Source organism: Salmo salar, chromosome ssa14, assembly GCF_905237065.1.
Source record: "Salmo salar chromosome ssa14, Ssal_v3.1, whole genome shotgun sequence".
NCBI classification, from domain to species: Eukaryota; Metazoa; Chordata; class Actinopteri; order Salmoniformes; family Salmonidae; genus Salmo; species Salmo salar.
In genome coordinates this window covers 49057192-49345549 of record NC_059455.1, presented here as the reverse complement: position 1 = coordinate 49345549, position 288358 = coordinate 49057192, and the positions used below count along the sequence as shown (strand labels likewise).

General features: G+C 41.9%; 1 pseudogene; it reads right to left on the bottom strand.

The window, feature by feature from the left end:
• Positions 1–95254: 95254 nt before the first annotated feature.
• On the bottom strand, positions 95255–232729 carry LOC106592546 (band 4.1-like protein 3; annotated as a pseudogene).
• Positions 232730–288358: the final 55629 nt, after the last annotated feature.

Below are 288358 nucleotides of genomic sequence, written 5' to 3'. Positions count from 1 at the left end.
TGGACAGATGGGTTAGTATTATAGGTGTGGTACTGGACAGATGGGTTAGTATTATAGGTGTGGTACTGGACAGATGGGTTATGGTTAGTATTATAGGTGTGGTACTGGACAGATGGGTTATGGTTAGTATTATAGGTGTGGTACTGGACAGATGGGTTATGGGTAGTATTATAGGTGTGGTACTGGACAGATGGGTTAGTATTATAGGTGTGGTACTAGACAGATGGGTTATGGTTAGTATTATAGGTGTGGTACTGGACAGATGGGTTAGTATTATAGGTGTGGTACTGGACAGATGGGTTAGTATTATAGGTGTGGTACTGGACAGATGGGTTAGTATTATAGGTGTGGTACTAGACAGATGGGTTATGGGTAGTATTATAGGTGTGGTACTGGACAGATGGGTTATGGGTAGTATTATAGGTGTGGTACTGGACAGATGGGTTAGTATTATAGGTGTGGTACTGAACAGATGGGGTTAGTATTATAGGTGTGGTACTGGACAGATGGGTTAGTATTATAGGTGTGGTACTGGACAGATGGGTTAGTATTATAGGTGTGGTACTGGACAGATGGGTTATGGGTAGTATTATAGGTGTGGTACTGGACAGATGGGTTAGTATTATAGGTGTGGTACTGGACAGATGGGTTAGTATTATAGGTGTGGTACTGGACAGATGGGTTAGTATTATAGGTGTGGTACTGGACAGATGGGTTTTATTATAGGTGTGGTACTAGACAGATGGGTTAGTATTATTGGTGTGGTACTGGACAGATGGGTTAGTATTATAGGTGTGGTACTAGACAGATGGGTTAGTATTATAGGTGTGGTACTGGACAGATGGGTTAGTATTATATGTGTGGTACTAGACAGATGGGTTATGGGTAGTATTGTAGGTGTGGTACTAGACAGATGGGTTAGTATTATAGGTGTGGTACTGGACAGATGGGTTATGGGTAGTATTATAGGTGTGGTACTGGACAGATGGGTTAGTATTATAGGTGTGGTACTAGACAGATGGGTTAGTATTATAGGTGTGGTACTGGACAGATGGGTTAGTATTATAGGTGTGGTACTGACAGATGGGTTAGTATTATAGGTGTGGTACTGGACAGATGGGTTAGTATTATAGGTGTGGTACTAGACAGATGGGTTAGTATTATAGGTGTGGTACTAGACAGATGGGTTAGTATTATAGGTGTGGTACTAGACATATGGGTTAGTATTATAGGTGTGGTACTAGACAGATGGGTTAGTATTATAGGTGTGGTACTGGACAGATGGGTTAGTAGTATTATAGGTGTGGTACTGGACAGATGGGTTAGTATTATAGGTGTGGTACTGGACAGATGGGTTAGTATTATAGGTGTGGTACTGGACAGATGGGTTAGTATTATAGGTGTGGTACTAGACAGATGGGTTAGTATTATAGGTGTGGTACTGAGACAGATGGGTTAGGTAGTATTATAGGTGTGGTACCGAGACAGATGGGTTAGTATTATAGGTGTGGTACTGGACAGATGGGTTAGTATTATAGGTGTGGTACTAGACAGATGGGTTATGGGTAGTATTATAGGTGTGGTACTGGACAGATGGGTTAGTATTATAGGTGTGGTACTGGACAGATGGGTTATGGGTAGTATTATAGGTGTGGTACTGGACAGATGGGTTAGTATTATAGGTGTGGTACTGGACAGATGGGTTAGTATTATAGGTGTGGTACTGGACAGATGGGTTAGTATTATAGGTGTGGTACTGGACAGATGGGTTAGTATTATAGGTGTGGTACTGGACAGATGGGTTAGTATTATAGGTGTGGTACTGGACAGATGGGTTAGTATTATAGGTGTGGTACTAGACAGATGGGTTAGTATTATAGGTGTGGTACTAGACAGATGGGTTAGTATTATAGGTGTGGTACTGGACAGATGGGTTAGTATTATAGGTGTGGTACTGGACAGATGGGTTAGTATTATAGGTGTGGTACTGGACAGATGGGTTAGTATTATAGGTGTGGTACTGAGACAGATGGGTTAGTATTATAGGTGTGGTACTAGACAGATGGGTTAGTAGTATTATAGGTGTGGTACTGGACAGATGGGTTAGTATTATAGGTGTGGTACTAGACAGATGGGTTATGGGTAGTATTATAGGTGTGGTACTGGACAGATGGGTTAGTATTATAGGTGTGGTACTAGACAGATGGGTTAGTATTATAGGTGTGGTACTGGACAGATGGGTTAGTATTATAGGTGTGGTACTAGACAGATGGGTTAGTGTATTATAGGTGTGGTACCAGACAGATGGGTTATGGGTAGTATTATAGGTGTGGTACTGGACAGATGGGTTAGTATTATAGGTGTGGTACTGGACAGATGGGTTATGGTTAGTATTATAGGTGTGGTACTAGACAGATGGGTTAGTATTATAGGTGTGGTACTGAGACAGATGGGTTAGTATTATAGGTGTGGTACCGAGACAGATGGGTTAGTAGTATTATAGGTGTGGTACTGAGACAGATGGGTTAGGTATTACAGGTGTGGTACTGGACAGATGGGTTAGTATTATAGGTGTGGTACTGGACAGATGGGTTGGTATTATAGGTGTGGTACTGGACAGATGGGTTAGTATTATAGGTGTGGTACTGGACAGATGGGTTGGTATTATAGGTGTGGTACTGGACAGATGGGTTAGTATTATAGGTGTGGTACTGGACAGATGGGTTAGTATTATAGGTGTGGTACTAGACAGATGGGTTAGTATTATAGGTGTGGTACTAGACAGATGGGTTAGTATTATAGGTGTGGTACTGGACAGATGGGTTAGTATTATAGGTGTGGTACTGGACAGATGGGTTATGGTAGTATTATAGGTGTGGTACTGGACAGATGGGTTAGTATTATAGGTGTGGTACTGAGACAGATGGGTTAGTATTATAGGTGTGGTACTGGACAGATGGGTTGGTAGTATTATAGGTGTGGTACTGGACAGATGGGTTAGCGTATTATAGGTGTGGTACTGGACAGATGGGTTAGTATTATAGGTGTGGTACTGGACAGATGGGTTAGTATTATAGGTGTGGTACTAGACAGATGGGTTGTGGGTAGTATTATAGGTGTGGTACTAGACAGATGGGTTAGTATTATAGGTGTGGTACTGGACAGATGGGTTAGTAGTATTATAGGTGTGGTACTGGACAGATGGGTTAGTATTATAGGTGTGGTACTGAGACAGATGGGTTAGTATTATAGGTGTGGTACTAGACAGATGGGTTGTAGTATTATAGGTGTGGTACCGAGACAGATGGGTTAGTATTATAGGTGTGGTACTGGACAGATGGGTTATGGGTAGTATTATAGGTGTGGTACTGGACAGATGGGTTAGTATTATAGGTGTGGTACTGGACAGATGGGTTAGTATTATAGGTGTGGTACTGACAGATGGGTTAGGTAGTATTATAGGTGTGGTACTGGACAGATGGGTTAGTATTATAGGTGTGGTACTGGACAGATGGGTTAGTATTATAGGTGTGGTACTGGACAGATGGGTTAGTATTATAGGTGTGGTACTGGACAGATGGGTTAGTATTATAGGTGTGGTACTGAGACAGATGGGTTAGTATTATAGGTGTGGTACTGGACAGATGGGTTAGTATTATAGGTGTGGTACTGGACAGATGGGTTATGGTAGTATTATAGGTGTGGTACTGGACAGATGGGTTATGTATTATAGGTGTGGTACTGGACAGATGGGTTAGTATTATAGGTGTGGTACTAGACAGATGGGTTATGGTTAGTATTATAGGTGTGGTACTAGACAGATGGGTTAGTATTATAGGTGTGGTACTGGACAGATGGGGTTAGTATTATAGGTGTGGTACTGGACAGATGGGTTAGTATTATAGGTGTGGTACTGGACAGATGGGTTATGTAGTATTATAGGTGTGGTACTAGACAGATGGGTTATGGGTAGTATTATAGGTGTGGTACTGGACAGATGGGTTAGGTAGTATTATAGGTGTGGTACTGGACAGATGGGTTAGTATTATAGGTGTGGTACTGAACAGATGGGTTATGGTTAGTATTATAGGTGTGGTACTAGACAGATGGGTTAGTATTATAGGTGTGGTACTGGACAGATGGGTTAGTATTATAGGTGTGGTACTGGACAGATGGGTTAGTATTATAGGTGTGGTACTGAGACAGATGGGTTAGGTAGTATTATAGGTGTGGTACTGGACAGATGGGTTATGGGTAGTATTATAGGTGTGGTACTGGACAGATGGGTTAGTATTATAGGTGTGGTACTAGACAGATGGGTTAGTATTATAGGTGTGGTACTGGACAGATGGGTTAGTATTATAGGTGTGGTACTAGACAGATGGGTTAGTATTATAGGTGTGGTACTAGACAGATGGGTTATGGGTAGTATTATAGGTGTGGTACTGAGACAGATGGGTTTAGTATTATAGGTGTGGTACTGGACAGATGGGTTAGTATTATAGGTGTGGTACTGAGACAGATGGGTTATGGGTAGTATTATAGGTGTGGTACTGGACAGATGGGTTAGTATTATAGGTGTGGTACTGGACAGATGGGTTAGTATTATAGGTGTGGTACTGGACAGATGGGTTAGTATTATAGGTGTGGTACTGGACAGATGGGTTAGTATTATAGGTGTGGTACTGGACAGATGGGTTAGTATTATAGGTGTGGTACTAGACAGATGGGTTATGGGTAGTATTATAGGTGTGGTACTGGACAGATGGGTTATGGGTAGTATTATAGGTGTGGTACTGGACAGATGGGTTAGTATTATAGGTGTGGTACTGGACAGATGGGTTATGGTTAGTATTATAGGTGTGGTACTGGACAGATGGGTTAGTATTATAGGTGTGGTACTGGACAGATGGGTTAGTATTATAGGTGTGGTACTAGACAGATGGGTTAGTATTATAGGTGTGGTACTAGACAGATGGGATTTGGGTAGTATTATAGGTGTGGTACTAGACAGATGGGTTAGTATTATAGGTGTGGTACTGGACAGATGGGTTAGTATTATAGGTGTGGTACTAGACAGATGGGTTAGTATTATAGGTGTGGTACTGGACAGATGGGTTAGTATTATAGGTGTGGTACTGAGACAGATGGGTTAGTATTATAGGTGTGGTACTGAGACAGATGGGTTAGGGTAGTATTATAGGTGTGGTACTGCACAGATGGGTTAGTATTATAGGTGTGGTACTGGACAGATGGGTTAGTATTATAGGTGTGGTACTGGACAGATGGGTTAGTATTATAGGTGTGGTACTGGACAGATGGGTTAGTATTATAGGTGTGGTACTAGACAGATGGGTTAGTATTATAGGTGTGGTACTAGACAGATGGGTTATGGGTAGTATTATAGGTGTGGTACTAGACAGATGGGTTAGTATTATAGGTGTGGTACTGGACAGATGGGTTAGTATTATAGGTGTGGTACTGGACAGATGGGTTATGGGTAGTATTATAGGTGTGGTACTGGACAGATGGGTTAGTATTATAGGTGTGGTACTGGACAGATGGGTTATGGGTAGTATTATAGGTGTGGTACTGGACAGATGGGTTAGTATTATAGGTGTGGTACTGGACAGATGGGTTAGTATTATAGGTGTGGTACTGGACAGATGGGTTAGTATTATAGGTGTGGTACTGGACAGATGGGTTAGTATTATAGGTGTGGTACTGGACAGATGGGTTAGTATTATAGGTGTGGTACTGGACAGATGGGTTAGTATTATAGGTGTGGTACTAGACAGATGGGTTAGTATTATAGGTGTGGTACTAGACAGATGGGTTATGTTAGTATTATAGGTGTGGTACTAGACAGATGGGTTAGTATTATAGGTGTGGTACTAGACAGATGGGTTAGTATTATAGGTGTGGTACTAGACAGATGGGTTAGTATTATAGGTGTGGTACTAGACAGATGGGTTAGTATTATAGGTGTGGTACTAGACAGATGGGTTATGGGTAGTATTATAGGTGTGGTACTAGACAGATGGGTTAGTATTATAGGTGTGGTACTGGACAGATGGGTTAGTATTATAGGTGTGGTACTGGACAGATGGGTTAGTATTATAGGTGTGGTACTAGACAGATGGGTTAGTATTATAGGTGTGGTACTAGACAGATGGGTTATGGGTAGTATTATAGGTGTGGTACTGGACAGATGGGTTAGTATTATAGGTGTGGTACTAGACAGATGGGTTATGGGTAGTATTATAGGTGTGGTACTGGACAGATGGGTTAGTATTATAGGTGTGGTACTGGACAGATGGGTTAGTATTATAGGTGTGGTACTGGACATATGGGTTAGTATTATAGGTGTGGTACTGGACAGATGGGTTAGGAATTATAGGTGTGGTACTAGACAGATGGGTTAGTAGTATTATAGGTGTGGTACTAGACAGATGGGTTAGTATTATAGGTGTGGTACTGGACAGATGGGTTAGGTTAGTATTATAGGTGTGGTACTGGACAGATGGGTTAGTATTATAGGTGTGGTACTGAGACAGATGGGTTAGTATTATAGGTGTGGTACTAGACAGATGGGTTAGGTAGTATTATAGGTGTGGTACTGAGACAGATGGGTTAGTATTATAGGTGTGGTACTGGACAGATGGGTTAGTATTATAGGTGTGGTACTAGACAGATGGGTTAGTATTATAGGTGTGGTACTAGACAGATGGGTTAGTATTATAGGTGTGGTACTGGACAGATGGGTTATGGTTAGTATTATAGGTGTGGTACTGGACAGATGGGTTAGTATTATAGGTGTGGTACTAGACAGATGGTTATGGGTAGTATTATAGGTGTGGTACTAGACAGATGGGTTATGGGTAGTATTATAGGTGTGGTACTAGACAGATGGGTTAGTATTATAGGTGTGGTACTGGACAGATGGGTTATGGTTAGTATTATAGGTGTGGTACTGGACAGATGGGTTAGTATTATAGGTGTGGTACTAGACAGATGGGTTAGTATTATAGGTGTGGTACTAGACAGATGGGTTATGGTTAGTATTATAGGTGTGGTACTGGACAGATGGGTTAGTATTATAGGTGTGGTACTAGACAGATGGGTTAGTATTATAGGTGTGGTACTGGACAGATGGGTTAGTATTATAGGTGTGGTACTAGACAGATGGGTTATGGGTAGTATTATAGGTGTGGTACTAGACAGATGGGTTAGTATTATAGGTGTGGTACTGGACAGATGGGTTATGGTTAGTATTATAGGTGTGGTACTGGACAGATGGGTTAGTATTATAGGTGTGGTACTGGACAGATGGGTTATGGGTAGTATTATAGGTGTGGTACTGGACAGATGGGTTAGTATTATAGGTGTGGTACTAGACAGATGGGTTAGTATTATAGGTGTGGTACTGGACAGATGGGTTAGGTAGTATTATAGGTGTGGTACTGGACAGATGGGTTAGTATTATAGGTGTGGTACTAGACAGATGGGTTAGTATTATAGGTGTGGTACTAGACAGATGGGTTATGGGTAGTATTATAGGTGTGGTACTGGACAGATGGGTTAGTATTATAGGTGTGGTACTGGACAGATGGGTTAGTATTATAGGTGTGGTACTGGACAGATGGGTTAGTATTATAGGTGTGGTACTGGACAGATGGGTTAGTATTATAGGTGTGGTACTAGACAGATGGGTTAGTATTATAGGTGTGGTACTAGACAGATGGGTTATGGGTAGTATTATAGGTGTGGTACTAGACAGATGGGTTAGTATTATAGGTGTGGTACTGGACAGATGGGTTAGTATTATAGGTGTGGTACTAGACAGATGGGTTAGGGTAGTATTATAGGTGTGGTACTGGACAGATGGGTTAGTATTATAGGTGTGGTACTGGACAGATGGGTTATGGGTAGTATTATAGGTGTGGTACTGGACAGATGGGTTAGTATTATAGGTGTGGTACTGGACAGATGGGTTAGTATTATAGGTGTGGTACTGGACAGATGGGTTAGTATTATAGGTGTGGTACTGGACAGATGGGTTAGTATTATAGGTGTGGTACTGGACAGATGGGTTAGTATTATAGGTGTGGTACTGGACAGATGGGTTAGTATTATAGGTGTGGTACTAGACAGATGGGTTAGTATTATAGGTGTGGTACTAGACAGATGGGTTATGGGTAGTATTATAGGTGTGGTACTAGACAGATGGGTTAGTATTATAGGTGTGGTACTGGACAGATGGGTTAGTATTATAGGTGTGGTACTGGACAGATGGGTTAGTATTATAGGTGTGGTACTAGACAGATGGGTTAGTATTATAGGTGTGGTACTAGACAGATGGGTTATGGTTAGTATTATAGGTGTGGTACTGGACAGATGGGTTAGTATTATAGGTGTGGTACTAGACAGATGGGTTATGGGTAGTATTATAGGTTATGGGTAGTATTATAGGTGTGGTACTAGACAGATGGGTTAGTATTATAGGTGTGGTACTGGACAGATGGGTTAGTATTATAGGTGTGGTACTAGACAGATGGGTTATGGGTAGTATTATAGGTGTGGTACTAGACAGATGGGTTAGTATTATAGGTGTGGTACTGGACAGATGGGTTATGGTTAGTATTATAGGTGTGGTACTGGACAGATGGGTTAGTATTATAGGTGTGGTACTAGACAGATGGGTTAGTATTATAGGTGTGGTACTGGACAGATGGGTTATGGTATTATTATAGGTGTGGTACTAGACAGATGGGTTAGTATTATAGGTGTGGTACTGGACAGATGGGTTAGTATTATAGGTGTGGTACTAGACAGATGGGTTAGTATTATAGGTGTGGTACTAGACAGATGGGTTAGTATTATAGGTGTGGTACTGGATAGATGTGTTATGGTTAGTATTATACGTGTGGTACTGGACTGATGGGTTAGTATTATAGGTGTGGTACTAGAAAGATGGTTATGGGTATATTATAGGTGTGGTACTAGACAGATGGGTTATGGGTAGTATTATAGGTGTGGTACTAGACAGATTGGTTGGTATTATAGGTGTGGCACTGGACAGATGGGTTATGGTTAGTATTATAGGTGTGTTACTAGACAGATGGGTTAGTATTATAGGTGTGGTACTAGACAGATGGGTTATGGGTAGTATTATAGGTTATGGGTAGTATTATAGGTTTGGTACTGAGACAGATGGGTTAGTATTATAGGTGTGGTACTGGACAGATGGGTTAGTATTATAGGTGTGGTACTAGACAGATGGGTTATCGGTAGTATTATAGGTGTGGTACTAGACAGATGGGTTATGTAGTATTATAGGTGTGGTACTAGACAGATGGGTTAGTATTATAGGTGTGGTACTGGACAGATGGGTTATGGTTAGTATTATAGGTGTGGTACTGGACAGATGGGTTAGTATTATAGGTGTGGTACTGAGACAGATGGGTTAGTATTATAGGTGTGGTACTAGACAGATGGGTTATGGTAGTATTATAGGTGTGGTACTAGACAGATGGGTTAGTATTATAGGTGTGGTACTGGACAGATGGGTTAGTATTATAGGTGTGGTACTAGACAGATGGGTTAGTATTATAGGTGTGGTACTAGACAGATGGGTTAGTATTATAGGTGTGGTACTGGACAGATGGGTTATGGTTAGTATTATAGGTGTGGTACTGGACAGATGGGTTAGTATTATAGGTGTGGTACTGGACAGATGGGTTAGTATTATAGGTGTGGTACTAGAAAGATGGTTATGGGTAGTATTATAGGTGTGGTACTAGACAGATGGGTTATGGGTAGTATTATAGGTGTGGTACTAGACAGATGGGTTAGTATTATAGGTGTGGTACTGGACAGATGGGTTATGTGTAGTATTATAGGTGTGGTACTGGACAGATGGGTTAGTATTATAGGTGTGGTACTAGACAGATGGGTTAGTATTATAGGTGTGGTACTAGACAGATGGGTTATGGTTAGTATTATAGGTGTGGTACTGGACAGATGGGTTAGTATTATAGGTGTGGTACTAGACAGATGGGTTAGTATTATAGGTGTGGTACTGGACAGATGGGTTAGTATTATAGGTGTGGTACTAGACAGATGGGTTATGGGTAGTATTATAGGTGTGGTACTAGACAGATGGGTTAGTATTATAGGTGTGGTACTGGACAGATGGGTTATGGTTAGTATTATAGGTGTGGTACTGGACAGATGGGTTAGTATTATAGGTGTGGTACTGGACAGATGGGTTATGGGTAGTATTATAGGTGTGGTACTGGACAGATGGGTTAGTATTATAGGTGTGGTACTAGACAGATGGGTTAGTATTATAGGTGTGGTACTAGACAGATGGGTTATGGGTAGTATTATAGGTGTGGTACTGGACAGATGGGTTAGTATTATAGGTGTGGTACTGGACAGATGGGTTAGTATTATAGGTGTGGTACTGGACAGATGGGTTAGTATTATAGGTGTGGTACTGGACAGATGGGTTAGTATTATAGGTGTGGTACTAGACAGATGGGTTAGTATTATAGGTGTGGTACTAGACAGATGGGTTATGGGTAGTATTATAGGTGTGGTACTAGACAGATGGGTTAGTATTATAGGTGTGGTACTGGACAGATGGGTTAGTATTATTGGTGTGTTGCTAGACAGATGGGTTATGGGTAGTATTATAGGTGTGGTACTGGACAGATGGGTTAGTATTATAGGTGTGGTACTGGACAGATGGGTTATGGGTAGTATTATAGGTGTGGTACTGGACAGATGGGTTAGTATTATAGGTGTGGTACTGGACAGATGGGTTAGTATTATAGGTGTGGTACTGGACAGATGGGTTAGTATTATAGGTGTGGTACTGGACAGATGGGTTAGTATTATAGGTGTGGTACTAGACAGATGGGTTAGTATTATAGGTGTGGTACTGGACAGATGGGTTAGTATTATAGGTGTGGTACTAGACAGATGGGTTATGGGTAGTATTATAGGTTATGGGTAGTATTATAGGTTTGGTACTAGACAGATGGGTTAGTATAATAGGTGTGGTACTGGACAGATGGGTTAGTATTATAGGTGTGGTACTAGAAAGATGGTTATGGGTAGTATTATAGGTGTGGTACTAGACAGATGGGTTATGGGTAGTATTATAGGTGTGGTACTAGACAGATGGGTTAGTATTATAGGTGTGGTACTGGACAGATGGGTTATGGTTAGTATTATAGGTGTGTTACTGGACAGATGGGTTAGTATTATAGGTGTGGTACTAGACAGATGGGTTAGTATTATAGGTGTGGTACTAGACAGATGGGTTATGGGTAGTATTATAGGTGTGGTACTAGACAGATGGGTTAGAATTATAGGTGTGGTACTGGACAGATGGGTTCGTATTATAGGTGTGGTACTGAGACAGATGGGTTAGTATTATAGGTGTGGTACTAGATAGATGGGTTAGTATTATAGGTGTGGTACTGGACAGATGGATTATGGGTAGTATTATAGGTGTGGTACTGGACAGATGGGTTAGTATTATAGGTGTGGTACTGGACAGATGGGTTAGTATTATAGGTGTGGTACTAGACAGATGGGTTATGGGTAGTATTATAGGTGTGGTACTAGACAGATGGGTTATGGGTAGTATTATAGGTGTGGTACTAGACAGATTGGGTTGGTATTATAGGTGTGGTACTGGACAGATGGGTTATGTTAGTATTATAGGTGTGGTACTAGACAGATGGGTTAGTATTATAGGTGTGGTACTAGACAGATGGGTTAGTATTATAGGTGTGGTACTAGACAGATGGGTTATGGTTAGTATTATAGGTGTGGTACTGGACAGATGGGTTAGTATTATAGGTGTGGTACTAGACAGATGGGTTAGTATTATAGGTGTGGTACTGGACAGATGGGTTAGTATTATAGGTGTGGTACTAGACAGATGGGTTATGGGTAGTATTATAGGTGTGGTACTAGACAGATGGGTTAGTATTATAGGTGTGGTACTGGACAGATGGGTTATGGTTAGTATTATAGGTGTGGTACTGGACAGATGGGTTAGTATTATAGGTGTGGTACTGGACAGATGGGTTATGGATAGTATTATAGGTGTGGTACTGGACAGATGGGTTAGTATTATAGGTGTGGTACTAGACAGATGGGTTAGTATTATAGGTGTGGTACTAGACAGATGGGTTATGGGTAGTATTATAGGTGTGGTACTGGACAGATGGGTTAGTATTATAGGTGTGGTACTGGACAGATGGGTTAGTATTATAGGTGTGGTACTGGACAGATGGGTTAGTATTATAGGTGTGGTACTGGACAGATGGGTTAGTATTATAGGTGTGGTACTAGACAGATGGGTTAGTATTATAGGTGTGGTACTAGACAGATGGGTTAGTATTATAGGTGTGGTACTGGACAGATGGGTTAGTATTATAGGTGTGGTACTAGACAGATGGGTTATGGTTAGTATTATAGGTGTGGTACTTGACAGATGGGTTATGGGTAGTATTATAGGTTATGGGTATTATTATAGGTGTGGTACTAGACAGATGGGTTAGTATAATAGGTGTGGTACTGGACAGATGGGTTAGTATTATAGGTGTGGTACTAGAAAGATGGTTATGGGTAGTATTATAGGTGTGGTACTAGACAGATGGGTTATGGGTAGTATTATAGGTGTGGTACTAGACAGATGGGTTAGTATTATAGGTGTGGTACTGGACAGATGGGTTATGGTTAGTATTATAGGTGTGTTACTGGACAGATGGGTTAGTATTATAGGTGTGGTACTAGACAGATGGGTTAGTATTATAGGTGTGGTACTAGACAGATGGGTTATGGGTAGTATTATAGGTGTGGTACTAGACAGATGGGTTAGTATTATAGGTGTGGTACTGGACAGATGGGTTAGTATTATAGGTGTGGTACTAGACAGATGGGTTAGTATTATAGGTGTGGTACTAGACAGATGGGTTAGTATTATAGGTGTGGTACTGGACAGATGGGTTATGGTTAGTATTATAGGTGTGGTACTGGACAGATGGGTTAGTATTATAGGTGTGGTACTGGACAGATGGGTTAGTATTATAGGTGTGGTACTAGACAGATGGGTTATGGGTAGTATTATAGGTGTGGTACTAGACAGATGGGTTATGGGTAGTATTATAGGTGTGGTACTAGACAGATGGGTTAGTATTATAGGTGTGGTACTGGACAGATGGGTTATTTAGTATTATAGGTGTGGTACTGGACAGATGGGTTAGTATTATAGGTGTGGTACTAGACAGATGGGTTAGTATTATAGGTGTGGTACTAGACAGATGGGTTATGGTTAGTATTATAGGTGTGGTACTGGACAGATGGGTTAGTATTATAGGTGTGGTACTAGACAGATGGGTTAGTATTATAGGTGTGGTACTGGACAGATGGGTTAGTATTATAGGTGTGGTACTAGACAGATGGGTTATGGGTAGTATTATAGGTGTGGTACTAGACAGATGGGTTAGTATTATAGGTGTGGTACTGGACAGATGGGTTATGGTTAGTATTATAGGTGTGGTACTGGACAGATGGGTTAGTATTATAGGTGTGGTACTGGACAGATGGGTTATGGGTAGTATTATAGGTGTGGTACTGGACAGATGGGTTAGTATTATAGGTGTGGTACTAGACAGATGGGTTAGTATTATAGGTGTGGTACTGGACAGATGGGTTATGGATAGTATTATAGGTGTGGTACTGGACAGATGGGTTAGTATTATAGGTGTGGTACTGGACAGATGGGTTAGTATTATAGGTGTGGTACTGGACAGATGGGTTAGTATTATAGGTGTGGTACTGGACAGATGGGTTAGTATTATAGGTGTGGTACTAGACAGATGGGTTAGTATTATAGGTGTGGTACTAGACAGATGGGTTATGGTTAGTATTATAGGTGTGGTACTGGACAGATGGGTTAGTATTATAGGTGTGGTACTAGACAGATGGGTTAGTATTATAGGTGTGGTACTGGACAGATGGGTTAGTATTATAGGTGTGGTACTAGACAGATGGGTTATGGGTAGTATTATAGGTGTGGTACTAGACAGATGGGTTATGGTAGTATTATAGGTGTGGTACTAGACAGATCGGTTAGTATTATAGGTGTGGTACTGGACAGATGGGTTAGTATTATAGGTGTGGTACTGGACAGATGGGTTAGTATTATAGTTGTGGTACTGGACAGATGGGTTATTATTATAGGTGTGGTACTGGACAGATGGGTTATGGTTAGTATTATAGGTGTGGTACTAGACAGATGGGTTATGGGTAGCATTATAGGTGTGGTACTGGACAGATGGGTTATGGGTAGTATTATAGGTGTGGTACTGGACAGATGGGTTATTATTATAGGTGTGGTACTGGACAGATGGGTTATGGTTAGTATTATAGGTGTGGTACTGGACAGATGGGTTAGTACTATAGGTGTGGTACTGGACAGATGCGTTAGTATAATAGGTGTGGTCCTGGACCAATGGGTTAGTATTATAGGTGTGGTAATAGACAGATAGGTTAACGGTAGTATTATAGGTGTGGTACTGGACAGATGGGTTATGGGTAGTATTATAGGTGTGGTACTGGACAGATGGGATAGTATTATAGGTGTGGTACTAGACAGATGGGATAGAATTATAGGTGTGGTACTGGACAGATGAGTTAGTATTATAGGTGTGGTACTAGACAGATGGGATAGTATTATAGGTGTGGTACTAGACAGATGGGTTATGGGTAGTATTATAGGTGTGGTACTGGACAGATGGGTTAGTATTATAGGTGTGGTACTGGACAGATGGGTTAGTATTATAGGTGTGGTACTAGACAGATGGGTTAGTATTATAGGTGTGGTACTAGACAGATGGGTTATGGGTAGTATTATAGGTGTGGTACTAGACAGATGGGTTAGTATTATAGGTGTGGTACTGGACAGATGGGTTAGTATTATAGGTGTGGTACTAGACAGATGGGTTATGGGTAGTATTATAGGTGTGGTACTGGACAGATGGGTTATGGGTAGTATTATAGGTGTGGTACTGGACAGATGGGTTAGTATTATAGGTGTGGTACTGGACAGATGGGTTAGTATTATAGGTGTGGTACTGGACAGATGGGTTAGTATTATAGGTGTGTTACTGGACAGATGGGTTAGTATTATAGGTGTGGTACTAGACAGATGGGTTAGTATTATAGGTGTGGTACTAGACAGATGGGTTATGGGTAGTATTATAGGTGTGGTACTAGACAGATGGGTTAGTATTATAGGTGTGGTACTGGACAGATGGGTTCGTATTATAGGTGTGGTACTGGACAGATGGGTTAGTATTATAGGTGTGGTACTAGACAGATGGGTTAGTATTATAGGTGTGGTACTAGACAGATGGGTTATGGTTAGTATTATAGGTGTGGTACTGGACAGATGGGTTAGTATTATAGGTGTGGTACTAGACAGATGGGTTATGGTTAGTATTATAGGTGTGGTACTTGACAGATGGGTTATGGGTAGTATTATAGGTTATGGGTAGTATTATAGGTGTGGTACTGAGACAGATGGGTTAGTATATATAGGTGTGGTACTGGACAGATGGGTTAGTATTATAGGTGTGGTACTAGAAAGATGGTTATGGGTAGTATTATAGGTGTGGTACTAGACAGATGGGTTATGGGTAGTATTATAGGTGTGGTACTAGACAGATGGGTTAGTATTATAGGTGTGGTACTGGACAGATGGGTTATGGTTAGTATTATAGGTGTGTTACTGGACAGATGGGTTAGTATTATAGGTGTGGTACTAGACAGATGGGTTAGTATTATAGGTGTGGTACTAGACAGATGGGTTATGGGTAGTATTATAGGTGTGGTACTAGACAGATGGGTTAGAATTATAGGTGTGGTACTGGACAGATGGGTTAGTATTATAGGTGTGGTACTAGACAGATGGGTTAGTATTATAGGTGTGGTACTAGACAGATGGGTTAGTATTATAGGTGTGGTACTGGACAGATGGGTTATGGTTAGTATTATACGTGTGGTACTGGACAGATGGGTTAGTATTATAGGTGTGGTACTGGACAGATGGGTTAGTATTATAGGTGTGGTACTAGAAAGATGGTTATGGTAGTATTATAGGTGTGGTACTAGACAGATGGGTTATGGGTAGTATTATAGGTGTGGTACTAGACAGATTGGTTGGTATTATAGGTGTGGCACTGGACAGATGGGTTATGGTTAGTATTATAGGTGTGTTACTGGACAGATGGGTTAGTATTATAGGTGTGGTACTAGACAGATGGGTTAGTATTATAGGTGTGGTACTAGACAGATGGGTTATGGTTAGTATTATAGGTGTGGTACTGGACAGATGGGTTAGTATTATAGGTGTGGTACTAGACAGATGGGTTAGTATTATAGGTGTGGTACTGGACAGATGGGTTAGTATTATAGGTGTGGTACTAGACAGATGGGTTATGGGTAGTATTATAGGTGTGGTACTAGACAGATGGGTTAGTATTATAGGTGTGGTACTGGACAGATGGGTTATGGTTAGTATTATAGGTGTGGTACTGGACAGATGGGTTAGTATTATAGGTGTGGTACTGGACAGATGGGTTAGTATTATAGGTGTGGTACTGGACAGATGGGTTAGTATTATAGGTGTGGTACTAGACAGATGGGTTAGTATTATAGGTGTGGTACTAGACAGATGGGTTAGTATTATAGGTGTGGTACTAGACAGATGGGTTATGGTTAGTATTATAGGTGTGGTACTGGACAGATGGGTTAGTATTATAGGTGTGGTACTAGACAGATGGGTTATGGTTAGTATTATAGGTGTGGTACTTGACAGATGGGTTATGGGTAGTATTATAGGTTATGGGTAGTATTATAGGTGTGGTACTAGACAGATGGGTTAGTATAATAGGTGTGGTACTGGACAGATGGGTTAGTATTATAGGTGTGGTACTAGAAAGATGGTTATGGGTAGTATTATAGGTGTGGTACTAGACAGATGGGTTAGTAGTATTATAGGTGTGGTACTAGACAGATGGGTTAGTATTATAGGTGTGGTACTGGACAGATGGGTTATGGTTAGTATTATAGGTGTGTTACTGGACAGATGGGTTAGTATTATAGGTGTGGTACTAGACAGATGGTTAAGTATTATAGGTGTGGTACTAGACAGATGGGTTATGAGTAGTATTATAGGTGTGGTACTAGACAGATGGGTTAGTATTATAGGTGTGGTACTGGACAGATGGGTTAGTATTATAGGTGTGGTACTGGACAGATGGGTTAGTATTATAGGTGTGGTACTAGACAGATGGGTTAGTATTATAGATGTGGTACTGGACAGATGGGTTATGGATAGTATTATAGGTGTGGTACTGGACAGATGGGTTAGTATTATAGGTGTGGTACTGGACAGATAGGTTAGTATTATAGGTGTGGTACTGGACAGATGGGTAAGTATTATAGGTGTGGTACTGAACAGATGGGTTAGTATTATAGGTGTGGTACTAGACAGATGGGTTAGTATTATAGGTGTGGTACTAGACAGATGGGTTATGGTTAGTATTATAGGTGTGGTACTGGACAGATGGGTTAGTATTATAGGTGTGGTACTAGACAGATGTGTTAGTATTATAGGTGTGGTACTGGACAGATGGGTTAGTATTATAGGTGTGGTACTAGACAGATGGGTTATGGGTAGTATTATAGGTGTGGTACTAGACAGATGGGTTATGGGTAGTATTATAGGTGTGGTACTAGACAGATGGGTTAGTATTATAGGTGTGGTACTGGACAGATGGGTTATGGTTAGTATTATAGGTGTGGTACTGGACAGATGGGTTAGTACTATAGGTGTGGTACTGGACAGATGGGTTAGTATTATAGGTGTGGTACTGGACAGATGGGTTATTATTATAGGTGTGGTACTGGACAGATGGGTTATGGTTAGTATTATATGTGTGGTACTAGACAGATGGGTTATGGGTAGCATTATAGGTGTGGTACTGGACAGATGGGTTATGGGTAGTATTATAGGTGTGGTACTGGACAGATGGGTTATTCTTATAGGTGTGGTACTGGACAGATGGGTTATGGTTAGTATTATAGGTGTGGTACTGGACAGATGGGTTAGTACTATAGGTGTGGTACTGGACAGATGCGTTAGTATAATAGGTGTGGTCCTGGACCAATGGGTTAGTATTATAGGTGTGGTAATAGACAGATAGGTTAACGGTAGTATTATAGGTGTGGTACTGGACAGATGGGTTATGGGTAGTATTATAGGTGTGGTACTGGACAGATGGGTTATGGTTAGTATTATAGGTGTGGTACTGGACAGATGGGTTAGTATTATAGGTGTGGTACTGGACAGATGGGTTAGTATTATAGGTGTGGTACTGGACAGATGGGTTAGTATTATAGGTGTGGTACTGGACAGATGGGTTAGTATTATAGGTGTGGTACTAGACAGATGGGTTAGTATTATAGGTGTGGTACTAGACAGATGGGTTAGTATTATAGGTGTGGTACTAGACAGATGGGTTATGGTTAGTATTATAGGTGTGGTACTGGACAGATGGGTTAGTATTATAGGTGTGGTACTAGACAGATGGGTTATGGTTAGTATTATAGGTGTGGTACTTGACAGATGGGTTATGGGTAGTATTATAGGTTATGGGTAGTATTATAGGTGTGGTACTAGACAGATGGGTTAGTATTATAGGTGTGGTACTGGACAGATGGGTTAGTATTATAGGTGTGGTACTAGACAGATGGGTTATGGGTAGTATTATAGGTGTGGTACTAGACAGATGGGTTATGGGTAGTATTATAGGTGTGGTACTAGACAGATGGGTTAGTATTATAGGTGTGGTACTGGACAGATGGGTTATGGTTAGTATTATAGGTGTGGTACTGGACAGATGGGTTAGTATTATAGGTGTGGTACTAGACAGATGGTTAAGTATTATAGGTGTGGTAGTAGACAGATGGGTTATGAGTAGTATTATAGGTGTGGTACTAGACAGATGGGTTAGAATTATAGGTGTGGTACTGGACAGATGGGTGCGTATTATAGGTGTGGTACTGGACAGATGGGTTAGTATTATAGGTGTGGTACTAGACAGATGGGATAGTATTATAGATGTGGTACTGGACAGGTGGGTTATGGATAGTATTATAGGTGTGGTACTGGACAGATGGGTTAGTATTATAGGTGTGGTAATGGACAGATGGGTTAGTATTATAGGTGTGGTACTGGACAGATGGGTAAGTATTATAGGTGTGGTACTGAACAGATGGGTTAGTATTATAGGTGTGGTACTAGACAGATGGGTTAGTATTATAGGTGTGGTACTAGACAGATGGGTTATGGTTAGTATTATAGGTCTGGTACTGGACAGATGGGTTAGTATTATAGGTGTGGTACTAGACAGATGTGTTAGTATTATAGGTGTGGTACTGGACAGATGGGTTAGTATTATAGGTGTGGTACTAGAAAGATGGGTTATGGGTAGTATTATAGGTGTGGTACTAGACAGATGGGTTATGGGTAGTATTATAGGTGTGGTACTAGACAGATGGGTTAGTATTATAGGTGTGGTACTGGACAGATGGGTTTGGTTAGTATTATAGGTGTGGTACTGGACAGATGGGTTAGTACTTTAGGTGTGGTACTGGACAGATGGGTTAGTATAATAGGTGTGGTACTGGACAGATGGGTTATTATTATAGGTGTGGTACTGGACAGATGGGTTATGGTTAGTATTATATGTGTGGTACTAGACAGATCTGTTATGGGTAGCATTATAGGTGTGGTACTGGACAGATGGGTTATGGGTAGTATTATAGGTGTGGTACTGGACAGATGGGTTATTCTTATAGGTGTGGTACTGGACAGATGGGTTATGGTTAGTATTATAGGTGTGGTACTGGACAGATGGGTTAGTACTATAGGTGTGGTACTGGACAGATGCGTTAGTATAATAGGTGTGGTCCTGGACCAATGGGTTAGTATTATAGGTGTGGTAATAGACAGATAGGTTAACGGTAGTATTATAGGTGTGGTACTGGACAGATGGGTTATGGGTAGTATTACAGGTGTGGTACTGGACAGATGGGATAGTATTATAGGTGTGGTACTAGACAGATGGGTTAGTATTATAGGTGTGGTACTAGACAGATGGGTTATGGTTAGTATTATAGGTGTGGTACTGGACAGATGGGTTAGTATTATAGGTGTGGTACTGGACAGATGGGTTAGTATTATAGGTGTGGTACTGGACAGATGGGTTAGAATTATAGGTGTGGTAGTAGACAGATGGGTTAGTATTATAGGTGTGGTACTAGACAGATGGGTTATGGGTAGTATTATAGGTGTGGTACAAGACAGATGGGTTAGTATTAAAGGTGTGGTACTGGACAGATGGGTTAGTATTATTGGTGTGTTACTAGACAGATGGGTTATGGGTAGTATTATAGGTGTGGTACTGGACAGATGGGTTATGGGTAGTATTATAGGTGTGGTACTGGACAGATGGGTTAGTATTATAGGTATGGTACTGGACAGATGGGTAAGTATTATAGGTGTGTTACTGGACAGATGGGTTAGTATTATAGGTGTGGTACTAGAGAGATGGGTTAGTATTATAGGTGTGGTAGTAGACAGAAGGGATATGGGTAGTATTATAGGTGTGGTAATAGACAGATGGGTTAGAATTATAGGTGTGGTACTGGACAGATGGGTTCGTAATATAGGTGTGGTACTGGACAGATGGGTTAGTATTATAGGTGTGGTACTAGACAGATGGGTTAGTATTATAGGTGTGGTACTAGACAGATGGGTTATGGTTAGTATTATAGGTGTGGTAGTGGACAGATGGGTTAGTATTATCGGTGTTGTACTAGACAGATGGGTTATGGTTAGTATTATAGGTGCTGTACTTGACAGATGGGTTATGGGTAGTATTATAGGTTATGGGTAGTATTATAGGTTTGGTACTAGACAGATGGGTTAGTATAATAGGTGTGGTACTGGACAGATGGGTTAGTATTATAGGTGTGGTACTAGAAAGATGGTTATGGGTAGTATTATAGGTGTGGTACTAGACAGATGGGTTATGGGTAGTATTATAGGTGTGGTACTAGACAGATGGGTTAGTATTATAGGTGTGGTACTGGACAGATGGGTTATGGTTAGTATTATAGGTGTGTTACTGGACAGATGGGTTAGTATTATAGGTGTGGTACTAGACAGATGGGTTAGTATTATAGGTGTGGTAGTAGACAGATGGGTTATGAGTAGTATTATAGGTGTGGTACTAGACAGATGGGTTAGAATTATAGGTGTGGTACTGGACAGATGGGTTAGTATTATAGGTGTGGTACTAGACAGATGGGCTAGTATTATAGGTGTGGTACTAGACAGATGGGTTAGTATTATAGGTGTGGTACTGGACAGATGGGTTATGGTTAGTATTATACGTGTGGTACTGGACAGATGGGTTAGTATTATAGGTGTGGTACTGGAAAGATGGGTTAGTATTATAGGTGTGGTACTAGAAAGATGGTTATGGGTAGTATTATAGGTGTGGCACTGGACAGATGGGTTATGGTTAGTATTATAGGTGTGTTACTGGACAGATGGGTTACTATTATAGGTGTGGTACTGGACAGATGGGTTAGTATTATAGGTGTGGTACTAGACAGATGGGTTATGGGTAGTATTATAGGTGTGGTACTAGACAGATGGGTTACTATTATAGGTGTGGTACTGGACAGATGGGTTATGGTTAGTATTATAGGTGTGGTACTGGACAGATGGGTTAGTACTATAGGTGTGGTACTGGACAGATGGGTTATGGGTGGTATTATAGGTGTGGTACTGGACAGATGTTTTAGTATTATAGGTGTGGTACTGGACAGATGGGTTAGTATTATAGGTGTGGTACTGGACAGATGGGTTAGTATTATAGGTGTGGTAGTAGACAGATGGGTTAGTATTATAGGTGTGGTACTAGACAGATGGGTTAGTATTATAGGTGTGGTAGTAGACATAAGTGTTATTGGTAGTATTATAGGTGTGGTACTAGACAGATGGGTTAGAATTATAGGTGTTGTACTGGACAGATGGGTTTGTAATATAGGTGTCGTACTGGACAGATGGGTTAGTATTATATGTGTGGTACTAAACAGATGGGTTAGTATTATAGGTGTGGTACTAGACAGATGAGTTATGGTTAGTATTATAGGTGTGGTACTGGACAGATGGGTTAGTATTATAGGTGTGGTACTAGACAGATGGGTTATGGTTAGTATTATAGGTGTGGTACTTGACAGATGGGTTATGGGTAGTATTATAGGTTATGGGTAGTATTATAGGTGTGGTACTAGACAGATGGGTTAGTATAATAGGTGTGGTACTGGACAGATGGGTTAGTATTATAGGTGTGGTACTAGAAAGATGGTTATGGGTAGTATTATAGGTGTGGTACAAGACAGATGGCTTATGGGTAGTATTAAAGGTGTGGTACTAGACAGATGGGTTAGTATTATAGGTGTGGTACTGGACAGATGGGTTATGGTTAGTATTATAGGTGTGTTACTGGACAGATGGGTTAGTATTATAGGTGTGGTACTAGACAGATGGGTTAGTATTATAGGTGTGGTAGTAGACAGATGGGTTATGAGTAGTATTATAGGTGTGGTACTAGACAGATGGGTTAGAATTATAGGTGTGGTACTGGACAGATGGGTTAGTATTATAGGTGTGGTACTAGACAGATGGGCTAGTATTATAGGTGTGGTACTAGACAGATGGGTTAGTATTATAGGTGTGGTACTGGACAGATGGGTTATGGTTAGTATTATATGTGTGGTACTGGACAGATGGGTTAGTATTATAGGTGTGGTACTGGACAGATGGGTTATGGTTAGTATTATATGTGTGGTACTGGACAGATGGGTTAGTATTATAGGTGTGGTACTAGAAAGATGGTTATGGGTAGTATTATAGGTGTGGCACTAGACAGATGGGTTATGGGTAGTATTATAGGTGTGGTACTAGACAGATTGGTTGGTATTATAGGTGTGGCACTGGACACATGGGTTATGGTTAGTATTATAGGTGTGTTACTGGACAGATGGGTTAGTATTATAGGTGTGGTACTAGACAGATGGGTTAGTATTATAGGTGTGGTACTAGACAGATGGGTTATGGTTAGTATTATAGGTGTGGTACTGGACAGATAGGTTAGAATTATAGGTGTGGTACGAGACAGATGGGTTAGCATTATAGGTGTGGTAATGGACAGATGGGTAGTATTATAGGTGTGGTACTAGACAGATGGGTTATGGGTAGTATTATAGGTGTGGTACTAGACAGATGGGTTACTATTATAGGTGTGGTACTGGACAGATGGGTTATGGTTAGTATTATAGGTGTGGTACTGGACAGATGGGTTAGTATTATAGGTGTGGTACTAGACAGATGGGTTAGTATTATAGGTGTGGTAGTAGACATAAGTGTTATGGGTAGTATTATAGGTGTGGTACTGGACAGATGGGTTATGGTTAGTATTATATGTGTGGTACTGGACAGATGGACAGACTAAAAACATCTGTCATAAGAAACTAGCTCCCTGGTATACAGAAAATACACGAGCTCTGAAGCAAGCTTCCAGAAAATTGGAACGGAAATGGCGCCACACCAAACTGGAAGTCTTCCGACTAGCTTGGAAAGACAGTACCGTGCAGTATCGAAGAGCCCTTACTGCTGCTCGATCATCCTATTTTTCCAACTTAATTGAGGAAAATAAGAACAATCCGAAATTTCTTTTTGATACTGTCGCAAAGCTAACTAAAAAGCAGCCTTCGCAAATGGAGGATGGCTTTCACTTCAGCAGTAATACATTTATGAACTTCTTTGAGGAAAAGATCATGATCATTAGAAAGCAAATTACAGACTCCTCTTTAAATCTGGGTATTCCTCCAAAGCTCCATTGTCCTGAGTCTGCACAACTCTGCCAGGACCTAGGATCAAGGGAGATACTAAAGTGTTTTAGTACTATATCTCTTGACGCAATGATGAAAATAATCATGGCCTCCAAACCCTCAAGCTGCATACTGGACCCTATTCCAACTAAACTACTGAAAGAGCTGCTTCCTGTGCTTGGCCCTCCTATGTTGAACATAATAAACGGCTCTCTATCCACCGGATGTGTACCAAGCTCACTAAAAGTGGCAGTAATAAAGCCTCTCTTGAAAAAGCCGAATCTTGATCCAGAAATTATAAAAAACTATCGGCCTATATCGAATCTTCCATTCCTCTCCAAAATTTTAGAAAAAGCTGTTGCACAGCAACTGACTGCCTTCCTGAAGACAAACAATGTATACGAAACGCTTCAGTCTGGTTTTAGACCCCATCATAGCACTGAGACTGCACTTGTGAAGGTGGTAAATGACCTTTTAATGACGTCAGACCGAGGCTCTGCATCTGTCCTCGTGCTCCTAGATCTTAGTGCCGCTTTTGATACCATCGATCACCACATTCTTTTGGAGAGATTGGAAACCCAAATTGGTCTACATGGACAAGTTCTGGCCTGGTTTAGATCTTATCTGTCGGAAAGATATCAGTTTGTCTCTGTGAATGGTTTGTCCTCTGACAAATCAATTGTAAATTCCGGTGTTCCTCAAGGTTCCGTTTTAGGACCACTATTGTTTTCACTATATATTTTACCTCTTGGGGATGTCATTCGAAAACATAATGTTAAATTTCACTGCTATGCGGACGACACACAGCTGTACATTTCAATGAAACATGGTGAAGCCCCAAAATTGCCCTCGCTAGAAGCCTGTGTTTCAGACATAAAGAAGTGGATGGCTGCAAACTTTCTACTTTTAAACTCGGACAAAACAGAGATGCTTGTTCTAGGTCCCAAGAAACAAAGAGATCTTCTGTTGAATCTGACAATTAATCTGGATGGTTGTACAGTCGTCTCAAATAAAACTGTGAAGGACCTCGGCGTTACTCTGGACCCTGATCTCTCTTTTGAAGAACATATCAAGACTGTTTCAAGGACAGCTTTTTTCCATCTACGTAACATTACAAAAATCAGAAATTTTCTGTCCAAAAATGACGCAGAAAAATTAATCCATGCTTTTGTTACTTCTAGGCTGGACTACTGCAATGCTCTACTTTCCGGCTACCCGGATAAAGCACTAAATAAACTTCAGTTAGTGCTAAATACGGCTGCTAGAATCCTGACTAGAACCAAAAAATTTGATCATATTACTCCAGTGTTAGCCTCCCTACACTGGCTTCCTGTTAAGGCAAGGGCTGATTTCAAGGTTTTACTGCTAACCTACAAAGCATTACATGGGCTTGCTCCTACCTATCTTTCCGATTTGGTCCTGCCGTACATACCTACACGTACGCTACGGTCACAAGACGCAGGCCTCCTAATTGTCCCTAGAATTTCTAAGCAAACGGCTGGAGGTAGGGCTTTCTCCTATAGAGCTCCATTTTTATGGAATGGTCTGCCTACCAATGTGAGAGACGCAGACTCAGTCTCAACCTTTAAGTCTTTACTGAAAACTTATCTCTTCAGTAGGTCCTATGATTAAGTATAGTCTGGCCCAGGAGTGTGAAGGTGAACGGAAAGGCTGGAGCAACGAACCGCCCTTGCTGTCTCTGCCTTGCCGGTTCCCCTCTTTCCACTGGGATTCTCTGCCTCTAACCCTTTTACAGAGGCTGAGTCACTGGCCTACTGGTGTTCTTCCAGGCCGTCCATGGGAGGGGTGCGTCACTTGAGTGGGTTGAGTCACTGACGTGGTCTTCCTGTCTGGGTTGGCGCCCCCCCTTGGGTTGTGCCATGGCGGAGATCGTTGTGGGCTATACTCGGCCTTGTCTTAGGACGGTAAGTTGGTGGTTGGAGACATCCCTCTAGTGGTGTGGGGGCTGTGCTTTGGCAAAGTGGGGGGGGTTATATCCTGCCTGTTTGGCCCTGTCCGGGGGTATCATCGGATGGGGCCACAGTGTCTTCTGATCCCTCCTGTCTCAGCCTCAGTATTTATGCTGCAGTAGTTTATGTGTCGGGGGCTAGGGTCAGTCTGTTATATCTGGAGTATTTCTCTTGTCTTATCCGGTGTCCTGTGTGTATTTAAATATGCTCTCTCTAATTCTCTCTTTCTCTCTTTCTGTCTTTCTCTCGGAGGACCTGAGCCCTAGGACCATGCCTCAGGACTACCTGGTATGATGACTCCTTGCTGTCCCCAGTCCACCTGGCCGTGCTGCTGCTCCAGTTTCAACTGTTCTGCCTGCGGCTATGGAACCCTGACCTGTTCACCGGACGTGCTTGTTGCACCCTCGACAACTACTATGATTATTATTATTTGACCATGCTGGTCATTTATGAACATTTTAACATTTTGACCATGTTCTGTTATAATATCCACCCTGCACAGCCAGAAGAGGACTGGCCACCCCTCATAGCCTGGTTCCTCTCTAGGTTTCTTCCTAGGTTTTTGGCCTTTCTAGGGAGTTTTTCCTAGGGGAGTTTTTCCTAGCCACCGTGCTTCTTTCACATGCTTTGCTTGCTGTTTGGGGTTTTAGGCTGGGTTTCTGTACAGCACTTTGAGAATATCAGCTGATGTACGAAGGGCTATATAAAAATACATTTGATTTGATTTGAATTTGGTGTGGTACTAGACAGATGGGTTAGAATTATAGGTGTTGTACTGGACAGATGGGTTTGTAATATAGGTGTGGTACTGGACAGATGGGTTAGTATTATATGTGTGGTACTAGACAGATGGGTTAGTATTATAGGTGTGGTACTAGACAGATGGGTTATGGTTAGTATTATAGGTGTGGTACTGGACAGATGGGTTAGTATTATAGGTGTGGTACTAGACAGATGGGTTATGGTTAGTATTATAGGTGTGGTACTTGACAGATGGGTTATGGGTAGTATTATAGGTTATGGGTAGTATTATAGGTGTGGTACTAGACAGATGGGTTAGTATAATAGGTGTGGTACTGGACAGATGGGTTAGTATTATAGGTGTGGTACTAGAAAGATGGTTATGGGTAGTATTATAGGTGTGGTACAAGACAGATGGGTTATGGGTGGTATTATAGGTGTGGTACTAGACAGATTGGTTGGTATTATAGGTGTGGCACTGGACAGATGGGTTATGGTTAGTATTATAGGTGTGTTACTGGACAGATGGGTTAGTATTATAGGTGTGGTACTAGACAGATGGGTTAGTATTATAGGTGTGGTACTAGACAGATGGGTTATGGTTAGTATTATAGGTGTGGTACTGGACAGATAGGTTAGAATTATAGGTGTGGTACGAGACAGATGGGTTAGTATTATAGGTGTGGTAATGGACAGATGGGTAGTATTATAGGTGTGGTACTAGACAGATGGGTTATGGGTAGTATTATAGGTGTGGTACTAGACAGATGGGTTACTATTATAGGTGTGGTACTGGACAGATGGGTTATGGTTAGTATTATAGGTGTGGTACTGGACAGATGGGTTAGTACTATAGGTGTGGTACTGGACAGATGGGTTATGGGTAGTATTATAGTTGTGGTACTGGACAGATGTTTTAGTATTATAGGTGTGGTACTGGACAGATGGGTTAGTATTATAGGTGTGGTACTGGACAGATGGGTTAGTATTATAGGTGTGGTAGTAGACAGATGGGTTAGTATTATAGGTGTGGTACTAGACAGATGGGTTAGTATTATAGGTGTGGTAGTAGACATAAGTGTTATGGGTAGTATTATAGGTGTGGTACTGGACAGATGGGTTATGGTTAGTATTATATGTGTGGTACTGGACAGATGGACAGACTAAAAACATCTGTCATAAGAAACTAGCTCCCTGGTATACAGAAAATACACGAGCTCTGAAGCAAGCTTCCAGAAAATTGGAACGGAAATGGCGCCACACCAAACTGGAAGTCTTCCGACTAGCTTGGAAAGACAGTACCGTGCAGTATCGAAGAGCCCTTACTGCTGCTCGATCATCCTATTTTTCCAACTTAATTGAGGAAAATAAGAACAATCCGAAATTTCTTTTTGATACTGTCGCAAAGCTAACTAAAAAGCAGCCTTCGCAAATGGAGGATGGCTTTCACTTCAGCAGTAATAAATTTATGAACTTCTTTGAGGAAAAGATCATGATCATTAGAAAGCAAATTACAGACTCCTCTTTAAATCTGGGTATTCCTCCAAAGCTCCATTGTCCTGAGTCTGCACAACTCTGCCAGGACCTAGGATCAAGGGAGATACTAAAGTGTTTTAGTACTATATCTCTTGACGCAATGATGAAAATAATCATGGCCTCCAAACCCTCAAGCTGCATACTGGACCCTATTCCAACTAAACTACTGAAAGAGCTGCTTCCTGTGCTTGGCCCTCCTATGTTGAACATAATAAACGGCTCTCTATCCACCGGATGTGTACCAAGCTCACTAAAAGTGGCAGTAATAAAGCCTCTCTTGAAAAAGCCGAATCTTGATCCAGAAATTATAAAAAACTATCGGCCTATATCGAATCTTCCATTCCTCTCCAAAATTTTAGAAAAAGCTGTTGCACAGCAACTGACTGCCTTCCTGAAGACAAACAATGTATACGAAACGCTTCAGTCTGGTTTTAGACCCCATCATAGCACTGAGACTGCACTTGTGAAGGTGGTAAATGACCTTTTAATGACGTCAGACCGAGGCTCTGCATCTGTCCTCGTGCTCCTAGATCTTAGTGCCGCTTTTGATACCATCGATCACCACATTCTTTTGGAGAGATTGGAAACCCAAATTGGTCTACATGGACAAGTTCTGGCCTGGTTTAGATCTTATCTGTCGGAAAGATATCAGTTTGTCTCTGTGAATGGTTTGTCCTCTGACAAATCAATTGTAAATTCCGGTGTTCCTCAAGGTTCCGTTTTAGGACCACTATTGTTTTCACTATATATTTTACCTCTTGGGGATGTCATTCGAAAACATAATGTTAAATTTCACTGCTATGCGGACGACACACAGCTGTACATTTCAATGAAACATGGTGAAGCCCCAAAATTGCCCTCGCTAGAAGCCTGTGTTTCAGACATAAAGAAGTGGATGGCTGCAAACTTTCTACTTTTAAACTCGGACAAAACAGAGATGCTTGTTCTAGGTCCCAAGAAACAAAGAGATCTTCTGTTGAATCTGACAATTAATCTGGATGGTTGTACAGTCGTCTCAAATAAAACTGTGAAGGACCTCGGCGTTACTCTGGACCCTGATCTCTCTTTTGAAGAACATATCAAGACTGTTTCAAGGACAGCTTTTTTCCATCTACGTAACATTGCAAAAATCAGAAATTTTCTGTCCAAAAATGACGCAGAAAAATTAATCCATGCTTTTGTTACTTCTAGGCTGGACTACTGCAATGCTCTACTTTCCGGCTACCCGGATAAAGCACTAAATAAACTTCAGTTAGTGCTAAATACGGCTGCTAGAATCCTGACTAGAACCAAAAAATTTGATCATATTACTCCAGTGTTAGCCTCCCTACACTGGCTTCCTGTTAAGGCAAGGGCTGATTTCAAGGTTTTACTGCTAACCTACAAAGCATTACATGGGCTTGCTCCTACCTATCTTTCCGATTTGGTCCTGCCGTACATACCTACACGTACGCTACGGTCACAAGACGCAGGCCTCCTAATTGTCCCTAGAATTTCTAAGCAAACGGCTGGAGGTAGGGCTTTCTCCTATAGAGCTCCATTTTTATGGAATGGTCTGCCTACCAATGTGAGAGACGCAGACTCAGTCTCAACCTTTAAGTCTTTACTGAAGACTTATCTCTTCAGTAGGTCCTATGATTAAGTATAGTCTGGCCCAGGAGTGTGAAGGTGAACGGAAAGGCTGGAGCAACGAACCGCCCTTGCTGTCTCTGCCTTGCCGGTTCCCCTCTTTCCACTGGGATTCTCTGCCTCTAACCCTTTTACAGAGGCTGAGTCACTGGCCTACTGGTGTTCTTCCAGGCCGTCCATGGGAGGGGTGCGTCACTTGAGTGGGTTGAGTCACTGACGTGGTCTTCCTGTCTGGGTTGGCGCCCCCCCTTGGGTTGTGCCATGGCGGAGATCGTTGTGGGCTATACTCGGCCTTGTCTTAGGACGGTAAGTTGGTGGTTGGAGACATCCCTCTAGTGGTGTGGGGGCTGTGCTTTGGCAAAGTGGGGGGGTTATATCCTGCCTGTTTGGCCCTGTCCGGGGTATCATCGGATGGGGCCACAGTGTCTTCTGATCCCTCCTGTCTCAGCCTCAGTATTTATGCTGCAGTAGTTTATGTGTCGGGGGCTAGGGTCAGTCTGTTATATCTGGAGTATTTCTCTTGTCTTATCCGGTGTCCTGTGTGTATTTAAATATGCTCTCTCTAATTCTCTCTTTCTCTCTTTCTGTCTTTCTCTCGGAGGACCTGAGCCCTAGGACCATGCCTCAGGACTACCTGGTATGATGACTCCTTGCTGTCCCCAGTCCACCTGGCCGTGCTGCTGCTCCAGTTTCAACTGTTCTGCCTGCGGCTATGGAACCCTGACCTGTTCACCGGACGTGCTTGTTGCACCCTCGACAACTACTATGATTATTATTATTTGACCATGCTGGTCATTTATGAACATTTTAACATTTTGACCATGTTCTGTTATAATATCCACCCTGCACAGCCAGAAGAGGACTGGCCACCCCTCATAGCCTGGTTCCTCTCTAGGTTTCTTCCTAGGTTTTTGGCCTTTCTAGGGAGTTTTTCCTAGGGAGTTTTTCCTAGCCACCGTGCTTCTTTCACATGCTTTGCTTGCTGTTTGGGGTTTTAGGCTGGGTTTCTGTACAGCACTTTGAGAATATCAGCTGATGTACGAAGGGCTATATAAAAATACATTTGATTTGATTTGAATTTGGTGTGGTACTAGACAGATGGGTTAGAATTATAGGTGTTGTACTGGACAGATGGGTTTGTAATATAGGTGTGGTACTGGACAGATGGGTTAGTATTATATGTGTGGTACTAGACAGATGGGTTAGTATTATAGGTGTGGTACTAGACAGATGGGTTATGGTTAGTATTATAGGTGTGGTACTGGACAGATGGGTTAGTATTATAGGTGTGGTACTAGACAGATGGGTTATGGTTAGTATTATAGGTGTGGTACTTGACAGATGGGTTATGGGTAGTATTATAGGTTATGGGTAGTATTATAGGTGTGGTACTAGACAGATGGGTTAGTATAATAGGTGTGGTACTGGACAGATGGGTTAGTATTATAGGTGTGGTACTAGAAAGATGGTTATGGGTAGTATTATAGGTGTGGTACAAGACAGATGGGTTATGGGTAGTATTATAGGTGTGGTACTAGACAGATGGGTTAGTATTATAGGTGTGGTACTGGACAGATGGGTTATGGGTAGTATTATAGGTGTGGTACTAGACAGATTGGTTGGTATTATAGGTGTGGCACTGGACAGATGGGTTATGGTTAGTATTATAGGTGTGTTACTGGACAGATGGGTTAGTATTATAGGTGTGGTACTAGACAGATGGGTTAGTATTATAGGTGTGGTACTAGACAGATGGGTTATGGTTAGTATTATAGGTGTGGTACTGGACAGATGGGTTAGTAATTATAGGTGTGGTACCGAGACAGATGGGTTAGTATTATAGGTGTGGTAATGGACAGATGGGTAGTATTATAGGTGTGGTACTAGACAGATGGGTTATGGGTAGTATTATAGGTGTGGTACTAGACAGATGGGTTACTATTATAGGTGTGGTACTGGACAGATGGGTTATGGTTAGTATTATAGGTGTGGTACTGGACAGATGGGTTAGTATTATAGGTGTGGTACTAGACAGATGGGTTAGTATTATAGGTGTGGTACTAGACAGATGGGTTAGTTTTATAGGTGTGATAGTAGACATAAGTGTTATGGGTAGTATTATAGGTGTGGTACTAGACAGATGGGTTAGAATTATAGGTGTTGTACTGGACAGATGGGTTTGTAATATAGGTGTGGTACTGGACAGATGGGTTACTATTATATGTGTGGTACTAGACAGATGGGTTAGTATTATAGGTGTGGTACTAGACAGATGGGTTATGGTTAGTATTATAGGTGTGGTACTGGACAGATGGGTTAGTATTATAGGTGTGGTACTAGACAGATGGGTTATGGTTAGTATTATAGGTGTGGTACTTGACAGATGGGTTATGGGTAGTATTATAGGTTATGGGTAGTATTATAGGTGTGGTACTAGACAGATGGGTTAGTATAATAGGTGTGGTACTGGACAGATGGGTTAGTATTATAGGTGTGGTACTAGAAAGATGGTTATGGGTAGTATTATAGGTGTGGTACTAGACAGATGGGTTATGGGTAGTATTATAGGTGTGGTACTAGACAGATGGGTTAGTATTATAGGTGTGGTACTGGACAGATGGGTTATGGTTAGTATTATAGGTGTGTTACTGGACAGATGGGTTAGTATTATAGGTGTGGTACTAGACAGATGGGTTAGTATTATAGGTGTGGTACTAGACAGATGGGTTATGGGTAGTATTATAGGTGTGGTACTAGACAGATGGGTTAGAATTATAGGTGTGGTACTGGACAGATGGGTTCGTATTATAGGTGTGGTACTGGACAGATGGGTTAGTATTATAGGTGTGGTACTAGACAGATGGGTTAGTATTATAGGTGTGGTACTAGACAGATGGGTTAGTATTATAGGTGTGGTACTGGACAGATGGGTTATGGTTAGTATTATAGGTGTGGTACTGGACAGATGGGTTATGGTTAGTATTATAGGTGTGGTACTGGACAGATGGGTTAGTATTATAGGTGTGGTACTGGACAGATGGGTTAGTATTATAGGTGTGGTACTAGACAGATGGGTTATGGGTAGTATTATAGGTGTGGTACTAGACAGATGGGTTATGGGTAGTATTATAGGTGTGGTACTGGACAGATGGGTTAGTATTATAGGTGTGGCACTGGACAGATGGGTTATGGTTAGTATTATAGGTGTGTTACTGGACAGATGGGTTAGTATTATAGGTGTGGTACTAGACAGATGGGTTAGTATTATAGGTGTGGTACTGGACAGATGGGTTAGTATTATAGGTGTGGTACTAGACAGATGGGTTATGGGTAGTATTATAGGTGTGGTACTAGACAGATGGGTTAGTATTATAGGTGTGGTACTGGACAGATGGGTTATGGTTAGTATTATAGGTGTGGTACTGGACAGATGGGTTAGTATTATAGGTGTGGTACTGGACAGATGGGTTATGGTAGTATTATAGGTGTGGTACTGGACAGATGGGTTAGTATTATAGGTGTGGTACTGGACAGATGGGTTAGTATTATAGGTGTGGTACTGGACAGATGGGTTAGTATTATAGGTGTGGTACTAGACAGATGGGTTAGTATTATAGGTGTGGTACTAGACAGATGGGTTAGTATTATAGGTGTGGTACTAGACAGATGTGTTATGGGTAGTATTATAGGTGTGGTACTAGACAGATGGGTTAGTATTATAGGTGTGGTACTGGACAGATGGGTTTGTATTATAGGTGTGGTACTGGACAGATGGGTTAGTATTATAGGTGTGGTACTAGACAGATGGGTTAGTATTATAGGTGTGGTACTAGACAGATGGGTTATGGTTAGTATTATAGGTGTGGTACTGGACAGATGGGTTAGTATTATAGGTGTGGTACTAGACAGATGGGTTATGGTTAGTATTATAGGTGTGGTACTGGACAGATGGGTTATGGTTAGTATTATAGGTGTGGTACTAGACAGATGGGTTAGTATTATAGGTGTGGTACTGGACAGATGGGTTAGTATTATAGGTGTGGTACTAGACAGATGGGTTATGTAGTATTATAGGTGTGGTACTAGACAGATGGGTTATGTAGTATTATAGGTGTGGTACTAGACAGATGGGTTAGTATTATAGGTGTGGTACTGGACAGATGGGTTATGGGTTAGTATTATAGGTGTGGTACTGGACAGATGGGTTAGTATTATAGGTGTGGTACTAGACAGATGGGTTAGTATTATAGGTGTGGTACTAGACAGATGGGTTATGGGTAGTATTATAGGTGTGGTACTAGACAGATGGGTTAGTATTATAGGTGTGGTACTGGACAGATGGGTTAGTATTATAGGTGTGGTACTGGACAGATGGGTTAGTATTATAGGTGTGGTACTAGACAGATGGGTTAGTATTATAGGTGTGGTACTAGACAGATGGGTTAGTATTATAGGTGTGGTACTGGACAGATGGGTTATGGTTAGTATTATAGGTGTGGTACTGGACAGATGGGTTATGGTTAGTATTATAGGTGTGGTACTGGACAGATGGGTTAGTATTATAGGTGTGGTACTGGACAGATGGGTTAGTATTATAGGTGTGGTACTAGACAGATGGGTTATGTTAGTATTATAGGTGTGGTACTAGACAGATGGGTTATGGGTAGTATTATAGGTGTGGTACTGGACAGATGGGTTAGTATTATAGGTGTGGTACTGGACAGATGGGTTATGGTTAGTATTATAGGTGTGGTACTGGACAGATGGGTTAGTATTATAGGTGTGGTACTAGACAGATGGGTTAGTATTATAGGTGTGGTACTAGACAGATGGGTTATGTTAGTATTATAGGTGTGGTACTAGACAGATGGGTTAGTATTATAGGTGTGGTACTGGACAGATGGGTTAGTATTATAGGTGTGGTACTGGACAGATGGGTTAGTATTATAGGTGTGGTACTAGACAGATGGGTTATTGTAGTATTATAGGTGTGGTACTAGACAGATGGGTTAGTATTATAGGTGTGGTACTAGACAGATGGGTTATGGTTAGTATTATAGGTGTGGTACTGGACAGATGGGTTAGTATTATAGGTGTGGTACTGGACAGATGGGTTAGTATTATAGGTGTGGTACTGGACAGATGGGTTAGTATTATAGGTGTGGTACTGGACAGATGGGTTATGATTAGTATTATAGGTGTGGTACTGGACAGATGGGTTAGTATTATAGGTGTGGTACTAGACAGATGGCTTATGGGTAGTATTATAGGTGTGGTACTAGACAGATGGGTTATGGGTAGTATTATAGGTGTGGTACTGGACAGATGGGTTAGTATTATAGGTGTGGTACTAGACAGATGGGTTAGTATTATAGGTGTGGTACTAGACAGATGGGTTATGGGTAGTATTATAGGTGTGGTACTAGACAGATGGGTTAGTATTATAGGTGTGGTACTGGACAGATGGGTTAGTATTATTGGTGTGGTACTAGACAGATGGGTTATGGGTAGTATTATAGGTGTGGTACTGGACAGATGGGTTATGGGTAGTATTATAGGTGTGGTACTGGACAGATGGGTTAGTATTATAGGTGTGGTACTGGACAGATGGGTTAGTATTATAGGTGTGTTACTGGACAGATGGGTTAGTATTATAGGTGTGGTACTAGACAGATGGGTTAGTATTATAGGTGTGGTACTAGACAGATGGGTTATGGGTAGTATTATAGGTGTGGTACTAGACAGATGGGTTAGTATTATAGGTGTGGTACTGGACAGATGGGTTAGTATTATAGGTGTGGTACTGGACAGATGGGTTAGTATTATAGGTGTGGTACTAGACAGATGGGTTAGTATTATAGGTGTGGTACTAGACAGATGGGTTATGGTTAGTATTATAGGTGTGGTACTGGACAGATGGGTTAGTATTATAGGTGTGGTACTAGACAGATGGGTTATGGTTAGTATTATAGGTGTGGTACTGGACAGATGGGTTATGGTTAGTATTATAGGTGTGGTACTAGACAGATGGGTTAGTATTATAGGTGTGGTACTGGACAGATGGGTTAGTATTATAGGTGTGGTACTAGACAGATGGGTTAGTGTATTATAGGTGTGGTACTAGACAGATGGGTTATGGGTAGTATTATAGGTGTGGTACTAGACAGATGGGTTAGTATTATAGGTGTGGTACTGGACAGATGGGTTATGGTTAGTATTATAGGTGTGGTACTGGACAGATGGGTTAGTATTATAGGTGTGGTACTAGACAGATGGGTTAGTATTATAGGTGTGGTACTAGACAGATGGGTTATTAGTATTATAGGTGTGGTACTAGACAGATGGGTTAGGTAGTATTATAGGTGTGGTACTGAGACAGATGGGTTAGTATTATAGGTGTGGTACTGGACAGATGGGTTATGGTTAGTATTATAGGTGTGGTACTAGACAGATGGGTTAGTATTATAGGTGTGGTACTAGACAGATGGGTTAGTATTATAGGTGTGGTACTAGACAGATGGGTTATGGGTAGTATTATAGGTGTGGTACTAGACAGATGGGTTAGTATTATAGGTGTGGTACTGGACAGATGGGTTAGTATTATAGGTGTGGTACTAGACAGATGGGTTAGTATTATAGGTGTGGTACTAGACAGATGGGTTAGTATTATAGGTGTGGTACTGGACAGATGGGTTATGGTTAGTATTATAGGTGTGGTACTGGACAGATGGGTTAGTATTATAGGTGTGGTACTGGACAGATGGGTTAGTATTATAGGTGTGGTACTAGACAGATGGGTTATGTAGTATTATAGGTGTGGTACTAGACAGATGGGTTATGTTGTATTATAGGTGTGGTACTGGACAGATGGGTTAGTATTATAGGTGTGGTACTAGACAGATGGGTTAGTATTATAGGTGTGGTACTAGACAGATGGGTTATGGTTAGTATTATAGGTGTGGTACTAGACAGATGGGTTAGTATTATAGGTGTGGTACTGGACAGATGGGTTAGGTGTATTATAGGTGTGGTACTGGACAGATGGGTTAGTATTATAGGTGTGGTACTGGACAGATGGGTTATTAGTATTATAGGTGTGGTACTGGACAGATGGGTTAGTATTATAGGTGTGGTACTGGACAGATGGGTTATGGGTAGTATTATAGGTGTGGTACTGGACAGATGGGTTAGTATTATAGGTGTGGTACTGGACAGATGGGTTAGTATTATAGGTGTGGTACTGGACAGATGGGTTAGTATTATAGGTGTGGTACTGAGACAGATGGGTTAGTATTATAGGTGTGGTACTGGACAGATGGGTTAGTATTATAGGTGTGGTACTAGACAGATGGGTTATGGGTAGTATTATAGGTGTGGTACTAGACAGATGGGTTAGTATTATAGGTGTGGTACTGGACAGATGGGTTATGGTAGTATTATAGGTGTGGTACTGGACAGATGGGTTAGTATTATAGGTGTGGTACTGGACAGATGGGTTATGTAGTATTATAGGTGTGGTACTGGACAGATGGGTTTAGTATTATAGGTGTGGTACTGGACAGATGGGTTAGTATTATAGGTGTGGTACTGGACAGATGGGTTAGTATTATAGGTGTGGTACTAGACAGATGGGTTAGTATTATAGGTGTGGTACTAGACAGATGGGTTAGTATTATAGGTGTGGTACTAGACAGATGGGTTATGGGTAGTATTATAGGTGTGGTACTAGACAGATGGGTTAGTATTATAGGTGTGGTACTGGACAGATGGGTTTAGTATTATAGGTGTGGTACTGGACAGATGGGTTAGTATTATAGGTGTGGTACTAGACAGATGGGTTAGTATTATAGGTGTGGTACTAGACAGATGGGTTATGGTTAGTATTATAGGTGTGGTACTGGACAGATGGGTTAGTATTATAGGTGTGGTACTAGACAGATGGGTTATGGGTTAGTATTATAGGTGTGGTACTGGACAGATGGGTTATGGTATTAGTATTATAGGTGTGGTACTAGACAGATGGGTTAGTATTATAGGTGTGGTACTGGACAGATGGGTTAGTATTATAGGTGTGGTACTAGACAGATGGGTTAGGTAGTATTATAGGTGTGGTACTAGACAGATGGGTTAGTATTATAGGTGTGGTACTGGACAGATGGGTTAGTAGTATTATAGGTGTGGTACTGGACAGATGGGTTAGTATTATAGGTGTGGTACTAGGACAGATGGGTTAGTATTATAGGTGTGGTACTAGACAGATGGGTTATGTAGTATTATAGGTGTGGTACTAGACAGATGGGTTAGTATTATAGGTGTGGTACTAGACAGATGGGTTAGTATTATAGGTGTGGTACTAGACAGATGGGTTAGTATTATAGGTGTGGTACTAGACAGATGGGTTAGTATTATAGGTGTGGTACTGGACAGATGGGTTATGGGTTAGTATTATAGGTGTGGTACTGGACAGATGGGTTAGTATTATAGGTGTGGTACTGGACAGATGGGTTAGTATTATAGGTGTGGTACTAGACAGATGGGTTGGTAGTATTATAGGTGTGGTACTAGACAGATGGGTTTTAGTATTATAGGTGTGGTACTAGACAGATGGGTTGGTATTATAGGTGTGGTACTGGACAGATGGGTTAGTTAGTATTATAGGTGTGGTACTGGACAGATGGGTTAGTATTATAGGTGTGGTACTAGACAGATGGGTTAGTATTATAGGTGTGGTACTGACAGATGGGTTATGGGTAGTATTATAGGTGTGGTACTGGACAGATGGGTTAGTATTATAGGTGTGGTACTAGACAGATGGGTTAGTATTATAGGTGTGGTACTGGACAGATGGGTTAGTATTATAGGTGTGGTACTAGACAGATGGGTTATGGGTAGTATTATAGGTGTGGTACTAGACAGATGGGTTAGTATTATAGGTGTGGTACTAGACAGATGGGTTATGGTTAGTATTATAGGTGTGGTACTAGACAGATGGGTTAGTATTATAGGTGTGGTACTGGACAGATGGGTTAGTATTATAGGTGTGGTACTAGACAGATGGGTTAGTATTATAGGTGTGGTACTAGACAGATGGGTTAGTATTATAGGTGTGGTACTAGACAAATGGGTTAGTATTATAGGTGTGGTACTAGACAGATGGGTTAGTATTATAGGTGTGGTACTGGACAGATGGTTTAGTATTATAGGTGTGGTACTGGACAGATGGGTTAGTATTATAGGTGTGGTACTAGACAGATGGGTTAGTATTATAGGTGTGGTACTAGACAGATGGGTTATGGTTAGTATTATAGGTGTGGTACTAGACAGATGGGTTATGGGTAGTATTATAGGTGTGGTACTAGACAGATGGGTTAGTATTATAGGTGTGGTACTGGACAGATGGGTTAGTATTATAGGTGTGGTACTAGACAGATGGGTTAGTAGTATTATAGGTGTGGTACTAGACAGATGGGTTATGGGTAGTATTATAGGTGTGGTACTAGACAGATGGGTTAGTATTATAGGTGTGGTACTGGACAGATGGGTTAGTATTATAGGTGTGGTACTGGACAGATGGGTTAGTATTATAGGTGTGGTACTAGACAGATGGGTTAGTATTATAGGTGTGGTACTAGACAGATGGGTTATGAGTAGTATTATAGGTGTGGTACTAGACAGATGGGTTATGGGTAGTATTATAGGTGTGGTACTAGACAGATGGGTTAGTATTATAGGTGTGGTACTGGACAGATGGGTTATTTAGTATTATAGGTGTGGTACTGGACAGATGGGTTAGTATTATAGGTGTGGTACTAGACAGATGGGTTAGTATTATAGGTGTGGTACTAGACAGATGGGTTATGGGTAGTATTATAGGTGTGGTACTAGACAGATGGGTTAGTATTATAGGTGTGGTACTGGACAGATGGGTTAGTATTATAGGTGTGGTACTGGACAGATGGGTTAGTATTATAGGTGTGGTACTAGACAGATGGGTTAGTATTATAGGTGTGGTACTGGACAGATGGGTTATGGTTAGTATTATAGGTGTGGTACTGGACAGATGGGTTAGTATTATAGGTGTGGTACTGGACAGATGGGTTAGTATTATAGGTGTGGTACTAGACAGATGGGTTAGTATTATAGGTGTGGTACTGGACAGATGGGTTAGTATTATAGGTGTGGTACTGGACAGATGGGTTAGTATTATAGGTGTGGTACTAGACAGATGGGTTAGTATTATAGGTGTGGTACTAGACAGATGGGTTATGGGTAGTATTATAGGTGTGGTACTGGACAGATGGGTTAGTATTATAGGTGTGGTACTGGACAGATGGGTTATGGTTAGTATTATAGGTGTGGTACTGGACAGATGGGTTAGTATTATAGGTGTGGTACTGGACAGATGGGTTATGGGTAGTATTATAGGTGTGGTACTGGACAGATGGGTTAGTATTATAGGTGTGGTACTGGACAGATGGGTTAGTATTATAGGTGTGGTACTGGACAGATGGGTTAGTATTATAGGTGTGGTACTAGACAGATGGGTTAGTATTATAGGTGTGGTACTGGACAGATGGGTTAGTATTATAGGTGTGGTACTAGACAGATGGGTTATGGGTAGTATTATAGGTGTGGTACTAGACAGATGGGTTAGTATTATAGGTGTGGTACTGGACAGATGGGTTATGGTAGTATTATAGGTGTGGTACTGGACAGATGGGTTAGTATTATAGGTGTGGTACTGGACAGATGGGTTAGTATTATAGGTGTGGTACTAGACAGATGGGTTAGTATTATAGGTGTGGTACTGGACAGATGGGTTAGTATTATAGGTGTGGTACTAGACAGATGGGTTAGGGTATTATAGGTGTGGTACTGGACAGATGGGTTAGTATTATAGGTGTGGTACTGGACAGATGGGTTAGGGTAGTATTATAGGTGTGGTACTGGACAGATGGGTTAGTATTATAGGTGTGGTACTGGACAGATGGGTTAGTATTATAGGTGTGGTACTGGACAGATGGGTTAGTATTATAGGTGTGGTACTAGACAGATGGGTTAGTATTATAGGTGTGGTACTAGACAGATGGGTTAGTATTATAGGTGTGGTACTAGACAGATGGGTTATGGGTAGTATTATAGGTGTGGTACTAGACAGATGGGTTAGTATTATAGGTGTGGTACTGGACAGATGGGTTAGGTTAGTATTATAGGTGTGGTACTGGACAGATGGGTTAGTATTATAGGTGTGGTACTGGACAGATGGGTTATGGGTAGTATTATAGGTGTGGTACTAGACAGATGGGTTAGTATTATAGGTGTGGTACTGGACAGATGGGTTAGTATTATAGGTGTGGTACTAGACAGATGGGTTAGTATTATAGGTGTGGTACTAGACAGATGGGTTAGTATTATAGGTGTGGTACTAGACAGATGGGTTAGTATTATAGGTGTGGTACTAGACAGATGGGTTATGGGTAGTATTATAGGTGTGGTACTAGACAGATGGGTTAGTATTATAGGTGTGGTACTGGACAGATGGGTTAGTATTATAGGTGTGGTACTAGACAGATGGGTTAGTATTATAGGTGTGGTACTAGACAGATGGGTTAGTATTATAGGTGTGGTACTAGACAGATGGGTTATTAGTATTATAGGTGTGGTACTGGACAGATGGGTTAGTATTATAGGTGTGGTACTGAGACAGATGGGTTATGGTAGTATTATAGGTGTGGTACTGGACAGATGGGTTATAGTATTATAGGTGTGGTACTAGACAGATGGGTTAGTATTATAGGTGTGGTACTGGACAGATGGGTTAGTATTATAGGTGTGGTACTGGACAGATGGGTTATGGTTAGTATTATAGGTGTGGTACTAGACAGATGGGTTATGGGTAGTATTATAGGTGTGGTACTGGACAGATGGGTTAGTATTATAGGTGTGGTACTGGACAGATGGGTTAGTATTATAGGTGTGGTACTGGACAGATGGGTTAGTATTATAGGTGTGGTACTAGACAGATGGGTTAGTATTATAGGTGTGGTACTAGACAGATGGGTTATGGGTAGTATTATAGGTGTGGTACTAGACAGATGGGTTAGTATTATAGGTGTGGTACTGGACAGATGGGTTAGTATTATAGGTGTGGTACTAGACAGATGGGTTAGTATTATAGGTGTGGTACTAGACAGATGGGTTAGTATTATAGGTGTGGTACTGGACAGATGGGTTATGGGTAGTATTATAGGTGTGGTACTGGACAGATGGGTTAGTATTATAGGTGTGGTACTGGACAGATGGGTTAGTATTATAGGTGTGGTACTAGACGATGGGTTATGGTTAGTATTATAGGTGTGGTACTAGACAGATGGGTTATGGGTAGTATTATAGGTGTGGTACTAGACAGATGGGTTAGTATTATAGGTGTGGTACTGGACAGATGGGTTATGTTAGTATTATAGGTGTGGTACTGGACAGATGGGTTAGTATTATAGGTGTGGTACTAGACAGATGGGTTAGTATTATAGGTGTGGTACTAGACAGATGGGTTATGGTTAGTATTATAGGTGTGGTACTGGACAGATGGGTTAGTATTATAGGTGTGGTACTAGACAGATGGGTTAGTATTATAGGTGTGGTACTGGACAGATGGGTTAGTATTATAGGTGTGGTACTAGACAGATGGGTTATGGGTAGTATTATAGGTGTGGTACTAGACAGATGGGTTAGTATTATAGGTGTGGTACTGGAAAGATGGGTTATGTTAGTATTATAGGTGTGGTACTGGACAGATGGGTTAGTATTATAGGTGTGGTACTAGACAGATGGGTTATGGGTAGTATTATAGGTGTGGTACTGGACAGATGGGTTAGTATTATAGGTGTGGTACTGGACAGATGGGTTAGTATTATAGGTGTGGTACTGGACAGATGGGTTAGTATTATAGGTGTGGTACTAGACAGATGGGTTAGTAGTATTATAGGTGTGGTACTAGACAGATGGGTTAGTATTATAGGTGTGGTACTGGAGAGATGGGTTATGGGTAGTACTATAGGTGTGGTACTAGACAGATGGGTTAGTATTATAGGTGTGGTACTAGACAGATGGGTTAGTATTATAGGTGTGGTACTAGACAGATGGGTTAGTATTATAGGTGTGGTACTAGACAGATGGGTTATGGGTAGTATTATAGGTGTGGTACTAGACAGATGGGTTAGTATTATAGGTGTGGTACTGGACAGATGGGTTATTTAGTATTATAGGTGTGGTACTGGACAGATGGGTTAGTATTATAGGTGTGGTACTAGACAGATGGGTTAGTATTATAGGTGTGGTACTAGACAGATGGGTTATGGGTAGTATTATAGGTGTGGTACTAGACAGATGGGTTAGTATTATAGGTGTGGTACTGGACAGATGGGTTAGTATTATAGGTGTGGTACTGGACAGATGGGTTAGTATTATAGGTGTGGTACTAGACAGATGGGTTATTAGTATTATAGGTGTGGTACTGGACAGATGGGTTATGGTTAGTATTATAGGTGTGGTACTGGACAGATGGGTTAGTATTATAGGTGTGGTACTGGACAGATGGGTTAGTATTATAGGTGTGGTACTAGACAGATGGGTTATGTGTATTATAGGTGTGGTACTAGACAGATGGGTTATTAGTATTATAGGTGTGGTACTAGACAGATGGGTTAGTTTTATAGGTGTGGTACTGGACAGATGGGTTATGGTTAGTATTATAGGTGTGGTACTAGACAGATGGGTTAGTATTATAGGTGTGGTACTAGACAGATGGGTTAGTATTATAGGTGTGGTACTAGACAGATGGGTTATGGTTAGTATTATAGGTGTGGTACTGGACAGATGGGTTAGTATTATAGGTGTGGTACTAGACAGATGGGTTAGTATTATAGGTGTGGTACTGGACAGATGGGTTAGTATTATAGGTGTGGTACTAGACAGATGGGTTATGGGTAGTATTATAGGTGTGGTACTAGACAGATGGGTTAGTATTATAGGTGTGGTACTGGACAGATGGGTTATTTGTATTATAGGTGTGGTACTGGACAGATGGGTTAGTATTATAGGTGTGGTACTAGACAGATGGGTTAGTATTATAGGTGTGGTACTAGACAGATGGGTTATGTAGTATTATAGGTGTGGTACTAGACAGATGGGTTAGTATTATAGGTGTGGTACTGGACAGATGGGTTAGTATTATAGGTGTGGTACTGGACAGATGGGTTATGGGTAGTATTATAGGTGTGGTACTGGACAGATGGGTTAGTATTATAGGTGTGGTACTGGACAGATGGGTTAGTATTATAGGTGTGGTACTGGACAGATGGGTTAGTATTATAGGTGTGGTACTAGACAGATGGGTTAGTATTATAGGTGTGGTACTAGACAGATGGGTTAGTATTATAGGTGTGGTACTGGACAGATGGGTTAGGGTTAGTATTATAGGTGTGGTACTAGACAGATGGGTTAGTATTATAGGTGTGGTACTGGACAGATGGGTTAGTATTATAGGTGTGGTACTGGACAGATGGGTTAGTATTATAGGTGTGGTACTGGACAGATGGGTTAGTATTATAGGTGTGGTACTGGACAGATGGGTTAGTATTATAGGTGTGGTACTAGACAGATGGGTTAGTATTATAGGTGTGGTACTAGACAGATGGGTTATGGGTAGTATTATAGGTGTGGTACTAGACAGATGGGTTAGTATTATAGGTGTGGTACTGGACAGATGGGTTAGTATTATAGGTGTGGTACTGGACAGATGGGTTAGTATTATAGGTGTGGTACTAGACAGATGGGTTAGTATTATAGGTGTGGTACTAGACAGATGGGTTAGTATTATAGGTGTGGTACTGGACAGATGGGTTAGTTAGTATTATAGGTGTGGTACTGGACAGATGGGTTAGTATTATAGGTGTGGTACTGGACAGATGGGTTAGTATTATAGGTGTGGTACTAGACAGATGGGTTATGGGTAGTATTATAGGTGTGGTACTAGACAGATGGGTTATTGTATTATAGGTGTGGTACTAGACAGATGGGTTAGTATTATAGGTGTGGTACTGGACAGATGGGTTATTAGTATTATAGGTGTGGTACTGGACAGATGGGTTAGTATTATAGGTGTGGTACTAGACAGATGGGTTAGTATTATAGGTGTGGTACTGGACAGATGGGTTATGGTAGTATTATAGGTGTGGTACTGGACAGATGGGTTAGTATTATAGGTGTGGTACTGGACAGATGGGTTAGTATTATAGGTGTGGTACTGGACAGATGGGTTAGTATTATAGGTGTGGTACTAGACAGATGGGTTATGGGTAGTATTATAGGTGTGGTACTAGACAGATGGGTTAGTATTATAGGTGTGGTACTAGACAGATGGGTTAGTATTATAGGTGTGGTACTGGACAGATGGGTTATGGTTAGTATTATAGGTGTGGTACTAGACAGATGGGTTAGTATTATAGGTGTGGTACTAGACAGATGGGTTAGTATTATAGGTGTGGTACTAGACAGATGGGTTAGTAGTATTATAGGTGTGGTACTGGACAGATGGGTTAGTATTATAGGTGTGGTACTAGACAGATGGGTTAGTATTATAGGTGTGGTACTGGACAGATGGGTTAGTATTATAGGTGTGGTACTAGACAGATGGGTTATGGGTAGCATTATAGGTGTGGTACTAGACAGATGGGTTAGTATTATAGGTGTGGTACTGGACAGATGGGTTATGGTTAGTATTATAGGTGTGGTACTGGACAGATGGGTTAGTATTATAGGTGTGGTACTGGACAGATGGGTTAGTATTATAGGTGTGGTACTGGACAGATGGGTTAGTATTATAGGTGTGGTACTGGACAGATGGATTATGATTAGTATTATAGGTGTGGTACTGGACAGATGGGTTAGTTTTATAGGTGTGGTACTGGACAGATGGGTTAGTATTATAGGTGTGGTACTGGACAGATGGGTTAGTATTATAGGTGTGGTACTAGACAGATGGGTTATGGTTAGTATTATAGGTGTGGTACTAGACAGATGGGTTATGGGTAGTATTATAGGTGTGGTACTAGACAGATGGGTTAGTATTATAGGTGTGGTACTGGACAGATGGGTTAGTATTATAGGTGTGGTACTAGACAGATGGGTTAGTATTATAGGTGTGGTACTAGACAGATGGGTTATGGTTAGTATTATAGGTGTGGTACTGGACAGATGGGTTAGTATTATAGGTGTGGTACTGGACAGATGGGTTAGTATTATAGGTGTGGTACTGGACAGATGGGTTAGTATTATAGGTGTGGTACTAGACAGATGGGTTAGTATTATAGGTGTGGTACTAGACAGATGGGTTAGTATTATAGGTGTGGTACTAGACAGATGGGTTATGGGTAGTATTATAGGTGTGGTACTGGACAGATGGGTTAGTATTATAGGTGTGGTACTGGACAGATGGGTTATGGGTAGTATTATAGGTGTGGTACTAGACAGATGGGTTAGTATTATAGGTGTGGTACTAGACAGATGGGTTAGTATTATAGGTGTGGTACTGGACAGATGGGTTAGTATTATAGGTGTGGTACTGGACAGATGGGTTAGTATTATAGGTGTGGTACTAGACAGATGGGTTAAGGGTAGTATTGTAGGTGTGGTACTAGACAGATGGGTTAGAATTATAGGTGTGGTACTGGACAGATGGGTTCGTATTATAGGTGTGGTACTAGACAGATGGGTTAGTATTATAGGTGTGGTACTGGACAGATGGGTTATGGTTAGTATTATAGGTGTGGTACTGGACAGATGGGTTAGTATTATAGGTGTGGTACTGGACAGATGGGTTAGTATTATAGGTGTGGTACTGGACAGATGGGTTATGTTAGTATTATAGGTGTGGTACTAGACAGATGGGTTAGTATTATAGGTGTGGTACTGGACAGCTGGGTTAGTATTATAGGTGTGGTACTAGACAGATGGGTTATAGTATTATAGGTGTGGTACTAGACAGATGGGTTATTAGTATTATAGGTGTGGTACTAGACAGATGGGTTAGTATTATAGGTGTGGTACTAGACAGATGGGTTAGTATTATAGGTGTGGTACTAGACAGATGGGTTAGTATTATAGGTGTGGTACTAGACAGATGGGTTATTAGTATTATAGGTGTGGTACTGGACAGATGGGTTAGTATTATACGTGTGGTACTGGACAGATGGGTTATGGTTAGTATTATAGGTGTGGTACTGGACAGATGGGTTATTAGTATTATAGGTGTGGTACTAGACAGATGGGTTAGTATTATAGGTGTGGTACTGGACAGATGGGTTAGTTTTATAGGTGTGGTAATAGACAGATGGGTTAGTATTATAGGTGTGGTACTAGACAGATGGGATTTGGGTAGTATTATAGGTGTGGTACTAGACAGATGGGTTAGTATTATAGGTGTGGTACTGGACAGAGGGGTTATTTAGTATTATAGGTGTGGTACTGGACAGATGGGTTAGTATTATAGGTGTGGTACTAGACAGATGGGTTAGTATTATAGGTGTGGTACTAGACAGATGGGTTATGGGTAGTATTATAGGTGTGGTACTAGACAGATGGGTTAGTATTATAGGTGTGGTACTGGACAGATGGGTTAGTATTATAGGTGTGGTACTGGACAGATGGGTTAGTATTATAGGTGTGGTACTAGACAGATGGGTTAGTATTATAGGTGTGGTACTAGACAGATGGGTTAGTATTATAGGTGTGGTACTGGACAGATGGGTTATGGTTAGTATTATAGGTGTGGTACTGGACAGATGGGTTATGGTAATTATAGGTGTGGTACTGGACAGATGGGTTAGTATTATAGGTGTGGTACTGGACAGATGGGTTAGTATTATAGGTGTGGTACTAGACAGATGGGTTATGTAGTATTATAGGTGTGGTACTAGACAGATGGGTTATGTAGTATTATAGGTGTGGTACTAGACAGATGGGTTAGTATTATAGGTGTGGTACTGGACAGATGGGTTATGGTTAGTATTATAGGTGTGGTACTGGACAGATGGGTTAGTATTATAGGTGTGGTACTAGACAGATGGGTTAGTATTATAGGTGTGGTACTAGACAGATGGGTTATGGTTAGTATTATAGGTGTGGTACTGGACAGATGGGTTAGTATTATAGGTGTGGTACTAGACAGATGGGTTAGTATTATAGGTGTGGTACTGGACAGATGGGTTAGTATTATAGGTGTGGTACTAGACAGATGGGTTAGGGTAGTATTATAGGTGTGGTACTAGACAGATGGGTTAGTATTATAGGTGTGGTACTGGACAGATGGGTTATGGTTAGTATTATAGGTGTGGTACTGGACAGATGGGTTAGTATTATAGGTGTGGTACTAGACAGATGGGTTAGTATTATAGGTGTGGTACTAGACAGATGGGTTAGTATTATAGGTGTGGTACTGGACAGATGGGTTATGGTTAGTATTATAGGTGTGGTACTGGACAGATGGGTTATTTAGTATTATAGGTGTGGTACTGGGCAGATGGGTTAGTATTATAGGTGTGGTACTGGACAGATGGGTTAGTATTATAGGTGTGGTACTAGACAGATGGGTTGGTAGTATTATAGGTGTGGTACTAGACAGATGGGTTATGTAGTATTATAGGTGTGGTACTAGACAGATGGGTTAGTATTATAGGTGTGGTACTGGACAGATGGGTTATGGTTAGTATTATAGGTGTGGTACTGGACAGATGGGTTAGTATTATAGGTGTGGTACTAGACAGATGGGTTAGTATTATAGGTGTGGTACTGAGACAGATGGGTTATGAGTAGTATTATAGGTGTGGTACTAGACAGATGGGTTAGTATTATAGGTGTGGTACTGGACAGATGGGTTCGTATTATAGGTGTGGTACTGGACAGATGGGTTAGTATTATAGGTGTGGTACTAGACAGATGGGTTATGGTTAGTATTATAGGTGTGGTACTGGACAGATGGGTTTAGTATTATAGGTGTGGTACTGGACAGATGGGTTAGTATTATAGGTGTGGTACTGGACAGATGGGTTAGTATTATAGGTGTGGTACTAGACAGATGGGTTATGGGTAGTATTATAGGTGTGGTACTAGACAGATGGGTTATGGGTAGTATTATAGGTGTGGTACTAGACAGATGGGTTAGTATTATAGGTGTGGTACTGGACAGATGGGTTATGGTTAGTATTATAGGTGTGGTACTGGACAGATGGGTTAGTATTATAGGTGTGGTACTAGACAGATGGGTTAGTATTATATGTGTGGTACTAGACAGATGGGTTATGGTTAGTATTATAGGTGTGGTACTGGACAGATGGGTTAGAATTATAGGTGTGGTACTAGACAGATGGGTTAGTATTATAGGTGTGGTAATGGACAGATGGGTAGTATTATAGGTGTGGTACTAGACAGATGGGTTATGGGTAGTATTATAGGTGTGGTACTAGACAGATGGGTTAGTATTATAGGTGTAGTACTGGACAGATGGGTTATGGTTAGTTTTATAGGTGTGTTACTGCACAGATGGGTTAGTATTATAGCTGTGGTACTAGACAGATGTGTTAGTATTATAGGTGTGGTACTAGACAGATAGGTTAGTATTATAGGTGTGGCACTGGACAGATGGGTTATGGTTAGTATTATAGGTGTGTTACTGGACAGATGGGTTAGTAGTATAGGTGTGGTACTAGACAGATGGGTTAGTATTATAGGTGTGGTACTAGACAGATGGGTTATGGTTAGTATTATAGGTGTGGTACTGGACAGATAGGTTAGAATTATAGGTGTGGTACGAGACAGATGGGTTAGTATTATAGGTGTGGTAATGGACAGATGGGTAGTATTATAGGTGTGGTACTAGACAGATGGGTTAGTATTATAGGTGTGGTACTGGACAGATGGGTTATGGTTAGTATTATAGGTGTGTTACTGGACAGATGGGTTAGTATTATAGGTGTGGTACTAGACAGATGGGTTAGTATTATAGGTGTGGTACTAGACAGATGGGTTAGTATTGTAGGTGTTGTACTGGACAGATGGGTTATGGTTAGTATTATAGGTGTGGTACTGGACAGATGGGTTATGGTTAGTATTATAGGTGTGGTACTGGGCAGATGGGTTAGTATTATAGGTGTGGTACTGGACAGATGGGTTAGTATTATAGGTGTGGTACTAGAAAGATGGTTATGGGTAGTATTATAGGTGTGGTACTAGACAGATGGGTTATGGGTAGTATTATAGGTGTGGTACTAGACAGATGGGTTAGTATTATAGGTGTGGTACTGGACAGATGGGTTATGGTTAGTATTATAGGTGTGTTACTGGACAGATGGGTTAGTATTATAGGTGTGGTACTAGACAGATGGGTTAGTATTATAGGTGTGGTAGTAGACAGATGGGTTATGAGTAGTATTATAGGTGTGGTACTAGACAGATGGGTTAGAATTATAGGTGTGGTACTGGACAGATGGGTTCGTATTATAGGTGTGGTACTGGACAGATGGGTTAGTATTATAGGTGTGGTACTAGACAGATGGGTTTATGGTTAGTATTATAGGTGTGGTACTGGACAGATGGGTTTTGGTTAGTATTATAGGTGTGGTACTGGACAGATGGGTTAGTATTATAGGTGTGGTACTGGACAGATGGGTTAGTATTATAGGTGTGGTACTAGAAAGATGGTTATGGGTAGTATTATAGGTGTGGTACTAGACAGATGGGTTATGGGTAGTATTATAGGTGTGGTACTAGACAGATAGGTTAGTATTATAGGTGTGGCACTGGACAGATGGGTTATGGTTAGTATTATAGGTGTGTTACTGGACAGATGGGTTAGTAGTATAGGTGTGGTACTAGACAGATGGGTTAGTATTATAGGTGTGGTACTAGACAGATGGGTTATGGTTAGTATTATAGGTGTGGTACTGGACAGATAGATTAGAATTATAGGTGTGGTACGAGACAGATGGGTTAGTATTATAGGTGTGGTAATGGACAGATGGGTAGTATTATAGGTGTGGTACTAGACAGATGGGTTATGGGTAGTATTATAGGTGTGGTACTAGACAGATGGGTTAGTATTATAGGTGTCGTACTGGACAGATGGGTTATAGTTAGTATTATAGGTGTGTTACTGGACAGATGGGTTACTATTATAGGTGTGGTACTAGACAGATGGGTTAGTATTATAGGTGTGGTACTAGACAGATGGGTTAGTATTGTTTTTGTGGTACTGGACAGATGGGTTATGGTTAGTATTATAGGTGTGGTACTGGACAGATGGGTTATGGTTAGTATTATAGGTGTGGTACTGGGCAGATGGGTTAGTATTATAGGTGTGGTACTGGACAGATGGGTTAGTATTATAGGTGTGGTGCTAGAAAGATGGTTATGGGTAGTATTATAGGTGTGGTACTAGACAGATGGGTTATGGGTAGTATTATAGGTGTGGTACTAGACAGATAGGTTAGTATTATAGGTGTGGCACTGGACAGATGGGTTATGGTTAGTATTATAGGTGTGTTACTGGACAGATGGGTTAGTTGTATAGGTGTGGTACTAGACAGATGGGTTAGTATTATAGGTGTGGTACTAGACAGATGGGTTATGGTTAGTATTATAGGTGTGGTACTGGACAGATAGGTTAGAATTATAGGTGTGGTACGAGACAGATGGGTTAGTATTATAGGTGTGGTAATGGACAGATGGGTAGTATTATAGGTGTGGTACTAGACAGATGGGTTATGGGTAGTATTATAGGTGTGGTACTAGACAGATGGGTTAGTATTATAGGTGTGGTACTGGACAGTCACAACTTGCAGACTTGTTTACGCTGCTGTGCGTTTTTGTTGCCGATCTTACTTTGATACCTGACGGTTTTTTTACTTTTTCATTACCGTATATTTTTACTTTTTCCCTCACTCAACTTTTTTCATTCAACTTTTTCACCCCGGAGGTTTTATCTGGACATGGTTCGTCAGGACTTCAAACAGCCGAAGCTAAGTAACATTAACATGATGCCTTCTAATTGCAGTCGTTGTACTTATAATATACAGGAGAACGATCGCCTTACGGCAAGGATAGCTGTGCTGCAAGCCCAGCTTCAGACGCGATCGTTAGGCAAGGGTAATTTCAGTGTAGGAAAGGATGAAACAGCGTCTGTGCCACCAGTAAGTACAGATAGTAACGTTAGTATAAACCCCTCGCACGGTCCCCGCAGCCGGACATCTTTCTCATGGCTTCTGGAGGGAAACGCTGTAGGAATGCTCAACCGGTGTCGCTTATTCAGCCGACAGAAACTTTCAACCGGTTCTCCCCATTAAGCGAGTCGGAGTCGGAGGCCGAGACTTCTCTGGTCTCTACTCCTCCCGTTGTGGGATCTGAGACGCCGACGGCTCCCACCATTAGCTCTGACAAATTGAAAACCCTAGTCATTGGCGACTCCATTACCCGCAGTATTAGACTTAAAACTAATCATCCAGCGATCATACACTGTTTACCAGGGGGCAGGGCTACCGACGTTAAGGCTAATCTAAAGACGGTGCTGGCTAAAGCTAAAACTGGCGAGTGTAGAGAGTATAGAGATATTGTTATCCACGTCGGCACCAACGATGTTAGGATGAAACAGTCAGAGGTCACCAAGCGCAACATAGCTTCAGCGTGTAAATCAGCTAGAAAGATGTGTCGGCATCGATTAATTGTCTCTGGCCCCCTCCCAGTTAGGGGGAGTGATAAGCTCTACAGCAGAGTCTCACAACTCAATCGCTGGTTGAAAACTGTTTTCTGCCCCTCCCAAAAGATAGAATTTGTACATAATTGGCCCTCTTTCTGGGACTCACCCACAAACAGGACCAAGCCTGGCCTGTTGAGGAGTGACGGACTCCATCCTAGCTGGAGGGGTGCTCTCATCTTATCTACGAACATAGACAGGGCTCTAACTCCTCTAGCTCCACAATGAAATAGGGTGCAGGCCAGGCAGCAGGCTGTTAGCCAGCCTGCCAGCTTAGTGGAGTCTGCCACTAGCACAGTCAGTGTAGTCAGCTCAGCTTTCCCCATTGAGACCGTGTCTGTGCCTCGATCTAGGTTGGGCAAAATTAAAAATGGCGGTGTTCGCTTTAGCAATCTCACTAGTATAAAGACCTCCTCCATTCCTGCCATTATTGAAAGAGATTGTGATACCTCACATCTCAAAATTGGGTTACTTAATGTTAGATCCCTCACTTCCAAGGCAGTTATAGTCAATGAACTAATCACTGATAATAATCTTGATGTGATTGGCCTGACTGAAACATGGCTTAAGCCTGATGAATTTACTGTGTTAAATGAGGCCTCACCCCCAGGTTACATTAGTGACCATACCCCCGTGCATCCGGCAAAGGCGGAGGTGTTGCTAACATTTACGATAGCAAATTTCAATTTACAAAAAAAAAACAACAATGACGTTTTCGTCTTTTGAGCTTCTAGTCATGAAATCTATGCAGCCTACTCACTCACTTTTTATAGCTACTGTTTATAGGCCTCCTGGGCCATATGCAGTGTTCCTCACTGAGTTCCCTGAATTCCTATCGGATCTTGTAGTCATAGCAGATAATATTCAAATTTTTGGTGACTTTAACATTCACATGGAAAAGTCCACAGACCCACTCCAAAAGGCTTTCGGAGCCATCATCGACTCAGTGGGTTTTATCCAACATGTCTCTGGACCTACTCACTGCCACAGTCATACTCTGGACCTAGTTTTGTCCCATGGAATAAATGTTGTGGATCTAAATGTTTTTCCTCATAATCCTGGACTATCGGACCACCATTTTATTACGTTTGCAATTGCAACAAATAATCTGCTCAGACCCCAACCAAGGAGCATTAAAAGTCGTGCTATAAATTCTCAGACAACCCAAAGATTCCTTGATGCCCTTCCAGACTGCCTCTGCCTACCCAAGGACGTCAGAGGACAAAAATCAGTTAACCACCTAACCGAGGAACTCAATTTAACCTTGCGCAATACCCTAGATGCAGTTGCACCCCTAAAAACTAAAAACATCTGTCATAAGAAACTAGCTCCCTGGTATACAGAAAATACACGAGCTCTGAAGCAAGCTTCCAGAAAATTGGAACGGAAATGGCGCCACACCAAACTGGAAGTCTTCCGACTAGCTTGGAAAGACAGTACCGTGCAGTATCGAAGAGCCCTTACTGCTGCTCGATCATCCTATTTTTCCAACTTAATTGAGGAAAATAAGAACAATCCGAAATTTCTTTTTGATACTGTCGCAAAGCTAACTAAAAAGCAGCCTTCGCAAATGGAGGATGGCTTTCACTTCAGCAGTAATACATTTATGAACTTCTTTGAGGAAAAGATCATGATCATTAGAAAGCAAATTACAGACTCCTCTTTAAATCTGGGTATTCCTCCAAAGCTCCATTGTCCTGAGTCTGCACAACTCTGCCAGGACCTAGGATCAAGGGAGATACTAAAGTGTTTTAGTACTATATCTCTTGACGCAATGATGAAAATAATCATGGCCTCCAAACCCTCAAGCTGCATACTGGACCCTATTCCAACTAAACTACTGAAAGAGCTGCTTCCTGTGCTTGGCCCTCCTATGTTGAACATAATAAACGGCTCTCTATCCACCGGATGTGTACCAAGCTCACTAAAAGTGGCAGTAATAAAGCCTCTCTTGAAAAAGCCGAATCTTGATCCAGAAATTATAAAAAACTATCGGCCTATATCGAATCTTCCATTCCTCTCCAAAATTTTAGAAAAAGCTGTTGCACAGCAACTGACTGCCTTCCTGAAGACAAACAATGTATACGAAACGCTTCAGTCTGGTTTTAGACCCCATCATAGCACTGAGACTGCACTTGTGAAGGTGGTAAATGACCTTTTAATGACGTCAGACCGAGGCTCTGCATCTGTCCTCGTGCTCCTAGATCTTAGTGCCGCTTTTGATACCATCGATCACCACATTCTTTTGGAGAGATTGGAAACCCAAATTGGTCTACATGGACAAGTTCTGGCCTGGTTTAGATCTTATCTGTCGGAAAGATATCAGTTTGTCTCTGTGAATGGTTTGTCCTCTGACAAATCAATTGTAAATTTCGGTGTTCCTCAAGGTTCCGTTTTAGGACCACTATTGTTTTCACTATATATTTTACCTCTTGGGGATGTCATTCGAAAACATAATGTTAAATTTCACTGTTATGCAGATGACACACAGCTGTACATTTCAATGAAACATGGTGAAGCCCCAAAATTGCCCTCGCTAGAAGCCTGTGTTTCAGACATAAAGAAGTGGATGGCTGCAAACTTTCTACTTTTAAACTCGGACAAAACAGAGATGCTTGTTCTAGGTCCCAAGAAACAAAGAGATCTTCTGTTGAATCTGACAATTAATCTGGATGGTTGTACAGTCGTCTCAAATAAAACTGTGAAGGACCTCGGCGTTACTCTGGACCCTGATCTCTCTTTTGAAGAACATATCAAGACTGTTTCAAGGACAGCTTTTTTCCATCTACGTAACATTGCAAAAATCAGAAATTTTCTGTCCAAAAATGACGCAGAAAAATTAATCCATGCTTTTGTTACTTCTAGGCTGGACTACTGCAATGCTCTACTTTCCGGCTACCCGGATAAAGCACTAAATAAACTTCAGTTAGTGCTAAATACGGCTGCTAGAATCCTGACTAGAACCAAAAAATTTGATCATATTACTCCAGTGTTAGCCTCCCTACACTGGCTTGCTGTTAAGGCAAGGGCTGATTTCAAGGTTTTACTGCTAACCTACAAAGCATTACATGGGCTTGCTCCTACCTATCTTTCCGATTTGGTCCTGCCGTACATACCTACACGTACGCTACGGTCACAAGACGCAGGCCTCCTAATTGTCCCTAGAATTTCTAAGCAAACGGCTGGAGGTAGGGCTTTCTCCTATAGAGCTCCATTTTTATGGAATGGTCTGCCTACCAATGTGAGAGACGCAGACTCAGTCTCAACCTTTAAGTCTTTACTGAAGACTTATCTCTTCAGTAGGTCCTATGATTAAGTATAGTCTGGCCCAGGAGTGTGAAGGTGAACGGAAAGGCTGGAGCAACGAACCGCCCTTGCTGTCTCTGCCTTGCCGGTTCCCCTCTTTCCACTGGGATTCTCTGCCTCTAACCCTTTTACAGAGGCTGAGTCACTGGCCTACTGGTGTTCTTCCATGCCGTCCATGGGAGGGGTGCGTCACTTGAGTGGGTTGAGTCACTGACGTGGTCTTCCTGTCTGGGTTGGCGCCCCCCCTTGGGTTGTGCCATGGCGGAGATCGTTGTGGGCTATACTCGGCCTTGTCTTAGGACGGTAAGTTGGTGGTTGGAGACATCCCTCTAGTGGTGTGGGGGCAGTGCTTTGGCAAAGTGGGTGGGGTTATATCCTGCCTGTTTGGCCCTGTCCGGGGTATCATCGGATGGGGCCACAGTGTCTTCTGATCCCTCCTGTCTCAGCCTCCAGTATTTATGCTGCAGTAGTTTATGTGTCGGGGGGCTAGGGTCAGTCTGTTACATCTGGAGTATTTCTCTTGTCTTATCCGGTGTCCTGTGTGTATTTAAATATGCTCTCTCTAATTCTCTCTTTCTCTCTTTCTGTCTTTCTCTCGGAGGACCTGAGCCCTAGGACCATGCCTCAGGACTACCTGGTATGATGACTCCTTGCTGTCCCCAGTCCACCTGGCCGTGCTGCTGCTCCAGTTTCAACTGTTCTGCCTGCGGCTATGGAACCCTGACCTGTTCACCGGACGTGCTTGTTGCACCCTCGACAACTACTATGATTATTATTATTTGACCATGCTGGTCATTTATGAACATTTTAACATTTTGACCATGTTCTGTTATAATATCCACCCTGCACAGCCAGAAGAGGACTGGCCACCCCTCATAGCCTGGTTCCTCTCTAGGTTTCTTCCTAGGTTTTTGGCCTTTCTAGGGAGTTTTTCCTAGGGAGTTTTTCCTAGCCACCGTGCTTCTTTCACATGCTTTGCTTGCTGTTTGGGGTTTTAGGCTGGGTTTCTGTACAGCACTTTGAGAATATCAGCTGATGTACGAAGGGCTATATAAAAATAAATTTGATTTGATTTGATTAAATTTGATATTATAGGTGTGTTACTGGACAGATGGGTTAGTATTATAGGTGTGGTACTAGACAGATGGGTTAGTATTATAGGTGTGGTAGTAGACAGATGGGTTATGAGTAGTATTATAGGTGTGGTACTAGACAGATTGGTTAGAATTATAGGTGTGGTACTGCACAGATGGGTTCGTATTATAGGTGTGGTACTGGACAGATGGGTTAGTATTATAGGTGTGGTACTAGACAGATGGGTTAGTATTATAGGTGTGGTACTGGACAGATGGGTTACGGTTAGTATTATAGGTGTGGTACTGGACAGATGGGTTAGTATTATAGGTGTGGTACTGGACAGATGGTTATGGGTAGTATTATAGGTGTGGTACTAGACAGATGGGTTAGTATTATAGGTGTGGCACTGGACAGATGGGATATGGTTAGTATTATAGGTGTGTTACTGGACAGATGGGTTAGTATTATAGGTGTGGTAGTAGACAGATGGGTTATGGGTAGTATTATAGGTGTGGTACTAGACAGATGGGTCAGAATTATAGGTGTGGTACTGGACAGATGGGTTCGTATTATAGGTGTGGTACTGGACAGATGGGTTAGTATTATAGGTGTGGTACTAGACAGATGGGTTAGTATTATAGGTGTGGTAATGGACAGATGGGTAGTATTATAGGTGTGGTACTAGACAGATGGGTTATGGGTAGTATTATAGGTGTGGTACTAGACAGATGGGTTAGTATTATAGTTGTGGTACTGGACAGATGGGTTATGGTTAGTATTATAGGTGTGTTACTGGACAGATGGGTTAGTATTATAGGTGTGGTACTAGACAGATGGGTTAGTATTATAGGTGTGGTAGTAGACAGATGGGTTATGAGTAGTATTATAGGTGTGGTACTAGACAGATTGGTTAGAATTATAGGTGTGGTACTGCACAGATGGGTTCGTATTATAGGTGTGGTACTGGACAGATGGGTTAGTATTATAGGTGTGGTACTAGACAGATGGGTTAGTATTACAGGTGTGGTACTGGACAGATGGGTTACGGTTAGTATTATAGGTGTGGTACTGGACAGATGGGTTAGTATTATAGGTGTGGTACTGGACAGATGGTTATGGGTAGTATTATAGGTGTGGTACTAGACAGATGGGTTAATATTATAGGTGTGGCACTGGACAGATGGGATATGGTTAGTATTATAGGTGTGTTACTGGACAGATGGGTTAGTATTATAGGTGTGGTAGTAGACAGATGGGTTATGGGTAGTATTATAGGTGTGGTACTAGACAGATGGGTCAGAATTATAGGTGTGGTACTGGACAGATGGGTTCGTATTATAGGTGTGGTACTGGACAGATGGGTTAGTATTATAGGTGTGGTACTAGACAGATGGGTTAGTATTATAGGTGTGGTACTAGACAGATGGGTTAGTATTATAGGTGATGTACTGGACAGATGGGTTATGGTTAGTATTATAGGTGTGGTACTGGACAGATGGGATATGGTTAGTATTATAGGTGTGTTACTGGACAGATGGGTTAGTATTATAGGTGTGGTTGTAGACAGATGGGTTATGGGTAGTATTATAGGTGTGGTACTAGACAGATGGGTCAGAATTATAGGTGTGGTACTGGACAGATGGGTTCGTATTATAGATGTGGTACTGGACAGATGGGTTAGTATTATAGGTGTGGTACTAGACAGATGGGTTAGTATTATAGGTGATGTACTGGACAGATGGGTTATGGTTAGTATTATAGGTGTGGTACTGGACATATGGGTTAGTACTATAGGTGTGGTACTGGACAGACGGGTTAGTATAATAGGTGTTATGTACTGGACAGATGGATTATGGTTAGTACTATAGTTGTGGTACTAGACAGATGGGTTAGTATTATAGGTGTGGTACTGGACAGATGGGTTAGTATTATAGGTGTGGTACTAGAAAGATGGTTATGGGTAGTATTATAGGTGTGGTACTAGACAGATGGGTTATGGGTAGTATTATAGGTGTGGTACTAGACAGATGGGTTAGTATTATAGGTGTGGCACTGGACAGATCGGTTATGGTTAGTATTATAGGTGTGGTACTGGACAGATGGGTTAGTATTATAGGTGTGGTACTAGACAGATGGGTTAGTATTATAGGTGTGGTACTAGACAGATGGGTATGGTTAGTATTATAGGTGTGGTACTGGACAGATAGGTTAGAATTATATGTGTGGTACGAGACAGATGGGTTAGTATTATAGGTGTGGTAATGGACAGATGGGTAGTATTATAGGTGTGGTACTAGAAAGATGGTTATGGGTAGTTTTATAGGTGTGGTACTAGACAGATGGGTTATGGGTAGTATTATAAGTGTGGTACTAGACAGATGGGTTAGTATTATAGGTGTGGTACTAGACAGATGGGTTAGTATTATATGTGTGGTACTAGACAGATGGGTTAGTATTATAGGTGTGGTACTGGACAGATGGGTTATGGTTAGTATTATACGTGTGGTACTGGACAGATGGGTTAGTATTATAGGTGTGGTACTAGACAGATGGGTTATGGTTAGTATTATAGGTGTGGTACTTGACAGATGGGTTATGGGTAGTATTATAGGTGTGGTACTAGACAGATGGGTTAGTATAATAGGTGTGGTACTGGACAGATGTTTTAGTATTATAGGTGTGGTACTAGAAAGATGGTTATGGGTAGTATTATAGGTGTGGTACTAGACAGATGGGTTATGGGTAGTATTATAGGTGTGGTACTGGACAGATGGGTTATGGTTAGTATTATAGGTGTGTTACTGGACAGATGGGTTAGTATTATAGGTGTGGTACTAGACAGATGGGTTAGTATTATAGGTGTGGTAGTAGACAGATGGGTTATGAGTAGTATTATAGGTGTGGTACTAGACAGATGGGTTAGAATTATAGGTGTGGTACTGGACAGATGGGTTCGTATTATAGGTGTGGTACTGGACAGATGGGTTAGTATTATAGGTGTGGTACTAGACAGATGGGTTAGTATTATAGGTGTGGTACTAGACAGATGGGTTAGTATTATAGGTGTGGTACTGGACAGATGGGTTATGGTTAGTATTATAGGTGTGGTACTGGACAGATGGGTTATGGGTATTATAGGTGTGGTACTGGACAGATGGGTTAGTATTATAGGTGTGGTACTGGACAGATGGGTTATTATTATAGGTGTGGTACTAGAAAGATGGTTATGGGTAGTATTATAGGTGTGGTACTAGACAGATGGTTTATGGGTAGTATTATAGGTGTGGTACTAGACAGATAGGTTAGTATTATAGGTGTGGCACTGGACAGATGGGTTATGGTTAGTATTATAGGTGTGGTACTGGACAGATGGGTTAGTATTATAGGTGTGGTACTAGACAGATGGGTTAGTATTATAGGTGTGGTACTAGACAGATGGGTTATGGTTAGTATTATAGGTGTGGTACTGGACAGATGGGTTAGAATTATAGGTGTGGTACCGAGACAGATGGGTTAGTATTATAGGTGTGGTAATGGACAGATGGGTTAGTATTATAGGTGTGGTACTAGACAGATGGGTTAGTATTGTTTTGTGGTACTGGACAGATGGGTTATGGTTAGTATTATAGGTGTGGTACTGGACAGATGGGTTATGGTTAGTATTATAGGTGTGGTACTGGGCAGATGGGTTAGTATTATAGGTGTGGTACTGGACAGATGGGTTAGTATTATAGGTGTGGTACTAGACAGATGGTTTGGGTAGTATTATAGGTGTGGTACTAGACAGATGGGTTATGGGTAGTATTATAGGTGTGGTACTAGACAGATAGGTTAGTATTATAGGTGTGGCACTGGACAGATGGGTTAGTAGTATAGGTGTGGTACTGGACAGATGGGTTAGTATTATAGGTGTGGTACTAGACAGATGGGTTAGTATTATAGGTGTGGTACTAGACAGATGGGTTATGGTAGTGTATAGGTGTGGTACTGGACAGATAGGTTAGAATTATAGGTGTGGTACGAGACAGATGGGTTAGTATTATAGGTGTGGTAATGGACAGATGGGTAGTATTATAGGTGTGGTACTAGACAGATGGGTTATGGGTAGTATTATAGGTGTGGTACTAGACAAATGGGTTAGTATTATAGGTGTGGTACTGGACAGATGGGTTATGGTTAGTATTATAGGTGTGTTACTGGACAGATGTGTTAGTATTATAGGTGTGGTACTAGAAAGATGGGTTAGTATTATAGGTGTGGTACTAGACAGATGGGTTATGGTTAGTATTATAGGTGTGGTACTGGACAGATTGGTTAGAATTATAGGTGTGGTACTGCACAGATGGGTTCGTATTATAGGTGTGGTACTGGACAGATGGGTTAGTATTATAGGTGTGGTACTAGACAGATGGGTTAGTATTATAGGTGTGGTACTGGACAGATGGGTTACGGTTAGTATTATAGGTGTGGTACTGGACAGATGGGTTAGTATTATAGGTGTGGTACTGGACAGATGGTTATGGGTAGTATTATAGGTGTGGTACTAGACAGATGGGTTAGTATTATAGGTGTGGTACTGGACAGATGGGATATGGTTAGTATTATAGGTGTGCTACTGGACAGATGGGTTAGTATTATAGGTGTGGTACTAGACAGATGGGTTATGGGTAGTATTATAGGTGTGGTACTAGACAGATGGGTTAGTATTATAGGTGTGGTACTGGACAGATGGGTTAGTATTATAGGTGTGGTACTGGACAGATGGGTTAGTATTATAGGTGTGGTACTAGACAGATGGGTTAGTATTATAGGTGTGGTACTAGACAGATGGGTTAGTATTATAGGTGTTGTACTGGACAGATGGGTTATGGTTAGTATTATAGGTGTGGTACTGGACAGATGGGTTAGTATTATAGGTGTGGTACTGGACAGATGGGTTAGTATTAGTAGGTGTGGTACTGGAGAGATGGGTTATGGGTAGTACTATAGGTGTGGTACTACACAGATGGGTTAGTATTATAGGTGTGGTACTGGACAGATGGGTTAGTATTATAGGTGTGGTACTAGACAGATGGGTTATGGGTAGTATTATAGGTGTGGTACTAGACAGATGGGTTTGGGGTAGTATTATAGGTGTGTTACTAGACAGATGGGTTAGTATTATAGGTGTGGTACTGGACAGATGGGTTAGTATTATAGGTGTGTTACTGGACAGATGGGTTAGTAGTATAGGTGTGGTACTAGACAGATGGGTTAGTATTATAGGTGTGGTACTAGACAGATGGGTTATGGTTAGTATTATAGGTGTGGTACTGGACAGATAGATTAGAATTATAGGTGTGGTACGAGACAGATGGGTTAGTATTATAGGTGTGGTAATTGACAGATGGGTAGTATTATAGGTGTGGTACTAGACAGATGGGTTATGGGTAGTATTATAGGTGTGGTACTAGACAGATGGGTTAGTATTATAGGTGTGGTAATGGACAGATGGGTAGTATTATAGGTGTGGTACTAGAAAGATGGTTATGGGTAGTTTTATAGGTGTGGTACTAGACAGATGGGTTATGGGTAGTATTATAAGTGTGGTACTAGACAGATGGGTTAGTATTATAGGTGTGGTACTAGACAGATGGGTTAGTATTATATGTGTGGTACTAGACAGATGGGTTAGTATTATAGGTGTGGTACTGGACAGATGGGTTATGGTTAGTATTATACGTGTGGTACTGGACAGATGGGTTAGTATTATAGGTGTGGTACTAGACAGATGGGTTATGGTTAGTATTATAGGTGTGGTACTTGACAGATGGGTTATGGGTAGTATTATAGGTGTGGTACTAGACAGATGGGTTAGTATTATAGGTGTGGTACTAGACAGATGGGTTAGTATTATAGGTGTGGTACTGGACAGATGGGTTATGGTTAGTATTATAGGTGTGGTACTAGACAGATGGGTTAGTATTATAGGTGTGGTACCGGACAGATGGGTTAGTATTATAGGTGTGGTACTGGACAGATGGGTTAGTATTATAGGTGTGGTACTAGACAGATGGGTTAGAGTATTATAGGTGTGGTACTTGACAGATGGGTTACGGGTAGTATTATAGGTGTGGTACTAGACAGATGGGTTAGTATTATAGGTGTGGTACTGGACAGATGGGTTAGTATTATAGGTGTGGTACTAGACAGATGGTTTGGGTAGTTTTATAGGTGTGGTACTAGACAGATGGGTTATGGGTAGTATTATAGGTGTGGTACTAGACAGATGGGTTAGTATTATAGGTGTGGTACTAGACAGATGGGTTAGTATTATAGGTGTGGTACTAGACAGATGGGTTAGTATTATAGGTGTGGTACTAGACAGATGGGTTATGGTTAGTATTATAGGTGTGGTACTGGACAGATGGGTTAGTATTATAGGTGTGGTACTAGACAGATGGGTTAGTATTATAGGTGTGGTACTAGACAGATGGGTTATGGGTAGTATTATAGGTGTGGTACTAGACAGATGGGTTAGTATTATAGGTGTGGTACTGAGACAGATGGGTTAGGGTAGTATTATAGGTGTGGTACTAGACAGATGGGTTAGTATTATAGGTGTGGTACTGCACAGATGGGTTGCGTATTATAGGTGTGGTACTGGACAGATGGGTTAGTATTATAGGTGTGGTACTAGACAGATGGGTTAGTATTATAGGTGTGGTACTGGACAGATGGGTTCAGTATTATAGGTGTGGTACTGGACAGATGGGTTAGTATTATAGGTGTGGTACTGGACAGATGGGTTATGGGTAGTATTATAGGTGTGGTACTAGACAGATGGGTTAGTATTATAGGTGTGGTACTGGACAGATGGGTTTAGTATTATAGGTGTGGTACTGGACAGATGGGTTAGTATTATAGGTGTGGTACTAGACAGATGGGTTATGGGTAGTATTATAGGTGTGGTACTAGACAGATGGGTTAGTATTATAGGTGTGGTACTGGACAGATGGGTTAGTATTATAGGTGTGGTACTGGACAGATGGGTTAGTATTATAGGTGTGGTACTAGACAGATGGGTTAGTATTATAGGTGTGGTACTGGACAGATGGGTTATGGTTAGTATTATAGGTGTGGTACTGGACAGATGGGTTAGTACTATAGGTGTGGTACTGGACAGATGGGTTAGTATTATAGGTGTGGTACTGGACAGATGGGTTATGGTTAGTATTATAGGTGTGGTACTAGACAGATGGGTTAGTATTATAGGTGTGGTACTGGACAGATGGGTTAGTATTATAGGTGTGGTACTAGACAGATGGCTTATGGGTAGTATTATAGGTGTGGTACTAGACAGATGGGTTATGGGTAGTATTATAGGTGTGGTACTGGACAGATGGGTTAGTATTATAGGTGTGGTACTGGACAGATGGGTTAGTATTATAGGTGTGTTACTGGACAGATGGGTTAGTATTATAGGTGTGGTACTAGACAGATGGGTTAGTATTATAGGTGTGGTACTAGACAGATGGGTTATGGTTAGTATTATAGGTGTGGTACTGGACAGATGGGTTAGTATTATAGGTGTGGTACTAGACAGATGGGTTAGTATTATAGGTGTGGTACTGGACAGATGGGTTAGTATTATAGGTGTGGTACTAGACAGATGGGTTATGGGTAGTATTATAGGTGTGGTACTAGACAGATGGGTTAGTATTATAGGTGTGGTACTGGACAGATGGGTTAGTATTATAGGTGTGGTACTAGACAGATGGGTTATGGGTAGTATTATAGGTGTGGTACTAGACAGATGGGTTATGGGTAGTATTATAGGTGTGGTACTAGACAGATGGGTTAGTATTATAGGTGTGGTACTAGACAGATGGGTTAGTATTATAGGTGTGGTACTAGACAGATGGGTTAGTATTATAGGTGTGGTACTGGACAGATGGGTTAGTATTATAGGTGTGGTACTGGACAGATGGGTTAGTATTATAGGTGTGGTACTAGACAGATGGGTTAGTATTATAGGTGTGGTACTTGACAGATGGGTTAGTATTATAGGTGTGGTACTAGACAGATGGGTTAGTATTATAGGTGTGGTACTGGACAGATGGGTTAGTATTATAGGTGTGGTACTAGACAGATGGGTTAGTATTATAGGTGTGGTACTAGACAGATGGGTTAGTATTATAGGTGTGGTACTAGACAGATGGGTTATGGGTAGTATTATAGGTGTGGTACTGGACAGATGGGATAGTATTATAGGTGTGGTACTGGACAGATGGGTTATGGTTAGTATTATAGGTGTGGTACTAGACAGATGGGTTATGGGTAGTATTATAGGTGTGGTACTAGACAGATGGGTTAGTATTATAGGTGTGGTACTGGACAGATGGGTTAGTATTATAGGTGTGGTACTGGACAGATGGGTTATGGTTAGTATTATAGGTGTGGTACTAGACAGATGGGTTATGGGTAGTATTATAGGTGTGGTACTAGACAGATGGGTTAGTATTATAGGTGTGGTACTAGACAGATGGGTTAGTATTATAGGTGTGGTACTAGACAGATGGGTTAGTATTATAGGTGTGGTACTGGACAGATGGGTTATGGTATTATAGGTGTGGTACTGGACAGATGGGTTAGTATTATAGGTGTGGTACTAGACAGATGGGTTATGGTTAGTATTATAGGTGTGGTACTGGACAGATGGGTTATGGGTAGTATTATAGGTGTGGTACTAGACAGATGGGTTAGTATTATAGGTGTGGTACTAGACAGATGGGTTATGGGTAGTATTATAGGTGTGGTACTGGACAGATGGGTTAGTATTATAGGTGTGGTACTGGACAGATGGGTTAGTATTATAGGTGTGGTACTGGACAGATGGGTTAGTATTATAGGTGTGGTACTAGACAGATGGGTTAGTATTATAGGTGTGGTACTGGACAGATGGGTTAGTATTATAGGTGTGGTACTGGACAGATGGGTTAGTATTATAGGTGTGGTACTGGACAGATGGGTTATGGGTAGTATTATAGGTGTGGTACTAGACAGATGGGTTAGTATTATAGGTGTGGTACTGGACAGATGGGTTATGGTTAGTATTATAGGTGTGGTACTGGACAGATGGGTTAGTATTATAGGTGTGGTACTAGACAGATGGGTTATGGGTAGTATTATAGGTGTGGTACTAGACAGATGGGTTAGTATTATAGGTGTGGTACTGGACAGATGGGTTAGTATTATAGGTGTGGTACTGGACAGATGGGTTAGTATTATAGGTGTGGTACTAGACAGATGGGTTAGTATTATAGGTGTGGTACTAGACAGATGGGTTAGTATTATAGGTGTGGTACTGGACAGATGGGTTATGGTTAGTATTATAGGTGTGGTACTGGACAGATGGGTTAGTATTATAGGTGTGGTACTGGACAGATGGGTTAGTATTATAGGTGTGGTACTGGACAGATGGGTTATGGTTAGTATTATAGGTGTGGTACTAGACAGATGGGTTAGTATTATAGGTGTGGTACTGGACAGATGGGTTAGTATTATAGGTGTGGTACTAGACAGATGGTTGGGTAGTATTATAGGTGTGGTACTAGACAGATGGGTTATGGGTAGTATTATAGGTGTGGTACTAGACAGATGGGTTAGTATTATAGGTGTGGTACTGGACAGATGGGTTATGTTAGTATTATAGGTGTGTTACTAGACAGATGGGTTAGTATTATAGGTGTGGTACTAGACAGATGGGTTAGTATTATAGGTGTGGTACTAGACAGATGGGTTATGGTTAGTATTATAGGTGTGGTACTGGACAGATGGGTTAGTATTATAGGTGTGGTACTAGACAGATGGGTTAGTATTATAGGTGTGGTACTTGACAGATGGGTTAGTATTATAGGTGTGGTACTAGACAGATGGGTTATGGGTAGTATTATAGGTGTGGTACTAGACAGATGGGTTAGTATTATAGGTGTGGTACTGGACAGATGGGTTAGTATTATAGGTGTGGTACTAGAAAGATGGTTATGGGTAGTATTATAGGTGTGGTACTAGACAGATGGGTTATGGGTAGTATTATAGGTGTGGTACTAGACAGATGGGTTAGTATTATAGGTGTGGTACTAGACAGATGGGTTAGTATTATAGGTGTGGTACTAGACAGATGGGTTAGTATTATAGGTGTGGTACTGGACAGATGGGTTATGGTTAGTATTATAGGTGTGGTACTGGACAGATGGGTTAGTATTATAGGTGTGGTACTAGACAGATGGGTTATGGTTAGTATTATAGGTGTGGTACTTGACAGATGGGTTATAGTATTATAGGTGTGGTACTAGACAGATGGGTTAGTATTATAGGTGTGGTACTGGACAGATGGGTTAGTATTATAGGTGTGGTACTAGACAGATGGGTTATGGGTAGTATTATAGGTGTGGTACTAGACAGATGGGTTATGGGTAGTATTATAGGTGTGGTACTGGACAGATGGGTTATGGTTAGTATTATAGGTGTGGTACTGGACAGATGGGTTAGTATTATAGGTGTGGTACTAGACAGATGGGTTAGTATTATAGGTGTGGTACTAGACAGATGGGTTATGGGTAGTATTATAGGTGTGGTACTAGACAGATGGGTTAGAATTATAGGTGTGGTACTGGACAGATGGGTTCGTATTATAGGTGTGGTACTGGACAGATGGGTTAGTATTATAGGTGTGGTACTAGACAGATGGGTTAGTATTATAGGTGTGGTACTAGACAGATGGGTTAGTATTATAGGTGTGGTACTGGACAGATGGGTTATGGTTAGTATTATAGGTGTGGTACTGGACAGATGGGTTATGGTTAGTATTATAGGTGTGGTACTGGACAGATGGGTTAGTATTATAGGTGTGGTACTGGACAGATGGGTTAGTATTATAGGTGTGGTACTAGAAAGATGGTTATGGGTAGTATTATAGGTGTGGTACTAGACAGATGGTTTATGGGTAGTATTATAGGTGTGGTACTAGACAGATAGGTTAGTATTATAGGTGTGGCACTGGACAGATGGGTTATGGTTAGTATTATAGGTGTGTTACTGGACAGATGGGTTAGTAGTATAGGTGTGGTACTAGACAGATGGGTTAGTATTATAGGTGTGGTACTAGACAGATGGGTTATGGTTAGTATTATAGGTGTGGTACTGGACAGATAGGTTAGAATTATAGGTGTGGTACGAGACAGATGGGTTAGTATTATAGGTGTGGTAATGGACAGATGGGTAGTATTATAGGTGTGGTAGTAGACAGATGGGTTAGTATTGTTTTTGTGGTACTGGACAGATGGGTTATGGTTAGTATTATAGGTGTGGTACTGGACAGATGGGTTATGGTTAGTATTATAGGTGTGGTACTGGACAGATGGGTTAGTATTATAGGTGTGGTACTGGACAGATGGGTTAGTATTATAGGTGTGGTACTAGAAAGATGGTTATGGGTAGTATTATAGGTGTGGTACTAGACAGATGGGTTATGGGTAGTATTATAGGTGTGGTACTAGACAGATAGGTTAGTATTATAGGTGTGGCACTGGACAGATGGGTTATGGTTAGTATTATAGGTGTGTTACTGGACAGATGGGTTAGTTGTATAGGTGTGGTACTAGACAGATGGGTTAGTATTATAGGTGTGGTACTAGACAGATGGGTTATGGTTAGTATTATAGGTGTGGTACTGGACAGATGGGTTAGTATTATAGGTGTGGTACTAGACAGATGGGTTAGTATAATAGGTGTGGTACTGGACAGATGGGTTAGTATTATAGGTGTGGTACTAGACAGATGGGTTAGGGTAGTATTATAGGTGTGGTACTAGACAAATGGGTTAGTATTATAGGTGTGGTACTGGACAGATGGGTTATGGTTAGTATTATAGGTGTGTTACTGGACAGATGGGTTAGTATTATAGGTGTGGTACTAGACAGATGGGTTAGTATTATAGGTGTGGTACTAGACAGATGGGTTATGGTAGTATTATAGGTGTGGTACTAGACAGATTGGTTAGTATTATAGGTGTGGTACTGCACAGATGGGTTCGTATTATAGGTGTGGTACTGGACAGATGGGTTAGTATTATAGGTGTGGTACTAGACAGATGGGTTAGTATTATAGGTGTGGTACTGGACAGATGGGTTACGGTTAGTATTATAGGTGTGGTACTGGACAGATGGGTTAGTATTATAGGTGTGGTACTGGACAGATGGTTATGGGTAGTATTATAGGTGTGGTACTAGACAGATGGGTTAGTATTATAGGTGTGGCACTGGACAGATGGGTATGGTTAGTATTATAGGTGTGTTACTGGACAGATGGGTTAGTATTATAGGTGTGGTAGTAGACAGATGGGTTATGGGTAGTATTATAGGTGTGGTACTAGACAGATGGGTCAGAATTATAGGTGTGGTACTGGACAGATGGGTTCGTATTATAGGTGTGGTACTGGACAGATGGGTTAGTATTATAGGTGTGGTACTAGACAGATGGGTTAGTATTATAGGTGTGGTACTAGACAGATGGGTTAGTATTATAGGTGATGTACTGGACAGATGGGTTATGGTTAGTATTATAGGTGTGGTACTGGACAGATGGGTTAGTACTATAGGTGTGGTACTGGACAGATGGGTTAGTATAATAGGTGTTATGTACTGGACAGATGGGTTATGGTTAGTACTATAGGTGTGGTACTAGACAGATGGGTTAGTATTATAGGTGTGGTACTGGACAGATGGGTTAGTATTATAGGTGTGGTACTAGAAAGATGGTTATGGGTAGTATTATAGGTGTGGTACTAGACAGATGGGTTATGGGTAGTATTATAGGTGTGTTACTAGACAGATGGGTTAGTATTATAGGTGTGGCACTGGACAGATGGGTTATGGTTAGTATTATAGGTGTGTTACTGGACAGATGGGTTAGTAGTATAGGTGTGGTACTAGACAGATGGGTTAGTATTATAGGTGTGGTACTAGACAGATGGGTTATGGTTAGTATTATAGGTGTGGTACTGGACAGATAGATTAGAATTATAGGTGTGGTACGAGACAGATGGGTTAGTATTATAGGTGTGGTAATGGACAGATGGGTAGTATTATAGGTGTGGTACTAGACAGATGGGTTATGGGTAGTATTATAGGTGTGGTACTAGACAGATGGGTTAGTATTATAGGTGTGGTACTGGACAGATGGGTTATGGTTAGTATTATAGGTGTGTTACTGGACAGATGGGTTAGTATTATAGGTGTGGTACTAGACAGATGGGTTAGTATTATAGGTGTGGTACTAGACAGATGGGTTAGTATTGTTTGTGTGGTACTGGACAGATGGGTTATGGTTAGTATTATAGGTGTGGTACTGGACAGATGGGTTATGGTTAGTATTATAGGTGTGGTACTGGGCAGATGGGTTAGTATTATAGGTGTGGTACTGGACAGATGGGTTAGTATTATAGGTGTGGTACTAGAAAGATGGTTATGGGTAGTATTATAGGTGTGGTACTAGACAGATGGGTTATGGGTAGTATTATAGGTGTGGTACTAGACAGATAGGTTAGTATTATAGGTGTGGCACTGGACAGATGGGTTATGGTTAGTATTATAGGTGTGTTACTGGACAGATGGGTTAGTTGTATAGGTGTGGTACTAGACAGATGGGTTAGTATTATAGGTGTGGTACTAGACAGATGGGTTATGGTTAGTATTATAGGTGTGGTACTGGACAGATAGGTTAGAATTATAGGTGTGGTACGAGACAGATGGGTTAGTATTATAGGTGTGGTAATTGACAGATGGGTAGTATTATAGGTGTGGTACTAGACAGATGGGTTATGGGTAGTATTATAGGTGTGGTACTAGACAGATGGGTTAGTATTATAATTGTGGTACTGGACAGATGGGTTATGGTTAGTATTATAGGTGTGTTACTGGACAGATGGGTTAGTGTTATAGGTGTGGTACTAGACAGATGGGTTAGTATTATAGGTGTGGTAGTAGACAGATGGGTTATGAGTAGTATTATAGGTGTGGTACTAGACAGATTGGTTAGAATTATAGGTGTGGTACTGCACAGATGGGTTCGTATTATAGGTGTGGTACTGGACAGATCGGTTAGTATTATAGGTGTGGTACTAGACAGATGGGTTAGTATTATAGGTGTGGTACTGGACAGATGGGTTACGGTTAGTATTATAGGTGTGGTACTGGACAGATGGGTTAGTATTATAGGTGTGGTACTGGACAGATGGTTATGGGTAGTATTATAGGTGTGGTACTAGACAGATGGGTTATGGGTAGTATTATAGGTGTGGTACTAGACAGATGGGTTAGTATTATAGGTGTGTTACGGGACAGATGGGTTAGTATTATAGGTGTGGTAGTAGACAGATGGGTTATGGGTAGTATTATAGGTGTGGTACTAGACAGATGGTTCAGAATTATAGGTGTGGTACTGGACAGATGGGTTCGTATTATAGGTGTGGTACTGGACAGATGGGTTAGTATTATAGGTGTGGTACTAGACAGATGGGTTAGTATTATTGGTGTGGTACTAGACAAGTGGGTTAGTATTATAGGTGATGTACTGGACAGATGGGTTATGGTTAGTATTATAGGTGTGGTACTGGACAGATGGGTTAGTACTATAGGTGTGGTACTGGACAGATGGGTTAGTATAATAGGTGTTATGTACTGGACAGATGGGTTATGGTTAGTACTATAGGTGTGGTACTAGACAGATGGGTTAGTATTATAGGTGTGGTACTGGACAGATGGGTTAGTATTATAGGTGTGGTACTAGAAAGATGGTTATGGGTATTATTATAGGTGTGGTACTAGACAGATGGGTTATGGGTAGTATTATAGGTGTGGTACTAGACAGATGGGTTAGTATTATAGGTGTGGCACTGGACAGATGGGTTATGGTTAGTATTATAGGTGTGGTACTGGACAGATGGGTTAGTATTATAGGTGTGGTACTAGACAGATGGGTTAGTATTATAGGTGTGGTACTAGACAGATGGTTATGGGTATTATTATAGGTGTGGTACTAGACAGATGGGTTGTGGGTAGTATTATAGGTGTGGTACTAGACAGATGGGTTAGTATTATAGGTGTGGCACTGGACAGATGGGTTATTGGTATTATAGGTGTGGTACTGGACAGATGGGTTATGGGTAGTATTATAGGTATGGTACTAGACAGATGGGTTATGGGTAGTATTATAGGTGTGGTACTAGACATATGGCTTAGTATTATAGGTGTGGTACTGGACATATGGGTTATGGGTATACTATAGGTGTGGTACTGGACAGATGGGTTAGTATTATAGGTGTGGTACTAGACAGATGGGTTAGTATTATAGTTGTGGTACTGGACAGATGGGTTCGTATTATAGGTGTGGTACTGGACAGATGGGTTAGTATTATAGGTGTGGTACTGGACAGATGGGTTAGTATTATAGGTGTGGTACTAGACAGATAGGTTATGGTTAGTATTATAGGTGTGGTACTGGACAGATGGGCTAGTATTATAGGTGTGGTACTAGACAGATGGGTTAGTATTATAGGTGTGGTACTGGACAGATGGGTTAGTACTATAGGTGTGGTACTGGACAGAAGGGTTAGTATAATAGGTGTGGTACTGGACAGATGGGTTAGTATTATAGGTGTGGTACTGGACAGAAGGGTTAGTATAATAGGTGTGGTACTGGACAGATGGGTTAGTATTATAGGTGTGGTACTAGACAGATGGGTTATGGGCAGTATTATAGGTGTGGTACTAGACAGATGGGTTAGTATTATAGGTGAGGTATTGGACAGATGGGTTAGTACTATAGGTGTGGTACTGGACAGATGGGTTAGTATAATAGGTGTTATGTACTGGACAGATGGGTTATGGTTAGTACTATAGGTGTGGTACTAGACAGATGGGTTAGTATTATAGGTGTGGTACTGGACAGATGGGTTAGTATTATAGGTGTGGTACTAGAAAGATGGTTATGGGTATTATTATAGGTGTGGTACTAGACAGATGGGTTATGGGTAGTATTATAGGTGTGGTACTAGACAGATGGGTTAGTATTATAGGTGTGGCACTGGACAGATGGGTTATGGTTAGTATTATAGGTGTGGTACTGGACAGATGGGTTAGTATTATAGGTGTGGTACTAGACAGATGGGTTAGTATTATAGGTGTGGTACTAGACAGATGGGTATGGTTAGTATTATAGGTGTGGTACTGGACAGATAGGTTAGAATTATATGTGTGGTACAAGACAGATGGGTTAGTATTATAGGTGTGGTAATGGACAGATGGGTAGTATTATAGGTGTGGTACTAGACAGATGGGTTATGGGTAGTAATATAGGTGTGGTACTAGACAGATGGGTTAGTATTATAGGTGTGGTACTGGACAGATGGGTTAGTATTATAGGTGTGGTACTGGACAGATGGGTTATGGTTCGTATTATAGGTGTGGTACTAGACAGATGGGTTAGTATTATAGGTGTGGTACTGGACAGATGGGTAAGTGTTATAGGTGTGGTACTAGAAAGATGGGTTATGGGTAGTATTATAGGTATGGTACTAGACAGATTGGTTATGGGTAGTATTATAGGTGTGGTACTAGACAGATGGCTTAGTATTATAGGTGTGGTACTGGACAGATGGGTTATGGTTAATACTATAGGTGTGTTACTGGACATATGGGTTAGTATTATAGGTGTGGTACTAGACAGATGGGTTAGTATTATAGGTGTGGTAGTAGACAGATGGGTTGTGGGTAGTATTATAGGTGTGGTACTAGACAGATGGGTTAGAATTATAGTTGTGGTACTGGACAGATGGGTTCGTATTATAGGTGTGGTACTGGACAGATGGGTTAGTATTATAGGTGTGGTACTGGACAGATGGGTTAGTATTATAGGTGTGGTAGTAGACAGATGGGTTGTGGGTAGTATTATAGGTGTGGTACTAGACAGATGGGTTAGAATTATAGTTGTGGTACTGGACAGATGGGTTCGTATTATAGGTGTGGTACTGGACAGATGGGTTAGTATTATAGGTGTGGTACTGGACAGATGGGTTAGTATTATAGGTGTGGTACTAGACAGATAGGTTATGGTTAGTATTATAGGTGTGGTACTGGACAGATGGGCTAGTATTATAGGTGTGGTACTAGACAGATGGGTTAGTATTATAGGTGTGGTACTGGACAGATGGGTTAGTACTATAGGTGTGGTACTGGACAGAAGGGTTAGTATAATAGGTGTGGTACTGGACAGATGGGTTAGTATTATAAGTGTGGTACTAGACAGATGGGTTATGGGTAGTATTATAGGTGTGGTACTAGACAGATGGGTTAGTATTATAGGTGTGGCACTGGACAGATGGGATATGGTTAGTATTACAGGTGTGGTACTGGACAGATGGGTTAGTATTATAGGTGTGGTACTAGACAGATGGGTTAGTATTATAGGTGTGGTACTAGACAGATGGGTATGGTTAGTATTATAGGTGTGGTACTGGACAGATAGGTTAGAATTATATGTGTGGTACGAGTCAGATGGGTTAGTATTATAGGTGTGGTAATGGACAGATGGGTAGTATTATAGGTGTGGTACTAGACAGATGGGTTATGAGTAGTAATATAGGTGTGGTACTAGACAGATGGGTTAGTATTATAGGTGTGGTACTGGACAGATGGGTTAGTATTATAGGTGTGGTACTGGACAGATGGGTTATGGTTCGTATTATAGGTGTGGTACTAGACAGATGGGTTAGTATTATAGGTGTGGTACTGGACAGATGGGTAAGTATTATAGGTGTGGTACTAGAAATATGGGTTATGGGTAGTATTATAGGTATGGTACTAGACAGATGGGTTATGGGTAGTATTATAGGTGTGGTACTAGACAGATGGCTTAGTATTATAGGTGTGGTACTGGACATATGGGTTATGGTTAATACTATAGGTGTGTTACTGGACAGATGGGTTAGTATTATAGGTGTGGTAGTAGACAGATGGGTTGTGGGTAGTATTATAGGTGTGGTACTAGACAGATGGGTTAGAATTATAGTTGTGGTACTGGACAGATGGGTTCGTATTATAGGTGTGGTACTGGACAGATGGGTTAGTATTATAGGTGTGGTACTAGACAGATAGGTTATGGTTAGTATTATAGGTGTGGTACTGGACAGATGGGCTAGTATTATAGGTGTGGTACTAGACAGATGGGTTAGTATTATAGGTGTGGTACTGGACAGATGGGTTAGTACTATAGGTGTGGTACTGGACAGAAGGGTTAGTATAATAGGTGTGGTACTGGACAGATGGGTTAGTATTATCGGTGTGGTACTAGACAGATGGGTTATGGGTAGTATTATAGGTGTGGTACTAGACAGATGGGTTAGTATTATAGGTGTGGCACTGGACAGATGGGTTATGGTTAGTATTATAGGTGTGGTACTGGACAGATGGGTTAGTATTATAGGTGTGGTACTAGACAGATGGGTTAGTATTATAGGTGTGGTACTAGACAGATGGGTTAGTATTATAGGTGTGGTACTGGACAGATGGGTTAGTATTATAGGTGTGGTACTGGACAGATGGGTTATGGTTCGTATTATAGGTGTGGTACTAGACAGATAGGTTAGAATTATATGTGTGGTACGAGACAGATGGGTTATGGGTAGTAATATAGGTGTGGTACTAGACAGATGGGTTAGTATTATAGGTGTGGTACTGGACAGATGGGTTAGTATTATAGGTGTGGTACTGGACAGATGGGTTATGGTTCGTATTATAGGTGTGGTACTAGACAGATGGGTTAGTATTATAGGTGTGGTACTGGACAGATGGGTAAGTATTATAGGTGTGGTACTAGAAAGATGGGTTATGGGTAGTATTATAGGTATGGTACTAGACAGATGGGTTATGGGTAGTATTATAGGTGTGGTACTAGACATATGGCTTAGTATTATAGGTGTGGTACTGGACATATGGGTTATGGTTAATACTATAGGTGTGTTACTGGACAGATGGGTTAGTATTATAGGTGTGGTACTAGACAGATGGGTTAGAATTATAGTTGTGGTACTGGACAGATGGGTTCGTATTATAGGTGTGGTACTGGACAGATGGGTTAGTATTATAGGTGTGGTACTGGACAGATGGGTTAGTATTATAGGTGTGGTACTAGACAGATAGGTTATGGTTAGTATTATAGGTGTGGTACTGGACAGATGGGCTAGTATTATAGGTGTGGTACTAGACAGATGGGTTAGTATTATAGGTGTGGTACTAGACAGATGGGTTAGTATTATAGGTGTGGTACTGGACAGATGGGTTAGTATTATAGGTGTGGTACTTGACAGATGGGTTAGTATTATAGGTGTGGTACTGGACAGAAGGGTTAGTATAATAGGTGTGGTACTGGACAGATGGGTTAGTATTATAGGTGTGGTACTAGACAGATGGGTTATGGGTAGTATTATAGGTGTGGTACTGGACAGATGGGTTAGTAATATAGGTGTGGTACTGGACAGATGGGTTAGTATTATAGGTGTGGTACTGGACAGATGGGTTATGGGTAGTATTATAGGTGTGGTACTGGACAGATGGGTTAGTATTATAGGTGTGGTACTGGACAGATGGGTTAGTATTATAGGTGTGGTACTGGACAGATGGGTTCGTATTATAGGTGTGGTACTGGACAGATGGGTTAGTATTATAGGTGTGGTACTGGACAGATGGGTTAGTATTATAGGTGTGTTACTGGACAGATGGGTTAGTATTATAGGTGCGGTACTAGACAGATGGGTTAGTATTATAGGTGTGGTAGTAGACAGATGGGTTATGGGTAGTATTGTAGGTGTGGTACTAGACAGATGGGTTACAATTATAGATGTGGTACTGGACAGAAGGGTTCGTATTATAGGTGTGGTACTAGACAGATGGGTTATGGGTAGTATTATAGGTGTGTTACTGGACAGATGGGTTAGTATTATAGGTGTGGTACAGGACAGATGGGTTATGGGTAGTATTATAGGTGTGGTACTAGACAGATGGGTTAGTATTATAGGTGTGGTACTAGACAGATGGGTTATGGTTAGTATTATAGGTGTGGTACTTGACAGATGGGTTATGGGTAGTATTATAGGTTATGGGTAGTATTATAGGTGTGGTACTAGACAGATGGGTTAGTATTATAGGTGTGGTACTGGACAGATGGGTTATGGTTAGTATTATAGGTGTGGTACTGGACAGATGGGTTAGTACTATAGGTGTGGTACTGGACAGATGCGTTAGTATAATAGGTGTGGTACTGGACAGATGGGTTAGTATTATAGGTGTGGTACTAGAAAGATGGTTATGGGTCGTATTATAGGTGTGGTACAAGACAGATGGGTTACGGGTAGTATTATAGGTGTGGTACTAGACAGATGGGTTAGTATTATAGGTGTGGTACTGGACAGATGGGTTATGGTTAGTATTATAGGTGTGTTACTGGACAGATGGGTTAGTATTATAGGTGTGGTACTAGACAGATGGGTTAGTAATATAGGTGTGGTAGTAGACAGATGGGTTATGGGTAGTATTATAGGTGTGGTACTAGACAGATGGGTCAGAATTATAGGTGTGGTACTGGACAGATGGGTTCGTATTATAGGTGTGGTACTGGACAGATGGGTTAGTATTATAGGTGTGGTACTAGACAGATGGGTTAGTACTATATGTGTGGTACTAGACAGATGGGTTAGTATTATAGGTGATGTACTGGTCAGATGGGTTATGGTTAGTATTATAGGTGTGGTAGTGGACAGATGGGTTAGTACTATAGGTGTGGTACTGGACAGATGGGTTAGTATAATAGGTGTGGTACTGGACAGATGGGTTATGGTTAGTACTATAGGTGTGGTACTAGACAGATGGGTTAGTATTATATAGTATTATAGCCATCCACTTCTTTATGTCTGAAACACAGGCTTCTAGCGAGGGCAATTTTGGGGCTTCACCATGTTTCATTGAAATGTACAGCTGTGTGTCGTCCGCATAGCAGTGAAATTTAACATTATGTTTTCGAATGACGTCCCCAAGAGGTAAAATATATAGTGAAAACAATAGTGGTCCTAAAACGGAACCTTGAGGAACACCGAAATTTACAATTGATTTGTCAGAGGACAAACCATTCACAGAGACAAACTGATATCTTTCCGACAGATAAGATCTAAACCAGGCCAGAACTTGTCCATGTAGACCAATTTGGGTTTCCAATCTCTCCAAAAGAATGTGGTGATCGATGGTATCAAAAGCGGCACTAAGATCTAGGAGCACGAGGACAGATGCAGAGCCTCGGTCTGACGTCATTAAAAGGTCATTTACCACCTTCAGAAGTGCAGTCTCAGTGCTATGATGGGGTCTAAAACCAGACTGAAGCGTTTCGTATACATTGTTTGTCTTCAGGAAGGCAGTGAGTTGCTGTGCAACAGCTTTTTCAAAAAATTTTGAGAGGAATGGAAGATTCGATATAGGCCGATAGTTTTTTATAATTTCTGGATCAAGATTCGGCTTTTTCAAGAGAGGCTTTATTACTGCCACTTTTAGTGAGCTTGGTACACATCCGGTGGATAGAGAGCCGTTTATTATGTTCAACATAGGAGGGCCAAGCACAGGAAGCAGCTCTTTCAATAGTTTAGTTGGAATAGGGTCCAGTATGCAGCTTGAGGGTTTGTGAACGGAACCTTGGGTGAGGTGAGTGCTGACAGGGTGAAAGCCAGGATGCTGTAACCCCGGATAAAGCAGCGATAGAAGTTGGTGAACCCCAGGAAACATTGCAGCTGCACCCTGGATGTAGGCTGAGGCCTACCATTCGCCAGAGCCTGGAACACAGCAGGGGCATTGGTGAGTTCAAAGGGCATGACCAAATACTCGTGGTGGCCACTGGCTGTGTTGAAGGCGGTCTTCCACTCGTCCCCCTCTCATATCCGCACCAGGTTGTAGGCGTTCCGTAAATCCAGCTTGGAAAACACAGTGGCCCCCTGGAGCGGCTCGAAGGCCGAGGATATGAGTGGTAGCAGGTAACGGTTCTTCACAGTAATGTCATTGAGTCTTCGCTAGTCAATGCACGGGCGCAGGGTCTTGTCCTTTTTCTCCACGAAGAAGAACCCTGCGCCAGCGGGAGAGGAAGAGGGACGGATTAATCCAGCAGCTAGGGAGTCCCCAATGTAGGTCTCCAGAATACTTGCTCCTACTGGTGAGCCTGGTTTCTTTAAAGGACAAGAGGATACGAAATGACCAAGAGTGTTGGTCCCATGTTACATGAGCTGAAATAAGACAACTCTTCGTGTCGATTCTGTATTGCCGTTCTGCTGTTGACAGCCCAGCTCTGCATAGTGGCATAAGCTCAGGAAGCGGTGACTCTCCCTCCGTCGTTCCCTTAATCGCCCATCGATACGGATGGTCAAAGTGATGAGGGAATCGAGCTCCGTAGGTAACTCCCGGGCTGCAAGCTCGTCCTTGACCTCCTCTGAGACGCTATGCAGGAACATATTGAACAGTGCCTCTTGATTCCAAGCACTCTCCACTGCCAACGTACGGAAATCCACCGCATAATCAGCAACACTGCGGGAGTCCTGCCGAAGCTGGATTACCCCTCGCCCGGAGAACGGGGCATCAAAGACCTTCCTCACTTCTCCCACGAACCCCTCCAGACTAGCGCATATGGCCGGCTGTTGTACCCACACGGAAGTAGCCCATGTGAGAGCCCTCCCGGACATCAGCATGAAGAGGTAGGCTATCTTGGAGTGATCTGAAGGGAAGGAGGAGGGCTGAAGCTCAAAGATGAGGGCGCACTGAGCTAGGAACACCCTTCTGTTTGATGCTGTATGACTCTGTACACTAGCTCAGTCACCAAGGTTTGTCTTCGGCCTCAACTCTGACACTGCCGACAGACCTGTCTATAGTAATATCACTGTCTGCAACTGTCTATTCTGTAGTGGACATGGTCTTAGTTTGACTATAAAGCTCCCTTGTGGTATGTATTCACTGTGTTAGTATGATTAGACCCTGTCATCAGCCCCTCAGTGTAGTCTAGTTCCATCAGGGCTGACCCTAGTGTCTGGATGCATCTGTGCTCCAGCGATGCAGTAGGGGCTGTCCTAGGGCTTTGGCTCTGACTTGGTATTTACACTGAACAAAAAATATAAATGCAACATGTAAAGTGTTGGTCCCATGTTACATGAGCTGAAATAAAAGATCCCAGAAATGTTCCATATGCACAAAAAACTTATTTCTCTCAAATTTGTTTACATCCCTGTTAGTGAACATTTCTCCTTTGCCAAAATAATCCATACACTTGACAGGTGTGGCATATCAAGAAGCTGATTAAACAGCATGATCATTACACAGGTGCACCTTGTGCTGGGGACAATAAAAGGCCACTAAAATGTGCAGTTTTGTCACACAACACAATGCCACAGATGTCTCAAGTTTTGAGGTAGCATGCAATTGGCATGCTGACTGCAAGAATGTCCACCAGAGCTGTTGCCAGATAATTGATTGTTAATTTCTCTACTGTAAGCCGCCTCCAACGTCACTTTAGAGAATTTGCCAGCACGTCCAACCGGCCTCACAACCGCAGACCACGTGAATGGCGTCAAGTGGGCGAGCGGTTTGCTGATGTTAATGTTGTGAACAGAGTGCCCCGTGGTGGTGTTGGGATTATGGTATGGGCAGGTATAAACAACGGCAACGAACACAATTGCATTTTATCGATGGCAATTTGAATGCACAGAGATACCGTGACGAGATCCTGAGGCCCATTGTTGTGCCATTCATCCGCCTCCATCACCTCATGTTTCAGCATGATAATGCACGGCCCCATGTCACAAAGAACTGTACACAATTCCTGGAAGCTCAAGTTCTTCCATAGCCTGCATACTCATAGACGTATCACCCCATTGATCATGTCTGAGATGCTCTGGATAGATGTGTACGACAGCATGTTCCAGTTCCCGCCAATATCCAGCGACTTCGCACAGCCATTGAGTGGGACAACATTCCACAGGCCACAATCAACAGCCTGATCAACTCTATGTGAAGGAGATGTGTCGCGCTGCATGAGGCAAATGGTGGTCACCCCAGATACTGATTGGTTTTCTGATCCACGCCCCTACCTTTTTTAAGGTATATGTGACCAACAGATGCATATCTGTCAGGGGCGGAAATCTCGGGGGGACGGGGGGGACACGACCCCCCCATCCTGGGAAAAATCTGATTTGTCCCCCCCAATATATCACTGAAACATAACTATGTAATTTAAATAATAATAATAATATGCAATGAAAGCAATTGTGCTGATTATAGACACTTAATAGCGCGTTTTTAAGTTTCAAAAGATTGCGACCCCCCCCACCCTTTGCCTCACAATGGTTTGATCCACTGCCAGTTCCTTAGCTTGCTAGGTAACGTAGAGGTCGTATCTACTGTCTGAAATGCACTCAATGCACTTAACTGACGTGAGGTTAATCCAGTCAATCGCGCACACACACTAGCTGAATTTGCAGAGCTAGCGCGCAAATATTAACTATTAAGCTAGCTAGTACCGATTCCATTTATGTGGCGTCGTCAAAGATGGAATGTTTGCTATCGTCAATTTATTCCAAGATCAGCATGCATATAAGTTAGTGCTTCAAAGACCCTTTGAAAAGGTTAGCGATAAACTGAACAGAACTACACTCTCTTCTACCATTGTTTGAAATATATTTAATGGTCTCGTTGAGAAAGCTAAATTGTCGCAAGGGAACTTTTATTTATATATTTTATTTCACTTTTATTTAACCCGGGTAGCAAAGATGAATTGGTGCTCGCTAGCTTTGCAAATTCAGCTATTGTTAGAAGCCAGCCAATATGAAACAAACGATTAAAATTACAAAAGGTTGCAGCATATGTTGTGTAAATGGTGAACTCATACTCTTGTCACTGCAATCCGTTTCACATTTGCTAGCTACCTTTTAGATCGAAGCCCATATAGAATGATAGAAGATAAGATGATAGAAGCCCATCTCCTACTGTAAATAACCTACATACTGTGTGTGTGTGTAGCCAACCAGGTAGAAAAATGGCAGAAAAATGGCAGAAAAAAGACGGACATCAGAGTATTTTTCAGTACACCAAAACGCAAAGAACCCTAGTAGCCTAATATCTCAAAGACTAGTTGATAAAATGTTCATAAGAAAGAAATGAAATTCTAATGGAAATGTTTCACAATGATGTCATTAGGCAGAGCAGGCAACAGATGGCACACAGACAGCAGAGATGGGGACAGATATGCAGGGACAGACTGGCAGGGAGTCAGGGAGTCTCAGGTAAGTTTGTTGAGTCTTTGTTTGGCAACATTATGAAAGGTTCTCAATTTTTTTTACTTGTAAAATAGGAAATAATTGGAAAATGCCATGGATTCCCCCACTCTCAACTTAAACTGGTGACTGAACTAAGATTTGTTAAAGGCAATGGTATTGCTGTTGTGATTAGTTGTGTAGTTTTGGGTACCGGTAGTTAGGAGTACGGAAAACACCTTATTTCTTTGGTTCCTCAATATACATTTACCATATTAAACGTAGGCTATGTGTTACAGCACTACTTTTGGTGTCCCCCTCAGGAATTGCTCTTGAGAAAATTTAATGTAATTGTCCCCTCCAAAGTTGATATCAGATTTTCGCCCCTGATATCTGTATTCCCTGGCTGACTCTACAGGCACTACTGGCTCTGACTCTACAGTTACTACTGACTCTACAGTCACTACTGACTCTGTCTCTACAGTCACTACTGGCTCTGACTCTACAGTCACTACTGACTCTACAGTCACTACTGACTCTGACTCTACAGTCACTACTGGCTCTGACTCTACAGTCACTACTGGCTCTGACTCTACACTCACACTCACACTCTACACTCTACAGTCACTACTGGCCCTGACTCTACAGTCACTACTGACTCTACAGTCACTACTGGCTCTGACTCTACAGTCACTACTGACTCTGACTCTACAGTCACTACTGGCTCTACAGTCACTACTGGCTCTACAGTCACTACTGGCTCTGACTCTACAGTCACTACTGGCTCTGATTCTACAGTCACTACTGACTCTACAGTCACTACTGACCCTGACTCTACAGTCACTACTGGCTCTACAGTCACTACTGGCTCTACAGTCACTACTGGCTCTGACTCTACAGTCACCTCTGACTCTACAGTCACCTCTGGCTCTGACTCTACAGTCACTACTGGCTCTACAGTCACTACTGGCTCTGACTCTACAGTCACTACTGACTCTACAGTCACTACTGGCTCTGACTCTACAGTCACTACTGACTCTGACTCTACAGTCACTACTGGCTCTACAGTCACTACTGGCTCTACAGTCACTACTGGCTGTCACTCTACAGTCACCTCTGACTCTACAGTCACCTCTGACTCTGACTCTACAGTCACTACTGGCTCTACAGTCACTACTGACTCTACAGTCACCTCTGACTCTACAGTCACCTCTGGCTCTGACTCTACAGTCACCTCTGGCTCTGACTCTACAGTCACTACCGACTCTACAGTAACTACTGACTCTACAGTCACTACTGACTCTACAGTCACTACTGGCTCTGACTCTACAGTCACTACTGACTCTGACTCTACAGTCACTACTGGCTCTAACTCTACAGTCACTACTGACTCTGACTCTACAGTCACTACTGACTCTGACTCTACAGTCACTACAGACTCTGACTCTACAGTCACTACTGGCTCTGACTCTACAGTCACTACTGACCCTGACTCTACAGTCACTACTGACTCTGACTCTACAGTCATTACTGATTCTGCAGTCACTACTGACTCTACAGTCACTACTGGCTCTGACTCTACAGTCACTACTGGCTCTGACTCTACAGTCACTACTGACCCTGACTCTACAGTCACTACTGACTCTACAGTCACTACTGGCTCTGACTCTACAGTCACTACTGACTCTGACTCTACAGTCACTACTGACCCTGACTCTACAGTCACTACTGGCTCTGACTCTACAGTCACTACAGACTCTGACTCTACAGTCACTACAGACTCTGACTCTACAGTCTCTACTGACCCTGACTCTACAGTCACTACTGACTCTGACTACAGTCACTACAGACTCTGACTCTACAGTCACTACTGACCCTAACTCTACAGTCACTACTGACCCTAACTCTACAGTCACTACTGACCCTGACTCTACAGTCACTACTAATCTACTAATTATTTTGTCATTATATTCCGTCCCCCAGACCATCAAACTCAATTTAAAACAAAAAGAGAGATATTCACCGTAGGTGCTGTCTCAGGTGCCTCTTGGCTCCTTCCTGTCTCCTCCTCCTCTCCAGCTGAGCTCTGTGAGGGACAAGAGTGCTGTCATATTACTGGACCTCTTGGTAGAATCACAGTAGCTGACCTTACAGTAAAGACACAGACACATTTAACAAAAGGCGATCTTTAACACACCTGTTGAGAAAGCAGGCTCATTAAAACTGATTTAGCACAATGGATATTAGAAGAGCTTCTAAAATATATCTTGTTTTTCCTGGGAAACAACAAGACTGCTGTGGCTGATGTTTCAATGACGACCAGAGAGTAGTGGTCACCGTGGTAACAGAGGAGGGGACCCATCCCAACGAAGACTGATGGACAGACAGGGAGAAAGGGAGTGAGAAGAGGAGCGAGAGAAGGAGAGAGAGAAGGAGAGAGAGGAGAGGGAGAAGGGGAGAGAGGAGAGAGAGGAGAGAGAAGGAGAGAGAGAAGGGGAGAGAGAAAGACAGAGAAGGGGAGAGAGAAGTATGAGAGAGGAGAGAGATGGTGAGAAAAGGAGAGAGAAGGGGAGAGAGAAGGGGAGAGAAGGAGAGAAAGGAGAGAGAGGAGAGGGAGAGAGGAGAGAGAAGGAGAGAGAGAAGGGGAGAGCGAAGGAGAGAGAGAAGGGGAGAGAAGGGGAGAGAGGAGAGAAGGAGAGAGAGAAGGGGAGAGCAAAGGAGAGAGAGAAGGAGAGAGAGAAGGGGAGAGAGAAGGGGAGAGAGGAGAGAGAAGGAGAGAGAAGGAGAGAGAGAAGGAGAGAGAGATGGGGAGAGAGAAGAGAGGAGAGAGAGAAGGAGAGAGAGAAGGAGAGAGAGAAGAGAGAAGGAGAGAGAGAAGGAGAGAGAGAAGACAGAAGGAGAGAGAGAAGAGGGAAGGAGAGAGAGAAGGAGAGAGAGAAGGAGAGAGAGAAGAGAGAAGGAGAGAGAGAAGGAGAGAGAGAAGGAGAGAGAGAAGGAGAGTCAGAACTAACACTGAGAGGAAATCAGGAAGATACTATATACTGAACGTTACAAATAGAAATGAGAGAGAGGAGAGGAAAGAGATTTTTCATGGTTTAATACAATATAGACCCATACAACGTTTCTGGGGGCATTCAATAGCGCTTATAGGTTTGACGAGGTGCACTGTAGGAAAAGCCGCAGTAATGGCAACAGGCCAGGGAGAGATAACACTTCTAGGGTATGATGTCATTAGACTGGTAACACCTGAGGGAAACAAAATGGTGCTGAGCAGAACAGTCCAGACATAAAGAAAAAGTATTTTACTCTAGCTACCCACCTGACTAGGAAGCTGCAAGATACAGTACATTACGCATTAGATACAGTAACAATTAGATACAGTACGCATTAGATACAGTACAGTAAGCATTAGATACAGTAAGCATTAGACACAGTGCAGTACCATTAGATACAGTACAGTAAGCATTAGATACAGTAAGCATTAGATACAATACAGTAAGCATTAGATACAGTAACAATTAGATACGGTACGCATTAGATACAGTACAGTAAGCATTAGATACAGTAAGCATTAGATACAGTACAGTAAGCATTAGATACAGTAAGCATTAGACACAGTGCAGTACCATTAGATACAGTACAGTAAGCATTAGATACAGTAAGCATTCGATACAGTACAGTAAGCATTAGATACAGTAAGCATTAGATACAGTGAAGTACCATTAGATACAGTACAGTAAGCATTAGATACAGTAACCATTAGATACAGTAAGCATTAGACACAGTGCAGTACCATTAGATACAGTACAGTAAGCATTAGATACAGTAACCATTAGATACAGTACAGTAAGCATTAGATACAGTAAGCATTAGATACAGTGCAGTAAGCATTAGATACAGTGCAGTAAGCATTAGATACAGTAACCATTAGAGACAGTAACCATTAGATACAGTAACCATTAGATACAGTGACCATTAGATACAGTAACCATTAGAGACAGTTACCATTAGAGACAGTAACCATTAGATACAGTAACCATTAGATACAGTGACCATTAGATACAGTAACCATTAGAGACAGTTACCATTAGATACAGTAACCATTAGATACAGTAACCATTAGATAAAGTGCAGTAACCATTAGATACAGTAACCATTAGATAAAGTGCAGTAACCATTACATACAGTGCAGTAACCATTAGATACAGTAACCATTAGGTACAGTAACCATTAGAGACAGTAACCATTAGAGACAGTAACCATTAGATACAGTACAGTAACCATTAGAGACAGTAACCATTAGATACAGTACAGTAACCATTAGAGACAGTAACCATTAGAGACAGTAACCATTAGAGACAGTAACCATTAGATATAGTACAGTAACCATTAGAGACAGTAACCATTAGAGACAGTAACCATTAGAGACAGTAACCATTAGATACAGTACAGTAAGCATTAGATACAGTTAGCATTAGATACAGTGCAGTAACCATTAGAGACAGTAACCATTAGATACAGTAAGCATTAGATACAGTACAGTAAGCATTAGATACAGTAAGCGTTAGATACAGTGCAGTAAGCATTAGATACAGTGCAGTAAGCATTAGATACAGTAAGCATTAGATACAGTAAGCATTTGATACAGTGCAGTAAGCATTAGATACAGTAAGCATTAGATACAGTACAGTAAGCATTAGATACAGTAACCATTAGATACAGTGCAGTAAGCATTAGATACAGTACAGTAAGCATTAGATACAGTACAGTAAGCATTAGATACAGTAAGCATTAGATACAGTGCAGAAAGCATTAGATACAGTGCAGTAAGCAGTAGATACAGTACAGTAAGCATTAGATACAGTAAGCATTAGATACAGTACAGTAAGCATTAGATACATTAACCATTAGATACATTGCAGTAAGCATTAGATACAGTAACCATTAGATACAGTAACCATTAGATACAGTAAGCATTAGAGACAGTAACCATTAGAAACAGTAACCATTACAGACAGTAAGCATTAGAGACAGTGCAGTAAGCATTAGATACAGTACAGTAACCATTAGATACAGTAACCATTAGATACAGTAACCATTAGAGACAGTAACCATTAGATACAGTAACCATTAGATACAGTAACCATTAGATACAGTAACCATTAGAGACAGTAACCATTAGATACAGTAACCATTAGATACAGTAACCATTAGAGACAGTAACCATTAGATACAGTAACCATTAGAGACAGTAACCATTAGAGACAGTAACCATTAGATGCAGTAAGCATTAGATACAGTGCAGTAAGCATTAGATACAGTGCAGTAAGCATTAGATACAGTACAGTAAGCATTAGATACATTAAGCATTAGATACAGTAACCATTAGATACAGTAAGCATTAGATAAAGTAACCATTAGATACAGTAACAATTAGATACAGTGACCATTAGATACAGTAACCATTAGAGACAGTTACCATTAGAGACAGTAACCATTAGATACAGTAACCATTAGATACAGTGACCATTAGATACAGTAACCATTAGAGACAGTTACCATTAGATACAGTAACCATTAGATACAGTAACCATTAGATAAAGTGCAGTAAGCATTAGATACAGTGCAGTAAGCATTAGATACAGTGCAGTAAGCATTAGATACAGTAACCATTAGAGACAGTAACCATCAGAGACAGTAACCATTAGATACAGTAACCATTAGATACAGTAACCATTAGATAAAGTGCAGTAACCATTAGATACAGTAACCATTAGATAAAGTGCAGTAACCATTACATACAGTGCAGTAACCATTAGATACAGTAACCATTAGGTACAGTAACCATTAGAGACAGTAACCATTAGAGACAGTAACCATTAGATACAGTACAGTAACCATTAGAGACAGTAACCATTAGATACAGTACAGTAACCATTAGAGACAGTAACCATTAGAGACAGTAACCATTAGAGACAGTAACCATTAGAGACAGTAACCATTAGATATAGTACAGTAACCATTAGAGACAGTAACCATTAGAGACAGTAACCATTAGAGACAGTAACCATTAGATACAGTACAGTAAGCATTAGATACAGTTAGCATTAGATACAGTGCAGTAACCATTAGAGACAGTAACCATTAGATACAGTAAGCATTAGATACAGTAAGCATTAGATACAGTACAGTAAGCATTAGATACAGTAAGCGTTAGATACAGTGCAGTAAGCATTAGATACAGTGCAGTAAGCATTAGATACAGTAAGCATTAGATACAGTAAGCATTTGATACAGTGCAGTAAGCATTAGATACAGTAAGCATTAGATACAGTACAGTAAGCATTAGATACAGTAACCATTAGATACAGTGCAGTAAGCATTAGATACAGTACAGTAAGCATTAGATACAGTACAGTAAGCATTAGATACAGTAAGCATTAGATACAGTGCAGAAAGCATTAGATACAGTGCAGTAAGCAGTAGATACAGTACAGTAAGCATTAGATACAGTAAGCATTAGATACAGTACAGTAGGCATTAGATACATTAACCATTAGATACATTGCAGTAAGCATTAGATACAGTAACCATTAGATACAGTAACCATTAGATACAGTAAGCATTAGAGACAGTAACCATTAGATACAGTAACCATTAGAGACAGTAAGCATTAGAGACAGTGCAGTAAGCATTAGATACAGTACAGTAAGATTAGATACAGTAACCATTAGATACAGTAACCATTAGATACAGTAACCATTAGAGACAGTAACCATTAGATACAGTAACCATTAGAGACAGTAACCATTAGATACAGTAACCATTAGATACAGTAACCATTAGAGACAGTAACCATTAGATGCAGTAAGCATTAGATACAGTGCAGTAAGCATTAGATACAGTGCAGTAAGCATTAGATACAGTACAGTAAGCATTAGATACAGTAAGCATTAGATACAGTAACCATTAGATACAGTAAGCATTAGATAAAGTAACCATTAGATACAGTAACAATTAGATACAGTTAGCATTAGATACAGTAACCATTAGATACAATAACCATTAGATACAGTAAGCATTAGATACAGTAAGCATTAGATACAGTGCAGTAAGCATTAGATACAGTACAGTAAGCATTAGATACAGTACAGTATGCATTAGATACAGTACAGTAAGCATTAGATACAGTTAGCATTAGATACAGTACAGTAAGCATTAGATACAGTAAGCATTAGATACACTGCAGTAAGCATTAGATACAGTTAGCATTAGATACAGTACAGTAAGCATTAGATACAGTAAGCATTAGATACAGTGCAGTAAGCATTAGATACAGTGACCATTAGATACAGTAACCATTAGAGACAGTTACCATTAGAGACAGTAACCATTAGATACAGTAACCATTAGATACAGTGACCATTAGATACAGTAACCATTAGAGACAGTTACCATTAGATACAGTAACCATTAGATACAGTAACCATTAGATAAAGTGCAGTAAGCATTAGATACAGTGCAGTAAGCATTAGATACAGTGCAGTAAGCATTAGATACAGTAACCATTAGAGACAGTAACCATCAGAGACAGTAACCATTAGATACAGTAACCATTAGATACAGTAACCATTAGATAAAGTGCAGTAACCATTAGATACAGTAACCATTAGATAAAGTGCAGTAACCATTACATTCAGTGCAGTAACCATTAGATACAGTAACCATTAGGTACAGTAACCATTAGAGACAGTAACCATTAGAGACAGTAACCATTAGATACAGTACAGTAACCATTAGAGACAGTAACCATTAGATACAGTACAGTAACCATTAGAGACAGTAACCATTAGAGACAGTAACCATTAGATATAGTACAGTAACCATTAGAGACAGTAACCATTAGAGACAGTAACCATTAGAGACAGTAACCATTAGATACAGTACAGTAAGCATTAGATACAGTTAGCATTAGATACAGTGCAGTAACCATTAGAGACAGTAACCATTAGATACAGTAAGCATTAGATACAGTAAGCATTAGATACAGTACAGTAAGCATTAGATACAGTAAGCGTTAGATACAGTGCAGTAAGCATTAGATACAGTAAGCATTTGATACAGTGCAGTAAGCATTAGATACAGTAAGCATTAGATACAGTACAGTAAGCATTAGATACAGTAACCATTAGATACAGTGCAGTGAGCATTAGATACAGTACAGTAAGCATTAGATACAGTACAGTAAGCATTAGATACAGTAAGCATTAGATACAGTGCAGAAAGCATTAGATACAGTGCAGTAAGCACTAGATACAGTACAGTAAGCATTAGATACAGTAAGCATTAGATACAGTACAGTAAGCATTAGATACATTAACCATTAGATACATTGCAGTAAGCATTAGATACAGTAACCATTAGATACAGTAACCATTAGATACAGTCAGCATTAGAGACAGTAACCATTAGATACAGTAACCATTAGATACAGTTAGCATTAGATACAGTACAGTAAGCATTAGATACAGTAAGCATTAGATACAGTGCAGTAAGCATTAGATACAGTTAGCATTAGATACAGTACAGTAAGCATTAGATACAGTAAGCATTAGATACAGTGCAGTAAGCATTAGATACAGTAACCATTAGAGACAGTAACCATTAGATGCAGTAAGCATTAGATACAGTGCAGTAAGCATTAGATACAGTAAGCATTTGATACAGTTAGCATTAGATACAGTACAGTAAGCATTAGATACAGTAAGCATTAGATACAGTTAGCATTAGATACAGTACAGTAAGCATTAGATACAGTACAGTAAGCATTAGATACAGTACAGTACTCATTAGATACAGTGCAGTAAGCATTAGATACAGTGCAGTAAGCATTAGATACAGTAAGCATTAGATACAGTAACCGTTAGATACAGTAACCATTAGATACAGTACAGTAAGCATTAGATACAGTAACCATTAGATACAGTAACCATTAGATACAGTAACCATTAGATACAGTGCAGTAAGCATTAGATACAGTGCAGTAAGCATTAGATACAGTGCAGTAAGCATTAGATACAGTAACCATTAGATACATTAACCCTTAGATACAGTACAGTAAGCATTAGATACAGTAACCATTAGATACAGTAACCATTAGATACAGTGCAGTAAGCATTATATACAGTGCAGTAAGCATTAGATACAGTGCAGTAAGCATTAGATACAGTAACCATTAGATACAGTAACCATTAGATACAGTACAGTAAGCATTAAATACAGTGCAGTAAGCTTTAGATACAGTGCAGTAAGCATTATATTTTTATTTAACCTGTATCTAACGAGGCAAGTCAACAAATTCTTATTTACAATAACGGCCTACCCCGGCCAAACCCTAACCCTGACGACGCTGGGCAATTATGCGCCGCCCTATAGGACTGTATCCTAACCTTACTGTATCCTACCCTGCAATTCTAAAGTCTTCGAAAGCCAAGTTAACAAACAGATCACAGACCATTTCGAATCCTACCGTACCTTCTCCGCTATGCAATCTGGCTTCTGAGCTGGTCATGGATGCACCTCAGCCACGCTCAAGGTCCTAAACGCTCAATATCCTAACCGCCATCGATAAAAGACAATACTGGGCATCCGTCTTCATCGACCTGGTCAAGGCTTTCGACTCTGTCAATCACCGCATTCTTATATGCACACTCAACAGCCTTGGTTTCTCAGAAGACTGCCTCGCCTGGTTCACCAACTACTTCCCAGATAGAGTTCAGTGTGTCAAATAGGAGGGCCTGTTGTCCGGACCTCTGGTAGCCTCTATGGGGGTGCCACAGGGTTCAATTCTCAGGCCGACTCTTTTCTCTGTATACATCAATGATATCGCACTTGCTGCTGGTGATTCTCTGATCCACCTCTACGCAGACGACACCATTCTGTGTACTTCTGGCCCTTCTTTGGACACTGTGTTAACAAACCTCCAGACAAGCTTCAATGCCATACAACTCTCCTTCCGTGGCTTCCAACTGCTCTTAAATGCAAGTAAAACTAAATGCGTGCTCTTCAAACGATCGCTGCCCGCACCCACCTGCCTGACTAGCATCACTACTCTGGACGGTTCTGACTTAGAATATGTGGGAAACTATAAATACCTAGGTGTCTGGTTAGACTGTAAACTCTCCTTCCAGACTAACATTAAGCATCTCCAATCCAAAATTAAATCTAGAATTGGCTTCCTATATCGCAACAAAGCATCCTTCACTCATGCTGCCAAACATACCCTCGTAGAACTGACTATCCTACCGATCCTTGACTTCGGCGATGTCATTTACAAAATATCCCCCAACACTCTACTCAGCAAACTGGATGTAGTCTATCACAGTGCCATCCGTTTTGTCACCAAAGCCCCATATACTACCCACCACTGTGACCTGTATGCTCTCATTGGCTGGCCCTCGCTTCATATTCGTCGCCAAACCCACTGGCTCCAGGTCATCTATAAGTCTTTGCTAGGTAAAGCCCCGCCTTATCTCAGCTCACCGGTTACCATAGCAACACCCACCCGTAGCACGCGCTCCAGCAGGTATATTTCACTGGTCATCCCCAAAGCCAACACCTGCTTTGGCCGCCTTTCCTTCCAGTTCTCTGCTGCCAGTGACTGGAACGAATTGCAAAAATCACTGAAGCTGGAGTCTTATATCTCCTTCACTAACTTTAAGAATCAGCTGTCAGAGCAGCTCACCGAACACTGTACCTGTACATAGCCCATCTGTAAATAGCCCATCCAACTACCTCATCCCCATATAGTTATTTTTTTTATTCTTTTGCACCCCAGTATCTCTACTTGCACATCATCATCTGCACATCTATCACTCCAGTATTAATGCTAAATTGTAATTATTTCGCCTCTATGGCCTATTTATTGCCTACCTCCCTACCCTACTACATTTGCACACACTGTACATAGATTTTTCTATTTTTCTTTTCTATTGTGATATTGACTGTACGTTTGTTTATGTGTAACTCTGTGTTGTTGTTTTTGTCGCACTGCTTTGCTTTATCTTAGCCAGGTCGCAGTTGTAAATGAGAACTTGTTCTCAGCTGGCCTACCTGGTTAAATAAATGTGAAATATATATATTTTTTAAACAAATAAATAAAAAGGACTCCCAATCACGGCCGGTTGTGATACAGCCTGGAAACGAACCAGGGTCTGTAGTGACACCTCTAGCACTGAGATGCAGTGCCATAGACCGCTGCGCCACTCGGGAGCCCCAGTGCAGAAAGCATCAGATACAGTTCATAAAGCTTTAGATACAGTAAACATTAGATTCAGTGCAGTAAGCTTGAGATACAGTAAGCTTTAGACAGAGTGCAGTAAGCTTTAGATACAGTAAGCTTGAGATGCAGTAAGCTTTAGAGACAGTATGCTTTAGATACAGTGCAGTAAGCTTTAGATACAGTAGACATTAGATTCAGTGCAGTAAGCTTGAGATACAGTAAGCTTTAGACAGAGTGCAGTAAGCATTAGATACAGTAAGCTTGAGATGCAGTAAGCTTTAGATACAGTAAGCTTTAGATACAGTGCAGTAAGCTTTAGATACAGTGCAGTAAGCATTAGATACAGTAAGCTTTAGAGACAGTGCAGTACGCTTCAGATACAGTAAGCTTGAGATGCAGTAAGCTTTAGATACAGTAAGCTTTAGATACAGTGCAGTAAGCTTTAGATACAGTAAGCTTGAGATGCAGTAAGCTTTAGATACAGTAAGCTTTAGATACAGTGCAGTAAGCATTAGATACAGTAAGCTTTAGAGACAGTGCAGTACGCTTCAGATACAGTACGCTTGAGATGCAGTAAGCTTTAGATACAGTAAGCTTTAGATACAGTGCAGTAAGCATTAGATACAGTAAGCTTGAGATGCAGTAAGCTTTAGATGCAGTAAGCTTTAGATACAGTGCAGTAAGCATTAGATACAGTACGCTTCAGATACAGTGCAGTAACCATTAGATACAGTGCAGTAAGCTTTAGATACAGTAAGCTTTAGATACAGTGCATTAAGTATTAGATACAGTACGCTTCAGATACAGTGCAGTAACCATTAGATACAGTGCAGTAAGCATTAGATACAGTAAGCTTTAGAGACAGTGCAGTACGCTTCAGATACAGTGCAGTAAGCTTTAGAGCCATCAACAAAACCAAACAACCCAAAGCGCGTGTCAAAATGAAGCAAAGCTTTGAGAGGAACAGAAAGATGTGGCTGCAGTCGGCAGATAAACGAACACGTACAGCATGTTTGACAGTCTAGCCATGCAGCGCATTTACTGTACACTGGCTGGAGCACCACTGGATGGGTAGAGGGGAGCAGTGGTGGTGGTGGTGGTGGTAGGGGGGTGCAGCAGGTAGGACATGTGAAGGAGGAGGCAGCTTGTATTGTTTTACATACAGTACCATGGCTAGAGATCCAGGTGATGGTTTGGTGTCAAATTGACCGTTGGCGAAGCTCGACCGTGACAGGTCGCTCCGGGCTTCGTCCAGGCCGCACGACTCCTCTCTCTGTAGTGGTGCATCCTGGGTAATCCGGTCCAAGTCTGTCACCTCCTCATGTGACATGCTGGCGACCTCTGACCTTTCATCTGTCTTTGTGACGACCACAGAGGAATACGGAGCTTCAGTCTTCTGAAGTGAGTTAACGTCACTCATCTTCGGTGAGTTAATACCACCCAATTCATCTTCAGTCTCAGTCTGGTTTAAGTTGAGAGACACTCTCTTATTGCTTGGTCTTAGCATCTACCTCACTGCCAGTCTCTTCTTCATTCAAGGTGAGTTGGGTATCTTTCTCCTTCGATCGGGTCAGATCATCTCCAACGTCATCCTCCTTGATGGAAAGACTCCCCCCTCCTTCATCCTGGTTGGTATCGGTGAAGATTGCGCTGGCATCCATTTTGTCACTGGCGTCCATCTTGTCTTCAGACTCCATTTCCCTCAGGATGATGAGTGTTCCTCTCTTGTCCAAGATGGCCGTAGAGACTTCCTGTCTGACTGTCCCTGGACTGATATTTAGCTTAGGAGACACAGGGGATTTCTTTCCTTCGCCGTCCTCTTTTTCTTCGTCCGTCTCTCTGTCCTTCCAGTCACTGGTAACGTCACGCGGAGTCATCGGGCAACTCCCCTGTGCTCCAGCAGTCCCCACCCCCACCATGACATCACTAGGGTCCACCATGCCTGACTTGTCTGTAGCCTATCAGGGAGAGACTTGGCTTACAGTGATCACACAGACAAAATGAGATACACAGAGAGACACACAGAGACACACACAGAGACACACAAAGAGACACACACATAGAGACACATACAGAGAGACACACACAGAGAGACACACACAGAGAGACACACACACACACACACACAGACACACAGAGACGCACAGAGACACAAACACAGATGCAGACACAGACACAATGAGATACACAGAGAGACACACAGAGAGAGACACACACAGAGACACACAGAGAGAGACACACACAGAGAGACACAGAGACACACAGAGAGAGAGACACACAGAGAGACACAGAGACACACAGAGAGAGACACACAGAGAGAGACACACAGAGAGACAGAGACACAGAGACACACAGACACAAAGAGACACACACAGAGACACACACAGAGAGACACACAGAGACATACAGAGAGACAGAGACACAGAGACACAAAGAGACACACACAGAGAGACACACAGACACAAAGAGACACACAGAGACACACACAGAGACACACAGAGACACAAGGACAGATGGAGACACAGACAGACAGACCTACACGTACACATACTAGGTTGAGACTTTGCTACAGTGACCACACAGACACACGGAGTGACACGTACACACACGTACACACACGTACACACACACGGACTGTCTTACCTCAATGGCATTAGCTTGTACCTCCTGCTGCATCTCTTCCTCAGCAGCAGGAATCTCCTCTGTCTCCTACAGAGAAAACCCAGTTATATATGATATAGTATACAGACAATATAACATTAATTTAGCCTCCATGGTCCATGTTGTAAGTAGTGTCCATGTAAGTGTCCGGTTCTGTTCTACTGCAGCATAATAACAACAGCTTTTCCCTGACCATGTGTCCATTCTTTTTGTGTGTGTGTTTATTTTACCCCCCTTTTTTTCTCCCCAATTCTCGATCTTGTCTCATCGCTGCAACTCCCCAACGGGCTCGGGAGAGGCGACGGTGGAGTCATGCGTCCTCCGAAAACATGACCCATCTAACTGCGCTCCTTAACACCCTCCCGCTTAACCCGGAAGCCAGCCGCACCAATGTGTTGGAGGAAACACCGTTCAACTGGCGACCGGGGTCAGCCTGCAGGCGCCCGGCCAGCACACAGGGAGTCGCTAGAGCGCTATGAGCCAAGTAAAGCCCCCCGGGCCAAACCCTCCCCTAACCCGGGACGACGCTGGGCCAATTGTGCGCCGTCCTATGGGACTTCTGGCCACGGCCAGTTGTGGCACAGCCCGAGAATGAACCCGGGTGTGTAGTAATGCCTCTAGCACTGCGATGTAGTGCCTTAGACCGCTGTGCCACTCGGGAGGCCCCCCCATGTGTCCATTCCTGCTCATGCAGGGGAAACTCAGGAACCCAGGACCCTCCATGCAGTTAGCTAGTAGTCCAGCCTGGCTTTTATGTCCTTGGTGTTCAGTGGTTCACTCCTTGGTGGGAGTTAAAACAGTCCTCCTACCTAAGACCATACTCCTGTTACAGCCAGGGTACCCATGCAGTTATCTAGTCCCCCCCTACAGCTTATGTTCATCTTACGGCTTCCTCTGATTCTCTGTGAGAGAGGGCTGTATATCCACGCAGTGCACCACTACCCATGCAGTTACAGTGAGGGGAAAAATGTATTTGATCCTCTGCTGATTTTGTACGTTTGCCCACTGACAAAGAAATGATCAGTCTATAATTGTAATGGTAGGTTTATTTGAACAGTGAGAGACAGAAAAACAACAACAACAAAAAAATCCAGAAAAACGCATGTCAAAAATGTTATAAAATTATTTGCATTTTAACGAGGGAAATAAATAAGTATCTAAGCCACTCTCTCTTACGTCTGCTGGGGGTGTGTGTAGTGTCTCTGTCACGGGTGCTCTTCTGTAATGCCGTGGGATAAGAAAAGTCTCTTCTCCTACCTAAGACCAGACTCGGTCCCGACCAGCCAGTGTACCCACGCGGTTAGCTAGTATGTATTCTAATACTCCCCCCTCGAACCTGGATCTTACTGAGGAGTCCTGTCGGGTGTGTAGTGGTTCAATCATAGGTGCCTCCTCCACTCCTCCCCCGCTGTGGGAGCGTGCCAGAGATGACGAGGACAGTCTCTTCAGTCCTGGGGTGTCAGCGCCACCTGGTGTGTCTAAGAAGTAATGCTTCATTTCGTTGACGTCTCTCTGGTGTTTCACCTTCTCCTCCAACTCTTCTGTGTCCTGAACCACAAAACCAGAGAGCAGGATACAAGGACGTGAGGTGCTGGTCGACCAATAACCAAAGCAGGAACACAAACAGGCAGGGAGTAGTGTAGGTGATTACTGACTGGGCGGGCTGTACAAAGGGTCGAGAGGCTAGCTTTGATTTGGTGTTTTGTGTTTTCTATTGAAGCTTTGATTGTCTAAGATGTGGTGAAGACATACCTAGTCTAACTAGTAGTTCATGTATTGAACATTATTTTATTTTTATTTTTTATTTTTCATGGCAGCAGAACGTCACGCTAAATGCATCATGTGTTCTGTTTGTCACCAACCTTTAACATGAGATTACTACGCTTGATAAAATAAAAAAAATACGTTCTCTCCTTTAAATCGCCTAATGAAACTATACTGTGGGAAAACAACAGGGGAGAGGGATCCATGAGCAACATTATTTTGTGTCTAGTGCTTTATAACAGGCCTATACATAGTAGATAGAGAGTTACGGGAGGTAGGGAGTTATGTCCTCTTAAGGCTGTGGATAAAATAACTCCCAGAATCACCTCATCCTAGTTACCACAACATATCAGTCAGCAAGGCTAAATAAAACAAGCAATCTGATTCCTCAACAGAAAATTAAAATGTGATAACATCATTTTTACTGCATTGTTGGTTAAGGGCTCGTAAATAAGCATTTCACTGTGAGGTCTACTACACCTGTTGTATTCAGCATTTCACTGTAAGGTCTCCCTACACCTGTTGTATTCAGCATTTCACTGTAAGGTCTACCTACACCTGTTGTATTTGGCGCAAATGTGACTAATAACATTTTGATTTGATGTGGCCAAGCACAAACATCTAGATGTATGTATATCAAACTGAACGGTTGTTTAACTGAAACTCTAAGCAGTTGTGACAGTACGTATGTGGCAGCAGCAGGCCATGCTAGATTAAACAGGACAAGACGAAGGAGCTCATAGTTTATTATATGAAGCAGAGAGCACGGATATAGAGAGAGATGTCGCCATCACTCAGTGGTACTGAGCTGGTGGTCATGACGGTAAAACACAGAGTACCTGTGTCTTCTTCTCAGAGTAATCATCCTCTGCCTCCGACTGACAGCAGAAAGAAAGAACGACAGAGGGAGGGAGGACACAGTAGAGGGAGGGAGGGAGGACACAGTAGAGGGAGGGAGGGAGGACACAGTAGAGGGAGGGAGGGAGGGAGGGAGGGAGGGAGGGAGGGAGGGAGGGAGGGAGGGAGGGAGGGAGGGAGGGAGGGAGGGAGGGAGGGAGGGAGGGAGGGAGGGAGGGAGGGAGGGAGGGAGGACACAGTAGAGAGAGGGAGGGAGGGAAATGAGGACACAGTTGAGAGGGGGGAGGGAGGTGAGGACACAGTTGAGAGGGAGGGAAGTAGGTGAGGACACAGTTGAGAGAGGGAGGGAAGTAGGTGAGGACACAGTAGAGAGAGGGAGGGAGGAAGGGAGGTGAGGACACAGTAGAGAGAGGGAGGGAGGGAGGTGAGGACATAGTAGCGAGAGGGAGGGAGGAAGGGAGGTGAGGACACAGTAGAGAGAGGGAGGGAGGGAGGTGAGGACACAGAAGCGAGAGGGAGGGAGAAAGGGAGGTGAGGACACAGTTGAGAGAGGGAGGGAGGTAGGTGAGGACACAGTAGAGAGAGGGAGGGAGGAAGGGAGGTGAGGACACAGTTGAGAGAGGGAGGGAAGTAGGTGAGGACATAGTAGCGAGAGGGAGGGAGGAAGGGAGGTGAGGACACAGTAGAGAGAGGGAGGGAGGGAGTTGAGGACACAGAAGCGAGAGGGAGGGAGGAAGGGAGGTGAGGACACAGTTGAGAGAGGGAGGGAGGTGTGGACACAGTAGAGAGTGGGAGGGAGGGGGTTGAGGACACAGTAGAGAGAGGGAGGGAGGGAGAGAGGGAGGGAGGGAGGGAGGTGAGGACACAGTAGAGAGAGGGAGGGAGGGAGAGAGGGAGGGAGGGAGGTGAGGACACAGTAGAGAGAGGGAGGGAGGAAGGGAGGTGAGGACACAGTAGAGAGAGGGAGGGAGGGAAGTAGGTGAGGACACAGTAGAGAGAGGGAGGGAGGAAGGGAGGTGAGGACACAGTAGAGAGAGGGAGGGAGGGAGGTGAGGACATAGAAGCGAGAGGGAGGGAGAAAGGGAGGTGAGGACACAGTTGAGAGAGGGAGGGAAGTAGGTGAGGACACAGTAGAGAGAGGGAGGGAGGAAGGGAGGTGAGGACACAGTTGAGAGAGGGAGGGAAGTAGGTGAGGACATAGTAGCGAGAGGGAGGGAGGAAGGGAGGTGAGGACACAGAAGCGAGAGGGAGGGAGGTGTGGACACAGTAGAGAGAGGGAGGGAGGAAGGGAGGTGAGGACATAGTAGCGAGAGGGAGGGAGGGAGGTGAGGACACAGTAGAGAGAGGGAGGGAGGAAGGGAGGTGAGGACAAAGTTGAGAGAGGGAGGGAGGGAGTTGAGGACACAGAAGAGAGAGGGAGGGAGGGAGGTGAGGACACAGTTGAGAGAGAGGGAGGGAGGTGAGGACACAGTAGAGGGAGGGAGGGAGGGAGGGGAGGGAGGGAGGGAGGGAGGGAGGGAGGGAGGGAGGGAGGGAGGGAGGGAGGGAGGGAGGGAGGGAGGGAGGGAGGGAGGGATGGAGGGAGGGAGGGAGGGAGGTGAGGACACAGTTGAGAGAGGGAGGGAGGAAGGGAGGTGAGGACACAGTAGAGAGAGGGAGGGAGGGTGTTGAGGACACATAAGCGAGAGGGAGGGAGGAAGGGAGGTGTGGACACAGTTGAGAGAGGGAGGGAGGTGTGGACACAGTAGAGAGTGGGAGGGAGGGGGTTGAGGACACAGTAGAGAGAGGGAGGGAGGGAGAGAGGGAGGGAGGGAGGTGAGGACATAGTAGCGAGAGGTAGGTAGGGAGGGAGGTGAGGACACAGTAGAGGGAGGGTGGGAGGTTAGGACACAGTTGAGAGAGGGAGGGAGGTGAGGACACAGTAGAGAGAGGGAGGGAGGGAGGGAGGGAGGGAGGGAGGAGGGAGGGAGGGAGGGAGGGAGGGAGGGAGGGAGGAGGGAGGGAGGGAGGGAGGGAGGGAGGGAGGTGAGGACACAGTAGAGAGAGGGAGGGAGGGGGTTGAGGACACAGTAGAGAGAGGGAGGGAGGAAGGTGAGGACACAGTAGCGAGAGGGAGGGAGGGAGGGAGGTGAGGACACAGTAGAGAGAGGGAGGGAGGGGATTAAGGACACAGTAGAGGGAGGGAGGGAGGAGGAGGGAGGGAGGGAGGGAGGGAGGGAGGGAGGGAGGAGGGAGGGAGGGAGGGAGGGAGGGAGGGAGGGAGGGAGGGAGGGAGGGAGGGAGGGAGGTGAGGACACAGTGAAGGGAGGAAAGGAGGACACAACAGAGGGAAGGAGGACACAACAGAGGGAAGGAGGGAAAGAGACAGGGCCAGGTACAGAATCAGGAAACCTGAGATACAATTCCGAGTGAAAGTCCTTCACATAAATATGTTAATAACAATGCAGACTTAAACCCAATATATATCTGCTGCTTTGCAGAAAGTAGACTAATCCACTGTACTGAAAAGCTTGCATCCCCAGAGAATCTAAAATAAATGTGCAGCGTAAATACAAGAAATAAGCAGCTTCAGTATTTGTTCATCACAACCTCACCCTGACCCTCATTGACTGATGCTTCTAGACTCCAGACTGGGATCTTCTCCCTACTAACCTCAGAAGCCGTGGTTTCTCCATCCAGGTCAAAGTCAGTTTGCTCGCTGTCTGTCTGTTATTTAAAACAGACAGCGGAACCGTTCCCGATCAGCAAGCAGGGAAATGAGAGAGAGAAACCCAGTTCAAACTTTGGAAAAGTTAACGTTGAATATTTCTCCTGAACAGTGAGGATATTTCTCCTGAACAGTGAGGATATTTCTCCTGAACAGTGAGGATATTTCTCCTGAACAATCACAATCATGAACGGAGATAATGGTTGGATGCATTGGGAAATACATAGAGGTCGCTATATAAGCATTACAAAAAGCTACAAAGATTAAGCTTGGCAAAAAAAAGAAGAGAGAAGCAAGAATAATTTGTAAACAGACAGAGGAATTAGAAACCGTTAACATTAAACAGACAGAGGAAGTAGAAACCGTTAACGTTAAACCGACAGGAAGTAGAAACCGTTAACGTTAAACAGACAGAGGAAGTAGAAACCGTTAACGTTAAACAGACCGGAAGTAGAAACCGTTAACGTTAAACAGACAGAGGAAGTAGAAACCGTTAACGTTAAACAGACAGGAAGTAGAAACCGTTAACGTTAAACAGACAGGAAGTAGAAACCGTTAATGTTGAACGGACGCCGAGAAAATGTAAACTGTTAATGTTGAACGGACGCCGAGGAAATGTAAACCGTTAACGTTGAACGGACTCCGAGGAAATGTAAACCGCTAACGTTGAACAGTGATGTTGTAGTGGTTTAAGGCCCTACTATAGTAGAGTTACTGATGTAGTAGTGGTTTAAGGTCCTACTATAGTAGAGTTACTGATGTAGTAGTGGTTTAAGGCCCTACTATAGTAGAGTTACTGATGTAGTAGTGGTTTAAGGTCCTACTATAGCAGTTACTGATGTAATAGTGGTTTAAGGCCCTACTATAGTAGAGTTACTGATGTAGTAGTGGTTTAAGGCCCTACTATAGGAGAGTTACTGATGTTGTAGTGGTTTAAGGTCCTACTATAGTAGAGTTACTGATGTAGTAGTGGTTTAAGGTCCTACTATAGCAGTTACTGATGTAGTAGTGGTTTAAGGTCCTACTATAGTAGAGTTACTGATGTAGTAGTGGTTTAAGGCCTACTATAGTAGAGTTACTGATGTAGTAGTGGTTTAAGGCCCTACTATAGTAGAGTTACTGATGTTGTAGTGGTTTAAGGCCCTACTATAGTAGAGTTACTGATGTAGTAGTGGTTTAAGGCCCTACTATAGTAGAGTTACTGATGTAGTAGTGGTTTAAGGCCTACTATAGTAGAGTTACTGATGTAGTAGTGGTTTAAGGCCCTACTATAGTAGAGTTACTGATGTAGTAGTGGTTTAAGGCCCTACTATAGTAGAGTTACTGATGTAGTAGTGGTTTAAGGCCCTACTATAGTAGAGTTACTGATGTAGTAGTGTTATTTCAAGCATTTCACGGTAAGGTCTAATCAGCGCATGTGACAACTAAAATGTGATTTGATTTTAAGGTCTACTATAAGTAGACCACACCGCTTCCTCTTCCTCTGAACAACTGTCATGGGGATGCAGGCCCTGATCGATGGAGGCGGTGAGAGAAGCCGCCTTGGGCTCCAGGTAGCACAGACACAGCGCCAGCGGGAAGGACAGCGTGAGGGCGTTAGGCACCGAGAACGACGTGGACAAGAGAAAGAAGAAGATGATGTAGAAGAAGCAGGGGATGAAAGAAGGCGACTTGCAGGGCCGGAAATGCTGCGCGCTCTCAGGGAGCAAGGTGAGGTAGCCATCCTCATCCAGAAAAGAGGAGAGGTCGGGGAGGTGCAGGGAGAAGGCGAACAGAGTGCCGCCCCGCCTCCCATGGGCCTTCAGCTGTTCTAGACGCTGTTTCCGGGCCTACAGGAGTAACACCTGCTCCTCTAGGAGGGCGGCGGTGCGGTCCGCTTTGGCCTGGCGCCGACGGGAACCCGCAGAGGATTTAGCCGGGCTGACGGACGCACAGCGTTATACGGGACGCGTTCTCCCTGCGCTGCCGAGAGGCCCTTAGTGGAGGTCACGCGGGAGGAGGGGAGGGAGGGGGTCAGAGCGGAGGGGTACAGACATGGGGAGCACTGATAGAGGGAGGCAGCAGGGGAGGGGGTGGACAGTGGGATGGAGAGCCAATTCACATGAGGAGAGGGAGGAGTGGAATGATGGACGATCCAAATGGGGGGGAGGAGAAAAGAAAAGCTAATTAGTTAAGCAACAAGACAAGAAAAGTCAGTTATGGTATAGAGCTGAGCAGAGAGTAAATACGCTGGAAGCATTGTAGAGAAAGAAACAAGATAACCCTCCTAACCCAACTTACCCATTTACTATAAGAAGACCGAAGACACGAGGTTCATCTTGGGGTGAGTTGTAAAGATTCTCATCTTACTTTGTACCTTTGTAACGTCCGTTGACAGTACCGACAGTAATAACGCTGTTGTGACGTCCTTTGACAGTACCGACAGTAATAACGCTGTTGTAACGTCCTTTGACAGTACCGACAGTAATAACGCTGTTGTGACGTCCTTTGACAGTACCGACAGTAATAACGCTGTTGTGACGTCCTTTGACAGTACCGACAGTAATAACGCTGTTGTGACGTCCTTTGACAGTACCGACAGTAATAACGCTGTTGTAACGTCCTTTGACAGTACCGACAGTAATAACGCTGTTGTGACGTCCTTTGACAGTACCGACAGTAATAACGCTGTTGTGACGTCCTTTGACAGTACCGACAGTGTGACGTCCTTTGACAGTACCGACAGTAATAACGCTGTTGTAACGTCCTTTGACAGTACCGACAGTAATAACGCTGTTGTGACGTCCTTTGACAGTACCGACAGTAATAACGCTGTTGTGACGTCCTTTGACAGTACCGACAGTAATAACGCTGTTGTGACGTCCTTTGACAGTACCGATAGTAATAAGAAAATCCAATGTCCACAGATAGCCGTTTAGGATTCACTCTTTCTAGAGTTCTCTACAGGTCAGACAGGCTTCAGTAGAGCTGTTACTAGGAAGGCTACCGTTGCCTTTCCTTAGAGCAAAGGCACCGCTACAATTCAGAGGACATATTTTTCCACCAGCCTTTTGAGTTTAAGATTCATCCAACTCAGAGTTGAGTGTGACCCAAACTGCTTAACCCTGGACCAATCATATTGGTACTGGCACTCTTTAATACTAACCAAACGTCTACGGCTAACCTTATTGGCTAATATGAGGAAGAGGAAGATAATCTACCTTGTTGTCAAGTCTGAGCGGGGTTGAGATGACGTTGTGATCCGACGTCTCGTCGGCGTTGGTCTGCTCCGCCTCTTCCTCAGCCTTCTCCTCCTCTGCCTTCTTCTCTGGGGTTACCGTGGTGATCAGGTCTCCCGTGGTGGTGAACAGGTCTCCCGTGGTGGTGATCAGGTCTCCCGTGGTGGTGATCAGGTCTCCCGTGGTGGTGATCAGGTCTCCCGTGGTGGTGATCAGGTCTCCCGTGGTGGTGATCAGGTCTCCCGTGGCGACAGCTTTGGCTGGTGTAGCTTCCCTCATCATCAGGGTGTGGTGGTTCTCTGTGTTGGGCACTGGGAGGAAAGACAGTGACATTTACATTCAAGATGTGTGATTTGAAGATTGAAGTGTTTTGGGTGTTAATGAAAAAGCCCGGTCCTCAGTAGCCCTAACCCCTTCCTCTAGGACCTGACACTGATGTTTACAGGTCTGTAAAGAGGAAGATCCATCACTACACTGCTTACAGACTCTTATAGTTCCTACCTCCGTTGGGAAGGGGTAGGGAGTGATTTAGGAGGGTAACAACACAATGGATGAGTCCCTACCTCATTGGGAAGGGGTAGGGAGTGATTTAGGAGGGTAACAACACAATGGATGAGTCCATACCTCCGTCGAGACTACGTGACATGGGGTAGCGTTTGGAGGAGGAACGTTCGAAGAAGGGCGCGGCCCTGATGATCTGAGAGGAGACTCTCCGGGTCTGAGCCTGGGTTCTACCGCTGTAACGGAACTTAGAACCAAGACCTAGGAACTTCTTAGGGGGGGCCTCTGGGGACACCAGTCTGACAGAGGAGAGAAGAAGAGAGGAGAGTACAGTAAGGCATTGAGAACATATGTTGATGTTTATGACGCATAACGATTTGTGCGTTTAATGCTTCTGCTGTGTTTTCTATCTAATGGACAGGCTACAACACTTGAGCGTACCTCTTACCTGAAGAATGTATGTTGCTCAACACATGTCTTCCACAGTCTCTTGGCTGCACGGTGGTTAGGGAGCTTGAAGCCAATCATGCTCTCAAACTGCTCAAACTGCAAGAGGGGAGAGAGAGAGCGAGAGAGGAGAGATAGAGATAGAAGGAGAGAGAGTAAGGAGAGATAGAGAGGAGAGAGAGGAGAGAGAGATAGATAGAAGGAGAGAGAAAAAGGAGAGAGAGAGAGAGAAGAGATAGAGAGGAGAGAGAGAGAGGAGAGAGAGAGATAGAAGGAGAGAGAGAAAGGAGAGAGAGAGAGAGGAGAGATAGAGAGGAGAGAGAGAGAGAGGAGGGAGAGAGAGGAGAGAGAGAGAGAGGGTGGGTGGGTGGGAGGAGAGAGAGAGAGAGAGAGAGAGATAGAGAGGAGAGAAAGGAGAGATAGAAGGAGAGTAAGGAGAGATAGAGAGGAGAGAGAGGAGAGAGAGGGGAGAGAGATAGAGAGGAGAGAGAGAGAGGAGAGAGAGAGGAGAGAGATAGAGAGGAGAGAGAGGAGAGAGAGAGGAGAGAGAGAGGAGAGGGTGGGTGGGAGGAGAGAGAGAGAGAGAGAGGAGAGATGGAGAGAGAGAGAGAGAGATAGAGAGAGAGAGACAGAGAGAGAGGAGAGAGAGAGGAGAGAGAGAGGAGAGAGAGAGAGGGTGGGTGGGTGGGAGGAGAGAGAGAGAGAGATAGAGAGGAGAGAGAGGAGAGATAGAAGGAGAGTAAGGAGAGATAGAGAGGAGAGAGAGGAGAGAGAGAGGAGAGAGATAGAGAGGAGAGAGAGAGAGGAGAGAGAGGAGAGATAGAGAGGAGAGAGAGAGGAGAGGGTGGGTGGGAGGAGAGAGAGAGAGAGGAGAGATGGAGAGAGAGAGAGAGAGGAGAGAGACAGAGAGAGAGGAGAGAGAGAGAGGAGAGAGTGAGAGAGAGAGGGTGGGAGGAGAGCCATAATACAACATTTTAAATGCCTCTATTCCTTTGGAACTGTGGAGTGTAATGTTTACTGTTCATTTCTGATTGTTTATTTCACATTTTTGTTTACTATCTTTTTCACTTGCATTGGCAATGTTAGCATGTTTCCCATGCCAATAAAGCCCCTTGAATTGAATTGAATTGAGAGAGAGAGAGAGAGAGAGAGAGAGAGAGAGAGAGAGAGAGAGAGAGAGAGAAAGAGAGAGAGGTGGTAACCATATCAGAAGTGATTCCAATCTTAAGACAAACAGAAAGCAGCTTCATGAATAGGTCCAAGAGTTTTACCTGACCACCTAACATAACCAAGAAAACGACTAGGCCGTGGTAAAACTGGTCCCAGAGTTTTACCTGACCACCTAACATAACCAAGAAAACCACCCCGGGCCGTGGTAAAACTGGTCCCAGAGTTTTACCTGACCACCTAACATAACCAAGAAAACGACTAGGCCGTGGTAAAACTGGTCCCAGAGTTTTACCTGACCACCTAACATAACCAAGAAAACGACTAGGCCGTGGTAAAACTGGTCCCAGAGTTTTACCTGGTCGGTTCACATGGTCAGGCAAACTCCTAACCCTGACAGATCTGTTGTTGTTGTTGTTGTTGTTGTTTGTGTGTTTACCTCTCCAGGATGTATCTTGATGTAGAAGTTGTTTCTCTTGTAGGAGATCTTCAGGACGGTGGGCCAGGCGAAGCGGTTAATTCTCAGTCGGTCTCTATAGATGAGGAGACCACTGGAGAACACTCCTAGCATGATCTCTATGCCTTCAGAGTCCTATAGATTATAGATGTATATTATATAACACATTACAGTGCATTCAGGAAGTATTCACACGCCTTTGACTGATCCTACATTTTCTTGTTGTTAAAGCCTGAACTTCAAATGGATTAAATTTAGATTTTTGTGGTCACTGTCCTACACACACAATACCCCATAATGACATCACAATACCCCATAATGACATCACAATACCCCATAATGACATCACAACACCCCATAATGACATCACAATACCCCATAATGACATCACAACACCCCATAATGACATCACAATACCCCATAATGACATCACAATACCCCATAATGACAACGTGGATTTATGTTTTTAGAAAGGTTTACAAATTAATTACAAATGAAAAGCTGAAATGTCTTGAAGAAAATAGATATTCAAACCCTTTGTTATGGCAAGCCTAAATACGATGATGAGTAAAAATTTGCTCAAGTCACATAACAAGTTGCATGGATTCACTTGTGTGTGCAATAATAGTGTGCAATAATAGTGTTTAACCTGTTGGGGATAGGGGGCAGTATTTGCACGGCCGGATAAAAAACGTACCCGATTTAATCTGGTTACTACTCCTGCCCAGTAACTAGAATATGCATATAATTATTGGCTTTGGATAGCAAACACCCTAAAGTTTCTAAAACTGTTTGAATGGTGTCTGTGAGTATAACAGAATTCATATGGCAGGCAAAAACCTGAGAAGATTCCTTACAGGAAGTGGCCTGTCTGACCATTTCTTGCCCTCCTTGATTATCTCTATCCAAAACAGGGGATCTCTGCTGTTACGTGACACTTCCTATGGCTCCCATAGGCTCTCAGAAGGCGGGAAAAAGCTGAATGATGTAATTCCAGCCCCAGGCTGAAACACATTAGCGTTTTTGGCAAGTGGCCGATCAGAGGACAATGGGCTTAGGCGCGTGCACGAGTCGACCCCATGCTTTATTTTCTTTCGTCTTTTTACCTAAACGCAGATTCCCGGTCGGAATATTATCGCTGTTTTACGAGAAAAATGCCATAAAAATTTATTTTAAACAGCGGTTGACATGCTTCGAAGTACGGTAATGGAATATTTAGAAATTTTTGGTCACGAAATGCGTCGTGCTCGTCACCCTTCTTTACCATTCGGATAGTGTCTTGAACGCACGAACAAAACAGAGGATATTTGGATATAACTACGGATTATTTGGGACCAAACCAACATTTGTTATTGAAGTAGAAGTCCTGGGAGTGCATTCTGACGAAGAACACCAAAGGTATTAACATGTTTCTTATAGTAAATCTGACTTTGGTGAGTGCTAAACTTGCTGGGTGTCTAAATAGCTAGCCCTGTGATGCCGGGCTATCTACTCAGAATATTGCAAAATGTGCTTTCACCGAAAAGCTATTTTAAAATCGGACATATCGAGTGCATAGAGGAGTTCTGTATCTATAATTCTTAAAATAATTGTTATGCTTTTGTGAACGTTTATCGTGAGTAATTTAGCAAATTTTTTGTAAATTCGCCGGAAGTTTGCGGGGGTATGCTAGTTCTGAACGTCACATGCTAATGTAAAAGCTGGTTTTTGATATAAATATGAACTTGATTGAACAAAACATGCATGCATTGTATAACATAATGTCCTAGGTGTGTCATCTGATGAAGATCATCAAAGGTTAGTGCTGCATTTAGCTGTGGTTTGGGTTTTTGTGACATTATATGCTAGCTTGAAAAATGGGTGTCTGATTATTTCTGGCTGGGTACTCTGCTGACATAATCTAATGTTTTGCTTTCGTTGTAAAGCCTTTTTGAAATCGGACAGTGTGGTTAGATTAACGAGAGTCTTGTCTTTAAAATGGTGTAAAATAGTCATATGTTTGAGAAATTGAAGTAATAGCATTTCTAAGGTATTTGAATAACGCGCCACAGGATTCCACTGGCTGTTACGTAGGTGGGACGATTTCTTCCCGCCGACCCTAGACAGGTTAACGTGATTTTTCAATGACTACCTCAGCTAAGTAGTCGTGCTGCACTCCGCTCCGCAGGTAATATTACATCTCATTACATTACAACAGTTTGATTTGTTTGATCTGAGCAATTTTTTAGCTAGCTACTTAGCTGTCTTTGTATCAAAGATAATTGTGTAGTTTAGAGTAATTTTCGAAGTTAGCTAGCCAGCTATTTTCGCCCGCCGCGCTGCGCCACCGTTCTCCTACTTAGTCAACAACTGCTAGCTAGCTAGCCAACTTCTACCGACTAGCAGCACTGTAGAAACTAATACATTACAACGGAACGATTTGATTAGTGTAGTGTTAGCTAGCTACATAGTTGTCTTTGCTCTCTTTGTATCTAAGATAATTGTGTAGTTTAGAGTAATTATCGAGGTTAGCTAGCCAGCTATTTTCGTCCGCCGCGCCGCGCCACCGTTCTCCTACTTAGTCAACACTGCTAGCTAGCCAACTTCTACCGACTAGCAGCACTGTAGAAACTAATACATTACAACGGAACGATTTGATTGGTGTAGTGTTAGCTAGCTACATAGTTGTCTTTGCTGTCTTTGTATCTAAGATAATTGTGTAGTTTAGAGTAATTATCCAGGTTAGCTAGCCAGGTTAGCTAGTGTTAGCTAGCTACATAGTTGCCTTTGTATCATGATAAGGTGTAACACTGAAACTATCAAGGTTACCTAGCCAGCTACACTTTCAAACAAAGTCAACAACGCAGCCACTACTAGCTAGCCTACTTTACCAGCCAGCAGTACTGTATCATTTTAGTCAATAAGTTGTCTTTGTCATAGTTTGTCATAGTTTGATAATTGTGTAGTTTAGAGTAATTATCGAGGTTAGCTGGCCAGCTATTTTCGTCCCCCGCGACGCCATTTCCAAACCTAGCCAACTATTACCGACGAGCAGCATTGTAGAAACTAAATACATTACAAAGGAACGTCTTGATTAGTGTTATGTTAGCTAGCTACATAGTTGCCTTTGCATCATGATAAGGTGTAGTACTGAAACTATCGAGGTTACCTAGCCAGCTACACTTTCAAACAAAGTCAACAACGCAGCCACTGCTAGCTAGCCTACTTCACCAGCCAGCAGTACTGTATCATTTTAATCATTTTAGTCAATAAGATTTTTGCAACGTAAGCTTAACTTTCTGAACATTCGAGACGTGTAGTCCACTTGTCATTCCAATCTCCTTTGCATTAGCGTAGCCTCTTCTGTAGCCTGTCAACTATGTGTCTGTCTATCCCTGTTCTCTCCCCTCTGCACAGGCCATACAAACGCTTCACACCGCATGGCCGCTGCCACTCTAACCTGGTGGTCCCTGCGCGCACGACCCACGTGGAGTTCCAGGTCTCCGGCAGCCTCTGGAACTGCCGGTCTGCAGCCAACAAGGCAGAGTTCATCTCAGCCTATTCTACCCTCCAGTCCCTCGACTTCCTGGCGCTGACGGAAACATGGATTACCACAGATAACACTTCTACTCCTACTGCTCTCTCCTCGTCTGCCCACGTGTTCTCGCACACCCCGAGAGCTTCTGGTCAGCGGGTGGTGGCACTGGGATCCTCATCTCTCCCAAGTGGACATTCTCTCTTTCTCCCCTGACCCATCTGTCTATCGCCTCCTTTGAATTCCATGCTGTCACAGTTACCAGCCCTTTCAAGCTTAACATCCTTATCATTTATCGCCCTCCAGGTTCCCTTGGAGAGTTCATCAATGAGCTTGACGCCTTGATAAGCTACTTTCCTGAGGATGGCTCACCTCTCACAGTTCTGGGTGACTTTAACCTCCCCACGTCTACCTTTGACTCATTCCTCTCTGCCTCCTTCTTTCCACTCCTCTCCTCTTTTGACCTCACCCTCTCACCTTCCCCCCCCTACTCACAAGGCAGGCAATACGCTTGACCTCATCTTTACTAGATGCTGTTCTTCCACTAATCTCATTGCAACTCCCCTCCAAGTCTCCGACCACTACCTTGTATCCTTTTCCCTCTCGCTCTCATCCAACACTTCTCACTCTGCCCCTACTCGGATGGTATTGCGCCATCCCAACCTTCGCTCTCTCTCCCCCGCTACTCTCTCCTCTTCCATCCTATCATCTCTTCCCCCTGCTCAAACCTTCTCCAACCTATCTCCTGATTCTGCCTCCTCAACCCTCCTCTCCTCCCTTTCTGCATCCTTTGACTCTCTATGTCCCCTATCCTCCAGGCCGGCTCGGTCCTCCCCCCCTGCTCCGTGGCTCGACGACTCATTGCGAGCTCACAGAACAGGGCTCCGGGCAGCCGAGCGGAAATGGAGGAAAACTCGCCTCCTTGTGGACCTGGCATCCTTTCACTCCCTCCTCTCTACATTTTCCTCTTCTGTCTCTGCTGCTAAAGTCACTTTCTACCACTCTAAATTCCAAGCATCTGCCTCTAACCCTAGGAAGCTCTTTTCCACCTTCTCCTCCCTCCTGAATCCTCCTCCCCCCCTCCTCCCTCTCTGCGGATGACTTCGTCAACCATTTTGAAACGACATCCGATCCTCGTTTGCTAAGTCAAACGACACCACTGGTCCTGCTCACACTGCCCTACCCTGTGCTTTGACCTCTTTCTCCCCTCTCACTCCAGATGAAATCTCGCGTCTTGTGACGGCCGGCCGCCCAACAACCTGCCCGCTTGACCCTATCCCCTCCTCTCTTCTCCAGACCATTTCCGGAGACCTTCTCCCTTACCTCACCTCGCTCATCAACTCATCCTTGACCGCTGGCTACATCCCTTCCGTCTTCAAGAGAGCGAGAGTTGCACCCCTTCTGAAAAAACCTACACTCGATCCTTCCGATGTCAACAACTACAGACCAGTGTCCCTTCTTTCTTTTCTCTCCAAAACTCTTGAACGTGCCGTCCTTGGCCAGCTCTCCTGCTATCTCTCTCAGAATGACCTTCTTGATCCAAATCAGTCAGGTTTCAAGACTGGTCATTCAACTGAGACTGCTCTTCTCTGTGTCACGGAGGCGCACCGCATTGCTAAAGCTAACTCTCTCTCCTCTGCTCTCATCCTTCTAGCCCTATCGGCTGCCTTTGATACTGTGAACCATCAGATCCTCCTCTCCACCCTCTCCGAGTTGGGCATCTCCGGCGCGGCCCACGCTTGGATTGCGTCCTACCTGACAGGTCGCTCCTACCAGGTGGCGTGGCGAGAATCTGTCTCCGCACCACGTGCTCTCACCACTGGTGTCCCCCAGGGCTCTGTTCTAGGCCCTCTCCTATTCTCGCTATACACCAAGTCACTTGGCTCTGTCATATCCTCATATGGTCTCTCCTATCATTGCTATGCAGACGACACACAATTAATCTTCTCCTTTCCCCCTTCTGATAACCAGGTGGCGAATCGCATCTCTGCATGTCTGGCAGACATATCAGTGTGGATGACGGATCACCACCTCAAGCTGAACCTCGGCAAGACGGAGCTGCTCTTCCTCCCGGGGAAGGACTGCCCGTTCCATGATCTCGCCATCACGGTTGACAACTCCATTGTGTCCTCCTCCCAGAGTGCTAAGAACCTTGGCGTGACCCTGGACAACACCCTGTCGTTCTCCACTAACATCAAGGCGGTGACCCGATCCTGTAGGTTCATGCTCTACAACATTCGCAGAGTACGACCCTGCCTCACACAGGAAGCGGCGCAGGTCCTAATCCAGGCACTTGTCATCTCCAGTCTGGATTACTGCAACTCGCTGTTGGCTGGGCTCCCTGCCTGTGCCATTAAACCCCTACAACTCATCCAGAACGCCGCAGCCCGTCTGGTGTTCAAACTTCCCAAGTTCTCTCACGTCACCCCGCTCCTCCGCTCTTTCCACTGGCTTCCAGTTGAAGCTCGCATCCGCTACAAGACCATGGTGCTTGCCTACGGAGCTGTGAGGGGAACGGCACCTCCGTACCTTTAGGCTCTGATCAGGCCCTACACCCAAACAAGGGCACTGCGTTCATCCACCTCTGGCCTGCTCGCCTTCCTACCTCTGAGGAAGCACAGTTCCCGCTCAGCCCAGTCAAAACTGTTCGCTGCTCTGGCACCCCAATGGTGGAACAAGCTCCCTCACGACGCCAGGACAGCGGAGTCAATCACCACCTTCCGGAGACACCTGAAACCCCACCTCTTTAAGGAATACCTGGGATAGGATAAAGTAATCCTTCTAACCCCCCCCCCAAAAAAAAGATATAGATGTACTATTGTAAAGTGGTTGTTCCACTGGATATCATAAGGTGAATGCACCAATTTGTAAGTCGCTCTGGATAAGAGCGTTTGCTAAATGATGTAAATGTAAATGTAATGTCATTATCATACTTAGTATAGAACCACCATGTCATTATCATTAGTAGACTTAGTATAGAACCACCATGTCATTATCATTAGTAGACTTAGTATAGAACCACCATGTCATTATCATTAGTAGACTTAGTATAGAACCACCATGTCATTATCATTAGTAGACTTAGTATAGAACCAACATGACATTATCATTATCATACTTAGTATATAACCACCATGTCATTATCATTATCATACTTAGTATAGAACCACCATGTCATTATCATTAGTAGACTTAGTATATAACCACCATGTCATTATCATTAGTAGACTTAGTACAGAACCACCATGTCATTATCATACTTAGTACAGAACCACCATGTCATTATCATACTTAGTATAGAACCACCATGTCATTATCATTAGTAGACTTAGTATAGAACCACCATGTCATTATCATTAGTAGACTTAGTATAGAACCAACATGTCATTATCATTATCATACTTAGTATATAACCACCATGTCATTATCATACTGAGTATAGAACCACCATGTCATTATCATTAGTAGACTTAGTATAGAACCACCATGTCATTATCATTAGTAGACTTAGTATAGAACCACCATGTCAATATCATACTTAGTATAGAACCACCATGTCATTATCATTAGTAGACTTAGTATATAACCACCATGAAGCTGTAGGCCTTAGAGCACATCCTGTTTAGTCTTAATACTGGAACTCACTTAGGCCTATATTTCAATACTTCTATAGCCTGCTGTATCAATCAATCGTTAATTTGTTTATGTCATTGGTACACCTGTATTTGGGGAGTTTCTCCCATTCTTCTCTGCAGATCCTCTCAAGCTCTATCAGGTTGTATGGGGTGCATTGCTGCACAGCTATTTTCAGGTCTCTCCAGAGATGTTTGATCGGGTTCAAGTCTGGGCTGTGGCTGGGCCACTCAAGGACATTCAGAGACTTGTCTCGAAGCCACTCCTGCGTTGTCTTGGCTGTGTGCTTAAAGTCGTTGTCCTGTTGGAAGGTGAACCTTCGTCCCAGTTTGAGGTCCTGAGCGCTCTGGAGCAGGTTTTCATCAAGGATCTCTCTGTACTTTGCTCCGTTCATCTTTCCCTCGATCCTGACTAGTCTCCCAGTCCCTGCCGCTGAAGAACATCCCCACAGCATGATACTGCCACCACCATGCTTCATCGCAGGGATGGTGCCAGGTTTCCTCCAGATGTGACACTTGGCATTCAGACCAAAGAGTTCAATCTTGGTTTCATCAGACCAGATAATCTTGTTTCTCATGGTCTGAAAATCCTTTAGGTGCCTTTTTGGCAAACTCCAAGTGGGCTGTCATGTGCCTTTTACTGAGGAGTGACTTCCGTCTGGCCACTCTACCGTAAAGGCTGATTGGTGGAGTGCTGCTGAGATGGTTATCCTTCTGGAAGGTTCTCCCATCTCCAAGAGGAGCTCTGTCAGAGTGACCATCAGGTTCTTGGTCATCTCCCTGACCAAGGCCCTTCTTCCCCGATTGTTCAGTTTGGCCGGACGGCCAGTTCTAGGAAGAGTCTTGGTGGTTGTAAACTTCTTTCATTTAAAAATGATGGAGGCCACTGTGTTCTTGGGGATCATCAATGCTGCAGAAATGTTTTGGTACCCTTCCCCAGACCTGTGGCTTGACACAATCCTGTCTCTGAGCTCTACGGACAATTCCTTCGACCTTATGGCTTGGTTTTTGCTGTGACATGTACTGTCAACTGTGGGACCTTATATAGACAGGTGTGTGCCTTTCCAAATCATGTCCGATCGATTTAATTTACCACAGGTGGATTCCAATCAAGTTGTAGATTTCGAGTCTCATAGCAAAGGGTCTGAATACTTATGTAAATAAGGTATTTCAGTTTTATATTTGTAATACATTTGCAACAATTTCTAAAAACCTGTTTTCACTTTGTCATTATGGGTGCAGATTTTTTTAATTTATTGAATCCATTTTAGATTAAGGCTGTACATAACAAAATGTGGAACAAGTCAAAAGGGTGTGAATACTTTCCGAAAGGCACTGTAGATGATTTGATCAAAACACATAGGATGTGTCCATATATGAAAATAAATGTTTAAAAATGTAGACCAATTGATTGATCGAAAGAACAAACAACTCTCGTTCGCCAAATGTTTTATTTTTTTAGTCGGGGACCCTAATCAGCTGGCATCCCATTGTGGGTGTTAAGTATGTTACAGTTTTTCTCAATTGTTTACACACAAATACTGGTACTTGAGACACAATGACCACAACATGTAACTCATGCACCAACCCCCTGAACCAATTCTGCTAAACTACAAGCACAATTCCTGCTTTACACTCAAATTGCAGTTCTAAAACACACTTTTTTCAAAACACTACACACAATTCTTTGCATTTGGCACAATTTTTATGCAGAAAATCTCTTGTTTTCACAATGAACACACTGCCATTCAAATATGCACACTGACTCATCACATGGGCAAACACCCGTCACACAGTTTTACAATTAGCAATCAGAGCTTTAGCATAAAAGGGCAACAGGTGAGCTCTTCTGTTTTGGAGCAATGGATGCCAACATTGGAAACAGAGGCAGAGCCAGAGGAGTGAGAGTAAGAGGAGGAGGAGGAGGACAAGGACGAGGACGAGGACGAGGAAGGCCAAGGACCGTAATCTCTGATGAGATCCGAGCCACTTTGGTTGATCATGTGGTCAACCATGGTCTAACAATGAGGGAGGCTGGGCAAAGAGTACAGCCAAATTTGAGCAGGTACACTGTAGCATCCATCATCCAGACATTCCGAAATGAGAATAGGTAAGAAATCTACTCTCACTAGAAAATTGCAGTACTGCATATCAATACAGTACTCAATGAGTACAGTAGTACAGTATTGCCTGTGGACTGTTCTGTAGGACTGTAAAAATAAAGTATGTTTCAAGTATTTGGGAAATGTATTCCTACTTTGTATTTACAGTATTTTACTATTTGTTTGTCAGAACTGAAAGATTACCAACACAAGGTGGTCAGGAACGTGTTCTGTCTCCTGAACAGGAAACTGAAATCATGAACATGGTCCTAGAATATAACACCATAATATTACGGCAAATACAAAGAAAAATAATAGAAAACAATGAGATATTTCAAAATAATGATAGGGTAAGCTTATCAACACTGGACCGTGTCTTGCACAGAAATAATCTCAGGACGAAGCAGGTCTACAGAGTGCCATTTGAACGCAATTCAGAAAGAGTCAAAGAATTGCGATATAACTATGTGCAAGTGAGTCCTATACAATCCCACAATTGATGCATACTCTCAACACTGTATAAATTATACACATTTCAGTATTGTAATCATAATGATTGTGCTTCACAATAGTGACCACTCCATGTCTATTTCTGATATTGTCATGTGTGTTTCAGAGAGTCCTTGAGCTAGAGGTGGCTGCAGTGGAGCACCAGTTCATCTTCATTGATGAGGTTGGATTCAACCTCACAAAAAGACGAAAGAGGGGAAGGAATATCATCGGCCAGCGTGCCATTGTTCAAGTCCCTGGCCAGCGTGGAGGGAACATCACAATGTGTGCAGCGATTACCCACCACGGCATCATCCATCACCATGCTACCCTTGGCCCCTACAACACCGCCCATCTGATCACATTCCTGGACACCCTACACAACACACTCATTCCACCAGATCAGGTAGATGGCCCAGAGCAGCTCAGGTACGTTGTCATTTGGGACAACGTAAGTTTCCACAGGGCTGCTCTGGTTCGTAACTGGTTCACTGCCCACCCACGCTTTTTAGTTGTTTAATCTCCCTCCATATTCTCCATTCCTCAATCCTATTGAGGATTTTTTTTTTCTGCCTGGAGATGGAAAGTGTATGACCGAAATCCACAAACGCGTATTCCTCTTCTCCAAGCTATGGAAGACACGTGGAGATATACCAGCTGATGCTTTTCATGGCTGGAATCGCCATGCTAGGCCATATTTCCCCCGCTGCTTGGCCAGGGAAAACATTGCTTGTGATGTGGATGAGGTGCTGTGGCCAGACCGCAACAGAAGAGAGGATGCAGCATAGTTTATTTTAATTACATTTTTTTATTTTCTTACTGTAACTGTACATTAAATTCTTCTGTTTTGTATGTAGACCACTGTATGTGCAACTTTGTGTTGGTTGGGAATGGGATGTACATTGTTTTTGTGGGAAAAATAAAATATATTTGTTACCATGTATTTGTGTGTTCTGAGTATAAAAACAATATTCTCAAATATTTTACAACACACTTATGTACGTACTGTCTGTAGTAATGGCAACACTGAACCAATAAAAGGCCTAAGTCATTATGATGAATGGAGAAGAAGTGTTTTCCATTCATCATAGTGTTTTACATTGAGCACATCAGTGTTCAACTGGTTTTCATAAATGTCTATTCATATGATGGTTTGTGTGTGTCATTTGAAAACAAAATACCATTTTGATAAGAAATAACATTGTTTTGAATGTAAAGTTTCATTTTGCTGGAGAATTGAGGGGTTTTGCCCATTGTGTGTGTGTTTTTTGATTTGTGTGTAGAGTTCTGAGAATATGAGGCATGCTTTCAGAAAATGTGTGTAAACAATCGAGAAAAACTGTAAGCACATGGCATTGACATTACCGAGTCAGCAAGGTGATGACATCACTACCGAGTCAGCAAGGTGATGACATCATTACCGAGTCAGCAAGGTGATGACATCATTACCGAGTCAGCAAGGTGATGACATCATTACCGAGTCAGCAAGGTGATGACATCATTACTGAGTCAGCAAGGTGATGACATCATTACTGAGTCAGCAAGGTGACGTGTAGGTGTGTGTGTGTGTGTGTGTAGGTGTGTGTGTGTGTGTGTGTGTGTGTGTGTGTGTGTGTGTAGGTGTGTGTAGGTGTGTGTGTAGGTGTGTGTAGGTGTGTGTGTTACGGATACAGGTATCCTGTGTGTGTATTTCTTTTCTCTCCTTCTCCCCTTACAGGTGGCAGTCATCACTCCCCAATCAGAAGACACCTGCTCCTTTTCCATTACCCAATCACATCCCTTTCCCTTTAAAACCCCAGTCAGTTGTTTTTTCTGGAGCTTGATCTCTCTGTGTTTCAATCTCTCTCTCCTTCAATCTCTCTCTCTCCCCCTCTCTCTTTGTAAGCTAGATCTCTCTTTTGTTTTGCACCTACATGTCACATTTGTCCGGTACCTGTGAGTTTGTTATAGTGTTTGACTGTTTGTTTGATGGTGGGAAAAGGGGGTACCAAGCCAAGTCGCCCATGGGCCTACATTACCTGTAGGAATACAGTGTCTAAATACACTAGTTAGAACTGGGCGGACCACCCACTGTATTTTTGGTTAGTTAGCAAGCTGTTATTGAAGTAGGCTAGTCTAGTTTAGGGGTGATTTTTGGATTTATTGTTTCTTTCCTTGTGTCCAGCTCAGCCCCTTTTCCCACACCCCATTATCGTGTTTAAGGAATAAACCTTTAGTGTTTGACGGTAAATTTAACTTGTCTGTTGTTATTAGTTCTCACTGTTCCTTTTCACTATTATGATTTGCATGAGTTATGTTACGGGTCTCGTTTCCATCCCCCCCTAGACTGCAGGGCCAAAGGGATTCGTAACAGTGTGTGTGTGTGTAGGTGTGTGTGTGTGCGTGTGTGTGTGTGTGTAGGTGTCTGTGTGTGTGTTTACCTTAGCGTGATGGAGATCTACTCCATACATAGAAAGTTTCTTGACATTTTCCAGGAAGTGCATCTCTGCTTCAGCTGGCGTCATCCCTCTGAAAACACAGACAGGGACACACACACATCAGGCATAGGATCACATGACCAGGGAAAGAACAGGAGATAAAATAAAGGGCCTTTTGAAAGGCCAACACAGTATTATAATAATAATAATAATTATTATTATATCTCAGTCATATTGGACATAGAATAAACTTTCAAATGATGCCCACCTGACTCTGATTGAGAATTATAATGGAATGTTTCTCGGATTGCGTAAACAACAACAGTAATCGTGTGACTGTGGGGATGCAGGGCTGTGTTACAAACAAAATAAAACTAAAATTGTGCTTTCTTCTGTCCTTAAACGGCAAAAGCTTGGAGGACTCAGATAAACACCTTATAGTTGATGGCTCTTTGCTGGAGTCACGAGTGCATTGAAATGAATTAGGAACTGTACAGTCTGTGAGGTGTAGGGCCACTTGAAGACACCAGTTACACCTCTCCGTTGTAATCGTTTTTGTCTTATGTTGCACCTACCCCAAAATGTCTATGAATATTCTTATCACATTACTGAATGTATCCAGAGAATTTTCTGATTTCTTTATCAACAAATGTGGCAAAAAAGTACAGTAAATGTAAAATGTACATAAAATCAACAGTGTTGATTGTTTGGTTCCGTCTTGTGTCAGGTGAACTGCTGTGTCAAATCAAATCAAACCAAATGTTATTAGTCACATGCGCCGAATACAACAGGTGTAGACCTTACAGCGAAATGCTTACTTACGAGCCTTTAACCAACAATGCAGTTTAAAATCCTTCTAACCCCCCCTTAAAAGATTTAGATGCACTATTGTAAAGTGGTTGTTCCACTGGATATTATAGGTGAATGCACCAATTTGTAAGTCGCTCTGGATAAGAGCGTCTGCTAAATGACCAAAATGTAAAATGTAAAATAAAATAATAAAAATATATATATATATATGAATAAGAATAACAAATAAAAAGTTAAAATAATTAAAGAGCAGTAGTAAAAAAACTATGTGAAGGCTATATACAGGGGGTACCGGTACAGAGTCAATGTGGAGACTATATACAGGGGGTACCGGTACAGAGTCAATGTGGAGGCTATATACAGGGTGTACCGGTACAGAGTCAATGTGGAGGCTATATACAGGGGGGTACCGGTACAGAGTCAATGTGGAGGCTATATACAGGGGGTACCGGTACAGAGTCAATGTGGAGGCTATATACAGGGGGTACCGGTACAGAGTCAATGTGGAGGCTATATACAGGGTACCGGTACAGAGTCAATGTGGAGGCTATATACAGGGGGTACCGGTACAGAGTCAATGTGGAGGTTATATACAGGGGGTACCGGTACAGAGTCAATGTGGAGGCTATATACAGGGGGTACCGGTACAGAGTCAATGTGGAGGCTATATACAGGGGGTACCGGTACAGAGTCAATGTGGAGGCTATATACAGGGGGTACCGGTACAGAGTCAATGTGGAGGCTATATACAGGGGGTACCGGTACAGAGTCAATGTGGAGGCTATATACAGGGTGTACCGGTACAGAGTCAATGTGGAGGCTATATACAGGGGGTACCGCTACAGAGTCAATGTGGAGGCTATATACAGGGTGTTACGGTACAGAGTCAATGTAGAGGCTATATACAGGGGGTACCGGTACAGAGTCAATGTGGAGGCTATATACAGGGTGTACCAGTACAGAGTCAATGTGGAGGCTATATACAGGGGGGTACCGGTACAGAGTCAATGTGGAGGCTATATACAGGGTGTTACGGTACAGAGTCAATGTAGAGGCTATATACAGGGGGTACCGGTACAGAGTCAATGTGGAGACTATATACAGGGGGTACCGGTACAGAGTCAATGTGGAGGATATATACAGGGGGTACCGCTACAGAGTCAATGTGGAGACTATATACAGGGGGTACCGGTACAGAGTCAATGTGGAGGCTATATACAGGGGGTACCGGTACAGAGTCAATGTGGAGGCTATATACAGGGTGTTACGGTACAGAGTCAATGTAGAGGCTATATACAGGGGGTACCGGTACAGAGTCAATGTGGAGACTATATACAGGGGGTACCGGTACAGAGTCAATGTGGAGGATATATACAGGGGGTACCGGTACAGAGTCAATGTGGAGACTATATACAGGGGGTACCGGTACAGAGTCAATGTGGAGGCTATATACAGGGGGTACCGGTACAGAGTCAATGTGGAGGCTATATACAGGGTGTACCAGTACAGAGTCAATGTGGAGGCTATATACAGGGGGGTACCGGTACAGAGTCAATGTGGAGGCTATATACAGGGTGTTACGGTACAGAGTCAATGTAGAGGCTATATACAGGGGGTACCGGTACAGAGTCAATGTGGAGACTATATACAGGGGGTACCGGTACAGAGTCAATGTGGAGGATATATACAGGGGGTACCGGTACAGAGTCAATGTGGAGACTATATACAGGGGGTACCGGTACAGAGTCAATGTGGAGGCTATATACAGGGGGTACCGGTACAGAGTCAATGTGGAGACTATATACAGGGGGTACCGGTACAGAGTCAATGTGGAGGCTATATACAGGGGGTACTGGTACAGAGTCAATGTGGAGGCTATATACAGGGGGTACCGGTACAGAGTCAATGTGTGGGGGCACCGGTTAGTCGAGGTAATTGAGGTAATATGTACATGTAGGTAGAGTTATTAAAGTGACTATGCATAGATAATAACAGAGAGTAGCAGCGGTGTAAAAGATGGGGGGTGGGGGGGGGGGTAATGCAAATAGTCTGGGTAGCCATTTGATTAGATATTCAGGAGTCTTATGGCTTGGGGGTAGAAGCTGTTTAGAAGCCTCTTGGACCTAGACTTGGCGCTCCGGTACTCCTTGCCGTGCGGTAGCAGAACAGTCTATGACTTGGGTGGCTGGAGTCTTTGACAATTCTTAGGGCCTTCCTCTGACACCGCCTGGTATAAAGGTCCTGGATGGCAGGAAGCTTGGCCCTAGTGATGAACTGAGCCGTACGCACTACCCTCTGTAGTGCCTTGCGGTCGGAGGCCGAGCAGTTGCCATACCAGGCAGTGATGCAACCAGTCAGGATGCTCTCGATGGTGCAGCTGTAGAACCTCTTGAGGATATGAGGACCCATGCCAAATATTTTCAGTCTCCTGAGGGGGAATAGGCTTTGTCGTGCCTTCTTCACGACTGTCTTGGTGTGTTTGGACCATGTTAGTTTGTTGGTGATGTGGACGCCAAGGATCTTGAAGCTCTCAACCTGCTCCACTACAGCCCCGTCGATGAGAATGTGATGCTCGGTCCTCTTTTTCCTGTAGTCCACAATCATCTCCTTTGTCTTGATCACGTTGAGGGAGAGGTTGTGGTCCTGGCACCACACGGCCAGATGCTCTGACCACCTCCCTGTAGGCCTCACCTTTGGTCTGATAATTTCTACATGATCTCCAAAGTGTTCTCTTTCAATTGCTACCATGGTAACGCATATGCTTTTTATAGTTCTTCGGGTTAGAAACATGATCCATATTGGCCAAAGGGTTAACATACAGCTGTGGTTTGCTTTATCCTTTGAATCCAGCATTTCAACACCTGAACAACAAGTACAGATAGCAGGCAGGCAGGCAGGCAGGCAGGCAGGCAGGCAGGCAGGCAGGCAGGCAGGCAGACAGACAGACAGACAGACAGACAGACAGACAGACAGACAGACAGACAGACAGACAGACAGACAGACAGACAGACAGACAGACAGACAGACAGACAGACAGACAGACAGACAGACAGACAGACAGACAGACATATCTACTGGGTGAAATACCACAGTGTGCCATCACAGCAGCAAGTTTTGTGACCTGTTGCCACAAGAAAAGGTCAACCAGTGAAGAACAAACACCATTGTAAATACAACCCATATTTATGCTTGTTTATTTTCCCTTTTGTACTTTAACCATTTGTACATCGTTACAACACTGTATATATACATAATATGACATTTGTAATGTCTTTATTCCTTTGGAACTTTTATGAGTATGATGTTTACTGTTAATTTTGTATTGTTTTAAAGACAGACAGACAGACAGACAGACAGACAGACAGACAGACAGACAGACAGACAGACAGACAGACAGACAGACAGACAGACAGACAGACAGACAGACAGACAGACAGACAGACAGACAGACAGACAGACATACTTGTAGTTCTTGTGTAGGTCCATGACCTTGTCCTCCAGTTCCTTGGTGTGGTTTGGAGCGAAGCGGAGCTCACTGTTGTACTCCGTGTCCTCGGGGTCGTAGTCCCCCAGCTCTGACTGGACCGTGTAGGAGCCCAGTATGGTGTGGGTGGCGAAGGAACATGGGAGACGACCAGACACCATGTCATCACGCAGCTGGAGACACAGGTAGTACCTAGAGAAAGAGAGAGAGAGAGAGAGAGAGAGAGAGAGAGAGAGAGAGCGGGAGAGAGCAAGAGAGAGAGATAGAGAGATAGAGGGAGAGAGCAAGAGAGAGAGATAGAGGGAGAGAGCAAGAGAGAGAGAGAGATAGAGGGAGAGAGCAAGAGAGAGAGAGAGAGAGAGATAGAGGGAGAGAGCAAGAGAGAGAGAGAGAGAGAGAGAGAGAGAGAGAGAGAGAGCAAGAGAGAGAGAGAGAGATCGAGAGAGCAAGAGAGAGAGGGAGAGAGCAAGAGAGAGAGAGAGAGAGAGATAGAGTGAGAGATGTAAGTGTTTTTCAGTTTTGTCCGAGTAAAAGAAACACACAAGGGACCAGGGGTGTTGACCATAGAGTCAGTCCATCCAGCTGACCTGCTGATGTCCTCAGAGAGCTGGGCAGGGTCTGGAGGGTAGAACTTGACGTTGAAGGCAAAGTTCCAAGGGCCAGCTGGGAAACAACAAGGTATTTCATTACATTACATCAGAATCAGAATCAGAATATGATAGAAACATCGAGCAAATTAACTTGTCTAAAAAGAGGTAAAGGCCCAGTGTATCTCCTACAAGGTGCTGGTTGAGGTAAAGGCCCTGTGTATCTCCTACAAGGTGCTGGTTGATTACATCAGAATCAGAATATGATAGAAACATCGAGCAAATTAACTTGTCTAAAAAGAGGTAAAGGCCCAGTGTATCTCCTACAAGGTGCTGGTTGAGGTAAAGGCCCTGTGTATCTCCTACAAGGTGCTGGTTGAGGTAAAGGCCCTGTGTATATCCTACAAGGTGCTGGGTGAGGTAAAGGCCCTGTGTATCTCCTACAAGGTGCTGGTTGAGGTAAAGGCCCTGTGTATCTCCTACAAGGTGCTGGTTGAGGTAAAGGCCCTGTGTATCTCCTACAAGGTGCTGGTTGAGGTAAAGGCCCTGTGTATATCCTACAAGGTGCTGGGTGAGGTAAAGGCCCTGTGTATCTCCTACAAGGTGCTGGTTGAGGTAAAGGCCCTGTGTATCTCCTACAAGGTGCTGGGTGAGGTAAAGGCCCTGTGTATCTCCTACAAGGTGCTGGTTGAGGTAAAGGCCCTGTGTATCTCCTACAAGGTGCTGGTTGCCTCTTAAAGTTTTTTTTTCTTCATGTGTTTCATCGTCCTGATCAATTAATTAGCTATTGAGGAAAAGAGAACTCAAAAGGAGAATCAAGAGGGTACCCCCCCTCTTGACATCTAGTTACTGAATCAACAGCATATAGACATCTAGGTAATGAATCAACAGTATATAGACATCTAGTTAATGAATCAACAGTAGAAAGACATCTAGTTAATGAATCAACAGCATATAGACATCTAGGTAATGAATCAACAGTATATAGACATCTAGTTAATGAATCAACAGTATATAGACATCTAGTTAATGAATCAACAGTAATGAATCAACAGTAGAAAGACATCTAGTTAATGAATCAACAGTAATCAATCAACAGCAATGAATCAACAGTATATAGACATCTAGTTAATGAATCAACAGTAATGAATCAACAGTATATAGACATCTAGTTAATGAATCAACAGTAATGAATCAACAGTATATAGACATCTAGTTAATGAATCAATAGCATAAAGACATCTAGTTAATGAATCAACAGTAATGAATAAACAGTATATAGACATCTAGTTAATTAATCAACAGTAATGAATCAACAGTATATAGACATCTAGTTAATGAATCAACAGTATATAGACATCTAGTTGATGAATCAACAGTAATGAATCAACAGTATATAGACATCTAGTTAATGAATCAACAGTGATGAATCAACAGTATATAGACATCTAGTTAATGATTCAACAGTATAGAATCAACAATATATAGACATCTAGTTGATGAATCAACAGTAATGAATCAACAGTGATGAATCAACAGGAGCATTAGATCAGTGTGCTTTTAACTCACTCCTTATCTGCTTCTTCAGTTCCTTGTTAGGATCCAGCCAGTTCTGGAGAAAGAGGCAATTAGCTGGTAATCAATTCATTACTAATATTATAGCATTAACCTCTGACTGCAGAGTGCTATTTAACAGTCTAAACACATCGGGGGGTCTCAAACTACGTTCCTGGAGAGGCTTTCTCTCTGACCCATCACTAACACAGCTAATCACGGCCCAGTCTAAACACATCAGGGGGTCTCAAACTACGTTCCTGGAGAGGCTTTCTCTCTGACCCATCACTAACACAGCTAATCACGGCCCAGTCTAAACACATCAGGGGGTCTCAAACTACGTTCCTGGAGAGGCTTTCTCTCTGACCCATCACTAACACAGCTAATCACGGCCCAGTCTAAACACATCAGGGGGTCTCAAACTACGTTCCTGGAGAGGCTTTCTCTCTGACCCATCACTAACACAGCTAATCACGGCCCAGTCTAAACACATCAGGGGGTCTCAAACTACATTCCTGGAGAGGCTTTCTCTCTGACCCATCACTAACACAGCTAATCACGGCCCAGTCTAAACACATCACGGGGTCTCAAACTACGTTCCTGGAGAGGCTTTCTCTCTGACCCATCACTAACACAGCTAATCACGGCCCAGTCTAAACACATCACGGGGTCTCAAACTACGTTCCTGGAGAGGCTTTCTCTCTGACCCATCACTAACACAGCTAATCATGGCCCAGTCTAAACAAGTCAAAAACGAAATATGAACTATTTCCCTCCGGGAAAAAAAATATCTCAATCAACATTGAAATGACTAAAACCAAATGGAAACTGCGTATAAATCATTTATAGTCTCTTCACTCTGTCCAGCTTGATAACAGTCATTTATAGTCTCTTCACTCTGTCCAGCTTGATAACAGTCATTTATAGTCTCTTCACTCTGTCCAGCTTGATAACAGTCTCTTCACTCTGTCCAGCTTGATAACAGTCATTTATAGTATCTTCACTGTGTCCAGCTTGATAACAGTCCTTTATAGTCTCTTCACTGTCCAGCTTGATAACAGTCATTTATAGTCTCTTCACTCTGTCCAGCTAGATAACAGTCATCTATAGTCTCTTCACTCTGTCCAGCTTGATAACAGTCATGTATAGTCTCTTCACTCTGTCCAGCTTGATAACAGTCTCTTCACTTTGTCCAGCTTGATAACAGTAATGTATAGTCTCTTCACTCTGTCCAGCTTGATAAGTCATTTATAGTCTCTTCACTCTGTCCAGCTTGATAACAGTCCTTTATAGTCTCTTCACTGTCCAGCTTGATAACAGTCATTTATAGGCTCTTCACTCTGTCCAGCTTGATAACAGTCATTTATAGTCTCTTCACTGTGTCCAGCTTGATAACAGTCTATTCACTCTGTCCAGCTTGATAACAGTAATGTATAGTCTCTTCACTCTGTCCAGCTTGATAAGTCATTCATAGTCTCTTCACTCTGTCCAGCTAGATAACAGTCAGCTATAGTCTCTTCACTCTGTCCAGCTTGATAACAGTCATTTATAGTCTCTTCACTGTGTCCAGCTTGATAACAGTCTCTTCACTCTGTCCAGCTTGATAACAGTCATTTATAGTCTCTTCACTGTCCAGCTTGATAACAGTCATGTATAGTCTCTTCACTGTCCAGCTTGATAACAGTCATGTATAGTCTCTTCACTCTGTCCAGCTAGATAACAGTCATTTATAGTCTCTTCACTGTCCAGCTTGATAACAGTCATGTATAGTCTCTTCACTCTGTCCAGCTTGATAACAGTCATTTATAGTCTCTTCACTCTGTCCAGCTAGATAACAGTCATTTATAGTCTCTTCACTGTCCAGCTTGATAACAGTCATGTATAGTCTCTTCACTCTGTCCAGCTTGATAACAGTCATTTATAGTCTCTTCACTGTCCAGCTTGATAAGAGATATTTATAGTCTCTTCACTCTGTCCAGCTTGATAACAGTCCTTAATAGTCTCTTCACTCTGTCCAGCTTGATAACAGTCATTTATAGTCTCTTCACTCTGTCCAGCTAGATAACAGTCATTTATAATCTCTTCACTCTGTCCAGCTAGATAACAGTCCTTTATAGTCTCTTCACTGTCCAGCTTGATAACAGTCATGTATAGTCTCTTCACTGTCCAGCTTGATAACAGTCATGTATAGTCTCTTCACTGTCCAGCTTCACAACAGTCATTTAAAGTCTCTTCAATGTGTCCAGCTTGATAACAGTCATTTATAGTCTCTTCACTGTCCAGCTTGATAACAGTCATTTATAGTCTCTTCACTGTCCAGCTTGATAACAGTCATTTATAGTCTCTTCACTGTCCAGCTTGATAACAGTCATGTATATAGTCTCTTCACTGTCCAGCTTGATAACAGTCATTTATAGTATCTTCACTGTGTCCAGCTTGATAACAGTCATGTATAGTCTCTTCACTCTGTCCAGCTTGATAACAGTCATTTATAGTCTCTTCACTGTCCAGCTTGATAAGAGGCATTTATAGTCTCTTCACTCTGTCCAGCTTGATAACAGTCATGTATAGTCTCTTCACTCTGTCCAGCTTGATAACAGTCATTTATAGTCTCTTCACTCTGTCCAGCTTGATAACAGTCATTTATAGTCTCTTCACTGTGTCCAGCTTGATAACAGTCATTTATAGTCTCTTCACTCTGTCCAGCTTGATAACAGTCATTTATAGTCTCTTCACTGTCCAGCTTGATAACAGTCATTTATAGTCTCTTCACTGTCCAGCTTGATAACAGTCATTTATAGTCTCTTCACTCTGTCCAGCTTGATAACAGTCATTTATAGTCTCTTCACTGTCCAGCTTGATAAGAGTCATTTATAGTCTCTTCACTCTGTCCAGCTTGATAACAGTCATTCATAGTCTCTTCACTCTGTCCAGCTTGATAACAGTCATTTATAGTCTCTTCACTGTGTCCAGCTTGATAACAGTCATTTATAGTCTCTTCACTCTGTCCAGCTAGATAACAGTCAGCTATAGTCTCTTCACTCTGTCCAGCTTGATAACAGTCATTTATAGTCTCTTCACTGTGTCCAGCTTGATAACAGTCTCTTCACTCTGTCCAGCTTGATAACAGTCATTTATAGTCTCTTCACTGTCCAGCTTGATAACAGTCATTTATAGTCTCTTCACTGTCCAGCTTGATAACAGTCATTTATAGTCTCTTCACTCTGTCCAGCTTGATAACAGTCATTTATAGTCTCTTCACTGTCCAGCTTGATAACAGTCATGTATAGTCTCTTCACTCTGTCCAGCTTGATAACAGTCATTTATAGTCTCTTCACTGTCCAGCTTGATAAGTCATTTATAGTCTCTTCACTCTGTCCAGCTTGATAACAGTCATGTATAGTCTCTTCACTCTGTCCAGCTTGATAACAGTCATTTATAGTCTCTTCACTGTCCAGCTTGATAAGAGGCATTTATAGTCTCTTCTCTCTGTCCAGCTTGATAACAGCCCTTAATAGTCTCTTCACTCTGTCCAGCTTGATAACAGTCATTTATAGTCTCTTCACTCTGTCCAGCTTGATAACAGTCATTTATAGTCTCTTCACTCTGTCCAGCTTGATAACAGTCATTTATAGTCTCTTCACTCTGTCCAGCTTGATAAGTCATGTATAGTCTCTTCACTCTGTCCAGCTTGATAACAGACATGTATAGTCTCTTCACTGTGTCCAGCTTGATAACAGTCATTTATAGTCTCTTCACTGTCCAGCTTGATAACAGTCATTTATAGTCTCTTCACTCTGTTCAGCTTGATAAGTCATGTATAGTCTCTTCACTCTGTCCAGCTTGATAACAGACATTTATAGTCTCTTCACTGTTTCCAGCTTGATAACAGTCATTTATAGTCTCTTCACTGTCCAGCTTGATAACAGTCATTTATAGTCTCTTCACTCTGTCCAGCTTGATAAGTCATTTATAGTCTCTTCACTCTGTCCAGCTTGATAACAGTCATGTATAGTCTCTTCACTCTGTCCAGCTTGATAACAGTCATTTATAGTCTCTTCACTGTCCAGCTTGATAACAGTCATGTATAGTCTCTTCACTCTGTCCAGCTTGATAACAGTCATTTATAGTCTCTTCACTGTCCAGCTTGATAAGAGTCATTTATAGTCTCTTCACTGTCCAGCTTGATAACAGTCATTTATAGTCTCTTCTCTCTGTCCAGCTTGATAACAGCCCTTAATAGTCTCTTCACTCTGTCCAGCTTGATAACAGTCATTTATAGTCTCTTCACTGTGTCCAGCTTGATAACAGTCATTTATAGTCTCTTCACTGTCCAGCTTGATAACAGTCATTTATAGTCTCTTCACTCTGTCCAGCTTGATAAGTCATGTATAGTCCCTTCACTCTGTCCAGCTTGATAACAGACATTTATAGTCTCTTCACTGTGTCCAGCTTGATAACAGTCATTTATAGTCTCTTCACTGTCCAGCTTGATAACAGTCATTTATAGTCTCTTCACTCTGTCCAGCTTGATAACAGTCATGTATAGTCTCTTCACTGTCCAGCTTGATTACAGTCATTTATAGTCTCTTCACTGTCCAGCTTGATAACAGTCATGTATAGTCTCTTCACTCTGTCCAGCTTGATAACAGTCATTTATAGTCTCTTCACTGTCCAGCTTGATAAGAGGCATTTATAGTCTCTTCACTCTGTCCAGCTTGATAACAGTCCTTCATAGTCTCTTCACTCTGTCCAGCTTGATAACAGTCATTTATAGTCTATTCACTGTGTCCAGCTTGATGACAGTCATTTATAGTCTCTTCACTCTGTCCAGCTAGATAACAGTCAGCTATAGTCTCTTCACTCTGTCCAGCTTGATAACAGTCATTTATAGTCTCTTCACTGTGTCCAGCTTGATAACAGTCTCTTCACTCTGTCCAGCTTGATAACAGTCATTTATAGTCTCTTCACTGTCCAGCTTGATAACAGTCATGTATAGTCTCTTCACTGTCCAGCTTGATAACAGTCATGTATAGTCTCTTCACTCTGTCCAGCTAGATAACAGTCATTTATAGTCTCTTCACTGTCCAGCTTGATAACAGTCATGTATAGTCTCTTCACTCTGTCCAGCTTGATAACAGTCATTTATAGTCTCTTCACTGTCCAGCTTGATAAGAGGCATTTATAGTCTCTTCTCTCTGTCCAGCTTGATAACAGTCATGTATAGTCTCTTCACTCTGTCCAGCTTGATAACAGTCATTTATAGTCTATTCACTGTCCAGCTTGATAAGAGGCATTTATAGTCTCTTCTCTCTGTCCAGCTTGATAACAGCCCTTAATAGTCTCTTCACTCTGTCCAGCTTGATAACAGTCATTTATAGTCTCTTCACTCTGTCCAGCTAGATAACAGTCATTTATAATCTCTTCACTCTGTCTAGCTAGATAACAGTCATTTATAGTCTCTTCACTCTGTCCAGCTTGATAAGTCATTTATAGTCTCTTCACTCTGTCCAGCTTGATAACAGTCATTTATAGTCTCTTCACTGTGTCCAGCTTGATAACAGTCATTTATAGTCTCTTCACTGTCCAGCTTGATAACAGTCATTTATAGTCTCTTCACTCTGTCCAGCTTGATAACAGTCATTTATAGTCTCTTCACTGTGTCCAGCTTGATAACAGTCATTTATAGTCTCTTCACTGTCCAGCTTGATAACAGTCATTTATAGTCTCTTCACTCTGTCCAGCTTGATAAGTCATTTATAGTCTCTTCACTCTGTCCAGCTTGATAACAGTCATGTATAGTCTCTTCACTCTGTCCAGCTTGATAACAGTCATTTATAGTCTCTTCACTGTCCAGCTTGATAACAGTCATGTATAGTCTCTTCACTCTGTCCAGCTTGATAACAGTCATTTATAGTCTCTTCACTGTCCAGCTTGATAAGAGGCATTTATAGTCTATTCACTGTCCAGCTTGATAAGAGGCATTTATAGTCTCTTCTCTCGGTCCAGCTTGATAACAGTCCTTAATAGTCTCTTCACTCTGTCCAGCTTGATAACAGTCATTTATAGTCTCTTCACTCTGTCCAGCTAGATAACAGTCATTTATAATCTCTTCACTCTGTCTAGCTAGATAACAGTCATTTATAGTCTCTTCACTCTGTTCAGCTTGATAAGTCATGTATAGTCTCTTCACTCTGTCCAGCTTGATAACAGACATTTATAGTCTCTTCACTGTGTCCAGCTTGATAACAGTCATTTATAGTCTCTTCACTGTCCAGCTTGATAACAGTCATTTATAGTCTCTTCACTCTGTCCAGCTTGATAACGTCATGTATAGTCTCTTCACTCTGTCCAGCTTGATAACAGTCATTTATAGTCTCTTCACTGTGTCCAGCTTGATAACAGTCATTTATAGTCTCTTCACTGTCCAGCTTGATAACAGTCATTTATAGTCTCTTCACTCTGTTCAGCTTGATAAGTCATGTATAGTCTCTTCACTCTGTCCAGCTTGATAACAGACATTTATAGTCTCTTCACTGTGTCCAGCTTGATAACAGTCATTTATAGTCTCTTCACTGTCCAGCTTGATAACAGTCATTTATAGTCTCTTCACTCTGTCCAGCTTGATAAGTCATTTATAGTCTCTTCACTCTGTCCAGCTTGATAACAGTCATGTATAGTCTCTTCACTCTGTCCAGCTTGATAACAGTCATTTATAGTCTCTTCACTGTCCAGCTTGATAAGAGTCATTTATAGTCTCTTCACTCTGTCCAGCTTGATAACAGTCATTTATAGTCTCTTCACTGTCCAGCTTGTTAAGAGTCATTTATAGTCTATTCACTGTCCAGCTTGATAAGAGGCATTTATAGTCTCTTCTCTCTGTCCAGCTTGATAACAGCCATTAATAGTCTCTTCACTCTGTCCAGCTTGATAACAGTCATTTATAGTCTCTTCACTCTGTCCAGCTAGATAACAGTCATTTATAATCTCTTCACTCTGTCTAGCTTGATAACAGTCATTTATAGTCTCTTCACTCTGTTCAGCTTGATAAGTCATGTATAGTCTCTTCACTCTGTCCAGCTTGATAACAGTCATTTATAGTCTCTTCACTGTGTCCAGCTTGATAACAGTCATTTATAGTCTCTTCACTGTCCAGCTTGATAACAGTCATTTATAGTCTCTTCACTCTGTCCAGCTTGATAAGTCATTTATAGTCTCTTCACTCTGTCCAGCTTGATAACAGTCATTTATAGTCTCTTCACTCTGTCCAGCTTGATAACAGTCATTTATAGTCTCTTCACTCTGTCCAGCTTGATAACAGTCATTTATAGTCTCTTCACTGTCCAGCTTGATAAGTCATGTATAGTCTCTTCACTCTGTCCAGCTTGATAACAGTCATTTATAGTCTCTTCACTGTGTCCAGCTTGATAACAGTCATTTATAGTCTCTTCACTGTCCAGCTTGATAACAGTCATTTATAGTCTCTTCACTCTGTCCAGCTTGATAACAGTCATGTATAGTCTCTTCACTGTCCAGCTTGATTACAGTCATGTATAGTCTCTTCACTGTCCAGCTTGATAACAGTAATTTATAGTCTCTTCACTCTGTCCAGCTAGATAACAGTCATTTATAGTCTCTTCACTCTGTCCAGCTTGATAACAGTCATTTATAGTCTCTTCACTCTGTCCAGCTTGATAACAGTCCTTTATAGTCTCTTCACTCTGTCCAGCTTGATAACAGTCATTTATAGTCTCTTCACTCTGTCCAGCTTGATAACAGTCATTTATAGTCTCTTCACTCTGTCCAGCTTGATAACAGTCATCTATAGTCTCTTCACTCTGTCCAGCTTGATAACAGTCATTTATAGTCTCTTCACTGTGTCCAGCTTGATAACAGTCATTATATCTCTTCACTCTGTCCAGCTTGATAACAGTCATTTATAGTCTCTTCACTGTCCAGCTTGATAACAGTCATTTATAGTCTCTTCACTTGTCCAGCTTGATAACAGTCATTTATAGTCTCTTCACTCTGTCCAGCTTGATAACAGTCATTTATAGTCTCTTCACTGTCCAGCTTGATAACAGTCATGTATAGTCTCTTCACTCTGTCCAGCTTGATAACAGTCATTTATAGTCTCTTCACTGTCCAGCTTGATAAGAGGCATTTATAGTCTCTTCACTCTCTCCAGCTTGATAACAGTCATTTATAGTCTCTTCACTCTGTCCAGCTTGATAACAGTCATTTATAGTCTCTTCACTCGCTCCAGCTTGATAACAGTCATTTATAGTCTCTTCACTCTGTCCAGCTTGATAACAGTCATTTATAGTCTCTTCACTGTGTCCAGCTTGATAACAGACATTTATAGTCTCTTCACTGTGTCCAGCTAGATAACAGTCATTTATAATCTCTTCACTCTGTCCAGCTTGATAACAGTCATTTATAGTCTCTTCACTCTGTCCAGCTTGATAACAAACATTTATAGTCTCTTCACTCTGTCCAGCTTGATAACAGTCATTTATAGTCTCTTCACTCTGTCCAGCTTGATAACAGTCATTTATAGTCTCTTCACTCTGTCCAGCTTGATAACAGTCATTTATAGTCTCTTCACTCTGTCCAGCTTGATAACAGTCATTTATAGTCTCTTCACTCTGTCCAGCTTGATAACAGTCATTTATAGTCTATTCACTCTGTCCAGCTAGATAACAGTCATTTATAGTCTCTTCACTCTGTCCAGCTTGATAACAGTCATTTATAGTCTCTTCACTCTGTCCAGCTTGATAACAGTCCTTTATAGTCTCTTCACTCTGTCCAGCTTGATAACAGTCATTTATAGTCTCTTCACTGTGTCCAGCTTGATAACAGTCATTTATAGTCTCTTCACTCTGTCCAGCTTGATAACAGTCATCTATAGTCTCTTCACTCTGTCCAGCTTGATAACAGTCATTTATAGTCTCTTCACTGTGTCCAGCTTGATAACAGTCTATATCTCTTCACTCTGTCCAGCTTGATAACAGTCATTTATAGTCTCTTCACTGTCCAGCTTGATAACAGTCCTTCATAGTCTCTTCACTCTGTCCAGCTTGATAACAGTCATTTATAGTCTCTTCACTGTGTCCAGCTTGATAACAGTCATTTATAGTCTCTTCACTGTCCAGCTTGATAACAGTCATGTATAGTCTCTTCACTCTGTCCAGCTTGATAACAGTCATTTATAGTCTCTTCACTCTGTCCAGCTTGATAACAGTCATTTATAGTCTCTTCACTCTGTCCAGCTTGATAACAGTCATTTATAGTCTCTTCACTCTGTCCAGCTTGATAACAGTCATTTATAGTCTCTTCACTGTCCAGCTTGATAAGAGGCATTTATAGTCTCTTCTCTCTGTCCAGCTTGATAACAGTCCTTAATAGTCTCTTCACTCTGTCCAGCTTGATAACAGTCATTTATAGTCTCTTCACTCTGTCCAGCTAGATAACAGTCATTTATAATCTCTTCAGTCTGTCTAGCTTGATAACAGTCATTTATAGTCTCTTCACTCTGTCCAGCTTGATAACAGTCATTTATAGTCTCTTCACTCTGTCCAGCTTGATAACAGACATTTATAGTCTCTTCACTGTGTCCAGCTTGATAACAGTCATTTATAGTCTCTTCACTGTCCAGCTTGATAACAGTCATTTATAGTCTCTTCACTCTGTCCAGCTTGATAACAGTCATTTATAGTCTCTTCACTGTGTCCAGCTTGATAACAGTCATTTATAGTCTCTTCACTGTCCAGCTTGATAACAGTCATTTATAGTCTCTTCACTCTGTCCAGCTTGATAACAGTCATTTATAGTCTCTTCACTCTGTCCAGCTTGATAACAGTCATTTATAGTCTCTTCACTCTGTCCAGCTTGATAACAGTCATTTATAGTCTCTTCACTCTGTCCAGCTTGATAACAGTCATTTATAGTCTCTTCACTCTGTCCAGCTTGATAACAGTCATTTATAGTCTCTTCACTCTGTCCAGCTTGATAACAGTCATTTATAGTCTATTCACTGTCCAGCTTGATAAGAGTCATTTATAGTCTCTTCTCTCTGTCCAGCTTGATAACAGTCATTTATAGTCTCTTCACTCTGTCCAGCTTGATAACAGTCATTTATAGTCTCTTCACTCTGTCCAGCTAGATAACAGTCATTTATAATCTCTTCACTCTGTCTAGCTAGATAACAGTCATTTATAGTCTCTTCACTCTGTTCAGCTTGATAAGTCATGTATAGTCTCTTCACTCTGTCCAGCTTGATAACAGACATTTATAGTCTCTTCACTCTGTCCAGCTTGATAACAGTCATTTATAGTCTCTTCACTCGTCCAGCTTGATAACAGTCATTTATAGTCTCTTCACTCTGTCCAGCTTGATAAAGTCATTTATAGTCTCTTCACTCTGTCCAGCTTGATAACAGTCATTTATAGTCTCTTCACTGTGTCCAGCTTGATAACAGTCATTTATAGTCTCTTCACTGTCCAGCTTGATAACAGTCATTTATAGTCTCTTCACTCTGTTCAGCTTGATAAGTCATGTATAGTCTCTTCACTCTGTCCAGCTTGATAACAGTCATTTATAGTCTCTTCACTGTTTCCAGCTTGATAACAGTCATTTATAGTCTCTTCACTTGTCCAGCTTGATAACAGTCATTTATAGTCTCTTCACTCTGTCCAGCTTGATAACAGTCATTTATAGTCTCTTCACTCTGTCCAGCTTGATAACAGTCATTTATAGTCTCTTCACTCTGTCCAGCTTGATAACAGTCATTTATAGTCTCTTCACTCTGTCCAGCTTGATAACAGTCATTTATAGTCTCTTCACTCTGTCCAGCTTGATAACAGTCATTTATAGTCTCTTCACTCTGTCCAGCTTGATAACAGTCATTTATAGTCTCTTCACTGTCCAGCTTGATAAGAGGCATTTATAGTCTCTTCTCTCTGTCCAGCTTGATAACAGTCCTTAATAGTCTCTTCACTCTGTCCAGCTTGATAACAGTCATTTATAGTCTCTTCACTCTGTCCAGCTAGATAACAGTCATTTATAGTCTCTTCACTCTGTCCAGCTAGATAACAGTCATTTATAGTCTCTTCACTCTGTCCAGCTTGATAACAGTCATGTATAGTCTCTTCACTCTGTCCAGCTTGATAACAGACATTTATAGTCTCTTCACTGTGTCCAGCTTGATAACAGTCATTTATAGTCTCTTCACTGTCCAGCTTGATAACAGTCATTTATAGTCTCTTCACTCTGTCCAGCTTGATAACAGTCATTTATAGTCTCTTCACTCTGTCCAGCTTGATAACAGTCATTTATAGTCTCTTCACTCTGTCCAGCTTGATAACAGTCATTTATAGTCTCTTCACTCTGTCCAGCTTGATAACAGTCATTTATAGTCTCTTCACTCTGTCCAGCTTGATAACAGTCATTTATAGTCTCTTCACTCTGTCCAGCTTGATAACAGTCATTTATAGTCTCTTCACTCTGTCCAGCTTGATAACAGTCATTTATAGTCTCTTCACTCTGTCCAGCTTGATAACAGTCATTTATAGTCTCTTCACTCTGTCCAGCTTGATAACAGTCATTTATAGTCTCTTCACTGTCCAGCTTGATTACAGTCATTTATAGTCTCTTCACTCGTCCAGCTTGATAACAGTCATTTATAGTCTCTTCACTCTGTCCAGCTTGATAACAGTCATTTATAGTCTCTTCACTCGTCCAGCTTGATAACAGTCATTTATAGTCTCTTCACTCTGTCCAGCTTGATAACAGTCATTTATAGTCTCTTCACTCTGTCCAGCTTGATAACAGTCATTTATAGTCTCTTCACTCTGTCCAGCTTGATAACAGTCATTTATAGTCTCTTCACTCTGTCCAGCTTGATAACAGTCAGTTATAGTCTCTTCACTCTGTCCAGCTTGATAACAGTCATTTATAGTCTCTTCACTGTGTCCAGCTTGATAACAGTCACTCTTCACTCTGTCCAGCTTGATAACAGTCATTTATAGTCTCTTCACTGTCCAGCTTGATAACAGTCATTTATAGTCTCTTCACTGTGTCCAGCTTGATAACAGTCATTTATAGTCTCTTCACTCTGTCCAGCTTGATAACAGTCATTTATAGTCTCTTCACTGTCCAGCTTGATAACAGTCATGTATAGTCTCTTCACTCTGTCCAGCTTGATAACAGTCATTTATAGTCTCTTCACTGTCCAGCTTGATAACAGTCATTTATAGTCTCTTCACTCTGTCCAGCTTGATAACAGTCATTTATAGTCTCTTCACTCTGTCCAGCTTGATAACAGTCATTTATAGTCTATTCACTCGTCCAGCTTGATAAGAGGCATTTATAGTCTCTTCACTCTGTCCAGCTTGATAACAGTCTTTAATAGTCTCTTCACTCTGTCCAGCTTGATAACAGTCATTTATAGTCTCTTCACTCTGTCCAGCTTGATAACAGTCATTTATAGTCTCTTCACTCTGTCCAGCTAGATAACAGTCATTTATAGTCTCTTCACTCTGTTCAGCTTGATAAGTCATGTATAGTCTCTTCACTGTGTCCAGCTTGATAACAGACATTTATAGTCTCTTCACTGTGTCCAGCTTGATAACAGTCATTTATAGTCTCTTCACTGTCCAGCTTGATAACAGTCATTTATAGTCTCTTCACTCTGTCCAGCTTGATAACAGTCATTTATAGTCTCTTCACTCTGTCCAGCTTGATAACAGTCATTTATAGTCTCTTCACTCTGTCCAGCTTGATAACAGTCATTTATAGTCTCTTCACTCTGTCCAGCTTGATAACAGTCATTTATAGTCTCTTCACTCTGTCCAGCTTGATAACAGTCATGTATAGTCTCTTCACTCTGTCCAGCTTGATAACAGTCATTTATAGTCTCTTCACTGTGTCCAGCTTGATAACAGTCATTTATAGTCTCTTCACTCGTCCAGCTTGATAACAGTCATTTATAGTCTCTTCACTCTGTCCAGCTTGATAACAGTCATTTATAGTCTCTTCACTCTGTCCAGCTTGATAACAGTCATTTATAGTCTCTTCACTCTGTCCAGCTTGATAACAGTCATTTATAGTCACTTCACTCTGTCCAGCTTGATAACAGTCATTTATAGTATCTTCACTCTCTCCAGCTTGATAACAGTCATTTATAGTCTCTTCACTCTGTCCAGCTAGATAACAGTCATTCATAGTCTCTTCACTCTGTCCAGCTTGATAACAGTCATTTATAGTCTCTTCACTCTGTCCAGCTTGATAACAGTCATTTATAGTCTCTTCACTCTGTCCAGCTAGATAACAGTCAGCTATAGTCTCTTCACTATGTCCAGCTTGATAACAGTCATTTATAGTCTCTTCACTGTGTCCAGCTTGATAACAGTCGTCTCTTCACTCTGTCCAGCTTGATAACAGTCATTTATAGTCTCTTCACTCTGTCCAGCTTGATAACAGTCATTTATAGTCTCTTCACTCTGTCCAGCTTGATAACAGTCATTTATAGTCTCTTCACTCTGTCCAGCTTGATAACAGTCATTTATAGTCTCTTCACTGTCCAGCTTGATAACAGTCATTTATAGTCTCTTCACTCTGTCCAGCTTGATAACAGTCATTTATAGTCTCTTCACTGTCCAGCTTGATAACAGTCATTTATAGTCTCTTCACTCTGTCCAGCTTGATAACAGTCATTTATAGTCTCTTCACTCTGTCCAGCTTGATAACAGTCATTTATAGTCTCTTCACTCTGTCCAGCTTGATAACAGTCATTTATAGTCTCTTCACTCTGTCCAGCTTGATAACAGTCATTTATAGTCTCTTCACTCTGTCCAGCTTGATAACAGTCATTTATAGTCTCTTCACTCTGTCCAGCTTGATAACAGTCATTTATAGTCTCTTCACTCTGTCCAGCTAGATAACAGTCATTTATAGTCTCTTCACTCTGTCCAGCTTGATAACAGTCATTTATAGTCTCTTCACTCTGTCCAGCTTGATAACAGTCATTTATAGTCTCTTCACTGTGTCCAGCTTGATAACAGTCATTTATAGTCTCTTCACTCTGTCCAGCTTGATAACAGTCATTTATAGTCTCTTCACTCTGTCCAGCTTGATAACAGTCATTTATAGTCTCTTCACTCTGTCCAGCTTGATAACAGTCATTTATAGTCTCTTCACTCTGTCCAGCTTGATAACAGTCATTTATAGTCTCTTCACTCTGTCCAGCTTGATAAGTCATTTATAGTCTCTTCACTCTGTCCAGCTTGATAACAGTCATGTATAGTCTCTTCACTCTGTCCAGCTTGATAACAGTCATTTATAGTCTCTTCACTCTGTCCAGCTTGATAACAGTCATTTATAGTCTCTTCACTCTGTCCAGCTTGATAACAGTCATTTATAGTCTCTTCACTCTGTCCAGCTTGATAAGAGTCATTTATAGTCTCTTCACTCGTCCAGCTTGATAAGAGTCATTTATAGTCTCTTCACTCTGTCCAGCTTGATAACAGTCATTAATAGTCTCTTCACTCTGTCCAGCTTGATAACAGTCATTTATAGTCTCTTCACTCTGTCCAGCTTGATAACAGTCATTTATAGTCTCTTCACTCTGTCCAGCTTGATAACAGTCATTTATAGTCTCTTCACTCTGTCCAGCTTGATAAGTCATTTATAGTCTCTTCACTCTGTCCAGCTTGATAACAGACATTTATAGTCTCTTCACTCTGTCCAGCTTGATAACAGTCATTTATAGTCTCTTCACTCGTCCAGCTTGATAACAGTCATTTATAGTCTCCTCACTCTGTCCAGCTTGATAAGTCATGTATAGTCTCTTCACTCTGTCCAGCTTGATAACAGTCATTTATAGTCTCTTCACTCTGTCCAGCTTGATAACAGTCATTTATAGTCTCTTCACTCTGTCCAGCTTGATAACAGTCATTTATAGTCTCTTCACTCTGTCCAGCTTGATAACAGTCATTTATAGTCTCTTCACTCTGTCCAGCTTGATAACAGTCATTTATAGTCTCTTCACTCTGTCCAGCTTGATAACAGTCATTTATAGTCTCTTCACTCTGTCCAGCTTGATAACAGTCATTTATAGTCTCTTCACTCTGTCCAGCTTGATAACAGTCATTTATAGTCTCTTCACTCTGTCCAGCTTGATAACAGTCATTTATAGTCTCTTCACTCTGTCCAGCTTGATAACAGTCATTTATAGTCTCTTCACTCTGTCCAGCTTGATAACAGTCATTTATAGTCTCTTCACTCTGTCCAGCTTGATAACAGTCATTTATAGTCTCTTCACTGTGTCCAGCTTGATAACAGTCTAACCTTCACTCTGTCCAGCTTGATAACAGTCATTTATAGTCTCTTCACTCGTCCAGCTTGATAACAGTCATGTATAGTCTCTTCACTGTCCAGCTTGATAACAGTCATTTATAGTCTCTTCACTCTGTCCAGCTTGATAACAGTCATTTATAGTCTCTTCACTCTGTCCAGCTTGATAACAGTCATTTATAGTCTCTTCACTCTGTCCAGCTTGATAACAGTCATTTATAGTCTCTTCACTCTGTCCAGCTTGATAACAGTCATTTATAGTCTCTTCACTCTGTCCAGCTTGATAACAGTCATTTATAGTCTCTTCACTCTGTCCAGCTTGATAACAGTCATTTATAGTCTCTTCACTCTGTCCAGCTTGATAACAGTCATTTATAGTCTCTTCACTCTGTCCAGCTTGATAACAGTCATTTATAGTCTCTTCACTCTGTCCAGCTTGATAACAGTCATTTATAGTCTCTTCACTCTGTCCAGCTTGATAACAGTCATTTATAGTCTCTTCACTCTGTCCAGCTTGATAACAGTCATGTATAGTCTCTTCACTCTGTCCAGCTTGATAACAGTCATTTATAGTCTCTTCACTCTGTCCAGCTTGATAACAGTCATGTATAGTCTCTTCACTCTGTCCAGCTTGATAACAGTCATTTATAGTCTCTTCACTCTGTCCAGCTTGATAACAGTCATGTATAGTCTCTTCACTCTGTCCAGCTTGATAACAGTCATGTATAGTCTCTTCACTCTGTCCAGCTTGATAACAGTCATGTATAGTCTCTTCACTCTGTCCAGCTTGATAACAGTCATTTATAGTCTCTTCACTCTGTCCAGCTTGATAACAGTCATCTATAGTCTCTTCACTTGTCCAGCTTGATAACAGTCATGTATAGTCTCTTCACTCTGTCCAGCTTGATAACAGTCATTTATAGTCTCTTCACTCTGTCCAGCTTGATAACAGTCATTTATAGTCTCTTCACTCTGTCCAGCTTGATAACAGTCATTTATAGTCTCTTCACTCTGTCCAGCTTGATAACAGTCATTTATAGTCTCTTCACTCTGTCCAGCTTGATAACAGTCATTTATAGTCTCTTCACTCTGTCCAGCTTGATAACAGTCATTTATAGTCTCTTCACTCTGTCCAGCTTGATAACAGTCATTTATAGTCTCTTCACTCTGTCCAGCTTGATAACAGTCATGTATAGTCTCTTCACTCTGTCCAGCTTGATAACAGTCATTTATAGTCTCTTCACTCTGTCCAGCTTGATAACAGTCATTTATAGTCTCTTCACTCTGTCCAGCTTGATAACAGTCATTTATAGTCTCTTCACTCTGTCCAGCTTGATAACAGTCATTTATAGTCTCTTCACTCTGTCCAGCTTGATAACAGTCATTTATAGTCTCTTCACTCTGTCCAGCTTGATAACAGTCATTTATAGTCTCTTCACTCTGTCCAGCTTGATAACAGTCATTTATAGTCTCTTCACTCTGTCCAGCTTGATAACAGTCATTTATAGTCTCTTCACTCTGTCCAGCTTGATAACAGTCATTTATAGTCTCTTCACTCTGTCCAGCTTGATAACAGTCATTTATAGTCTCTTCACTCTGTCCAGCTTGATAACAGTCATTTATAGTCTCTTCACTCTGTCCAGCTTGATAACAGTCATTTATAGTCTCTTCACTCTGTCCAGCTTGATAACAGTCATTTATAGTCTCTTCACTCTGTCCAGCTTGATAACAGTCATTTATAGTCTCTTCACTCTGTCCAGCTTGATAACAGTCATCTATAGTCTCTTCACTCTGTCCAGCTTGATAACAGTCATTTATAGTCTCTTCACTGTGTCCAGCTTGATAACAGTCTATCTTCACTCTGTCCAGCTTGATAACAGTCATTTATAGTCTCTTCACTCTGTCCAGCTTGATAACAGTCATTTATAGTCTCTTCACTCGTCCAGCTTGATAACAGTCATTTATAGTCTCTTCACTCTGTCCAGCTTGATAACAGTCATTTATAGTCTCTTCACTCTGTCCAGCTTGATAACAGTCATTTATAGTCTCTTCACTCTGTCCAGCTTGATAACAGTCATTTATAGTCTCTTCACTCTGTCCAGCTTGATAACAGTCATTTATAGTCTCTTCACTCTGTCCAGCTTGATAACAGTCATTTATAGTCTCTTCACTCTGTCCAGCTTGATAACAGTCATTTATAGTCTCTTCACTCGTCCAGCTTGATAAGAGTCATTTATAGTCTCTTCACTCTGTCCAGCTTGATAACAGTCCTTTATAGTCTCTTCACTCTGTCCAGCTTGATAACAGTCATTTATAGTCTCTTCACTCTGTCCAGCTTGATAACAGTCATTTATAGTCTCTTCACTCTGTCCAGCTTGATAACAGTCATTTATAGTCTCTTCACTCTGTCCAGCTTGATAACGTCATGTATAGTCTCTTCACTCTGTCCAGCTTGATAACAGTCATGTATAGTCTCTTCACTGTGTCCAGCTTGATAACAGTCATTTATAGTCTCTTCACTGTCCAGCTTGATAACAGTCTTTAATAGTCTCTTCACTCTGTCCAGCTTGATAAAGTCATTTATAGTCTCTTCACTCTGTCCAGCTTGATAACAGTCATTTATAGTCTCTTCACTGTGTCCAGCTTGATAACAGTCATTTATAGTCTCTTCACTCTGTCCAGCTTGATAACAGTCATTTATAGTCTCTTCACTCTGTCCAGCTTGATAACAGTCATTTATAGTCTCTTCACTCTGTCCAGCTTGATAACAGTCATTTATAGTCTCTTCACTCTGTCCAGCTTGATAACAGTCATTTATAGTCTCTTCACTCTGTCCAGCTTGATAACAGTCATTTATAGTCTCTTCACTCTGTCCAGCTTGATAACAGTCATTTATAGTCTCTTCACTCTGTCCAGCTTGATAACAGTCATTTATAGTCTCTTCACTCTGTCCAGCTTGATAACAGTCATTTATAGTCTCTTCACTCTGTCCAGCTTGATAACAGTCATTTATAGTCTCTTCACTCTGTCCAGCTTGATAACAGTCATTTATAGTCTCTTCACTCTGTCCAGCTTGATAACAGTCATTTATAGTCTCTTCACTCTGTCCAGCTTGATAACAGTCATTTATAGTCTCTTCACTCTGTCCAGCTTGATAACAGTCATTTATAGTCTCTTCACTCTGTCCAGCTTGATAACAGTCATTTATAGTCTCTTCACTCTGTCCAGCTTGATAACAGTCATTTATAGTCTCTTCACTCTGTCCAGCTTGATAACAGTCATTTATAGTCTCTTCACTCTGTCCAGCTTGATAACAGTCATTTATAGTCTCTTCACTCTGTCCAGCTTGATAACAGACATTTATAGTCTCTTCACTCTGTCCAGCTTGATAACAGTCATTTATAGTCTCTTCACTTGTCCAGCTTGATAACAGTCATTTATAGTCTCTTCACTCTGTCCAGCTTGATAACAGTCATTTATAGTCTCTTCACTCTGTCCAGCTTGATAACAGTCATTTATAGTCTCTTCACTCTGTCCAGCTTGATAACAGTCATTTATAGTCTCTTCACTCTGTCCAGCTTGATAACAGTCATGTATAGTCTCTTCACTCTGTCCAGCTTGATAACAGTCATGTATAGTCTCTTCACTCTGTCCAGCTTGATAACAGTCATTTATAGTCTCTTCACTCTGTCCAGCTTGATAACAGTCATTTATAGTCTCTTCACTCTGTCCAGCTTGATAACAGTCATTTATAGTATCTTCACTCTGTCCAGCTTGATAACAGTCATTTATAGTCTCTTCACTCTGTCCAGCTAGATAACAGTCATTCATAGTCTCTTCACTCTGTCCAGCTTGATAACAGTCATTTATAGTCTCTTCACTGTCCAGCTTGATAACAGTCATCTATAGTCTCTTCACTCTGTCCAGCTTGATAACAGTCATTTATAGTCTCTTCACTCTGTCCAGCTTGATAACAGTCTACTCTTCACTCTGTCCAGCTTGATAACAGTCATTTATAGTCTCTTCACTGTCCAGCTTGATAACAGTCATTTATAGTCTCTTCACTCTGTCCAGCTTGATAACAGTCATTTATAGTCTCTTCACTCTGTCCAGCTTGATAACAGTCATTTATAGTCTCTTCACTGTCCAGCTTGATAACAGTCATGTATAGTCTCTTCACTCTGTCCAGCTTGATAACAGTCATTTATAGTCTCTTCACTCTGTCCAGCTTGATAACAGTCATTTATAGTCTCTTCACTCTGTCCAGCTTGATAACAGTCATGTATAGTCTCTTCACTCTGTCCAGCTTGATAACAGTCATTTATAGTCTCTTCACTCTGTCCAGCTTGATAACAGTCATTTATAGTCTCTTCACTCTGTCCAGCTTGATAACAGTCATTTATAGTCTCTTCACTCTGTCCAGCTTGATAACAGTCATTTATAGTCTCTTCACTCTGTCCAGCTTGATAACAGTCATTTATAATCTCTTCACTCTGTCCAGCTTGATAACAGTCATTTATAGTCTCTTCACTCTGTCCAGCTTGATAACAGTCATGTATAGTCTCTTCACTCTGTCCAGCTTGATAACAGACATTTATAGTCTCTTCACTGTGTCCAGCTTGATAACAGTCATTTATAGTCTCTTCACTCTGTCCAGCTTGATAACAGTCATTTATAGTCTCTTCACTCTGTCCAGCTTGATAACAGTCATGTATAGTCTCTTCACTCTGTCCAGCTTGATAACAGTCATTTATAGTCTCTTCACTCTGTCCAGCTTGATAACAGTCATTTATAGTCTCTTCACTCTGTCCAGCTTGATAACAGTCATTTATAGTCTCTTCACTCTGTCCAGCTTGATAACAGTCATGTATAGTCTCTTCACTCTGTCCAGCTTGATAACAGTCATTTATAGTCTCTTCACTCTGTCCAGCTTGATAACAGTCATTTATAGTCTCTTCACTCTGTCCAGCTAGATAACAGTCATTTATAGTCTCTTCACTCTGTCCAGCTTGATAACAGTCATTTATAGTCTCTTCACTGTCCAGCTTGATAACAGTCATTTATAGTCTCTTCACTCTGTCCAGCTTGATAACAGTCATTTATAGTCTCTTCACTCTGTCCAGCTTGATAACAGTCATCTATAGTCTCTTCACTCTGTCCAGCTTGATAACAGTCATTTATAGACTCTTCACTCTGTCCAGCTTGATAACAGTCATTTATAGTCTCTTCACTCTGTTCAGCTTGATAACAGTCATTTATAGTCTCTTCACTCTGTCCAGCTTGATAACAGTCATTTATAGTCTCTTCACTCTGTCCAGCTTGATAACAGTCATTTATAGTCTCTTCACTCTGTCCAGCTTGATAACAGTCATTTTTAGTCTCTTCACTCTGTCCAGCTAGATAACAGTCATTTATAGTCTCTTCACTCTGTCCAGCTTGATAACAGTCATGTATAGTCTCTTCACTCGTCCAGCTTGATAACAGTCATTTATAGTCTCTTCACTCTGTCCAGCTTGATAACAGTCATTTATAGTCTCTTCACTCTGTCCAGCTTGATAACAGTCATTTATAGTCTCTTCACTCTGTCCAGCTTGATAACAGTCATTTATAGTCTCTTCACTCTGTCCAGCTTGATAACAGTCATTTATAGTCTCTTCACTCTGTCCAGCTTGATAACAGTCATTTATAGTCTCTTCACTCTGTCCAGCTTGATAACAGTCATTTATAGTCTCTTCACTCTGTCCAGCTTGATAACAGTCATTTATAGTCTCTTCACTCTGTCCAGCTTGATAACAGTCATGTATAGTCTCTTCACTCTGTCCAGCTTGATAACAGTCATTTATAGTCTCTTCACTCTGTCCAGCTTGATAACAGTCATTTATAGTCTCTTCACTCTGTCCAGCTTGATAACAGTCATTTATAGTCTCTTCACTCTGTCCAGCTTGATAACAGTCATTTATAGTCTCTTCACTCTGTCCAGCTTGATAACAGTCATTTATAGTCTCTTCACTCTGTCCAGCTTGATAACAGTCATTTATAGTCTCTTCACTCTGTCCAGCTTGATAACAGTCATTTATAGTCTCTTCACTCTGTCCAGCTTGATAACAGTCATTTATAGTCTCTTCACTCTGTCCAGCTTGATAACAGTCATTTATAGTCTCTTCACTCTGTCCAGCTTGATAACAGTCATTTATAGTCTCTTCACTCTGTCCAGCTTGATAACAGTCATGTATAGTCTCTTCACTCTGTCCAGCTTGATAACAGTCATTTATAGTCTCTTCACTCTGTCCAGCTTGATAACAGTCATTTATAGTCTCTTCACTCTGTCCAGCTTGATAACAGTCATTTATAGTCTCTTCACTCTGTCCAGCTTGATAACAGTCATTTATAGTCTCTTCACTCTGTCCAGCTTGATAACAGTCATTTATAGTCTCTTCACTCTGTCCAGCTTGATAACAGTCATTTATAGTCTCTTCACTCTGTCCAGCTTGATAACAGTCATTTATAGTCTCTTCACTCTGTCCAGCTTGATAACAGTCATTTATAGTCTCTTCACTCTGTCCAGCTTGATAACAGTCATTTATAGTCTCTTCACTCTGTCCAGCTTGATAACAGTCATTTATAGTCTCTTCACTCTGTCCAGCTTGATAACAGTCATTTATAGTCTCTTCACTCTGTCCAGCTTGATAACAGTCATGTATAGTCTCTTCACTCTGTCCAGCTTGATAACAGTCATTTATAGTCTCTTCACTCTGTCCAGCTTGATAACAGTCATTTATAGTCTCTTCACTCTGTCCAGCTTGATAACAGTCATTTATAGTCTCTTCACTCTGTCCAGCTTGATAAGAGTCATTTATAGTCTCTTCACTCTGTCCAGCTTGATAACAGTCATTTATAGTCTCTTCACTCTGTCCAGCTTGATAACAGTCATTTATAGTCTCTTCACTCTGTCCAGCTTGATAACAGTCATTTATAGTCTCTTCACTCTGTCCAGCTTGATAACAGTCATGTATAGTCTCTTCACTCTGTCCAGCTTGATAACAGTCATTTATAGTCTCTTCACTCTGTCCAGCTTGATAACAGTCATTTATAGTCTCTTCACTGTCCAGCTTGATAACAGTCATTTATAGTCTCTTCACTCTGTCCAGCTTGATAACAGTCATTTATAGTCTCTTCACTCTGTCCAGCTTGATAACAGTCATTTATAGTCTCTTCACTCTGTCCAGCTTGATAACAGTCATTTATAGTCTCTTCACTCTGTCCAGCTTGATAACAGTCATTTATAGTCTCTTCACTCTGTCCAGCTTGATAACAGTCATTTATAGTCTCTTCACTCTGTCCAGCTTGATAACAGTCATTTATAGTCTCTTCACTCTGTCCAGCTTGATAACAGTCATTTATAGTCTCTTCACTCTGTCCAGCTTGATAACAGTCATTTATAGTCTCTTCACTCTGTCCAGCTTGATAACAGTCATTTATAGTCTCTTCACTCTGTCCAGCTTGATAACAGTCATTTATAGTCTCTTCACTCGTCCAGCTTGATAACAGTCATTTATAGTCTCTTCACTCTGTCCAGCTTGATAACAGTCATTTATAGTCTCTTCACTCTGTCCAGCTTGATAACAGTCATTTATAGTCTCTTCACTCTGTCCAGCTTGATAACAGTCATTTATAGTCTCTTCACTCGTCCAGCTTGATAACAGTCATTTATAGTCTCTTCACTCTGTCCAGCTTGATAACAGTCATTTATAGTCTCTTCACTCTGTCCAGCTTGATAACAGTCATTTATAGTCTCTTCACTCTGTCCAGCTTGATAACAGTCATTTATAGTCTCTTCACTCTGTCCAGCTTGATAACAGTCATTTATAGTCTCTTCACTCTGTCCAGCTTGATAACAGTCATTTATAGTCTCTTCACTCTGTCCAGCTTGATAACAGTCATTTATAGTCTCTTCACTCTGTCCAGCTTGATAACAGTCATTTATAGTCTCTTCACTCTGTCCAGCTTGATAACAGTCATTTATAGTCTCTTCACTCTGTCCAGCTTGATAACAGTCATTTATAGTCTCTTCACTCTGTCCAGCTTGATAACAGTCATTTATAGTCTCTTCACTCTGTCCAGCTTGATAACAGTCATTTATAGTCTCTTCACTCTGTCCAGCTTGATAACAGTCATCTATAGTCTCTTCACTGTGTCCAGCTTGATAACAGTCATCTATAGTCTCTTCACTCTGTCCAGCTTGATAACAGTCATTTATAGTCTCTTCACTCTGTCCAGCTTGATAACAGTCATTTATAGTCTCTTCACTCTGTCCAGCTTGATAACAGTCATTTATAGTCTCTTCACTGTCCAGCTTGATAACAGTCATGTATAGTCTCTTCACTCTGTCCAGCTTGATAACAGTCATTTATAGTCTCTTCACTCTGTCCAGCTTGATAACAGTCATTTATAGTCTCTTCACTCTGTCCAGCTTGATAACAGTCATTTATAGTCTCTTCACTCTGTCCAGCTTGATAACAGTCATTTATAGTCTCTTCACTCTGTCCAGCTTGATAACAGTCATTTATAGTCTCTTCACTCGTCCAGCTTGATAACAGTCATTTATAGTCTCTTCACTCTGTCCAGCTTGATAACAGTCATTTATAGTCTCTTCACTGTGTCCAGCTTGATAACAGTCATTTATCCTTCACTCTGTCCAGCTTGATAACAGTCATTTATAGTCTCTTCACTGTCCAGCTTGATAAGAGGCATTTATAGTCTCTTCACTCTGTCCAGCTTGATAACAGTCATTTATAGTCTCTTCACTCTGTCCAGCTAGATAACAGTCATTTATAGTCTCTTCACTTGTCCAGCTTGATAACAGTCATTTATAGTCTCTTCACTCTGTCCAGCTTGATAACAGTCATTTATAGTCTCTTCACTCTGTCCAGCTTGATAACAGTCATTTATAGTCTCTTCACTCTGTCCAGCTTGATAACAGTCATTTATAGTCTCTTCACTCTGTCCAGCTTGATAACAGTCATTTATAGTCTCTTCACTCTGTCCAGCTTGATAACAGTCATTTATAGTCTCTTCACTCTGTCCAGCTTGATAACAGTCATTTATAGTCTCTTCACTCTGTCCAGCTTGATAACAGTCATTTATAGTCTCTTCACTCTGTCCAGCTTGATAACAGTCATTTATAGTCTCTTCACTCTGTCCAGCTTGATAACAGTCATTTATAGTCTCTTCACTCTGTCCAGCTTGATAACAGTCATTTATAGTCTCTTCACTCTGTCCAGCTTGATAACAGTCATTTATAGTCTCTTCACTCTGTCCAGCTTGATAACAGTCATTTATAGTCTCTTCACTCTGTCCAGCTTGATAACAGTCATTTATAGTCTCTTCACTCTGTCCAGCTTGATAACAGTCATTTATAGTCTCTTCACTCTGTCCAGCTTGATAACAGTCATTTATAGTCTCTTCACTCTGTCCAGCTTGATAACAGTCATTTATAGTCTCTTCACTCTGTCCAGCTTGATAACAGTCATTTATAGTCTCTTCACTCTGTCCAGCTTGATAACAGTCATTTATAGTCTCTTCACTCTGTCCAGCTTGATAACAGTCATTTATAGTCTCTTCACTCTGTCCAGCTTGATAACAGTCATTTATAGTCTCTTCACTCTGTCCAGCTTGATAACAGTCATTTATAGTCTCTTCACTCTGTCCAGCTTGATAACAGTCATTTATAGTCTCTTCACTCTGTCCAGCTTGATAACAGTCATTTATAGTCTCTTCACTCTGTCCAGCTTGATAACAGTCATTTATAGTCTCTTCACTCTGTCCAGCTTGATAACAGTCATTTATAGTCTCTTCACTCTGTCCAGCTTGATAACAGTCATTTATAGTCTCTTCACTCTGTCCAGCTTGATAACAGTCATTTATAGTCTCTTCACTCTGTCCAGCTTGATAACAGTCATTTATAGTCTCTTCACTCTGTCCAGCTTGATAACAGTCATTTATAGTCTCTTCACTCTGTCCAGCTTGATAACAGTCATTTATAGTCTCTTCACTCTGTCCAGCTTGATAACAGTCATTTATAGTCTCTTCACTCTGTCCAGCTTGATAACAGTCATTTATAGTCTCTTCACTCTGTCCAGCTTGATAACAGTCATTTATAGTCTCTTCACTCTGTCCAGCTTGATAACAGTCATTTATAGTCTCTTCACTCTGTCCAGCTTGATAACAGTCATTTATAGTCTCTTCACTCTGTCCAGCTTGATAACAGTCATTTATAGTCTCTTCACTCTGTCCAGCTTGATAACAGTCATTTATAGTCTCTTCACTGTCCAGCTTGATAAGAGGCATTTATAGTCTCTTCACTCTGTCCAGCTTGATAACAGTCATTAATAGTCTCTTCACTCTGTCCAGCTTGATAACAGTCATTTATAGTCTCTTCACTCTGTCCAGCTTGATAACAGTCATTTATAGTCTCTTCACTCTGTCCAGCTTGATAACAGTCATTTATAGTCTCTTCACTCTGTCCAGCTTGATAAGTCATGTATAGTCTCTTCACTGTGTCCAGCTTGATAACAGACATTTATAGTCTCTTCACTGTGTCCAGCTTGATAACAGTCATTTATAGTCTCTTCACTCTGTCCAGCTTGATAACAGTCATTTATAGTCTCCTCACTCTGTCCAGCTTGATAACAGTCATTTATAGTCTCTTCACTCTGTCCAGCTTGATAACAGTCATTTATAGTCTCTTCACTCTGTCCAGCTTGATAACAGTCATTTATAGTCTCTTCACTCTGTCCAGCTTGATAACAGTCATTTATAGTCTCTTCACTCTGTCCAGCTTGATAACAGTCATTTATAGTCTCTTCACTCTGTCCAGCTTGATAACAGTCATTTATAGTCTCTTCACTCTGTCCAGCTTGATAACAGTCATTTATAGTCTCTTCACTCTGTCCAGCTTGATAACAGTCATTTATAGTCTCTTCACTCTGTCCAGCTTGATAACAGTCATTTATAGTCTCTTCACTCTGTCCAGCTTGATAACAGTCATTTATAGTCTCTTCACTCTGTCCAGCTTGATAACAGTCATTTATAGTCTCTTCACTCTGTCCAGCTTGATAACAGTCATTTATAGTCTCTTCACTCTGTCCAGCTTGATAACAGTCATTTATAGTCTCTTCACTCTGTCCAGCTTGATAACAGTCATTTATAGTCTCTTCACTCTGTCCAGCTTGATAACAGTCATTTATAGTCTCTTCACTCTGTCCAGCTTGATAACAGTCATTTATAGTCTCTTCACTCTGTCCAGCTTGATAACAGTCATTTATAGTCTCTTCACTCTGTCCAGCTTGATAACAGTCATTTATAGTCTCTTCACTCTGTCCAGCTTGATAACAGTCATTTATAGTCTCTTCACTCTGTCCAGCTTGATAACAGTCATTTATAGTCTCTTCACTCTGTCCAGCTTGATAACAGTCATTTATAGTCTCTTCACTCTGTCCAGCTTGATAACAGTCATTTATAGTCTCTTCACTTGTCCAGCTTGATAAGAGTCATTTATAGTCTCTTCACTCTGTCCAGCTTGATAACAGTCATTTATAGTCTCTTCACTCTGTCCAGCTTGATAACAGTCATTTATAGTCTCTTCACTCTGTCCAGCTTGATAACAGTCATTTATAGTCTCTTCACTCTGTCCAGCTTGATAACAGTCATCTATAGTCTCTTCACTCTGTCCAGCTTGATAACAGTCATTTATAGTCTCTTCACTGTGTCCAGCTTGATAACAGTCTTTATCTCTTCACTCTGTCCAGCTTGATAACAGTCATTTATAGTCTCTTCACTTGTCCAGCTTGATAACAGTCATTTATAGTCTCTTCACTCTGTCCAGCTTGATAACAGTCATTTATAGTCTCTTCACTCTGTCCAGCTTGATAACAGTCATTTATAGTCTCTTCACTGTCCAGCTTGATAACAGTCATTTATAGTCTCTTCACTCTGTCCAGCTTGATAACAGTCATTTATAGTCTCTTCACTGTCCAGCTTGATAACAGTCATTTATAGTCTCTTCACTCTGTCCAGCTTGATAACAGTCATTTATAGTCTCTTCACTCTGTCCAGCTTGATAACAGTCATTTATAGTCTCTTCACTCTGTCCAGCTTGATAACAGTCATTTATAGTCTCTTCACTCTGTCCAGCTTGATAACAGTCATTTATAGTCTCTTCACTCTGTCCAGCTTGATAACAGTCATTTATAGTCTCTTCACTCTGTCCAGCTTGATAACAGTCATTTATAGTCTCTTCACTCTGTCCAGCTTGATAACAGTCATTTATAGTCTCTTCACTCTGTCCAGCTTGATAACAGTCATTTATAGTCTCTTCACTCTGTCCAGCTTGATAACAGTCATTTATAGTCTCTTCACTCTGTCCAGCTTGATAACAGTCATTTATAGTCTCTTCACTCTGTCCAGCTTGATAACAGTCATTTATAGTCTCTTCACTCTGTCCAGCTTGATAACAGTCATTTATAGTCTCTTCACTCTGTCCAGCTTGATAACAGTCATTTATAGTCTCTTCACTCTGTCCAGCTTGATAACAGTCATTTATAGTCTCTTCACTCTGTCCAGCTTGATAACAGTCATTTATAGTCTCTTCACTCTGTCCAGCTTGATAACAGTCATTTATAGTCTCTTCACTCTGTCCAGCTTGATAACAGTCATTTATAGTCTCTTCACTCTGTCCAGCTTGATAACAGTCATTTATAGTCTCTTCACTCTGTCCAGCTTGATAACAGTCATTTATAGTCTCTTCACTCTGTCCAGCTTGATAACAGTCATTTATAGTCTCTTCACTCTGTCCAGCTTGATAACAGTCATTTATAGTCTCTTCACTCTGTCCAGCTTGATAACAGTCATTTATAGTCTCTTCACTCTGTCCAGCTTGATAACAGTCATGTATAGTCTCTTCACTCTGTCCAGCTTGATAACAGTCATTTATAGTCTCTTCACTCTGTCCAGCTTGATAACAGTCATTTATAGTCTCTTCACTCTGTCCAGCTAGATAACAGTCATTTATAGTCTCTTCACTTGTCCAGCTTGATAACAGTCATTTATAGTCTCTTCACTTGTCCAGCTTGATAACAGTCATTTATAGTCTCTTCACTCTGTCCAGCTTGATAACAGTCATTTATAGTCTCTTCACTGTCCAGCTTGATAACAGTCATGTATAGTCTCTTCACTCTGTCCAGCTTGATAACAGTCATTTATAGTCTCTTCACTGTCCAGCTTGATAAGAGGCATTTATAGTCTCTTCACTCTGTCCAGCTTGATAACAGTCATTTATAGTCTCTTCACTCTGTCCAGCTTGATAACAGTCATTTATAGTCTCTTCACTCTGTCCAGCTTGATAACAGTCATTTATAGTCTCTTCACTCTGTCCAGCTTGATAACAGTCATTTATAGTCTCTTCACTCTGTCCAGCTTGATAACAGTCATTTATAGTCTCTTCACTGTGTCCAGCTTGATAACAGTCTCTTCACTCTGTCCAGCTTGATAACAGTCATTTATAGTCTCTTCACTCTGTCCAGCTTGATAACAGTCATTTATAGTCTCTTCACTCTGTCCAGCTTGATAACAGTCATTTATAGTCTCTTCACTCTGTCCAGCTTGATAACAGTCATTTATAGTCTCTTCACTCTGTCCAGCTTGATAACAGTCATTTATAGTCTCTTCACTCTGTCCAGCTTGATAACAGTCATTTATAGTCTCTTCACTCTGTCCAGCTTGATAACAGTCATTTATAGTCTCTTCACTCTGTCCAGCTTGATAACAGTCATTTATAGTCTCTTCACTCTGTCCAGCTTGATAACAGTCATTTATAGTCTCTTCACTCTGTCCAGCTTGATAACAGTCATTTATAGTCTCTTCACTCTGTCCAGCTTGATAACAGTCATTTATAGTCTCTTCACTCTGTCCAGCTTGATAACAGTCATTTATAGTCTCTTCACTCTGTCCAGCTTGATAACAGTCATTTATAATCTCTTCACTCTGTCCAGCTTGATAACAGTCATTTATAGTCTCTTCACTCTGTCCAGCTTGATAACAGTCATTTATAGTCTCTTCACTCTGTCCAGCTTGATAACAGTCATTTATAGTCTCTTCACTCTGTCCAGCTTGATAACAGTCATTTATAGTCTCTTCACTCTGTCCAGCTTGATAACAGTCATTTATAGTCTCTTCACTCTGTCCAGCTTGATAACAGTCATTTATAGTCTCTTCACTGTGTCCAGCTTGATAACAGTCATTTATAGTCTCTTCACTCTGTCCAGCTTGATAACAGTCATTTATAGTCTCTTCACTCTGTCCAGCTTGATAACAGTCATTTATAGTCTCTTCACTCTGTCCAGCTTGATAACAGTCATTTATAGTCTCTTCACTCTGTCCAGCTTGATAACAGTCATTTATAGTCTCTTCACTCTGTCCAGCTTGATAACAGTCATTTATAGTCTCTTCACTCTGTCCAGCTTGATAACAGTCATTTATAGTCTCTTCACTCTGTCCAGCTTGATAACAGTCATTTATAGTCTCTTCACTGTGTCCAGCTTGATAACAGTCATTTATAGTCTCTTCACTCTGTCCAGCTTGATAACAGTCATTTATAGTCTCTTCACTCTGTCCAGCTTGATAACAGTCATTTATAGTCTCTTCACTCTGTCCAGCTTGATAACAGTCATTTATAGTCTCTTCACTGTGTCCAGCTTGATAACAGTCATTTATAGTCTCTTCACTCTGTCCAGCTTGATAACAGTCATTTATAGTCTCTTCACTCTGTCCAGCTTGATAACAGTCATTTATAGTCTCTTCACTCTGTCCAGCTTGATAACAGTCATTTATAGTCTCTTCACTCTGTCCAGCTTGATAACAGTCATTTATAGTCTCTTCACTCTGTCCAGCTTGATAACAGTCATTTATAGTCTCTTCACTGTGTCCAGCTTGATAACAGTCTTATAGTCTCTTCACTCTGTCCAGCTTGATAACAGTCATTTATAGTCTCTTCACTCGTCCAGCTTGATAACAGTCATTTATAGTCTCTTCACTGTCCAGCTTGATAACAGTCATGTATAGTCTCTTCACTCTGTCCAGCTTGATAACAGTCATTTATAGTCTCTTCACTCTGTCCAGCTTGATAACAGTCATGTATAGTCTCTTCACTCTGTCCAGCTTGATAACAGTCATTTATAGTCTCTTCACTGTCCAGCTTGATAAGAGGCATTTATAGTCTCTTCACTCTGTCCAGCTTGATAACAGTCATTTATAGTCTCTTCACTCTGTCCAGCTTGATAACAGTCATTTATAGTCTCTTCACTGTGTCCAGCTTGATAACAGTCATTTATAGTCTCTTCACTCTGTCCAGCTAGATAACAGTCAGCTATAGTCTCTTCACTCTGTCCAGCTTGATAACAGTCATTTATAGTCTCTTCACTGTGTCCAGCTTGATAACAGTCTCTTCACTCTGTCCAGCTTGATAACAGTCATTTATAGTCTCTTCACTTGTCCAGCTTGATAACAGTCATTTATAGTCTCTTCACTCTGTCCAGCTTGATAACAGTCATTTATAGTCTCTTCACTCTGTCCAGCTTGATAACAGTCATTTATAGTCTCTTCACTGTCCAGCTTGATAACAGTCATGTATAGTCTCTTCACTCTGTCCAGCTTGATAACAGTCATTTATAGTCTCTTCACTGTCCAGCTTGATAACAGTCATTTATAGTCTCTTCACTCTTTCCAGCTTGATAACAGTCCTTTATAGTCTCTTCACTCTGTCCAGCTTGATAACAGTCATTTATAGTCTCTTCACTCTGTCCAGCTTGATAACAGTCATTTATAGTCTCTTCACTCTGTCCAGCTTGATAACAGTCCTTTATAGTCTCTTCACTCTGTCCAGCTTGATAACAGTCATTTATAGTCTCTTCACTCTGTCCAGCTTGATAACAGTCATTTATAGTCTCTTCACTTGTCCAGCTTGACAACAGTCATTTATAGTCTCTTCACTGTGTCCAGCTTGATAACAGTCATTTATAGTCTCTTCACTCTGTCCAGCTTGATAACAGTCATTTATAGTCTCTTCACTCTGTCCAGCTTGATAACAGTCATGTTATAGTCTCTTCACTCTGTCCAGCTTGATAACAGTCATTTATAGTCTCTTCACTGTGTCCAGCTTGTTAACAGTCATTTATAGTCTCTTCACTCTGTCCAGCTTGATAACAGTCATTTATAGTCTCTTCACTTGTCCAGCTTGATAAGAGTCATTTATAGTCTCTTCACTCTGTCCAGCTTGATAACAGTCATTTATAGTCTCTTCACTCTGTCCAGCTTGATAACAGTCATTTATAGTCTCTTCACTCTGTCCAGCTTGATAACAGTCATTTATAGTCTCTTCACTCTGTCCAGCTTGATAACAGTCATTTATAGTCTCTTCACTCTGTCCAGCTTGATAACAGTCATTTATAGTCTCTTCACTCTGTCCAGCTTGATAACAGTCATTTATAGTCTCTTCACTCTGTCCAGCTTGATAACAGTCATTTATAGTCTCTTCACTCTGTCCAGCTTGATAACAGTCATTTATAGTCTCTTCACTCTGTCCAGCTTGATAACAGTCATCTATAGTCTCTTCACTCTGTCCAGCTTGATAACAGTCATTTATAGACTCTTCACTCTGTCCAGCTTTATAACAGTCATTTATAGTCTCTTCACTCTTTCCAGCTTGATAACAGTCATTTATAGTCTCTTCACTCTGTCCAGCTTGATAACAGTCATTTATAGTCTCTTCACTCTGTCCAGCTTGATAACAGTCATTTATAGTCTCTTCACTCTGTCCAGCTTGATAACAGTCATTTATAGTCTCTTCACTCTGTCCAGCTTGATAACAGTCATTTATAGTCTCTTCACTCTGTCCAGCTTGATAACAGTCATTTATAGTCTCTTCACTCTGTCCAGCTTGATAACAGTCATTTATAGTCTCTTCACTGTCCAGCTTGATAACAGTCATGTATAGTCTCTTCACTGTCCAGCTTGATAACAGTCATTTATAGTCTCTTCACTCTGTCCAGCTTGATAACAGTCATCTATAGTCTCTTCACTCTGTCCAGCTTGATAACAGTCATTTATAGTCTCTTCACTCTGTCCAGCTTGATAACAGTCATTTATAGTCTCTTCACTGTCCAGCTTGATAAGAGGCATTTATAGTCTCTTCACTCTGTCCAGCTTGTTAACAGTCCTTCATAGTCTCTTCACTCTGTCCAGCTTGATAACAGTCATTTATAGTCTATTCACTGTGTCCAGCTTGATGACAGTCATTTATAGTCTCTTCACTCTGTCCAGCTAGATAACAGTCAGCTATAGTCTCTTCACTCTGTCCAGCTTGATAACAGTCATTTATAGTCTCTTCACTGTGTCCAGCTTGATAACAGTCTCTTCACTGTGTCCAGCTTGATAACAGTCATTTATAGTCTCTTCACTGTCCAGCTTGATAACAGTCATTTATAGTCTCTTCACTCTGTCCAGCTTGATAACAGTCATTTATAGTCTCTTCACTCTGTCCAGCTTGATAACAGTCATTTATAGTCTCTTCACTTTCCAGCTTGATAACAGTCATTTATAGTCTCTTCACTGTCCAGCTTGATAACAGTCATTTATAGTCTCTTCACTCTGTCCAGCTTGATAACAGTCATTTATAGTCTCTTCACTCTGTCCAGCTTGATAACAGTCATGTATAGTCTCTTCACTCTGTCCAGCTTGATAACAGTCATTTATAGTCTCTTCACTGTCCAGCTTGATAAGAGGCATTTATAGTCTCTTCACTCTGTCCAGCTTGATAACAGTCCTTTATAGTCTCTTCACTCTGTCCAGCTTGATAACAGTCATTTATAGTCTCTTCACTCTGTCCAGCTAGATAACAGTCATTTATAATCTCTTCACTCTGTCCAGCTAGATAACAGTCATTTATAGTCTCTTCACTCTGTCCAGCTTGATAAAGTCATGTATAGTCTCTTCACTTGTCCAGCTTGATAAGAGTCATTTATAGTCTCTTCACTCTGTCCAGCTTGATAACAGTCATTTATAGTCTCTTCACTCTGTCCAGCTTGATAACAGTCATTTATAGTCTCTTCACTCTGTCCAGCTTGATAACAGTCATTTATAGTCTCTTCACTGTGTCCAGCTTGATAACAGTCATTTATAGTCTCTTCACTCTGTCCAGCTTGATAACAGTCATTTATAGTCTCTTCACTCTGTCCAGCTTGATAACAGTCATTTATAGTCTCTTCACTCTGTCCAGCTTGATAACAGTCATTTATAGTCTCTTCACTCTGTCCAGCTTGATAACAGTCATTTATAGTCTCTTCACTTGTCCAGCTTGATAACAGTCATTTATAGTCTCTTCACTCTGTCCAGCTTGATAACAGTCATTTATAGTCTCTTCACTCTGTCCAGCTTGATAACAGTCATTTATAGTCTCTTCACTGTGTCCAGCTTGATAACAGTCATTTATAGTCTCTTCACTCGTCCAGCTTGATAACAGTCATTTATAGTCTCTTCACTCTGTCCAGCTTGATAACAGTCATTTATAGTCTCTTCACTCTGTCCAGCTTGATAACAGTCATTTATAGTCTCTTCACTCTGTCCAGCTTGATAACAGTCATTTATAGTCTCTTCACTCTGTCCAGCTTGATAACAGTCATTTATAGTATCTTCACTCTGTCCAGCTTGATAACAGTCATTTATAGTCTCTTCACTCTGTCCAGCTTGATAACAGTCATTTATAGTCTCTTCACTCTGTCCAGCTTGATAACAGTCATTTATAGTCTCTTCACTGTCCAGCTTGATAAGAGTCATTTATAGTCTCTTCACTCTGTCCAGCTTGATAACAGTCATTTATAGTCTCTTCACTCTGTCCAGCTTGATAACAGTCATTTATAGTCTCTTCACTCTGTCCAGCTTGATAACAGTCATTTATAGTCTCTTCACTCTGTCCAGCTTGATAACAGTCATTTATAGTCTCTTCACTCTGTCCAGCTTGATAACAGTCATTTATAGTCTCTTCACTCTGTCCAGCTTGATAACAGTCATTTATAGTCTCTTCACTCTGTCCAGCTTGATAACAGTCATTTATAGTCTCTTCACTCTGTCCAGCTTGATAACAGTCATTTATAGTCTCTTCACTTGTCCAGCTTGATAACAGTCATTTATAGTCTCTTCACTCTGTCCAGCTTGATAACAGTCATTTATAGTCTCTTCACTCTGTCCAGCTTGATAACAGTCATTTATAGTCTCTTCACTCTGTCCAGCTTGATAACAGTCATTTATAGTCTCTTCACTGTGTCCAGCTTGATAACAGTCATTTATAGTCTCTTCACTATGTCCAGCTTGATAACAGTCATTTATAGTCTCTTCACTCTGTCCAGCTTGATAACAGTCATTTATAGTCTCTTCACTCTGTCCAGCTTGATAACAGTCATTTATAGTCTCTTCACTCTGTCCAGCTTGATAACAGTCATTTATAGTCTATTCACTTGTCCAGCTTGATAACAGTCATGTATAGTCTCTTCACTCTGTCCAGCTTGATAACAGTCATTTATAGTCTCTTCACTGTCCAGCTTGATAAGAGTCATTTATAGTCTCTTCACTCTGTCCAGCTTGATAACAGTCCTTTATAGTCTCTTCACTCTGTCCAGCTTGATAACAGTCATTTATAGTCTCTTCACTGTGTCCAGCTTGATAACAGTCATTTATAGTCTCTTCACTCTGTCCAGCTTGATAACAGTCATTTATAGTCTCTTCACTCTGTCCAGCTTGATAACAGTCATTTATAGTCTCTTCACTGTGTCCAGCTTGATAACAGTCATTTATAGTCTCTTCACTCTGTCCAGCTTGATAACAGTCATTTATAGTCTCTTCACTGTCCAGCTTGATAACAGTCATTTATAGTCTCTTCACTCTGTCCAGCTTGATAACAGTCATTTATAGTCTATTCACTCTGTCCAGCTTGATAACAGTCATTTATAGTCTCTTCACTCTGTCCAGCTTGATAACAGTCATTTATAGTCTCTTCACTCTGTCCAGCTTGATAACAGTCATTTATAGTCTCTTCACTTGTCCAGCTTGATAACAGTCATTTATAGTCTCTTCACTCTGTCCAGCTTGATAACAGTCATTTATAGTCTCTTCTCTCTGTCAAGCTTGATAACAGTCCTTAATAGTCTCTTCACTCTGTCCAGCTTGATAACAGTCATTTATAGTCTCTTCACCTGTCCAGCTTGATAACAGTCATTTATAGTCTCTTCACTGTCCAGCTTGATAAGTCATCTATAGTCTATTCACTGTCCAGCTTGATAACAGTCATTTATAGTCTCTTCACTGTCCAGCTTGATAACAGTCATTTATAGTCTCTTCACTCTGTCCAGCTTGATAACAGTCATTTATAGTCTCTTCACTGTCCAGCTTGATAAGAGGCATTTATAGTCTCTTCTCTCTGTCCAGCTTGATAACAGTCCTTAATAGTCTCTTCACTCTGTCCAGCTTGATAACAGTCATTTATAGTCTCTTCACTCTGTCCAGCTTGATAACAGTCATTTATAATCTCTTCACTCTGTCCAGCTAGATAACAGTCATTTATAGTCTCTTCACTCTGTTCAGCTTGATAAGTCATGTATAGTCTCTTCACTGTGTCCAGCTTGATAACAGACATTTATAGTCTCTTCACTGTGTCCAGCTTGATAACAGTCATTTATAGTCTCTTCACTCTGTCCAGCTTGATAACAGTCATTTATAGTCTCTTCACTCTGTCCAGCTTGATAACAGTCATTTATAGTCTCTTCACTCTGTCCAGCTTGATAACAGTCATTTATAGTCTCTTCACTCTGTCCAGCTTGATAACAGTCATTTATAGTCTCTTCACTCTGTCCAGCTTGATAACAGTCATTTATAGTCTCTTCACTCTGTCCAGCTTGATAACAGTCATTTATAGTCTCTTCACTCTGTCCAGCTTGATAACAGTCATTTATAGTCTCTTCACTCGTCCAGCTTGATAAGAGTCATTTATAGTCTCTTCACTCTGTCCAGCTTGATAACAGTCATTTATAGTCTCTTCACTCTGTCCAGCTTGATAACAGTCATTTATAGTCTCTTCACTCTGTCCAGCTTGATAACAGTCATTTATAGTCTCTTCACTGTGTCCAGCTTGATAACAGTCATTTATAGTCTCTTCACTCTGTCCAGCTTGATAACAGTCATTTATAGTCTCTTCACTTGTCCAGCTTGATAACAGTCATTTATAGTCTCTTCACTCTGTCCAGCTTGATAACAGTCATTCATAGTCTCTTCACTCTGTCCAGCTTGATAACAGTCATTTATAGTCTCTTCACTTGTCCAGCTTGATAAGTCATGTATAGTCTCTTCACTCTGTCCAGCTTGATAACAGTCATTTATAGTCTCTTCACTGTCCAGCTTGATAAGAGGCATTTATAGTCTCTTCACTCTGTCCAGCTTGATAACAGTCCTTCATAGTCTCTTCACTCTGTCCAGCTTGATAACAGTCATTTATAGTCTATTCACTGTGTCCAGCTTGATGACAGTCATTTATAGTCTCTTCACTCTGTCCAGCTAGATAACAGTCAGCTATAGTCTCTTCACTCTGTCCAGCTTGATAACAGTCATTTATAGTCTCTTCACTGTGTCCAGCTTGATAACAGTCTCTTCACTCTGTCCAGCTTGATAACAGTCATTTATAGTCTCTTCACTGTCCAGCTTGATAACAGTCATTTATAGTCTCTTCACTCTGTCCAGCTTGATAACAGTCATTTATAGTCTCTTCACTCTGTCCAGCTTGATAACAGTCATTTATAGTCTCTTCACTCTGTCCAGCTTGATAACAGTCATTTATAGTCTCTTCACTCTGTCCAGCTTGATAACAGTCATTTATAGTCTCTTCACTCTGTCCAGCTTGATAACAGTCATGTATAGTCTCTTCACTCTGTCCAGCTTGATAACAGTCATGTATAGTCTCTTCACTCTGTCCAGCTTGATAACAGTCATTTATAGTCTCTTCACTGTGTCCAGCTTGATAACAGTCATTTATAGTCTCTTCACTGTCCAGCTTGATAACAGTCATTTATAGTCTCTTCACTCTGTCCAGCTTGATAAAGTCATTTATATTCTCTTCACTCTGTCCAGCTTGATAACAGTCATTTATAGTCTCTTCACTCTGTCCAGCTTGATAACAGTCATTTATAGTCTCTTCACTGTCCAGCTTGATAACAGTCATTTATAGTCTCTTCACTCTGTCCAGCTTGATAACAGTCATTTATAGTCTCTTCACTCTGTCCAGCTTGATAACAGTCATGTATAGTCTCTTCACTCTGTCCAGCTTGATAACAGTCATTTATAGTCTCTTCACTGTGTCCAGCTTGATAAAAGTCATTTATAGTCTCTTCACTCTGTCCAGCTTGATAACAGTCATTTATAGTCTCTTCACTCGTCCAGCTTGATAACAGTCATTTATAGTCTCTTCACTCTGTCCAGCTTGATAACAGTCATTTATAGTCTCTTCACTCTGTCCAGCTTGATAACAGTCATGTATAGTCTCTTCACTCTGTCCAGCTTGATAACAGTCATTTATAGTCTCTTCACTCTGTCCAGCTTGATAACAGTCTCTTCACTCTGTCCAGCTTGATAACAGTCATTTATAGTCTCTTCACTCTGTCCAGCTTGATAACAGTCATTTATAGTCTCTTCACTCTGTCCAGCTTGATAACAGTCATTTATAGTCTCTTCACTCTGTCCAGCTTGATAACAGTCATTTATAGTCTCTTCACTCTGTCCAGCTTGATAACAGTCATTTATAGTCTCTTCACTCTGTCCAGCTTGATAACAGTCATTTATAGTCTCTTCACTCTGTCCAGCTTGATAAGAGTCATTTATAGTCTCTTCACTCTGTCCAGCTTGATAACAGTCATCTATAGTCTCTTCACTCTGTCCAGCTTGATAACAGTCATTTATAGTCTCTTCACTCTGTCCAGCTTGATAACAGTCATTTATAGTCTCTTCACTGTGTCCAGCTTGATAACAGTCATTTATAGTCTCTTCACTCTGTCCAGCTTGATAACAGTCATTTATAGTCTCTTCACTCTGTCCAGCTTGATAACAGTCATTTATAGTCTCTTCACTTGTCCAGCTTGATAACAGTCATTTATAGTCTCTTCACTCTGTCCAGCTTGATAACAGTCATTTATAGTCTCTTCACTTGTCCAGCTTGATAACAGTCATGTATAGTCTCTTCACTCTGTCCAGCTTGATAACAGTCATTTATAGTCTCTTCACTGTCCAGCTTGATAAGAGGCATTTATAGTCTCTTCACTCTGTCCAGCTTGATAACAGTCATTTATAGTCTCTTCTCTCTGTCCAGCTTGATAACAGTCATTTATAGTCTCTTCACTCTGTCCAGCTTGATAACAGTCATTTATAGTCTCTTCACTCTGTCCAGCTTGATAACAGTCATTTATAGTCTCTTCACTGTTCCAGCTTGATAACAGTCATTATAGTCTCTTCACTCTGTCCAGCTTGATAACAGTCATTTATAGTCTCTTCACTGTCCAGCTTGATAACAGTCATTTATAGTCTATTCACTGTGTCCAGCTTGATGACAGTCATTTATAGTCTCTTCACTGTCCAGCTTGATAACAGTCATGTATAGTCTCTTCACTCTGTCCAGCTTGATAACAGTCCTTAATAGTCTCTTCACTCTGTCCAGCTTGATAACAGTCATTTATAGTCTCTTCACTCTGTCCAGCTAGATAACAGTCATTTATAATCTCTTCAGTTCTGTCCAGCTAGATAACAGTCATTTATAGTCTCTTCACTCTGTTCAGCTTGATAAGTCATGTATAGTCTCTTCACTGTGTCCAGCTTGATAACAGTCATTTATAGTCTCTTCACTCTGTCCAGCTTGATAACAGTCATGTATAGTCTCTTCACTCTGTCCAGCTTGATAACAGTCATTTATAGTCTCTTCACTCTGTCCAGCTTGATAACAGTCATTTATAGTCTCTTCACTGTGTCCAGCTTGATAACAGTCATTTATAGTCTCTTCACTCTGTCCAGCTTGATAACAGTCATTTATAGTCTCTTCACTCTGTCCAGCTTGATAACAGTCATTTATAGTCTCTTCACTCTGTCCAGCTTGATAACAGTCATTTATAGTCTCTTCACTCTGTCCAGCTTGATAACAGTCATTTATAGTCTCTTCACTCTGTCCAGCTTGATAACAGTCATTTATAGTCTCTTCACTCTGTCCAGCTTGATAACAGTCATTTATAGTCTCTTCACTCTGTCCAGCTTGATAACAGTCATTTATAGTCTCTTCACTCTGTCCAGCTTGATAACAGTCATTTATAGTCTCTTCACTGTGTCCAGCTTGATAAATCATTTATAGTCTCTTCACTCTGTCCAGCTTGATAACAGTCATTTATAGTCTCTTCACTTGTCCAGCTTGATAACAGTCATTTATAGTCTCTTCACTCTGTCCAGCTTGATAACAGTCATTTATAGTCTCTTCACTCTGTCCAGCTTGATAACAGTCATTTATAGTCTCTTCACTCTGTCCAGCTTGATAACAGTCATTTATAGTCTCTTCACTCTGTCCAGCTTGATAACAGTCATTTATAGTCTCTTCACTTGTCCAGCTTTATAAGAGTCATTTATAGTCTCTTCACTCTGTCCAGCTTGATAACAGTCATTTATAGTCTCTTCACTCTGTCCAGCTTGATAACAGTCATTTATAGTCTCTTCACTCTGTCCAGCTTGATAACAGTCATTTATAGTCTCTTCACTCTGTCCAGCTTGATAACAGTCATTTATAGTCTCTTCACTCTGTCCAGCTTGATAACAGTCATGTATAGTCTCTTCACTCTGTCCAGCTTGATAACAGTCATTTATAGTCTCTTCACTGTGTCCAGCTTGATAAAAGTCATTTATAGTCTCTTCACTCTGTCCAGCTTGATAACAGTCATGTATAGTCTCTTCACTTGTCCAGCTTGATAACAGTCATGTATAGTCTCTTCACTGTCCAGCTTGATAACAGTCATGTATAGTCTATTCACTCTGTCCAGCTAGATAACAGTCATGTATAGTCTATTCACTCTGTCCAGCTAGATAACAGTCATTCATAGTCTCTTCACTCTGTCCAGCTTGATAATAGTCATTTATAGTCTCTTCACTCGTCCAGCTTGATAACAGTCATTTATAGTCTCTTCACTCTGTCCAGCTAGATAACAGTCAGCAATAGTCTCTTCACTCTGTCCAGCTTGATAACAGTCATTTATAGTCTCTTCACTGTGTCCAGCTTGATAACAGTCTCTTCACTGTGTCCAGCTTGATAACAGTCATTTATAGTCTCTTCACTGTCCAGCTTGATAACAGTCATTTATAGTCTCTTCACTCTGTTCAGCTTGATAAGTCATGTATAGTCTCTTCTCTCTGTCCAGCTTGATAACAGACATTTATAGTCTCTTCACTGTGTCCAGCTTGATAACAGTCATTTATAGTCTCTTCACTGTGTCCAGCTTGATAACAGTCATTTATAGTCTCTTCACTCTGTCCAGCTTGATAACAGTCATTTATAGTCTCTTCACTCTGTCCAGCTTGATAACAGTCATTTATAGTCTCTTCACTCTGTCCAGCTTGATAACAGTCATTTATAGTCTCTTCACTCGTCCAGCTTGATAACAGTCATTTATAGTCTCTTCACTCTGTCCAGCTTGATAACAGTCATTTATAGTCTCTTCACTCTGTCCAGCTTGATAACAGTCATTTATAGTCTCTTCACTCTGTCCAGCTTGATAACAGTCATTTATAGTCTCTTCACTCTGTCCAGCTTGATAACAGTCATTTATAGTCTCTTCACTCTGTCCAGCTTGATAACAGTCATTTATAGTCTCTTCACTTGTCCAGCTTGATAACAGTCATTTATAGTCTCTTCACTCTGTCCAGCTTGATAACAGTCATTTATAGTCTCTTCACTCTGTCCAGCTTGATAACAGTCATTTATAGTCTCTTCACTCTGTCCAGCTTGATAACAGTCATTTATAGTCTCTTCACTCTGTCCAGCTTGATAACAGTCATTTATAGTCTCTTCACTCTGTCCAGCTTGATAACAGTCATTTATAGTCTCTTCACTCTGTCCAGCTTGATAACAGTCATTTATAGTCTCTTCACTCTGTCCAGCTTTATAACAGTCATTTATAGTCTCTTCACTCTGTCCAGCTTGATAACAGTCATCTATAGTCTCTTCACTCTGTCCAGCTTGATAACAGTCATTTATAGTCTCTTCACTGTGTCCAGCTTGATAACAGTCTCTTCACTCTGTCCAGCTTGATAACAGTCATTTATAGTCTCTTCACTTTCCAGCTTGATAACAGTCATGTATAGTCTCTTCACTGTCCAGCTTGATAACAGTCATTTATAGTCTCTTCACTCTGTCCAGCTTGATAACAGTCATTTATAGTCTCTTCACTGTCCAGCTTGATAACAGTCATGTATAGTCTCTTCACTCTGTCCAGCTTGATAACAGTCATTTATAGTCTCTTCACTGTCCAGCTTGATAAGAGGCATTTATAGTCTCTTCTCTCTGTCCAGCTTGATAACAGTCCTTAATAGTCTCTTCACTCTGTCCAGCTTGATAACAGTCATTTATAGTCTCTTCACTCTGTCCAGCTAGATAACAGTCATTTATAATCTCTTCACTCTGTCCAGCTAGATAACAGTCATTTATAGTCTCTTCACTCTGTTCAGCTTGATAAGTCATGTATAGTCTCTTCACTGTGTCCAGCTTGATAACAGACATTTATAGTCTCTTCACTGTGTCCAGCTTGATAACAGTCATTTATAGTCTCTTCACTCTGTCCAGCTTGATAACAGTCATTTATAGTCTCTTCACTCTGTTCAGCTTGATAAAGTCATGTATAGTCTCTTCACTCTGTCCAGCTTGATAACAGACATTTATAGTCTCTTCACTGTGTCCAGCTTGATAACAGTCATTTATAGTCTCTTCACTCTGTCCAGCTTGATAACAGTCATTTATAGTCTCTTCACTCTGTCCAGCTTGATAACAGTCATTTATAGTCTCTTCACTCTGTCCAGCTTGATAACAGTCATTTATAGTCTCTTCACTCTGTCCAGCTTGATAACAGTCATTTATAGTCTCTTCACTCTGTCCAGCTTGATAACAGTCATTTATAGTCTCTTCACTCTGTCCAGCTTGATAACAGTCATTTATAGTCTCTTCACTCTGTCCAGCTTGATAACAGTCATTTATAGTCTCTTCACTCGTCCAGCTTGATAACAGTCATTTATAGTCTCTTCACTGTCCAGCTTGATAACAGTCATTTATAGTCTCTTCACTCTGTCCAGCTTGATAACAGTCATTTATAGTCTCTTCACTCTGTCCAGCTTGATAACAGTCATTTATAGTCTCTTCACTCTGTCCAGCTTGATAACAGTCATTTATAGTCTCTTCACTCTGTCCAGCTTGATAACAGTCATTTATAGTCTCTTCACTCTGTCCAGCTTGATAACAGTCATTTATAGTCTCTTCACTCTGTCCAGCTTGATAACAGTCATTTATAGTCTCTTCACTCTGTCCAGCTTGATAACAGTCATTTATAGTCTCTTCACTCTGTCCAGCTTGATAACAGTCATTTATAGTCTCTTCACTCTGTCCAGCTTGATAACAGTCATTTATAGTCTCTTCACTCTGTCCAGCTTGATAACAGTCATTTATAGTCTCTTCACTCTGTCCAGCTTGATAACAGTCATTTATAGTCTCTTCACTCTGTCCAGCTTGATAACAGTCATTTATAGTCTCTTCACTCTGTCCAGCTTGATAACAGTCATTTATAGTCTCTTCACTGTGTCCAGCTTGATAACAGTCATTATACTCTTCACTCTGTCCAGCTTGATAAGTCATTTATAGTCTCTTCACTGTCCAGCTTGATAACAGTCATTTATAGTCTCTTCACTGTCCAGCTTGATAAGAGTCATTTATAGTCTCTTCACTCTGTCCAGCTTGATAACAGTCATTTATAGTCTCTTCACTGTCCAGCTTGATAACAGTCATCTATAGTCTCTTCACTCTGTCCAGCTTGATAACAGTCATTTATAGTCTCTTCACTGTCCAGCTTGATAAGAGGCATTTATAGTCTCTTCACTCTGTCCAGCTTGATAACAGTCATTTATAGTCTCTTCACTCTGTCCAGCTTGATAACAGTCATTTATAGTCTATTCACTGTGTCCAGCTTGATGACAGTCATTTATAGTCTCTTCACTCTGTCCAGCTAGATAACAGTCATTTATAGTCTCTTCACTCTGTCCAGCTTGATAACAGTCATTTATAGTCTCTTCACTGTGTCCAGCTTGATAACAGTCTCTTCACTGTGTCCAGCTTGATAACAGTCATTTATAGTCTCTTCACTCTGTTCAGCTTGATAAGTCATGTATAGTCTCTTCACTCTGTCCTGCTTGATAACAGACATTTATAGTCTCTTCACTGTGTCCAGCTTGATAACAGACATTTATAGTCTCTTCACTGTGTCCAGCTTGATAACAGTCATTTATAGTCTCTTCACTGTCCAGCTTGATAACAGTCATTTATAGTCTCTTCACTCTGTCCAGCTTGATAACAGTCATTTATAGTCTCTTCACTCTGTCCAGCTTGATAACAGTCATTTATAGTCTCTTCACTCTGTCCAGCTTGATAACAGTCATTTATAGTCTCTTCACTTGTCCAGCTTGATAACAGTCATTTATAGTCTCTTCACTCTGTCCAGCTTGATAACAGTCATTTATAGTCTCTTCACTCTGTCCAGCTTGATAACAGTCATTTATAGTCTCTTCACTCTGTCCAGCTTGATAACAGTCATTTATAGTCTCTTCACTCTGTCCAGCTTGATAACAGTCATTTATAGTCTCTTCACTCTGTCCAGCTTGATAACAGTCATTTATAGTCTCTTCACTCTGTCCAGCTTGATAACAGTCATTTATAGTCTCTTCACTCTGTCCAGCTTGATAACAGTCATTTATAGTCTCTTCACTCTGTCCAGCTTGATAACAGTCATTTATAGTCTCTTCACTCTGTCCAGCTTGATAACAGTCATTTATAGTCTCTTCACTCTGTCCAGCTTGATAACAGTCATTTATAATCTCTTCACTCTGTCCAGCTTGATAACAGTCATTTATAGTCTCTTCACTCTGTCCAGCTTGATAACAGTCATTTATAGTCTCTTCACTCTGTCCAGCTTGATAACAGTCATTTATAGTCTCTTCACTCTGTCCAGCTTGATAACAGTCATTTATAGTCTCTTCACTCTGTCCAGCTTGATAACAGTCATTTATAGTCTCTTCACTCTGTCCAGCTTGATAACAGTCATTTATAGTCTCTTCACTGTGTCCAGCTTGATAACAGTCATTTATAGTCTCTTCACTCTGTCCAGCTTGATAACAGTCATTTATAGTCTCTTCACTCTGTCCAGCTTGATAACAGTCATTTATAGTCTCTTCACTCTGTCCAGCTTGATAACAGTCATTTATAGTCTCTTCACTCTGTCCAGCTTGATAACAGTCATTTATAGTCTCTTCACTCTGTCCAGCTTGATAACAGTCATTTATAGTCTCTTCACTCTGTCCAGCTTGATAACAGTCATTTATAGTCTCTTCACTCTGTCCAGCTTGATAACAGTCATTTATAGTCTCTTCACTCTGTCCAGCTTGATAACAGTCATTTATAGTCTCTTCACTGTGTCCAGCTTGATAACAGTCATTTATAGTCTCTTCACTCTGTCCAGCTTGATAACAGTCATTTATAGTCTCTTCACTCGTCCAGCTTGATAACAGTCATTTATAGTCTCTTCACTTGTCCAGCTTGATAACAGTCATTTATAGTCTCTTCACTCTGTCCAGCTTGATAACAGTCATTTATAGTCTCTTCACTCTGTCCAGCTTGATAACAGTCATTTATAGTCTCTTCACTCTGTCCAGCTTGATAACAGTCATTTATAGTCTCTTCACTTGTCCAGCTTTATAACAGTCATTTATAGTCTCTTCACTCTGTCCAGCTTGATAACAGTCATTAATAGTCTCTTCACTCTGTCCAGCTTGATAACAGTCATTTATAGTCTCTTCACTTGTCCAGCTTGATAACAGTCATTTATAGTCTCTTCACTCTGTCCAGCTTGATAACAGTCATTTATAGTCTCTTCACTCTGTCCAGCTTGATAACAGTCATTTATAGTCTCTTCACTCTGTCCAGCTTGATAACAGTCATTTATAGTCTCTTCACTGTGTCCAGCTTGATAACAGTCATTTATAGTCTCTTCACTCTGTCCAGCTTGATAACAGTCATTTATAGTCTCTTCACTCTGTCCAGCTTGATAACAGTCATTTATAGTCTCTTCACTCTGTCCAGCTTGATAACAGTCATTTATAGTCTCTTCACTCTGTCCAGCTTGATAACAGTCATTTATAGTCTCTTCACTCTGTCCAGCTTGATAACAGTCATTTATAGTCTCTTCACTCTGTCCAGCTTGATAACAGTCATTTATAGTCTCTTCACTCTGTCCAGCTTGATAACAGTCATTTATAGTCTCTTCACTCTGTCCAGCTTGATAACAGTCATCTATAGTCTCTTCACTCTGTCCAGCTTGATAACAGTCATTTATAGTCTCTTCACTGTGTCCAGCTTGATAACAGTCTTATATCTTCACTGTGTCCAGCTTGATAACAGTCATTTATAGTCTCTTCACTCTGTCCAGCTTGATAACAGTCATTTATAGTCTCTTCACTCTGTCCAGCTTGATAACAGTCATTTATAGTCTCTTCACTCTGTCCAGCTTGATAACAGTCATTTATAGTCTCTTCACTGTGTCCAGCTTGATAACAGTCATTTATAGTCTCTTCACTCTGTCCAGCTTGATAACAGTCATTTATAGTCTCTTCACTCTGTCCAGCTTGATAACAGTCATTTATAGTCTCTTCACTCTGTCCAGCTTGATAACAGTCATTTATAGTCTCTTCACTCTGTCCAGCTTGATAACAGTCATTTATAGTCTCTTCACTCTGTCCAGCTTGATAACAGTCATTTATAGTCTCTTCACTCTGTCCAGCTTGATAACAGTCATTTATAGTCTCTTCACTCTGTCCAGCTTGATAACAGTCATTTATAGTCTCTTCACTCTGTCCAGCTTGATAACAGTCATTTATAGTCTCTTCACTCTGTCCAGCTTGATAACAGTCATTTATAGTCTCTTCACTCTGTCCAGCTTGATAACAGTCATTTATAGTCTCTTCACTCTGTCCAGCTTGATAACAGTCATTTATAGTCTCTTCACTCTGTCCAGCTTGATAACAGTCATTTATAGTCTCTTCACTCTGTCCAGCTTGATAACAGTCATTTATAGTCTCTTCACTCTGTCCAGCTTGATAACAGTCATTTATAGTCTCTTCACTGTGTCCAGCTTGATAACAGTCTCTTCACTCTGTCCAGCTTGATAACAGTCATTTATAGTCTCTTCACTCTGTCCAGCTTGATAACAGTCATTTATAGTCTCTTCACTGTCCAGCTTGATAACAGTCATTTATAGTCTCTTCACTCTGTCCAGCTTGATAACAGTCATTTATAGTCTCTTCACTGTCCAGCTTGATAACAGTCATGTATAGTCTCTTCACTCTGTCCAGCTTGATAACAGTCATTTATAGTCTCTTCACTGTCCAGCTTGATAAGAGGCATTTATAGTCTCTTCACTCTGTCCAGCTTGATAACAGTCCTTAATAGTCTCTTCACTCTGTCCTGCTTGATAACAGTCATTTATAGTCTCTTCACTCTGTCCAGCTAGATAACAGTCATTTATAATCTCTTCACTCTGTCCAGCTAGATAACAGTCATTTATAGTCTCTTCACTCTGTTCAGCTTGATAAGTCATGTATAGTCTCTTCACTGTGTCCAGCTTGATACAGACATTTATAGTCTCTTCACTGTGTCCAGCTTGATAACAGTCATTTATAGTCTCTTCACTCTGTCCAGCTTGATAACTCATTTATAGTCTCCTCACTCTGTCCAGCTTGATAAGTCATCTATAGTCTCTTCACTGTCCAGCTTGATAACAGTCATTTATAGTCTCTTCACTCTGTCCAGCTTGATAACAGTCATTTATAGTCACTTCACTCTGTCCAGCTTGATAACAGTCATTTATAGTCTCTTCACTCTGTCCAGCTTGATAACAGTCATTTATAGTCTCTTCACTCTGTCCAGCTAGATAACAGTCATTCATAGTCTCTTCACTCTGTCCAGCTTGATAACAGTCATTTATAGTCTCTTCACTGTCCAGCTTGATAAGTCATCTATAGTCTCTTCACTGTCCAGCTTGATAACAGTCATTTATAGTCTCTTCACTCTGTCCAGCTTGATAACAGTCATTTATAGTCTCTTCACTCTGTCCAGCTTGATAACAGTCATTTATAGTCTCTTCACTCTGTCCAGCTTGATAACAGTCATTTATAGTCTCTTCACTCTGTCCAGCTTGATAACAGTCATTTATAGTCTCTTCACTCTGTCCAGCTTGATAACAGTCATTTATAGTCTCTTCACTCTGTCCAGCTTGATAACAGTCATTTATAGTCTCTTCACTCTGTCCAGCTTGATAACAGTCATTTATAGTCTCTTCACTCTGTCCAGCTTGATAACAGTCATTTATAGTCTCTTCACTCTGTCCAGCTTGATAACAGTCATTTATAGTCTCTTCACTCTGTCCAGCTTGATAACAGTCATTTATAGTCTCTTCACTCTGTCCAGCTTGATAACAGTCATTTATAGTCTCTTCACTCTGTCCAGCTTGATAACAGTCATTTATAGTCTCTTCACTCTGTCCAGCTTGATAACAGTCATTTATAGTCTCTTCACTCTGTCCAGCTTGATAACAGTCATTTATAGTCTCTTCACTCTGTCCAGCTTGATAACAGTCATTTATAGTCTCTTCACTCTGTCCAGCTTGATAACAGTCATTTATAGTCTCTTCACTGTGTCCAGCTTGATAACAGTCTCTTCACTCTGTCCAGCTTGATAACAGTCATTTATAGTCTCTTCACTGTCCAGCTTGATAACAGTCATTTATAGTCTCTTCACTCTGTCCAGCTTGATAACAGTCATTTATAGTCTCTTCACTCTGTCCAGCTTGATAACAGTCATTTATAGTCTCTTCACTTGTCCAGCTTGATAACAGTCATGTATAGTCTCTTCACTCTGTCCAGCTTGATAACAGTCATTTATAGTCTCTTCACTGTCCAGCTTGATAAGAGTCATTTATAGTCTCTTCACTCTGTCCAGCTTGTTAACAGTCCTTCATAGTCTCTTCACTCTGTCCAGCTTGATAACAGTCATTTATAGTCTCTTCACTCTGTCCAGCTTGATAACAGTCATTTATAGTCTCTTCACTCTGTCCAGCTTGATAACAGTCATCTATAGTCTCTTCACTCTGTCCAGCTTGATAACAGTCATTTATAGTCTCTTCACTGTGTCCAGCTTGATAACAGTCTATCTTCACTGTGTCCAGCTTGATAACAGTCATTTATAGTCTCTTCACTCTGTCCAGCTTGATAACAGTCATTTATAGTCTCTTCACTCTGTCCAGCTTGATAACAGTCATTTATAGTCTCTTCACTCTGTCCAGCTTGATAACAGTCATTTATAGTCTCTTCACTGTGTCCAGCTTGATAACAGTCATTTATAGTCTCTTCACTCTGTCCAGCTTGATAACAGTCATTTATAGTCTCTTCACTCTGTCCAGCTTGATAACAGTCATTTATAGTCTCTTCACTCTGTCCAGCTTGATAACAGTCATTTATAGTCTCTTCACTCTGTCCAGCTTGATAACAGTCTTTTATAGTCTCTTCACTCTGTCCAGCTTGATAACAGTCATTTATAGTCTCTTCACTCTGTCCAGCTTGATAACAGTCATTTATAGTCTCTTCACTCTGTCCAGCTTGATAACAGTCATTTATAGTCTCTTCACTCTGTCCAGCTTGATAACAGTCATTTATAGTCTCTTCACTCTGTCCAGCTTGATAACAGTCATTTATAGTCTCTTCACTCTGTCCAGCTTGATAACAGTCATTTATAGTCTCTTCACTGTCCAGCTTGATAACAGTCATTTATAGTCTCTTCACTCTGTCCAGCTTGATAACAGTCATTTATAGTCTCTTCACTCTGTCCAGCTTGATAACAGTCATTTATAGTCTCTTCACTCTGTCCAGCTTGATAACAGTAATTTATAGTCTCTTCACTCTGTCCAGCTTGATAACAGTCATTTATAGTCTCTTCACTCTGTCCAGCTTGATAACAGTCATTTATAGTCTCTTCACTCTGTCCAGCTTGATAACAGTCATTTATAGTCTCTTCACTCTGTCCAGCTTGATAACAGTCATTTATAGTCTCTTCACTCTGTCCAGCTTGATAACAGTCATCTATAGTCTCTTCACTCTGTCCAGCTTGATAACAGTCATTTATAGTCTCTTCACTGTGTCCAGCTTGATAACAGTCTCTTCACTCTGTCCAGCTTGATAACAGTCATTTATAGTCTCTTCACTGTCCAGCTTGATAACAGTCATTTATAGTCTCTTCACTGTCCAGCTTGATAACAGTCATTTATAGTCTCTTCACTCTGTCCAGCTAGATAACAGTCATTTATAGTCTCTTCACTGTCCAGCTTGAAAACAGTCATGAATACTCTCTTCACTCTGTCCAGCTTGATAACAGTCATTTATAGTCTCTTCACTGTCCAGCTTGATAAGAGGCATTTATAGTCTCTTCACTCTGTCCAGCTTGATAACAGTCCTTTATAGTCTCTTCACTCTGTCCAGCTTGATAACAGTCATTTATAGTCTCTTCACTGTGTCCAGCTAGATAACAGTCATTTATAATCTCTTCACTCTGTCCAGCTAGATAACAGTCATTTATAGTCTCTTCACTCTGTTCAGCTTGATAACGTCATTTATAGTCTCTTCACTCTGTCCAGCTTGATAACAGTCATTTATAGTCTCTTCACTGTGTCCAGCTTGATAACAGTCATTTATAGTCTCTTCACTCTGTCCAGCTTGATAACAGTCATTTATAGTCTCTTCACTCTGTCCAGCTTGATAAGTCATGTATAGTCTCTTCACTGTGTCCAGCTTGATAACAAACATTTATAGTCTCTTCACTGTGTCCAGCTAGATAACAGTCATTTATAATCTCTTCACTCTGTCCAGCTTGATAACAGTCATTTATAGTCTCTTCACTCTGTCCAGCTTGATAACAGTCATTTATAGTCTCTTCACTCTGTCCAGCTTGATAACAGTCATTTATAGTCTCTTCACTCTGTCCAGCTTGATAACAGTCATTTATAGTCTCTTCACTCTGTCCAGCTTGATAACAGTCATTTATAGTCTCTTCACTCTGTCCAGCTTGATAACAGTCATTTATAGTCTCTTCACTCTGTCCAGCTTGATAACAGTCATTTATAGTCTCTTCACTCTGTCCAGCTTGATAACAGTCATTTATAGTCTCTTCACTCTGTCCAGCTTGATAAGAGTCATTTATAGTCTCTTCACTCTGTCCAGCTTGATAACAGTCATTTATAGTCTCTTCACTCTGTCCAGCTTGATAACAGTCATTTATAGTCTCTTCACTCTGTCCAGCTTGATAACAGTCATTTATAGTCTCTTCACTGTGTCCAGCTTGATAACAGTCATTTATAGTCTCTTCACTCTGTCCAGCTTGATAACAGTCATTTATAGTCTCTTCACTCTGTCCAGCTTGATAACAGTCATTTATAGTCTCTTCACTCGTCCAGCTTGATAACAGTCATTTATAGTCTCTTCACTCTGTCCAGCTTGATAACAGTCATTTATAGTCTCTTCACTGTCCAGCTTGATAACAGTCATTTATAGTCTCTTCACTCTGTCCAGCTTGATAACAGTCATTTATAGTCTCTTCACTCTGTTCAGCTTGATAAAGTCATTTATAGTCTCTTCACTCTGTCCAGCTTGATAACAGTCATTTATAGTCTCTTCACTCTGTCCAGCTTGATAACAGTCATTTATAGTCTCTTCACTCTGTCCAGCTTGATAACAGTCATTTATAGTCTCTTCACTCTGTCCAGCTTGATAACAGTCATTTATAGTCTCTTCACTGTGTCCAGCTTGATAACAGTCATTTATAGTCTCTTCACTCTGTCCAGCTTGATAACAGTCATTTATAGTCTCTTCACTCTGTCCAGCTTGATAACAGTCATTTATAGTCTCTTCACTCTGTCCAGCTTGATAACAGTCATTTATAGTCTCTTCACTCTGTCCAGCTTGATAACAGTCATTTATAGTCTCTTCACTCTGTCCAGCTTGATAAGAGTCATTTATAGTCTCTTCACTCTGTCCAGCTTGATAACAGTCATTTATAGTCTCTTCACTCTGTCCAGCTTGATAACAGTCATTTATAGTCTCTTCACTCTGTCCAGCTTGATAACAGTCATTTATAGTCTCTTCACTGTGTCCAGCTTGATAACAGTCATTTATAGTCTCTTCACTGTCCAGCTTGATAACAGTCATTTATAGTCTCTTCACTCTGTCCAGCTTGATAACAGTCATTTATAGTCTCTTCACTCTGTCCAGCTTGATAACAGTCATTTATAGTCTCTTCACTCTGTCCAGCTTGATAACAGTCATTTATAGTCTCTTCACTGTCCAGCTTGATAAGAGGCATTTATAGTCTCTTCACTCTGTCCAGCTTGATAACAGTCATGTATAGTCTCTTCACTCTGTCCAGCTTGATAACAGTCATGTATAGTCTCTTCACTCTGTCCAGCTTGATAACAGTCATTTATAGTCTCTTCACTGTGTCCAGCTTGATAAAAGTCATTTATAGTCTCTTCACTCTGTCCAGCTTGATAACAGTCATGTATAGTCTCTTCACTGTCCAGCTTGATAACAGTCATTTATAGTCTCTTCACTGTCCAGCTTGATAACAGTCATTTATAGTCTCTTCACTCTGTCCAGCTTGATAACAGTCATTTATAGTCTCTTCACTCTGTCCAGCTTGATAACAGTCATGTATAGTCTCTTCACTCTGTCCAGCTTGATAACAGTCATTTATAGTCTCTTCACTGTCCAGCTTGATAAGAGGCATTTATAGTCTCTTCACTCTGTCCAGCTTGTTAACAGTCCTTCATAGTCTCTTCACTCTGTCCAGCTTGATAACAGTCATTTATAGTCTATTCACTGTGTCCAGCTTGATGACAGTCATTTATAGTCTCTTCACTCTGTCCAGCTTGATAACAGTCATTTATAGTCTCTTCACTCTGTCCAGCTTGATAACAGTCATTTATAGTCTCTTCACTGTGTCCAGCTTGATAACAGTCATTTATAGTCTCTTCAATCTGTCCAGCTTGATAACAGTCATTTATAGTCTCTTCACTCTGTCCAGCTTGATAACAGTCATTTATAGTCTCTTCACTCTGTCCAGCTTGATAACAGTCATTTATAGTCTCTTCACTCTGTCCAGCTTGATAACAGTCATTTATAGTCTCTTCACTTTCCAGCTTGATAACAGTCATTTATAGTCTCTTCACTCTGTCCAGCTTGATAACAGTCATTTATAGTCTCTTCACTCTGTCCAGCTTGATAACAGTCATTTATAGTCTCTTCACTGTGTCCAGCTTGATAACAGTCATTTATAGTCTCTTCACTCTGTCCAGCTTGATAACAGTCATTTATAGTCTCTTCACTCTGTCCAGCTTGATAACAGTCATTTATAGTCTCTTCACTCTGTCCAGCTTGATAACAGTCATTTATAGTCTCTTCACTCTGTCCAGCTTGATAACAGTCATTTATAGTCTCTTCACTCTGTCCAGCTTGATAACAGTCATTTATAGTCTCTTCACTCTGTCCAGCTTGATAACAGTCATTTATAGTCTCTTCACTCTGTCCAGCTTGATAACAGTCATTTATAGTCTCTTCACTTGTCCAGCTTGATAAGAGTCATTTATAGTCTCTTCACTCTGTCCAGCTTGATAACAGTCATTTATAGTCTCTTCACTCTGTCCAGCTTGATAACAGTCATTTATAGTCTCTTCACTCTGTCCAGCTTGATAACAGTCATTTATAGTCTCTTCACTCTGTCCAGCTTGATAACAGTCATTTATAGTCTCTTCACTCTGTCCAGCTTGATAACAGTCATTTATAGTCTCTTCACTGTGTCCAGCTTGATAACAGTCATTTATAGTCTCTTCACTCTGTCCAGCTTGATAACAGTCATTTATAGTCTCTTCACTCTGTCCAGCTTGATAACAGTCATTTATAGTCTCTTCACTCTGTCCAGCTTGATAACAGTCATTTATAGTCTCTTCACTCTGTCCAGCTTGATAACAGTCATTTATAGTCTCTTCACTGTCCAGCTTGATAACAGTCATTTATAGTCTCTTCACTCTGTCCAGCTTGATAACAGTCATTTATAGTCTCTTCACTCTGTCCAGCTTGATAACAGTCATTTATAGTCTCTTCACTCTGTCCAGCTTGATAACAGTCATTTATAGTCTCTTCACTGTGTCCAGCTTGATAACAGTCATTTATAGTCTCTTCACTCTGTCCAGCTTGATAACAGTCATTTATAGTCTCTTCACTCTGTCCAGCTTGATAACAGTCATTTATAGTCTCTTCACTCTGTCCAGCTTGATAACAGTCATTTATAGTCTCTTCACTCTGTCCAGCTTGATAACAGTCATTTATAGTCTCTTCACTCTGTCCAGCTTGATAACAGTCATTTATAGTCTCTTCACTCTGTCCAGCTTGATAACAGTCATTTATAGTCTCTTCACTCTGTCCAGCTTGATAACAGTCATTTATAGTCTCTTCACTCTGTCCAGCTTGATAACAGTCATTTATAGTCTCTTCACTCTGTCCAGCTTGATAACAGTCATTTATAGTCTCTTCACTCTGTCCAGCTTGATAACAGTCATTTATAGTCTCTTCACTCTGTCCAGCTTGATAACAGTCATTTATAGTCTCTTCTCTCTGTCCAGCTTGATAACAGTCATTAATAGTCTCTTCACTCTGTCCAGCTTGATAACAGTCATTTATAGTCTCTTCACTTGTCCAGCTTGATAACAGTCATGTATAGTCTCTTCACTCTGTCCAGCTTGATAATAGCAATTTATAGTCTCTTCACTCTGTCCAGCTTGATAACAGTCATGTATAGTCTCTTCACTCTGTCCAGCTTGATAACAGTCATTTATAGTCTCTTCACTCTGTCCAGCTTGATAACAGTCATTTATAGTCTATTCACTTTCCAGCTTGATAAGAGGCATTTATAGTCTCTTCTCTCTGTCCAGCTTGATAACAGTCCTTAATAGTCTCTTCACTCTGTCCAGCTTGATAACAGTCATTTATAGTCTCTTCACTCTGTCCAGCTAGATAACAGTCATTTATAATCTCTTCACTCTGTCCAGCTAGATAACAGTCATTTATAGTCTCTTCACTCTGTTCAGCTTGATAAGTCATGTATAGTCTCTTCACTGTGTCCAGCTTGATAACAGTCATTTATAGTCTCTTCACTGTGTCCAGCTTGATAACAGTCATTTATAGTCTCTTCACTCTGTTCAGCTTGATAAGTCATGTATAGTCTCTTCACTCTGTCCAGCTTGATAACAGACATTTATAGTCTCTTCACTGTGTCCAGCTTGATAACAGTCATTTATAGTCTCTTCACTCTGTCCAGCTTGATAAGTCATTTATAGTCTCTTCACTCTGTCCAGCTTGATAACAGTCATTTATAGTCTCTTCACTCTGTCCAGCTTGATAACAGTCATTTATAGTCTCTTCACTCTGTCCAGCTTGATAACAGTCATTTATAGTCTCTTCACTGTCCAGCTTGATAACAGTCATTTATAGTCTCTTCACTCTGTCCAGCTTGATAACAGTCATTTATAGTCACTTCACTCTGTCCAGCTTGATAACAGTAATTTATAGTATCTTCACTCTGTCCAGCTTGATAACAGTCATTTATAGTCTCTTCACTCTGTCCAGCTTGATAACAGTCATTTATAGTCTCTTCACTCTGTCCAGCTTGATAACAGTCATTTATAGTCTCTTCACTCGTCCAGCTTGATAACAGTCATTTATAGTCTCTTCACTGTCCAGCTTGATAACAGTCATTTATAGTCTCTTCACTCTGTCCAGCTTGATAACAGTCATTTATAGTCTCTTCACTGTCCAGCTTGATAAGTCATCTATAGTCTCTTCACTGTCCAGCTTGATAACAGTCATTTATAGTCTCTTCACTGTCCAGCTTGATAAGAGGCATTTATAGTCTCTTCACTCTGTCCAGCTTGATAACAGTCCTTTATAGTCTCTTCACTCTGTCCAGCTTGATAACAGTCATTTATAGTCTCTTCACTGTGTCCAGCTTGATAACAGTCATTTATAGTCTCTTCACTCTGTCCAGCTTGATAACAGTCATTTATAGTCTCTTCACTCTGTCCAGCTTGATAACAGTCATTTATAGTCTCTTCACTGTGTCCAGCTTGATAACAGTCATCTTCACTGTGTCCAGCTTGATAACAGTCATTTATAGTCTCTTCACTCTGTCCAGCTTGATAACAGTCATTTATAGTCTCTTCACTCTGTCCAGCTTGATAACAGTCATTTATAGTCTCTTCACTCTGTCCAGCTTGATAACAGTCATTTATAGTCTCTTCACTCTGTCCAGCTTGATAACAGTCATTTATAGTCTCTTCACTCTGTCCAGCTTGATAACAGTCATTTATAGTATCTTCACTCTGTCCAGCTTGATAACAGTCATTTATAGTCTCTTCACTCTGTCCAGCTAGATAACAGTCATTCATAGTCTCTTCACTCTGTCCAGCTTGATAACAGTTATTTATAGTCTCTTCACTGTGTCCAGCTTGATAACAGTCATTTATAGTCTCTTCACTTGTCCAGCTTGATAACAGTCATTTATAGTATCTTCACTCTGTCCAGCTTGATAACAGTCATTTATAGTCTCTTCACTCTGTCCAGCTTGATAACAGTCATTTATAGTCTCTTCACTCTGTCCAGCTTGATAACAGTCATTTATAGTCTCTTCACTGTCCAGCTTGATAAGAGTCATTTATAGTCTCTTCACTCTGTCCAGCTTGATAACAGTCATTTATAGTCTCTTCACTCTGTCCAGCTTGATAACAGTCATTTATAGTCTCTTCACTCTGTCCAGCTTGATAACAGTCATTTATAGTCTCTTCACTCTGTCCAGCTTGATAACAGTCATTTATAGTCTCTTCACTCTGTCCAGCTTGATAACAGTCATTTATAGTCTCTTCACTCTGTCCAGCTTGATAACAGTCATTTATAGTCTCTTCACTCTGTCCAGCTTGATAACAGTCATTTATAGTCTCTTCACTCTGTCCAGCTTGATAACAGTCATTTATAGTCTCTTCACTCTGTCCAGCTTGATAACAGTCATTTATAGTCTCTTCACTCTGTCCAGCTTGATAACAGTCTTTTTATAGTCTCTTCACTCTGTCCAGCTTGATAACAGTCATTTATAGTCTCTTCACTCTGTCCAGCTTGATAACAGTCATTTATAGTCTCTTCACTCTGTCCAGCTTGATAACAGTCATTTATAGTCTCTTCACTCTGTCCAGCTTGATAACAGTCATTTATAGTCTCTTCACTCTGTCCAGCTTGATAACAGTCATTTATAGTCTCTTCACTCTGTCCAGCTTGATAACAGTCATTTATAGTCTCTTCACTCTGTCCAGCTTGATAACAGTCATTTATAGTCTCTTCACTCTGTCCAGCTTGATAACAGTCATTTATAGTCTCTTCACTCTGTCCAGCTTGATAACAGTCATTTATAGTCTCTTCACTCTGTCCAGCTTGATAACAGTCATTTATAGTCTCTTCACTCTGTCCAGCTTGATAACAGTCATTTATAGTCTCTTCACTCTGTCCAGCTTGATAACAGTCATTTATAGTCTCTTCACTCTGTCCAGCTTGATAACAGTCATGTATAGTCTCTTCACTCTGTCCAGCTTGATAACAGTCATTTATAGTCTCTTCACTGTGTCCAGCTTGATAAAAGTCATTTATAGTCTCTTCACTCTGTCCAGCTTGATAACAGTCATTTATAGTCTCTTCACTTGTCCAGCTTGATAACAGTCATTTATAGTCTCTTCACTGTCCAGCTTGATAACAGTCATTTATAGTCTCTTCACTCTGTCCAGCTAGATAACAGTCATTTATAGTCTAGTCACTGTCCAGCTTGATAACAGTCATGTATAGTCCCTTCACTCTGTCCAGCTTGATAACAGTCATTTATAGTCTCTTCACTCTGTCCAGCTTGATAACAGTCATTTATAGTCTCTTCACTCTGTCCAGCTTGATAACAGTCATTTATAGTCTCTTCACTCGTCCAGCTTGATAACAGTCATTTATAGTCTCTTCACTGTGTCCAGCTTGATAACAGTCATTTATAGTCTCTTCACTCTGTCCAGCTTGATAACAGTCATTTATAGTCTCTTCACTCTGTCCAGCTTGATAACAGTCATTTATAGTCTCTTCACTCTGTCCAGCTTGATAACAGTCATTTATAGTCTCTTCACTCTGTCCAGCTTGATAACAGTCATTTATAGTCTCTTCACTCTGTCCAGCTTGATAACAGTCATCTATAGTCTCTTCACTCTGTCCAGCTTGATAACAGTCATTTATAGTCTCTTCACTCTGTCCAGCTTGATAACAGTCATTTATAGTCTCTTCACTGTGTCCAGCTTGATAACAGTCATTTATAGTCTCTTCACTCGTCCAGCTTGATAACAGTCATTTATAGTCTCTTCACTCTGTCCAGCTTGATAACAGTCATTTATAGTCTCTTCACTCTGTCCAGCTTGATAACAGTCATTTATAGTCTCTTCACTCTGTCCAGCTTGATAACAGTCATTTATAGTCTCTTCACTCTGTCCAGCTTGATAACAGTAATTTATAGTCTCTTCACTCTGTCCAGCTTGATAACAGTCATTTATAGCCTCTTCTATCTGTCCAGCTTGATAACAGTCATTTATAGTCTCTTCACTCTGTCCAGCTTGATAACAGTCATTTATAGTCTCTTCACTCTGTCCAGCTTGATAACAGTCATTTATAGTCTCTTCACTGTCCAGCTTGATAACAGTCATTTATAGTCTCTTCACTCTGTCCAGCTTGATAACAGTCATTTATAGTCTCTTCACTGTCCAGCTTGATAACAGTCATTTATAGTCTCTTCACTCTGTCCAGCTTGATAACAGTCATTTATAGTCTCTTCACTCTGTCCAGCTTGATAAGAGTCATTTATAGTCTCTTCTCTCTGTCCAGCTTGATAACAGTCCTTAATAGTCTCTTCACTCTGTCCAGCTTGATAACAGTCATTTATAGTCTCTTCACTCTGTCCAGCTAGATAACAGTCATTTATAATCTCTTCACTCTGTCCAGCTAGATAACAGTCATTTATAGTCTCTTCACTCTGTTCAGCTTGATAAGTCATGTATAGTCTCTTCACTGTGTCCAGCTTGATAACAGTCATTTATAGTCTCTTCACTGTCCAGCTTGATAACAGTCATTTATAGTCTCTTCACTCTGTCCAGCTTGATAACAGTCATTTATAGTCTCTTCACTCTGTCCAGCTTGATAACAGTCATTTATAGTCTCTTCACTGTGTCCAGCTTGATAACAGTCATTTATAGTCTCTTCACTCTGTCCAGCTTGATAACAGTCATTTATAGTCTCTTCACTCTGTCCAGCTTGATAACAGTCATTTATAGTCTCTTCACTCTGTCCAGCTTGATAACAGTCATTTATAGTCTCTTCACTCTGTCCAGCTTGATAACAGTCATTTATAGTCTCTTCACTCTGTCCAGCTTGATAACAGTCATTTATAGTCTCTTCACTCTGTCCAGCTTGATAACAGTCATGTATAGTCTCTTCACTCTGTCCAGCTTGATAACAGTCATTTATAGTCTCTTCACTCTGTCCAGCTTGATAACAGTCATTTATAGTCTCTTCACTCTGTCCAGCTAGATAACAGTCATTTATAGTCTCTTCACTCTGTCCAGCTTGATAACAGTCATTTATAGTCTCTTCACTGTCCAGCTTGATAACAGTCATTTATAGTCTCTTCACTCTGTCCAGCTTGATAACAGTCATTTATAGTCTCTTCACTGTCCAGCTTGATAACAGTCATCTATAGTCTCTTCACTCTGTCCAGCTTGATAACAGTCATTTATAGTCTCTTCACTGTCCAGCTTGATAACAGTCATTTATAGTCTCTTCACTCTGTCCAGCTTGATAACAGTCATTTATAGTCTCTTCACTCTGTCCAGCTTGATAACAGTCATTTATAGTCTCTTCACTCTGTCCAGCTTGATAACAGTCATTTATAGTCTCTTCACTCTGTCCAGCTTGATAACAGTCATTTATAGTCTCTTCACTCTGTCCAGCTTGATAACAGTCATTTATAGTCTCTTCACTGTGTCCAGCTTGATAACAGTCTCTTCACTGTGTCCAGCTTGATAACAGTCATTTATAGTCTCTTCACTGTCCAGCTTGATAACAGTCATTTATAGTCTCTTCACTCTGTCCAGCTTGATAACAGTCATTTATAGTCTCTTCACTCGTCCAGCTTGATAACAGTCATTTATAGTCTCTTCTCTCTGTCCAGCTTGATAACAGTCATTTATAGTCTCTTCACTCTGTCCAGCTTGATAACAGTCATTTATAGTCTCTTCACTCTGTCCAGCTTGATAACAGTCATTTATAGTCTCTTCACTCTGTCCAGCTTGATAACAGTCATTTATAGTCTCTTCACTCTGTCCAGCTTGATAACAGTCATTTATAGTCTCTTCACTCTGTCCAGCTTGATAACAGTCATTTATAGTCTCTTCACTCTGTCCAGCTTGATAACAGTCATTTATAGTCTCTTCACTGTGTCCAGCTTGATAACAGTCATTTATAGTCTCTTCACTCTGTCCAGCTTGATAACAGTCATTTATAGTCTCTTCACTCTGTCCAGCTTGATAACAGTCATTTATAGTCTCTTCACTCTGTCCAGCTTGATAACAGTCATTTATAGTCTCTTCACTCTGTCCAGCTTGATAACAGTCATTTATAGTCTCTTCACTCTGTCCAGCTTGATAACAGTCATTTATAGTCTCTTCACTCTGTCCAGCTTGATAACAGTCATTTATAGTCTCTTCACTCTGTCCAGCTTGATAACAGTCATTTATAGTCTCTTCACTCTGTCCAGCTTGATAACAGTCATTTATAGTCTCTTCACTCTGTCCAGCTTGATAACAGTCATTTATAGTCTCTTCACTCTGTCCAGCTTGATAACAGTCATTTATAGTCTCTTCACTCTGTCCAGCTTGATAACAGTCATTTATAGTCTCTTCACTCTGTCCAGCTTGATAACAGTCATTTATAGTCTCTTCACTCTGTCCAGCTTGATAACAGTCATGTATAGTCTCTTCACTCTGTCCAGCTTGATAACAGTCATTTATAGTCTCTTCACTGTCCAGCTTGATAAGAGGCATTTATAGTCTCTTCACTCTGTCCAGCTTGATAACAGTCCTTCATAGTCTCTTCACTCTGTCCAGCTTGATAACAGTCATTTATAGTCTATTCACTGTGTCCAGCTTGATAACAGTCATTTATAGTCTCTTCACTCTGTCCAGCTTGATAACAGTCATTTATAGTCTCTTCACTCTGTCCAGCTTGATAACAGTCATTTATAGTCTCTTCACTGTGTCCAGCTTGATAACAGTCTCTTCACTGTGTCCAGCTTGATAACAGTCATTTATAGTCTCTTCACTGTCCAGCTTGATAACAGTCATTTATAGTCTCTTCACTCTGTCCAGCTTGATAACAGTCATGTATAGTCTCTTCACTCTGTCCAGCTTGATAACAGTCATTTATAGTCTCTTCACTCTGTCCAGCTTGATAACAGTCATTTATAGTCTCTTCACTCTGTCCAGCTTGATAACAGTCATTTATAGTCTCTTCACTCTGTCCAGCTTGATAACAGTCATTTATAGTCTCTTCACTCTGTCCAGCTTGATAACAGTCATTTATAGTCTCTTCACTCTGTCCAGCTTGATAACAGTCATTTATAGTCTCTTCACTCTGTCCAGCTTGATAACAGTCATTTATAGTCTCTTCACTGTCCAGCTTGATAAGAGGCATTTATAGTCTCTTCACTCTGTCCAGCTTGATAACAGTCATGTATAGTCTCTTCACTCTGTCCAGCTTGATAACAGTCATTTATAGTCTCTTCACTCTGTCCAGCTTGATAACAGTCATTTATAGTCTCTTCACTGTCCAGCTTGATAACAGTCATTTATAGTCTCTTCACTCTGTCCAGCTTGATAACAGTCCTTCATAGTCTCTTCACTCTGTCCAGCTTGATAACAGTCATTTATAGTCTATTCACTGTGTCCAGCTTGATGACAGTCATTTATAGTCTCTTCACTCTGTCCAGCTTGATAACAGTCATTTATAGTCTCTTCACTCTGTCCAGCTTGATAACAGTCATTTATAGTCTCTTCACTGTGTCCAGCTTGATAACAGTCTTATCTTCACTGTGTCCAGCTTGATAACAGTCATTTATAGTCTCTTCACTCTGTCCAGCTTGATAACAGTCATTTATAGTCTCTTCACTCTGTCCAGCTTGATAACAGTCATTTATAGTCTCTTCACTCTGTCCAGCTTGATAACAGTCATTTATAGTCTCTTCACTCTGTCCAGCTTGATAACAGTCATTTATAGTCTCTTCACTCTGTCCAGCTTGATAACAGTCATTTATAGTCTCTTCACTCTGTCCAGCTTGATAACAGTCATTTATAGTCTCTTCACTCTGTCCAGCTTGATAACAGTCATTTATAGTCTCTTCACTCTGTCCAGCTTGATAACAGTCATTTATAGTCTCTTCACTCTGTCCAGCTTGATAACAGTCATTTATAGTCTCTTCACTGTGTCCAGCTTGATAACAGTCATTTATAGTCTCTTCACTCTGTCCAGCTTGATAACAGTCATTTATAGTCTCTTCACTCTGTCCAGCTTGATAACAGTCATTTATAGTCTCTTCACTCTGTCCAGCTTGATAACAGTCATTTATAGTCTCTTCACTCTGTCCAGCTTGATAACAGTCATTTATAGTCTCTTCACTCTGTCCAGCTTGATAACAGTCATTTATAGTCTCTTCACTCTGTCCAGCTTGATAACAGTCATTTATAGTCTCTTCACTCTGTCCAGCTTGATAACAGTCATTTATAGTCTCTTCACTCTGTCCAGCTTGATAACAGTCATTTATAGTCTCTTCACTCTGTCCAGCTTGATAACAGTCATTTATAGTCTCTTCACTCTGTCCAGCTTGATAACAGTCATTTATAGTCTCTTCACTCTGTCCAGCTTGATAACAGTCATTTATAGTCTCTTCACTGTCCAGCTTGATAAGAGTCATTTATAGTCTCTTCACTCTGTCCAGCTTGATAACAGTCATTTATAGTCTCTTCACTGTGTCCAGCTTGATAACAGTCTCTTCACTCTGTCCAGATTGATAACAGTCATTTATAGTCTCTTCACTGTCCAGCTTGATAACAGTCATTTATAGTCTCTTCACTCTGTCCAGCTTGATAACAGTCATTTATAGTCTCTTCACTCTGTCCAGCTTGATAACAGTCATTTATAGTCTCTTCACTCTGTCCAGCTTGATAACAGTCATTTATAGTCTCTTCACTCTGTCCAGCTTGATAACAGTCATTTATAGTCTCTTCACTCTGTCCAGCTTGATAACAGTCATTTATAGTCTCTTCACTCTGTCCAGCTTGATAACAGTCATCTATAGTCTCTTCACTCTGTCCAGCTTGATAACAGTCATTTATAGTCTCTTCACTCTGTCCAGCTTGATAACAGTCATCTTCACTCTGTCCAGCTTGATAACAGTCATTTATAGTCTCTTCACTCTGTCCAGCTTGATAACAGTCATTTATAGTCTCTTCACTTGTCCAGCTTGATAACAGTCATTTATAGTCTCTTCACTCTGTCCAGCTTGATAACAGTCATTTATAGTCTCTTCACTCGTCCAGCTTGATAACAGTCATTTATAGTCTCTTCACTCTGTCCAGCTTGATAACAGTCATTTATAGTCTCTTCACTCTGTCCAGCTTGATAAGAGTCATTTATAGTCTCTTCACTCTGTCCAGCTTGATAACAGTCATTTATAGTCTCTTCACTCTGTCCAGCTTGATAACAGTCATTTATAGTCTCTTCACTCTGTCCAGCTTGATAACAGTCATTTATAGTCTCTTCACTCTGTCCAGCTTGATAACAGTCATTTATAGTCTCTTCACTCTGTCCAGCTTGATAACAGTCATTTATAGTCTCTTCACTCTGTCCAGCTTGATAACAGTCATCTATAGTCTCTTCACTCTGTCCAGCTTGATAACAGTCATTTATAGTCTCTTCACTGTGTCCAGCTTGATAACAGTCTATATCTTCACTCTGTCCAGCTTGATAACAGTCATTTATAGTCTCTTCACTCTGTCCAGCTTGATAACAGTCATTTATAGTCTCTTCACTCTGTCCAGCTTGATAACAGTCATTTATAGTCTCTTCACTCTGTCCAGCTTGATAACAGTCATTTATAGTCTCTTCACTCTGTCCAGCTTGATAACAGTCATTTATAGTCTCTTCACTCTGTCCAGCTTGATAACAGTCATTTATAGTCTCTTCACTCTGTCCAGCTTGATAACAGTCATTTATAGTCTCTTCACTCTGTCCAGCTTGATAACAGTCATTTATAGTCTCTTCACTCTGTCCAGCTTGATAACAGTCATTTATAGTCTCTTCACTGTGTCCAGCTTGATAACAGTCATTTATAGTCTCTTCACTCTGTCCAGCTTGATAACAGTCATTTATAGTCTCTTCACTCTGTCCAGCTTGATAACAGTCATTTATAGTCTCTTCACTCTGTCCAGCTTGATAACAGTCATTTATAGTCTCTTCACTCTGTCCAGCTTGATAACAGTCATTTATAGTCTCTTCACTCTGTCCAGCTTGATAACAGTCATTTATAGTCTCTTCACTCTGTCCAGCTTGATAACAGTCATTTATAGTCTCTTCACTCTGTCCAGCTTGATAACAGTCATTTATAGTCTCTTCACTCTGTCCAGCTTGATAACAGTCCTTTATAGTCTCTTCACTGTCCAGCTTGATAACAGTCATCTATAGTCTCTTCACTGTGTCCAGCTTGATAACAGTCATCTATAGTCTCTTCACTCTGTCCAGCTTGATAACAGTCATTTATAGTCTCTTCACTCTGTCCAGCTTGATAACAGTCATTTATAGTCTCTTCACTGTGTCCAGCTTGATAACAGTCTTATTCTTCACTGTGTCCAGCTTGATAACAGTCATTTATAGTCTCTTCACTCTGTCCAGCTTGATAACAGTCATTTATAGACTCTTCACTCTGTCCAGCTTGATAACAGTCATTTATAGTCTCTTCACTCTGTCCAGCTTGATAACAGTCATTTATAGTCTCTTCACTCTGTCCAGCTTGATAACAGTCATTTATAGTCTCTTCACTCTGTCCAGCTTGATAACAGTCATTTATAGTCTCTTCACTCTGTCCAGCTTGATAACAGTCATTTATAGTCTCTTCACTCTGTCCAGCTTGATAACAGTCATTTATAGTCTCTTCACTCTGTCCAGCTTGATAAGAGTCATTTATAGTCTCTTCACTCTGTCCAGCTTGATAACAGTCATTTATAGTCTCTTCACTCTGTCCAGCTTGATAACAGTCATCTATAGTCTCTTCACTCTGTCCAGCTTGATAACAGTCATTTATAGTCTCTTCACTCTGTCCAGCTTGATAACAGTCATTTATAGTCTCTTCACTCTGTCCAGCTTGATAACAGTCATTTATAGTCTCTTCACTGTGTCCAGCTTGATAACAGTCTCTTCACTCTGTCCAGCTTGATAACAGTCATTTATAGTCTCTTCACTCTGTCCAGCTTGATAAGTCATTTATAGTCTCTTCACTCTGTCCAGCTTGATAACAGTCATGTATAGTCTCTTCACTCTGTCCAGCTTGATAACAGTCATTTATAGTCTCTTCACTGTCCAGCTTGATAAGAGGCATTTATAGTCTCTTCACTCTGTCCAGCTTGATAACAGTCATGTATAGTCTCTTCACTCTGTCCAGCTTGATAACAGTCATGTATAGTCTCTTCACTCTGTCCAGCTTGATAACAGTCATTTATAGTCTCTTCACTGTGTCCAGCTTGATAACAGTCATTTATAGTCTCTTCACTCTGTCCAGCTTGATAACAGTCATTTATAGTCTCTTCACTCTGTCCAGCTTGATAACAGTCATTTATAGTCTCTTCACTGTCCAGCTTGATAACAGTCATTTATAGTCTCTTCACTCTGTCCAGCTTGATAACAGTCATTTATAGTCTCTTCACTTGTCCAGCTTGATAACAGTCATTTATAGTCTCTTCACTCTGTCCAGCTTGATAACAGTCATTTATAGTCTCTTCACTGTCCAGCTTGATAACAGTCATTTATAGTCTCTTCACTCTGTCCAGCTTGATAACAGTCATTCATAGTCTCTTCACTCTGTCCAGCTTGATAACAGTCATTTATAGTCTATTCACTGTGTCCAGCTTGATAACAGTCATTTATAGTCTCTTCACTCTGTCCAGCTTGATAACAGTCATCTATAGTCTCTTCACTCTGTCCAGCTTGATAACAGTCATTTATAGTCTCTTCACTGTGTCCAGCTTGATAACAGTCCTCTTCACTGTGTCCAGCTTGATAACAGTCATTTATAGTCTCTTCACTTGTCCAGCTTGATAACAGTCATTTATAGTCTCTTCACTCTGTCCAGCTAGATAACAGTCATTTATAGTCTCTTCACTCTGTCCAGCTTGATAACAGTCATTTATAGTCTCTTCACTGTCCAGCTTGATAACAGTCATTTATAGTCTCTTCACTCTGTCCAGCTTGATAACAGTCATTTATAGTCTCTTCACTCTGTCCAGCTTGATAACAGTCATTTATAGTCTCTTCACTCTGTCCAGCTTGATAACAGACATTTATAGTCTCTTCACTGTGTCCAGCTTGATAACAGTCATTTATAGTCTCTTCACTGTCCAGCTTGATAACAGTCATTTATAGTCTCTTCACTGTGTCCAGCTTGATAACAGTCTCTTCACTCTGTCCAGCTTGATAACAGTCATTTATAGTCTCTTCACTCTGTCCAGCTTGATAACAGTCATTTATAGTCTCTTCACTCTGTCCAGCTTGATAACAGTCATTTATAGTCTCTTCACTCTGTCCAGCTTGATAACAGTCATTTATAGTCTCTTCACTGTCCAGCTTGATAAGAGGCATTTATAGTCTCTTCACTCTGTCCAGCTTGATAACAGTCATTTATAGTCTCTTCACTCTGTCCAGCTTGATAACAGTCATTTATAGTCTCTTCACTCTGTCCAGCTTGATAACAGTCATTTATAGTCTCTTCACTCTGTCCAGCTTGATAACAGTCATTTATAGTCTCTTCACTCTGTCCAGCTTGATAACAGTCATTTATAGTCTCTTCACTCTGTCCAGCTTGATAACAGTCATTTATAGTCTCTTCACTCTGTCCAGCTTGATAACAGTCATTTATAGTCTCTTCACTCTGTCCAGCTTGATAACAGTCATTTATAGTCTCTTCACTCTGTCCAGCTTGATAACAGTCATTTATAGTCTCTTCACTCTCTCCAGCTTGATAACAGTCATTTATAGTCTCTTCACTCTGTCCAGCTTGATAACAGTCATTTATAGTCTCTTCACTGTGTCCAGCTTGATAACAGACATTTATAGTCTCTTCACTGTGTCCAGCTAGATAACAGTCATTTATAGTCTCTTCACTCTGTCCAGCTAGATAACAGTCATTTATAGTCTCTTCACTCTGTCCAGCTTGATAACAGTCATTTATAGTCTCTTCACTCTGTCCAGCTTGATAACAGTCATTTATAGTCTCTTCACTCTGTCCAGCTTGATAACAGTCATTTATAGTCTCTTCACTCTGTCCAGCTTGATAACAGTCATTTATAGTCTCTTCACTCTGTCCAGCTTGATAACAGTCATTTATAGTCTCTTCACTCTGTCCAGCTTGATAACAGTCATTTATAGTCTCTTCACTCTGTCCAGCTTGATAACAGTCATTTATAGTCTCTTCACTCTGTCCAGCTTGATAACAGTCATTTATAGTCTCTTCACTCTGTCCAGCTTGATAACAGTCATTTATAGTCTCTTCACTCTGTCCAGCTTGATAACAGTCATTTATAGTCTCTTCACTCTGTCCAGCTTGATAACAGTCATTTATAGTCTCTTCACTCTGTCCAGCTTGATAACAGTCATTTATAGTCTCTTCACTGTGTCCAGCTTGATAACAGTCTTATCTTCACTCTGTCCAGCTTGATAACAGTCATTTATAGTCTCTTCACTTGTCCAGCTTGATAACAGTCATTTATAGTCTCTTCACTCTGTCCAGCTTGATAACAGTCATTTATAGTCTCTTCACTCTGTCCAGCTTGATAACAGTCATTTATAGTCTCTTCACTCTGTCCAGCTTGATAACAGTCATTTATAGTCTCTTCACTCTGTCCAGCTTGATAACAGTCATGTATAGTCTCTTCACTCTGTCCAGCTTGATAACAGTCATTTATAGTCTCTTCACTCTGTCCAGCTTGATAACAGTCATTTATAGTCTCTTCACTCTGTCCAGCTTGATAACAGTCATTTATAGTCTCTTCACTCTGTCCAGCTTGATAACAGTCATTTATAGTCTCTTCACTCTGTCCAGCTTGATAACAGTCATTTATAGTCTCTTCACTCTGTCCAGCTTGATAACAGTCATTTATAGTCTCTTCACTCTGTCCAGCTTGATAACAGTCATTTATAGTCTCTTCACTCTGTCCAGCTTGATAACAGTCATTTATAGTCTCTTCACTCTGTCCAGCTTGATAACAGTCATTTATAGTCTCTTCACTCTGTCCAGCTTGATAACAGTCATTTATAGTCTCTTCACTGTGTCCAGCTTGATAACAGTCACTCTTCACTCTGTCCAGCTTGATAACAGTCATTTATAGTCTCTTCACTCGTCCAGCTTGATAACAGTCATTTATAGTCTCTTCACTCTGTCCAGCTTGATAACAGTCATGTATAGTCTCTTCACTCTGTCCAGCTTGATAACAGTCATTTATAGTCTCTTCACTGTCCAGCTTGATAACAGTCATTTATAGTCTCTTCACTCTGTCCAGCTTGATAACAGTCATTTATAGTCTCTTCACTCTGTCCAGCTTGATAACAGTCATTTATAGTCTCTTCACTCTGTCCAGCTTGATAACAGTCATTTATAGTCTCTTCACTCTGTCCAGCTTGATAACAGTCATGTATAGTCTCTTCACTCTGTCCAGCTTGATAACAGTCATTTATAGTCTCTTCACTCTGTCCAGCTTGATAACAGTCATTTATAGTCTCTTCACTCTGTCCAGCTTGATAACAGTCATTTATAGTCTCTTCACTCTGTCCAGCTTGATAACAGTCATTTATAGTCTCTTCACTCTGTCCAGCTTGATAACAGTCATTTATAGTCTCTTCACTCTGTCCAGCTTGATAACAGTCATTTATAGTCTCTTCACTCTGTCCAGCTTGATAACAGTCATTTATAGTCTCTTCACTGTGTCCAGCTTGATAACAGACATTTATAGTCTCTTCACTGTGTCCAGCTTGATAACAGTCATTTATAGTCTCTTCACTCTGTCCAGCTTGATAACAGTCATTTATAGTCTCCTCACTCTGTCCAGCTTGATAACAGTCATTTATAGTCTCTTCACTCGTCCAGCTTGATAACAGTCATTTATAGTCTCTTCACTCTGTCCAGCTTGATAACAGTCATTTATAGTCTCTTCACTCTGTCCAGCTTGATAACAGTCATTTATAGTCTCTTCACTCTGTCCAGCTTGATAACAGTCATTTATAGTCTCTTCACTCTGTCCAGCTTGATAACAGTCATTTATAGTCTCTTCACTCTGTCCAGCTTGATAACAGTCATTTATAGTCTCTTCACTCGTCCAGCTTGATAACAGTCATTTATAGTCTCTTCACTCTGTCCAGCTTGATAACAGTCATTTATAGTCTCTTCACTCTGTCCAGCTTGATAACAGTCTGTCTCTTCACTCTGTCCAGCTTGATAACAGTCATTTATAGTCTCTTCACTGTGTCCAGCTTGATAACAGTCATTATAGTCTCTTCACTCTGTCCAGCTTGATAACAGTCATTTATAGTCTCTTCACTGTCCGGCTTGATAAGAGGCATTTATAGTCTCTTCACTCTGTCCAGCTTGATAACAGTCATTTATAGTCTCTTCACTCTGTCCAGCTTGATAACAGTCATTTATAGTCTCTTCACTCTGTCCAGCTAGATAACAGTCATTTATAATCTCTTCACTCTGTCCAGCTAGATAACAGTCATTTATAGTCTCTTCACTCTGTTCAGCTTGATAAGTCATGTATAGTCTCTTCACTGTGTCCAGCTTGATAACAGACATTTATAGTCTCTTCACTGTCCAGCTTGATAACAGTCTTTAATAGTCTCCTCACTCTGTCCAGCTTGATAAGTCATCTATAGTCTCTTCACTGTCCAGCTTGATAACAGTCATTTATAGTCTCTTCACTCTGTCCAGCTTGATAACAGTCATTTATAGTCTCTTCACTCTGTCCAGCTTGATAACAGTCATTTATAGTCTCTTCACTCTGTCCAGCTTGATAACAGTCATTTATAGTCTCTTCACTCTGTCCAGCTTGATAACAGTCATTTATAGTCTCTTCACTCTGTCCAGCTTGATAACAGTCATTTATAGTCTCTTCACTCTCTCCAGCTTGATAACAGTCATTTATAGTCTCTTCACTCTGTCCAGCTTGATAACAGTCATTTATAGTCTCTTCACTCTGTCCAGCTTGATAACAGTCATTTATAGTCTCTTCACTCTGTCCAGCTTGATAACAGTCATTTATAGTCTCTTCACTCTGTCCAGCTTGATAACAGTCCTTTATAGTCTCTTCACTGTCCAGCTTGATAACAGTCATGTATAGTCTCTTCACTCTGTCCAGCTTGATAACAGTCCTTTATAGTCTCTTCACTGTCCAGCTTGATAACAGTCATCTATAGTCTCTTCACTGTGTCCAGCTTGATAACAGTCATCTATAGTCTCTTCACTCTGTCCAGCTTGATAACAGCAGTCATCTATAGTCTCTTCACTGTGTCCAGCTTGATAACAGTCTCTTCACTGTGTCCAGCTTGATAACAGTCATTTATAGCCTCTTCACCTTGTCCAGCTTGATAACAGTCATCTAAAGTCTCTTCACTCTGTCCAGCTTGATAACAGTCATTTATAGTCTCTTCACTTTGTCCAGCTTGATAACAGTCATTTATAGTCTCTTCACTCTGTCCAGCTTGATAACAGTCATCTATAGTCTCTTCACTCTGTCCAGCTTGATAACAGTCATTTATAGTCTCTTCACTCTGTCCAGCTAGATAACAGTCATTTATAGTCTCTTCACTGTGTCCAGTTTGATAACAGTCATCGAAACAAAAGCTAGATAGTCAGGGAGCATCTAAATTCTAAAAGCGATGGATAGAAATTTGTACAGCGAGGAAATATACTCAAGAGGAAGTGCAGCAGCCCTCCAGACCTTGGTGAAGACCCAATTTGGCCTTTGGGGTAAATGAGTTTGACACCCCTAATCTAGAACCTTCTGTACTCCACCTTCTGGTTCTCCATGTCGCGGTACGTCATGCCAAAGTAGTCCGTCTCCAGCAGGTTCAGATGGTCACACACCTTGGCAAACAGCAGCTGGCCTCTGGCTTGTTTCTGGTGACATACACAGATCAATCAATCAATCAATCAAATGTATTTATGAAGCCCTTTTTACATCAGCCGATGTCACAAAGTGCTTATACAGAAACCCAGCCTAAAACCCCAAACAGCAAGCAATGCAGATGTAGAAGCACGGTGGCTAGGAAAAATTTCCTAGAAAGGCAGGAACCTAGGAAGAAACCTAGAGAGGAACCAGGCTTTGAGGGTTGGGCCAATCCTCTTCTGGCTGTGTCGGGTGGAGATTATAACAGAACGTGGTCAAGATGTTGAAACGTTCATAGAATGACCAGCAAGGTCAGATAATAATAATAATTACAGTGGTTGTAGAGGGTGCAACAGGTCAGCACCTCAGGAGATCATTATCCAACGGGAGGATTAGGGTAATACTATCGGAGCTCACTTCACTTCATGTTCCAACGTTCACAGTACACACTAGCATATTACCTAGAATGTATGCCCAATTACAGTGCTTCCTTCCAAGTAGTACGCTAGTATAGTGTGGAGGATGGAACAACACCAGTACAGTGCATCTTGCAGGGATCAATACAGAGACTGGTTAATTGACGAGGGAGCACGGTCAGACATGTTGAGAACTTGTTCTGAACTGGCCTACCTGGTTAAATAAAGGTGAAAAAAGTGAAAAATATAATGTTATAGACACAGAATGGCCATGACTTCCTCTCTGATGTCCTGACCCCGCCGCCGACAACTTCTCTTAGCCTCGCCCTTACAGCTTCTCTTAGCCCCGCCCCTACAGCTTCTCTTAGACTCGCCCCTACAGCTTCTCTTAGCCCCACCCCTACAGCTTCTCTTAGCACCCCCCTACAGCTTCTCTTAGCCTCGCCCCTACAGCTTCTCTTAGCCTCGCCCTACAGCTTCTCTTAGCCTCGCCCTACAGCTTCTCTTAGCCTCGCCTTACAGCTTCTCTTAGCCTCACCCTACAGCTTCTCATAGCCCCGCCCTACAGCTTCTCTTAGCCTCGCCTTACAGCTTCTCTTAGCCTCGCCCTACAGCTTCTCATAGCCCCGCCCTACAGCTTCTCTTAGCCTCGCCCTACAGCTTCTCTTAGCCTTGCCCCTACAGCTTCTCTTAGCCTCGCCCCTAGAGCTTCTCTTAGCCTCGCCCCTACAGATTCTCTTAGCCTCGCCCTACAGCTTCTCTTAGCCTCGCCCTACAGCTTCTCTTAGCCTCGCCCTACAGCTTCTCTTAGCCTCTCTTAGCCTCGCCCCTACAGCTTCTCTTGTCATCTCTCTACCCCACCCCCTACAGCTTCTCTTGTCATTGCTCTACCCCCGCCCCCTACAGCTTCTCCTGTTATCTCTCTACCCCCGCCCCTACAGCTTCTCTTGTCATCGCTCTACCCCCGCCCTCTACAGCTTCTCTTGTCATCTCTCTACCCCCGCCCCTTACAGCTTCTCTTATCATCTCTCTACCCCCGCCCCCTACAGCTTCTCTTATCATCTCTCTACCCCCGCCCCTTACAGCTTCTCTTGTCACCTCTCTACCCCCGCCCCTTACAGCTTCTCTTATCATCTCTCTACCCCCGCCCCCTGTCACACACAGCAAGGTAAAACTAACTGAATCATCAGGCTGACTTCCAGTCAAACTCACCAAAGATACAGTGAATTCGGAAAGTATTCAGACCCCGTTACGTTACAGACTTATTCTAAAATGGATTTTTTTTAAATATATTTTTGCTAATTTATTTAAAATAATAAACAGAAATAGATTATTTACATCAGTTTTCAGACCCTTTGCTATGAGACTCTAAATTGATCTCAGGTACATCCTGTTTCCATTGATCATCCTTGAGACGTTTTTACAACTTGATTGGAGTCCACCTGTGGTAAATTCAATTGATTGGACATGATTTGGAAAGGCACACACCTGTCTATATAAGGTTCCACAGTTGACAGTGCATGTCAGATGAAAAACCAAGCCATGAGGTCAAAGGAATTGTCCGTAGGGCTCCGAGACAGTATTGTGTCGAGAAACAGATCTGGGGAAGGGTATAAAAACATTTCTGCAGTATTGAAGGTCCCCTAGAACACAGTGGCCTCCATCATTCTGAAATGGAAGAAGTTTAGAACCACCAAGACTCTTCCTAGAGCTGGCCGCCCGGCCAAACTGAACAATCGGGGGAGAAGAGCCTTGGTCAGGGAGGTGACCAAAAACCCGATGGTCACTCTGACAGAGCTCCTCTTGAAGATTGGAGAACCTTCCAGAAGGACAACCATCTCTGCAGCACTCCACCAATCAGGCCTTTGCGGTAGAGTGGCCAGACGGAAGCCACTCCTCAGTGAAAGGCACATGACAACACGCTCGGAGTTTGCCAAAAGACACCTAAAAACTCTCAGACCATGAGAAACAAGATTCTCTGGTCTGATGAAACCAATATTGAACTCTTTGGTCTGAATGCCAAGCATCATGTCTGGAGGAAACCTGGCATCATCCCTGCGGTGAAGCATGGTGGTGGCAGCATCATGCTGTGGGGATGTTTTTCAGCAACAGGGTCTGGAGACTAGTCAGGATCGAGGGGAAGATGAACGGAGCAAAGTACAGAGAGATCCTTGATGAAAACCTGCTTCAGAGCACCCAGGACCTCAGACTGGGGCGAAGGTTCACCTTCCAACAGGACAATGACCCTAAGAACACAGCCAAGACAAAGCAGGAGTGGCTTCGGGACAAGTCTCTGAATGTCCTTGAGTGGCCCAGTCAGAGCCCGGACTTGAACCCGATCAAACATCTCTGGAATGGCATGAAAATAGCTGTGCAGCGATGCTCCCCATCCAACCTGACAGAGCTTGAGAGGATCTGCAGAGAAGAATGGGAGAAACTCCCCAAATACAGGTGTACCAAGCTTGTAGTGTCATACCGAAGAAGATTCGATGCTGTAATCGCTGCCAAAGGTGCTTCAACAAAGTACTGAGTCAACGGTCTGAATACTTATGTAAATGTGATATTTTAGTATTTTATTTTTACAAAATTTGCAAACATTTAAAAAAAACTGTTTTTGCTTGGTCATTATGGGGTATTGTGTGTAGATCGATGAGGGGAATAAATAAATGTAATCAATTTTATAATAAGGCTGTAACGTAACAAAATGTAGAGAAAGTCAAGAGGTATGAATACTTTACGAATGCACTGTACATTTAGGTTGGTTACCTTCTCTGCTCTGTCCCCTCTGCCTTCGCCTCCTCCCCTGCTCCCCTTCTCTGCTCCCCTTCTCTGCTCCCCTTTCTTTCTGCTCCCCTTCCCTCTGCTCCCCTTCTCTGCTCCCCTTTCTTTCTGCTCCCCTTCCCTCTGCTCCCCTTCTCTGCTCTCCTTCTCTGCTCCCCTTTCTTTCTGCTCCCCTTCTCTGCTCCCCTTTCTTTCTGCTCCCCTTCTCTGCTCCCCTTTCTTTCTGCTCCCCTTCCCTCTGCTCCCCTTCTCTGCTCCCCTTTCTTTCTGCTCCCCTTCTCTGCTCCCCTTCTCTGCTCCCCTTCTCTGCTCCCCTCCTCTTCTCCCCTTTCTTTCTGCTCTCCTTCTCTGCTCCCCTTTCTTTCTGCTCCCCTTCCCTCTGCTCCCCTTCTCTGCTCCCCTTTCTTTCTGCTCCCCTTTCTTTCTGCTCCCCTTCACTCTGCTCCCCTTCCCTTCCCTGCCCACTCCCCTTCCCCTCAATGCTCCCCTCCACCTGCTCCCCCTCTTCCTACTCCCTTCCCCTCGCCCTCTCCCCACCCCTGCTCCCCTAACTGCTCCCCTTCTCCTACTCCCCCTCAGCCTACTCCCCTTTCCCCTTCTCCTCTTTCCCCTACTCCCCTTCTCCATCCCCCTGCTCCCCTTCACCTGCTCCCCCTTTTCCTACTCCCCTTCCCCCTTCCCCCTTCTCCCCTTTCCCCTGCTCCCCTTCCTCCTGCTCCCCCTCAGCCTGCTCCCCTTTCCCATTCTCCTCTTTCCCCTACTCCCCTTCTCCTCTTCCACCTGCTCCCCTTAGCCTGCTCCCCTTTCGCCTGCTCCCCTTCCGCCTACTCCCTTTCTCTGCTCCCCTTTCCCCTGCTCCCTTCCCCCTACTCCCCTTACTGCTCCCCTTTCTCCTTCTCCCTTCCCTCTGCTCCCCTTTCTCCTTCTCCCTTCCCCCTGCTCCCCTTCCCTCTGCTCCCCTTCCCCTGCTCCCCTTTCTCTGCTCCCCTTCCCCCTGCTCCCCTTAGCCTGCTCCCCTTCCCCCTGCTCCCCTTTCTCCTTCTCCCTTCCCCCTGCTCCCCTTCTCTGCTCCCCTTCTCTGCTCCCCTTCTCCCCTTTCGCCTGCTCCCCTTCCCCCTGCTCCCCTTTCGCTGCTCCCCTTCCCCTGCTCCCCTTCCCCTGCTCCCCTTTCGCCTGCTCCCCTTTCCCCTGCTCCCCTTCTCCCTGCTCCCCTTTCGCCTACTCCCCTTATCCCTTCCCCCTGCTCCCCTTCCCCCTGCTCACTAAGTATACGGCCAAAACACAACAGCATGTTCATTATAAAAGGTTGAGCTTCAAAGTGATGATTATTCTATCAGACTTGAAGGAAGATCAAAGTGAACACATTTTTTTTCCCTTACATGGAGTGAGTGAGTTCAGTCTTAACACCACGTCAGTGAGAGAGAGAGAAAAGGTATCTCATCTAATCAGCTACTCTATCTGTCTATCTGTCTGTCTGTCTGTCCGTCCGTCCGTCCGTCTGTTATGCTACTAGTTTTACCCAGCCACTAACCAGCTAGTCTGTCTGTCTGTCTGTTCTGCCCTAGGACCAGCTTGCTTAGGGGACTCTTCTCCAGGTTCATCTCTCTGTAGGTGATGGCTTTGTTATGTAAGATTTGGGAATTGCTTCCTTTTAGGTGGTTATAGAATTGAACTCTCTCTCTCTCTCTCTCTGTCTCTCTGTCTCTCCTCCCTCTCCTCCCCCTCCCTCTCCATCTCTTCCTCCCTCGCATCCCTCTCTCTCTCCCTCCCTCTCCTCCCTCTCTCTCCCCCCTCTTCTCCCCTCTCTCTCCCTCCCTCCCTCTCTCTCCCTCCTTCCTCTCCTCCCTCTCTCTCTCCCTCCTTCCTCTCCTTCTCTCTCCCTTCCTCTTCCTCCTCTCTCCCTCCTTCCTCTCCTTCTCTCTCCCTTCCTCTCCCCCCTCCCTCTCTCTCCCTCCTTCCTCTCCTCCCTCTCTCTCCCTCTCCCCCCTCTTTATCTCTCCCTCTTCTCCTTCCCTATCTCTACCTCTCTATCACTCTCGCCCTCCTTCCTCTCCTCCCTCTCTCCCTCTCCTCCCTCTTTATCTCTCCCTCTTCTCCTTCCCTACCTCTATCACTCTCCCTCCCTCTCTCTCCCTCCCTCTCCCTCCTCCCTCTCTCTCCCTCCTTCCTCTCCTTCTCTCTCCCTCTTCCCTCTCTCTCCCTCTCTCTCCCTCTCCTCCCTCTTTATGTCTCCCTCTTCTCCTTCCCTATCTCTACCTCTCTATCTCTCTCTCTCTCTCTCCCCCTCTCTCCCCTCCGTCTCTCCTCCCCCATCCCCCTGTACTCACATCCACCGTCGTGGTGTAGTCAGAGCCATCTAGCAGTGTGATTTTACACTGCATGTTCTTCAGCTTCTTGACTCCCCTCAGTGGAGACTTGATTGACAGGCGACTGGTTGATGATCTGGTAGATGAAAAGTCCTCAAACTACATCAGGGGAAATAGAAAGGACACAGGATGTTTAGCGATTGATACTTGATTAGGGAGACATTTTTCTAATAAGTGTTTGTTTAGTATGGGTTGTGCTGTTGGGATGTCGGAAGGGAAGGGAAACAGAATAAAGGGAAGGGAAACAGAATAAAGGGAAGGGAAACAGAATAGCTCAGTGTTTAAATGATAGAAGACAATAGGGCATGGGTGTCAAACAGATTTTTGGACGTGCACTTAACTATAACGATTATCACATCGTTACTGGTCATACAGTTAAGAGATTGGTCCCATCGCCATGACTACATAGAGAAGCGGTACATCCCAGTAACAGACTGGTTCCCATGACCACAGAGTCTAGAACCGCCATAGGCCAACGGCCACTGACGCTTGATTTTGTAAATTAAAAAAATTGCTCCCCCCCACCCCAAAAAAGAGGAAATGTCCTGCTCCTTTTTCCTGACTTTCCTAAATGTTACATTTTACACCACTCATTTGTCAGAATTTTGAAAACAGAAAAGTATTTAGAGTTTTACCAGTTATTTTAACCTCTTGGGGCTAGGTGGGACGCTAGCGTGCCACCCGTGGTGCACTCCATCAACAGCAGGTGCATTTCAAGAGCGGCAAATTTGAATCCAAATAAATGTCAAAATTCAAATTTTTCAAAAATACAACTATGTTACACCATTTGAAAGATAAACATCTCCTTAATCTAACCACGTTTTACGATTTCAAAAAGGTTTTACGGCGAAAGCATAAATTTAGAGTATGTTAGGACAGTACATTTACAAGAGTTGTGTGTAATGTTTTGTCAAGTCAAAGACAGGGTCACCAAAACCATAAAACCAGCTAAAATGATACACTAACCTTTTACAATCTCCATCAGATGACACTCCTAGGACATTATGTTAGACAATGCATGCATTTTTAGTTCTATCAAGTTGATATTTATATCCAAAAACAGCGTTTTACTATGGCATTGATGTTGAGGAAATCGTTTCCCTCCAATAACCGGCAGTCAAGTCAGCGTCACAAATTAAATAATTAAAATTAGAAAACATTGGTAAAATATTATATTGTCATTTAAAGAATTATAGATTTACATCTTTTGAACGCAATCAACTTGCCAGATTTAAAAATAACCTTACTGGGAAATCACACTTTGCAATAATCTGAGCACTGTGCCCAGAAAAATACGTGTTGCGATACAGACTAGACGTCATGTTGGGGAGATCTAAAATCGAAAATACTATGTAAATAATCCATTACCTTTGATTCTCTTCATCAGATGTCACTTCCAGGTATCACAGGTCCATAACGAATGTAGTTTTGTTCAAAAAAGCTCATCATTTATGTCCAAAAATCTCCGTCTCGTTAGCACATGATGTAAGCCAGCGGGACTTCTCGTCATGAACGAGGGGAAAAAATATATTTCCGTTCGTTCAAACATGTCAAACGTTGTATAGCATAAATCATTAGGGCCTTTTTTAACCAGAACATGAATAATATTCAAGGTGGACGAATGCATAGTCTTTTATAACGTATTGGAACGAGGGTACCCAACATGAAGTAGCGCCAGGTGTCTAATGGGACATCACCGTTCCATGGCTCTTGTTCGGTCAGATCTCCCTCCAGAAGACTCAAAACACTTTGTAAAGGCTGGTGACATCTAGTGGAAGCAATAGGAAGTGCCAAAATATTCCTAAACCCCTGTGTTTTTCAATGGGATAGGTTTAAAGTCAATACAACACATCAGGTATCCACTTCCTGTCAGAAAATGTCTCAGGGTTTTGCCTGCCAAATGAGTTCTGTTATACTCACAGACACCATTCAAACAGTTTTGGAAACTTTAGAGTGTTTTCTATCCATATATAATAAGTATATGCATATTCTAGTTACTGGGTAGGATTAGTAACCAGATTAAATCGGGTACATTTTTTTTATCCAGACGTGCAAATGCTGCCCCCTAGACCCAACAGGTTAACACCTATTTCGAACTTATTCCGCCAAGACGATGTCCTGTAGGACGTTGGTACCCAGCCAGGCTCCAAGACAATGTACTGTAGGACGTTGGTACCCAGCCAGGCTCCAAGACGATGTCCTGTAGGACATTGGTACCCCACCAGGATCCAAGACAGCGTGCTGTAGGACGTTGGTACCCAGCCAGGCTCCAAGACAATGTACTGTAGAACGTTGGTACCCAGCCAGGCTCCAAGACAACGTGCTGTAGGACGTTGGTACCCAGCCAGGCTCCAAGACAATGTACTGTAGGACGTTGGTACCCAGCCAGGCTCCAAGACAATGTGCTGTAGGACGTTGATACCCAGCCAGGCTCCAAGACGATGTCCTGTAGGACGTTGGTACCCAGCCAGGCTCCAAGACAATGTCCTGTAGGACGTTGGTACCCAGCCAGGCTCCAAGACGATGTGCTGTAGGACGTTGGTACCCAGCCAGGCTCCAAGACAATGTCCTGTAGGACGTTGGTACCCAGCCAGGCTCCAAGACAATGTTCTGTAGGACATTGGTACCCAGCCAGGCTCCAAGACAAAGTCCTGTAGGACGTTGGTACCCAGCCAGGTTCCAAGACAAAGTCCTGTAGGACGTTGGTACCCAGCCAGGCTCCAAGACAATGTCCTGTAGGACGTTGGTACCCAGACAGGCTCCAAGACAATGTGCTGTAGGACGTTGGTACCCAGCCAGGCTCCAAGACAATGTCCTGTAGGACGCTGGTACCCAGACAAGCTCCAAGACAATGTTCTGTAGGACGTTGGTACCCAGCCAGGCTCCAAGACAATGTTCTGTAAGACGTTGGTACCCAGCCAGGCTCCAATACAGTGTTCTGTAGGACGTTGGTACCCAGCCAGGCTCCAAGACAATGTCCTGTAGGACGTTGATACCCAGCCAGGCTCCAAGACAATGTGCTGTAGGACGTTGATACCCAGCCAGGCTCCAAGACAATGTCCTGTAGGTCGTTGGTAGCCAGCCAGGCTTCAAGACAATGTGCTGTAGGACGTTGGTACCTAGCCAAGCTCCAAGACAATGTCCTGTAGGACGTTGGTACCCAGCCAAGTTCTAACATGTCTCTCTCCCCTCACTGAATGAATGACAAATGGATGAATGAGTGATAATTGTTGCACCTTACTTCACAATTGAATTGAAATGAGGCCTAACTGAATGATAAGGAGGGTGAAGAGGTTGAATTTAATTTAGAAAGACAAAAGGGTAATGATGAGTTTGTGTTATGTTTATTTATCATCGTTGGTGCTCATTGTTAATAATTTGACTGTGTGCCTTGTGGGTTGATACCATTTTCTCTTTTACGTTTGACTTTTATTACAAAACAAGCTGTCACAGGACTATGCACAATTTATCAAGCCTTGGTGCTTACACACCTTGTAGGTTGATAAATGCATCTGATGCGTATACTAAAGGAGACAACATTCTCAACGTTCTCTAGCGGGTACTTATAGACTTAAAGGCCAGGCGGTTGTACTGTGAAAGCTGTTCCTCCATTTTGTCCCCAGAAGAAAATCCAATTTTCCACCTCAGTGACAACAAAGTACTTTGACTTCTAGGTGGCTTTGTGCGACGAAAAAAAAAGATACTTTGGCCTGCAAGACATTTTGGCTTTCCTCACTTTTGAAATGCTGTGAGTGAATCTCAGTGTTGAAAAACCATTTAACTCCTTCCTCCATCCTTCCTCTCCATCCTTCCTCCATCCTTCCTCAGCTCAATAGAAATGTGACCTACAGATGACAAAGGTAATTTGAGTGACTTACAGACATGATTGTGCCAGAAATAAAGTGTGTGTGTGTGTGTGTGTGTGTGTGTGTGTGTGTGTGTGTGTGTGTGTGTGTGTGTGTGTGTGTGTGTGTGTGTGTGTGTGTGTGTGTGTGTGTGTGTGTGTGTGTGTGTGTGTGTGTGTCGGTACGTCTGTGAGTGTGTGTGCGTGTCAAATCAAATCAAATTGTATTGGTGACATACACATATTTAGCAGATGTTATTGTGGGTGTAGTGAAATGCTTGTGTTTCTAGCTCCGACAGTGCAGTAATACCTAACTGTTTTGCAACACATACCCAATACACACAAGTCTAAGTAATAAATGATGATTTAAGAATAGACACAATAGTTCAAAAGTTTAAGGTCACTTAGAAATGTCTTTGTTTTAAAAATAAAAGCACCTTTTTTTTGTCCATTAAAATAACATAAAATTTATCAGAAATACAGTGTAGACATTGTTAATGTTGTAAATGACTATTGTAGCTGGAATCGGCTGATTTTTAAAAATGGAATATCTACATAGGCGTACAGAGGCCCATTATCAGCAACCATCACTCCTGTGTTCCAATGGCACGTTGTGTTTGCTAATCCAAGTTTATCATTTTAAAAGGCTAATTGATCATTAGAAAACCCTTTTGCAATTATGTTAGCGCAGCTTAAAACTGTTGTCCTGATTAAAGAAGCAATAAAACTGGCCTTCTTTAGACTAGTTGAGTATCTGGAGCATCAGCGTTTGTGGGTTCGATTACAGGCTAAAAATGGCCAGAAATAAAGAACGTTCTACTGAAACTCAGTCTTTTCTTATTTATTTTCTTATTCTGAGAAATGAAGGCTATTCCATGCGAGAAATTGCCAAAAAAATGAAAATCTCGTACAACGCTGTGTACTACTCCCTTCACAAAACAGCGCAAACTGGCTCTAACCAGAATAGAAAGAGGAGTGGGAGGCCCCTGTGCACAACTGAGCAAGAAGACAAGTACATTAGACTGTCTAGTTTGAGAAACAGACGCCTCACAAGTCCTCAACTGGCAGCTTCATTAAATAGTTCCCACAAAACACCAGTCTCAACGTCAACAGTGAAGAGTAGTGTCGTGTCTTTGGCATCATTAAAACTGAAGACATATTTATCTGTCACAGTATCCACAGAAGGTGGCGCCCCTCCTCGGTCGGGTGGTGCTCGGCGGTCGTCGTCCCCGGCCTACTAGCTGCCACCGATCCATGTTTCTGTGTCTTTTGGTTTTGTCTGTCTGATCCTGTTCCTTGTCTGTCATTAGTTGGGTATTTAGTGTCTTTTCAGTTCAGAATTTCGTGCGGGATTGTTTTGTCTATTCAGGACAGACGTTAGTAAGCGCTGCTCCCTATTCTAGTATTGGCCAGGCTGCGCCCCGTGCGTCATTTGTTTTGGGAACGTGTTCCCTCTTTGGGTATTGTGTGCGCCCTGTGCCTTCCGGGCTTCTTGTGTTGTTTTCGGGTTGTTATTAACCTGTTAGGGCTAGGGGGCAGCATTGACACGGCTGGATAAAAAACATACCCGATTTAATCTGGTTACCACTCCTACTCAGTAACTAGAATATGCATATACTTATTACATATGGATAGAAAACACCCTAAATTTTCTAAAACTGTTTGAATGGTGTCTGTGAGTATAACAGAACTCAAATGGCAGGTCAAAACCTGAGAGATTCCTTTACAGGAAGTGGCCTGTCTGACCATTTCTGGAACTTCTTTGCCATCTCTATCATTTACTAAGGATCTCTGCTCTAACGTGACACTTCCCACGTCGTCCATAGGCTCTCATAGCCCGGGAAAAAAGAGAATGTCGTCATTCCAGCCCCAGGCTGAAACACATTATCGCCTTTCTCAAGTGGCCCATCAAGAGACACTAGCTTATGCGCGTGACCCCGACCGCCCCCGCCTTTGGGATTTTTTTCCTCTGTTTGCCGAAAAGGAGATTCCCTGTCGGAATTTTACCGCTTTTCTACGAGAAAAATGACGTAAAAATTGATTTTAAACAGCGGTTGACATGCTTCGACGTACGGCAATTGAATACTTTGAATTTTATTGTCAGGAATTGCGCCAAGCGCGCGACACTTCTTTACTATTTCGGATAGTGTCTGGAACGCATCGAACAAAACGCCGCTATTCGGATATAACGATGGATTATTTTGGACCAAACCAACATTTGTTATTGAAGTAGACGTCCTGGGTGTGCATTCTGACGAAGACAACAAAAGGTAATGACATTTTTATAATAGTAAATATGATTATGGTGAGTGCTAAACTTGCCGGGTGTCTAAATAGCGAGCCCGTGATGCCTGGGCTATATACTTAGAATATTGCAAAATGTGCTTTCACCAAAAAGCTATTTTAAAATCGGACATATCGAGTGCATAGAGGAGGTCTGTATCTATAATTCTTAAAATAATTGTTATGCTTTTTGTGAACGTTTATCGTGAGTAATTTAGTAAAATGTTAGCGAATTCCCCGTAAGTTTGCGGGGGTATGCTAGTTCTGAACGTCACATGCTAATGTAAAAAGCTGGTTTTTGATATAAATATGAACTTGATTGAACAAAACATGCATGTATTGTATAACATAATGTCCTAGGGTTGTCATCTGATGAAGATCATCAAAGGTGAGTGCTGCATTTAGCTGTCTTCTGGGTTTTGGTGACATTATATGCTGGCTTGAAAAATGGGTGTCTGATTATTTCTGGCTTGGTACTCTGCTGACATAATCTAATGTTTTGCTTTCGTTGTAAAGCCTTTTTGAAATCGGACAGTGTGGTTAGATTAACGAGAGTCTTATCTTTAAATGGCTGTAAAATAGTCATATGTTTGAGAAATTGAAGTAATAGGATTTTGAAGATTTTGAAAATCGCGCCACAGGCTGGCAGTGGATGTTACGTAGGTGGGACGAATTCGTCCCGCCGGTCACATAGAGGTTAAACGCTATCGCACTACCGGACCTCTGTCTCCAGCAATTAACTCTGCCTCTCTACTGCTCCTGGTAAATCGTGGCATTATCAAATAACTCTGTAATTATTATTACGCGATTAACCTGATTAATCATGTAACTGTAATTAACTAGGAAGTCGGGGTACCAAGGAAAATATTGTAACGGTTGTCGTCGGGAATGGATGACCAAAACGCAGATGGGATGTGAATGCTCATCTTTCTGTTTAATTAGAATAAAATGAACACCAAAAAACAAGAAACAATAGACCGACAGGAACAGTTAGCAGGCTAACATAAAGCAGTGCTAAAACAACAACCCACAAACCCCAGGTGAAAAACACACTCCTAATATATGACTCCCAATCAGGAACAACGATATCCAGCTGTTCCTGATCAGGAGTCACAAGACTAACACAGAAACAGACATACTAGAAAACACATAGACTTCTTCTGCCACGTCCTGACCAAAATACTACACAACTACTCCCTCTGCTGGTCAGGATGTGACAAATATTCAGATTACAAAGTTATAATTTTCCTAATATAACTTTCAGATATTTGAATATCTGCTCAATTAGTCTTCTAATTAATGATGTATTCGTTTACCTCGTCAGTCTCATTCCAAACGTCGTAAATGGATGGTTCTGCACAAACCCAGTCTTCACTATGAGTCATCCATAGATCAATTGTCTTAAAATCATTTATTTACTAAGTAATTCACAGAAATGCATTAACAAACAGTAGATATGTTTACAAGGAAATGATAGGAGAATGAGCCCTAGTGGGCTAAACCGGCATGGCGGCTTGTTAGACAAAAGGGAAGTGGGGTCAGCTGAGGAGACACTACAGAGTTGATAATTATAACAATTGAAATGCTAAACCTTTGGACATGAACGCTCACTCATTCGGGAACAATTGCAATCAATATATATATTTACGCTCGGTGTGTCGTCAGGATCTCTGTTGAAAAGTTTGTTTCTGTTGGAGAGTTTGTCCTCTCTCTCTCCCTCTGTCGTGGTTAGAATGGGTAGTTCAGAGTGACATTCATTAATGTCATTATAGGACAGATGTTTCGGCGGTTGTCGGTCTTCGCATTCAATGATACCGAATTCCTAGCTGCAGACTAGTAATTAATATCAAAGACTTGTTCTTATTCCGTCGGTATCGATAGTCTAAGAGTTTAACCACGTGGTATGGTTAAAAGTTCAGCAAGAGGAATGCATGGTGAAACCTTGGCCCTCTCGTTATCGAGGTAAGCTGGTCTCCAACCTTTAGCCAACTCGTAATTGAGGTAAGCTCAGTCTGGTGATAGAAAACCTAGGTGGGGGGTTTTATTCGGAAGAGCAGAAAAGGGCCTGTCCCATGACGCCAGACCATAACTGTGCTCATGGGCGGTCCTCTGATTTAGTTAAGACTCCAAAGGGAATTGGAGTTTCCTTCATTAACCTGTTGGGGCTAGGGGGCAGTATTTGCACGGCTGGATAAAAAAATGTACCCGATTTAATCTGGTTACTAATCCTACCCAGTAACTAGAATATGCATATACTTATTATATATGGATAGAAAACACCCTAAAGTTTCTAAAACTGTTTGAATGGTGTCTGTGAGTATAACAGAACTCATTTGGCAGGCAAAACCCTGAGACATTTTCTGACAGGAAGTGGATACCTGATGTGTTGTATTACCTTTAAACCTATGCCATTGAAAAACACAGGGGCTGAGGAATATTTTGGCACTTCCTATTGCTTCCACTAGATGTCACCAGCCTTTACAAAGTGTTTTGAGTCTTCTGGAGGGAGATCTGACCGAACAAGAGCCATGGAACGATGATGGCCCATTAGACACCTGGCGCGCGAGTTCATGTTGGGTACCCTCGTTCCAATACGTTATAAAAGAGAATGCATTCGTCCACCTTGAATATTATTCATGTTCTGGTTAAAAAAGGCCCTAATGATTTATGCTATACAACGTTTGACATGTTTGAACGAACGTAAATATATTTTTTCCCCTCGTTCATGAAGTGAAGTCCGGCGGGCTTAGATCATGTGCTAACAAGACGGAGATTTTTGGACATAAATGATGAGCTTTTTTGAACAAAACTACATTCGTTATGGACCTGTGATACCTGGAAGTGACATCTGATGAAGAGAATCAAAGGTAATGGATTATTTACATAGTATTTTCGATTTTAGATCTCCCCAACATGACGGCTAGTCTGTATCGCAAAGCGTATTTTTCTGGGCGCTGTGCTCAGATTATTGCAAAGTGTGATTTCCCAGTAAGGTTATTTTTAAATCTGGCAAGTTGATTGCGTTCAAGAGATGTAAATCTATAATTCTTTAAATGACAATATAATATTTTACCAATGTTTTCTAATTTTAATTATTTAATTTGTGGTGCTGACTTGAATGCAGGTTATTGGAGGGAAACGATTTCCTGAACATCAACGCCACAGTAAAACGCTGTTTTTGGATATAAATATGAACTTGATAGAACTAAAAATGCATGCATTGTCTAACACAATGTCCTAGGAGTGTCATCTGTTGGAGATTGTAAAAGGTTAGTGCATCATTTTAGCAGATTTATGGTTTTGGTGACGCCTGTCTTTGAATTGGCACAACATTACACACAACTCTTGTAAATGTACTGTCCTAACATACTCTAAATGTATGCTTTCGCCGTAAAACCTTTTTGAAATCGTAAAACGTGGTTAGATTAAGGAGATGTTTATCTTTCAAAGGGTGTAAAATAGTTGTATGTTTGAAAAATTTGAATTTTGACATTTATTTGGATTCAAATTTGCCGCTCTTGAAATGCACCTGCTGTTGATGGAGTGCACCACGGGTGGGACGCTTGCGTCCCACCTAGCCCATAGAGGTTAAACAGTCCAAAATCACATTACACAATTTCACAAACAGTTCCATCCTTATTCATTCATTTTATACAACCATTTAGATGTAAGTCTCATAGCTGAGGCTATTGTATAAACATGATTATGGTAATGTGGCCGTATTGTCTCTCATGAGTTTCACAAAATTGTACCAAACGGACCAGTTCAAAGCTGGATTCTTCACTGATCTTTTATACCTTCTCCAGAACCTGAATGTCGTTCGGTTCTCCAGTTCTGTGAGATGGAAGAACTCCTTTGTTCTCTCTATACTGGGGCCATGAGGAGAGGGTCTCCTCCTAGAAATTTACGACCGCTCTTACAGAGCCTGGTGTCAGAAGTATAGAGGTCGGGGGATGGTGCTCGCAGTGTCCAAAGAGGGTAACGTCATGACAGTAGACTCCGGGATGCTGGCCTTCTAGGAAGAGTTGCAAAGAAAAAGCCGTATCTCAGACTGGCCAATAAAAATAAAAGATTACGATGGGCAAAAGAACAGACACTGGACAGAGGAAGATTTTGAAAAAAATGTTATGGACAGACGAATCTAAGTTTGAGGTGTTCGGATCACAAAGATAAACATTCGTGAGACACAGAAAAACTTAACCTGTTAGGGCTAGGGGGCAGTATTGACACGGCTGGATAAAAAAACATACCCGATTTAATCTGGTTACCACTCCTACCCAGTAACTAGATTATGCATATACTTATTACATATGGATAGGAAACACCCTAAATTTTCTAAAACTGTTTGAATGGTGTTTGTGAGTATAACAGAACTCATTTGGCAGGCAAAACCCTGAGACATTTTCTGACAGGAAGTGGATACCTGATGTGTTGTATTACCTTTAAACCTATCCCATTGAAAAACACAGGGGCTGAGGAATATTTTGGCACTTCCTATTGCTTCCACTAGATATCACCAGCCTTTACAAAGTGTTTTGAGTCTTCTGGAGGGAGATCTGACCGAACAAGAGCCATGGAACGATGATGGCCCATTAGACACCTGGCGCGCGAGTTCATGTTGGGTACCCTCGTTCCAATACGTTATAAAAGAGTATGCATTCGTCCACCTTGAATATTATTCATGTTCTGGTTAAAAAGGCCCTAATGATTTATGCTATACAACGTTTGACATGTTTGAACGAACGTAAATATATTTTTTCCCCTCGTTCATGACGAGAAGTCCGGCTGGCTTAGATCATGTGCTAACAAGACGGAGATTTTTGGACATAAATGATGAGCTTTTTTGAACAAAACTACATTCGTTATGGACCTGTGATACCTGGAAGTGACATCTGATGAAGAGAATCAAAGGTAATGGATTATTTACATAGTATTTTCGATTTTAGATCTCCCCAACATGACGACTAGTCTGTATCGCAACGCGTATTTTTCTGGGCGCAGTGCTCAGATTATTGCAAAGTGTGATTTCCCAGTAAGGTTATTTTTAAATCTGGCAAGTTGATTGCGTTCAAGAGATGTAAATCTATAATTCTTTAAATGACAATATAATATTTTACCAATGTTTTCTAATTTTAATTATTTAATTTGTGGTGTTGAATTGACTGCCGGTTATTGGAGGGAAACGATTTCCTCAACATCAATGCCATAGTAAAACGCTGTTTTTGGATGTAAATATGAACTTGATAGAACTAAAAATGCATGCATTGTCTAACATAATGTCCTAGGAGTGTCATCTGATGGAGATTGTAAAAGGTTAGTGCATCATTTTAGCTGGTTTTATGGTTTTGGTGACCCTGTCTTTGAATTGACAAAACATTACACACAACTCTTGTAAATGTACTGTCCTAACATACTCTAAATTTATGCTTTCGCTGTAAAACCTTTTTGAAATCATAAAACGTGGTTAGATTAAGGAGATGTTTATCTTTCAAAGGGTGTAAAATAGTTGTATGTTTGAAAAATTTGAATTTTGACATTTATTTGGATTCAAATTTGCCGCTCTTGAAATGCACCTGCTGTTGATGGAGTGCACCACGGGTGGGACGCTAGCGTCCCACCTAGCCCATAGAGGTTAAAAGATGCTGGAGGACTGCTTGACGCCATCTGTCAAGCATGGTGGTTGGCAATGTGATGGCCTGGGGGTGCTTTGGTGGTGGTAAAGTGGGAGATTTGTTCAGGGTAAAAGGGATCTTAAAGAAGGAAGGCTATCACTCCATTTTGGCAACGTCATGCCATACCCTGTGGATAGTGCTTAATTGGAGCCAATTTTCTCCTACAACAGGACAATGACCCAAAGCACAGCTCCAAACTATGTGATAACTATTTAGGGAAGAAGCAGTCAGCTGGTATTCTGTCTATAATGGAGTGGCCAGCACAGTCACCGCATCTCAACCCTATTGAGCTGTTGTGGGAGCAGCTTGACCGTATGGTACGTAAAATGTACCCTTCAAGCCAATCGAACTTGTGGGAGGTGCTTCAGGAAGCATGGGGTGAAATCTATTCAGATTACCTCAACAAATTGACATCTAGAATGCCAAAGGTCTGCAAGGCTGTAATTGCTGCAAATGGAGGATTCTTTGACGAGAGCAAAGTTTGAAGGACACAATTATTATTTCAATTAAAAATCATTATTTATAACCTTGTCAACGTCTTGACTATATTTCCTATTCATTTTGCAACTCATTTCATGTATGTTTTTCATGGAAAACAAGGACATTTCTAAGTGACCCCAAACTTTTGAACGGTAGTGTATATGGACGAGCGATGTCAGAGCAGCATAGACTAAGATACAGTAGAATAGAATACAGTATATACATATGAGATGAGTAATACATAGACTAAGATACAGTAGAATAGGATAGAATACAGTATATACATATGAGATGAGTAATACATAGACTAAGATACAGTAGAATAGGATAGAATACAGTATATACATATGAGATGAGTAATACATAGACTAAGATACAGTAGAATAGGATAGAATACAGTATATACATATGATATGAGTAATATATAGACTAAGATACAGTAGAATAGAATAGAATAGAATACAGTATATACATATGAGATGAGTAATATATAGACTAAGATACAGTAGTATAGAATACAGTATATACATATGAGATGAGTAATACATAGACTAAGATACAGTAGAATAGAATACAGTATATACATATGAGATGAGTAATACATAGACAGATACAGTAGGATAGAATACAGTATATACATGTGATATGAGTAATGCAAGAAGATATGTAAACATTATTAAAGTGACTAGTCTTCCATTTATTAAAGTGGACAGTGATTTCAAGTCTATGTATATAGGCAGCAGCCTCTAAGGTGTTAGTGTTGGCTATTTAACAGTCTGATGGCCTTGAGATAGAAGCTGTTTTTCAGTCTCTCGGTCCCCGCTTTGATGCACCTGTACTGACCTCGCCTTCTGGATGATAGCGGGGTGAACAGGCAGTGGCTCGGGTGGTTGTTGTCCTTGATGATCTTTTTGGCCTTCCTGTGACATCGGGTGCTGTAGGTGTCCTGAAGGGCAGGTAGTTTGCCCCCGGTGATGCGACTTCTTCACCACACTGTCTGTGTTGGTGGACCATTTCAGTTATGTCCGTGATGTGTACCCCCAAGGTACTTGAAGCATTCCACCTTCTCCATTGCTGTCCCGTCGATGTGGATAGGGGGTTTCTCCCTCTGCTGTTTCCTGAAGTCCACAATCATCTCAATTTCTTTTGTTGATGTTGAGTGAGAGGTTATTTGTGTGTCACCCTCAGTTTCTTCTCCTCCCTCTCAGTCTCTACCCCTCTCTGTCTCTTCTCCTCTCTATCTCTCCTCCTCTGTCTCTTCTCCTCCCTCTCAGTCTCTCCCCCTCTCTGTCTCTTCTCCTCTCTATCTCTCCTCCTCTGTCTCTTCTCCTCCCTCTCAGTCTCTCCCCCTTTCTGTCTCTTCTCCTCTCTATCTCTCCTCCTCTGTCTCTTCTCCTCCCTCTCAGTCTCTCCCCCTCTCTGTCTCTTCTCCTCTCTATCTCTCCTCCTCTGTCTCTTCTCCTCCCGCTCAGTCTCTCCCCCTCTCTGTCTCTTCTCCTCTCTGTCTCTTTCCCCTCTCTGTCTCTTCCCCCTCTCTGTCTCTCTCCCCTCTGTCGCTTCTGCTCCTCTCTGTCTCTCCCCCTCCCAGTCTCTTCTCCCCCTCTCGGTCTCTTCCCCCTCTCAGTCTCTTCTCCTCCTCTCTTGTCTCTTCTCCCCCCTCTCTGTCTCTTCTCCCTCCTCTCTGTCTCTTCTCCCCCTCTTTGTCTCGTCTCCCCCAACTGTCTCTTCTCCCTCTCTCTGTCTCTTCTCCCTCTCTCTGTCTCTTGTCCCTCTCTCTGTCTCTTCTCCCTCTCTCTGTCTCTTCTCCCTCTCTCTGTCTCTTCTCCCTCTCTCTGTCTCTTCTCCCTCTCTCTGTCTCTTCTCCCTCTCTCTGTCTCTTCTCCCTCTCTCTGTCTCTTCTCCCTCTGTCTCTTCTCCCTCTCTCTGTCTCTTCTCCCTCTCTCTGTCTCTTCTCCCTCTCTCTGTCTCTTCTCCCTCTCTGTCTCTTCTCCCTCTCTGTCTCTTCTCCCTCTCTGTCTCTTCTCCCCCTCTCTGTCTCTTCTCCCCCTCTCTGTCTCTTCTCCCCCTCTCTGTCTCTTCTCCCCCTCTCTGTCTCTTCCCCCCTCTCTGTCTCTTCCCCCCTCTCTGTCTCTTCTCCCTCCTCTCTGTCTCTTCTCCCTCCTCTCTGTCTCTTCTCCCTCCTCTCTGTCTCTTCTCCCTCCTCTCTGTCTCTTCTTCCTCCTCTCTGTCGCTTCTCCCTCCTCTCTGTCTCTTCGTCTCTTCTCCCCCTCTTTGTCTCGTCTCCCCCCTCTCTGTCTCTTCTCCCTCTCTCTGTCTCTTCTCCCTCTCTCTGTCTCTTCTCCCTCTCTCTGTCTCTTGTCCCTCTCTCTGTCTCTTCTCCCTCTCTCTGTCTCTTCTCCCTCTCTCTGTCTCTTCTCCCTCTCTCTGTCTCTTCTCCCTCTCTCTGTCTCTTCTCCCCCTCTCTGTCTCTTCCCCCTCTCTGTCTCTTCCCCCCTCTCTGTCTCTTCTCCCTCCTCTCTGTCTCTTCTCCCTCCTCTCTGTCTCTTCTCCCTCCTCTCTGTCTCTTCTCCCTCCTCTCTGTCTCTTCTTCCTCCTCTCTGTCGCTTCTCCCTCCTCTCTGTCTCTTCGTCTCTTCTCCCCCTCTTTGTCTCTTCTCCCTCTCTCTGTCTCTTCTCCCTCTCTCTGTCTCTTCTCCCTCTCTCTGTCTCTTGTCCCTCTCTCTGTCTCTTCTCCCTCTCTCTGTCTCTTCTCCCTCTCTCTGTCTCTTCTCCCTCTCTCTGTCTCTTCTCCCTCTCTCTGTCTCTTCTCCCTCTCTCTGACTCTTCTCCCTCTCTCTGTCTCTTCTCCCTCTCTCTGTCTCTTCTCCCTCTCTGTCTCTTCCCCCTCTCTGTCTCTTCTCCCTCTCTGCCTCTTCTCCCCCCTCTCTGCCTCTTCTCCCCCCTCTCTGCCTCTTCTCCCCCTCTCTGCCTCTTCTCCCCCCTCTCTGTCTCTTCTCCCTCTCTCTGTCTCTTCTCCCTCTGTCTCTTCTCCCTCTCTGTCTCTTCTCCCTCTCTGCCTCTTCTCCCCCCTCTCTGCCTCTTCTCCCCCCTCTCTGCCTCTTCTCCCCCCTCTCTGTCTCTTCTTCCCCCTTTCCTTCTCTTCTCCCCCCTCTCTGTCTCTTCCCCCCAGTCTCTCCTCCTCTCAGTCTCTTCTCCCTCCTCTCTGTCTCTTCTCCCTCCTCTCTGTCTCTTCTCCCTCCTCTCTGTCTCTTCTTCCTCCTCTCTGTCTCTTCTCCCCCCTCTCTGTCTCTCCTCCCCCCTCTCTGTCTCTCCTCCTCTTTGTCTCTCCTCCTCTCTGTCTCTTCTCTCCCTTCTCTGTCTCTTCTCTCCCCTCTCTGTCTCTTCCCCCCCAGTCTCTCCTCCTCTCAGTCTCTTCTCCCTCCTCTCTGTCTCTTCTCCCTCCTCTCTGTCTCTTCTCCCTCCTCTCTGTCTCTTCTCCCTCCTCTCTGTCTCTTCTCCCTCCTCTCTGTCTCTTCTCCCCCCTCTCTGTCTCTCCTCCCCCCTCTCTGTCTCTCCTCCTCTTTGTCTCTCCTCCTCTCTGTCTCTCCTCCTCTCTGTCTCTTCTCTCCCCTCTCTGTCTCTCCTCCCCCCTCTCTGTCTCTCCTCCTCTTTGTCTCTCCTCCTCTCTGTCTCTCCTCCTCTCTGTCTCTTCTCTCCCCTCTCTGTCTCTTCTCTCCCCTCTCTGTCTCTTCTCTCCCCTCTCTGTCTCTTCTCTCCCCCTCTGTCTCTTCTCCTCTCTGTCTCTTCTCCTCCACTCTGTCTCTTCTCCTCCACTCTGTCTCTTCTCCTCCACTCTGTCTCTTCTCCTCCACTCTCTCTCCTCTTCTCTGTCTCTTCCTCCTCTCAGTCTCTTATCCCCCTCTCAGTCTCTTCTCCTCCTCTCTGTTTCTTCCCCCTCTCTGTCTCTACCCCTCTCTGTCTCTTCCCCCCTCTCTGTCCCTTCTCCCCCTCTCTGTCCCTTCTCCCCCTCTTTGTCTCCTCTCCCAATCTCTGTCTCCCCCTCTCTCTCTCTCCCTCTTTCCTCCCCTCAGTCTTCTTCCTAAAACCTAAACATGATTCATAAATCATCATAATTTCATGCTCTATTCCACTCTTCTATCAAACAACAAAATTCAATATTCATACAATTTCCCTGTTATGGTTTAATCTTATTCACGTCGCCAGAAGATGACAAGGGAGCTACGTTCATGTCGAGAACAAAGAGGTACTGCAGCTACCAACCCTGTCTCCGTGTGTGTGTGTCTGTGTGTATGTGTGTCTGTCTGTCTCTGTGTGTGTCTGTCTCTCTGTGTGTGTGTGTCTGTCTCTGTGTGTGTGTGTGTGTGTGTGTATGTGTGTGTCTGTCTCTGTGTGTGTGTGTGTGTGTGTGTGTGTGTGTGTGTGTGTGTGTATGTGTGTGTCTGTCTCTCTGTGTGTGTGTGTGTGTGTGTGTCTGTCTCTGTGTGTGTGTGTGTGTGTGTGTGTGTGTGTGTGTGTGTGTGTGTGTGTGTGTGTGTGTGTGTGTGTGTGTGTGTGTGTGTGTGTGTTCTGTCTCTGTGTGTGTGTGTGTGTGTGTGTGTGTGTGTGTGTGTGTGTGTGTCTGTCTCTGTGTGTGTGTATGTGTGTGTCTGTCTCTCTGTGTGTGTGTCTGTCTCTCTGTGTGTGTGTGTGTGTGTGTGTGTGTGTGTGTGTGTGTGTGTGTGTGTGTGTGTGTGTGTGTGTGTGTGTGTGTGTGTGTGTGTGTGTGTGTGTGTGTGTGTATGTGTGTGTCTATCTCTCTGTGTGTGTGTCTGTCTCTGTGTGTGTGTGTGTGTCTCTCTGTGTGTGTGTGTCTGTCTCTCTGTGTGTGTGTGTGTGTGTCTCTCTCTCTCTGTGTGTGTGTGTGTGTGTGTGTGTGTGTGTGTGTGTGTGTGTGTGTGTGTGTGTGTGTGTGTGTGTGTGTGTGTGTGTGTGTGTGAAAGCAGCACTGCAGCTAAAGTACAAGCCCTGCAGAAGAGACTACTCCCTGTATGCTAGTTCTGGATAGAAGAGCATTGACAAAGCTGTACCTACTCCACCCACACAAATGTACTCATAACGATGACCACAGCTTAATACCTTTTTCCTTAACCTGAAAAGGTTTAGGACTTTACAGAGAATAGTCAGATTCCTCTGTGAGCAGCTTGCTACCCAACAACTCTGGAATTAACCTCTTGGGGCTAGGTGGGACGCTAGCGTGCCACCCGTGGTGCACTCCATCAACAGCAGGTGCATTTCAAGAGCGGCAAATTTGAATCCAAATAAATGTCAAAATTAAAATTTTTCAAAAATACAACTATGTTACACCATTTGAAAGATAAACATCTCCTTAATCTAACCACGTTTTACGATTTCAAAAAGGTTTTACGGCGAAAGCATAAATTTAGAGTATGTTAGGACAGTACATTTACAAGAGTTGTGTGTAATGTTTTGTCAAGTCAAAGACAGGGTCACCAAAACCATAAAACCAGCTAAAATGATGCACTAACCTTTTACAATCTCCATCAGATGACACTCCTAGGACATTATGTTAGACAATGCATGCATTTTTAGTTCTATCAAGTTCATATTTATATCCAAAAACAGCGTTTTACTATGGCATTGATGTTGAGGAAATCGTTTCCCTCCAATAACCGGCAGTCAAGTCAGCGTCACAAATTAAATAATTAAAATTAGAAAACATTGGTAAAATATTATATTGTCATTTAAAGAATTATAGATTTACATCTTTTGAACGCAATCAACTTGCCAGATTTAAAAATAACCTTACTGGGAAATCACACTTTGCAATAATCTGAGCACTGTGCCCAGAAAAATACGCGTTGCGATACAGACTAGACGTCATGTTGGGGAGATCTAAAATCGAAAATACTATGTAAATAATCCATTACCTTTGATTCTCTTCATCAGATGTCACTTCCAGGTATCACAGGTCCATAACGAATGTAGTTTTGTTCAAAAAAGCTCATCATTTATGTCCAAAAATCTCCGTCTCGTTAGCACATGATGTAAGCCAGCCGGACTTCTCGTCATGAACGAGGGGAAAAATATATTTCCGTTCGTTCAAACATGTCAAACGTTGTATAGCATAAATCATTAGGGCCTTTTTTAACCAGAACATGAATAATATTCAAGGTGGACGAATGCATAGTCTTTTATAACGTATTGGAACGAGGGTACCCAACATGAAGTAGCGCGCCAGGTGTCTAATGGGACATCACCGTTCCATGGCTCTTGTTCGGTCAGATCTCCCTCCAGAAGACTCAAAACACTTTGTAAAGGCTGGTGACATCTAGTGGAAGCAATAGGAAGTGCCAAAATATTCCTAAACCCCTGTGTTTTTCAATGGGATAGGTTTAAAGTCAATACAACACATCAGGTATCCACTTCCTGTCAGAAAATGTCTCAGGGTTTTGCCTGCCAAATGAGTTCTGTTATACTCACAGACACCATTCAAACAGTTTTGGAAACTTTAGAGTGTTTTCTATCCATATATAATAAGTATATGCATATTCTAGTTACTGGGTAGGATTAGTAACCAGATTAAATCGGGTACATTTTTTTTATCCAGACGTGCAAATGCTGCCCCCTAGACCCAACAGGTTAATATACAATTGCAATGTTTTTTTTGTTTGTTATTTAAGCTGAAAGGTGTTCAGACTTCTACACAAGCGTCATCTGTAGGTGAGAATCAGTCAGAGTGTGCATGGCTACGCAGCTAGGTCTAATTCCCAACATGCAGGGATAGTTAAACTAAACTACCTCATCTGAGAAGATGCCCTTTAGAGCACAGACCTAGGATCAGCTTATTCTCTCAAAAATCACAACCTTAACAATTAGGCTCAGAAACACAAAACTGAGCTTAGATCAGCGCTGACCTCTTTATTGTTCTGACCTGAGAGTCCTGGAGAAAATTCCCCTCCTATGACTTAGGCCATGTCCTAAAGGGAACCCTATTCCCTACATAGTGCACTACAGGCCCCATAGGGCTCTGGTCAAAAGTAGTGAACTATGTAGGGAATAGGGTGCCCTTAAAGATGAAGCCTTAGTGGTGGACCTCCTCCTCTTTCTATAGCAGTTGGTTTTCAAACCTCAGACATTTTACAACTCTGTGCTACAGCTCTGAACTACCTCACCTGGTTAACCTAGTCAAGGGCTTGACGATTAGTTGACTAGTTGAATCAGGTGCTACAGCTCTGAACTACCTCACCTGGTTAACCTAGTCAAGGGCTTGACGATTAGTTGACTAGTTGAATCAGGTGTGGAGGCTCTGAACTACCTCACCTGGTTAACCTAGTCAAGGGCTTGACGATTAGTTGACTAGTTGAATCAGGTGCTACAGCTCTAAACTACCTCACCTGGTTAACCTAGTCAAGGGCTTGACGATTAGTTGACTAGTTGAATCAGGTGTGGAGGCTCTGAACTACCTCACCTGGTTAACCTAGTCAAGGACTTGACGATTAGTTGACTAGTTGAATCAGGTGCTACAGCTCTAAACTACCTCACATGGTTAACCTAGTCAAGGGCTTGACGATTAGTTGACTATTTGAATCAGGTGTGGAGGCTCTGGAATAGACCGGTTGTGGGTGGAACGGTTGTTGGTCCCCGACAAGAGGTTTGAGAACCACTGGTCTACACTACTCTTACCTGTCTTGGAAACTGAGGAGAGGAGGATTTAGCCTACAGATGAGTTAATCTGGCTCAGGGCGACCTCTGTCGACAAGCACGTACTGAAGATAACATAAGCTTTAGCTTCTAGAGAAACAGACAATCTGTAGTCTGCCAGCCCAAACTCAGACACCACAGAGAAACAGGCAATCTGTAGTCTGCCAGGCCAAACTCAGACACCACAGAGAAACAGACAATCTGCCAGCCCAAACTCAGACACCATAGAGAAACAGACAATCTGCCAGCCCAAACTCAGACACCACAGAGAAACAGGCAATCTGTAGACTGCCAGCCCAAACTCAGACACCACAGAGAAACAGGCAATCTGTAGACTGCCAGCCCAAACTCAGACACCACAGAGAAACAGGCAATCTGTAGACTGCCAGGCCAAACTCAGACACCACAGAGAAACAGGCAATCTGTAGACTGCCAGCCCAAACTCAGACACCACAGAGAAACAGACAATCTGTAGTCTGCCAGGCCAAACTCAGACACCACAGAGAAACAGACAATCTGTAGTCTGCCAGGCCAAACTCAGACACCACAGAGAAACAGGCAATCTGTAGACTGCCAGCCCAAACTCAGACACCACAGAGAAACAGGCAATCTGTAGACTGCCAGCCCAAACTCAGACACCACAGAGAAACAGACAATCTGTAGTCTGCCAGCCCAAACTCAGACACCACAGAGAAACAGACAATCTGTAGTCTGCCAGCCCAAACTCAGACACCACAGAGAAACATAAGATCTGTAGACTGCCAGCCCAAACTCAGACACCACAGAAAAACAGACAATCTGCAGTCTGCCAGCCCAAACTCAGACACCACAGAGAAACAGAAGATCTGTAGACTGCCAGCCCAAACTCAGACACCACAGAGAAACAGACAATCTGTAGTCTGCCAGCCCAAACTCAGACACCACAGAGAAACAGGCAATCTGCAGTCTGCCAGCCCAAAGTGAGTCAGTTCTCAAACCACCAATGTTATAAATTGAAGATATCAATCCAATATAATATACAGTGGTTCCTCTTTTAAAAGTGGTGTCATACTGCGGTACACCCTGCATGCAGCTGCAGCATTCTCTGTGGCACGTCATTTAATTCTCTGCCATTTCTTCTGTTACTGCAAGTTATTGCTAGTTTGACCACCAGTGGGCATCTTTGAGAAGCATTTGATAGTATTTCGTATTGGCATTACCAGAGAATTCAAAACCTTTTTTTTGTAATAAAATCAATCCCATATACTTTGTTAAGAAATTTGGTTTAATTAATTTGATTAATATTACGGCATTTCTATTCAGAGAAAAACGACAAAACGAAACCCTCAGGGTTTCCGTTAGGATGGAATGGAAAATATGGCGCTGTACAACGTGACGGTCGGGAGTAGGCTACAGGTTTGGAGGATTCTGAATGGTTTGCCTTCATTAGACAACTTTGTTCCAATGTAAATCAGTCATATTTATTCCCATAGTAATTCATTATGGAACCATAGCTAAATCAACATCTGCATTTTGAAAGAGTATTTTTTTATCATTATTTTATTAACTAAATGTGTTTATTTGTTTATTAGGCTACTGTGCCATCTACAATACATACTGTAGTAAACATGGGAAAGTGCCTAATTCCTTACATAAGGGAGAGCAGGCCATGTCTGTACTACAGAATGCGGGGCACACAGGAGATCAGGGTTCAAATCCCTGTTGGGGAGGAAGGAGTAGGCTGTCCTTGTAAATATTTTTATATAATATATTGTCCTGCTAATAGGAATCATTTGTGTCATGACGTTGGCCTCTTTTGGTACAGGGAGGACAGTTGACCACCCCCCTTTTGCACCACCACCCCCTACCTTCCCCCCAATCCACCCTGTGTGTAAAGGGTCGTAAAAACTCTAAAATTCCAGGAGAGTCTCTGGCCACATGGCCCATAGAGAGACACAGGAAATTCTTCCAACTCATAGAATTGGAGAGCCAAGCGACATTTTGTGTTCTGGAGAGGTATGGAAGATTGGTGAAGAATCCAGCTACGAACTGATCCGCTTGGTACAATTTTGTGATACTCAGAAGAGACAATATAGCCATATTACCATAAAACTGTTTATATAATAGCATCATAATGGTTGTATAGAATGTATTAATAAGGATAAAGCTTTTGTAAGACATTGAGATGCTATGTACTGATGTAATGTGATAGAATTGTATTTCTGTAACCAAATCTAACTCAGTCATAGGCACGCCCCCAAGGACCCATACAGGACCAGGCGTCATTTGACAAGCCTGTTCTATGGGCGCTATAAAACACCCCCTGATTTACATTTCTTCAGACCAGGCCTACACTCCGTTGGCTAATAGGTTTTACCTTCCAATTCCTCTACTGAAAGTGAACCATACCACGTGGTTAACTTTTAGACTATCGATACTGACAGAATAAGAACAAGTCTTTGATATTAATTATTAGTCTGCAGCTAAGTAAATTATATCATTGAACGCGAAGACCAACGAAACAACCATTCTATGACGACATTAATGAATGTCGCTCTGAAAGATCCATTCTAACCGAGAGAGAGAGAGAGAGAGAGAGAGAGAACGCGGACAAAACTCCCCAACAGAACAGAACTCTCGAACAAGGATCACGACGACACATGAGCGTAAATATATATTGATTGCAATTGTTCCCGAATGAGTGAGCCTTCAATTGTCAGTTGTTAACCTCTATGGGCTAGGTGGGACGCAAGCGTCCCACCCGTGGTGCACTCCATCAACAGCAGGTGCATTTCAAGAGCGGCAAATTTGAATCCAAATAAATGTCAAAATTCAAATTTTTCAAACATACAACTATTTTACACCCTTTGAAAGATAAACATCTCCTTAATCTAACCACGTTTTACGATTTCAAAAAGGTTTTACGGCGAAAGCATAAATTTAGAGTATGTTAGGACAGTACATTTACAAGAGTTGTGTGTAATGTTTTGTCAATTCAAAGACAGGGTCACCAAAACCATAAAACCAGCTAAAATGATGCACTAACCTTTTACAATCTCCATCAGATGACACTCCTAGGACATTATGTTAGACAATGCATGCATTTTTAGTTCTATCAAGTTCATATTTATATCCAAAAACAGCGTTTTACTATGGCATTGATGTTGAGGAAATCGTTTCCCTCCAATAATCGGCAGTCAAGTCAGCACCACAAATTAAATAATTAAAATTAGAAAACATTGGTAAAATATTATATTGTCATTTAAAGAATTATAGATTTACATCTCTTGAACGCAATCAACTTGCCAGATTTAAAAATAACCTTACTGGGCAATCACACTTTGCAATAATCTGAGCACTGCGCCCAGATAAATACGTGTTGTGATACAGACTAGACGTCATGTTGGGGAGATCTAAAATCGAAAATACTATGTAAATAATCCATTACCTTTGATTCTCTTCATCAGATGTCACTTCCAGGTATCACAGGTCCATAACGAATGTAGTTTTGTTCAAAAAAGCTCATCATTTATTTCCAAAAATCTCCGTCTTGTTAGCACATGATCTAAGCCCGCCGGACTTCACTTCATGAACGAGGGGAAAAAATATATTTACGTTCGTTCAAACATGTCAAACGTTGTATAGCATAAATCATTAGGGCCTTTTTTAACCAGAACATGAATAATATTCAAGGTGGACGAATGCATTCTCTTTTATAACGTATTGGAACGAGGGTACCCAACATGAACTCGCGCGCCAGGTGTCTAATGGGCCATCATCGTTCCATGGCTCTTGTTCGGTCAGATCTCCCTCCAGAAGACTCAAAACACTTTGTAAAGGCTGGTGACATCTAGTGGAAGCAATAGGAAGTGCCAAAATATTCCTCAGCCCCTGTGTTTTTCAATGGCATAGGTTTAAAGGTAATACAACACATCAGGTATCCACTTCCTGTCAGAAAATGTCTCAGGGTTTTGCCTGCCAAATGAGTTCTGTTATACTCACAGACACCATTCAAACAGTTTTAGAAACTTTAGAGTGTTTTCTATCCATATATAATAAGTATATGCATATTCTAGTTACTGGGTAGGATTAGTAACCAGATTAAATCGGGTACATTTTTTTATCCAGCCGTGCAAATACTGCCCCCTAGCCCCAACAGGTTAATATTAATGAACCCTGTGTAACTTCTCAGCCGACCGTTTATGACCCATTGTCTAACAGACCAGCCATGCTTGTTAGCCAGTAGGGCACATTCCTCTACCAATCCTTTGTGACGATAATTACTGTTTGTATGTTTTTCTGTTAATTACTTAGTGTAGTAAATAAAGGATTTTAAGACAATTGATGTATGGATGATTTTAGTAAAGACTGGGTTCGTGCAGATACAACAATTTACGACGTTTGGAATGAGACTGGACTAGAGGTAAAATACACCATTGAAACTAGAAGATAATCGGCCTATACTATAATAGAATAGAATATTATAGTACAGGAAAGTTATATTAGGAAAATTATAGCTTTGTAATCTGAATATTCTCCTTGGTGCCCCGATCTCCTAGTTAATTACAATTAAACGATTAATCCGTTTAATCGCGTGATAATAATTACAGGGAGCTAATTGATAAACATATCTTCCGTTTAATGGTACCCCAAAGACACGACATTTGCATGATGGACTACATTCTTTATTGTAACCACAATGTCACATATAATTTCGTATCTACCTTTCCAATTACTTTTAGAGTTTGGGAATTACAAATGTGCACTTTCTTTTTAGTTACATTGTTTTAGGTCGAACGTGCAAACTTTTTTTTCTTAAAATGATTGTGTTTTTGTAGGATGCTACATTTTTGACCAGTTGCAATTGTAAGTAGGCCTAATAAAAAAAATACTACTTCTACTAGGCTGTTAAGCCTCATAGCCAGTTATAACCTCAGACGGTTAAGTTATTTTAAGGCTCCGAAGAAAAAGACTCCAATTCATTAATTGTTGTTTGTAAAGTCAAATTCAAAATTCAAAAGGCACTCGCACATCTGAGCTATCTTTTTTGCAGGTGCCTGGCAACAGCCGGATAAGATGAGGAAAAAGGATAAGAAACCCGCACACTGCTCTTGATCGTATCACTGATCTTTACGTATCGGCCTCACGGCCTTCCTCAGAGCTTTACGTATCGGGCTCACGGCCTTCCTCAGAGCTTTACGTATCGGCCTCACGGCCTTTGTCGGAGCTTTACATATCGGCCTCACGGCCTTCGTCGGAGCTTTACGTATCGGCCTCAAGGCCTTCCTCAGAGCTTTACGTATCGGCCTCACGGCCTTCCTCAGAGCTTTACGTATCGGCCTCACGGCCTTCCTCAGAGCTTTACGTATCGGCCTCACGGCCTTCCTCGGAGCTTTACGTATCGGCCTCACGGCCTTCCTCGGAGCTTTACGTATCGGGCTCACGGCCTTCGTCAGAGCTTTACGTATCGGCCTCACGGCCTTCGTCGGAGCTTTACGTATCGGCCTCAAGGCCTTCCTCAGAGCTTTACGTATCGGCCTCACGGCCTTCCTCAGAGCTTTACGTATCGGCACCCTTATGTAGACCTAGCCACACCCACATCTGTTCCACGCATTGAAAGGGGTTGGCGGCGAAAAACAAATAAGTGCTACCAAATATAACAATATGCATTTCATAAATATTCAAATAAAGTGTGTACAGTCGTGGCCAAAAGTTTTGAGAATGACAGAAATGTTAATATCCACAAAGTTTGCTGATTCAGTGTCTTTAGATATTTTTGCCAGATGTTACTATGGAACACTGAAGTATAATTACAAGCATTTCATAATTGTCAAAGACTTTATTGACAATTACATGAAGTTGATGCAAAGAGTCAATATTTGCAGTGTTGACCCTTCTTTTTCAAGACCTCTGCAATCCGCCCTGGCATGCTGTTAATTAACTTCTGGGCCATATCCTGACTGATGACAGCCCATTCTTGCATAATCAATGCGTGGAGTTCCTGGATGGTTGGGAAAAGTTGCACTCGGAGGATGTGTTGGTACCATTCTTTATTCATGGCTGTGTTCTTAGGCAAAATTGTGAGTGAGCCCACTCCCTTGGCTGAGAAGCAACCCCACACATGAATGGTCTCAGGATACTTTACTGTTGGCATGACACAGGACTGATGGTAGCGCTCACCTTGTCTTCTCCGGACACGCTTTTTTCCGGATGCCCCAAACAATCGGAAAGGGGATTCATCAGAGAAAATGACTTTACCCCAGTCCTCAACAGTCCAATCCCTGTACCTTTTGCAGAATATCAGTCTGTCCAACAAAGTCAAGGTATTGGAGTAGCCATCACAAAGCCCTGACCTCAATCCTATAGAAAATGTGTGGGCAGAACTGAAAAAGTGTGTGCGAGCAAGGAGGCCTACAAACCTGATTCAGTTACACCAGCTCTGTCAGGATGTCACGTCCTGACCAGCAGAGGGCGTATTGCTTAGTCTTGGTCAGGATGTGGCAGGTGGTTTGTGTTTGTTAAATGTTGTGTTGGTGATTGGGACTTCCAATTGAAGGCAGGTGTGTATAGTTGCCTTTGATTGGAAGTCCTATATAGGTGTGTGTGTTTTTCTTTGGGGTTGTGGGGAATTGATTTTGCACTGCGTTTTGTATAGCCTGCAAGACTGTCCATGTTGTGAGTACTGTCTAGTGTTTTTTTTCAAGTGGATGCCTTACATGTTTTGTCAGTAATAAACATGAGTGTCCACAATCCCGCTGCGCCTTGGTCCTTCTCTCTCCCATGCGACATATTCGCCGAAGAGTACGACATTTTCTGTGACACAGGAGGAATGGGCCAAAATTCACCCAACTTATTGTGGGAAGCTTGTGGAAGTCTACCCAAAATGTTTGACCCAAGTTAAACAATTTAAAGGCAATGCTACCAAATACTGCAGTGAGGGGAAAAAAGTATTTGATCCCCTGCTGATTTTGTACATTTGCCCACTGACAAAGAAATGATCAGTCTATAATTTTAATGGTAGGTTTATTTGAACAGTGAGAGACAGAATAACAACAACAAAAAATCGAGAAAAACGCATGTCAAAAATGTTATAAATTGATTTGCGTTTTAATGAGGGAAATAAGTATTTGACCCCTCTGCAAAACATGACTTAGTACTTGGTGGCAAAACCCTTGTTGGCAATCACAGAGGTCAGACGTTTCTTGTAGTTGGCCACCAGGTTTGCACACATCTCAGGAGGGATTTTGTCCCACTCCTCTTTGCAGATCTTCTCCAAGTCATTAAGGTTTTGAGGCTGACATTTGGCAACTCGAACCTTCAGCTCCCCCCACAGATTTTCTATGGGATTAAGGTCTGGAGACCGGCTAGGCCACTCCAGGACCTTAATGTGCATCTTCTTGAGCCACTCCTTTGTTGCCTTGGCCGTGTGTTTTGGGTCATTGTCATGCTGGAATACCCATCCACGACCCATTTTCAATGCCCTGGCTGAGGGAAGGAGGTTCTCACCCAAGATTTGACGGTACATGGCCCCGTCCATCGTCCCTTTGATGCGGTGAAGTTGTCCTGTCCCCTTAGCAGAAAAACACCCCCAAAGCATAATGTTTCCACCTCCATGTTTGACGGTGGGGATGGCGTTCTTGGGGTCATAAGCAGCATTCCTCCTCCTCCAAACACGGCGAGTTGAGTTGATGCCAAAGAGCTCCATTTTGGTCTCATCTGACCACAACACTTTCACCCAGTTGTCCTCTGAATCATTCAGATGTTCATTGGCAAACTTCAGACGGGCATGTATATGTGCTTTCTTGAGCAGGGGGACCTTGAGGGCGCTGCAGGATTTCAATTGGTAACACGGTGTAGTGTGTTACCAATTGTTTTCTTGGTGACTATGGTCCCAGCTGCCTTGAGATCATTGACAAGTTCCTCCCGTGTAGTTCTGGGCTGATTCCTCACCATTCTCATGATCATTGCAACTCCAGGAGGAAGATCTTGCATGGAGCCCCAGGCTGAGGGAGATTGACAGATCGTTTGTGTTTCTTCCATTTGCGAATAATCGCACCAACTGTTGTCACCTTCTCACCAAGCTGCTTGGTGATGGTCTTGTAGCCCATTCCAGCCTTGTGTAGGTCTACAATCTTGTCCCTGACATCCTTGGAGAGCTCTTTGGTCTTGGCCATGGTGGAGAGTTTGGAATCTGATTGATTGATTGCTTCTGTGGACAGGTGCCTTTTATACAGGTAACAAACTGAGATTAGGAGCACTCCCTTTAAGAGTGTGCTCCTAATCTCAGCTCGTTACCTGTATAAAAGACACCTGGGAGCCAGAAATCTTTCTGATTGAGAGGGGGTCAAATACTTATTTCCCTCATTAAAATGCAAATCAATTTATAACATTTTTGACATGCGTTTTTCTGGATTTTTTGTTGTTGTTATTCTGTCTCTCACTGTTCAAATAAACCTACCATTAAAATTATAGACTGATCATTTCTTTGTCAGTGGGCAAACGTACAAAATCAGCAGGAGATCAAATACTTTTTTCCCTCACTGTAATTGAGTGTATGGAAAACTTCTGACCCACTGGGAATGTGATGAAAGAAATAAAAGCTGAAATAAATCATTCTCTCTACTGTTATTCTGACATTTCACATTCTTAAAATAAAGTGGTGATCCTAACTGACCTAAGACAGGGAAGTTTTACTAGCATTACATGTCAGGAATTGTGAAAAACTGAGTTTAAATATATTTGGCTAAGGTGTATGTAAACTTCCCACTTCAACTGTAGCTCGGCTATTAGACAATTCTTTAGTAAAGGTTGAATCGTCTATTGTTCAGCTAATAGCCCATCCTGCTACGCTTGTGAAAAACTAATAACAATACCTTTTTCTCCTTTTCACGTTAAAGATTCCAATTGATAAAGTGTTTTTAGCCACAATCGGCCCCAACCCCAATTAATACATTTGGGCACAGTCGATAACGTGCTGGACTTCTGGGCTAGAATGTTGAGGGTTCTAAACCTGCTCCCTGCAAATATGCACAATCATTTGTCTCCACATTAACTAAAATATTCCTCTCAATTGTAAAAAAAAATTCTTGACTCGTTATGATGTTATAACTACATACATTTGCTTCCTCGTAATGTTTTGTCAGCCATCTTTGCTGAAGTCACCAAGGACGGGTGGCTCTCGTGAAATTTGTCATTGGAAATACTCGATATGATTGGTCATATAAAAACCTTGGGACCCAAATGCAGAATGAGTGCTCTAACTCCCCCTTGTGGTGGTCTGGAGCAATGAAGCAGTGATGCTGGGTACCTCTAACTCCCCCTTGTGGTGGTCTGGATCAATGAAGCAGTGATGCTGGGTACCTCTAACTCCCCCTTGTGGTGGTCTGGAGCAATGAAGCAGTGATGCTGGGTCCCGTGATGTAAGCACACAACTTTTAAAGGAGGAACCACTATATATTATGGCTGAAAAGTTGTCAACCCAGAAATTCCGAGCTTCCCCATTGGGCACAAGTCAAACTGTACTGTAGCTGAATACAGCACGTGGAAGGCTCACCTGGTTATTTCTGGCTGGTGTACTGTGTCCAGCGTCGGCTGGGAAGTGTTCAACTGCCTTCCCTCCTTTCTCATTCTGCTGCTTGGGCTCAGAGTCCGCTCCTGATTCAGTCATCATGGCCAATCACACTTGAAGAGAAAGAGAGAAAGAGAGAGAGAAAGAGAGAGAGAAAGAGAGAAAGAAAGAGAAAAAGAAAGAGAGAAAGAAAGAAAGAAAGAAAGAGAGAGAGAGAGTTTGTGTGTGAGGAGAGGATTTATAGAGCCACCCACCATTCCTAAACCAGTGAGAACAGTGGGAGCTCAGAGCCACTATCACTTACTACTAAATCAAATCAAATATTATTTGTCACATGCGCCGAATACAACAAGTATAGACTTTACCGTGAAATGCTTAGTTACGAACCCTTTCACAACAATGCAGTTATAAAGTAACAAAGCTGACATATAAATAATGAGATAGTAATACTACAAATAAAAATAGCGTTTCCATTGATCATCTTTGACGTTTCTACAACTTGATTGGAGTCCACTTGTGGTAAATTCAATTGACTGGACCTGATTTGGAAAGGCACACACCTGTCTATATAAGGTTCCACAGTTGACAGTGCATGTCAGAGCAAAAACCAAGCCACAAGGTCGAAGGAATTGTCTGTAGAGCTCAGAGACAGGATTGTGTCGAGGCACAGATCTGGGGAAGGGTATCAAAAAATGTCTGCAGCATTGAAGGTCCCCAAGAACACAGTGGCCTCCATCATTCTTATATGGAAGAAGTTTGGAACCACCAAGACTCTTCTTAGAGCTGGCCACCCGGCCAAACTGAGCAATCGGGGGAGAAGAACCCGATGGTCACTCTGACAGAGCTCAAGAGTGCCTCTGTTGAGATGGGAGAACCTTCCAGAAGGACAGCCATCTCTGCAGCACTCTACCAATCAGGCCTATATGGGAGAGTGGCCAGATGGAAGCCACTCCTCAGTAAAAGGCACGACAGCCCACTTGGAGTTTTCCAAAAGGCACTTAAAGGACTCTCAGACCATGAGAAACAACATTCTCTGGTCTGATGAAACCAAAATTGAACTCTTTGGCCTGAATGCCAAACGTCACATTTGGAGGAAACTTGGCACCATCCCTATTGTGAAGCATGGTGGTGGCAGCATCATGCTGTGGGGATGTTTTTCAGCGGCAGGGACTAGGAGACTAGTCAGGTTGAGGGAAAGATGAACGGAGCAAAGTACAGAGAGATCCTTGCTGAAAACCCGCTCCAGAGCGCTCAGGACCTCAGACTGAGGCGAAGGTTCACCTTCCAACAGGACAATGACCCTAAGCACACAGCCAAGACAACGCAGGAGTGGCTTCGGGACAAATCTCTGAATGTCCTTGAGTGGCCCAGCCAGAGCCCGGATTTGAACCCAATCGAACATCTCTGGAGAGACCTGAAAATAGCTGTGCGTAACACTCCAAATCCAACCTGACAGTTTGAGAGGATCTGCACAGAAGAATGGGAGAAACTCCCAAATTCAGGTGTGTCAAGCTTGTAGCATCATACCCAAGAAGAATTGAGGCTGTAATCACTGCCAAAGGTGCTTCAACAAAGTACTGAGTAAAGGATCTGAATACTTACATATATAGATTTTATTTCTAGTAAATATGCAAACATTTCAAAAACCAGTTTTTGCTTTGTCATCGTGGGTTATTGTGTGTATATAGATGAGAAAAATAAGAAAAAAAAACATTTTAATCAATTTTAGAATAAGGCCGTAACGTAACAAAATGTGGAAAAAGTCAAGGGGTTAGAATACCTTCCAAATGCACTGTAGTAATAAATAATTTGTACACTGCAAATTGACCTCAAGAATCCCAATTTTGACATTTAATAGAGTACAGGTGGATTACTAGATTGAATAGAGTACCGATGGATTACTAGATTGAATAGAGTACAGGTGGATTACTAGATTGAATAGAGTACAGATGGATTCCTAGATTGAATAGAGTACAGATGGATTACCAGATTTAATAAAGTACAGATGGATTACTAGATTGAATGGAGTACAGATGGATTCCTAGATTGAATAGATTACAGGTGGATTCCTAGATTGAATAGAGTACAGATGGATTCCTAGATTGAATAGAGTACAGATGGATTACTAGATTGAATAGAGTACAGATGGATTACTAGATTGAATAGAGTACAGGTGGATTACTAGATTGAATAGAGTACAGATGGATTACTAGATTGAATAGAGTACAGGTGGATTCCTAGATTGAATAGAGTACAGATGGATTCCTAGATTGAATAGAGTACAAGTGGATTCCTAGATTGAATAGAGTACAGATGGATTACTAGATTGAATGGAGTACAGATGGATTACTAGATTGAATAGAGTACAGATTGATTACTAGATTGAACAGAGTACAGATGGATTACTAGATTGAACAGAGTACAGATGGATTACTAGATTGAACAGAGTACAGATGGATTACTAGATTGAATAGAGTACAGATGGATTACTGATTTAATAGAGTACAGACGGATTCCTAGATTGAATAGAGTACAGATGGATTACTGATTTAACAGAGTACAGATGGATTACTAGATTGAATAGAGTACAGATGGATTCCTAGATTGAACAGAGTACAGATGGATTACTAGATTGAATAGAGTACAGATGGATTACTAGATTGAACAGAGTACAGATGGATTCCTAGAATGAACAGAGTACAGATGGATTCCTAGATTGAACAGAGTACAGATGGTTTCCTAGATTGAACGGAGTACAGATGGATTACTAGATTGAATAGAGTACAGATGGATTACTGGATTGAATAGAGTACAGATGGATTGCTAGATTTAATAGAGTACAGATGAATTACTAGATTGAATAGAGTACAGATGGATTACTAGATTTAATAGAGTACAGATGGATTACCAGATTTAATAAAGTACAGATGGATTACTAGATTGAACAGAGTACAGGTGGATTCCTAGATTGAATAGATTACAGATGGATTACTAGATTGAATAGAGTACAGATGGATTACTAGATTGAATAGAGTACAGATGGATTACTAGATTGAATAGAGTACAGATGGATTACTAGATTGAATAGAGTACAGGTGGATTCCTAGATTGAATAGAGTACAGATGGATTCCTAGATTGAATAGAGTACAGGTGGATTCCTAGATTGAATAGAGTACAGATGGATTACTAGATTGAATGGAGTACAGATGGATTATTAGATTGAATAGAGTACAGATTGATTACTAGATTGAACAGAGTACAGATGGATTACTAGATTGAACAGAGTACAGATGGATTACTAGATTGAACAGAGTACAGATGGATTACTAGATTGAATAGAGTACAGATGGATTACTGATTTAATAGAGTACAGACGGATTCCTAGATTGAATAGAGTACAGATAGATTACTGATTTAACAGAGTACAGATGGATTACTAGATTGAATAGAGTACAGATGGATTCCTAGATTGAACAGAGTACAGATGGATTACTAGATTGAATAGAGTACAGATGGATTACTAGATTGAACAGAGTACAGATGGATTCCTAGAATGAACAGAGTACAGATGGATTCCTAGATTGAACAGAGTACAGATGGTTTCCTAGATTGAACGGAGTACAGATGGATTACTAGATTGAATAGAGTACAGATGGATTACTGGATTGAATAGAGTACAGATGGATTGCTAGATTTAATAGAGTACAGATGAATTACTAGATTGAATAGAGTACAGATGGATTACTAGATTGAATAGAGTACAGATGGATTACTAGATTGAATAGAGTACAGATGGATTCCTAGATTGAACAGAGTACAGATGGATTACTAGATTGAATAGAGTACAGATTGATTACTAGATTGAATAGAGTACAGATGGATTACTAGATTGAATAGAGTACAGATGGATTACTAGATTGAATAGAGTACAGATGGATTACTAGATTGAATAGAGTACAGATGGATTACTAGATTGAACAGAGTACAGGTGGATTACTAGATTGAATAGAGTACAGATGGATTACTAGATTTAATAGAGTACAGATGGATTACTAGATTTAATAGAGTACAGATGGATTCCTAGATTGAACAGAGTACAGATGGATTACTAGATTGAATAGAGTACAGATGGATTACTAGATATAAAATAAATATTTATGGAAGTATTTAAATAAATAAAAAAATATAACCATAGTTATGTTTAGATAGAGTCAAGGATATGTTTTTGTATAATTCTACAAAGTCTTAGAAGAAACATAGGCCTGTAGCCTATTTTAGTTTCCCTTACAATAAAAACATTACAGTTCAATCCATTTGATCAACTTCATTTGTAGATTTGATTAGTAATAGATCTATAGTAATTCATGAAGTCCAGTTAAAGCTTCTTTTGACAAAGTAGAAACCAAAAAGATAATAATATAACCAATGTCACGTCCTGACCAGTAAAGGGGTTATTTGTTATTGTAGTTTGGTCAGGACGTGGCAGGGGGTATTTGTTTTATGTGGTTTGGGGTTTAATGGGATATGTATTTATGTAATAGGGGTGTTTGATTTATGTGTTTCGGGGTTTTTGGGTAATGTTCTTGTTTTGTATTTCTATGCTCAGTCTATGTTGTGTATTTCTTTGTTGGCCTGGTATGGCCCTCAATCAGGAACAGCTGTACATCGTTGTTGCTGATTGAGAGTCATACTTAGGTAGCTTGTTTTCACCTGTCCCTTTGTGTGAAGTTGTTTGTGCATTGCTGTGTGTAGCCTGCATTACTGTGCGTTCGTGCGTTTTCTTGTTTTGTGTTTTCAGTGTTCTAAATTAAAAGTTAAAATGAGCACTCAACCCGCTGCGCCTTGGTCCCTTTCAGACGACGAGCGTTACAACCAATCAGGTCACAGGTGAAATTATTGGCGGTATTCCTAAACCAAAGCACCAGTGCATGGACTATTGTAAAGGATGAATTGCATAAATAAATAGCATATTTTAATTTTAAGTTAACCTCTTACATCTAGACGTTCCGCTAGCGGAACACCTGCTCCAATATCCAATGATAGGCGTGGCGCGAATTACAAATTCCTCAAAAATACAAAAACTTCAATTTTTCAAACATGACTATTTTACAGCATTTTAAAAACAAGACTCTCCTTTATCTAACCACACTGTCCGATTTCAAAAAGGCTTTACAGCGAAAGCAAAACATTAGATTATGTCAGCAGAGTACCCAGCCAGAAATAATCAGACACCCATTTTTCAAGCTAGCATATAATGTCACAAAAAACAAAACCACAGCTAAATGCAGCACTAACCTTTGATGATCTTCATCAGATGACACGCCTAGGACATTATGTTATACAATACATGCATGTTTTGTTCAATCAAGTTCATATTTATATCAAAAACCAGCTTTTTACATTAGCATGTGACGTTCAGAACTAGCATTCCCACCGAACACTTCCGGTGATTTTACTAAATTACTCACGATAAACGTTCACAAAAAACATAACAATTATTTTAAGAATTATAGATACAGAACTCCTTTGTGCAATCGAGGTGTCAGATTTTAAAATAGCTTTTCGGTGAAAGCACATTTTGCAATATTCTGAGTAGATAGCCCAGCCATCACGGCTAGCTATTTTGACACCCACCAAGTTTAGCCCTGACCAAACTTCGATTTACTATTAGAAAAGTTTGATTACCTTTGGTGTTCTTCGTCAGAATGCACTCCCAGGACTTCTACTTCAATAACAAATGTTGGTTTGGTTCAAAATAATCCATAGTTATATCCAAATAGCGGCGTTTTGTTCGTGCGTTCAAGACACTATCCAAGGGTGACGAAGGGTCACGCGCACGACGCATTTCGTGACAAAAGAATTCTAAATATTCCATTACCGTACTTCGAAGCATGTCAACCGCTGTTTAAAATCAATTTTTATGCCATTTTTCTCGTAAAAAAGCGATAATATTCCGACCGGGAGTGGTGGTTTTCGTTCAAAGACGAAAGAATAAAAACATGGAGTCGACTCGTGCACGCGCCTGAGTCTCATAGTACTGTGACCGGCCACTATCCAAACGCGCTACTGTTTTTCAGCCAGAGCCTGCAAAGCCACGATTCAGCTTTTTGCCGCCTTCTGAGAGCCCATGGGAGCCGTAGGAAGTGTCACGTAACAGCAGAGATCCCCTGTATTGGATAGAGATAATCAAGAAGGCCAAGAAATGGTCAGACAGGGTACTTCCTGTACAGAATCTTCTCAGGTTTTGGCCTGCCAAATGAGTTCTGTTATACTCACAGACACCATTCAAACAGTTTTAGAAACTTTGGAGTGTTTTCTATCCAAAGCTAATAATTATATGCATATTCTAGTTTCTGGGCAGGAGTAATAATCAGATTAAATCGGGTACGTTTTTTATCCGGCCGTGAAAATACTGCCCCCTAGCCATAACAGGTTAAATCGTTTAAACCAAATAATGGTGCCAGAGGGGATGGCTGCCGTTTTACGGGCTCCTAAACAACTGTGCTATTTTGTTCGTTTTTTCGCATTGTTTGTAACTTATTTTGTACATAATGTTGCTGCTACCGTCTCTTATGACCGAAAATAACTTCTGGACATCAGAACAGCGATTACTCACCTCGAACTGGACAAAGATATTTTCTTTAATGAGTCCGAAGCAAAGGAAATACTGCTTTGTCAAGACAAGGCCCAAATCCCTGTCATCAGTGTGAAGAAAAGACGAAATTACAAGGGGACGGAGGTCTGGGTGCCTTGTGAGAATTTTGCCGGTGAGTGAGTAAACCGCCTTTACCATCCGTTCAATTGGCCAACGTGAGATCACTGGGAGAAAAAAATGGACTTTCCTACCAACAAGACATTAAAAACTGTAATATCTTATGTTTCACTGAGTTGTGGCTGAACGACGACACGGATAATATAGAGCTGGCTGGGTTTTCAGTGCATCGGCAGGACAGAGCAGCTACGTCTGGTAAGGCGAGGGGAGGGGGTGTCAATATCAGCTGGTGTGGGATGTCTACAATTAAAGAAGTCTCGAGGTATTGCTCGCCTGAGGTAGAGTACCTCATGATAAGCTGTAGACCACACTATCAACCAAGAGAGTTCACATCTATATTATTCATAGCCGTCTATTTACCACCACAAACCTATGCTGGCACTAATACCCCACTCAACCAGCTGTATAAGGCCCTAAGCAAACAAGAAAATACACATCCAGCAGCGGTGCTCCACCAGTCTCAACGACAACAGCGAAGAGGCGACTCCGGGATACTGGCCTTCTAGGCAGAGTTCCTCTGTCCAGTGTCTGTGTTCTTTTGCCCATCTTAATCTTTTCTTTTTTATTGGCCAGTCTGAGATATGGCTTTTTCTTTGCAACTCTGCCTAGAAGGCCAGCATCCTGGAGTCGCCTCTTCGCTGTTGACGTTGAGACTGGTGTTTTGCGGGTACTATTTAATGAAGCTGCCAGTTGAGGACTTGTGAGGCGTCTGTTTCTCAAACTAGATACTCTAATGTACTTGACCTCTTGCTCAGTTGTGCACCGGGGCCTCCCACTCCTCTTTCTATTTTGGTTAGAGCCAGTTTATGCTGTTCTGTGAAGGGAGTAGTACACAGCGTTGTACCAGATCTTCAGTTTCTTGACAATTTCTCGCATGGAAGAGCCTTCATTTCTCAGAACAAGAATAGACACGAGTTTCAGAAGAAAGTATTTGTTACTGGCCATTTTGAGCCTGTAATCAAACCCAGAAATGCTGATGCTCCAGATACTCAACTAGTCTAAAGAAGGCCAGTTTTATTGCTTCTTTAATCAGGACAGTTTTCAGCTGTGCTAACATAATTGCTAAAGGGTTTTCTAATGATCAATTAGCCTCTTAAAACAACTAAACTTGGATTAGCTAACACAACGTGCCATTGGAACACAGGAGTGATGGTTGCTGATAATGGGCCTCTGTACGCCTATGTAGATATTCCATTAAATATCAGCCGTTTCCAGCTACAATAGTCATTTACAACATTAATAACGTATACACTGAATTTCTGATGAATTTGTTGTTATTTTAATGGACCAAAAAATGTTATTTTCTTTTAAAAACAAGGACCCCAAACTAAGTGACACCAAACGTTTGAACGGTAGTGTACATGTAATGTCTGACTACCTTGCTGTACCAGCGAGATAGTAATGTTATCATTGGGGTCTTCTTCACTTCAGCGTAATATAGGATGAGTATATATGTAACAGATGTTGATCGTACTCTCCTTGCGTTGTGTTTTCTCCTAATAAATCACACCAGACAGTGGTCCCAGTTGAGCATCATTTATTATCTGCTGTTAAATAGGAAACAGCACGTTAGTTGTGCAAGGCTTAACGATACTGATGGCTGTCGATGGCAAAATCCCTTGCATCACATTTTCATACTGGGAAGACCTGACGTTCGCGATCTCCCCCTATCTGCAAGCGGGGCCAATCACAACACACCTCATTGCCATCAGAGTTGAACCAACCAATAAGAATGTTTGAACATTAAATACACATTTCTTTAGAGGCAAGTGGAAACATAACCAACCCTGTTACATATATATATATATATATATATATATATATATATATATATATATATATATATATTACTGTGTTATACAAAGGTTCTCCAACTTCAGTCACGGTAATGTCTGACTTCCTGCTGAACCAGACAGATAGTACTGTATAGATGTTACATCATAGTAGGGTTTGTCATTCACTTCAGTGTAATATAGGATGAGTATAAAGGTAATGTCTGACTACCTGCTGAACCAGAGAGATAGTACTGTATAGATGTTACATCATAGTAGGGTTTGTCGTTCACTTCAGTCATCTGATACATATGTATCTGTTGTCTTTCCAACCACATGGTATAATTAAGCAATAAAGGGGGGGGGGGGGGTATATGGCCAATATAGCACAGCTAAGGGCATGTTCTTAGGCACGACGCAATGCGGAGTGCCTGGATACAGCACTTAGCCGTGATATATTAGCCATATACCACAAACCCCTGAGGTGCCTTATTGCTATTATAAACAGGTTACCGACATAACCGCTCTAGTAATGTAATAGGATCTCTATGGCAGTAGTTTATTTGACATAATGGGTAGTTGACATACATGACGAATAACCTTACTCCAAAACAATATACTACCCTCTCCTACCTAAACATGTTTTGCCGGGAAGGTGATTTGATTAAGTATCAGGCTTCCGTAAAGTCAACATACTCGGAAGAAGCATAGCAATGTCGTAAATGAAATTCTACAGACTGCAAGATCAATTAGCGAAGCAACCCTTTACAATGTAGCGCACACTGCTAAGTTGCAATTTTACAATATAACGCGCGCCAGAAAGGTTATCCCAAACACATAATAAACCTATAACATGTCGTGTCGGCTATGCAACATGACTGGCTTTACAAAACAGAAAACAATTTTTATCCCAGTTTGCTGTCATTCTGACTTCGGGTGATGTGGTCAAGGAGAATTCAGGAAAACCATCTTCTTGACACGCAAAAAAAAAAAAGACCCAACACAAATATTCACAAAATACCAGACAATATTCCTTCCAATCGGGTTTGACATCAACAGAGTAGAAAAAGTATCCGGTAAAATGTATAGTAAGTCATTACCGGTATAGTGCCGTCTCTGTCCGTCCGGTTCTGCGTGAGCAAAATATCCGTGGTTGTAGTTTAGTTGCGGTAGATTCTCCGTGATTGTGATCCTGCTACAGCATCAGAGTCTCTCTTCACCAGCAGACTAGACTGCCAGAGACGCAGCTCAGCTAGGGATTCTGGGATAGATGGACAGCCAGGGTAATAAGAGTGATCCTAGAGCTGTGACTATTTTAAAAAAGCAGTGGTAGTTCATTAATGACTGATGTGATGTGTATATATATATATATATATATATTGTGTTATGACATAGTGATAACACGTGAATGGTCACTGTATACTGTATAGGTACACGCTGAACTACAGAAACATGAGTGTGAGCTAGAGCACACACACACACAGACAGACACACAGACAGACAGACAGACAGACAGACAGACAGACAGACAGACAGACAGACAGACAGACAGACAGACAGAGAGAGAGAGACTAACAACCCTAACCCTCTCTCCTAACCCTAAACCTAACCCTAGCTCCTAACCCTGACCCTAAAACTAACCCTAGCTCCTAACCTTAACCCTAAAACTAATCCTAGCTCCTAACCTTAACCCTAAAACTAATCCTAGCTCCTAACTCTAAAACTAACCCTCTCTCCTAACTCTAAAACTAACCCTCTCTCCTAACCCTAAACCTAACCCTAGCTCCTAACCCTGACCCTAAAACTAACCCTAGCTCCTAACCCTGACCCTAAAACTAATCCTAGCTCCTAATCCTAACTCTAAAACGAATCCTAGCTCCTAACCCTAAACCTAACCCTAGCTCCTAACACTAAAACGAACCCTCTCTCCTAACCCTAAAACTAACCCTCTCTCCTAACCCTAAAACTAACCCTAGCTCCTAACTCTAAAACTAACCCTCTCTCCTAACCCTAAAACTAATCCTAGCTCCTAACCCTAAAACTAACCCTCTCTCCTAACCCTAAAACGAACCCTAGCTCCTAACCCTAAACTAATCCTAGCTCCTAACCCTGACCCTAAAACTAATCCTAGCTCCTAACCCTAAAACTAACCCTCTCTCCTAACCCTAAAACTAACCCTCTCTCCTAACCCTAAAACTAACCCTCTCTCCTAACCCTAAACTAATCCTAGCTCCTAACCCTAAAACTAACCCTCTCTCCTAACCCTAAAACTAACCCTAGCTCCTAACACTAAATCTAACCCTCTCTCCTAACCCTAAAACTAACCCTAGCTCCTGACACTAAAACTAACCCTCTCTCCTAACCCTAAAACTAACCCTAGCTCCTAACACTAAAACTAACCCTCTCCCCTAACCCTAAAACTAACCCTAGCTCCTAACCCTAAACCTAACCCTAGCTCCTAACTCTAAAACTAACCCTCTCTCCTAACCCTAAAACTAATCCTAGCTCCTAACTCTAAAACTAACCCTAAACATAACCCTAGCTTCTAACCTTAACCCTAAACCTAACCCTAGCTCCTAACCCTAAAACTAACCCTCTCTCCTAACACTAAAACGAACCCTCTCTCCTAACCCTAAAACTAACCCTCTCTCCTAACCCTAAAACTAACCCTAGCTCCTAACTCTAAAACTAACCCTCTCTCCTAACCCTAAAACTAATCCTAGCTCCTAACCCTAAAACTAACCCTCTCTCCTAACCCTAAAACGAACCCTAGCTCCTAACCCTAAACTAATCCTAGCTCCTAACCCTGACCCTAAAACTAATCCTAGCTCCTAACCCTAAAACTAACCCTCTCTCCTAACCCTAAAACTAACCCTCTCTCCTAACCCTAAAACTAACCCTCTCTCCTAACCCTAAACTAATCCTAGCTCCTAACCCTAAAACTAACCCTCTCTCCTAACCCTAAAACTAACCCTAGCTCCTAACACTAAATCTAACCCTCTCTCCTAACCCTAAAACTAACCCTAGCTCCTGACACTAAAACTAACCCTCTCTCCTAACCCTAAAACTAACCCTAGCTCCTAACACTAAAACTAACCCTCTCCCCTAACCCTAAAACTAACCCTAGCTCCTAACCCTAAACCTAACCCTAGCTCCTAACTCTAAAACTAACCCTCTCTCCTAACCCTAAAACTAATCCTAGCTCCTAACTCTAAAATTAACCCTAAACATAACCCTAGCTTCTAACCTTAACCCTAAACCTAACCCTAGCTCCTAACCCTAAAACTAACCCTCTCTCCTAACCCTAAAACTAACCCTCTCTCCTAACCCTAGCTCCTAACTCTAAACCTAATCCTAGCTCCTAACTCTAAAACTAACCATTTACATTACATTTACATTTAAGTCATTTAGCAGACGCTCTTATCCAGAGCGACTTACAAACTCTCTCCTAACTCAAACTAACCCTAGCTCCTAACTCTAAAACTAACCCTAGCTCCTAACTCTAAAACTAACCCTAGCTCCTAACTCTAAAACTAACCCTAGCTCCTAACTCTAAAACTAACCCTAGCTCCTAACTCTAAAACTAACCCTAGCTCCTAACTCTAAAACTAACCCTAGCTCCTAACTCTAAAACTAACCCTAGCTCCTAACTCTAAAACTAACCCTCTCTCCTAACTCTAAAACTAACCCTAGCTCCTAGCTCCTAACTCTAAAACTATTCCTAGCTCCTAACCTTAACTCTAAAACTATTCCTAGCTCCTAACCTTAACCCTAAAACTAACCCTAGCTCCTAACCTTAACCCTAAAACTAACCCTAGCTCCTAACCTTAACCCTAAACCTAACCCTAGCTCCTAACCTTAACCCTAAAACTAACCCTAGCTCCTAACCTTAACCCTAAAAGTAACCCTAGCTCCTAACCTTAACCCTAAAACTAACCCTAGCTCCTAATCCTAACCCTAAAACTAACCCTCTCTCCTAACTCTAAACCTAACCCTAAAACCAACCCTCTCTCGTAACTCTAAACCTAACCCTAGCTCCTAACCCCCTAGAAATAGTATTTTACCTCGTGGGGACTAACAAAATATCCCCAGTTGGTCAAATTATTGTTTGTTTAATATAGTTCAATAGATCCACACACACACACACACACACACACACACACACACACACACACACACACACACACACACACACACACACACACACACACACACACACACACATATATTTCCCATTAAGGCTGCACGTAAACCTGCCTAAACAAACACTGGCAAACTGATTTGATCAATGTCATATCTATAAATTCTATAAATATGATCATGGCAGATCTTTTTGAATCATCACCATATCTGGATGACAGTTCCAGAACAGAGCTCCTTCTGGGGAGCCTGGTGGAACCAAGGCATTAGCATGTACCAGAGGACACCAACATGGAGCTCCTTCTGGGGAGCCTGGTGGAACCAAGGCATTAGCATGTACCAGAGGACACCAACAGAGCTCCTTCTGGAGAGCCTGGTGGAACCAAGGCGTTAGAATGTACCAGAGGACACCAACATGGAGCTCCTTCTGGAGAGCCTGGTGGAACCAAGGCATTAGAATGTACCAGAGGACACCAACATGGAGCTCCTTCTGGGGAGCCTGGTGGAACCAAGGCATTAGAATGTACCAGAGGACACCAACATGGAGCTCCTTCTGGGGAGCCTGGTGGAACCAAGGCATTAGAATGTACCAGAGGACACCAACAGAGCTCCTTCTGGAGAGCCTGGTGGAACCAAGGCATTAGAATGTACCAGAGGACACCAACATGGAGCTCCTTCTGGAGAGCCTGGTAGAACCAAGGCATTAGAATGTACCAGAGGACACCAACAGAGCTCCTTCTGGAGAGCCTGGTGGAACCAAGGCATTAGAATGTACCAGAGGACACCAACATGGAGCTCCTTCTGGAGAGCCTGGTGGAACCAAGGCATTAGAATGTACCAGAGGACACCAATATGGAGCTCCTTCTGGAGAGCCTGGTGGAACCAAGGCATTAGAATGTACCAGAGGACACCAGCATGGAGCTCCTTCTGGGGAGCCTGGTGGAACCAAGGCATTAGAATGTACCAGAGGACACCAACAGAGCTCCTTCTGGAGAGCCTGGTGGAACCAAGGCATTAGAATGTACCAGAGGACACAAATATGGAGCTCCTTCTGGAGAGCCTGGTGGAACCAAGGCATTAGAATGTACCAGAGGACACCAGCATGGAGCTCCTTCTGGGGAGCCTGGTGGAACCAAGGCATTAGAATGTACCAGAGGACACCAACAGAGCTCCTTCTGGAGAGCCTGGTGGAACCAAGGCATTAGAATGTACCAGAGGACACCAACAGAGCTCCTTCTTGAGAGCCTGGTGGAACCAAGGCATTAGAATGTACCAGAGGACACCAACAGAGCTCCTTCTGGAAAGCCTATTAGCCTCACATACTAACCCCACGTACTAAGCTATAGGCACTCTCCTTGAAGGAGGGTCTACTCTAGTGGTAGTAAAATGTGATCTACAGCCATGTGTACAGTCAGCCACAGTACAGTAGTAACTCCTATATAAGGGAACAGATTAGCTGTGATTTTCTGGACTAGTTCTTGTACGGCAGGTGCAGTTCCAGTACAGTGGTTCGTTTATAAGAGAACACATTATTATTTTACTAGACAAGCCAGTTAAGAACAAATTCTTATTTACAATGACGGCCTACAGGGAAGAGTGTGTTAACTGCCTGGTTCAGGGGTAGAAAGACAGATTTTTACCTTGTCAGCTCGGGGATTCGATCCAGCAACCTTTTGGTTACTGGCCAAGTGCTCTAACTACTAGGCTACCTGCCGCCCCAATTAGCTGTGATCTTCTGGACCGGTTCTGGTACGGCCGGTGCAGTTCCTGTACAGTGGGTCCTTTAAGAGAACACAATGAGCTGTGATTTTCTGGACCGGTTCTGGTAGGGCTGGTGCAGTTCCTGTACAGTGGGTCCTTTAAGAGAACACAATGAGCTGTGATCTTCTGGACTGGTTCTGGTACGGCCGGTGCAGTTCCTGTACAGTGGGTCCTTTAAGAGAACACAATGAGCTGTGATTTTCTGGACCGGTTCTCTGACACAGCCCTTAAATCAGCAGAATGAGAAACAGCAGACGTACTGAACATCATGTGAACTCTGGACTGGATTCTACTCTGTGCTCCTTGGGTAATTACTTCAGTGTTTTCATTCAAGAGCAGTCCGTCAGCTAATCAACCGGTTACTTTATACACTTCATGTTAACTAGGCTACTTTTCATTTAAAAGTTTCAATTCGCTAGTCCGTGTCAATCTATTGATAGGGTAAGATAGCGATGACAGGGTAACGCAGACTGCTGCCTGTCCTGCCCACTGGTACAATAGTAGAAGCACAGTGCCTCATAACAGCCGGGGAGTAACACTAACTTTTGGAATGTGTGTGTGTGTGTGTGTGTGTGTGTGTGTGTGTGTGTGTGTGTGTGTGTGTGTGTGTGTGTGTGTGTGTGTGTGTGTGTGTGGAGTCTAGCTGCATGTGACGCTCACGACTGTTGGTGGAGGAATTTAGACCCTGGCAGTGGTAGTGGTCTAATCTGCTCTGCTCTAAATAACATGTGTATCATTTCTGAGAACTCCCCTCATCAGCTCTCTTCTCTCCATCACATTTGGAAATACTCATGCTTTCATGTTAAAGGAACAGGGGCCACTACACCAGAATAGATGAGGTTGAACATGCTAAAGGAACAGGGGCCACTACACCAGAATAGACAAGGTTGAACATGTTAAAGGAACAGGGGCTACTACACCAGAATAGACGAGGTTGAACATGTTAAAGGAACAGGGGCCACTACACCAGAATTGACGAGGTTGAACATGTTAAAGGAACAGGGGCCACTACACCAGAATAGACGAGGTTGAACATGTTAAAGAAACAGGGGCCACTACACCAGAATAGACGAGGTTGAACATGCTAAAGAAACAGGGGCCATTACACCAGAATAGACGAGGTTGAACATGTTAAAGGAACAGGGGCCACTACACCAGAATAGATGAGGTTGAACATGTCAAAGGAACAGGGGCCACTACACCAGAATAGATGAGGTTGAACATGCTAAAGGAACAGGGGCCACTACACCAGAATAGACGAGGTTGAACATGCTAAAGGAACAGGGGCCACTACACCAGAATAGACGAGGTTGAACATGTTAAAGGAACAGGGGCCACTACACCAGAATAGACGAGGTTGAACATGTTAAAGGAACAGGGGCCACTACACCAGAAGAGACGAGGTTGAAAATGTTAAAGGAACAGGGGCCACTACACCAGAATAGACGAGGTTGAACATGTTAAAGGAACAGGGGCCACTACACCGGAATAGATGAGGTCTGCATGAAAAGCAACAACACATTTTCACCACTAGATGGCCATGGTAGACTGATGAACAATCATGTGCTGAGAGAGAGAGAGAGAGAGAGAGAGAGAGAGAGAGAGAGAGAGAGAGAGAGAGAGAGAGAGAGAGAGAGAGAGAGAGAGAGAGAGAGAGAGAATATTTCTGCTTTTATAGGGAACACAACAACAAAGATCTACATGTTTTATTAATGATGTTTTATTGTAATGTCTCAACTATATGCCACTTTATTCATTCAGAATTAAACATGGTCCAACAGTCAACTTAATTTTTATCAAATCTGAACTATATTCTACCTGAATTTTTGACAGCTATTAACCTTATAACAATACCTATCTAAAATAAAACATTATTCTGTGGAACAGTTTTTTCTACAAAGGAAGAAGATTCCAGAACATCATAATTTATTCTAGTTTCCCCTACAGATATACAAAACATTTTTCATTCAAATAGGTGCTATAATAAAATCTACACAACATTTTTGTTTGTTTAGACAAATAGTATCTACGTTTTTCTGTCGAAAGTATTGCTGTTGCTACATTACAAAAAAAATATATAGAATAGTTTGATCTGAATATTGAGGTATTTTGTGGTTTTAAAGAGTCTTTCTCGTGTTGTTATTCTGAAAGTGAAACATCTCTGTTTCCCCATGGCTTTCTGATAAGGGCTCTCATGTATACCTGTACATGTACACCTGTATAGATGTACATGTACACCTGTATGGACCCAGCTAAAGAAAATGCCTCAATCACAAATTAATGGGTAACATATACAGAACCAGTCAAAAGTTGGGACACACTCATTCCAGGGTTTTTCTTTAGTTTTTACTATTTTCTACATTGTAGAATAAGTGAAGACATCAATACTATGAAATAACACACATGGATTCACTCATCAGACCAAAGTACAGATTTCCACCGGTCTAATGTCCATTGCTAGTGTTTCTCGGCCCAAGCAAGTCTCTTCTTCTTATTGGTGTCCTTTAGTAGTGGTTTCTTTGCAGCAATTCAACCATGAAGGCCTGATTCACGCAGCCACCTCAGAACAGTTTATGTTGAAATGTGTCTGTTGCCTGAACTCTGTGAAGCATTTATTAAAAACCCTGGAATGAGTAGGTGTGTCCAAACTTTTGACTGGTACAGTAGATATATAATATACTGCTTCTCTGCGTCGTGGTATATTTTCCATAGAAATGTACAGACCATTGTTGTTTATCGCTTACATGCAAATGACCGGATACAGTTCTGTCTATAGTTCTGTAGGAACCATAGTTTCGGTCCATGTTCTCCAGGGGACCCTAATTGGTGTTGAAAATTACAACTCTGTTGAAGAGGTGGGGGCTATTCCCATCACACCTTCTCTTTCTCCCTCTTCTTTCCCGTCTCTCTCCCTGATCTCTTTCTGGGTGCACCATGTCTCTCTCCCTTCTCTCTCCATCTCCTTCTCCTTCTCTCTCCCCTTCCGCTCCTTCTCCTTTTCTCTCCCCTCCCTCTCCCTCCCTCTCCTTCTCTCTCATTCTCCTTCTATCTCCCTCTCCTTCTTCTCTTTCCCTCTCCTCCTTCTCTCACTCTCCATCTCATTCTCCTTTTCTCTCCCCTCCCTCTCCTTCTCTCTCCCTCTCCTTCTCTTTCTCTCTCCCTCTCCCTCTCCCTCTTTCTCCTTCTCTCTCCCTCTCCTTCTCCTGTTCTCTCAATCTCCCTCTTCTCTCTCTCTCTCTCTCCCTCTTCTCTCTCTCTCTCTCTCCCTCTTCTCTCTCTCTCTCTCCCTCTCCTTTTTCTCTCTCTCTCTCCCTCTCCTTGATCTCCTGACATCCTTCTGGCTGCACCTTGATTCTATAGGTCAGTTTTGATCCCTGTCTTCTACTGACTATGACATCAGAGACACAAAGAGATAGTTCTAGAGTTCTGTAACTCCCTCTCCTCTCCTGAGTTCCTTTCGGCTGTACCTTGACTCTATAGGTCATTTTTTATCACTGTCTAAAGAGATTGACATGACGATTGAGACAGATCTGTCTAGAGTTCCGTTAAAGAAGAGCTAAGGGTGACCGTCACCCTCTCTCTTTTTCCTTGATCTGCTTCTGCTACTACTTCTTCTTCCTGATTCGAGTCAGGCACACAGGAAGTCACTACATCTGGTGCCTCGAAGGAATCTCCGTCCATGGTTTCCAGCTTGATGTATCCCTTACTGTTTGAACGCTCCAGACGCGTACAGCTGAACCGACGAGCCCGGTCGCCTTGACGGCAGACGGCCATGGTGAGGCTGCATCGTCGTGCCGACTGGGGCTGGTCCCCCCCTGGGCTGGAGAGGGAGTTGAGTGACAGGTGAGAGCCCATCCCCATCATCGCCCTGAAAACGGGAGAAGGGGGGAACAGTTGGGAGCCCTGTGGGGTGAGGGTCTGTCCTTGTAGCGCCTCATCTGGTTCAGTTAGGGTCATGACGGTACCACCCTCATATTCCTGGGGATTTATCGAGGTCCTCCTTGAAGAATCCTTCTCTTTAGTACCCAGACTTTGACTATAGGATTCCTGGGGATTCATCGAGGTCCTCCTTGAAGAATCCTTCTCTTTAGTACCCAGACTTTGACTATAGGATTCCTGGGGATTCATCGAGGTCCTCCTTGAAGAATCCTTCTCTTTAGTACCCAGACTTTGACTATAGGATTCCTGGGGATTCATCGAGGTCCTCCTTGAAGAATTATTCTCTGTAGTATCCAGACTTTGACTATAGCCTGCTACTTGCTCTTCCTCAATCCCATTTCCACTAAAATCCTTGACATTTGCAATCTCTTCCTTCTCTCTCTCGACCTGTCCCCCCTCCTCCACTGCACAGTTGTTAAGTGTGATGATCGGGGGGGTGAAGGCGTTAAAAGAAGAACTGACAATGGATGCTCTACCCTCCCACTGCCTGGGGTACGAGGCCTGCTCTGAGTCCCGCTGCCTGGAGTACGAGGCCTGCTCTGAGTCCCACTGCCTGGGGTACGAGGCCTGCTCTGAACACCTGATTAGATAAAATAAGATTAGAAAACTTTAATTCAGTTAAATTCAATACAACTTTATTTATCCCCTCAGGGCGCCTGGTCCACCTGATTAAAACATGAAAACAGCATTCGTTTAGAATAGATTAGAAAACTTTTATGTCCTCAATGAGGCAATTAATTTTGCAGCATACAAAACAACATAAAATGTAGCCTCGTTCGACCATCCGGATCATGCCAGAGCAAGAATGTGATATGTACATATCTATAAAAACAGAATCTGATCTACACACATCTAGAGGAACAGAATCTGATCTACACATATCTAGAGGAACAGATTGTGATCTACACATATCTAGAGGAACAGATTGATCAACACATATCTAGAGGTACAGATTGTGATCTACACATATCTAGAGGTACAGATTGTGATCTACACATATCTAGAGGTACAGATTGTGATCTACACATATCTAGAGGTACAGATTGTGATCTACACATATCTAGAGGAACAGATTGTGATCTACACATATCTATAAAAACAGAATCTGATCTACACATATCTAGAGGAACAGATTGTGATCTACACATATCTATAAAAACAGAATCTGATCTACACATATCTAGAGGAACAGATTGATCTACACATATCTAGAGGTACAGATTGTGATCTACACATATCTAGAGGAACAGATTGTGATCTACACATATATAGAGGTACAGATTGTGATCTACAGATATCTAGAGGAACAGATTGTGATCTACACATATCTAGAGGAACAGATTGTGATCTACACATATCTAGAGGAACAGAATCTGATCTACACGTATTGAGAGCTTCAGCTCCAAACCCTTTTTTGTTCCTGGAACCACCGAATCACAGCCAAAAGCTCTTGAGGACCACAATTCATGGAGTCTCAGAATTATACTGAACAAAAATATAAACACAACATGTAAAGTGTTGGTCCCATGTTTCATAAACTGAAATGAAAGATCCCAGAAATGTTTCATATGCACAAACAAAAACATATTTCTTTCAAATTTTGTCCACGAATTTGTTTACATCCCTGTTAGTGAGCATTTCTTCTTTGCCAAGATAATCCATCCACTTGACAAGAAGCTGATAAAACAGCATTATCATTACACAGGTGCACCTTGTGCTGGGAACAATAAAAGGCCACTATAAAATGTGCAGTTTTGTCACACAACACAATACCACAGATGTCTCAGTTTTTGAGGGAACGTGCAATTGACATGCTGACTGCAGGAATGTCCACCAGAGCTGTTGCCAGAGAATTTTATGTTAATTTCTCTACCATAAGCTGCCTCCAACGTCATTTTAGATAATTTGGCAGTACGTCCAACCAGCCTTACAATTGCAGACCACGTGTAACCACGCCAGCCCAGGTCCTCCACATCCGACTTCTTCACCTGCGGGATCGTCAGAGACCAGCCACCCAGACAGCTGCTGAAACTGTGGGTTTGCACAACCCTAGAATTTCTGCACAAACTGTCAGAAACCGTCTCAGGGAAGCTGAAAAACAACCCCACAGCATGATGCTGCCATCACCATGCTTCACCGTAGGAATGGTGCCCTGTTTCCTCCAGACGTCACGCTTGGCATTCAGGCCAAAAAGTTAAATCTTGGTTTCATCAGACCAGAGAATCTTGTTTATCATGGTCTGAGAGTCCTTTAGGTGCCTTTTGGCAAACTCCAAGTGGGCTGTCATGTGCCTTTTACTGAGGAGTGGCTTCCGTCTGGCCACTCTACCATGAAGGTCTGATTACTTTGAGTGCTGCAGAGATGGTTATCCTTCTGGAAGGTTCTCCCATTTCCACAGAGAAACTCTGGAGCTCTGTCAGAGTGACCATCGGGTTCTTGGTCACCTCCCTGACCAAGGCCCTTCTCACCCGATTGCTCAGTTTGGCCGGGCGGCCAGCTCTAGGAAGAGTCTTGGTGGTTCCAGACTTCTTCCATATAAGAATGATGGAGGCCACTGTGTTCTTGGGGACATTCAATGCTGCAGACATTTTTTGGTACCCTTTCCCAGATCTGTACCTCGACACAATCCTGTCTCGGCGCTCTACGGACAATTCATTCAACCTTTGTTTTTGCTCTGACATGCACTGTCAAATGTAGGACCTTATATAGACATGTGTGTGCCTTTCCAAATCATGTCCAATCAATTGATTTCACCACAAATGGACTCCAATCAAGTCGTAGAAACATCTCAAGGATGATCAATGTAAACAGGATGCACCTGAGCTCAATTTCGAGTCTCATAGCAAAGGGTCTGAATACTTAAGTAAATACGTTAATTTTTTTCGTTTTTTATTATATAAAAATGTATAAAACCTGTTTTTGCTTGGTCATTATGGGGTATTGTGATGTCATTATGGGGTATTGTGTGTAGATTGATGGGAAAAAACATGTATTTAAATCAATTTTAGAAAAAAGCTGTAATGTAACAAAATGTGAAAAAAGTCAAGTGGTCTGAATACTTTCTGAACGCACTGTAAAATTGTGTATAATACCATTAATATCCCAAATTTTTATTATAAAAAAAACACCTGCAGTATGCCCGCAGAGCACCAGTTATAAGAATGTGATCTTTTGTAATCAGGATGGTCAAACGAGGCTATAAAAAGAACAGAACCAGTCAAAAGTTTGGACACACTCATTTAAGGGTTTTTCTTTATTTATTACTATTTTCTACATTGTAGAATAATAGTGAAGACATCAAAACTATGAAATAACACATATGGAATCATGTAATAAACAAAAAAAGTGTTAAACAAATCAGAATGTATTTTATATTTGAGATTCTTCAAAGTAGCCACCCTTTGCCTTGATGACAGCTTTGCACACTCTTGGCATTCTCTCAACCAGCTTCATGAGGAATGCTTTTCCAACAGCCTTGAAGGAGTTCACACATATGCTGAGCACAGCCTGAAGGTGTGTTTTGGGTCATTATCCTGTTGAAAAACAAATGATAATCCAACTAAGCGCAAACCATATGGGATGGCGTATCGCTGCAGAATGCTGTGGTAGCCATGCTGGTTAAGTGTGCCTTGAACTCTAAATAAATCATTGACAGTGTCACCAGCAAAGCACCCCCACACCTCCTCCTCCATGCATCATGGTGGGAACCACACAATGCAGAGATCATCCATTCACCTAGTCTGCGTCTCACAAAGACACGGCGGTTGGAACCAAAAATCTCAACTTTGGACTCATCCGACCAAAGGACAGATTTTCACCAGTCTAATGTCCATTGTTTGTGTTTCTTGGCCCAAGCAGTCTCTTCATCTTATTGGCGTCCTCACGAGTGGCACAGCGGTCTAAGGCACTGCATTTCAGTGCTAGAGGCATCACTACAGAGCCTGGTTCAATCCTGGGCTGTATCACATCCTGCCGTGATTGGGAGTCCCATAGGGCGGCACACAATTGGCCCAGAGTCGCCTGGGTTTGGCCGGGGTAAGCCGTCATTGTAAGTAAGAACTTGTTCTTAACTGACTTGCCTAGTTAAATAAATGTTAAATAAAATAAAATAGCAGTGGCTTCTTTGCAGCAATTCGACCATGAAGGCCTGATTCACACAGTCTCCTCTGAACAGTTGATGTTGAGATGTGTCTGTTACTTGAACTCTGTGAAGCATATATTTGGGCTCCAATTTCTGAGGCTGGTAACTCTACTGAATTTATCCTCTGCAGCAGAGGTAAGTCTGGGTCTTCCTTTCCTGTGGTGGTCCTCATGAGAGCCAGTTTCATGATAGCGGCTGATGGTTTTTGCGACTGTACTTTAAGAAACTCTAAAAGTTCTTGACATTTTCGGGATTGACTGACCTTCATGTCTTAAAATAATGATTGACAGTTGTTTCTCTTTGCTTATTTGAGCTTATCTTGCCATTAAATGGACTCTGTGGTTTACCAAACAGGGCTATCTTCTGTATACCACCCATACCTTGTCACAACACAACTGATTGGCTCAAACGCATTAAGAAGGAAAGAAATTCCACAAATTAACTTTTAACAAGGCACACCTGTTAATTGAAATGCATTCCAGGTGACTAACTCATGAAGCTGGTTGAGAGAATGCCAAGTGTGTGCAAAGCTGTAATCGAGGCAAAGGGTGGCTAAAATACATTTTAATTTGTTTAACACTTTTTGGTTTACTACATGATTCCATATGTGTTATTTCATAGTTTTGATGTCTTCACCATTATTCTACAATGTAGAAAACAGTACAAAAAATACAGAAAAACTCTGGAATGAGTAGATGTGTCACATTTTGAATGGTACTGAACATGCAAACAAAATCACACATTTTAAAACAACAGACTTGTAGGTCTACTGTACCTGCGCTTCTGGTCTCTGTAGATGCTAAACACGCTTTCTGCGAACGTCTGGTTGTCTCTGGACCAGCTCCGCTGCCGGCCCGCCATTGATGGTCGTCTATACTGCTGCTCACTGCTACCTAACTCCTCCTGGTGGTTTGACACGGTAGTGGAGGGCCAAGGGCTGCGACCTAGCTCTAGCATCTCGCCCGGCTTGAACAAACCTGAATTTATGTCCACGCTGCCCCTGGACTGCACATAGTTCACTAGTCCGTTAATCGGCGAGGAGCCATTGGTCCGTGTGCTGTGGAGGTCGATGACCGTGGAGTAGATATCTCTGAGGTTGATGACTTTGGTCTTCTGGTCTCTGTTCTCGTGAAGCACTGCGTTAGCGCAGATGAAGAGGAAGATGCCAATCCCCATCACTAAGGGCCCAAACACCTTCAAGTTGTCTGAGTAGAGATAGCTGTCCAGGAACTCAGAGAGAAACCCACCTGAGGGAGGACGAGGACTTGTAGATACAGATGCAGGTTGAGGAACACTTCCATTCATAACATCACTCATCTGGTTGGTCAACTCTCCAACAGTCTGGCTGGTCAACTCCCCAACAGTCTGGTTGGTCAACTCCCCGACAGTCTGGTTGGTCAACTCCCCGACAGTCTGGTTGGTCAACTCCCCGACAGTCTGGTTGGTCAACTCCCCGACAGTCTGGTTGGTCAACTCCCCGACAGTCTGGTTGGTCAACTCCCCAACAGTCTGATTGGCTGTGTTGTTGTCCTTATTATTGCTCCAGGTGACCGACACCAGGGGGCTGTTGAAGTATCTCATCCGTTCCTCCCCTGGTGATACCCTGGGTGCATACCCCTGGCTGTGTTCTTCATGTGGCCAGTAGCCCAGTACAGCCATGGCTATCCCCAGCATCAACACCACTACCCCCACTGCTGCCACCAGCCCAGGTGGGGAACACAGGTTGAGTTTCCCCTTCACCTGAATTCATAAAGAGACAGACAGGACATCATTACCATGTTAGCTTCTGGAACATCTAAGGTTGCGTCCCAATAATCTCTTCTTCCTCCTTAAAAGTGTGCACTTGTTCACTACCTCCCACAAATGTAAAAGTATTAAAAAGTTTTTAGGCTAGAGGGAGTTTCCATATACCAGTACTTTCCTTTCAAATCCATGAAAAGAAGTGAAGAAGACAACTGCACATATTGGGAGAAAGGAGAGATTATTGGGATGTAACCTAAGATAAAACCAGATTCAATACAACAGAGCATTATGGGTACTGTAGTTTGTAGTCCATCATGCTACACACCACTACCACATCGTTCTTCTTCTTCCTCTCTGCTTGTTTCCTCTTCCTCTGGTTTTCAGCGTGGTTCTTGGATCGCTGGGAGTCTTGGCGCCGGTTCATACGCAGTAGACCGCCCGTGGCGATCATGGCGACGATTTGATTGGAACGACGTGCTTGTCAATCAACCTGGGAGAAGAGGCAGAGGAAGGGAGGAGAGTCAGTTGTATTGAATTAGGGTAAAATTTTGTTCCTCAATACAGCCCCAGAGGAATGGATACATCCTGCCTACCAACACAAAAAAATTCTGGTCTTACTTCAGAGATGTCTTTTGATATAAATAATAAATAGTACACATGATATTACATCAAAACAGATTTTTTTTTTAATAACATGCATCTAAAAACAATGGATCGATAGAATGACTCCTGAAAACTGTGTTGCTTAGATAGAGAGTCATGAGGATGTTAAATGGGAGAAAGGGAGAAACATTTCTATATTTTATTTTACAAGGCAAGTCAATTAAGAACAGATTCTTATTTACAATGACGGCCTACTAGGGAACAGTGGGTTAACTGCCTTGTTCAGGGGCAGAAGGACAGATTTTTACCTTGTCAGCTCGGGGATTCAATCTAGCAACCTTTCGGTTACTAGTCCAACACTCTAACCATTAGGCTACCTGCCACCCCATATATTCAGTAGAATGTTAAATCAAACCTCTGAAACCCTTGTGCTGTTTTAAAATGAAACACAATACCTTGCTCTTGTTAAAGCTTTTAGAATTGATTGTTACGGCTCTGTGTTACACATAGTTTAATATTCCATTGAGGTATGTGTGTAAAGCTATTTTGTAGGCAAACTGAATGCGCACAACAGTAAACCGATAATCTCATAGATAACCTCACCTGAATACCATATTCATAATGTATCAAATATTCAGGCTGGTATGCTGCAGTCTTCTCGCTCTCTCTTCCCTCTGGGCACACACTGGTTTGAATCAACTTTGTTTTCATGTAATGTCAACTAGATAGGGTACCATTTGGAACACAGTAAGATTGTCTTCATGCCTCGTCCAACCTTGACTACCTCAATAATAATCCCGCTAATCACTCTTCATTATCCTTGTTCTAGGGTTCAAATTGATGAATAACTTATTACACAAATGATTATTCAAAGCAGCAATTAGGGACACTTTTTCATCGAAGGATTTGAATATTCAATTTGATTTTGATTGTCTGACAGTCATATAACTCAGTGAAACAGGAGCTGATTGTGCTATTATTATATGAGGGTGAAGAAGAAGAATGAAGAAGAAGAGTGAATAATGAAGAAGAATAGTGATTGGGTATTTGTCTTTATTAGTGTTTCTACACTGTGTTGATTTAAACTCTCCTTCTTTTCTACTCTCAATCTGTTTCTGTAGATTTCCAAAACCTCTAGCTTGAAATCTGTCTGGGAACTGGGGCTCTCATGGATTCTGAAGTAGGAACAATATAGCATATGCAGAAAGATATTCCTTGATAGAGAGATGTGCCCAGATGGCTGTTGGGAACAGACAGTCAACCTGCACTGAAGAGAGACTATGTGGGCGGCAGATCACTTTGGTCAGAGAGAGAGACAGAGAGAGAGACAGAGACAGAGAGAGAGAGAGACAGAGAGAGACAGAGACAGAGACAGAGAGAGACAGAGACAGAGACAGAGACAGAGAGACAGAGATTGGCTATACTTAAACTCTTTAACATCATCCTCATCTCTGACATCATAATCTCTGACATCATAATCCTCATCTCTGACATCATAATCCTCATCTCTGGCATCTTCCACAATATTTGGAACAATATTTGGAACCAAGGACGGATCACCCCACAAAGGGTAGAGACAAATTCAAAATACATATCAACGAATTGGCACTAGAACAGTCAGCAGCATCGACTGTAGCCTCACCCTACTAGAATCTGAAGTCAAATGTCTACTGTTTGCAGATGATCTGGTTCTTCTGTCTCCAACCAAGGAGGGCCAACAGCAGCACCTAGATCTTCTGCACAGATTCTGTCAGACCTGGGCCCTGACAGTAAATCTCAGTAAGACAAAAATTTTGGTTTTCCAAAAAAGGTCCAGTTGCCAGGACCACGAATACAAATTCCATCTAGACACCGTTGCCCTAGAGTACACAAAAAAACTAACGGAATTTCCGGACTATAAGCCGCAACTTTTTTCCCAGGCTTTGAACCTCGCGGCTTAAACAATGACGCGGCTAATATATGGATTTTTCCCGCTTTCAATTTTTTTTTTCTCCAAAAAAACACATTCTGTGATGTGCTCAGTTTTTTGGCGTCATGAAGCTTTCATTAGACCAATGAAATTGCCGAACGGGTTAAGGTCAAACAACTTTTTTGTTTACTGTTTAGATTAAATCGAGCGCTCTCAAACTTCCCATCATTCTGATTACGGTAGTCATTTTGTCACCCTCATCATGGCAAAGACACAGAGAAATGCATATGATGCAGCTTTCAAGTTGAAGGCGATTGATCTGGCTGTTGGAAAAAGAAATAGAGCTGCTGCACGGGAGCTTGGTCTTAATGAGTCGATGACAAGCCATGTTTCGTAAAAGCCTATTTATTTTTTGTTACAAGCCGTGTTTCGTTAAAGCCTATTTATTTTTGTTACAAGCTGTGTTTCGTTAAAGCCTATTTATTTTTGTTACAAGCCGTGTTTTGTTAAAGCCTGTGTAAAGTTCATTTGTTTCAATGTACCGGTAGGCACCTGCAGCTTATAGACATGTGCGGCTTATTTATGTTCAAAATATATATATTTTTTAAATTCAGTGGGTGCGGCTTATATTCAGGTGCGCTCAATAGTCCGGAAATTACGGTATACATACCTCGGCCTAAACATCATCGCCACAGGTAACTTCCACAAAGCTGTGAACAACAAGGCAAGAAGGGCCTTCTACACAGTCAAAAGTAACATCAAATTTGACATCCCAATAACGAACTGGCTAAAAATACTTGAATCCCAGGTCTGACAGAATCTGTGCAGAAGATCTAGGTGCCTCTGTAGGCCCTCCTTGGCTGGAGACAGAAGCACCAGATCATCAGCAAACAGCAGACATTTGACTTCAGATTAAAGTAGGTCTGGGGTCCGCTCACCAAACTAGAATTCACAAAATGGGGCAAACACCAAATTGAGACTGCATGCAAATATCCTTGTGTACAATGTAAAACACCATACAATGCATGCAGAGCAGAATTAGGCAGATACCCGCTAATAATCAAAAATCCAGAAAAGAGCTGTTCAATTCTACAACCACCTAGAAGGAAGTGATTCCCAAACCTTCCATAACAAAGCCATCACCTACAGAGAGATGAACCTGGAGAAGAGTCCCTTAAGCAAGCTGGTCCTGGGGCTCTGTTCACAAACACAAACAGAGCCCTGGCAACACAATTAGATCCAACCAAATCATGAGAAAACAAAAATATAATTACTTGACACTTTGGAAAGAATTAGCAAAAAAAAACCAAGGCAAACTAGAATGATATTTGGCCCCAAACAGAGAGTACACAGTGGCAGAATACCTGACCACCGTAAGTGACCCAACATTAAGGAAAGCTTTGACTATGTACAGACTCAGTGAGCATATCCTTGCTATTGAGAAAGGCCGCCGAAGGCAGACCTGGCTCTCAAGAGAAGACAGGCTATGTGCACACTCCCCACAAAATGAGGTGGAAACTGAGCAGCACTTCCTAACTTCCTGTCAAATGTATGACCATATTAGAGAATCATAAAGTACTTCCCTCAGATTACACAGATCCACGAAGGATTTGAAAACAAATCAAATTTTGATTAACTCCCATATCTACTGGGTTAAATACCACAGTGTGCCTTCACAGCAGCAATATTTGTGACCTGTTGCCACAAGAAAAGGGCAACCAGTGAAGAACAAACACCATTGTAAATACGACCCATATTTATGTATATTTTCCCTTTTGTACTTTAACTATTTGCACATTGTTACAACACTGTATATAGAAATAATATGACATTTGAAATGTTTCTATTCCTTAGGAACTTTTGTGAGTGTAATGTACACTGTATATTTTTTATTGTTAATTTCACTTTTGTTTATTATCTATTTCACTTGCTTTGGCAATGTAAACATATGCTTTCCATGCCATTAAAAACCTTTGAATTGAATTGACTTGAGAGCGAGAGAGAGAGAGAGAGAAAGGGATATAGAGAGCGAGAGAGAGAGAGAAAGGGAAAGAGAGAGAGAGAGAAAGAGAGAGAGAGAGAGAGAAAGGGAGAGAGAGAGAGAGAGAGAGAGAGAGAGAGAGAAAGAGAGAGCGAAAGAGAGGTGCTTTCCAAATCGCTACAAACATTTGCAGCTGCCAAAGTTGCACTGTGTCTCTGGGTTTTACACTTTTCAGAGTATCACAATACCTAGTATTTAACATTTCATGAACCACTTCAATATGATAAAAAACCTAATCTGCCCATAGGCCGACATGTGAATCTGGAACACACCCATAAACCGGGACTGCCCTTGTCCAAGGTGCTGAAACACTTGGCTCGTCAGGCCAAACCGGGACTGCCCTTGTCCAAGGTTCTGAAAAACTTGGCTCGTCAGGCCAAACCGGGACTGCCCTTGTCCAAGGTGCTGAAAGACTTGGCTCGTCAGGACAAACCGGGACTGCCCTTGTCCAAGGAGCTGAAAGACTTGGCTCGTCAGGCCAAACCGGGACTGCCCTTGTCCAAGGTGCTGATAGACTTGGCTCGTGAGGCCAAACCGGGACTGCCCTTGTCCAAGGTCCTGAAAGACTTGGCTCGTCAGGCCAAACAGGGACTGCCCTTGTACAAGGTTCTGAAAGACTTGGCTCGTCAGGCAAAACCGGGACTGCCCTATCAAATCAAAGTTTATTTGTCACATGCGCCGAATACAACAGGTGTAGACCTTACAGTGATATTATTACTTACAGGCTTTAATCAACAGTGCGATTTTTAAGTAAAAAATAGGTATTAGGTGAATAAATAAGTAAAGAAATAAAAACAACAGTAAAAAGACAGTGAAAAATAACAGTAGCGAGGCTATATACAGGCACCGGTTAGTCTGGCTAATTGAGGTAGTATGTACATGTAGGTATGGTTAAAGTGACTATGCATATATGATAAACAGAGATTAGCAGCAGCATAAAAGAGGGGTTAGGGGGGACAATGCAAATAGTCCGGGTAGACGTTTGTTTACTTGTTCAGGAGTCTTATGGCTTGGGGGTAAACACTGTTGAGAAGCCTTTTTGTCCTAGACATGGCACTCCGGTACCGCTTGCCATGCGGTAGTAGAGAGAACAGTCTATGACTGGGATGGCTGGGGTCTTTGACAATGTTTAGGGCCTTCCTCTGACACCGCCTGGTGTAGAGGTCCTGGATGGCAGGCAGCTTAGCCCCAGTCGATGTTTCAGCTGAACCTTTTGAGAATCTGAGGAACCATGCCAATTATTTTTAGTTTCCTGAGGGGGAATAGGTTTTGTCGTGCCTTCTTCACGACTGTCTTGGTGTGTTTGGACCATTCTAGTTTGTTGGTGACGTGTACTCCAATGAACTTAAAGCTCTCAACCTGCTCCACTACAGCCCCGTCGATGAGAATGGGGACGTGCTCGGTCCTCTTTTTCCGATAGTCCATAATCATCTCCTTTGTCTTGATCACATTGAGGGAGAGGTTGTTATTCTGGCACTACACGGCCAGGTCTCTGACCTCCTCCCTACAGGCTGTCTCGTCATTGTCTGTGATCAGGCCTACCACTGTTGTGTCTTCTGCAAAATCCAGTGTTGAGGATCAGCGTGGCAGATGTGTTGTTACCTACCCTTAGCACCCAGAGGTGGCCTGTCAGGAAGTCCAGGATCCAGTTGCAGAGGGAGGTGTTTAGTCCCAGGATCCTTAGCTTACTGATGAGCTATGAGGGTATTATGGTGTTGAACGCTGAGCTGTTGTCAATGAATAGCATTCTCACATAGGTGTTCCTTTTGTCCAGGTGGGAAAGGGCAGTGTGGAGTGCAATAGAGATTGCATCATCTGTGGATCTCTTTGGGCAGCATGCAAATTGGAGTGGCTCTAGGGTTTCTGGGATAATGGTGTTCATGTGAGCCATTACCAGCCTTTCAAAGCACTTCATGGCTACGGACATGAGTGCTACAGGTCTGTAGTCATTTAGGCAGGTTGCCTTAGTGTTCTTGGGCACAGGGTCTATGGTGGTCTGCTTGAAACATGTTGGTATTACAATCAGGGACATGTTGAAAATGTCAGTGAAGACACCTGCCAGTTGGTTAGCACATGCCCGGAGCACACGTCCTGGTAATCCATCTGGCCCCGCAGCCTGGTGTATGTTGACCTGTTTAAAGGTCTTACTCACGTCGGCTACAGAGAGCGTGATCACACAGTCGTCCGGAACAGCTGATGCGCTCATGCATGCCTCAGTGTTGCTTGCCTCGAAGCGAGCATAGAAGTGATTTAGCTCGTCTGGTAGGCTCGTGTCACTGGGCAGCTCGCGGCTGTGCTTCCCTTTGTAGTCTGTAATAGTTTGCACGCCCTGCCACATAAGATGAACATCGGAGTCGATGTAGTACGAATCAATCTTAGTCCTGTATTGGCGCTTTGCCTGTTTGATGGTTTGTCGGAGGGCATAACAGGATTTCTTATAAACTTCCGGGTTAGAGTCCCGTACCTTGAAAGCAGTAGCTCTACCCTTTAGCTTAATTCGAATGTTGCCTGTTATCCATGGCTTCTGGTTGGGATATGTACGTACAGTCACTGTGGGGATGACGTCCTCGATGCACTAGTCCAAGGTGCTGAAAGACAGAGCTTGTCAGGCCAAACCGGGACTGCCATAGTCCAAGGTGTTGAAAGACAGAGCTCGTCAGGCCATAAGGAAGATCCATTTCTGAAAGATGAGTTAAAATAATTTTCGGAAAAATTTGCATTAAAATACTTTTCTGAAAGATGAGCATTAAAATCCTTTTCTGAAAGATGAGCGTTAAAATACTTTTCTGAAAGATGGCTAAACGTTGGTGGTTTACCCAATAAACTATTGGGAGTTTATAGAGTGCGCTACTCTCTTTATTTATTTTTATAGCTTAAAGTTTATTCGTTAGAGAGAGATATATATAGAGAGAGATGGAGACAGAGAGAGGAAGAGAGAGAGAGACAGAGAGAGAGAAAGGTGAGAGAGGGAAGAGAGGGGAGAGAGAGAAGGAGGGAGAGCGAGGGTGGGAGAGAGGGTTGAGGGAGAGCGGGGAGAGAGAGGGGAGAGAGGGGAGAGAGAGGGAAAGAGAGATGGAGACAGAGAGAAGAAGAGAGAGAGAGGGAGAGAGAGGGAGAGAGATAATACAGTCATGACCAAAAGTTTTGAGAATGACACAAATATACATTTTCACAAAGTCTGCTGCCTCAGTTTGTATGATGGCAACTTGCATATACTCCAGAATGTTATGAAGAGTGATCAGATGAATTGCAATGAATTGCAAAGTCCCTCTTTGCCATGCAAATGACCTGAATCCCAGAAAAACATTTCCACTGCATTTCAGCCCTGCCACAAAAGGACCAGCTGACATCATGTCAGTGATTCTCTCGTTAACACAGGTGTGAGTGTTGACTTGCCAGAATTGCCAAATGGCCAATCTGCCCCCTGGCCGATTGTTGATTTAACTGTCAGTGAAAAGCATCTAATATAGGCTTAGCCCTATCGCAATATTTTAAAATACAATTGCTGGAAAAACACAAAAGAGAAGAGACAAAGAAAAAAATCTCTAACCTGTCTTTAGTTAGGCTATCAAATTATCAAATTTCTCAACTCACAAAAGGGTATTAAGCAAACAGTAGCTTATGTTTTTTGTTACTATAGCAGAGATGATGGTGAGTGCGCATATTCACTGTCTTTATCATTGGATGAGTCTGTGCTCCTTTTTTTAGGACAATCATTTCCTCCTTCAGGCTTAAATATGTGTATCTTTTTATAGACCTTGATTAGACGGTTGCATTCAAGACAAGGTCTTTTTTTTTATCTCAGTTTGTCAGAGTCTGCAGAGTAGCCTACCCTGTTTTTTGTTGTTGTGGTCTAACAGATTCTGCTATTGCCTGTAGTCATAGAGAGTAAAGTGTTGTAGAATTGCATGAAATGTGTTTATAAAAGGCCACATTCTTCACAGATTTTTCTCGGCTCCTCCTATAGTTGGAGGCTCAGAGTATGTGCAAAGAAAGGAAAAATAAAAGCAGAACAGTCTTTTTTGTTGTTGTTGAGAACAGACAGTAGTTTATATTATTAGTCTAACTTATGACTATGCAATCTACTCATCACATCAGGAATAGTAGGCTATCTTTCATTAGACTGAAAATGTGATGATTATGCATGCAATGCTTTTTATTTATTTTCGTGATTTTTTTTGTATTTGCTTGAAATTATGCAACAATCGATTATTAAAGCATCTGTCCACATAAAAGTATTTTAACAAATAAAAAGCTGGCCGGAGAAGTTATTTTGTGTTTCGCCTCTCTTCCCCCCCTCCCTCACCTGCTCCCCGCCCACCCTCCTCTAAACCGGATGACGCTGGGCCAATTATGCGCTGCCCTATGGGACTCCCGGTCACGACTGGTAATGACACTGTCTTTAGTTAGTTAGGCTGTGTCATTATCAGTCGTGACCGGGAGTCCCATAGGGCGGCGCATAATTGGCCCAGCGTCATCCGGTTTAGGGGAGGGTTTGGCGGGGGGGGGCCTGCAGGCTGACTTCGGTCATCAGTTGAACGGTGTTTCCTCCGACACGTTGGTGCAGCTGGATTCCGGGTTAGGTGGGCGGGTGTTAAGAAGCGTGGTTTGGCAGGTCATGTTTCGGAGAACACATGACTCGACCTTCGCTTCTCCAGAGCCGGTTGGGGAGTTACAGCGATGAGACAAGTTCGTAATCACGAAATTGGGGAGAAAAACAGGGGTACATTTAAATGTTGTTTTTTTAATTGAAAATGTGACATGGCCAGCGGCCTATGGGCCTGTTAAGAAGTATTTGTTTTGTTGTTGCAATTTCTCTGTGTTACTAATCCATAATGATTTGGTCAAACAGTAAAGTGCATTATCCTCATGATTCTAGCATTGAAAGTGTCTGCCTTGCTCCTGTTTCACTGGGGACTGCTGCTGTAATACACGAGCAACTATCCTCTCCCTCCATGCGCCCGAGTGAAAAATGTGTTTTGAACGTATAACATTTCAAAATGCAATTACGGTAAAAACTCAGCATTGGAAGCTTTGTCCCTGTTGAAGAGAGGAGGGTCTCAGCTTTCTGTAGGTCTAATTTGTATTTGTATTTTTTGGGGGGGGAGATACGCAGCGGCACATGTGTAAAATCCGCACCGGATTTGCTAGGGCATAGGACTAAACAGTGGTTAGTATTGGAGGGTTAGGGTGAAGATACATGTGTTTTGGTTAGTATTGGAGGGTTAGGGTGAATATATATATGTGTTTTGGTTAGTATTGGAGGGTTAGGGTGAATATATATGTGTTTTGGTTAGTATTTTTCTGGATATTTTTGTTGTTATTCTGTCTCTCACTGTTCAAATAAACCTACTATTAAAATTATAGACTGATCCTTTCTTTTTCAGTGGGCAAACGTACAAAATCAGCAGGGGATCAAATACTTTTTCCCCCCACTGTAGATCTACAACTGCAGAGATTTTACATGTAATGTCGGATGAATACATGGCTACTAGCAGTGTCTATTATATTTCAATGTAGCGATCCAGTTAGTGTGTACTGTTTCCACTTCCTCAGGAGTTGAAATGCCATATTAATTAGCCTATGATATTAGTTAGTTCACATAAAGATGTAATTCATCTCTATTGACCAAAATAAATCATTAAAAGGAGTCCTATTTTGACAGTAAAATTTAACAACTATAGTCTAATTGTCAACCCAAAATTAATGTCAATCACTGGATTAGGTTGCACAAAATATCTTGAGTCATGATCCTTCCTGCTTGGACTTTTTTTCACTGATCAGCCAAAGGTTCATTACAGATAAGTATAATAGAGAAATTGTACAAAAGTCTTTAGAAATAAAATCTTAACAGGCCCATGGGCCACTGGCCATGTCACATTTTACATTTTTTAAATGTATTTTTCATATAATTTTTTGTTTTTGTTGATATAGGTCAATTTCGACCAGCCCATCCAAATAAAAACGGTTCCAGCCCATCTGGCATATGACAGAATTGCCAGATGGACAATCCGCCACTGGCCTGAAATAGGGTGAGAAGGTGTTTCGACACTGATAAAGTCCAGACCTTCCTTCCCTAGACATCCCTCTCCAATACTAACCAAAACACATATATCTTCACACGAACCCTCCAATACTAACCAAAACACATATATTTTCACACTAACCCTCCAAAACTAACCAAAACACACGTATCTTCACCCTAACCCTCCAATACTAACCAAAACACACATACCTTCACCCTAACCCTCCAATACTAACCAAAACACACGTATCTTCACCCTAACCCTCCAATACTAACCAAAACATATATATCTTCACCCTAACCCTCCAATATTAAACCAAACACATGTATCCTCACCCTAACCCTCCAAAACTAACCAAAACACATATTCTCACCCTAACCCTCCAATGCTAACCAAAACACATGTATCTTCACCCTAACCCTCCAATACTAACCAAAACATATATATCTTCACCCTAACCCTCCAATATTAAACCAAACACATGTATCCTCACCCTAACCCTCCAAAACTAACCAAAACACATATTCTCACCCTAACCTCCAATGCTAACCAAAACACATATATCTTCACACTAACCCTCCAAATCTAACCAAAACACATATTCTCACCCTAACCCTCCAAAGCTAACCAAAACACATATATCTTCACACTAACCCTCCAATACTAACCAGAACACATGTATCCTCACCCTAACCCTCCAAAACTAACCAAAACACATATTCTCACCCTAACCCTCCAATGCTAACCAAAACACATATCTTCACACTAACCCTCCAATACAAACCAAAACACATGTATCTTCACCCTAACCCTCCAATACTAACCAAAACACATGTATCTTCACCCTAACCCTCCAATACTAACCAAAACACATGTATCTTGATACTAACCCTCCAATACTAACCAAAACACATATATCTTCACCCTAACCCTCAAATACTAACCAAAACAGATATATCCTCACTCTAACCCTCCAAAGCTAACCAAAACACACATATCCTCACACTAACCCTCCAATACTAACAAAAACACATATATCCTCACACTAACCCTCCAATACTAACCAAAACACATGTATCCTCACACTAACCCTCTAATACTAACCAAAACACATGTATCCTCACCCTAATCCTCCAATACTAACCAAAACACATATTCTCACCCTAACCCTCCAATGCTAACCAAAACACATATATCTTTACACTAACCCTCCAAAACTAACCAAAACACATGTATCCTCACCCTAACCCTCCAAAACACATGTATCTTCACCCTAACCAAAACACATATATCTTCACCCTAACCCTCCAAAACTTACCAAACACATATCCTCACCCTAACCCTCCAATGCTAACCAAAACACATATATCTTCACACGAACCCTCCAAAACTAACCAAAACACATGTATCTTCACCCTAACCCTCCAATGCTAACCAAAACACATATATCTTTACACGAACACTCCAAAACTAACCAAAACACATGTCTTCACACTACCCCTCCAATGCTAACCAAAACACATATATCTTTACACTAACCCTCCAAAACTAACCAAAACACATGTATCCTCACCCTAACCCTCCAAAACACAGGTATCTTCACCCTAACCAAAACACATATATCCTCACACTAACCCTCCAATGCTAACGAAAACACATGTATCTTCACCCTAACCCTCAAATACTAATCAAAACACATACATCCTCATCCTAACCCTCCAATACTAACCAAAACACATATATCCTCACCCTAACCCTCCAATACTAACCAAAACACATATATTTTCACACTAACCCTCCAAAACTAACCAAAACACATGTATCTTGATACTAACCCTCCAATACTAACCAAAACACATATATCTTCACACTAACCCTCCAATACTAACCAAAACACATATTTCTGCACACTACCCTCCAATGCTAACCAAAACACATATATCTTCACACTAACCCTCCAATACTAACAAAAACACATATATCTTTACACTAACCCTACAATACTAACCAAAACACATATATCTTCACACTAACCCTCCAATACTAACCAAAACACATATATCTTCACACTAACCCTCCAGTACTAACCAAAACACCTGAGCCTGCGTCTAGTTAGTTTTAAGTGTGAGGAATTGCGTTATACAGATGTAGGATCTTAATTTGAGCCAGTATGCTATGGCAGGAAAATAATCCTGCAGCAACAATATGTGTTTAGGGCTCCCGAGTGGCGCAGCGGTCTAAGGCACTGCATTTCAGTGCTAGAGGCGTCACTACAGACCCAGGTTTGATTCCAGGCTGTATCACAACTGAGTCCCATAGGGCGGCACACAATTGGCCCAGTGTTATCCGGGTTAGGGTTTGGGTAGGCCATCATTGTAAATAAGAATTTGTTATTAACTGACTTGCCTAGTTAAATAAAGATAAAATAAAAACAGGAAATGTGGATTGTTATTATTGGACATTTTTTGTAGGGATGGATACATTTTCCCTGAGGGCAAATCAAGTCTGACATTTTAAAGTGGAAATTACTCATTTTAGAAGCCTTTTTAAGCCTTGAATACACTACAGGTTAGAATTTCCTGCTATGCAGGACAATTCTTAGCAACAAAAGAGTGATCGAATGAAGATTCTACATCTGTAGCCTAAACATAAAGCTACAATAAATCTCTGACAGTTAAACATGCAGTACATAAAACAACATAAATCCTACCGACTGTCTTAGCAGAAAACGGTTTATGTTCCTGCATCCTCCAAAGCATTGTGTCTGGGACTGTGTGTAATCCGCCGGTCTCTCTCTCTGTGTGTGCTCTCCCCTCCCTAGTTGCGGCTCTGTGAAACCAAAGCGGGAACAGTGAGTGATCTTCGACTGTATAGGGCTTCACAATATAGACTTCCACAAGGGGCGGGAGCAAGCAGCTGCGTTTACATCGGACACAATTATTGGACAATCTGAAAAATCAATTTCGCTTGTCGAAATCAATTTACACTACAGAAAGTGTGTGCGATAGATGAATTGCTGCAGTCTTGAAAGGATCCCTAGCAGGCACTGTGAATCTCTAACAACAGTAGGCTGTGAATCTCGTTTTTTTTGTTTGTTTTTGTTTATCTCAGAATATAGATTAATACATTGACATACTTTCCATCCAATATATGACGAGAATTCACACCTCACTCATTGTATTCACGGCCAGGTTGATAGCTCTTACAAACGTCAAATAAAATAAAATATAAATAAAAGTTTATTTGTCAAGTGCGCCGAATACAACAGGTGTAGGTAGACCTTACAGTGAAATGCTTACTTACAGGCTCTAACCAATAGTGCAAAAAAGGTATTAGGTGAACAATAGGTATGTAAAGAAATAAAACAACAGTAAAAAGACAGGCTATATACAGTAGCGAGGCTGACACGTCCTGACCGTAGAGTGCTCTTATTTTCTATGGTAGAGTAGGTCAGGGCGTGACTGGGGTGTTTCTCTAGTTTATTTTTTCTATGTTGTGTTCTAGTTTATTTTTTCTATGTCGGGGTTTTGTATGATTCCCAATTAGAGGCAGCTCGTCCCACTTGTGTTTGTGGGAGATGATTTTGAGTTAGTGCATGTTGCACCGCTGTCGTCACGGTTTGTGTTTATTGTTTGTTTGGCTAAGTTTCACAATATATTAAAGATGTGGAACGATACTCATGCTGCGCCTTGGTCCGTTTCTACACACATGCGTGACAGACGCTACAGGACGGCAGGGTAGCCTAGTGGTTAGAGCGTTGGGCTAATAACCGAAAGGTTACAAGTTCGATTCCCCAAGCTGACAAGGTACAAATCTGTTGTTCTGCCCCTGAACAAGGTAGTTAACCCACTGTTCCTAGGCCGTCATTGTAAATAAGAATTTGTTCTTAACTGATTTGCCCTAGTTAAATAAAGGTAAAATTAAATTTGTAATCTAAGGGGAAGTTGGAAAAAGGTCTAAATTAAGTGTTCTATTAATAAAGTACAGACACCTTGCTGACAACTCTTGATAGCAACTTGGGGTAAACATAAGTGTGAATTTGCCACAATTTCCCACTGTTACAATGTCAAATCCACAGGGGGAATATACATGATTATCCCTCTTCTCTTCCAGTCTCAATTACCAAAGCTGACACAACATAGTGTTATTTTCCACAAGAATAGACACCTTCTGATGTGGAACCAAGAAATTTGTGTTCAAAGCCCTAGAATCTGACACGCTCCAGATATGGAGAGAGAGAGGAAGAGAGAAAGAGACGGAGGGAGATAAAAGACTGGAAAAACACAGAATGAGAACGAGAGAGAGAGAAAGAGTGAGAAAATGAAAAGAAACAGAGGAGAGACGGAAGCTTGGAAAGGAGGGTAGAAGATCCATTGGAGAGGAAGACCATGAATAATACAGACTGGTGTTGATACTCCCGGGGTAGGGCCCTGATGTTGTGACCCAGAAAAGTGTTTTGTTTACAGCATAAATTACTGGCAGGAGAGAAGAGGAGGATAGGAGAGGATGAGAGGAGAGGAGAAGACAAGAGAGGAGAGGAGAGGACAGGATAGGATAGGAGAGGAAAGGAAAGGAAAGGAAAGGAGAAGGGAGGAGAAGAGAGGACAGGACAGGACAGGACAGGACAGGAGAGAAGAGGAGAGGAGAGGAGAGAAAGGAAGGAAAGGAGAGAAAAGGAAAGGAAATGAATGACAGGAAAGGAAAGGGCAGGACAGGAAAGTAGAGGACAGGAGAGGAAAGGAAAGGAGAGGATAGGAGAGGAGAGGAGAGGAAAGGAAGGAAGGAAAGGAGAGGGAAGTAAAGGACAGGAGCGGAGAGGACAGGGAAGGAGAGGAAAGGAGAGGACAGAAAAAGAAAAGGAGAGGACAGGAGGGTAGAGGACAGGAAAAGAGAGGAAAGGAAAGAAGAGGAGAGGAAAGGAAAGGAAAGAAGAAGAGAGGAATGGACAAGAGAGGAAAGGAGTGGAGATGAGAAGAGAGGAAAGGAGAGGCGTGGAAAGGAAAGAAGAGGAGAGGACAGGAGAGGAAAGGAGAGGAGAGGACAGCAAAGGAGAGGAGAGGACTGGAGAAGACAGGAGATGAGAGGATATGACATGCAGGAAAGGAGAGGAGAGGAGCCGGTTTGCACAACATTGTTCACTTGAAGGAACTGTAAATTCTGGGAAATAATCTCAAAGGTTGCACTGATTGCCAACAGAAAAATCATCTTTAATCCATGTTACACAGTGACGTTATGTAATCTACTGTGTATGATGGACTGACTATAGGGAAGACCTAAAGCTAAACCCAGAAAAGTGAAGTTTAAGATTGTCTTTTACAGCCACTGTAAAGGTCTATGTCCACTGTAAAGGTCTATGTCCACTGTAAGGTCTAGGTCCACTGTAAAGGTCTAGGTCCACTGTAAAGGTCTATGTCCACTGTAAAGGTCTAGGTCCACTGTAAAGGTCTATGTCCACTGTAAAGGTCTAGGTCCACTGTAAAGGTCTATGTCCACTGTAATGGTCTAGGTCCACTGTAAGGGTCTATGTCCACTGTAAAGGTCTATGTCCACTGTAAAGGTCTATGTCCACTGTAAAGGTCTAGGTCCACTGTAAAGGTCTATGTCCACTGTAAAGGTCTATGTCCACTGTAAAGGTCTAGGTCCACTGTAATGGTCTAGGTCCACTGTAAGGGTCTATGTCCACTGTAAAGGTCTATGTCCACTGTAAAGGTCTATGTCCACTGTAAGGTCTAGGTCCACTGTAAAGGTCTAGGTCCACTGTAAAGGTCTATGTCCACTGTAAAGGTCTAGGTCCACTGTAAAGGTCTATGTCCACTGTAATGGTCTAGGTCCACTGTAAGGGTCTATGTCCACTGTAAAGGTCTATGTCCACTGTAAAGGTCTATGTCCACTGTAAAGGTCTAGGTCCACTGTAAAGGTCTAGGTCCACTGTAAAGGTCTATGTCCACTGTAAAGGTCTAGGTCCACTGTAAAGGTCTATGTCCACTGTAAAGGTCTAGGTCCACTGTAAAGGTCTATGTCCACTGTAATGGTCTAGGTCCACTGTAAGGGTCTATGTCCACTGTAAAGGTCTATGTCCACTGTAAAGGTCTAGGTCCACTGTAAAGGTCCAGGTCCACTGTAAAGGTCTATATCCACTGTAATGGTCTAGGTCCACTGTAAGGGTCTATGTCCACTGTAAGAGTCTATGTCCACTGTAAAGGTCTATGTCCATTGTAAAGGTCCACTGTAAAGGTCTATGTCCACTGTAAAGGTCTATATCCACTGTAAAGGTTATGTCCACTGTAAAGGTCTAGGTCCACTGTAAAGGTCTATGTCCACTGTAAAGGTCTATGTCCACTGTAAAGGTTAAGGTCCACTGTAGTACTTTAACCCCTGATTTAAAAAAACAACAACTGCAGATTACTGGACTAGAATGAAGGCCATGACATTATCTTCATTATTCCAATAATACAAATAAATTAAAAAAGTTATTTTCAATTAGTCTAAAAGTCTCCTCTCCTCTCTGTCCTTTTCTAAATGAGTTATTGGACTCAGACAGTCTCCTCTCCTCTTTGTCCTTCTCTAAATTAGTTATTGGGTGACGTTAGCTTGTTAGCTCCCTCATGTCTCAGAGTTGACATTTGCGGATGTTCTCTGAAGCACAGGGTCTTCCACACACCGGTTTCGCTTAATTAATTCATTATATTGGAGAGGCGGAGGAGGACGGAAGGAAAGGAAGGTAGGAGGGGAAGAGAAGAGGACGATGAGAGGATGGGACGTTCAATTCATTACTTCCTACTCAGTGTGTAGAGCAAACTAGAGGAGAGCCCTCTTTCAAGGGAATCTCAAAACACTTTTCCTTGATTCATCATGTACTCCCCCCCCTACACTTCCTTTACCAATGGATCAAAGGAGTGGAAAGCTCTCTCGTTACCTCATATGTCTCTCTGACAGGATTGTTTGGGTTATAGGACTACCCTGGGAGATGGAGACACAAGACACAAACACTACTGCCTTATAAATATGTTAGCTACACCAAGTCCCATGGAGTCAAATCTAACGCTATTTTGGGGTTAATATTGGTCCCACCCCATGATCTCTCCCTAGCCCCAGAAACTTGTATCTGTGTTGATCTCTCCCCTAGCCCCAGAACCCTGTATCTGTGATGATCTCTCCCCTAGCCCCAGAACCCTGTATCTGTGATGATCTCTCCCCTAGCCCCAGAACCCTGTATCTGTGATGATCTCTCCCCTAGCCCCAGAACCCTGTATCTGTGAGCTGATGATCTCTCCCCTATCCCAGAACCCTGTATCTCTGATGATCTCTCCCCTAGCCCCAGAGCCCTGTATCTCTGATCATCTCTCCCCTAGCCCCAGAGCCCTGTATCTGTGATGATCTCTCCCCTATCCCAGAACCCTGTATCTGTGATGATCTCTCCCCTATCCCAGAACCCTGTATCTCTGATGATCTCTCCCCTAGCCCCAGAACCCTGTATCTCTGATGATCTCACCCCTATCCCAGAACCCTGTATCTCTGATGATCTCTCCCCTAGCCCCAGAACCCTGTATCTCTGATGATCTCACCCCTATCCCAGAACCCTGTATCCGTGATGATCTCTCCTCTAGCCCCAGAACCCTGTATCCGTGATGATCTCTCCCCTATCCCAGAACCCTGTATCTGTGATGATCTCTCCCCTAGCCCCAGAACCCTGTATCTGTGATGATCTCTCCCCTATCCCAGAACCCTGTATCTCTGATGATCTCTCCCCTAGCCCCAGAACCCTGTATCTCTGATGATCTCACCCCTATCCCAGAACCCTGTATCCGTGATGATCTCTCCCCTATCCCAGAACCCTGTATCCGTGATGATCTCTCCCCTATCCCAGAACCCTGTATCTGTGATGATCTCTCCCCTATCCCAGAACCCTGTATCCGTGATGATCTCTCACCTATCCCAGAACCCTGTATCTGTGATGATCTCTCCCCTAGCCCCAGAACCCTGTATCTGTGATGATCTCTCCCCTAGCCCCAGAACCCTGTATCTGTGATGATCTCTCCCCTAGCCCCAGAACCCTGTATCTGTGATGATCTCTCCCCTAGCCCCAGAACCTTGTATCTGTGAGCTGATGATCCCAGTAGAGTCAATTTAACCCTATTATTTGTATACTGTGACTTTCAACTATCCTGATTTACTGTGTACAGACCTAGACACATTCAGAGACAGAAAGAGAGAGAGAGAGAGAGAGAGAGACAGAGAGAGAGAGACAGAGAGAGACAGAGAGAGAGACAGAAAGAGAGACAGAGAGAGAGAGACAGAGAGAGAGAGAGAGAGAGAGACAGAGAGAGAGACAGAGAGAGAGAGAGAGAGAGAGACAGAGAGAGAGACAGAGACAGAGAGAGAGAGAGAGAGAGAGAGAGAGAGAGAGACAGACAGAGAGAGAGACAGAGAGAGAGAGAGGATGAACCACTTCTCCAATCTTTTTGTCCCTATAACAAAGAACAGGATAAACATATACATGATCCAATACAAATCTTCTAATCAACTATTAAAGACTGCCAGAACCCACTGGATTCTCCAATTATATTGAATGAACTACAGGACAAAATAAAAACCCTCTGTGGTGTTGATGGTATCCTTAATGAAATTATAAAATATACAGACCACAAATTCCAATTGGCTATACGTAAACTCTTTAACATCATCCTTAGCTCTGGCATCTTCCCCAATATTTGGAACCAAGGACTGATCACCCCAATCCACAAAAGTGGAGAACATTTGTCCCCAATAACTACAGTGGGATATGTGTCAACAGCAACCCTGGGAAAATCCTCTGCATTATCATTAACAGCAGACATGTACATTTCCTCAGCAAAAAATACATACTGAGCAAATGTCAAATTAGCTTTTTTCAAAATTACCATACAACAGACCACGTATTCAACCTGCACACTATAATTGAGAAACAAACAAACAAAAACAAAGGCAAAGTCTTTTCATGCTTTGTTGATTTCAAAAAAGTTTTAGACTCAATTTGGCATGAGGGTCTGCTATATAAATTGATGGAAAGTGGTGTTGGGGGAAAAACATATGACATTATGAAATCCATGTACACAAACAACAAGTGTGAGAGGTTAGCATGACTTGGGGGTATGATCTTAACTTTTCGGTGGCGCCGACTGGTAAGACGCTTCAGGAGGGCGGACACGTGTTCTAGGAAGACACAACTCCTGGGTTTGAGCCAAATCAGGAAGAAGTGGTTCTCGCTAAGCAAGCAGAGTGACGTGTATTGGTGTGTGTGTGTGTGTGTGTGTGTGTATCATTACAACTCATACGTGCTTTAGTTTAGGTCTTTTGTCTTCATAAACACATCACTTTGTTCTCAGCATATCACAGATTAAATGTTGTTTCGTTAAAAAAAAAAATTGAATCTACTTCCAGGTGGATGGATGAAAATACTCCAGAACACTGGGGGGGGGGTAGGAGATACCTAAGCAGCCTCAGTCAAGGATCAAACCGCCCCAGAGGAGATGGAGACAGACACCACAGACAAAACACGGCTGTAATTACTGTGAATGTCAGAGGATTCCACAAACCCAGAGATAAAAGATGTAATGTTGTTTATTAGAGTCCTGGGGGGGAGGGAGGGTGGGGGGTGGGTGGGGGAGGAGGGAGAGGAGGGTGGGAGGAGGGAGGGAAAGGAGGGAGGGTAGAGAAAGTATTTTTAAATTGTAAGTTGATTGAGAGAAGACACATTCTCATAAACAACACTGGCCTACAGGACAGAGTTACACCAAATACACCAAGAGAAGACCAACAACAGAACAACAACATTCCAAGATAAAAAAAACACATTTTTTTTTCTCTTTCCTTTATTTAACTAGGCAAGTCAGTGAATCCATCTCACTCCTCATTGAGGGTAACCAAGAATAAGAACATTACAGCATGAAAAGTAACAGGTGCTAGAGTACTCTCTCTAAAATAACTATACGAGGTCCTTTAAACGTCTTTGTTGATGAATGAAGACAGACTCCTCGGTCAGGTCAACCTCACTTCTCAACGAGGGCAAGCTAGAATAGGAACACTATTGGAAGACTGACAGGTGGCCATGTGCAGCTGTAGGGTCTTCATTTTATCACCCTGTTGTTGCAGGAAAACATGTAAAAAAAAAAAGATTTTCAAGTTAGTAATTTCCACAAAGAAATGTCAGACTTGGGGCTCTATTCAAACAGATCCCATTTAGCCAACATCCCCATAGAGTTTGTTTTGTCAGTGTAGAAGGTAGAACTGCGTTAGAGCTGTCAAATCCACAAGTGGCTTCTGGCATTATACCTAAAGTAGACAATGCAATTGGTTGCATGGAGTAGCGTTAACAGACATGGAATGTGAGATGTAATCTCCACGAGGAAGATTTTCGACTTTTCATTTAATAAAAAAAAAAAGTTAACTTAATTTAATTTAGTAAATACTTATTTTTCTTAAAACTGCATTGCTGGTTAAGAGCTTGTAAGTAAACATTTCACTGTAAGGTCTACACCTGTTGTATTCCGCACATGTGACAAATACAATTTGATTTGATTTGTGATTTAAAAAAATAAATAATGCTGATTATTTTTGTTTAATGATTTATCAATTTGAGCATAATTATTATTTCTATGTAGCCTACAGTCTTTCTCCTTCTGAACTTCTAACGCGAGCAGTTTGGGTGTGGCTTCATGATCACACGAGCAGCTGCTCACCCATTTGACAGCTCCACTGCCGTTCCACCTCCGACACCGCCATAATATCCGATACGCGGGTGTCTGCTATCGCCGGTTAACACATGATTTAATTGAATCTAGGCCTTGATTTGCCCCCTAACTAAAAATATACTAACCCCTTACTTAAAAATGGCCATTAATTATAATCCACATAACAATTCCCAATTACTGTTGCTGAATTATTATTTTCCTGCTGTGAGAAATTGGTCAAATTAAGATCCTGTATCTGTACCTGTATATAAACTACTGAGCACACACTGGTTGAAAATTACATTGAACCAATGTGGAATAGATGATGAATTGATCTAGGTCCTGTTGGGGTTCATGAGATGACCTGGTTGTGTTGGGGTCAATTAGATGACCTGGTTGTGTTGGGGTCAATTAGATGACCTGGTTGTGTTGGGGTCAATTAGATGACCTGGTTGTGTTGGGGTCAGTTAGATGACCTGGTTGTGTTGGGGTCAATTAGATGACCTGCTTGTGTTGTGGTTCATGAGATGACCTGGTTGTGTTGGGGTCAGTTAGATGACCTGGTTGTGTTGGGGTCAGTTAGATAACCGGGTTGTGTTGGGGTCTATATCTATGTATCTCTGACATCATCTGGACATGTACAGGAAATGGAACAGACCTATCTGTATTTATTCAGAACCATAATGAGACCAGATGGAGGACCATTAGACCATAATGAGACCAGATGGACGACCATTAGCCCATAATGAGACCAGATGGAGGACCATTAGCCCATAATGAGACCAGATGGAGGACCATTAGCCCATAATGAGACCAGATGGAGGACCATTTGCCCATAATGAGACCAGATGGAGGACCATTAGCCCATAATGAGACCAGATGGAGGACCATTTGCCCATAATGAGACCAGATGGAGGATCATTAGCCCATACTGAGACCAGATGGAGGACCATTAGCCCATAATGAGACCAGATGGAGGACCATTAGCCCCCAATAAGACCAGATGGAGGACCATTAGCCCATAATGAGACCAGATGGAGGACCATTAGCCCATAATGAGACCAGATGGAGGACCATTAGCCCATAATGAGACCAGATGGAGGACCATTTGCCCATAATGAGACCAGATGGAGGATCATTAGCCCATACTGAGACCAGATGGAGGACCATTAGCCCATAATGAGACCAGATGGAGGACCATTAGCCCATCATGAGACCAGATGGAGGACCATTAGCCCATCATGAGACCAGATGGAGGACCATTAGCCCATAATGACACCAGATGGAGGACCATTAGACCATAATGAGACCAGATGGAGGACCATTAGACCATAATGAGACCAGATGGAGGACCATCAGACCATAATGAGACCAGATGGAGGACCATTAGCCCATAATGAGACCAGATGGAGGACCATTAGCCCCCAATAAGACCAGATGGAGGACCATCAGACCATAATGAGTCCAGATGGAGGACCATTAGACCATAATGAGACCAGATGGAGGACCATCAGACCATAATGGGACCAGATGGAGGACCATTAGCCCATAATGAGACCAGATGGAGGACCATCAGACCATAATGAGACCAGATGGAGGACCATTAGACCATAATGAGACCAGATGGACGACCATTAGCCCATAATGAGACCAGATGGACGACCATTAGCCCATAATGAGACCAGATGGAGGACCATTAGCCCATAATGAGACCAGATGGAGGACCATTTGCCCATAATGAGACCAGATGGAGGACCATTAGCCCATACTGAGACCAGATGGAGGACCATTAGCCCATAATGAGACCAGATGGAGGACCATTAGCCCATCATGAGACCAGATGGAGGACCATTAGCCCATCATGAGACCAGATGGAGGACCATTAGCCCATAATGACACCAGATGGAGGACCATTAGACCATAATGAGACCAGATGGAGGACCATTAGACCTTAATGAGACCAGATGGAGGACCATCAGACCATAATGAGACCAGATGGAGGACCATTAGCCCATAATGAGACCAGATGGAGGACCATCAGACCATAATGAGACCAGATGGAGGACCATTAGACCATAATGAGACCAGATGGAGGACCATCAGCCCATAATGAGACCAGATGGAGGACTGGTATTACACCTTATGTACAGCACCAAAATTTAGAATCATTACCCCATATAAAACAAGACGGAAGAGTGTTGTCCTGGATAATAGGTTGTGAAAGGGTAAAATGACCCGTAGAGGCGTGGTGAGGAACATGGTGGATAACAGGTTGGGCGGTATGGCGGGGAAGAGGATGGTGAAAAGGAGCAGGTGGAACACGAGGGGGAACTGTGAGGGGTGGTGGGGTGAAGGACAAGATGGTGGAGGAGTGGTGGGGTGAAGGACAATATGGTGGAGGAGTGGTGGGGTGAAGGACAATATGGTGGAGGAGTGGTGGGGTGAAGGAGCAGATAGTGGAGGAGTGGTGGGGTGAGGAAAGATAGATGAACAGCAGGTGAAACACTTCTTCACCACAGGGTGCTGCCTGCTTCTGCCTGCCTAGCTCCCACATCCACAAGTGACCTGGTTTCATGCCAATGGATGGCTCTGGGTACACTGTGATATCGATGTGTCTGGCACTGTTGCTGTACTGTGAACAAGTTGCAATACATAGGGAATCTCAGCACTGAAAATCCAACTAATAGAAATTTCAAAACAAAACTACAAATGCAACATACAACAATTTCAAAGATTTTACTGAGTTACAGTTCATATAAGGTAATCAGTCAATTGAAATAAATTCATTAGGGCTTAATCTATAGATTTCACATGACTGGGAATACAGATACGCTGTTGGTCACAGATACCAAGAGAAAGATAGGGGAGTGGATCAGAAAACCAGTCAGTATCTGACCACCATTTGCCTCATGCAGCGCAACACATCTCCTTTCGCATAGAGTTGATCAGGCTGTTGATTGTGGCCTGTGGAATATTGTCCCACTCCTCTTCAATGGCTGTGTGAAGTTGCTGAATATTGGCGGGAACTAGAACACGCTGTCGTACACATTGATCCAATATCAATCTATCAATCAAATGTAGAACTAAGAACAGATATAGCCCGTGGTTCACCTGGCCCTTCTTTGGACACTGTGTTAACAAACCTCCAAATGAGCTTCATTGCCACACAACACTCCTTCTGTGGCCTCCAACTGCTCATAAATGCAAGTAAAAAAAATGCATGCTCTTCAACCGATCGCTGCCCGCACCCGCCCGCCCGACTAGCACCACTACTCTGGACGGTTCTGACTTAGAATATGTGGACAACTACAAATACCTAGGTGTCTGGTTAGACTGTAAACTCTCCTTCCAGACACACATTCGGCATCTCCAATCCAAAATTAAATCTAGAATCGGCTTCCTATTTCTCAACAAAGCCTCCTTCATTCATGCCACCAAACATACCCTCATAAAACTGACTATCCTACCGATCCTTGACTTCGGCGATGTCATTTACATAATAGCCTCCAACACTCTACTCAGAAAATTGGATGCAGTCTATCACAGTGCCATCCGTTTTGTCACCAAAGCCCCACATACTACCCACCACTCTGACCTGTATGCTCTCGTTTGCTGGTCCTCACTACATATTCGTCGCCAAACCCACTGGCTCCAGGTCATCTATAAGTCTTTGCTAGGTATAGCTCCGCCTTATCTCAGCTCACTGGTCACCATAGCAACACCCACCCGTAGCACATGCTCCAGCAGGTATATTTCACTGGTCATCCCCAAAGCCAACACCTGCTTTGGCCGCCTTTCCTTCCAGTTCTCCGCTGCCAATGACTGGAACGAATTGCAAAAATCACTGAAGTTGGAGACTTATATCTCCCTTAATAACTTTAAGCATCAGCTGTCAGTGCGGCTTACTGATTGCTGCAGCTGTACACAGCCCATCTGTAAATAGCCCACCCAACTACCTACCTCAACCCCATATTTGTTTTTGTTTTCTGCTCTTTTGCACATCAATATTTCTACTTGCACATCCTCATCTGCACATATATCATTCCAGCGTAAATTGCTAAATTGTAATTACTTTGCCACTATTGGCCTATGTATTATCTTACCTCCGTGCACACACTATGTACAGATTTTTCTATTGTGTTATTGACTGTACGTTTGTTTATCCCATGTGTAACTCTGTGTTGTTGTTTTTATGGCATTGCTTTGCTTTATCTTGGCCAGGTTGCAGTTGTAAATGAGAACTTGTTCTCAGCTGGCCTACCTGGTTAAATAAAGGTGAAATATATCTTTTTTAAACATTTAAAAAGTGCTGTACAGAAACCCAGCCTAAAACCCCAAACAGCAAGCAATGCAGGTGTAGAAGCACGGTGGCTAGGAAAAACTCCCTAGAAAGGCCAGAACCTAGGAAGAATCCTAGAGAGGAACGAGGCTATGAGGGGTGGCCAGTCCTCTTCTTGCTGTGCCGGGTGGAGATTATAACAGAACACGGCCAAGATGTTCAAATGTTTATAGATGACCAGAAGGGTGAAATAATAATAATCACAGTGGTTGTAGCGGGTGCAACAGCACATCAGGAGTAAATGTCAGTTGGCTTTTCATAGCCGATCATTCAGAGTATCTCTTCCGCTCCTGCTGTCTCTAGAGAGTTGAAAACAGCAGGTCTGGGACAAGGTAGCACTTCTGGTGAACAGGTCAGGGTTCCATAACCGCAGGCAGAACAGTTGAAACTGGAGCAGCAGCACGACCAGGTGGACTTGGGACAGCAAGGAGTCATCAGGCCAGGTAGTCCTGAGACATGGTCCTAGGGCTCAGGTAATCCAAGAGAAAAAAAGAGAGAGAAAGAGAGAAAAATAGAGAGCGAATTAGAGAGAGCATACTTAAATTCACACAGGACACCGGATAAGACAGGAGAAATACTCCAGATATAACAGACTGACGCTAGCCACCCGACAGATAAACTATTGCAGCATATATACTGGAGGCTGAGACAGGAGGGGTCGGGAGACACTGTGGCCCCGTCCGACGATACCCCCGGACAGGGCCAAACAGGCAGGATCCAACCCCACCTACTTTGCCATAGCACAGCTCCCACACCACTAGAGGGATATCTTCACCCACCAACTTACCATCCTGAGACAAGGCCGAGTATAGCCCACGAAGATCTCCCCCAAGGCACGAACCCAAGGGGGGGCGCCAACCCGGACAGGAAGATCACGTCAGTGACTCAACCCACTCAAGTGACGCACCCCTCCTAGGGACGGCATGGAAGAGCTCCAGTTAGCCAGTGACTCAGCCCCTGTAATAGGGTTTGAGGCAGAGAATCCCAGGCGAGAGAGGGGAACCGGCCAGGCAGAGACAGCAAGGGCGGTTCGTTGCTCCAGTGCCTTTCCAGTCACCTTCACACTCCTGGGCCAGACTACACTCAATCATAGGACCTACTGAAGAGATGAGTCTTCAATAAAGACTTAAAGGTTCGAGACCTAGTCTGCGTCTCTCACATGGGTAGGCAGGCCATTCCATAAAAATTGAGCTCTATAGGAGAAACCCTGCCTCCAGCTGTTTGCTTTGAAATTCTAGGGACAGTAAGGAGACCTGCGTCTTGTGACCATAGCGTACGTGTAGGGATCTACGGCAGGACCAAATCGGATAGATAGGTAGGAGCAAGCCTTTGTAGGTTAGCAGTAAAACCTTGAAATCAGCCCTAGCCTTAACAAGGAAGCCAGTGTAGAGAGGCTAGCACTGGAGTAATATGATCAAATTGTTTGGTTCTAGTCAAGATTCTAGCAGCTGTGTTAAGCACTAACTGAATTTTATTTAGTGCATTATCCGGGTAGCCGGAAAGTAAAGCATTGCAGTAGTCTAACCTAGAAGTGACAAAAGCGTGGGTACATTTTTCTGCATCAGTTTTGGACAAGAAGTTTCCTGAATTTTTGCAATGTTACGTAGATGGAAAAAAGCTGTCCTTGAAACAATCTTGATATGTTCATCAAAAGAGAGATCAGGGTCCAGAGTAACGCCGAGGTCCTTCACAGTTTTATTTGAGACGACTGTACAACCATCAAGATTAATTGTCAGATTCAACAGAAGATCTCTTTGTTTCTTGGGATCTAGAACTAGTATCTCTGTTTTGTCCGAGTTTAAAAGTAGAACATTTGCCGCCATCCACTTCCTAATGTTTGAAACACAGGCTTCCAGGGAGGGCAATTTTGGGGCTTCACCATGTTTCATCGAAATGTTCAGCTCTGTGTCGCACAAAACTAGGTTCAGTGTATGACTGTGGCAGTGAGTAGGTCCGGAGACATGTTGGACAAAACATGATGGCCCCCGAAAGCCTTATGGAGTGGGTCTGTGGACTTTTCCATGTGAATATTAAAGTCACCAAAAATGTGAATATTATCTGCCATGACTACAAGGTCCGAAAGGAATTCAGGGAACTCAGTGAGGAACACTGCATATGGCCCAAGAGGCCTGTAAACAGTAGCTATAAAAAGTGATTGAATAGGCTGCATAGATTTCATGACTAGAAGCTCAAAAGACGAAAATGCTGTCTTTTTTTTTTGTAAATTGAAATTCGCTATCGTAAATGTTAGCAACACCTCCGCCTCTGCGGGATGCGCAGGGGATATGGTCACTAGTGTAACCAGGAGGTGAGGCCTCATTTAACACAGTAAATTCATCAGGCTTAAGCCATGTTTCAGTCAGGCCAATCACATCAAGATTATGATCAGTGATTAGTTCATTAATTATAACTGCCTTGGAAGTGATCTAACATTAAGTAGCCCTATTTTGAGATGTGAGATATCACAATCTCTTTCAATAATGACAGGAATGGAGGAGGTCTTTATTCCAGTGAGATTGCTAGAGCTAACACCGTCATGTTTAGTTTTGCCCAACCTAGATCGAGGCACAGACACGGTCTCAATGGGAATAGCTGAGCTGACTACACTGACTGTGCAATTGGCAGACTTCACTAAGCTGGCAGGCTGGCCAACAGCCTGCTGCCTGCTGCCTGGCCTGCACCCTATCTCATTGTGGAGCTGGAGGACTGTCCAATAAGTGACATGTCTGGTGAGTATGCAGACCATGTAAAAACTGAGACTTTTTCAGCTTCCAGGAATTGTGTACAGTTCCTTGTAACATTGGGCTGTGCATTATCATGCTGAAACATGAGGTGATGGCGGTGGATGAATGGCACAACAATGGATCTCGTCACCGTATCTCTGTGCACTCAAATTGCCATCGATAAAATGCAATTTTGTTCGTTGTCCGTAGCTTATTTCTGCCCATACCATAACCTCACCGCCACTATGGGGCACTCTGTTCACAACGTTGACATCAGCAAACAACTCGCCCACACGTCGCCATACACACTGTCTGCAATCTGCCCAGTACAGTTGAAACCGGGATTCATCTGTGATGAACATACTTCTTCAGAGTACCAGTGGCCATGGAAGGTGAGCATTTATCGGTACGACGTCGAACTGCAGCCAGTCGGTACGACGTCGAACTGCAGCCAGCTCAAGACCCTGGTGAGGATGACGAGCACGCAGATGAGCTTCCCTGAGACGGTTTCTAACGGTTTGTGCAGAAAGTCTTCGGTTGTGGCCTCCCGAGTGATGTTTCGGGGGACGCATGGCTCTCAACCTTCGCCTCTCCCAAGTCCGTATGGGAGTTAGAGATGGGACAAGACTAACTACCAATTGGATATCACGAAATTGGTGAGAAAAAAGGGTACAATTTTTTTTTTAAACCTTTGGTTGTGCAAACCCACAGTTTCATCAGCTGTCCAGGTGGCTCATCTCAGACCATCCTGCTGGTGAAGAAGCCAGATGTGGAGGGCCTGGGCTGGCGTGGTCACATGTGTTCTGGATGTAGTGCCCAAATTCTCTAAAACGACATTGGTAGAGAAATGATGGTAGAGAAATTAACATTCAGTTAACATCTCTGGTGGACAGTCAGCCAGGCATGTTTTACAAGGATATACCTCCTTCTTCCTGCCATGGTGTGTAAAGCCTGAGCAGCATCATAGATCTATGTTATCAATGTGAGGAGAGACTATGAGGGTGTTTGTTTGTGTGTGGGTGAGAGAGAGAGAGAGAGAGAGAGAGAGAGAGAAAGCGAGCAAGAGAAAGAGAGAGAGAGAGGGAGAGAGAGAGAGAAGGAAAACGCTATTTGATCTGCTATCCTTGTCAATGTAGGTCACATCTACAGGGAAACACAACAAAGAACCAATCGAAAGGGAAAAAACCTGTCAAATTTGTCTTTCTCTATTGTTCTCCCTTTCTCTCTCTTCTCTATCATTTTCCCTTTGTCTCTTTCTCTATTGTTCTCCCTTTCTCTCTCTGTCGCTATCGTTCTCTCTTTCTCTCTGTCTCTTCTCTGTCACTTCTCCCTTTCTCTCTTTGTCTCTTTCTCTATCGTTCTCCCTTTCTCTCTCTCTATTGTTCTACCTTTCTCTCTCTGTCTCTTTCTGTATCATCCTCCTTTTCTTTCTCTCTCTCTCTCTCTCTCTCTCTCTCTCTCTCTCTCTCTCTCTCTCTCTCTCTCTCTCTCTGTGTCTCTCTCTCTCAAACACACATTCTAAAATACCTTTTCCTAAAAGGTTGATCTTTGGCATTTTGCAACAACACAATTGTTCACAAATGTCTTCTCAGCAAAAAAATATATATCATTAAAGGAAGGAGAAAAATATGTTTGATTGATTGAAATATCAATTCCTATTCTGCATCTTGCGTGCGCTAGTCGGCCATTCAGACAGCGTAGTCATGGCGACAGTTTCATAATGCGTCGTGAAACACCTTCGCCGATGTTTCTTTTTATCCAGGGGCTTGCATGCGACACACACACACAGAAACACACACACACACACACACACACACACACACACACACACACACACACACACACACACACACACACACACACACACACACACACACACACACACACACACACACACACACAGAAACAGACACACACACACACACAAACAGACACAAGTGAATGCACACACACACACACACACACACGTATACACACACCTCTGCACGATTATCTTTATCCAGGGTTGTACAGTAGATTTAGGGAATAGAGGATGACTCAATAGTGAAGACTATAACAGAGAACACTCAACACTACCAAATATATGACTCAATAGTGAAGACTATAACAGAGAACACTCAACACTACCGAATATATGACTCAATAATTAAGACTATAACAGAGGTAAGAGGGAACACTCAACACTCCAGAATGTATGACTCAATAGTGAAGACTATAACAGAGAACACTCAACACTACCGAATATATGACTCAATAATGAAGACTACAACAGAGGTAAGAGAGAACACTCAACACTACCGAAAATATGACTCAACAGTGAAGACTACAACAGAGGTAAGAGGGAACACTCAACACTCCAGAATATATTACACATTACATGATCTGTCTGTACCCAGAATAAAAAACGTCACGGTCAATGACCAATTGTCTGAATAGTTTGTTGACGGGGAACTCCTGAATAATCAACAGCGATTATTCACCTTGAACTGGACAAATATTTTTCTTTAATGAGTCCGATGCGAAGGAAATACTGCTTTTCCGAGCCCAGGCCCAAATACCCGTCATTCACGTGAAGAATAGACGTAAATACAGGAGGCGGAGATCAGGGTGCCATGTGAGAATTCGTCATCAAGTGGGTAACCCACCTCTACCACCCGTTCTATTGGCCAACGTGCAATCACTGGAGGATAAACTGGATGATCTCCGTTCGAGACTATCCAACCAATAGGACATTAAAAACTGTAATATCTTATGTTTCACCAAGTTATGGCTGAATGACGACACGGATAATATACAGTTGGCTGGGTTTTCCGTGCATTGGCCGGACAGAACAGCTACGTCTGGTAAGACGAGGGGTGTGTGTGTGTGTCTATTTGACAATAACAGCTGGTGCGCGATGTCTCATATTAAGGAAGTCTCAAGGTTTTGCTCGCCTGAGGTAGAGTACCTCATGATAAGCTATAGACCACAATATCTACCAAGAGAGTTTTCATCTATATTTTTCATAGCCGTCTATTTACCACCACAAACCGATGCTGGCACTAAGACGGCACTCAACGAGCTGTATAAGGCCATGGGCAAACAAGAAACGCTCATCCAGAAGCGACTC